This window comes from Canis aureus, chromosome X (genome assembly GCF_053574225.1).
Source record: "Canis aureus isolate CA01 chromosome X, VMU_Caureus_v.1.0, whole genome shotgun sequence".
Lineage (NCBI taxonomy): Eukaryota > Metazoa > Chordata > Mammalia > Carnivora > Canidae > Canis > Canis aureus.
Window position 1 is genome coordinate 84,948,176 of NC_135649.1, and position 245,659 is coordinate 85,193,834.

At 38.6% G+C, this 245,659-nt stretch overlaps 3 long non-coding RNA genes and 2 pseudogenes across 5 annotated transcripts; 2 read left to right on the top strand and 3 right to left on the bottom strand.

Annotated features, from left to right (window-relative positions):
- The first annotated feature begins 19,425 nt into the window (after positions 1-19,425).
- LOC144309184 (uncharacterized) lies at positions 19,426-108,980 on the top strand. 3 transcript variants are annotated; one of them, XR_013375268.1, is made up of 5 exons: positions 19,431-19,542; positions 30,786-30,903; positions 38,064-38,103; positions 41,549-41,629; positions 108,784-108,980. It is a non-coding gene; the product is annotated as an uncharacterized LOC144309184 (long non-coding RNA). The 3 variants fall into 3 exon arrangements; XR_013375267.1 differs by lacking the exon at positions 108,784-108,980 and having other exon boundaries at positions 41,549-41,812; XR_013375269.1 differs by lacking the exons at positions 30,786-30,903; positions 38,064-38,103; positions 108,784-108,980 and having other exon boundaries at positions 19,426-19,542; positions 41,549-41,812.
- Positions 76,836-79,894, bottom strand: LOC144308265 (nucleoplasmin-3 pseudogene; annotated as a pseudogene).
- Positions 108,981-152,192: 43,212 nt separating the features above from the next.
- On the top strand, positions 152,193-186,780 carry LOC144309186 (uncharacterized). Its single transcript, XR_013375272.1, has 3 exons — positions 152,193-152,299; positions 162,185-162,338; positions 182,190-186,780. It is a non-coding gene; the product is annotated as an uncharacterized LOC144309186 (long non-coding RNA).
- Positions 186,781-206,686: 19,906 nt separating this feature from the next.
- Positions 206,687-208,515, bottom strand: LOC144308472 (uncharacterized). The gene is made up of 3 exons (XR_013374943.1): positions 208,086-208,515; positions 207,802-207,955; positions 206,687-206,735 (listed from the first exon to the last, which is right to left on the bottom strand). It is a non-coding gene; the product is annotated as an uncharacterized LOC144308472 (long non-coding RNA).
- Positions 208,516-225,226: 16,711 nt separating this feature from the next.
- LOC144307633 (SWI/SNF-related matrix-associated actin-dependent regulator of chromatin subfamily E member 1 pseudogene) lies at positions 225,227-226,566 on the bottom strand (annotated as a pseudogene).
- Positions 226,567-245,659: the final 19,093 nt, after the last annotated feature.

The window sequence follows — 245,659 nt, forward strand, 5'->3', positions numbered from 1 at the left end:
CTATTTGCTACAACATGGATGGACCTAGAGAATATTATGCTAAGTGGAATAAATCAGAGAGAGACAAACACCATATGATTTAACTTACATGTGGAATCTAAAAAATACAACCAATGAACAAACAAAACAGAAACAGACTCATAGATACAGGAAATAAACTGTTAGTTACCAGAGGAGGAAGGGGTTAGGGGATGGGCAAAATAGGTAAAAGGCATTGAGGTACAAACTTCCACTTACAAAGTAAATAAGACATGGGGATACACAGCATAAGGAATATATCAACAATATTGTAATAACTTTGTATGATGACAGATGGTAACTAGACTTATCATGGAAGAAATTTTGTAATGCATAAAAATATGAAATCACCATGATGTATAGCTAGAACTAATAGGACATTGTATATCAATTATACCTCAAGAAAATATTTTTTCTTTCCTTTTTTTAAAGTAAGCTCTACACCCAACATGGGGCTTGAACTCATGATGGTGAGATCAAGAGTCCCATGCTCTGAAATACAAATAAAAACCACAATGAGATACCATGTCACACCAGTGAGAGTGGCGAAAATTAACAAGACAGGAAACAACAAATGTTGGAGAAGATGTGGAGAAAGGGGAACCCTCTTGCACTGTTGGTGGGAATGCAAACTGGTGCAGCCACTCTGGAAAACAGTGTGGAGATTCCTCAAAAAGTTAAAAATAGAGCTACCCTATGACCCAGTAATTTAACTACTGGGTATTTACCCCAAAGATACAGATGTAGGAAAACTCTGGGACACTTGCACCCCAATGTTCATAGCAGCAATGTCCACAATAGCCAAACTGAAGAAGGAGCCATGATGTCCTTCGACTGATGAATGGATAAAAAAGATGTGATCTCTATATATAATGGAATATTAGCCATCAGAAAGGACGAAATCTCACCATTTGCTTCGACGTGGATGGAACTGGAGGGTATCATGCTGAGTGAAGTAAGTCAATCGGAGAAGGACAATCATCATATGGTTTCACTCATATGGGGAACATAAGAAATAGTAAAAGGGATTATAAAGGAAAGGAGGGGAACTGAGTGGGAAAAATTTATGAGAGAGGGAGACAAACCATGAGAGACTCCTAACTCTGGGAAAGGAATAAAGGGTTGCAGAAGAGGAGGTGGGTGGGGGGTTGGGGTAACTGGGTGATGGGCAACGAGGAGGGCACTTGATGGGATGAGCACTGGGTGTTATATGTTGGCAAATCAAACTTCAATAAAAACAAATGAAAAAAAGAGTCCCATGCTCTATTGACTGAGCCAACCAGGTGAGCCTCAATAAAATAATTTTTAAAAAATAAAATCTTCCAACTGAGCTAAAAAGTCTGCCATAATATTGTCTCAGTGAGCAAAAGGACTTAAAGTATTCTCATTAGCCCTCTTGAATTTTAGAATTTTATGTGGCATAATGAGGCTCATCAGTGAAAATGAAAATATCAGACACAAGGGACTTATCATCATAGGCTTTCTAAGTAGTGATCACTGGAATAGAAAAGTAAGAAGGGAGGCTACAGGAGGTTCTCAGGAGTCAGTACTGAACTCTTTTTCAAAGAGTTGCTATTTTAAGGTCAGCTCTGATTTAAATATTTCTGGTACTGAATAAACAGGGGAACTTGGGTAAGCCTGAGTCAGCTTCACACCCTCAACTGACTTCATCAACCAAGACACATTCTAACTCGGCCATTTTATGAGGCTGTGAAAGTGAGATCTATTTGAGGAAGAAGTGATTTGGTTTGACCTTCAAGCAGTGGAAAAGAAAACACTTGTCGCTTCAGGAGCACTTCCTCAGAGGAAGCTCTGCCTCAGACAGTCGAAAGCCACTGGCATTTCCCAGGCTCCTGAAATGTCAGAAATATTGGCTCTAGTATATGTATTCATGAGGACTACATGTTTGAGCATTATTGGTGGGCAACTTTGTTAGTGCCAGTTAGTCTGAAGCTTTTACCGATTCTTTGTTTCCTTAGCTCCCATGGTCCAAGATGAGCAGTCAGTGTCATGTATTGTGAGAAGGCTTCTGGAAACTCCCTTCTCCAAAGCTACAAGATATAGGTGGAGGGAATGAAGAACCACGTTCTTCATTCTCATTCAGGTTCTCCAGTTCTTAGGAACCAGAATTCCTAAATTTCAATCCAGTCCCCTAGACGTGGTGTGGTCTTATTACTCTATTCCAGAGGCAGATATCCCATAGCATGATCACTCAGTTTTCAAGCTGAGACAAGATTTGGTGGTTTTTGTGTCTTTCAGGGAAGTAGACAACATCAAGAAACTTCTTGTTCTAGTGCTACCTGGTAGGCAGATTCTTAAATACACCATGAATTACAAAATGGTCAAGATTTGCAAAAACACATTGTAAAATGAGTTTTCTTCTTTATATTACTGGAAGTAATGTCAGCAGATATAAAATATGCAATAGTAAAGTCCCTTCAGGAAACTCTAGGCTTGCAAACACAATCCTGAAAAGAGATAGTGTTGTCACCCATTCCAGAATAATTGGAAGAGATTTGATACAGTAGAAGTTGATCTTCAAAGAGCTTAAAAATCTTTGGTAAGTGAAACTTGTTCTGGAATCCATGGCTTTCTGGATTCAGGGAAAAGAGTGCTTAAAAACATGATGGATGGGCAGCTGTAAGCTACACCTATAGATGTCCAGTGCACACCTTCCACAGTGAACTCTTTGGTTGAAATGCACAAAATGTCCAATGGAGTAAAAGCCCTGAGTCATTTATCTGAAGAATAAAAAATCCTTTACCCAAAATAAACTCTGGGTAATAACAAGTCACCTTAAGGATATGATGCGAAAGGTTAGGGACAAGGAGTTTAGACCCAAGAGATCATCACCCTTGTCCCAAACTGCTACTGATCCTGAATCTTCTACCACCAGTTACTTCTCGTCTCCCCTTCTGTTGGGGTTTATGGAGGAAAAACAGGTGCTACCACCAGGATGTGAATTAATTAACTAAACTTGTTTCCTACTTAGTATCAGGGCCACTGGTCTCCTCTATGGTTTGGCTTACTTATTATTTTGTTATTTTGGGGATCCCTGAGGAGAGATTGCCCTAGAAGTGAGAATTATTTTTATTTTTTAAAGATTTTATTTATTCATGAGAGACACAGAGGGAGAGACACAGGCAGAGAGAGAATCAGGCTCCCTGCAGAATCAATCCCAGGTCCCTGGGACTCAATCCCAGGACCCTGGGACCTCGATCTCAGGACCTGAGCCAAAGGCAGACACTCAACCACTGAGCCACCCAGGTGCCCTGAGAATACCTTTTAATACACTACCTTTTGTGGCCATTTTCTTAGGTATTTACTATGTGCCAGGTTTTGTGCTAAGCATTTAATCATCCTAAGAAGTGGTTGTGCCTACTTAACAGATAAAGAAACTAAGAGTCCCTGAGGTTAAGGAACTTAACCAAGGTCACTGACACTCAAACCTAGGTCTGTGTAACTCCACTGTCCTCTTCTGCCTACACTTCATTGTATCTTTAGTCATAATAATGTTTTTCTCCATACTTAAGGATAAAACTATGACTCCTCTTCAAATAACTTTTAAGTGGTTTTCCACTAGTGTTTAGGGATTCACACTCATTCATTATCACTGTTGAAGTCAGTTTCTGTTGGGGCCAACTTTTGCCCTTGTTCACCTGGACATGCCTTTTGCTCCAGCCAAACTATAATATTTCATGTTCTCACATACTGCCCCTCCACGTTCCAGTGTGCATTCTTTCCTAAGAGTGGAAAGATGGGGATGGTGGGTAGAAAGAGCTGCATGGTGTCCATCTTCTGCCCAGTGTTAGGACACATAGAAGCTGAAGGCGTTGTTTTAAGGATGCTGTGTCAAACATGAGGCATGTGATATAACTTCATGTCTATGTATGACCCTGGAGGGCAAAGGCCATTCTCCCCATTTCTCCATAGAATTAATAAATCTTCAATCCCAGGAGTCAGAAGGGCCATGATGGCATCATCATAGTCTCCACCATAGTGGCTTTGGGTGCCCTGGAAATGAAAACCTGAGCAGATACACCATACTCACAGAGGGGGTAGTGGCTCTGCAGAGTGAGAATGCCTGGGGTGCTTTCTCTTTCAAAACACTAGATAAAGAACAGAATGGAAGAAGAGAGGACAGTACAGTAGCACATGTAAAACATCCCTTAAGGTCCTAGAAGTGGCTACAATGACTTGGAAGGGAGACAGTTCTGGGGCTGAGGCCTAACATTTTTCAGAGTTATAAAAAAAATATAGGTGATCACCATTCTGTGATCTCAACCTGATTTGTACCATCCAGCTGGTGGGATTTGGACAAGGTTGAAGTATAGTTCATTCATTTGGGAAACATGTATCAAATACCTAATATGCGCCAGACATTGTACAAAGCTCTGAGGATCCAAAAAAATAAGACCCAGTCCCTGCCCTCTGAAGACTTGCATCGTGATAGCAAGTCTACTCCTTATCTCCACGAGAGGTTTTGTACTGGATATGTCTTAGATTTTTGCCCTAGGGTTGCCACCCTGGCCATACAGATTGTGTTCTGCACAGAGAATATGATGTGAATGGCAGCTCCCCGAGTTGTGTATTGCACAATCTCACGTGGCAGCCCTGTTTGCCCACATATTCTTCATCTAAAATACCTTGCAACTTTGCCTTCCAACTCCTTCCAGATGCAGCTCTGATCTGAATTCTCTCCATCCTTACATCCTCTCTTGACCACAACCCCCAAGGCGCAACCCCCAAGGCGTTCCTCAGTCCTTGGGCCTCCTTTGCATATTCTTTCGGCAGTGGAACCTGAAAATTAAAGAGGACCTCCCTGGTCCCTTTCTCGTTCAATATTTTCTTATACTATTATTTTAGCCCTGTGTTCTTATTTAGCTTTTGGCGAGCCTGCATCTTATCTCTTTGCTTGTTTTTCAGCTGTAAGGGTAGGAAATGTGTCATATCCATCTTTGTGTCTCCCTACAGGACTTGCACATAATTGAAATTCAATAGGAGAAAAGAAGAAAGTGCTATTTAAAATGAGAGACCTTTTAAAGAGTGAAAGATGCCAGCTGAAATGAAGTGTCTGTGACAAAAATCTTCAGTCAATACGTTTTTCAAATTCTTTCAGTTGTTGACTCTCAAATATTTATGCTAATGACAACCAGGAAAAGCACAGATTTTGGAAACATACCAAACCCAAGACTAATTCTAGCCAACTAATTCTTTTCACCAAACTTTCTGCAAGAACATCTAACCAGAAGAGGCTCAGGTACCACTGACTCCTTGCAATTCTCCCTTGAGGAGTCAAGCTTGGTTTTTCTCAGGTTCAGACAATTAGTGGGAGGTCCAAGGTATGGTGACCCAAGGTACAGGAGATGGAAAGGAAAAAAAAAAACAAAGGATCTGAAAATTAAAGAAAGCATACTTAATTGTTGATGTAGAGTTTGGATTTGGAAATTTATATAAGATCAGCTAAGTTTATTTCCAATTGATTAATTTGATTCTTTTAAAGAACAGCTGCTTTATCAACAGAAGAAAGGAAGGGAGAGAGGGGGAAGGAAAGGAGAAGGAGAAGGGGAGAGAGAGAGAGAGAGAGAGAGAAGAGGGAGAGCAAGAGTGAGAGAGCGGGAGAGAGCACGAAGCAGTAAGGAGAAAGGAAGAATCTCCAAACAGAGCACTGTTTGCCTTCTGGTATTTTATTGAAGTACAATATGCTTTAATTGACAGAAGAGTCTGGAATGCTCTGAAACTCTGACTAAGGGGCTGGCCTCCCTGGGTAATTTAAACTTCCTTTCCCATTCATAACCTCAACCACAAGGTTAAACTGGCACCCTGCTCTTTTTTCATTTCATGAGTAAAAAATGCACCAAAAACCATTGCCCTGGCCAGAATGAGTGATATTTCCTCCAGATCTACTTTCTGACAAATAGTACATCCTAAACCAGGTAGCTGACTAAGTCCTTAGTCACAGAAACAGAAGTTTTTCATCTGAAGTCGGCCTCTCACTCTCTGAGTCGGCCAGGCTGCCCCATCTGCTCTGTGACACTGGAACCCCATGAGTAAATTAGAAACCTAACTTCAGGGGAGTGGGATACTCAGAGAAAAACCCCAGCATCCTGTACACTCTGAATGTAGCATCACACCAGGACATTTAAGAAAGAAAATGCAAATAGTTTGACATAAACTAAGAACTAGTAGCCTCTGTGGTCTGATATGAGGGAGTCTGGGAAGACCCTAATGTCACCTTCTCCCACAGGGCTGTGGCCTTCTGAGGTAAGGCTCTAATCCTTCCTCAAAGGTCAAGTGATTAAGGCCCCTACGATGTTGTTAGTCACATCTTCGTGTGAATGTATGGCCTAAAAGAAGGCTTGGAGAGACAGGGAGGGTGAGAACAGGAAGACCAGTGGATACATGGAAGATCCTAAAGCAGAATCTTGGAGAGCTGGGTGCCTTTGGGAAAGTTGTTTTGATTCTCCAAGCACCAAATATATGCACGTGGCTGTTGATCCTACTCAGTGATTTTACCTCCCTCTGCCCTTCCCATCTCCCTTTCTTCCATTCTCTTTTCTTCTTCTTCTTTTTTAAAAAGATCTATTTATTTGGGATCCCTGGGTGGCGCAGCGGTTTGGCACCTGCCTTTGGCCCAGGGCGTGATCCCGGAGACCCGGGATCGAATCCCACATCGGGCTTCCGGTGCATGGAGCCTGCTTCTCCCTCTGCCTGTGTCTCTGCCTCCCTCTCTCTCTCTCTGTAACTATCATAAATAAATAAAAAAATTAAAAAAAATATTTATAAAAAAAGATCTATTTATTTATTTGAGAGAGAGAGGGAGAGAGAGAGAGAGAGATGGAGAGATAGAGAGACAGAGAGTAGGGGACAGGGAGGAGCAGAGGGAGGAGAGAGAGAATCCCAAGCAGGCTCCATGCCTGGCTCAGAGCTGACATGGGGTTTTGTCTCATGACCCTGAGATCCTGACCTGAGCCAAAATCAAGAGTCAAATGCTTAACTGACTGAGCCACCCAGGCACCCCTCCTTTCCTTCTTTTCTGCAAGCATTTGTTGAGCCCCTACTATGGCTTTGTTCTAGGCATTGGGACTATAACCGTGAACAAAATAGGCGAAGTCTCCATTCTGTGTAAGTTACATTCTAGTGGGGGAAACCTAGCAAGTAAATAAATGCATACATATACAGACAGTCCTGACTTTGCATTGTTCTAAGATACATGAATTTTAGTCACCACCGTTTGGTTAACAACAGTCCCCCAACAACACAGTTCAGATTTCAGTCACCACCATATATTAATTATGAGTAATTTCATAAAGTAAAAATTTCACTCTAGCTCTCTCATCCACCAATTGGTATGATCCACAAATGACAAGTGCATGTTATGGTCAGTGACCAATCACATCTTTTGTTTTCAGAGTCAAAGGTGACTGTTGTTCAGGTCCCACAAGGACAGTAAAACAAGTAGTTGTGCTGGCTTCTTATTTAACAGTGGTAGAAAGATACTACAGGCAAAGTAATTTAACTTTTTTTTAATTTAACTTTTAAAGCACTACTGCTGAGGTCCCTGGGTGGCTCAGTCAGTTAAGCATTCGACTTTGGATTTTGGCTGAGGTCATGATCTGGAAGTCCTGGGAGTGAGCCCCATGATAGGCTCTATGCTCAGTAGGGAGTCTGCTTGAAGATTCTTTCACTCTCTGCCCCTCCCCCTGCTCACTCTCACTCACTCTAAAACAAATAAAAGATTTTTTAAAGCACTAATACAGTTGGATAATGCTCTAGGTCACCCTGATTCTCTTGAATGAAAATGTGAGAATTTGCTTTTGTTTAAAAAAATATTTTATTTATTATTATTTATTCATGAGAGACAGAGAGAGAGAGAGAGAGAGAGAGAGAGAGAGAGAGAGGCAGAGACACAGGCAGAGGGAGAAGCAGGCTCCAGCAGGAAGCCTGATGTAGAACTCAATCCCGGGTCTCCAGGATCAGGCCCTGGGCCAAAGGCTGAACCACCGAGCCACCCGGGCTGCCCAGAATTTGCTTTTTATCACCAAACAAAACTTCATTAATCCATTCAGTGGATTGTGGAGTTATTTCAACTTTTAAACCATATTAGATGGTCTTTTAGACAGGTTATTGATGCTACAGCTGGGGGGAGAGAGCCAGATAGCCATTTGCAAAGGCCAATTTATGAGCATAAATGAATCAAGTGATTGTAACTTGTGATGAAAAACAGGAGACCAGTGTGGGTTAGTGGATATGTGGAAGATCCTGAAGCAAAATCTTGGAGGGCTGGGTGTCTTTGGGAAAGTTGTTTTGCTTCACCAAGCACCAAATATATGCACCTGGCAGTTGATCCAGCTCAATGATTTTACCTCCCTCTGCCCTACCCATCTCCCTTTCTTCCATTCTCTCTTTTCTTCTTCTTCTTTTTAAAAAAATATTTATTTATTTATTTATTTATTTATTTATTTATTTATTTGAGAGAGAGAGACAGAGAGAGACAGAGAGACAGAGAGAGACAGAGAGTAGGGGACAGGGAGGAGCAGAGGGGAGAGGGAGAGAGAGTGAATCTCAAGCAGGCTCCATGCCCGGCTCAGAGCCAGAGGAAGGCACACCAGCAAAAAAGTTCACATTAAAGGAACTTTTAGTGATTTTTTCATGATATTGAAAATGCAAAGGGTAAAATGTCAGAAGCTGGTCCAAACTTAGAAAGGAGTATGACTGTTCACCAAGGAATATTAATAAGGTTGCCTCTATGTCCTAAGTTTTACCATGGGAAGAAGGCAAGCACAGCTCAAACTACTTTTTATAAGTTTTTAAATTGTGGTAAAACCTAAATACCATGAGGTTTATCATTTTAATCATTTTAAGTGTACAGTTACATGGCATTAAGTATATTCACATTGTTGTGTACCATCACCACTCTCTATCGCAGGAACTTTTTCATCATCCCAAACTGAAACTATGTACCCATTAAACACTAACTCCCCATTTCTTCCTCCCCATCCTGCCCCTGGTAGCCTCTATTCTTCCTTTTCTCTCTATGAATTTGACTATTCTAGGTAATTCATGTAAATGGGATTATACAGTATTTGTCCTCTTGCATCTGACTTATTTCACATAGCATAATGTCTTTAAGATTCATGTGTGGTAAGTATGCATCAGAACTTCTGTTTTAAGGCTGAATAATATTCCATTGTGTGTATACACTGCATTTTGTTTATCCCATTTGGGTTGTTTCCGCCTTTTGGCTAGTAGGAATAATGGTGTTATGAATATTGGTATGCAAATACCTGTTCAAGTCTCTGCTTTTAATTCTCTTTGGTATATGCATAGAAGTGGAGGTGGAATTGTTGGATTATAGGATAATTCTATGTTTAATTTTTGGAGGAACTACTATACTGTCCTCCACAGCGACTGTACCATTTTACATCTCACCGGCAATGCATGAAAGTTCCAATTTCTCCACATCCTCTCCAACACTTGTTATTTTCTATTTGTTTTCTTTTTTTTCCTTTGACAACAGCCATCCCAATGGATTGAGGTGGTATCTCATTATAGTTTGATTTGTATTTCCACAATAGTTAGTGATGTTAGGCATCTTTTCACGTGACTTTTGACAATCTGTATATCTTCTTATGAGAAATATCCATTCGACTGATAGGTTTTCTACAAAGCAATATATCATTTTAAAAACAGATATTATTTATTTATTCATGAGAGACACAGAGAGAAGCAGAGACATAGGCAGAGGGAGGAGAAGCAGGCTCCATGCAGGAGCCTGATGCCGGACTCTATCCTGGAACTCCAGGATCACGACCTGAGCCAAAGGCAGACGCTCAATAGCTTGAGCTACCCAGGTGTCCCAACCATATATCATTTTTAAAATGTATTTTAAAAGAGTCACAGAGAGTGAGATCAGGGGGAGGGGTAGAGGTAGAGGGAGAGAATCTCAAGCAGACTCTGCACTGAACGCAGAGCCCAATGTGGGGCTTGATATCACAACCCGGAGATCACAACCTGAGTTGAAACCAAGAGTCAGATGCTCAACTGACTGAGCTAGCCAGGCACTCCAAGAATAAAACGTTTTAATTCTCAATATTCTTAATGTCTTAAATTACAGTGTAATGAATAAATGTTTATCTTACAAGTTTTTTTTAAAAAAAGTTCCTGTATGTTTATAACCAACAATAGGAGAGTTTTCAATGTTCTTTTTTAAAAAAATATTTTATTTATTTATTCCTGAGAGACACACAGAGTGAGGCAGAGACACAGGCAGAGAGAGAAGCAGGCTCCCTGCAGGGAGCCCAACATGGGACTTGATCCCGGGATTCCAGGATCATGCCCTGAGCCGAAGGCAGACGCTCAATCACTGAGCTACCCAGGTGTCTCAAGTTTTCCATGTTCGGACAAAAAAATTTTAATGGTCACTTACGGAGCAATCATAATTTTCACCATTTATTACCAAGAATGCTTTGCATGGTTTCAGCTTATGCAGCTACTTTTGTGGTCCCCCACTATTATGCAAAGTGAGGATTTCCTTTAGAGTGTTAAATTAGTGATAAGAAATATGAAAATGAAGCAGGATGAGGGGCTAGAGAGAGATGCACTGTGATGGGAGAGTGAGCTGTTTATGCTGGTCATCAGGAAATACCACTCTGGGAAAGTGAAATATGAGTAGAGGCCTAAATAGAGGGAGGAAACCCACCATATCCCCTGCCTATGTGAGGAGCTTTCCAGGCTTGGGGAATGACAGGGCTGAAGGCCCTCAGACGGGAGCCTGTTTGGACTGATTGAGAAATAGTGTCAGTGTGGCTAGAGCACAGTGATGGAGAGGGAGAGTGGTAGCAGATACAGATAAAAAGGTAGACAGGGGCCAGATCATGTAGGGCTTTGCTGGTCATGCTATGGACTTTGGGTTTTACTCTAAAGACCTGAGAAGCCATGGGAGGGGCTGAGCACAGGTCATGTTAGTGCACAGGGCGTCTGATTGGTTAGGGCTGAGTTCCTCTCAGGGGAGAAAAAGAGATTGAGGATATTAGAGATTTACTTCACCTGCTTCATAATTTGTCTAATGGCCAGTCTTGGCTTGAAAATGAGGAGCAATAAAAGACTTCTGGAGACTAGGATCTACTCATAGTTTTATTGAGCATCCCCTATGTACTGAGGAGGTCTCTCAACTCCTCCAGTCTCACTAAGAGCCTCCTTCAATTTTCCTAAGAGGTTTTCAGGACAAGACACATCTCACCCAGGACGTGGAAGGCAGAGGGATCCTAGTAAGCAGAACCATCAGTGGACATGAGTGTTCTCCAATTTCCAGAGAAGCAGTAGTCAGACTTCTCCACACACCAAGCTGGTTTCACAACCCCACAAGCCCATGGGTCAGGCAGGTAGTACAAATCAGTGAAGCTAGCCCAGGGAGACTGGTAAGATGGTGAGCGCATGCCCTGCTTGAGGCCACCCGAAGTGGGAAGCCAGAAGCAGTTCCCACTAACTACCATGAGGAAATGTGGTCCTTCGGGACCAGATCTACAAGAGGAGCTTGTAGAGGAGTACAAGAGGAGTTATAATCCAGATTATAACTGTTTTTTGAGTAGTGGCAAGTAATTTTAAACGCATAACACACCATGTAGGCTATATATAAGCATGCCTCTGGCCCTTATGCTGTTATTTCAGATCTTGAAGGGCCTTGTCATTTACCTTCCACCATTCCCTAAGAATATTCATGCAAAGAATCAAACTCTTCTCTTTCTCCCACCCACATGTCTTCCAGAAGGGAATTACACTTACACAAAAATCTCAGTGTCTTGGAAACTTTTAGTGACCTTTCAATTTCACGTTTAATCTGTCTTGACCAATTAAAAAAAAACTTAAAAAAAAAGTTTCCTGGATCTCACAGGATACTCTGGATTGGGCAGACGTTGTTATTTAGCACGTGGGTATCCATTGTTTTCTCAATACACCACAAACTCTTGAAATTAGGGTATCTCAAAAAATACATAAAAATTTGAAAAGATAGAGTAGCTTTATTAAGCAACTTGATACAAAAAGTATTACTTTGAAATATCATTATTGTCATTGGTTTACAAGGCAGGAATTCCTTAAAAAAAACTCATGTTTGCTGCATTCTGATTGTAGAGAACCCAGAAGAGCAAAGCAAATACAGAGAGCACTTTGATTAAGGGTCAATGTAGATTTTCTTAGGGTCAAACTTTCCAGATCTACTGAAATACTTGTAATACTTAGAAATTGTACACAGACAGGCTTTCTTGCACTCCTAGAAAAGCTCCATATTTATAGTAGTGTTTTAGTTTCACTTTCCTGCTTCTCATTTGTTTCAAAGAAAAGAGAAGTTTCAATGGGATTTTGTAATTTGAGGTTATGTTATGAGAGAAGGGAAAATTATGTCAATCTTCCAGGGTCGTCCTTTTAAAGGATTTTGTTTTTTTTTAACTTAGGAAGGCAATTTAGTCCATTATCTTACTTGAAAACAAAGTTTCCTATCTTAAAAATTCCCCATGTTTGTTGCTCTACTGAACTCAAAAAAACCTGAAGAAGCACTTACAAAATCTTAAACCACAGTGTCTGTTACACAGTGTTTGGTTAGAAGGAAATCTGCCACGTGTATTTCTCCCAGAATCTTCATTTGATACAGATAATAACTCTCAAATTATTTAATTATCTCTTCTAAGAATATGAACATCTCATCTACTTGGTTGGCTTCTGTGGTAACAGTAGCTTCGGAGCTTCAATAAATGTTGGCATAGCTCAAGCTAATGGGAAATGGAACACATGCCCAGCTTCAGAAGTTGGGCAACCCAGCCTCTCTTACAGAAATAGACCAAGAGGCCTATTGCTCACTTCTTCGGAGTAGTACCAAGAAAAGACCTTCCTATGTTTATTTTAGGGACATGTGAGATTTACAGGGACTCAGACAGGATCCAATTTAATTTAGCCAAGGGATGATCCCCACCATAGCCCATTTCTGAGATGTCTGCTCTAATGACTGGTGGAATGAAGTGATCTTTAAGATCGCTTTCAAGGCTCAGAGGCTACGTTATCTTTGGAGCTCTCACAGCTCTCATGGTATTTAGTCAATGAAAGAGTGCTGTGCGATCTGTCAGTACACATGGCACATAGCTCGGGAATCCAAAGAATATTTTGTGCTTTCACAGAATTCCATTCATCGGGTAAAGAGAAAAGTGGCCATCTTGTGCCACACCCCTCCCAAAAGAGATATGGTGCCAGTACAATTTCTTTAAAAGAAAACTCAAATACCTTTGCATACAGTTGGCTTTGGTTTTTGATTTTGTTATTTTTTTAAAAAGATTTTATTTATTTATTCATGAGAGACCACAGAGAGAGAGGCAGAGACATAGGCAGATGGAGAAGCAGGCTCCCTTCGGGGAGCCTGATGCGGGACTTGATCCCAGAACCCCAGGATCATGCCCTGAGCCGAAGGCAGAAATTCAACGGCTGAGCCACCCAGGTGTCCCGATTTTGTTATGTTTTTTCCTTTGCAGAACAGTGTCCTATGAAATAAGGGACAAATACCAACCTGATATTGTAGAAGAAATCAAAATAAGAGGAGTGAGTAGGAGAAAAAGATTCTCTTACAATGTCTGAATGAATTGATGCAGAACACTGCTCACAAATTTAAGGAACCAGGTCATGAGGCACAAACTGGAAATTCTCCTTAGAATTTTTGTTATGAGACCTAATGATGAAGAGTTAGCACTAGGATGTGTTGTCAAAGGTCAGGCAAACTATATGAATTTCCTATTGCCACAAATTACCACAAACTTAGTGGCCCCAAACAATACTAATTTATTGGGGCATCTGGGTGGTGCAGTCTGTTGAGTGACCTACTCTTGGTTTCAGCTCAGTTCATGATCTCGGGGTTTGAGATCAAGCCCCCCTAGGGCTCTGTGCTCAGTGTGGAGTCTGCTTAAGATTCTCTCTGCCCCCTCCTTGCTGTGCTCTCTCTGTCTCTCTCTTTCAAGTGAAATAAATAAATAAATAAATAAATAAATAAATAAATAACTAACTCTTTAAAAAATACTAATTTATTATCTTACAGTTCTGGAAGTCAAAAGTCCAAAATCAGTCTAAGTGGACTAAAGTGGAGGTGTCAGTAGGGATGGTTCTTTTTGGAGACTCTGAAGGCAAAATTCATTCCCTTGCCATTTCTGGTGATTCTAGAGGGTGCCTGAATTCCTAGGCTCATGGCCCCTTCCTCCATCTTCAGAGCCAGCAATGGTGGGTTGAGTCCTATTGATATCAAATCACTTGGGCACTAACACTCCTGCCTCTGTCTTATAAGGATGCTTGTGACTACATTGGACCCACCTGGAAAATCCAAAATAATCTCCCCATATCAAGATATTTAATTTAATAGCATCTGCAGAGCCTCTTTTGCCATGTAAGATAACATACTCATGGGTTCCCAGGATCAGGATATGGACATCTTGGGGGCCATTACACTGCCTACCAAACCAGCCACACTACAAATTTCAATGGGCTCTAGGGGATGACAGTTTAGCAAGTAAATATGATTTCTTTTAAGGTATCAAGTTTAGGGGTGCCTGCCTGGCTCAGTTGGTGGAGCATGCAACTCTTGATCTCTGGGTTGTGAGTTCGAGCCCCACATTGGGTATAGAGGTTGCTTAAAAAATAAAATCTTAAAAAAATAAAGTATTAAGTTTATGGCACCTTCTGAGGACTCCTGAGTTATCTCTGCCTACTCTTATGTTTCCCCATGTAGGGCCAATCTTGTTTTACATACAAGGAAACAGAAGCCCAAAGAGTGAAATGATTATTTCCAACAACCCTCCGGTGTGAGCAAGGCAGGGATAAATTTGAAACATGGGCTCTTGATGCTCTGCTAGCATATTTCTCACCTTTCTCCAGTGCCTCTCTCAGGAAATATGTCCTAAAAAAGATGTTGGAGTGAGTTCGGCACCATACTGTGTGGCATTGGGCAGGGTGGGAGTTGAGGGTATATAAAGGAAGGGAAATGACATTCTTTTCCATAGGAAGTGGACAAAGCAGCCACACAGCAACTGTATTCCCAGACTCTGTTCTCCACTCTTACTTAGACAGTTATTATTTATTTATTTTAAAAATATTTAATTTATTTATTAGAGAGAAAGAGAGAGAGAGAGAGCATAAGCAGTGGGTGAGGGGCAGAGGGAGAGGGAGAAGCAGACTCCCTGCTAAGCAGGGAGCCCACCTCGGGGCTCGACATGGGGCTCGAATCCTGGACCCTGAGATCATGAACTGAGCTGAAAGCAGCCCCTTGACCAAAAGCCACCCAGGAACCCCTCTTACTTAGACTTTTAAAGAGTGTCCCTTTCATAGTGCCTTCTCGACTTTAAGTTGGATGGTGATACTTGGCTGCTTCACTTTATCTGTGTATAACAAAGTATTGGAGGCCACCTATTTCCTTGGTATAGAAATAGACTAAAACATTTGAAAACTGGAACCAGTTTGGGAGGTCAGACTCTGGGAAGCTCATGGCCCAGCTCTAGCACAAAGCATTGGCTATGTGACCACTGGAAATAGCACCAACCTCATGAACTAGACGTGATAAGAAGCTAATCCACAGAAAATGGTTAGTATGGTGCAAGGGTGCAATAAATACTTACTGAATAATAATAATATATTATTATTATATAATAGTTGTATCTAGTTATAACTATCTATATTAACTATATACTAGCCATTATTATAGTTAATATATATAGTTATAACTATTTATAATAACTGTTATTATTTTAGGATGGCAGTTGGTCCTACATGAGCTGGCCCCTGCCACCTCCCCAGCCTCATCTACCATTGTCTCCCCTTGTCCACTGTGTTCTGATCACACCAGCTTTTCTTCTGACCTTTTAGCTGACTATGAGAGTCTTTGCATTTGTTGTTCTTTTAACTTGGAACTCTTTCCCTAAATAATTACAAAGCTACATGTATCTCATCATTCAGAACTTAGCTCAAATACTGCATCCTAGAAAATTCTTCTCTGACAACCCCAATGACAGTAGCCACTTCCACCCCCCCCCCCCCCACCGTCACACCCTGTACTACCATTTTCTTTTATTCCCTTCCTTCTTGGTCATCATTAAGCTCTGAAATTACCTTCCTTTTCCATTCCCACCTTTTTCCTTCTCCAGAGATTTTAAGCTCCTTTCATTCTGCAGTGTAATCATGTTCATTGATACATCTCCAGCACCTAGAATAGTGCTTGGGACATGACAGGGATTCAGTGTTAGTCAGCTAGCCTACCAACTGAGAACAGACTACAATCAGAATACAGATCTTAGTTTAATGAATTAATTTGAAATTTTTGTTTTCCATAAGCATTGATCTCTTAGGATCCATGCCCCTGCCCCTTGTTAATTACACCTGTCTTTCTCTGATGTTTTTGTCCCTTCTCAGCTCTTCCGCTTCTTTATCTCATTCCTTCAGGGCCATAAAGTAAGCTTCTCCCTTCTTCCAAGTACTTTAAAAAATTATAATAGACCACTCTCAAAGTCCAAGAAACTTGTAAAACAAAAACTGAAACATTACAAGTGAAACTTCAGAGGCCATTGGTGTTTGATAAGGAACTATTTTTGAATGAAAGCACAATTGCACAGTTGCTCATAGGCTCATGTAGGTCAGGGGCTTGCCCAAGTCTCTCTTATTCCCAGTGTTTGGCACAGTGATTTAAGCATACAAAAAGCACTCACTAATGTATGTGTGACATGAATGAGATTTTCTCCTATCCCTATTCATAAAATCATTTGAAAGAAATGCAAATCAATAATGATCAGGAAAGAATATAATAATATTGTCTTAGAAACATGAGAGACACCTAACTCTGGGAAATGAACAAGGGGTAGTGGAAGGGGAGGTGGGTGGGGGTGACGGGCATTGAGGGGGGCACTTGGCAGGATGAGCACTGGGTGTTATGCTATATGTTGGCAAATTGAACTCCAATAAAAAAAAAATTTAAAAAAAGAATCTTGTCTTAGGTCCTGGCAGACCTCTTCATCCCTCTCAGAATCTGGCCAGCGACCAGCTGATCTGCAAGTGGAGAGGGGGTCCAGAATGGGTGGGGTGGGTGAGTGCCCTATTCTTAAGCTCTATCTCCTAGGCTTTGGGGCTTGGCAGAGCTATTGGGGTCTCCGGGTCACAGTGAAGAACTGTCAGTAAGGACAGGCAGTACATTTTGGTGTCTCCTCTGAAAAGATGAAGAGAAATCCCATGGCTGGAGTAAAAAAAACTTGGGACCATAAAATTTCAAAATTGGAAGGGTCTTCAGAAGTCATCTAATCCATTCTCCCGTTTTCAATTAAAGTCCTAGCTTACAAAAACCCAGTAGTGGAGCTAGGAATATAACTCAGGACTGACACCCATTGTCTTATTGTGAGGAATGAAAAAAGAGGTGGAGTGTGTAGGGCAATTTTCTCTTTCTCCATCATGCATGAAAAACCTCAGATAACTAATATAAGGCTGTGTAAATAGATCTACATGCGATTCTTTATTTCATACACTATATATGTCTTTATTTCATATATTATATATACATTCTTTATTTCATACACTATATATATGCATATATATATACCTCTAAAGCATTCATAAAAATTTCAGCTTAACACAGCTAGAAAATAGAAAAATATGTTTACATTTCAGATCTCAAAATTCTTACCCTCAAAATAAATCCTTATTGACCATATGGTAAATGTTGTTTTTTAAAGTTTAAATTCAATTAGCCAACATATAGTACATCACTAGTTTCAGATGTAGAGTTCAATAATTCAGTTGTGTATGACACCCAGTGCTCATCACATCATGTGCCCTCCTGAATGCCCATCACTCAGTTATACCATTCCCCCACCGACCTCCTCTCCAGCAACCCTGAGTTTGTTTCCTATTTTTAAGAGTCTCTCGGGGGATCCCTGGGTGGCTCGGCGGTTTAGCGCCTGCCTTTGGCCCAGGGCGCGGTCCTGGAGTCCCGGCATCGAGTCCTGCGTCGGGCTCTGGCATGGAGCCTGTTCTCCCTCTGCCTCTCTCTCTCTCTCTCTCTCTCTCTCTCTCTCTATCATAAATAAATAAAAATACATCTTTAAAAAAAAAAGAGTCTCTCAAGGTTTGTCTCCCTCTTCGATGACTTACCATTCAGTTTATACCAAGTTAATATTCTGGGTGCCTTTTCATTTTAGTAAACAATATTCTTTAATGAGTGCTGGGTTATACATTGTAGTATGCAAATTGGTACAATTCATACTTGGGGCTGCTATGGGACAGCCTAGAGCACCTTTCAGAAAGACAAATATTATTGGCAATTATATCCTTTCTTCCTCTTCCTCCTTCCCTCTCCTCTCTTCTTTTCTGCCCCCAATTTTCTCTTGCTATAAGCATCACTCTAGAGACACAGGGAATGCAGTCTCCCTGGGCAATATATCAATGCTGCTCAGCACTAATTTTTAGCTACCTACTACAAAATCTAAGCTCTTTAAGACCCCCTTGAGTAATAGAACATTAGATTTGCAATGTTGAAATATGTTTCTTTCCTTAGAAAACCGAACATTTAAAAAAAGCTTTGGGACAAAAATGTTTAAAAAGTCAGTCCCTTCTTCTTAAATCATATCTTTATTTTCCAGGGGTGTGGAGGGTGGGGGTGGGATGGTATGGATTCTCTGGCTGGTATTAATTTTCAGAATTTTCAGTGTGTCATTCTGTGTGTGTGTGTGTGTGTGTGTGTGTATGTGTGTTTCTCCCATTGGAAAAACAAAAGATGGGTTTCCTTGCCCATCATGGAAAAAATGTAACATACAACTAAATCCCTTCCTGAGAGTACAGACAACCAAAAGCAGGCAGCTTAGATCAGGGTGGTGAGGAAGTTTTGTCATTTCCAGAAGGAAGCATGAGTCATAGTGTACGACATTTGGGGAGGCCTGAATCAGAGCTGTCGAGGAAGTCAGTTCTCAGTTTAACTTGGAACCACAATGTAATTTAATATAACATCTTCAATATCTTGTCTTTCTCCAAGATGGCTGTAGACATAGATGTTCTGATTATTTCTCTTCAGAAACGTAATTTAACAGCTGAAGAATAACACTAATCTACTTCTGTGGCAACAAGGTCTGAAAATTATAATAAATATATACTTTTTAGAAAGGAGAAAAGAGAGTAGGTAAGAGAGGGAGAGAGGACACTGCTCTAACAGCTATTACTAAATGAAGAATGGTCAAGTTTAAATGATATTGTTGGAAAAAATTATTATGAGTAACTAAGCATTTTAACAAACATCCTTTTCCTCTTTGAGGCCAAAATGTACTCGAGAAAAAAAAATCGTTCCACATATTCAAATTTCACATGCTATAAGATTCTGACCTATTTCACAAAGGCTTAATACTCAGAAAGGTTCCAGAATGCTGAGGAACACCCTATATAACCATTTAGAAGATGATCATGAGTTGGGTTTAGGATGAGAAGAGATGCTGCTCTTTGGGGCTAGGAGAAGAATGGTCCTGTGTTAAGGTGGGAGCAAGCAGGGGGAGAAATGCAGGGAAAGAAAAATGGGATGCCTCTCCAAGATTGATTTGGAGCCATTACTAAGAGGTTTGGGGGTAAGATAAACAGAAATGTTTTAAATTAGAGGTGAGAGCACAGAGAAATATTGTTATGTTATGGTTTCAGAGTCCTGATGATTCAGAGGCCCAATAATATTAACTATAACATGCTTTGATAATCAACATAGATTTGGAATGAATTCAGATAGATAATTTTGGGTTGTGCCCTGCTCCCAATCTCCACCATTATCTCCTTGAGGCCTGAGAGCTGAGAAGGGTGTAACTTTAGTATGATCATTTCCTGTGGTTGGTTTCACTCTCAGCTAACCACTTAGGGGGAGCCAGCTGCTGTTAGGCCTGGGAAAATTTGCTTGGGGGCAGTTATGGCTTTTAGCAACCCTAGGAACATGTGTATAGATAGGAAAAGAAGAAAGAGGAACATATGTTGCACAATCTAGTAATTTAGAAGATACACACACACACACAACACACACACACTCATACATACACAACATAAAGCACGAGGCCCTGAGATCCATTTGGGATATCAAAGGATGGCAAGAACTCAACTTGATAGTAGAAGAAACCCCATCCTCTTTATATTCTATATGTAGGTTATAAAGAGATATTATTAACATCAGGACTTAAAAGACCTTTATAAAATTTCCCTCTGAGTCAGGCTTAAACTGGGTTAGAGGACCTGCCCTCAGAGTTTGGGGGATGGTCTTTTGCTCCATCAACTTCCTAGAATTCAGCAGGTCATCTGATTTTTGCCTCTTTCAGGATAATTTGGTACTGTCACAGAAAGAATGGTGGGATAGGGGCACAATGGAAAATCACAGGATATATGGTCAGAAGGCCTAGTTTCAACTTGCTAGTTTGTCCTTGCAAGCTGGGAACCTCTAAGTGTGGGCTTCAAGGTCCCGATTCCTAGAAGTGAGGATCTGGACACCAGGGTTGCAATAAGGACCCGATAAGTCCTGAGCAGTGGTAAAGCCATAGACCTTGAGCATTGCCACATATTGGTGTGGTAGCTGTGCACAGTGAGGGAACCCGTCTCCTTCTAGACCATTCTTCTTTTCTTCTTCCTGGTCCATAAAATAAATATTTCTCAAGTCTGTCCCCTACCCTCCCACCCTCCCACTACTGCCATGGTTCAGAAATTTTTTCCCTTTGCACCTGAACTATTTTCAGGAGGCTTCTCCTTGACAACTCCCACCTCGATCCTTTGCTCTTGCTGTTTCCATTTCTTGGCATACTCTTCTCCCAGATACCCACATGGCTTGCTGCTCCCCCAAGTACATTTTGGCTAGCATCTCCTGATTTCCTCCACATTCTGGTCCCTAGTAGCCACAATTCTCCTTTCTGTTTCTATGAGTTTGCTGTTTTTCTCCCCACATATAAATGATACCACACAGTATTTGTCTATCTCTGTCTGGCTTATTTCACTTAACATAATATCCTCTAAGTCCATCCATATTGTCACAAATGGCAGGATTTCCTTTTTTCTCATCATGACTGAATAATATTCCTGTGTGTGTGTGTGTGTGTGTGTGTGTGTGTGTGTGTGTCTTCTTTATCCATTCATCCACCAATGGATACAATTTGACTTTTCCCTTTTTGATTTGGATGCCATTTATTTCTTTTTCTTGCCTATTTGCTCTGGCTAGGATATCCAGTACCATGTTGAATAGCAATGGTGAGAGTGGACATCCTTGTCTTGTTCCCAATCTTAGAGGAAAAGCTTTAAGCTTTTCATTATTGAGTATGATGTTAACTGTGCACAGTCTTGTCATATATGGCTTTTATTATATTGAGGTACATCATTCCTTCTATAACTAATTTGTCAAGAGCTTTATTATGGAAGGATGTTGAATTTGGTCAAATGTTTTTTCTGCATCTATTGAGATAATCATATGATTTTTATCCTTCATTCTATTAATGTGGCATATCACATTGAATGATTTACATATGTTGAAATGTTAAAACTTTTTTGCATCCCAGGGATAAATTTCACTTGATTATAGTGTATGATCCTTTTATTTTTTTATTTTTTTGTATGATCCTTTTAATGTGCTATTGAATTCACTTTGCTAATATTTTTGCTGAGGAGTTTTGCACCTATACTCATTAAGGATATTGGCCTGTAGCTTTCTTTTCTTGTAGTGTCCTTTTCTGGTTTGCCTATCAGGGTAATGCTGGCCTAAAAAAATGACTTTGGGAATGCTCCTTACTTTTCAATTTTTGGGGGGAAGACTTTGAGAAGAATTCATATTAATTCTTCCTTAAATGTTTGGTAAAATTTACCAGTAAAGCTACCTAGTGTGGGCTTTACTTTGTTAGGAGGTTTTGATTCCTGACTTAATCTCCTTACTCATTATTGTTCTGTTTTTCATAATTCAGTCTTAATAAGTTGTATGTTTCTAGGAATTTATCTATTTCTTCTAGATTATCCAATTAGCTGACATACATAGCATGACGTAGTCTTTCATGATCCTTTATTTATGTGGTATCAGTTAAATGTCACCATTTTCATTTTTTTCTAAAGAGTTTGTTTGTTTGAAAGAGAGAGAGAGAGAGAGGGAGAGAGAGAGCTCATGAGGAGAGGGTGGAAGAGCTGAGGGAGAAGGAGAGGGAAAGAATCTCAAGCAGACTCCATGATGAATGTGGAGCCCAATGTGGGGCTTGATCTCATGATCCTGAGATCATGATCTGAGCTGAAACCAAGAGTCAAATGCTTAGCTGACTGAGCCACCCAGATGCCCCACCTTTTTCATTTCTGATTTTATGTGTTTGAATCTTCTTTTTTTTTTAAGTCTGACTGTGAACCAGAGCTAGTAACTTTGCTGATATCTTCCATGACGATCTTTACCAGGCAAAATGGCCAGAATCAGGACCAGCAGCTGACCCTAAAGATTCTGAGAGTGTGTGCTCCTTCAGTGAGCTAAGGACTTATAAGCATGCTTTGCCTTCACTACCTTCCTCTTGTAGCCCTCTTAGGCATAGATAACTTGTACCCTGTTTCATAGAAAGACTTGCTTTGGCCTTTCTCTAGCCCAGCCTCTCCCTATGTGATGATGATTCCATGAATCCAAGGAGATGTGCCCATCCTGAGGCTGAGATCCTTCTTTTAGACAATGCTCTGGGTAGCTGGGACCCTGAGATTCCCTGTTCAGATCACCCCCAAGCTGGCTTCTAGAACTATAGTCCTCTTCCCTTGGTCTTTCTTCCCAAGGACAAGAGTGATTCTCCTGACAGTAGTGCTACGGATGAAGATAGGACATGAAATTTGGGATGTCTTCTGCCTACATAGGTGTGTGCATGGTCCCTCACAGTGTATGGTTGCCTTAGAGATGAGAAGAGAGGGACTGGCCCCAGGCCTAATACCTCACTGGTCCTTTTGTCCCCAATTCCACAAAAGTTAGAGATGGATCTACTTTTTTCCATCTAAAGCTAAAAGTTGGGTTCATTGGAATTTCAGTTCATTCATAATAATCTGATCTAAATCTCTGGTTTTGCTTCTTTCTGATCATAAATCAACAGGTGAAGTCATAGCGTTGTTCACTGTCCATGGCTGGGTCAAGATAGTATGAAGGGTGCATGAGCTCTTGACCAAGAGGGATATAGCCCTATCAAGAGATCTCAGGAAGGCCAAATGCAATTTTGAGCTACATTGACTGAAGTAAGCCATAGCCAAGCCACCTTGGTGGAAATTGCTTTTGTGAGCATAAGGATGCTCCCAAACACCTTTCTTCTAAGTTCTCAAGGGCAAAGGCCGTGTCTTAGTCTATATGGGATCCCTATCCTTTATTTTATTTATTTATTTATTTTTTTTTATTGGTGTTCAATTTACTAACATACAGAATAACCCCCAGTGCCCGTCACCCATTAACTCCCACCCCCCGCCCTTCTCCCCTTCTACCACCCCTAATTCGTTTCCCAGAGTTCGCAGTCTTTACGTTCTGTCTCCCTTTCTGATATTTCCCACACATTTCTTCTTCCTTCCCTTATATTCCCTTTCACTATTATTTATATTCCCCAAATGAATGAGACCATATAATGTTTGTCCTTCTCCGACTGACTTACTTCACTCAGCATAATACCCTCCAGTTCCATCCACGTTGAAGCAAATGGTGGGTATTTGTCATTTCTAATAGCTGAGTAATATTCCATTGTATACATAAACCACATCTTCTTTATCCATTCATCTTTCGTTGGACACCGAGGCTCCTTCCACAGTTTGGCTATTGTGGCCATTGCTGCTATAAACATCGGGGTGCAGGTGTCCCGGCGTTTCATTGCATTTGTATCTTTGGGGTAAATCCCCAACAGTGCAATTGCTGGGTCGTAGGGCAGATCTATTTTTAACTGTTTGAGGAACCTCCACACAGTTTTCCAGAGTGGCTGCACCAGTTCACATTCCCACCAACAGTGTAAGAGGGTTCCCTTTTCTCCGCATCCTCTCCAACATTTGTTGTTTCCTGCCTTGTTAATTTGCCCCATTCTCACAAGATGGCGGAAGAGTAGGGTCTCCAAATCACCTGTCTCCACCAAATTACCTAGAAAACCTTCAAATTATCCTGAAGGATCCCTATCCTTTAGCATCAGGTCTGGCTCTCAGTAAATACACAATAAATGCTCATTGAACCCTACTGACTCTGCCTAGAGACTACTAAGTAGGACATTATCATGCTCACCTTAGCAGAAAAGAGCAAGCTTCCCAGCTCTTCAGTAAAATAAAACAGAAACTGTGGCCCCATTAAAAGAACCAGAGATGTCATTCCTAGAGCAATTGTCAAACACAAGAGGAATTTGACAGACTATAGCGAGGGAAAAATCAGTATTTAGTCCAACATTACCAGATTTTTGTGATGGCTAAAACTACAACAATACGTTTCAGGAAGACTCTACAAAGTTTGTTCATTAAGCCATGGTTCTCAAATTTTAGGGCTCATCAGAATAACCTGGAGGGCTTTTTAAAAATGTATATTCCTGGACCTCTCTCCTAAAGTATCTAATTTGGTACCCTAGTGTGGGATCTGAAAATTTACATTTCTAACAAGTTCCCAGGTGATGCTGATGGTGCTGATTTGGACATCACACTTCGGGAACCATTGCTTTAAAGACCTTAACAAAAACCAATGTGAGCTATAGAACAGTTCGATAGATGACCCAAACCAGGATCATGAAAGTGAAAGAGAATCTAGGTTGAACAAATATGAGACTTAAACAAGGCTCAGGAGCCAACTTTAAAGAGGCTCCCACTGGCAAAAGACTGGACAATTTGAGCTTCAAGAGGGATAATAATTGGGGACGCCTGGGTGGCTCAGTGGTTTAGCGCCTGCCTTCGGCCCAGGGCCTAATCCTGGAGTCCCAGTATTGAGTCCCACATTAGGCTCCCTGCGTGGAGCCTGCTTCTGCCTCTGTCTGTGTCTCTGCCTCTCTCTCTCTGTGTGTCTCTCATGAATAAATAAATAAAATCTTTAAAAAAAAAAAAGAGGGATAATAATTGCAATCGCAATCGATTAAATACATTTAAATCTATTTGTTCTTAATATTTAAAAAAGTTAATTGGTCACCACCAGGGGATAATAAAGAGAAAATAAGCAGTCACTTACCCTGCTTTTCCTACATGGACTCTTCTCACAGAGTAACAATTATAAATGACAGGTAATGTCTCCTTATAAACTATTATGTAAAAGTAACAAAAGTAAGAAATAATGGAATTAGAAAATCACCATTTTACAGCCTCCAGTGCATTAGTGGATTCAGGCATTGAACGTTGACAAATGCTAATATCATAATAAGAGAGACCATCAGATGTTATGTAATCTTACCAGGGAAAGAGCAGCACACCACCTGTATATATTATCTTGCCAAAGAGATTAAATATGATTCTGATTAAGCCTCTGGATTCAAATGCCAATTTGCAGGAAGTCCTGAGGACAGAGGAATATGCTGATATACTACAACTGCACATGCAGCCAACAAAATCCAAACTGTGGGAAATGCTATAGGTCAAGTGCTCCCAGTTCCTTAATAGGTAAATAAGAAAAAGAAAAAGAGGGAGAAGGAAATTGTTAATTCATACTTCAATTTTTTTTAATGGGCAATATTAAACTAAAGTAAGTATAAATGTACCCTTGGGTGACAAAACTCTAAAGAAAGACAAATCAAAATAGTGATTGTTTTTTGGGGAGGAAGGAGTTGGGATTGAGGGTAGGGAATTGAGAAGCTTCTAGGATGGCTGGCAAAGTTTTCTTTCTTGACCTGAGTGATGATTACAAAGGTCTAACTCCATTGTGTGGTGGGATTTTTTTTTTGTATCCCTGTTTTATTTTACAATAAAAGGTTTTTTTTTTTAAAAGTCAATCACCCATTATTGTAGACAAAATAAGAGTGAACTATTCACATGTTCATGTGAAAATGCTTACTTTATAGAGATGAAGATACCTAAGTATATATTTTTGCAGGCCTAGATCTGCCTTGTCCTATGAGGTAGGTGGGAGAAAATAACCTTGCAAGTGGTGGAGAGGGTAAATCGTAACCATCAGGCCAAGCAGAGGCTTTCCTTCAGTTTAGTGGACTGTGGAATCTACTGACAACATTACAGTGAAATATCCAAACTTAGTCTTTTATACTTGTAAGAAAATAAGAAATAAATAAGACTTCAGAGGACCCAATATACAGAATTATAAAGGCAAAACAAACTCTCAGGCTTGTTTTCCCAATTTGAGAAGGATGATGTTGAATATTGGTTCTACTTGCCATATTGTTAGCTAGGGATATATAGTCTTTGTTAAGCCCCACTCAACACCTGCTTTGGGACCACTGATTTGCCTCCATGGCATTGAAGTTCTGGAAGTTTATCTGACTTTTTGTGCTGCCCAGCAAGTTCAAGACAAAGGGATCAGTCACTTGGTCTGATGGTAAATTTGTGATTTTCAAGGAAAGGGAGAGACCCTTCTACCTTGCTATACCCACAGTGCTTAGTACAGTCCAGATACATCACAGAAGCTAAGAGTCTGTCAGAAATAATTGTGCTTCACACTGGCCTCGTTTCTGCTTTTCATAGAAGTTGACTTTTTTGGAAATATCATCAAAACTAAGATTACAGAATTATACTGCATAATTCATGTCCTAAAATCATCTTGGTTTATAGCAAAAGGGTAAAAACTCAGTATTTAACAGTATAAATTAAAGAAAAACTTAAATCCCCAACATAAAATATCATGCACACTCCTAAGTCTTCTTTTCTGAAAGTGTAAGCATAAATGCCCTAATAATTATAGCTAATACTTATTAGAGGGCCAATATGTGGCCAGGTAATTCCTAGGATATTTTACATATATTAACCCATTTAACCCTCATCACAACCCTATGAGGAAGGGACTATTAATTATCACATTTTGTAGGTGAAGACACAGACACAGAGAGGATGCCTAAGCTGTCCGACATCACACATACTCCCTTGGCCTCTTCAGGCTCTTTACCCTTTGGCAGCCAGAGTGATTTTTCTAAAAATAGAACACAGATTATTGATGCCTTCCCACTACTTTTTTTATTAACTCATTTTATTTAAATTCAATTAGTTAACATATAGCGTATCATTAGTTTCAGATGTAGAGGTCAGTAATTCACTTGCATATAACATCCAGTGCTCGTTGCATCACGTGCCCTCCTTAATGCCCATCACCCATTTACTCCATCCCCCCACCACCTCCCATCCAGTAACCCTCAGTTTGTTTCTTACAGTTAAGTCTTTTATGGTTTGTCTCCCTCTCCGATTTCATTTTGTTTTATTTTTCCCCTCTCTTCCCCTATGATCCTCTGTTTTGTTTCTTAAATTTCACATATGAGTGAAACCCTATAATTGTTTTTCTCTGATTGACTTATTTTGCTCAGCATAATACCTTCTAGTTCTATCCATGTTGATGTGAATGACAATATTTCATCCTTTTTTGATGGCTGAGTAATATTCCATTGTGTGTGTGTGTATGTGTGTGTGTATATACTGCATCTTCTTTATCCATTCATCTGTTGATCAACATCTGGGCTCTTTCCATAGTTTGGCTATTGTGGACATTGCTGCTATAAACATTGGGGTGCAGGTGCCCCTTTGGATCACTACATTTGCATCCTTTAGGTATATACCTAGTAGTGCAATTGCTGGGTCGTAGGGTAGCTCTATTTTTAACTTCTTGTGGAACTTCCGTACTGTTTTCCAGAGTGGCTGCACGAGCTTGTATTCCCACCACAGTGTAAGAGGGTTCCCCTTTCTCTGCATCCTCACCGACATTTGTTTCTTCCCATTAATTTTAAGGGCAAAGTCTAAACCAAAGCCATAAAATAGCTGCAAACATATCACTGAAGGTAGACTTCTGCCTATCTCTCAGCTGCATTTTTCAGCCATCCCTGCCTCATCACTCTTTCCTTGAGCAACTTCATTCACTTCCTTCAATGTGTCAATCCCTCCTGCACCTCCATGTTTTCTCACTTGCTGATCCCTTTCCCTGAAATCCTTTTTCTCCATTTCTTCACCTATCTAATACCTACTTTTTGTGGATATTTTCACTGCCTCACTGCAAATACAAAGTAGGTTAGGACCCTGTAGTGTGAACTCCCCTTACATATACGATGGCTTTCAGTTTGTGTGGCTTTCTTGGTTCTTTATGTGTGTTTCCTGCTAGATTGTAAATTCTGTGAGGTCAGGGATCTGGATTAACTTATTTATTGCTGCCCCTCCAATAAAGACCCCCATGTTCTGGTAAGAAGCAGGCACTTAACAAATATCTGTTGGATTCTTCTTATTGTTATCAATGGGTTTTTGAGACCTAGGCCAGAAATGTTAAGTTTGTAACACGACCCTATTAACACGAGTTTAATGTCAAACATACACTGCATATTTGTTTCTGTCCAGATTCTACATTTAAGGTCAGGATAGACCAGCTTGGGAATCGTGGAAAGTGGTGGTAAGAGCTACGGTAGGGTTATAAATAAGAAAATACAGCATAAGACAGAATAAAATAATCACTATAATTTTCTTCTGTGTGTGTATGGAGGGAGTGGGAAATCATGTACATCAGAAGATTGACATAAAAACTAATTCAATTTCTTTGTTGGTTATCAGTATATTCAAGTTTTCTATTTCTTCCTGTTTCAGTTTTGGTAGTTTACGTTTCTAGGAATTTATGCATTTCTTCTAAATTGTCCAATTTGTTGTCATATAGTTTTTCATAATATTCTTTTATAATTGTTTGTAAAATAGTGATATAAAAACTGAGCACAAGGGGATCCCTGGGTGGCTCAGCGGTTTGGCGCCTGCCTTTGGCCCAGGGTGTGATCCTGGAGTCCCGAGATTGAGTCCCGCATCGGGCTTACCGCATGGAGCCTGCTTCTCCCTCTGCCTATGTCTCTACCTTTCTCTCTCTCTCTCTCTCTGTGTCTCTCATGAATAAATAAATAAAATCTTAAAAAAAACTGAGCACAAAAGAATGGGGAAGATTTTGATAAGAAGATGGTGGAAATAGCAATCTGAAAGAAGGAATAGCATAAATTAAGGCTTGTTCAGGGATGAACAATTTACTTAGCATCTCAGCACAAGACAATGATCAAAGATGCAGATGAAGTGTGGATTAATGTGGAGATGTATTTGTAGATGCCAACTCTAGATGACCTGTATCAAGTGGATTCTGGTGTTCTCAAAAAACAGTCCTGATTTCACCAGGAAAAAGCTTGTATCAGCATTTCTAGTAGCAATCGCTTTGGTGGAGCAGATTTCTTTAGTCTGAGGGATGCATGAACTTCAGACAACCTTAGCCCAATACCATGCAACCTTGGACTCGTGTCGTGGCTAAGAATGCTAACCCTAGGGCTAGTAGCCCAGCTCCACCATTATGGTAGTAACTTCCCCATGTCTCAGTTTTCTCATCCATAAAATAGGGATAATGACAGAACCTACTACATAGGATTGTCATGGGGTTAAATAAGTTACTGAAAATAAAACCCTTAAAAGAGTGTCTGGCACACAGGAAGTGTTCAATAGTGTAAGATATCTGTATTGCTCAGTCAGCAGAAAGACAGTCCAATTAATAACATCTTCTGTAATTCCCAGAGCCATTCTTTAAGGTATATGGTATATGACTATGAATATCTGTGTTACTCATGAAGTTTTCTCAGCCCAAGATATACAAAACCAAGGCTCACAGCAAGCAAAGAACAGTTATCACCCAATTGTCCCAGAGGATAATTTCACTTAAAGATTTAAGGCAAAAATAAACACTTGGATATTAATAGAAATATATATTGCATATGGAGTGAAATGCAAATTTTGCATAAATGTTTACCATAAAACACAAAACTTTCAAGAAATTTCTTGTTTGTAGCATACCAATTCTAGGACTTCCTTCCAGAGTCCTGGGGCTGTGAATTTGGTTTCCTCTCCCATTGAGAGAATTTGGTTCTGAGAAGGCAATTTTATTTCTAAGCCTTTTGGAACTGTCTCACTGTAGTCCTCATGTCAGATAAGACAAGATAATTAAATATGAACCTGTTGCTTGCTCAGGAAATACTTCTGTACATTAACAAAATTAAAATGGCATTAATGAAAATAGGAAGATGACTAGATTGCTGAAAAGTTCATAGTGGCCCCATCTATATAGTATTATTAGCTGTTAGGATAAATACTTTTAAACAGTCAGGCCCTTGCCTTTTTGGAATTAACAAGGTAAAATAGGAGGACATCTACACATAAGCATAATTATTGGAGTCAAGAAAGATGGGGGCGAGGAAAGACATATAACCACCGGGCAGAAATAGGAGTCATCTAGCTCAAAACAACATGTGTAGAATTGATCTATGTTCTTTCTCTGAATAATGCCATCTGCTTTGAGTGTCAAGGATGGAGGAGGTGAGTAAGACTGGAATAACTAAGTGATGGCAACAGGAAGCCTGGCCACCCCAGCATCTTATTTGTGTTCTATCCATTTTTTTCCCTCAATGGCCTTTCTTTTTCCTCCTGGACAATCAGTGTCCTCAAGCCTTCTCTCCCCTGCTCAGTTTACCAGAACTCTTTCTCAGTGGTGGAACTTAAAACCGCATCCACATTAAAGAATATATAGCTAATAAGCCTACCATGGCAGCTTTGCCAAAAAGCTTGTCTTTAAAAAAGTAATAATTTGTTTTTGTATTTTGATAATTTCAAATTTACAGAAAAGTTGCAACAATATATCCTTTACTTGGATTCACCAGTTGTTTACATTTTGCCGTCTTCGTCGTCGTCATCGTCGTCTTCTTCTTCTTTTCCCCGCCCCCATTTGAGCATAAGTTGGTGACATTAAGCTCCTTTTCCAAATACTTGAGTGTGCATTTCCTAAGAACACAGACATTTTCTCACATATCTACAACATAGCAATCAGAATCAGGGAATTTCACACTGATACCATGCTATTATCTAATCCACACTCCACATTCAACTCTCAAAATTGTCCCAATGTGCTTTATAGCTATTTTGTTTTTCCTAATCCAGAATTTGATTCAGGATCATGTATTGCATTTGGTTGCATGTAACCTTAATCTCTCTTAAACTGGAACAGTCTGTCAGCATTTCCTTGTCTTTTTTGGCTTTAATATTTTTGCAAAGTACAGACTAGTTATTTTGTAGAATGTCCTTCAATTTGGATCTGTCTGATGTTTCCACATGATCAGATCCCCTGATAGGACCACCACAGAAGTGCGGTTGTGCTTTCCCAGTGCATCATATCAGAAGGCACGTAACATCAGTTTGTCACAATATTGGTGCTGTTAAATTTGATCCCTTTGTTTAAAAGGGTGTCTGCTGGGTTTCTCCATTGTACAATTATTATTTTCCCATGATAATTAATAAGTGATGTGGAGAGACTCTTTGAAACTATGTAAATATGTTCTTCATCCAACTTCTACTCATGAGATTTAGCATCTGTTGATGATTTTCTAACTCTATTTTTTCTTCTACATTTATTAGTTGACATTCTACTCTAAGGAAAGCTTTCCCCTTTCTCTCATTTATTCATATCAGTATAGACTAATAGATTTTTATTATACTCATTGGGGTATAATCTATTATTGTAATTACTTATTCCAAATCTCAAATTATCCAAGATTTCACCAGTGGAAGTGCCTCCATGCTAGGTTCTGTGTTCTTTTGATAGGTCCCTAAATTCTTTGAGCACTTCCTTATTTTTTGGCACAAGATGTTTCGGAATCATATACTTTCTATGCCCCAGCCCTGGAATCACACATTTCCCAAAGGAACTCTGGTTTATTTTAATGGAGAATAGTGTTTAGAAAACAAGATATGGGGGATCCCTGGGTGGCTCAGCGGTTTGGCGCCTGCCTTTGGCCCAGGGCGCGATCCTGGAGTTCCGGGATCAAGTACCACGTCGGGCTCCCATGCATGGAGCCTGCTTCTCCCTCCTCCTGTGTCTCTGCCTCTCTCTCTCTATGTCTATCATAAGTAAATAAATAAATATTAAAAAAAAACCCAAGATATGTGGGACAACTGGATGGCTCAGGGGTTGAGTATTTGCGTTTGGCCCAGGGTGTGATCCCGGGATCTGGGATCGAGTCCCACATCAGGATCCTTGTGGGGAGCCTGCTTCTCCCTCGGCCTGTGTCTCTGCCTCCCTCTCTGTGTCTCTCAAGAATAAATAAATAAAATCTTAAAAAAAAGGAAATAAGATATGGCACTAGACATATTCATTGTTACTTATGTGTCAGTGTTTCTAGGTACTCTCAGGGATTAGAGCTAGGAAATATAAGCATGTACGTGGACACACACATTGAGAGGCACATATGTACACATATATACATGTACATAAAAGGTTGCATTTTTAGCTTAAGCCAAAAGAATTAAGCATTAACTCAAATTTTGTTCTCTAACAAAGTGAATGGAAGATGGCATTTTAAAGAGCAAGATATATGTCTCTTGGTGACTCTGCAATCTCACTATGGTGATGAAGTTCTATGCCTGTGAATTGACCTGGGAGTGAACTTTAAAGCTTTGTTCCCAGTCACTTGTTTTTGTTGTTGTTCTTGTTGTTCATGTGGTTTCTTTGTTTTTATTCCTAGTTTTTATTTAAATTCTAGTTAGTTAACATTATTGGTAAAATTGATTTCAGGTGGTGTCGCCTAGATGGCTCCAGTCAGTTGAGTGTCCCACTCTTGATTTTGACTGAGGTCATGATCTCAGGGTCATGGGATCGAGCCCTACCCGCATCGGGCTCTATGCTCAGTGTGGAGTCTTCCTGTCCTTCTCCCTCTGCTTCTTCCCGCACTTCTTCCCCTGCTCTCTCTCTCTCTCTCTCTCTCTCAAAAATAAATAAAATCAATGAAATCTTTAAAAAATTGATTTCAGGAGTAGAATTTAGTGACTCATCACTTACATACAATACCCAGTGCTCATTACAACAAATGCCTTCTTTGGTACCCATAACCCATTTAGTTCATCTCCTGCCCACCTCCCTCCATTAGGAGGGAGGTTTGTTTTCTATAATTAAGTTTGTTCTCTATAATTAAGAGTCTCTTATGGTTTGCTTCCTTTTCTCTCTTTCCCCCCACCCCTATGTTCATCTGTTTTGTTTCTTAAATTCCACATATGAGTGAAATTACATGGTATTTGTTTTTTTCTGACTGACTCATTTCATTTTTTTATAATAAATTTATTTTTTATTGGTGTTCAATTTGCCAACATACAGAATGACACCCAGTGCTCATCCCGTCAAGGATGCCCCCCTCAGTGCCCGTCACCCATTCACCCCCACCCCCCGCCCTCCTCCCCTTCCACCACCCTTAGTTCGTTTCCCAGAGTTAGGAGTCTTTATGTTCTGTCTCCCTTTCTGATATTTCCCACACATTTCTTCTCCCTTCCCTTATATTGCCTTTCACTATTATTTATATTCCCCAAATGAATGAGAACATATAATGTTTGTCCTTCTCCGACTGACTTACTTCACTCAGCATAATACCCTCCAGTTCCATCCACGTTGAAGCAAATGGTGGGTATTTGTCGTTTCTAATGGCTGAGTAATATTCCATTGTATACATAAACCACATCTTCTTTATCCATTCATCTTTCGTTGGACACCGAGGCTCCTTCCACAGTTTGGCTATTGTGGACATTGCTGCTATAAACATCGGGGTGCAAGTGTCCTGGCGTTTCATTGCATCTGTATCTTTGGGGTAAATCCCCAAGAGTGCAATTGCTGGGTCGTAGGGCAGGTCTATTTTTAACCCTTTGAGGAACCTCCACACAGTTTTCCAGAGTGGCTGCACCAGTTCACATTCCCACCAACAGTGTAAGAGGGTTCCCTTTTCTCCGCATCCTCTCCAACATTTGTTGTTTTCTGCCTTGTTAATTTTCCCCATTCTCACTGGTGTGAGGTGGTATCTCATTGTGGTTTTGATTTGTATTTCCCTGATGGCAAGTGATGCAGAGCATTTTCTCATGTGCTTGTTGGCCATGTCTATGTCTTCCTCTGTGAGATTTCTCTTCATGTCTTTTGCCCGTTTCATGATTGGATTGTTTGTTTCTTTGGTGTTGAGTTTAATAAGTTCTTTATAGATCTTGGAAACTAGCCCTTTATCTGATACGTCATTTGCAAATATCTTCTCCCATTCTGTAGGTTGTCTTTTAGTTTTGTTGACTGTATCCTTTGCTCTGCAGAAGCTTCTTATCTTGATGAAGTCCCAATAGTTCATTTTTGCTTTTGTTTCTTTTGCCTTCGTGGATGTATCTTGCAAGAAGTTACTGTGGCTGAGTTCAAAAAGGGTGTTGCCTGTGTTCTTCTCTAGGATTTTGATGGAATCTTGTCTCACATTTAGATCTTTCATCCATTTTGAGTTTATCTTTGTGTATGGTGAAAGAGAGTGGTCTAGTTTCATTCTTCTGCATGTGGATGTCCAATTTTCCCAGCACCATTTATTGAAGAGACTGTCTTTCTTCCAATGGATAGTCTTTCCTCCTTTATCGAATATTAGTTGACCATAAAGTACCTATTCTATTAAAGCTATTTGGAAAGATAAAAAGAAATGGAGTATTTCCAAATTCGTTCTATGAGGCCAGCATCACCTTAATTCCAAAACCAGACAAAGACCCCACCAAAAAGGAGAATTACAGACCGATATCCCTGATGAACATGGATGCAAAAATTCTCAACAAGATACTAGCCAATAGGATCCAACAGTACGTTAAGAAAACTATTCACCATGACCAAGTAGGGTTTATCCCCGGGACACAAGGCTGGTTCAACACTCGTAAAACAATCAATGTGATTCATCATATCAGCAAGAGAAAAACCAAGAACCATATGATCCTCTCATTAGATGCAGAGAAAGCATTTGACAAAATACAGCATCCATTCCTGATCAAAACTCTTCAGAGTGTAGGGATAGAGGGAACATTCCTCAACATCTTAAAAGCCATCTACAAAAAGCCCACAGCAAATATCATTCTCAATGGGGAAGCACTGGGAGCCTTCCCCTAAGATCAGGAACAAGATAGGGATGTCCACTCTCACCACTGCTATTCAACATAGTACTGGAAGCCCTAGCCTCAGCAATCAGACAACAAAAAGACATTAAAGGCATTCAAATTGGCAAAGAAGAAGTCAAACTCTCCCTCTTTGCCGATGACATGATACTCTACATAGAAAACCCAAAAGCCTCCACCCCAAGATTGCTAGAACTCATACAGCAATTTGGTAGCGTGGCAGGATACAAAATCAGCACCCAGAAATCAGTGGCATTTCTATACACTAAAAATGAGACTGAAGAAAGAGAAATTAAGGAGTCAATCCCATTTACAATTGCACCCAAAAGCATAAGATACCTAGGAATAAACCTAACCTAAGAGGTAAAGGATCTATACCCTAAAAACTATAGAACACTTTTGAAAGAAATTGAGGAAGACACAAAGAGATGGAAAAATATTCCATGCTCATGGATTGGCAGAATTAATATTATGAAAATGTCAATGTTACCCAGGGCAATATACACGTTTAATGCAATCCCTATCAAAATACCATGGACTTTCTTCAGAGAGTTAGAACAAATTATTTTAAGATTTGTGTGGAATCAGAAAAGACCCCGAATAGCCAGGGGAATTTTAAAAAAGAAAACCATATCTGGGGGCATCACAATGCCAGATTTCAGGTTGTACTACAAAGCTGTGGTCATCAAGACAGCGTGGTACTGGCACAAAAACAGACGCATAGATCAATGACTGACTCATTTCATTTAGAATAATACACTCTAGCTCCATCTACGTTGTTGCCAATGACAAGATTTCATTCTTTTTGAGGGCTGAATAATATTCCATTGTGCATATGTGTGCATGCACGTGTGTGCGTGTATGCACACACACGCACACCCCATATCTTCTTTATCCATTCATCAGGCGATGGACATTTGGGCTCTTCCCATAGTTTGGCTATTGTGGACATTGCTGCTATAAACATTGGGGTGCATGTGCTCCTTCAGATCACTATGTTTGTATCTTTTGGGTAAATACCTAGTAGTGCAATTGTTGAGTTGTAGGTTCTACTGTTTTTAACTTTTTGAGGAACCTCCATACTGTTTTCCAGAGTGGCTGCACCAGTTTGCAGATGACATGATACTCTATGTAGAAAACCCGAAAGACTTCACAAAAAAAATTTACTAGACCTGATACATGAATTCAGCAAAGTCACAGGTTATAAAATAAATGTACAGAAATCTATTGCCTTTCTATGTTCCTACTCTCTTATACTCAATCATCAAAACACTCTGCCAAAGGAGAGAGGGTGGTCAGAAGCTTTGAAAGAGAGAGGAGTTAATTAACCATGAAGCAGGATAGGTCTTTTGCACCTGGGAACAAGTTGTAGGTGAGCCTGAAAAATGAAGTTTCTCTTGGGAAGTAGAAAGAAGAGAAGGTTGGGAGCCTGTAAAACTCACAAAGTCTAAAGTTAGAAATATGATCTCATAAGACAAAGAAAATGGGGAGATACAGCATGGGAATGTTTTAGAAATAAGGCTGTACCTATATTAGAGCAAAACTGCTCATGTGTTTTGGAAGCCACCTGTTATTTCAGGTGAATGATCCATCCAGCGTCACTCTGTACAAGTGAGATCACATATCTCATGAGATGTGAAATCACATATCTTAGTATGTGTTTATTATTAGTTACTTTGACTATCTGAGGACAAGCCATGTCTTACTCAACCCTGTGCCACTACAGCACTTATTACCTTATAACTGTTCAAGAAATGTCTGCTAGAGGTTTCTTTCTTTGATTTTTTGGAATGTTTAAAATATCCTTAACTGGCATTCGTCACTCTTGAGGCAATAATTGTAATTTAATTTTATTATAAAGCTTTAGTTTGGTTAATGACAATATATTTAGCAAAAAGAATGATTGTTTATCACATCTTAGACAAATGAGCTGCCTTTGGAAAAAGAAATGCACTGAGTGAGATAAATATTAAGTTCTATGCTCAAAACACCTTCCCACTTACAAATAGTCCAGCTGCAGAGGGAAGCTGCCATGCTATGATAGTGACAGCTGCACAGTGAAAGCTGGTGTCCTCTGCCCAGTAGCTCATAACTGCATGATCTTAAATAGATTCCGCAACCTCTGTAACTCATTTTCCTTTTTTGTAAAATGGGAGTAATAATATCTGACTACTATAGCCTGAATGTGGTCTCCCTAAAACTCATATACTAAGATCCTAATGCCCTAATTGATGGTATAGGAGGTGGGATCTTTGGAAGATGTATAGGCCATGAAGGTGGGGCTCTCATGAATGAGACTAGTGCCTTGTAAAGATTTTATTTTTAAGTAATCTCTACACTCAAATGGGGCTCAAACTTACAAACCCTGAGATCAACAGTCACATGCTCTACTGATTGAGCCAGCCAGGTGCCCTGAGAGTAGTGCCTTATGGAAGAGACTCCAAAGAGATCCCTTGCCCCTTCCATGTAAAGACACAGCAAAAAGGAGTTTGCTATGAAATAGGAAGAAAGATCTCATCAGAATGTGACTGTGCTAGAGGCTTGAATTTGGACTTCCCAGTCTCTAGAACTGTGAGGAATAAATCTCTATTGTTTATTTTTTAAAAAGATTTTATTTATTTATTCCTGAGAGATACAGAGATACAGATACACACACACACACAGAGAGAGAGAGAGAGAGAGAGAGAGAGGCAGAGACACGGGCAGAGGGAGAAGCAGGCTCCATGCAGGGAGCCTGATGTGGGACTCAGTCCCGGGACTCCGGGATCATGCCCTGGGCTGAAGGCACTAAACCGCTGAGCCACCCAGGAATCCTCAATATTCATTGTTTATAAGCTACTCAGTCAGTACTGTTTTGTCATAGCAACTTGGCAGATTATAGTCACTGAATAATAGAATAGTTATGGAAATTAAATGGGCTAATATGTGCTGAAGGTACTGCATGTCTCTTTTAAGTCTCCCAGGTTCAGTTGGAAAGGATGCTGAAGGCTACAGAAGAAAAAGGTAAGGGATAGATTCTTAGGATGGATTTGGCCATTGCAAAGGAAACTTTCCTGACTATATAGATGTCCCTAAAAATGTTGTAGTCTGCATTTTTCATGTTAAGAGGGCATGAGTTTTCTAGTGCTGCCATTATAAAGTACCACCAACTAGGTTGCTCAGAATAAAACAAATTTATTGTCTCACAGTTTTGGAATCCAGAAGTCCAAAATCAAGTTATTGGCAGGGCGATGATCCCTCTAAATGCTCTAGAGAAGGATCTGTTCTAAGTTTTTCTCCTAGCTTTTGGTCATCTCAGGCATTCCTTGGCTTGTAGAATGGCTATCTGATCCCTTTGTCTCTTCACATTGTCTTTCTTCTGTGCATGTTTGTCCTGTTTATAAGGAAACTAGTCATATTGGATTAGGATCCACCCTTGACTTAACATCTGCAAAGACCCAATCTTCAAATAAGGTACAAGGGGCTAGAACTTCAACATAGCTTTATTGGAGGACACAATTCAACCCATAACAGAGTGGAAATGGTGAAGTCAGATCTGATCTAGGTGGCTGGATATCGGCAGACATTTGGAGGTCTGTTCTACATAAGACAAAGGGTGAATGAAAGGAGGCACACACAGCAATTGGAAGCTTTCTACCGAGATGATTCCTGCTGTCAGTCAAGTGTGCTGGATTAAAAATGGCCACAAATTCGTTGACAGTTTTTTTCATTGAAAGGTGAGGGCTGGGCAGTCCAGGTGGCTCAGTGGTTTAGCACCATCTTCAGCCCAGGATGTGGTCCTGGAGACCTGGGATCGAGTCCCATGTCAGGCTCCCTGCATGGAGCCTGTTTCTCCCTCTGCCTGTGTCTCTGCCTCTCTCTCTCTCTCTGTGTGTCTCTCATGAATAAATAAATAAAATTAAAATAAAGAAAGGTGAGGTCTATGGTCCCTCTGCTGAATCGTGGCTGAATTGTGATGGCTTCGACTAATAGAATATGGCAGAAGTGATTCTCTGTCACTTCCAGATCTAGTCTTTAAGAGGCATTTTTTTTATTCCTTCAAGGGTGCCATGCTGTGAGGAAGCCCAAGCTAGCCCCATGGAGACTCCATGTGAGAGGGAGACAGAGACAGGGAGGAGAGAGAGAGGGAGAGAGGGATAGAGAAGGAGAGAGAGAGAGAGAGAGAGAGAGACCCAGATAGTCTCTGGCCATTTTGTCCACCAGATGTATAATTTATCCAAATTGAGGGTCCAGACTTTGTAGAGCAATAATGAGCTTCCCCTCTGTGCCCTGTCTGGATACTTGACCCAGTATAAGATATCATAATAAATAGTTGTTTATTTTATTTTATTTTTTTTAAAAAGACACATTTATTCAGCGTCATGATCAGACTATTACATTTAGCAATCAACAGCATGGGTGCAAAAAAAAAACTGCATTAAAACCCTTTGTTGGAATGCTTTATTTACACTTTCCACAGAACAGAAACTAAAATAACGTGTTATACAATTGTCACAAATACAGTCCTTGAGTTTTTTGCCCATACACATGAGTATTGTCTCAAACATGTCTCCTTTGTAGCAGCTAGGCCCTGCCACAACTGTGCTTGGCTGAGTTCACAAATCTGTTGTAACCTGTAGCTTCCCTGTCACTTCTCTGCTCTCCTCTCCTGCTAAGCTTTGTTTCCTGGCAGTAATTAAAACCTTCTGCCACTGCCATAGCTGCTGCTGCTGGAACCGCCATAGCCACCTTGGTTTCGTGGTTTGGCAAAGTATTGGCCTCCACCACCATAGGGGCCAGAGCTTCTGCCTCCAAAATTTCCTCCTTTCATGGATCCAAAATTTGAGGATTGATTGTTGTAATTGCCAAAATCGTTATAGCTTCCGCCACTTCCAAAGTTGCTTCTGTCATTACCAAATCCGTTAGAGCCATCCCCACTGCCACCGTATCCACCACCACCTGGACTGCCACCGAAGCCACCTCGACCACTGAAGTTCCCTCCACGACCAAAGTTGTCATTCCCACCAAAACCACCTCCACGACCACCGCCAAAGTTTCCAGAACCACTTCGGCCTCTGGCTGGACGAAACACTAGCCATCTCTTGCTTCGATAGGGCTTTCCTTACTTCACAGTTGTGGCCATTCACAGTGTGGTATTTTTGAATGACAATCTTGTCTACAGAGTCGTGGTCATCAAAGGTCACAAAAGCAAAACCTCTCTTTTTGCCACTGCCTCGGTCAGTCATGATCTCAATCACTTCAATTATCCCATAGTGTTCAAAAATAATCTCTTAGATGATGTTCTTCAGTGTAGTCTTTAATGCCACCAACAAAAATCTTTTTTACAGTTAAGTGGCACCAGGTCTTTGAGAATCTTCTCAGCAGACAGCCCTCTTTGGTTCCATGACTCCTCCGTCCACCTTGTGCCGCCGAGCGTTCATGGCTGCGTCCACCTCCTCCACGGTGGCACCTGACGAACCCAAAGCCTCTGGAGCGCTTGGTGTTGGGGTCTCTCATTACCACACAGTCCGGAAGCGTCCCCCATTGCTCAAAATGGCTCCTCAGACTCTCATTGGTTGTTTCGAAGCTCAAACCTCTGATGAAGAGCTTCCGCAGCTGCTCGGGCTCTTCGGGAGACTCTGACTTAGACATGACAGCGGTGGCAGGGGAGACTTTAACGATGCTTACTCTAAATGGTTGTTTAAAGCCACTTAGTCTGGAGTAGTTTTTTAAGTTGCAGTAGATACCTGGATCTCAGAACTGGAGATAGTCAATGGATGTGAAGGTAGAGATAGACGGTCTGGATGTTGTTTTTTGAGCAAAGGATCCTTGCCTTGTGAGCAAGTGGGTGGGGTTTGCAGTTGGTTTCAGTACTAGCAGAGACTCAGAAAGCACACCAGCAGAAGCCAGACCACATAGGCCAAGCAACTACATTGTGGAGTCGGGGGGAAGTCTGCTGACTTTGGGAATGGAGGTGGAGGATGGAGTTGGGGGTGACATGGACATCCATAGGCTCTCCCTGGTCCTGCTGGGGAGTTTACTGGTAGCAATAACAGATTCCAGCTACTAATGGCAGGCTTGTTTCTCAATGGCTCATGGACTGGAAGGCAAGTCTTCACTGCCCAAACCTGGAAGGATGTGGGTAGATGGATGGAGGGATGCCTACTAGGGTGGGAAACAGAAGGGATGTGGTTTTCTGGGACAGGTGAGGACTGCAGACATTACTCTTGCACTTCAGGGAAAATAGAAGAAAGGAGTCACCGTCAGATCTAATGGTGCCCAGGACAGCATTAGACAGAGGAATGGTTCTGTCGCCTGTCATTCAAGCTGTCTTTAATCTGGCACCCATCTACTTTTCCTACATTGTTCTCCAGGGCTTGTCTTCATGCATGCCCTGTTCTTTGTCTCTGATACCCACTTCCTTACTTTGATGCTTTCACTCAAAATGGAATGTTTTTTTTTCCCCCAGCATCACATATCTGGACCCTGGATTCTACAAGAGGCCCTTGGAATGTCACATGAAGATTGTCTCTGATCCCTCAGTGTGGAGGTAAACCTATACTCTCTGAACTCCTAAGATGTGTTGTCCATACACTGCACAGCTATGAAAGTCTTACCTTGTCCTTCGTTATAGTCCAAGGACTTGCAAACAGACCCCATTTTACTTCTGAGACTGCCCAAATGCTATGACCCCACAGCAGTTCAATGTCAAATAAACCTTCAACATATTTTATTGAGTTGGTGGTTGGAAGTAAATCCTAATATTTACAAAGGCCCTGATATTTTAAAAATGGAAATATTTTAGAACTCAAACAACTCACCCATTGTCCATACAGCTAGGGAGAATAATTCTAGGATCCAAATCCAGGGAATGGGGCTCCTGAGCCAGAACTCTGAAACTCTACCTCGTGCTATACAGTGAAAGCTTAATGACTATATAGAAAATATCTTATTTTGATTGCAGATGATTAAATTAGTTGAGCAAATTAAAAGCAATCATGCCAATTATAAGCTATATCCAGTTAAACTTGACTTTCATTTAGTTGCAAACTATGCACAAGATGGGTGAAATGTCTCTGCCTTCAAAGATACTATACTTATATGTGCTTGTAGAGTCTCATGCTGAATTGTAATTCTAATTTCTGGCGTGAAAAAAACTTCATCTGATTCAACCTGTCTTACTGCCGCTGTTAACAACCTGTCAGTCTCCGAAAATAGGCTGTGCCAGTTTTTCCTCTTTGGAGACCCTCTCTACTAACAGGTTTGAGATGCTTAGATCTATCTTGAGTCTCTCTGCATCATTGTTATTACTGAGGGGTATATATGGCTGGAAGCAAACAAGAGACCAGGTAGAGGCTTTCATCTTTCCACAATATCCACCTAGGATAGGAGCTCCAAGTCCAGGAGGAAAAGGGGAAGGGGAAATAGAGGTAGACAGGAACAAGTGCAGGTGAGAAGGCCAAAAAATAGCAGCAAAGGGTGTAAAAAATGATTGAAGAAGGGAACTAAAAGAAAGAGAAGGATTAAAGATGGAAAAAAATGGAAATAGAAGAGGTGGATAAGAGATAAAGTGATTTGGAAACTAAATGAGATGCCCAAAAGTAAACCAACAGGCAACAACAACAACATTTAGAATCGACTGTGGTTTTACTTATAGCTGTGTTGCCCAAATGTAACTGTCAACTTATTCACTATCTTGACTTCATTAGATAATGTGCTTGCATTGTCCCAAAATATTTCCTTTCGAATGAAAAGATCCATATTTCCATGTCTCTGGATTTGGCTACTCTAGATACTTCCTATAGGTGGAATCATATAGTATTTGTATTTTTTGTGTTTAATTTATTCATTTAGGATGATATTGTTAAGGTTCATCCATATTTTAATATGTATCACAATTTTATTCTTTTCTAAGGCTGCGTGATATTTCTTTGTATGTATATACCACATTTTGTTTATCTATTCATCCGTTCATGTACATTCGAGTTGTTTCCACTCTTTGGTATTGTCAGTAATGCTGCTATGAACATTGGAATACAAGATGGCTTTTTGTTCTAGTGAAGTGATAACTTTTAAACTTAGGAAAGTTATGCAAAGTGGGCTTTTAGGAAGCTTTGGTTCTAGAACATTGAAACCTATTTCACTTGGGTAAATGAGCCATCTGTGGAATCCAGCCTGTTTTCAGAGCTTCCTTCACATTTGAGTTTGGAGAAAAAATCCTAGTTAGTAATCAAGTTTTTACTTCATCTCACTTTGCAAACATTTTGTTTCTATCTTTTGAGGTCCCTAAAAGGATGACAGACAGGTGAGTTGAGACAATATTCTTGAATCTCTAGCCCAACACCATCATAATATCATTCCTTTGTCGTATCCCATTATATCCCCAACTACAGGGTTTTTCTAGAGCAAGTTACTGCCTTTCTAGAGAGAAAAAGAAGATTTTAACATCTACTGTAATATGCATAAAAACTCTATACATCTACTACATCTTTTAGGGCCTGCATCAATTCATTAGCACAGATTTTGTAGAAAATAATGGATCAAAACTGGGCCCACCAAATTTGAATTGTGTTTCTGCCAGATTTGACCATTGTTGTGGCAAAATGTCCTTTATTGTGTGTGGTGTGGACATCTGGCTTTCATCTAATCAGAGCCATCAGGAGTGCCCAATGCTCAGGATTCTCAAACATGAGCTTGTATTAATATATTTATTGGAAAACTCTAAGCCGGTGCCTTCTTTTTAAAATTTAATTTACTATTCTGTGTGACAAAGTGAGACATATGCATAAAACACTTCTGCTGCACACTAACCTGTGATAGTTGTCTCCAGAAAAAGTATTTGTACAGTTGAGTTGTGAGCTGAACTAGCAGCTTTTTTCATGGAAGACCATTTTTATTTGAACAAATAACTGACAGACCAATCATGGTTATTTGGACTTGGTTATTTGGCAGATATTTTTTTGACAATGAACAAAGTGAGTCTGTTATTTCAAGGAAAACAACTGACAGTATTTGTTGCCAAAGATAAAATTCCAACTTTCAAGAGAAAATTAAAATTTTGGAAAGCGTATATCCATCACCATGTACTTGCCAGCTTCCCAATACTTACAGACGTTTTCTGGGAGATTAGTGTTGATATTAACAAATATGATTTTTAAAATTTTGTGTAATGAAGTATGTCAACATTTGGAATATTTGCAAAACTTGGTGAACCAATATTTTCTAAATGACCAATTCATAGTTTTATAAAATTATGCATGAGTAAAAAATGTATTCTAAGTGCAAGACATAACAACGAATTTTAATGTAATAGAGAATGAAAGGCTCACTGGATGGTCTCAGAGTCTGTGGTGCAACTAACCTTTAAGGAACTACAATTTCTTGAATTTTGGTGTAGTATCAAAGAATATCCATAATGATCTAAAACAGCCTTTTCCAACTACATGTCTGTGTAAGGTGGATTTTGTTCATATATATATATGTTCATATATATATATACTTCTATCAAAACAACATATTGCAATAGCTAGAATGCAGAAGCAAATATGAGGAGCCATCTGTCTTCTATTAAGCCAGATAATAAAAGAGATTTGAAAATGCAAAATAATGTCGCTCTTCTCATTAATTTTCTTGGTTTGGGGAAAAAAGTTATTTTTCATGAAAATATTTTACTTATGTTAGATTGTAATAAGTTTATTGTTGTTATTTCAAAAGTGATTTATAAATAAATATTTAAAACCATCTAATTTTTAACATGGTATGAGTCAATAGATTTAACTCACATAAGCCAAAGCTCATTGGGGTCCTCAATATTTTTTGACAATGTAAAGGGTTTCTGGGCTCCAAAAATGTAATGCCACCTGTTAGCAGAGGTGACACAGAGCAATTGTTCTCAAAGTAGGGTCAGGGAACTCTTTGTATCAGAACCATCTGGGTAGCTTGTAATAAAATGCAGATTCCTAGGGCTTGTCCCACACTTAATTGTTTTTTTTAAAGGGCCACCTGTATTTGTTTTCATATATTGACATTTTCACACAAAACAAAACTTGAGTTTTGTAATAAGGTTATAGGTTAAGGTAGTCCCTCACTGGTGTGGCCAGTTTTTCCAAGATCCTAGACAATCAAACTGAACACAATACCTGTTCTACTAGAGATCCAAACCTCAGGAATTATGGCCACCCTTGTGCAAATGCAGTGATGAGAATTCTTTAGACAATATTTTCTGCAGAAATAACTTCAATATGGAAGGGAGTTGACATATGGCAGTGAATGCATTTGACACATTTTCTCCAGATTGTTGTGGAGCGGAATATGTAGTCTCAAGGCTTTTCCTTCTTTCTGTTCCAATATTAAAGCCAACCACTGTGGTGGCCATTTGAGATTAGGCAGGGGAGGGGTGGGGGTGTGTGATGAGGGCTGAGTTGAGCACAGAAGAGTGGATCTTGGCAACCAAGACATACAGAAGCCAAGCTAAGGAATGTGTTTTTCTGAAAAGCCACATCTGGACCCCTGGTAACATCCTGACTAATCTTTGGCCTCAGACAAGAGGCCAACCACAAAAAACACACAGAGAGTATGGAGATTTGTCCACTTCTTTGATTTGTTAACTATAGTAACATGAATCCAAAGCACTTTGGCCATGTGCATGAATAAGTGTGTGCATGTGCACTCACATTGGTGTGTATAGAGGTGTTGGAAATTTCAATATTCAACTGGGAAACGTGTCTTCCTGTGATCTTTCTGGATAAAACCCAATCTCTTCCTTTATGATCTCTCAAAACAGGCAACTCTGCAGGCCTTTGTAGTTGGAATACTAAGCAATGGCATGGGCTAGGAACGAGGGTCTGAAAGTCTGTTTTTCGTACATGGTACAGGATTTCTTTCTTTTTTTTAAATGACATTTGTGTTATTACACTGGGACAGTTTTTACAAAGCCAAGCCGCTGATATGTGATTCTGTAACACTCATTCACTTGTCATTTTCCTTTGTCATATTGATGGAGGTTTATGTTTATCTCCCATTCCTTCCTCAACCCTACACTCCTGTCTCTACCGTACACATTTAAAGCTGGTTTCGTTCTGGTTAAAATTTCTTCTCTAAAATTTCTTCTGAGTTCTGCAGAGCATAAAACACAAGAGGTTTTGTTGTTTTTATTTTTTCCACCAAGTAAAAAAAATTGGCTGACAATGCACTTATGTGTTATAGAAGTAAGAAATGCAGGCATGGAACATTGATTTGAGCAAAGAAGTCAAAGAAACAGTATCCAGACAACTAAGTCCATAGTGGCCAAAGATATTGGAAAGATGAATTAGACTTGTGTAAGCTTAGAATACAAGTCAGTATAACAGGCTGCAGTTGTGGGTTATTATCATAGTGCCTGTTTCTCCCTTAATAGATTATCCCCTTATACTAGTGGGATTGCTGGCCAGAAAATGATATGCTCTGATTGCTTATGGCTCCCTCCTGCCTTCCCACCCTTTTACCCCTCTTCTGAGAGGTCCTGTGTGGCTACCTCCCTACTTCAGAACTGCTCCTGAGCTCCAGAACATCTTTCCTTCTTCCCTCCAGATTAAATTTTTATTTAAGGACAGTCTGCTCTCGGCCAGACATTTTGTATGTCTTACTCTACTTCATTCTCACCACAGTCCCATGAAGTAGCATTTATTAGCCCCCTTTCACAAACAAGTAAAAGTGAGGTTATGACAACTAGTGAGTACCAAAGCAAAGAATTCCGGGTGTTCGTTCCACTGGACTGCCCTATCCCTACCTGCCTGTACAGCTTCCCCTTTCCTTGTGCCCTAAATGGATACAGTGAACTGGCATCATCTAGTGAGTGAGCTAGTGACTGATGAGTTCTCCGTGTGCTCCCCACAAGGGTGACTTTGCATCTTGAAGGGAGGTCTTAGAACTGGGAAAGCCTCTGCTGGACTTCCAGTGGAGCGACATAAGGTAAGGGACATGTTTAGGTCAGAAGGAACCTCTCCAGGAACCTGAAATTGCACCATATAGATGAGAATCCTGGTCTGGTAATACTTGAGCCATGGCTGGCAAATATTTTGGTTAACCCACATGGTGTTTTTAAAAAGTAGGAGATTCAACAAAAAAAGCTAGATTTGTAGGGCACCTTGGTGGCTCTGTGGTTAAGCATCTGCCTTCATCTCAGGCTGTGATCCTGAGGTCCTGGGATCGAGTCCCACATCCGGCTCCCTGCAGGGAGCCTGCGTCTCCCTCTGCCTGTGTCGCTGCCTCTGTGTCTCATGAATAAATAAATAAAATCTTTTTTTTGAAAGCTAGATCTGTAGTTTCTTTTGAAAGATTGGAGGATCTACCATCACTGCACCCATTTCTTAGGTGAGAACAATCTCCTGGAGCTACTGTCTGGAAAGACCCAAGCTCTTCTCTTCCTCCCAAGCCCTGCAGGGCTTCTGGCCTATTTCACTTATTTCTGGCCTGTTGTAGGCATCTGAGTCCGAGGCCTCTGAAGTACGTGAAGGTCTTTTCTGCCCACAAGAGAGGCACCATCCCTGAAGGTCGAGGCTATAAAGAGACCTGAAGGCTGAAGTTCTGTTTCTTTTTTCTTCCATTTTCCTTCAAGAAAGGAGAACAATAAGGCCATCAGCCCTCATAGTCCACGTCTGGGAAACTTCCGACAAAAATAAGTTCCCCATGAAATAAAAAGTGCCCCAGACTTGTGGGCAGGGCTCTGCAGTCTGATGAGGCTGTGTTCTCATTAAGAGTCAGACCTTTGTCTCAATCATAATTAAGGTGCTGAGGCCAAGGAGAGCTGGCAGCCAACTACATTCACTGCTACAATTTAGCCGAAAGGGTTGAAAAGTATCCAGGCCCACAAAAAATGGCAACAGGCTCATAAAACTCACAGGACCTTACCCACTTTTATAGGCATTACCCCTCCTCTAGCTTGGTCCTCTCAGTATCCACTCGTAAGGAAACTGACTCCCTCTGCTGATCCTTAATGAATCATAATGAATTTCCAATTGGGGGGCGACATATGAAAAATCACCAAAATTAATGTTACATTGTAATAATAATAACTGCAGTCATAGCTAATACTCATTGAAACTTTATAACCAGGCATTGTGCTAAGCACTTCTAATACTTATCCCATTTAATCCTTACAACAATCTGGAATTAGTTATCATTCTCATTCCCTTTCTACAGATGAACAGACTGAGACCAAAGAGTTTAAGTACTTTGCCAAAGGTCACACAGCTCAAAAGTCTTGGAGTCAGAATTCAGGACCAGATATCAGGGATGGGTACCCTTCCCATGGGCAGGGGCATCTGGGTGTCTCAGTGGTTGAGCCTCTGCCTTTGGCTCAGGGTCTGATCCCAGGGGTCCTTGGATCGAGTCCCACATCAGGCTCCCCGCAGGGAGCCTGCTTCTCCCTCTGCCTAGGTCTCTGCCTTTCTCTGTGTCTCTCATGAAAAAAAAAAAAATAAAATCTTAAAAAATTAAACCCATAGGCAAAGAAACCCTCTATCTACACTCTATTAATTTTGAAAATCTTAATTAAAAATCCACAGTAACTACATAAGACATGAAATCAGGCTAATTTTGTCTGTTTCCTTTTGACAGCCAGTGCACGATGCTTCTCCCCTATTTTCCTTTGCGCATGGTCAGTAATAGAGCCACTAGAGTCCTAATCATATCTTGAAATTTCTTTGAGTACTTTTTGACTGAAGATCTCAAATGCTGTTCCCATTCTTTTGCTTATTACCACTTGTGCTCAATTTGTCTCAGTGCTCGATCTCAGTGATCAAAGACCTCAACCCACTGCAAGTACATTTTGTTTTGTATGCACCACATTAGGAAGCCTTTTCAATCAGAGTTTGATATGTGCTGAGAATTTAGTAGTGAGTGGGAAAACTTGAGCAGATCTCCTGAAGTTCAGACAGTACCAATGATTTCCCCCTTTAATTGCAAATGACTTAAAGTTTATATCCATGGAATATGGTTCTTGCATGTGCCTGGATAATTTTATGTCTTACAGAGACATAAATATGGTTATTATTCTAACAGCTATCATTCATCTGTTTTATTTGGGACTTCATGGAAGGGAGCACCTCCATTCCCTTGTTCTCAGAAGGTTGTTTTTTTCCCAAAAGAAAAATATGATGTGTGCTGAGTTTTGTTTAGGTGGTAGCAAAAAACAAAGATGCAAATGAAAGTTTTTAAAATTTTGAAGTTGAGTGGGTAGCTCTAAAATGTCATAGAAATCAACTCAATTAGATCTTTGGCTGGAAAACATCAAAATAGATTAACACTGCTTAGGCTGGCTTCGTATAGCCTGGAACAATGTGGCACAAAAAGTGTATTCAAAGGCATTGGTTGTAGGAAAATTGCTGCCCAAAGCAGGGCTTGGGCAGGGTGAGTTTGGGGGATGGAGGAAAAAGAACATTTTTGTATATGGGCCAGAAGTTAAAAGGGAGATAGTGATAAAACCAAGACAGTACTTTTCTGTATCAAAGCACAGACTTTACCTCTGAATTATCAAGCAGGTGCCTTGAGCAGGTGGCCTGTACATCCACTACCATTCTCTATTGAGATCTGCAAGGCATGAGGGGAGTATGAACAGTGCCAGAAGGGCCAAGTCCCAGAGTGAGTTAAGGCATGCGGAAAGCACAAAGAACACAAAAAGGACTCATTTAGTCATACACAAAAGAAGTGCAAGGAAGGGGGCTGCTCACGAAATGTGGGCAGGTTACAGGATAAAAGCAAAATGCCTCAACTTTTTTTGCCTTCACAATTGACAAGAGGGATCTTCAACCTCCCAAATATATAGCCCACAATATATGGAGAGACAAAAGCTCAAGAGAATTAGAGAGATATTAAGAGCACTTACCCAATAAAATGAATTTAAATTCTACCCTGGACACTGAAAGAGGACTTTTGAAGGGGGTGAGAGGCTCCTGAAGAATAATGGTACAGCAAGTCCAGTTTCCTGGGAAACAGACTCTGAGACAAAGCCTTACATTAGGGTATGCCTTCAGGACCAACGCTGATGAAGGAATAAGGGTATCAGAACAGGACAGAGGGAGAAATTAAATAGAAATTCAGTTACAACAAAGATCTGGGTTGATCCCATGGTAGGCTCTGATGTTGGGAGGGACTTGCAGACTTGTCTTACCTTGAGGGAAGAGAACATGGCTTTTATGAATCCACTTCCACCAGTTGAAGAATGTGAGCTTATCCCTCTCAACCCCCAGGAGTGGGAGGTTTCCTTAGGAGAGGTGACTGTCTTTAGCAGAGGACAATTCCCAGAGAAGGACTTAGCTGTAAGGTGTCAATAGCCTAACTTCCAGCAGTTGGAGAAATGAGTTCCTTGGTCTTAAAGGGAACTTATAGAATTATAAGACTTAAAGGGTCTCATAGTTCCAGTTGTGAACTATCATAGTATTGTAATTAACAAAAGGAAGAGAAATTTAGATTCCAGAAACTACATACCAGTAACCTTGACACTGCACCGCAACCAAATTTTAGCATGCTTATCAATTAGATGGTTTTAGAGCCTTTAGAAAAGGAAGTGGTGACTACCAGACCTAGTGGGATCATTGGGAACTGTGTTACATGAATTTATTAGTGTCCATCATGATGATAGCCCTCCAGACTCCACTTTGCCATTTTTAACATTTTAAGTCAAATATCTGGCTGAATACATATAAGACACATTTATCAAATTTGCAGATGACCTGGAGTTTGGAGGATAGCCAAATCTAGAAAACATATAAAATGTTTTTTAAACCCTGTCCAAAAAATCAACACAATGAAATTTAGTAAGAAAAAATGTAAAGTAACTCACTGAGATACAAAAGCACATGAAGCAACAGATTTGACTTAACAGTAGTTCGTAACAAAAGATGATGTAGATGGATTAGTTTGCTTTAATATAATTTAAATCAGCAGTGTGACATGATTGCCAAGAAGGCTAATTCAGTATTGGGATTCACCAAGAGAAATATTGTGTCCAAAACAATTGAAATAAATCCCAATTTATCAGAAGTTTTATTAGAGAGAGTGCTCTATGAGAAATTAAACGTGAGGTTTTTCTCATCTTTAGAGAGAGAACTTATAAGATCATCACAGTGTAGGCAGAGGCAAGAAACCTGCCTCGGAAGTGGTGGCCTTGGAATCTCTGAGTGAACTTTCTTATCATGGTAGAACTGAATACCTTAGAAGGGGTGTCAGACTTTAAGGGGGTCCCTATGATCCCGACCTTTCAGAATTCAAATGTTTCTATAACCCCCTCTCCTTGAATGTAGACAGGACCCATGGCTTGCCTCTAACTAATAGAACATGACAAGCTGATGGAATGCAATTTCCGTGATTATATTTGATTATGTAAAATTCCATCTTGCTAGTGGACTCACTCTCTTACTCCATTTCTGACTTTGGAGAAGCAAGTTACCATGGTGTTAGTATGCCTAGGGAGGAAGCCACGTGGCCAGAAACTGTGGGTGCCAAGGGTAGCCTTCATCTGACAGCCAGCAAGAACTGAGGCCTTCAGTTCTACAGCCAAAAGGGAATGAATTCTGACAACTTGAGTGAGCTTGAAAGCGGATCAACTCGCAGTTGAGCCCCTGGATAATAACTGAGCCCTGACCACTACCCCGATCCCAACTTGACAGAGGACTCAGCTAAGTCATGCTCAGACTCTTGACTGACCTACATAAACTGTGTTACTTTAAGCTGCTAAATTTGTGGCAATTTGTTACTCAGCAATCACTGAATAATACAGAAGGGAATGTATGGTAAGGGGAAGCCCCTACTACCTGTGAGAAAAAAGAAGTCACTTCTGGGGGATGGGTGGCCATACCCGATCCAATCACTGTGTCCACAGAAGGTGACACTCTGATCGATCCGGCCTGTATCATGTAACTACCCTGGACATGGAGTCTCAGGGGGCAAGTAGCAGACCCTGTTAATGCCTTTTCCCTCATCTCACCTCTAGTTCACTGGTAGCTGCAGAAGAACTTCCAGCATGCTGTTTTTCAACCTCAAATTCCTAAGCCTCTCTGCTTGTTGGCCTGAGGGCTTGTTGAGCCCTCCAGTAGGGCAAACTAGAAATGCTAGATATGTCATACCACCTGGGGTGATCTCCAACTGGTGATGGAGGGAAATCAACAGATAAATACTTCGGCTTCCCTCACCCTTCTTGGAACAACTGTGAGGCATGTTTGACATCATGCCTCCAAAGTCACAGTGGGATTGAGTAAAGTGCCCATTAAGCATACCCTTTACTGACTTTCCTCTCTTCCTATCTCATGTGTGCTTCTGGGATCCTCTCCCAAATTAACCACCTACACCCAAATCCTTGTTTCACAGCCTGTGGCTGGAGAAGCCCCAAGTAAGACAGGATCAAACCCACTTGTGTCACCTAAGTTGATGGGAGGTGGTGTTAAGTAGAAACAGAGGAAACGCATTCAGAATCAGCATGACTACCAGATTTCTTTTTTTTTTAAGATTTTATTTATTTATGAGAGAGAGAGAGAGAGAGAGAGAGAGAGAGAGAAATGGAGCCTGATGCAGGACTCGATCCCAGGACTGAAGGCAGGTGCTAAACCACTGAGCTACCCAGGGATCCCCATGACTAACAGATTTCAAGGCAGGATGGGTTTCAGGAATTTTGCCAACTTCATTGTTCTTATTTCACAGGGAATTTCAGCATCAGTCTCCTGTACCTCTAACCCTAGCCATTGCCCGTACTATAGAAGGCCACTGACAACTAGAGAGGCCAAGGTAGAGTGTGGGGTGGATTAAAGAAAGCCCATCCCTTCCTCTAAAAGAAAAAAAAAGTCAAAATACAAGTTTAGTAGAGAGTAGCTCAATGGCATCATTTCTTTACCCCTAAAAGTAAACTTTATAAACAGGCAGCTTTCTTTCTTTTTTTAAGTAATAAATTTATTTTTTATTGGTGTTCAATTTGCCAACATACAGAATAATACCGAGTGCTGATCCCGTCGACTGCCCACCTCAGTGCCCACCACCCAGTCACCCCCACCCCCACCCACCTCCCCTTCCCCCACCCCTAGTTCGTTTCCCAGAGTTAGGAGTCTTCCATGTTCTGTCTCCCTTTCTGATATTTCCCGCTTATTTTTCCTCCTTTCCTCTTTATTTCCTTTCACTATTATTTATATTCCCCAAATGAATGAGAACATATAATGTTTGTCCTTCTCCGATTGACTTACTTCACTCAGCATAATACCCTCCAGTTCCATCCACGTTGAAGCAAATGGTGGGTATTCGTTGTGTCTAATGGCTGAGGAATATTCCATTGTGTACATAGACCACAGCTTCTTTATCCATTCATCTGTCGATGGACACCGAGGCTCCTTCCACAGTTTGGCTATTGTGGACATTGCTGCTAGAAACATCGGGGTGCAGGTGTCCCGGCGTTTCATTGCATCTGCATCTTTGGGGTAAATCCCCAGCAGTGCAATTGCTGGGTCATAGGGCAGGTCTATTTTTTTAAATTTTTATTTACTTATGATAGTCACACACAGAGAGAGAGAGAGAGAGGCAGAGACACAGGCAGAGAGAGAAGCAGGCTCCATGCACCGGGAGCCCGACGCGGGACTCGACCCCGGGACTCCAGGATCGCGCCCTGGGCCAAAGGCAGGCGCCAAACCGCTGCGCCACCCAGGGATCCCGGCAGGTCTATTTTTAACTCTTTGAGGAACCTCCACACAGTTTTCCAGAGTGGCTGCACCAGTTCACATTCCCACCAACAGTGTAAGAGGGTTCCCTTTTCTCCGCATCCTCTCCAACATTTGTGGTTTCCTGCCTTGTTAATTTTCCCCATTCTCACTGGTGTGAGGTGGTATCTCATTGTGGTTTTGATTTGTATTTCCCTGATGGCAAGTGATGCGGAGCATTTTCTCATGTGCATGTTGGCCATGTCTATGTCTTCCTCTGTGAGATTTCTCTTCATGTCTTTTGCCCATTTCATGATTGGATTGTTTGTTTCTTTGCTGTTGAGTTTAATAAGTTCTTTATAGATCTTGGAAACTAGCCCTTTATCTGATACGTCATTTGCAAATATCTTCTCCCATTCTGTAGGTTGTCTTTGAGTTTTGTTGACTGTATCCTTTGCTGTGCAGAAGCTTCTTATCTTGATGAAGTCCCAATAGTTCATTTTTGCTTTTGTTTCTTTTGCCTTCGTGGATGTATCTTGCAAGAGGTTGCTGTGGCCAAGTTCAAAAAGGGTGTTGCCTGTGTTCTCCTCTAGGACTTTGATGGACTCTTGTCTCACATTTAGATCTTTCATCCATTTTGAGTTTATCTTTGTGTATGGTGCAAGAGAGTGGTCTAGTTTCATTCTTCTGCATGTGGCTGTCCAATTTTCCCAGCACCATTTATTGAAGAGACCGTCTTTCTTCCAATGGATAGTCTTTCCTCCTTTGTCGAATATTAGTTGACCATAAAGTTGAGGGTCCACTTCTGGATTCTCTATTCTGTTCCATTGATCTATGTGTCTGTTTTTGTGAACAGGCAGCTTTCTGTTGTTGAGGGAAAATTGAACAAAATTTGTGTGAAGGGAATGCTATTTTGCATACATACAGAATATCTTATTTTGGTGCTAATAATGAAATTTAGACAACATGTTCATATTTCTTTGCTTTTATAAAATAGTCTAGTGAGATTTATAATTCAATACTCAGAAGACTGTATTATTGATTACTAAGCATATTATGGCAGAGATAATATCCATCCTTGCCTTCTTCTTACCTATCAGAACGCTGTATTAATGGAAACACAATTGCTCAGGCTAAAATCTACCATCTCTTCCAGATAGGTGCAGCCAATAAGATGTAAATAGAACTGTTGTGTGGTACTCTATGGAAAGCCCCATAAAGGGTGCTGATTTAATTGGGAAGTGTGTCTTTTTTACCCTCTTCTTCTTTCCTAACTTTTAAAAAGATATTTTATTTATTGATTTGACAGAGAGAGAGAGAGAGAGCGCGAGCGCACAAGCAGGGGGAGCAGCAGGAAGAGGGAGAGGAAGAAGCAGACTCCTCACGGAGCAGGAAGCCCAGTGCAGGGAGGGGCTCGATCCCAGGACCCCGGGATCATGACCTGAGCTGAAGGCAGACACTTAACCGATTGAGCCACCCAGGCATCCCCTTTCCTAACTTTCTAATGCTTAGATTGTTGGAACTCTAGAACCATCTTAGATGGTGAGAGAATCTTAAAAAGAGGAGCCATGTGTTAGGATGGAGGAGCAGAGAGAGTAAGGGGACTTCAGTCTCTGACATTTGTAGACCTATTATATCAGTACTAAAGAGCTTATCATCACACTTTTTTACATAGTAAAGAAATTTTTATTGTGTTTAAGACATCATTATTTGGCTTCTATGATGCATTCAACCAAACTTGATCCTAACTGATACATAAACCAACATAAAATCAGAAGACAACAGTTGAGAGTCTTGCTTAAAATTATCAAGAGGGAAGATGGTTAACTAATATCAGTGATGTGTATGCTTGCACAATGCAAGAATAGTTCTGTAGTAAAAATAAGTAGGATATGCACAAATATATCCATAAACATAATCAAGTTTCATAACATCAGTATTTGGTATTATGGTATAATTCAACAGCAGAATATTCAGAAAGGGAAACTGTTATGGACTGAATGTTTGTGTCCTCTCCAAATTCATATATTGAAGCCCTAATCCCCAATGTGATGGTTAGGTGAGGACTTTGGGAAGTAATTAGGTTTAATTGAGGTCCTGAGTGAGGGTGGGGCCCTCATAATGGGATTCATGCCTTTATAAGAAGAGACCAGAGAGCTAATTCTTTCTATCTCTCCCAAGGAAGGACACAGCAACAAAGAGCTAACAGCAAGCCAGGGAAGGGCTTTCATAGGAATCAATCTGCCAGCACCTTGGTCTTGGACTTTCCATCCTCCAGAATTGTGAGAAAATAAATGTCTGGGTTTTTTTTTTTGGTGTTTTTTTGTTTTTGTTTTTAGATTTATTTATTTTATTTTAGAGAAGAGAGAGATAGAGAGCACATGAGTAGGGAGGAGTGGCAGAGGGAAAGGGAGAGGGAATGAAGCAGACTCCCTGCTGAGTGTGGAGCCCAGCGACCAAGAACTGGTTGTGTGTGGGAAGGCCCTCAATCCCACACCCTGAGATCATGATGTGATCCAAAATCAAGAGTCAGATGCTCAACCAACTGAGTCACCCAGGCAGCTCTGTTATTTAAGCCACCCATTCTGTGGTCAGGGATGGCAACTTGAGTTTTAAGACAAAAGCATATTCGTTTTCAATTTTTTCCCTTCCCCTTGAGCATCCTAGACTCATAGATATTATATAGTTTGAAGTAAACTTATTGAGAATCTGTTTTAATTCCCTCACTTTAGGAATGAGAAAACCAAATTTGTTCCCTACAGTTACTCAGTTACCAAATTCTGCAAATCTTTCTTGAAGTACAGCAGATTTATCTTCTCTTTTTTATGTCTACTCCTAACATATCAGACCAGCTTTCATCGCTTCACTTGTGAGTTTCAATTACTTCCTCACTGAATTTCTCTGTCTACAGTCTCCCCTTCCTGCAGTTAATTCTATACCTTTCTACTGTGAGAATAATCCTCACAAATCCCTACTTTTGCCCAGCAACTTCCCTTTTAGAGCACCTCCAATGGTCTTCAATGGTCTAATCAATCAACCATAGTCAGTCATACTTTTCCTTAGCTCTAAATTTTATTCTTTCACGTTCGACTGTGCCCAGAGAAAGCATTTACATCAATTTTTACTACTTCAATGGACTCATTCATCAGTCTCAATAATGGATCCATCAGATTTAGCTGCCCTGTTGTACACTCAGGCATTGTTTTGATTTGGTAGTGCCAAACTACTAGCTAGTTCTAAAAAAGGATCACAATTGTTGGGAAGCTTTGTTTAATAGAGGGTCAGGTACTTGAGCTGGCTCTGGATGACTGGAACTGGGTGGTGGAAGAGCACAGCTGCCAGACAGAACTTTGTTTAGCCATGAAGGGACAAACAAGCAGGGGCAGGTTGAGAGAAAAAAAGGACAAAGAACAGAAGCAATGTATGCAAGGACTGCCAATTCCAGAGGGAAGTGAGATTCACTTGCCTTTTTTTTTTTTTTCACTTGCCTTTGATCATACTTTGCCTACCGGGTAGTTGCTTCTTCTCTCTGACAGTTCAAATTCTGTGACATCCATCCACCAAGATGAGTCATATTCCACTCTGCTCTCTATGAAAATTGCTTTGGTTCCTTAGCTCTTCTATTTCCTGCCTCTCCACAGCATCTTTTGGCTGTTGGAGGCATTTGACTCGGGATTTTATTTTGTTTTTCATTTTATTATATAGCCTTGTTTGGCAGTATTATTGTTTGAGATATACAAGGTCCAGCTCTCCCAAATAATCTTTCCAAAGAATGAAGACTAGTGGTGTGTTGTTATATATATATATATATATATATATATATATATATATATATATATATATATGTTTTTTGTATCTCAACAAGGCTTGGCATATAGAAAGTACCAAAAAAGTTGACTGAGATTATCTGAATGTAGACAAGATTTATTTAACATATATATAAATATATACAGCTGAGAATATTCTCTTCAATATAACAAATATTCTCTTCAACATAATAACAATAAACTTGATGTGTAATATTTCACCAAAAATTGATTATTCTGTGGGCATTAAAAATACAAATACCCCAATTCTTTAAATAGGCAGAATTTATATTTGACATTTTTTTCACTGTTGATTGGTAAGGACTTAGGGACTTCTGATCACACAAGATTTCTCTTTCGTTATTTTATTTTATTTTATTTTATTTTATTTTATTTTATTTTATTTATTCATGAGAGACACACAGAAAGATAGAGAAGCAGAGGGAGAGCAAGAAGCAGAGGGAGAAGCAGGCCCCATGCAAAGAGCCCGATGTGGGGTTCGATCCCGGGACTCCAAAATCAGGCCCTGGGCCGAAGGCAGGTGCTAAACCGCTGAGCCACCCAGGGATCCCCAAGATTTCTCTTTCATGAAAATTTACCGTATATACATCAGCAGAACAATTTCAACCTGGATGATTAATCAGATCGTGAAAATAGCCTGGTTATGTAATCATGACTGTTCAGTGGTACTCATTAAAATCAGATTCTGCCTATAATATTACATTTTGTAACATCAACAATAGTACATTTTCTTTGCAGTATTTAATACAACATCTGTGAAAGTGTATTCCATGGACTGATGTTAGTGGGTCTTATATTAAAAAAAGAAGTTCCTTAGTCAAACAAGTTTGGGAAAGTTAAACAGATGCTTCAGTGCCTTTTATATATTAATGTGCATTTTGAGTCTCCAAAAAGAAATATATTACACAATGTTTCCCAAAATACTTCAAACCATGGTTTGTTGAACCAGAGCTTTTGAGGAACAAATATGGGGAAACACTAATTGATAGATTGCATAAAGTCTATGAGATAAAGTGGAAGGAGTTTTAAACTTGCCTGAGTCTGACAAGCCTAGATTACTATGCTGCGAGGAAGTGTAAGCTAGCCATGGGGAGAAGCTGCATGTGGAAATAAACCTAGACAAATCTAGCTGTGCCAACAGCCACCAGATATGTAAGTAATGAAGTCATCTTAGACATTCTAGCTCTTAGCAAATGCCATGTGGAAAAGAATCAAAGGACTCAACCATGACAACTTTCTCCAGCCATTCAATCTACTCTAGCTAAGACCTTAGTCATTGTGGAGCATAGATGAGACAGTCCCACTGTACCCGGTCTGATTTCCTGGCCCCAAAGTTTGTGAGATGAATACAGTTGCTGTTTTGTGACACGAACGAACGAAAGTGTAGGATAATTTGGTATGCTGCAATAGATCATTAGGTAGGTTTGGTGAGGTAAATAAAAGTATGAAGTTTAGCTAGATATTTGACATAAAATGGGTACTCATTAACATTAGTTTCTTTCCTTTTTTCCTCTCAAGAACTTCTGTCATGTGGCACACAGGCCCATGATTGATTCTGTTCTTATGTAGATACCATTGTTAAAAGAAATAAAGGTGATGACAGGAAAAAAGTCAAGATTCCAGATATCTAAAACACTGAAAATGTGTATATTTGTGGGGTGAATAACTGGGTGAAAGAAGGTCTGTTTTAAGATTGACCAACACTTATAATCCTTCTAAATAAGGATTATAAATTATACTTCACTTTCTGGTATTTTTAAGTATGTCTGCAAATTTTTTGACTCTTACCACATTGAGAGGTGGAATCTATATCTATATACCCACCCATTTTCAAGGGATGGGATTTTGTGACTGAGTTGACCAAGAGTATGATAGAGTTAATGTTATGTGACTTTCAAGGCTAGGTCATAAAATGTGATTCAGCTTCTACCTTGTGAGTTAGAATATTTGCCCTTAAAGCTTTCAGCAACCATTCAGCAGTCTGATAGTTACAAAGAAGATGGAACTAGCCCATGTAGAAAGACTACATGGAAAGGCCCAGAGATTCCATGAAGAATGAAAGATACCTGAACAATCACTAGCTTTAATGCCTTGCTTTTCCAAATTCAATCATTGTCTGACTGCAACCACATAAGAAATCCAAACCTAAACTTTCAAGCTAGCTCTTCCCCAATCCTTCTCTAAATTCCCAGCAGGCAGGAACCATAAGCAATAATAAAACAATTGTTTTTTTAAGCCACTAACTTTTTGGTTATATGGGGTAATAGCTAATTGAAACTATATTCATTCAAATACATTAGTGAAAAAACCCACAAATACATTAGTGAAGTGTTAGATAAATTATGATCACCAGGTGGTGCCCATTTTCTTTTTTGTGTATATGATTCTATTAAATTTGGTACTTTTTTTTAACCATTCAATTACCTATTTATGGGCAAATGATACATTTACTCATGAGCAAAAAGCCTCCACTTGTTAAGCTAACTGAAATTGCAGAAACAGTTCTCACCTATGAAATAAAAAGTTAAAGTGCCTAATTTCATTTTAAATTTTCAAACACTCCAACCATCATTACATCTTCTAGCGGGTGTATCTTTTCCTGGGTATTAAGACTTCTGGCCAAGCAGAATCCAGAGTTTGTGGAAACAAGAAAAAAAATTAAAGATGGTGCTACTCACACTTCTTTTCCTTGATTCTAATTCAGGAGAACATGAATAAAAGTACTAATTTTACTGTTCTCTGTGCCTTCTATTATCAGTCTACTCTGTATGGCTAGTGAGACATGAATATTTTAAAGTGGAAGAAATTTCAAGGAAGGGTGAACAAGCACTTAAGGGCTAATCTAACATAGGTCTCCTCTCATACTATTACATTGAAAACTGCATAGTTTCTCCATAACACTAATCACTGTTTGGTTAATTTGGCATGAGCCCCAAGTCCACAGCCTTTTATAAGCTTGGATTTTTAATTGCTCCTGAGCTTTACTTCCAAATGTTTCTCTCTGCTTTCCACATGATTGAAAGTGAAAAGATTGGTTTGGTTCTTCACCTGTTTTCACAGAAAATCATCTCACAACTGATTACCAAGAGTTCAGCAACTTTGCTGTAGATCTTTTTTTTTATAAAGATTTTATTTATTTATTCATGAGAGACACAGAGAGAGAGAGGCAGAGACATAGGCAGAGGGAGAAACAGGTTCCCTGCAGGGAAGCCAGATGTGGGACTCGATCCCAGGACCCTGGGATCACGACCTAAGCCGAAGGCAGATGCTCAACCACTGAGCCACTCAGGTGCCCCTTTGCTGTAGACCTTAAAGGTCATGAAGGGTTGTTAAATCATAGAGAAAAATGTCTTCTTTCACACCCCTGGCCCTCACTCTCTTTCTCTTTATGTCTCTTCATATTCTTTCCTTTTCATATACTGATTTCTTACAATTCTCAGCCAAGAATTCTTTTGGATTTTAATTTTGAAGAGTACATTTTAAAAACTATGAACTAAAATTTTGACATTTGGAGAGAAATATACAGCCTTAAATGCTTAAGCTAAAAAAGAAGAAAAGAAAAAAATTAAAAAGATAAGCATCCAACGTAATAGAGGGTTCACGAAACCAATAGTAAATTCTTTGAAAAGATGAATAGGTATACAAACTTGTGGCAAGATTGATCAAGAAAAAAAGCAAAAGTGCAAAAATACAAAGAATGACAAAGGATACAGATATTAAGAACTTTGTCCATACATTAAAAATTTTAGATAAATATTCAAATTGCTAGGAAAATATAAAATTGCCTTAAGAGGAAGTAAAATGCCTAAAATAGTAGTTTAAAAACTCTTTTCACAAAAGGGACACAAGTACAACACAGTTTTACAGGTTATTTCTATAAACATACAAAGAACAAATGCGTTTGTATAACCAATTCCAGAGGGAAATATTCCAACTCTTCATGAGACCAGCATAAGCTAGATATCAGAACCCAACTTTGACAGCATGAGAAAGGAGAATTATAGAGCTATCTCATTGATTAAAGTAGATGCAAAATCCTAACTAAAATATTATTAAATTTGGATGCCTGGGTGGCTCAGAGGTTGGGCACCTGGGTCGTGATCCTGGGATCCGGGATTGAGTTCCGCATCAGGCTCCCTGCATGGAGCCTGCTTCTCCCTCTGCCTGTGTCTCTGCCTCTCTCTCACAGTATGTGTCTCTCATGAATGAATAAATAAATCTTTGAAAAAATATTATTAAATAGAACACTGTGATGTATATAATACAGGTAATACATCATGACAATATTGGGTTTATCCCAGCAATGGAAATTTGGATTAAATAGGAAATCTAATAAATTTTTTACATTAACAGATTAAATTAAAAAATGTTATAATCATCTGAATATAGTCAAAGATTATTTAATGGAACAAAAATTCTGATTAAAAGATTATCAAACTAAGAATATTAAAGAGCTCAAGATGCCTGGGTGGCTCAGTTGGCTGGGCATCTGACCCTTGATCTCAGCTCAGGTCTTCATCTCAGAGTCAGGAGTTCAAGCCCTCTATTAGGCTCCATGCTTTAAAAAAAAAAAAGGAATATTAAGAAACTCTGTTAGTCGAGTAAAGGGCATCTAAAAGTTTTAGAGCAAAATTCATACTTAATGTAAGAATGATAAAAGCATATCCTTAAAGAGCAGGAACAAGACAATGGACTCCATTGTCAGAAGTTCTATATTTAGATTTACTATAACCAGCACAGTAAGGAAAGAAATTAAAGATATAAGGACTCAAAACCAAGAAATAGTATACTGTTATTTTTCAAAAATGAGATTCTTGTCTCTATAGAAAACCAAATTTATTAGAATTTGTAAAAAGTTTAGCAAGATGCCAGAAAAAGATTAGTATTCAAGAACAAATTGGCCTCTACAATAATTTGTTAATGGATAAGCAATATAAAAAGATGTGAATTGTGACATCAAAAACATAAAAGGGGGGAGAGTAAAAGAGCAGGGTGATCCAAGTTAAGTTGTTATCAGTTTCAAATAAACCGTTACCTCTATAAAATGTGTTATGTAAGCTGCACGGGAACCAAAAAGAAAAAAGCCTACAGTAGATATAAGATAAAGAGAAGGGAACTAAAGCATATCACTACAAACAATCAATTCTCAAAAGAAGACACGAAGAGAGGAAGAAAAGAAAAAGGGAACTAAAGAGCAGCCAGAGAACAATTAGTAAAATGGTATTAATAAATCCTTACCTATCAATGATTGCTTTAAATGAATGTAAATGGATTAACTTCTCCAAACAAAAGACAAAACCCAACTATATACTGCCTGCCAGAGATTCGCTTCAGCTTTAAGGACATATTTATTAATGTATCTGAAAGGAGAAACAGACAGTAATACAATAATAGTATAGGACTTCAATATACTGTTTTCAACAGTGGTTAGATCATCCAGAAAGAAAAGCAATACAAAAATGTAGGACTTGAACTATATTTTAAACCAAAATGGCCTAGTAGACATACAGAATGTTTCATCCAAAAGCATCAAATACACATTCTTCTCAAGCACACATGAAATATTCTCCAGACTAGATCATGTTATGCCACAAAACAAGTTTTAACAAATTTAAGAAGATTACAATCATACCAAGTGTTTTTTTCTGACCACAATAATATAAAACTAGAAATAAACAGCAAGAGGGAAAACTAGACAATTCACAAAGATGTAGAAATTAAACAACACACTTCTAAACAACCAATGGATCAGAGAAGAAATCAAAAGGGGAATAAAAAAATCATCTTGAAAGAAATGAACATGGAAACAGAACATACCAAAATTTATGGGATGTAGCAAAAGCAATTCTAAGAAGGGTGACAGTGATAAACACCTACATTAAGAAAAAAAGGAAGATCTCAAATCAATAACCTAACTTTATACCTCAAGAAACTAGAAAAAGAACAAACTAAGCCCAAAGTTAGCAGAAGGGAGGAAGTTACAAAGAAAAATCAAGGCAGAAATAAATGAAATAGAGGCCAGAAGGAAAATAAAAGTAACAAAATGAAGTGCTGTTTCTCCCTTTTTTTTTTGTGCTAACTGGTTTTTATTTATAACTAGGATGACCTTTCCCACATCTCGAAAGTTGAGTGATGTTCCACTCCATAAATAAAGAAGGTGTGCATATTTTATTACTCATGCCACACAAAATACAATAATGGTGTCTACCTGTATACAAATAGAGTGAGGAGCTACTACCACCGAACTCCTACCAGACTCAACAGCAGTTAAGAAAAATACTTCCATAAACAGTGGTTGGACTTTCAATGTAACAGAACACTTTGGTGGGAAAACATTCAGTGAGTGCCTCCAAGGAGCCAGGGCCAAGCCTTTGGGTGGTGGCCGGGGAGAGAGGGACAGTGCAGAAAGATAAGACACTGTCCTTGTCCCCGAGCTAGACTAAGAAATAAAGGGAGAGGACTCCAATATATAAAATCATAAATGAAAGAGGAAGCATTACAACTAAAATACATGTGTGTGTTTGTAATTAACCAAATCAAGTGTTTCCAGGCCATTAATTGGTTGTTATAAATTGGTATTAGATTAAGAATCATTTTTGAAATGGAGCAGAGGCAATGAAGCAAGAAGTCAGCACTTGTCAAGTGAGTTGGGATCTCCAGATGGGCTGAGGACCAAGAAAAGGACAATCCTCCCTGTGAAAAGGAATCTTCTCATTCCTTAATCAATCCCCTAGGATATCCCCAGGACATTCCCAGAAATGGCTACCCAAACCTAGGCCTAATCCCTGCATGTCTTGTCAACAAATCTTAGGTGAATCTATACCAAAACCTACAACTCTAAATCCCATTTGAGGACAACCCATTCTGTTGAACCTGCAATTGTACACCTTGGAATTCTTGCCACTGGCCACTCTCTTGATCAATAATACTACTTTTATCTCCAGCAGCAGGCCAAGCTTGCTTAAAGTTTCTACCTTGTAGATTTCCTTATTTAGGTACTTCTTTTAATTCTGACACTATTAAATTTTACCTAATTCTGGACACTCTTTCTTCTTGACATCATGTCCCCATGGTTTTTCTCTTCTATATAGGAGGTGTATTGTCCTCTATAGGCCCATTGATAAATTTTTCTCAAGACTCAGTTTGTTTGAAGCCTCTTCCTTCTCTCTCTATAACTCACCCTATGAGGCAAACTCATCCACATCCACAGATGATTATTAAAAATGGTATAACCCCATTTCAAATCTCTCCTCTGAGATTCAGACCGGCTCATACAATGTCCTACTTAACATCTTCCCTTTCAAGTTTCAGAGACACCTTAGTTTAACAGGTCCAAGTCTGACTTTATGCTTTCTCTCCAATATCTGGTCCTCTTTTGGTGTTCCTTTCTTTAGTCAGTAGCTTCACCAAACTGGACATGAGAGAAATCTAAGACTCATCTTTGGCATCTCCATCTCTCTTACTCTTTATAGCCAATCCATCAAGCAAGTTTCTGTTGATTTTCCCACCTATACCCACCAATCCCATCCATCTCTTCTGGCAGCAACCTGGTCCAAGTTACAATCATTTCCAGCTTAGATGACTGGAATAGTCTCCTGAAAGGCCTCTTTGAACCCAGTCCATCTGCCTCCAATACATTCACCACAATCCTTACAAAGTAATCACAAAATGAGAATCTGGGTAGATAGTGCCTCTCTAAATAACCTGCCTTGGCTACTCATTGTTCTGAGCCTAAAGATATAGACATAAAAATGACATGGCTTTCAAGGGGGGATTTTAGCTGTGTTCTCAAGCGCTCTCCTACCCACTCCTTGTAGTTTAGCCACACTAACCCTATTTCTGTGCCTTGAGTGTGTCATAATATCTTTGACACAGGCCCTTCCCACAGCCCAGTCCGAAACTGTCTGAAACATTGTTTTCTTCTTCTGCATACTTCAAAGCTCAGGTCAAACTTCATTTCCTGAGGGAAGCCAGGTAGAAATGCCTTTCTACCCACATCAGAGTACAGGCCAAAGGAGGGCTCCAGGGCAGAAAAGGAAAGCATTTGCAGAGCCTTGTTTTCTCATTCTTCCCTCCATCTGTTTTATATATTGGCAACTTGGTAGCTCTGTTTTCCAAAACTCACTGTATCCCCTCATATCCCCACAGGTTACAACTGCATACCTGGGAAACACAGGTCTATGGTTCTGTTACATGGCCAAATTCTGGTTGACTGCTGACTCAACTTTGAGATATAAAGGACAAAAAAAAATCCATCCTTTCCTTGTCCCCATTGATGTTGAGGTCAAGGATCTGTTATTCTTATAGGCACTAAGGAGGAGAAACCAAGAAGTTTCCTTTCTCAGCCCATGTGGACACAGACCTCCAACAGTTCAAGATTGGTTCTAAATTTAGAATTGTTAAAGTTGGAGTGTTTGCTTAGTCTGACAAATACACTATTCTCCTGAGTCTCATATTTAGAGTCTACATATTTTTTCCCACTCAAGAATTGCTACAGGCTATGACTGCTATTCAGCTTGGGAATTCTAATAGTAACTCTTAACAACTCTCAAGTCATTCTGACTTTGACCCTCTTTACCCGAAGACAGAACCAATCTTTTTACTTTAGTAAGACTTACCATTTCCCCCATGCCATTCTGTCTTACATGGCTCCTGGTTTCGCCCCAGAATTTAGTAGTGAAACTGCCATTTATGGGAACACATTTTGCTAATTGTGCCCCAATTTGGATGAGTCACAGGAGCCACATTGCTAAGTCATGACTACACATTTGGCTGTTGCTGAACTGCCCCAAACAGGAAAATATAAATTGTAACAATCTACTCCAGAAATGGGAGAATGGGCTAACTCCTTAGATTTGAATAGATGTTAGCTTTTAATCATTTAGGGTCTCCCTCCAGCATTTTTTCCAACTTTATGGAGACATAATTGACATATAACATTGTGTAACTTTAAGGTGTACAATGTAGTGATTTTATATATGTACACACTGCAAAATGATTGCCACGATAAGGTTAGTTAACACAGCCATCACCTCACATAGTTACAATTTTTTCGCGTGTGGTGAGAACTTTTTAATTCTGCTTCATTAGCAATTTTCAGATAGACAGTACAGTGTTGTTAACTACAGTTATCATGCTCCATTATATCCCCAGAGGTTAATCACCCCTACAACTAGAAGTTTGTAACAGTTGACTCCCTTCATCCATTTCCCCCACACCCCATTCCGTGCATCTGGCAACCACCAATCTGTTCTCTGGTTCCATGAGCTGGACTGTTTTTAGGTTTCACATATGTGAGATCATGCAGGTTTTGTCTTTTTCTGCCTGATATATTTCACTTAGCATTATGCCTTCCAGTTTCATCCATGTTGTTGCAAATGGCGAGATTTCATTATCTTTTATGACTGAATATAAATATATAAATATATTCTTTATCCATCCACTGGTGGACACTTAGGTTGTTTTCATGTCTTAGCTACTGTAAATGATGCTTCTATGAACATGAGGTTGCAGATAGCTTTTTGGTATAGTGATTTCATTTCCTTTGAATATACACCCAGAAGTGGATCATATGATAGTTCGATTTTTAATTTTTTGAGCATCTTCCATACTGTTTTCCATAGTGATTGTATCAATGCCCATTCCCACCAACACTGCACAAAGATTCCCTTTTCTCTACACCCTCACAAGTGCTTGTTATGCCTTTTTGATACTAGCCATTCTAATAGGTGTGAGGTGACAACTCTTTGTGGTTTTGATTTGTATTTCCTTAATGATTAGTGATGTTAAGCACATTTTCATGTACTTGCTGCCCATTTGAATATCTTCTTGGTTGTGACAGTTTCTATTGCTTTTTTCAGTTAAGTCATTATATTCCTCAGCTCTTGAATTTCTGTTTGATTTTTTTGTGGTTTCTATCTCTTTGTTGAACTTCTTATTTGGTTCATGGATTGTTCTCCTAATTTTGGTGTCTGTGTATTCTTTTTTTTTTTAAAGATTTTATTTATTTATCCATGAGAGACTCAGAAAGAGAGGCAGAGACACAGGCAGAGGGAGAAGCAGTCTCCATGCAGGGAGCCTGACGTGGGACTCGATCCCGGGACCCGGGGTCACACCCTGGGCCAAAGGCAGGCGCTAAACCGCTGAGCCACTCAGGCGTCCCGTGTCTGTGTATTCTTGTAGCTTCCTGAACTTCTTTAAAAGGGTTATTCTGAATACCGTGGCAGTTTATGATCTCTATTTCTCTAGGGTCAGTTATGAGAGCTTGTTCGTGTCTTTGATGATGTCACGTTTACCTCATTTTTCAAGATCCTTGATTCTTTGCATTGGTATCTATGCATCTATGCATCTGAATAAGCGGTCTCCTCCTCTAAACATTACAGATTCACTTGGGCAGGGACGGTTCTTCACCAGTTAGCTCAGCTTGGAGTTCTGGATGGATCAGCCAGTAACATTCTGGGGAAGGTGGAGCTTGCTTTTGAGGTCTCTATTTGGGCAAGGCCACTGCCTGTATTCTGAGGGCAGGGGAGTGCTGCTGAGTGGGTTCTGCAGTTAGATGGGCTCCACATTTTAGCAGGATCACTGGGCTTCCTGATCAGGTAGGGCTGCTGGCTGTGCTCCATGGTTAGGAAATGTCACTAGGGGGACCCTGCAGTCACCTCTTGTCAGGTGAGATCACCTGCTGTGTTTCAGGCGGGGTGGGTCCCCTGGTTGGACTCCTTGATTGGCCGTGGCTACAGACCTCACTCCTCAATGACTCCCTTTGGGGTGGAGTCTCAGGCTGTAATCCCCAACTATATGGTGCTGCTGGCTGGACTCTTTCCCCAGGGCCGCATGCAGGGCTTTGTAGTCAGGCAGGGACTTAGATTTTGCTCTGTGATTAGGCAGGGATGCGGGCTGTGCCATGAAGTCAGGCTGGGCTGTAGGCTGGGCTTTGTGATCATGTAGGCCACCCGTTGTGCTCTGTTGCTGATCGAGTTCAGTGGCTGGATTTTTTGGTCAGGAGGGGCCTCCGGTTGTATCTTGCAGTTGGATGGGGGCTAGAGACTTCACTCCATGGTTAGGTGGGGTCAACTTCCAGGCTTTTGTGTCAGGAGGGGCCGCAGAGAGTGGTTCACGATTGGACTGCATCACTGGCTAAGCTGTGGTTGGGTGGTACTGTAGGCTGGGTTGTACTGTCAGCTGGGTTCTGAGGCTGTCCAGAGTCACTATTAAGGCTTCCTGGTCATGCAGAGCCAGAGGTTATACTTCATTGTTGGACAGGATTGCTGAGCTTAATTTCCTGCCCAGGCATGGCTATAGAATGGGCTCTATAGCCGCCCAGATTCTCTGGTCAGGTGAGGCTACACTCAGCAGTTGGGCTGCCTGTGTGGGTCTGAGCCAGGCAGAACTGCCCACTGTGCTCCCTGGTCATCCAGGGCCACCAGCTCAGCTCTGTAGGTGGGCAGAGTTGCTGGCTGGAATCCCTGCTCAAGCACAACTGGGAGGAGAAATATCGTCTGCCAAGATCTGAGTACTGATTCCTGTAAGCCCTGATCCCCTTCTCCATTTCTGTCTAATGATCCTCAGTGGCCAAGCCCTGCAGATTTCCCTACCTGAGCCTCCTGGGAAGCACTCCATAAAGCTGGGGGAGTTGGATGTCTGCTTTGGGCTCTTTTTTTTTTTTTAAATTTATTTATTTATGATAGTCATCAGAGAGAGAGAGATAGAGAGAGAGAGAGGCAGAGACACAGGCAGAGGGAGAAGCAGGCTCCATGCACCGGGAGCCCGACGTGGGATTTGATCCTGGGTCTCCAGGATCGCGCCCTGGGCCAAAGGCAGGCGCTAAACCGCTGCGCCACCCAGGGATCCCCCTGCTTTGGGCTCTTTTACCCACTACAGAAACTGTAGGCCCAGGAGGCCCTCTTGGTGTGGCACTGTGCTGGTCTGGAGGAGAGGCAATGTGGTCAGAGTGTAGTTGCTTCCCTTACTCTTTTAATGCTATCCTTCTCAGTTTCTGTGGTCCAAAGGGATGCCTCAGCCTCGCCCCCCAGGTTCTGGGATTTTCACAAAGGTGTCCTGTCTATGGATAGTTGCCTGTTGGTTGCCTTGTGAGGGGGATGAAAGTTGGGATCGACCTATTTTGCTGCTCTGATAACATCACTCCCTTTTTCCTTCTGTTTTTTTTAAGATTTATTTATTTATTGACAGAGAGAGAGAGAGAGGAGAGAGAGAGAGAGAGAGAGAGAGAGAGAGAGAGAGAGAGAGAGAACGCACAGGTGGGAGGGGCAGAGGGAGAGGAAGAATCTTAAGCAGGCTCCATGATCAGTGCAGAGCTTGCTCAGGGCTCTATCTCACAACCCTGAGATCATGACCTGAGCCAAACGCAAGAGTCCAATGCTCAATTAACTGAGCCACCCAGGTGCCCCTCCCTTTTTCTTTCTTAATGAGAATATTCTGTTAACAAGAATTTAACCATCCCAAGAATTTTGGCAAGGTTTGAATGGAATGAAAGTCTTAGTGTCCACTCAATGTAGCCTCTCATAATCTATGGATCATTCTACATGTGGTGGTACATTAGTTGCTTGGTTCACTGCTTCTGTAGTGCCTAAAGCACAATTCCAAATTAAATATATTTCTATTGTACGAGTGAAGTTATATCTTTTTGTTATATACCCCTTCATTCTCTTTCTTTTGAAGCAATTGATAGATCTAATATATATGGGTATCTATAGTACAAATACATTGTGTGAAAGATAAAATGTAGTGGTTTCAAGAAGTAAAACTTTCTGGGGACAGTTGATGATTGAGACTCATTATGACCCTTGGACTTTATTAATGTCACGGTGCATGTGTCATTCTGTGATGGAAGGGCTAGACTGGGGTAAACTGCAAGCTTGTTTGTCTATAGATGCTGAAGTACTTAGGCCAGATTTTCTCACAAACCTACATAGGTATTCCTACAACATGGCCCTACAAAATACACTGTCATGTGCATGAAAGGGGATTGATTATCTGCTTCTTTTGATTGATGGCAGTTATTTCAGGGAGGGACCTATAGTCTAGGGCTTGAATCCATGGGCCATATTCAAACTCGACCTGAAAAGACATTAGTGAATTGGAGAAAAGAACCTCTCCTAATTAAAATGTTAAAATCCCAAGAGCTTGGCATAAGAGAAGAAGGAATTATGGATGGCTTATTCTCAAGACTGGCTTTTCTGCTTGCCAGGTAATCATACACAGGTAAGGATAATATAAATATGTTTTTCCTGAAAGGTAAGCTACAGTTACCAATGCCAAGATAGAAAACAAGACTGGGATTGTTGTGACAAATAAAGAAATATAGGTAATAACAGCACCACTAAAACTAGGGATCATGCCAAGCTTCAGGTTATAGGCATGACTTTACATAAGGCCGGAAAGGGTGTATTATTACTTTAGATTCAAGTTCTGAGCACAGTTTTTCAAAACTAGAAATAACATCCTTTGCAGAATTAAATTTCAACTCGGCAGTGAAGTCACTTTGTTTTCCTGCTGATTCACCCAGAACATGCCAAAGAAAGTACCAGTAAAAATGTTCATAAAGTTTTTGATAAAGCAGAAGACATAGTGATTGCTCTTTGAGGTTTTTCTGCATGATTTCTCTAACTTCTTGAATTTGAAAGATGAATCTGCACTCCTTCAGGCTCTGAAGGTCAGGATGGACCAGTTACGACTTTTCCAGGAAATGAGTAATAGTAGGACCAGGGGACTCATTTCTAGAAGCCAGGAGTAACGTTTCATCCAGAACCTGTAGGTGGGGTTTTCCCTCACAAAAGTCTTCAGGGAGTTCCAGAGGCGTGTGCAAACTTGAAATGGGAATAGCTAACCTAACACAAGCTTGCCCCGGAGATACTGCCAATTCTCTTAGCTCTTGCCTTGGTTTTCCCCACCCAGTATGGCTGGTCCTTTCCTTTTCTTCTCATTTTTCTCTTCTTTTCAGCTTGTTGTCCAATGTTCCTCCCTGCAAACTCCAAATCTTAATACCCATGCAAGAACCTGAGTATTCTTGAATAAGCATCATTTAGAATTCTCTCTTCCTGGAAGACAAGAAAGGAGACTACTGCCAACTGCTGTTTGTAAGACTCCCACCCAAGCTACAGCCATGGAGAGCTCTTAAGAATCATTGCTGGGCAAGGGATGCATTCAAAATTCTTTTGAAATTTGTGTTCTGTATATAGAGAAATCACTAGTTTTAGTGTTAAAATGCAGTTAAGTGGCTTCATTTCCTTCCTTCACCAAAAATGTATCATCTGCCTACTGTACATCAGCATTGTGTTGGGAAAACTTGTGATAGAAGACACAGTCACTGCACACAAAGATTTTTATGGCATCTTGAAGAAGGTAAGTAAGAAACCCAATAATGACAATATAGTCCTGAAAAGACTATGAGAGATCTATATTCAGTCAGTGCGCCGTGAGTAGCTAGGGAGGGTTACCAGGAGCTGGAGATCCAATTCCTGGAGTCCTAATGATGACTAGTAGTGAGGAGATGGTATGTGTGTGTGCATATGCCCACACATGCACCTCCGTATACTTTTCTTATAGCATCCTGAACTTCTTTAGAGCTCTCCTTCCAGTTGTTCAATGTTCCTCTTTCTCACTGTGTTGTGATACACAATAGTGACTACATCATTTCCAAGCAAGGTCTTGGGCTCAGGGGTCTCCATACAACTGTAGAGCAAACTGATAAATCACGCTCTCCCCAGAAAAGGGTGATGAGACAGCAGTGAGATTGCAAGGAGAGGAGTCACTGGGATTTTCAAACTTGAGGAATTGCTGGTGTTGCTTAGTTTTATAAAGGTTCAAGTTATCACCAAAAGCCTCTTTCTAAGGCTTATTACACAGCCATAGGATTCTATAGACAGAAGAATGAAGCAGGCCAAGCTTCCCTTAGCATATCCTTTCCTCTCTATGGTATCCTCAGTTTTCCTTCTCCTTTATCTGCTTTCTTCCCAATGTTCCGGAAAGAATCAGTAGGTTCAGTTCTTCTTTGTGTTATGTTTTATTGCTTACCCCTCACAGGGACATCTGCATTTCAGTAAATGTCAGTATCTTCATTCAAAAGTCTAAATCTGGGGACGCCTGGGTGGCTCAGTTCGTTGAGCGTCTGACTCTTGATTTCAGCTCAGGTCATGATCTCAGGGTTGTGAGATTGGGCCCTGTGTTGGGCTCTGTGCTGGCATGGAGTCTGCTTAAGTTCCTCTCTCTCCTTCTCCCTCTGCCCCTCTCCCCTGCTCAGACTCTGTCTCTGCCTCTGTCTCTCTCTCAACAAAAAGTCTAAATCTGTAATGGAATGTATTTGGAAATTCGGGGGTAGTTGGGAGGGAACCCTCTGATATCTTAAGGCTCACCCTAGTAGGCAAGCACTTCTGCCCAACTTACCCACTTCTTGAAGGAATGATCCTGATGCTTCATGACACTATGGTATGAAGCAGAAACCTACACCATGCATCTTCAACTCTAGGTTAGATTCCATTAAGGTGAATTCCAATGGCTACCCACCTTCTTTAGCTCTATTGGAATTTAGTTGCGTTTAGTGTTAGGCAAACTGGGTAAACTTAGCAATAGTTTAGTAATAGTTGATATAATGGGACAGATGACGTCAAAAGTCTCCAACTCAAAAGTGCTGTGAATTCTGTGACTTCTACCCCTATTAACCTCTACCTGTGACCTGGGGATAATATTAATAAAATAAAATAAAAAACTTAGGTTTGTCCTTTTTCAACTAATCTATGATGAAGTAATATATGATAATGTTTTAAAGTCTACTATATAATGAATATATAAAATGTGAACCGAATCTCCCTGCCACCCTGGTTTCTCTACCCAGAGTCAAACATCAGTAATATTCTCTTGTAGATCTGCTCAGATATTTTTTATGCCTACACAGAATCTTAATCTTTTTAAGATAAGAATTTTTCCATTTTGCAGTATTGCTAGAAACAGCCACAAAGAACAATATATTTAATATTTTAGTATATTTAATTTATTAGTCTTCGCAGTTTCTCCTGTTAAAATTCATTTTCTTAAAATACACATACATATAAGAAGCACAATACTCTTGTATCATTTACATAAAATGGAGAATTTTTGGAACATTTGCTTTTTATTGGGACTTGAGTTCTTTTCACGACGCACGTTAACCTGAGATATATTACACTAAATTAAAAGTGAACAAATTCATTACAAGCTTGTGTTTTTACTCTCAATTCAGAAAGGATCACACATATCAGTTGTATTCAGTGCTGATGTTTCATTAATGGATCCCTATGACTTTATAAAACATATAGTTTCGAAAATTCTATCAGTGTGCTTGGTGTGCCTTCTTGAAATTGTGAGTATTTGACATATTAGTAACTTCCTGGCCTGATGCTTTTTTGAAGGAACCACCCTAGCTCCATTCTATGTCTTATGAATGACATATTAGATAACATTAGGAAAACATTACAGTATAGTTAATCGCAATTATCATACGATCTGTGTGATTTTTGTTTTGTTGATTTCTAAAGAGAGGAATCCCAGGGAAGAAATTGTTTAGCTTCCTGAAATGCCTTTTAACAAGATTTTTTTGAACTTTGTGGAAAGCCTAGACTCCAAGCTCTTTATCATTGCTAAATGCTAAACTCTACCTCAGCCAGACCTCTTGCTGCCTAAATCAATCCCATTAACCAGATAGATACTAGGTTTCCACTTCAACCTGAAATGACTCAGCCAGAGACCAGAATGGGGCATTTTGAAATGAAAAACCCAACCCTTATGTCAAGTTTTTATATCAGCAACAGGGTATGTCCCTGAAGATAGTGTGAAATAGCTTGTTCTAATGAGCAGTGGTTTGTTGCTTTGCCTTTTAAAATGCATGTAGATGACAAGGGACAAAGTGGGTGCAATTGCGCCAATGCACATGGGTCTGTTGGCTAGGGAGATGGGGGTTTCCTGAACCTACACATCCTCTAGATGGCTCCAGATGGATAGAAAATTAAGAACTTCTCTTTTCAGCATCAAGAGGCAGATGATCAGCATTGCTGGAACGCGTGACACAGGAACAGTACTTGAACATTATGTGAAGAGAGCTGCCTTTGTTTTGTTCCTGGTAGGATGTAGAAGGAAAGTGCCATAAAAGATCAAGATTAGACCTGTGTAAACACTGAGCAGCTAGAGCAGAAAACCTTATATAAATGTTTCTCAGGATATACAATAGGAGAAAAGAGGTAAGGTAAGAGTGTGGACTAAGGGAAGCCTAAGGAAAGGTAGTGAAATTTTTGTGGGGTGGGGAATAGTACTTAAAATTTCAAGTGATTGAAAATTTAGCATATTAAAGTATATCGGCTCCAGGAAGATTGGGCCAAGTCAACAGGAAAAACTACAACAAAAGTAAAAGTGGAAAATTTTGTTTACAGCTTCTTTTTTTTTAAAGACAAAGGAGTTCCATCTATAGTGGCTTCCATAAGCATGCCATGTGAACGAAACAGTAGTGTGTTAAGAAGCAAAATGACAAAATGGAAAAGTTCATGGAAAGAAATCTAGGTACCAAGCACTAGATAATTAAACTGGGGTATGATGATTCTGAAGAAAATCTGGAATTGTGGTGGGGTAGACTGTTCCATTGATGGCTTCCAATGAAACACACCTCACAGAATTCATGCCCTTGTGTAGTCTTCTTCCAAACTGACTCAAGTTTGGCTCTCTGTCCAGCTTTGACCAATGGAATATCAGCAAGCAAGATGACATAGAGGCTTGATAAACTGTTTACATTGGAACTTGTCCTTTCGGAATACTCCTTCTTGGAAACATTGTTGTAAAGATACTTGGGCTATACAATGGAATGAACAGAGGACACGGAGAGAGAGACTGTAGATGGTGGGAGGCCACTTTACATGTTACCACCTCAGCCAAACTCCCAGCAGAATGCAGCTCCTTGATTGACCTCAGCTATGCTACATAAAGCAAAAGAATCTTCCAGTTGCTACCAGTCGACCCACAGAACTATGAGAATAATGAATTGCTGTTTTAGGACTCTAAGTTTTGGTAGTTTATTGTGCAGCACTAGATATCTGAAACAAGTAGGCATGTAAATGCCCTCATTTATCAAAGAGGAAGCTGAGACAGGAAATGGCCAAGGGATTTGCCCAAAGTCTTACAACTAGTTAGTGAAAGAATGGGGACTAGGACTCATTGGATCTCTTGATAATCAAACAAGTGCTTTTTCCTCCACATCACCCAAAATGCTACTATTAGTATCTAACATTTAGTGAAGAATTTCTGTATGACAGGCATTATGGAAAGCATTTCATATTCACTGAGGCAGGTACTACCATTATCTCAATTTTATAATCCAGGAAACCAAAGGTTAGAGAATAATTTGCCTGAAGTCACACAGCAGGTAAATTATAGAGCTGTGCTTCTGATCCTGGGCTCCGACTGCATGAACTTGTCTGAAGCACTGTATTATAAGACTGATGAATTATAGGTTAAGTATGAATAAAACAAACAGCCTATACAACAACTGATTTAATCCATATCTGTCTCATTTGAATTAAAAAAGAATTGATCCCCACTGACTACCATTGTTGAGAATTAAATCAGCTGGCCCTTGATCCAGTTCAGAAGGTATGCCTAGATATGGTCTGCCACTTTGGGGATTTGGAAACCAACATTAACACCTTGTCACTATTTAAATGTTTGGCAAAATTCTTTTGTTCTGTAGGTTCATATACAACTTAAACCCATGGATTTTTTTTTGCAATAAAAGTATCCATATGGTATTTTCGCAGTTACATTTGAATGATTGATATGTTATTTAGCAAGAACTGTTTGCTTCATAAGGAGCCTTAAAAATGCATATCTTTATGTTTGAAAGAAATGTTGTTGGCAACTGAAGTAAGTCATTTAAGTATACCTCTTCTACAAAGCCTTTCTTGGCAAATCCTGTCCTTAATGGCTCACGCCTTTATTTATTCTCTTTATTCAATATATATTAAAGCATTCTAATGTGAATATACTACACAAAAATTAACAAAATAGAGCTCTACTTTAAGAAGTTCAGAATAATAGCAGTACAAGTTGATATGTGCTATAACAAAGGTATAGGTTAAGCCCTCTTCATTATTCATTAAGCTAATTTTGGTTAAGTGCTGACATTATGTCAGATAGAGAGCTGGGTGCCAGGTGAACCAATCAACATAGCTCTATCTTCAAGATCAAGATTTTTTTTTTTTTTTGGAAATAGTCTTTGTAGATTTAATTGGTTAAGGTGAGATCACACTGGAGTGGGGTGCGTGCTAATCCAACAACTGGTATCCCTCAGTGCAGGCCGGGTCTCATGAACGAGGCCCTGGGGCCCGAGGTAGTACTGCACCACGATGACCAGAGCCAGGCAGCAGGCGGCCAGGGTGCCTAGGATGCTCGTGTATTTCTGGAACCCGATCTCCTGCGGGGCCGACATGGGCAGGATGACCAGCGCGTAGAGCAGGGTCAGGGTGAAGCACTGGTTGGCGTACCTCAACCGGCCTGTGGGCCAGGAGGGGAGGCAGTCATAATAGGGTAAGCACATTGAGAAAAGTGATGGGAACAAAATGAGGAGGCTGCTGTCATACAAGAATGGTCTGGGGATAGAGAGCTGGGGAGGAAGTATTTGCTAAGAGAAGAAGGTCAGGGAAGATCTTTGACATGGTAACATTTAATCAGCCAGACATATGAAGGAGGGGGAGGAGAGAAGATGCATCACAGAGGCAACTGAAAGTGCAAAGGTGCTGGGGCCGAGGTAGAGCTTGATACATACTGGGAATTAACAGCAGGCTCATGTGACTGGAGCATGGTGAGCTCAGGTACTGGGCAGTGGTAGAGGATAAGGAGAGCAGGGACCAGATCATGTAGGCCTTGAAAACCATGGTAAGAATTTTACTCTCAGTGGGAGGAACAACTGTTGAGAAGGGGATGGTGTAATGCTGAGATCAAGGCCTCTGGAGCCATGTTGTCTAGGTTCATTTCTCACCCCAACCACTTAGTGAATGTGTTCTTTTGGATAAGCACTTCAATCTTTCTGTGCCTCATCTTGCTCATCTATAAAATGAAAATAATAATAATACTTATTGTTGTGAAGTTGAAATGCATCAATAGACATAAAGGGCTTAGAAATGTACTTGACATTAAGCATTCAATCTGTGTTAGAAGTTGAGCAAGGAAGAGACACGATCCGATTCATATTTTTTAAAGATCATTCTTTCCACCAGTGTGAAGCTAAAAAAAGGAGGCTGGGAGAGAAAGAGGAGAGACCAAGCTTTGCTATTTATCTAAATTGGGGACTGTGGGCTTGTACTCTTAACTGCTATATTTTTGTGTTAGACCATATTGCCTCTCCAGCCATATGAGGTCACTTGACAGGCAGAAATGGACCTTGGTTTAAGTAGAACAAGCAAGGCTCATATCCACTAGGACAGTTGATGAAAACAGAAAGATCTCTGAGGTGGTAAAGCATCCAGGTAGACAGGAATGGTATCGAGAATCAGAGTGATCCAACATGAGACTGAGTTCCCCACACACAAACTGAGGGAATTTCGTAGAAACCAATTTAATTCACCAAGAATTTCTGAATGTCTACTGTATGTATGCCACAGTTGGACAGACAGTTGGCACAATGGGGTGTGGCATTCCCCTGATGTTCAGGAGAATCATCTTCCAGGTAGGTAACAGGAGTTTATCCCGAGGGCACTGACATCTCGGGTGAGAAGTCAAGACAGAAGCTCAACTCAAAACAACCGGCAATGATAATTTTACTCATGCTGAAGTGTGACTCTCCTAAGAGTTGGGAAATGATCTTATTCATGTTTAAAAAAATAGCTTTATTGAAATATAATTAATAAACCACAAAGTTCAATATTATAAAGTATAAAGTATTTTAAATTTTAAAGTATAAAATTCAGTGTTTTTTATGATTGTATGGAATCAAACAAAATGTGTGGCATTTTGAGTCTGGCTTCTTTCACCTAGCATAACGTTTTCAGGATTCACTCATGTTGTAGCATGTATCAGCACTTTATTACCTTCTATGGCTAAATAATATTACATTGTATGATTGTGCCACATTTTGTTGATCCATTCTTCAGTTTATGGATGTTCAGGTTTTTTCCATTTTGGACTTTGTGAATAATGCTGCTATGAACATTCATATACAAGTTTTTGTGAGGATATATGCTTTCTCTTCTCTTGAGGATATACCTCAGAGTAGAATTTCTGGGTCATATGGTAACTGCACATTTAATTATTTAAAGAACAACTGAACTATTTCCCAAAGGGCTTGCATCATTTTACATTCCTTTTACTAGTGTATAAAAATCTAATTTCTTCACATCCTCATCAACACTTATTCTTGTCCATCTTTTTCATTATAGCAATCCTAGTGAATGTGAGGTAGTATTTCACTGTGTTTTTTTTTTCCAAAAACCTTCACATCACTTTATTTCAACTTTTATCCGAAAATGTAAAAAGTATTAAAACTATGTAGTCCTGAGCTTCAGATGTTGACCTCCGATCTCATAGGCAAGTGGGGGAAAGAGGGTCAGGGTAGAAATTCAGAATCCCTCCCATTCCAAGGAGATTAGAACCTGCCCCCCTGCCTCTTGGCAGGCAGGATGGGGCACAACTCAGCTTCTTCCACCTCCCTTCTTCACTCTCTTCTTTTTTTTAAAAGATTTTATTTATTTATTCATGAGAGACACAGAGAGAGGCAGAGACACAGGCAGAGGGAGAAGCAGGCTCCATGCAGGGAGCCCGACGCGGGACTCAATCCCAGGACCCTGGGATCATGACCTGAGCCAAAGGCAGACGTTCAACCACTGAGCTACCCAGGTATCTCTTCACTCTCTTCTTCCTCAGAAACATCATTGCTTATAGAAACAATCTGGTGCTGCCCAGCAATTTACATGGGGCCAGAACCTGATTTCAGACAGAAGGTTACAGGTGGTTGGAGCTGGAGGTCATCCAAACTAAACATGAATTGGCAGGACAACTTGAGGTTGGCCACAGGGACAGCAATCTCTTGGTGGTAATGCTTCCTGGCCATGACTTCTACCACATTACATTCCTCTTCAGCCCTCTTGGTGAGGCAGAGCATGGCCAAAGCCAGCAAGTGCTCCACCTCATCCTCTTCCTCTACCTTCAAGGTGAAAGAGCGGGTATGGCTAGAGAGCTAACAGCCAAAGGAAAAACTGTCCATAGTGACCACATCCAGGACTCACAGACTAGCCCCCACCCTCCCCAGGCATGAGCTCAGCTCTCCTGATTCAGGAATGCTAAGGCAGCAGCAGCTTCGGTGGCCATGCTGCAAGCTCACTGTGGTTTTAATTTATATTTCCCTGATGACTAATGATATTAAGCATGTGTATGTATATCTTCTTTAGAGAAATGTCTATTCAATCCTTTGCCTCTGTTTTAATTCATTTAATTGTTTTTTTTTTTTATTTTTAAATTGTAAGTGTTCTTTATTTACTCTGGGCACAAGTCCCTATCAGATATATGATTTGCAAATATTTTTCCCCTTATGTGAGTTGTCTTCTCATTTCCTTAATAACAACGGTTGAAACACAGAGTTTTAAATTTTGATGAAGTCTAATTATTTTTTCTTTATTTTATGTTATTTTAAAGATTTATACTTATTTATTTATGATAGACAGAGAGAGAGAGAGAGAGAGGCAGAGACACAGGAGGAGGGAGAAGCAGGCTCCATGCCGGGAGCCCGACGCAGGACTCGATCCCGGGACTCCAGGATCGCGCCCTGGGCCAAAGGCAGGCGCTAAACTGCTGAGCCACCCAGGGATCCCCTAATTATTTTTTCTTTAATTGCTTATGCTTTTGGTGTGATATATAAGAAGACTTTGCCTTACTCAATGTCATGAGGTTTTACTCCTTTGTTTTCTTCCAACAGTTTTACAGTTTTTGCTCTTACATTTAGGCCTATGATCCCTTTTGAATTAATTTTTGTATTTGGTGTGACATAGGGGTCTGACTGCGATTTTTTTTTTTTGCATGTGGATGCCTAGTTGTCTCAGCACCATTTCTTGAGACACCATTCTGTCTCTCATTGAATTATCTTGGCACTCTTGTCAAAATTAATTAACCATAAAATCATACCCATCTGTGATTTCTACAATACAATTTAGAACCCTGAACTTTGAAATTTCCTAGTTTGAATTCAGACTTCCATCATATTTAACCTGGTTTGATCTTTTAAGTCTGCCACTAGTGTCCTGTCCTGATCCTTTATACCACGAAGCTCTGGGACTTCCCCACATTTACTCCTCTCCATTCCCAAAGTTCTGTGTCTCTCTCTGGTGTATATGTGGACAAAAGGAGCAGAGATGGATGAACTCTGGTGGGGTATTAAGGTTTAACTATGGTTTTCAAGTATAGCAAATGGGTAGAGGGCTAAGCAGGAAATATCTATAGAATTAAAATAAAAATATGTATACCATGAATGATAATAGTTAAAGACTCCACTAACCCATGTTTAATAATGGCTTGAAAAATTAGAAGATCAACAAGGAAGTAGAATATATGAACAACACTATAAACCAACTAGAAAAGACTTCTTTAGATCACTCCACAGAACAATAGAATGCACATTCTTTTGATGTGCATACAGAACACTCTCCGGTATAGACTATATGCAGAGCCATCTAACAAGACTCAGTAAATTTAAAAGGACTGAAGTCATAGCAAATATGTTCTCTGACCACAAAGGGATGAAATTAGAAACCAATAACAAAAATTAGTTGTGAAACTCAAAAATATGTGGAAATCAAGTAACACACTTCTAAATAACAAATGGATCAAAGAAGAAATCACAACAGAAATTGGAAAATACTTTGAGATGAATAGAAGTAGGATACAATATACCAAAACTTACAGGAGGTAGGGAAAGCACTGACTAAAAAGAAATGCATAGCTCTGAACACACACACACACACACATATATATATATATATATATATATATATATATATATATATACAGATCTCAGATGAGTAACCTATTTAGGGAACTAGAAAAAAAGGCAAACTAAACCCAAATAAAGCAGAAGGAATGAAATAATAAAGATTAGAGACAACATTAATGAAGTAGAGAATGCAAAACCAATAGAGGAAATCAACCAGACCCAAAGTTGGTTGTTAAAAAAAGATCAACAAAATGGACAGCTTTTAACCAGACTGACTAAGGGAAAAAGAGAGAAGACTCAAATTACTAAACCAGGTATGAAGGAGAGAATGCTACTTCCAACCTTCCATAAATAAAAAAGATTATGAACAAATATTATGAACAACTATATGCCAACAAATTAGATAGCATAGATGAAATGGAAGACACAAACTACCAACTCTGATTCAAGAAGAAATTGAAAATCTGAATAGAAGTGTCACAAGATGTTGAATTAGTAGTTTTAAAATTTCACACAAAGAAAAGCCCATTCCCAGATAATTTACCAAACATTTATTTCACCAAACATTGAAAGAAGAGTTAATCCTATTTCTTCACAAACTATCCCAGAAAGTAGAAGAGGATGAGAGCAATTTCCAACTTATTTTATTAGGTCAATATTAACCCAACACCAAAACCAAAGATATGACAATAAAACTAACAAGCCACTATCTCTTATGAATATAGACACAAAGTTCCTCAATAAAATACCAGCAAACTGGACCTATCAACATATAGAAAGGATTAGATACCATGATCAAGCCGGACTTATCCCAAGAACACAAGGTTGCTTTAACATCAATGTAATGTAATATACTGATAGAATAATAAACAAAAACCACATGATCACTTCAATAAATGCAGAAAAACCATTTGATAAAATACACCTCTTTGTGATAACAAGTCTCAACAAACTAGAAGTAGAAAGGAACTTCTTTCTCATAAAGGGCATCCACAAAAAATTCATAGCTAACATCATAATTAATACTCCCTAAGATCAGAAACAAAATAAGAATATCTACTCCACTTACTTCCTTTCAACATTGTCCTGGAGGATCTAGTCATGGCAATTAGATAAGAAAAAAAAAAAGAAATAAAAAGCATCTAGATTAGAAAGGAAGAAGTAAAACCATTTCCATTTTTACATGACTGACCTTATATATATATAATACATACACAAAAAACTATTAAAGAAGTTTAGTAAGGTTGCCAGGTACAAGATCAATATACATAAAATAATTGTATTTTTATATGTTAACAATGAACCAAAAGAATATCAAAAAGACGGTGCCTGGGTGGCTCAGTCAGTTAAGTGTCTGCCTTTGGCTCAGGTCATGATCCCAGGGTCCTGGGATTGAGCCTCGTGTGGGCTCCCTGCTCAGCAAGGAGTCTGCTTCTCCTTCTCCCTCTGCCATCCTCCCTGTTTGTGCTCTCTCTCTCTCTCTCTCTCTCCCTCTCAAATAAATAAATAAATAAAATCTTTAAAAAATAATATGAAAAAGAGTAAAATACTTAGGAATAAATTTTTTAAAACGTGCAAAATTTATACTCTGAAAGGTGCAAAACAATGTTGAAAGAATGGAAAGAAAATGTAAATAAATGGAAACTCATCCTTTGCTCATGAATCAAAAGGCTTAATATTATTATATGGAGATATGAGATATGGAGATTTTCATATATAACATATGAAAATCTTAGCTGTCTTCTTTGCAGAAATTTATAAGCTAATCCTAAAGTTCATATGGAAATTCAAGGTTCTCATAATAGTTGAAACAATATTAAAAAAGAACAAAGTTGAAGGACTCATTCTTTCTGATTTCAAAAGTTACCACAAAGATACAGTAATCAAACCAGTGTGATACTGGCATGAAGATAGACATATAGATCAATGGGATAGAATTGGAGTCCACAAGCAAAGCCTCCCATTTATAGTTAATTGATTTTCAAGAAAGGTGCCAAGTTAATTCCATAAGGAAAGAATAGTCTTCAGCAAATGGTGCTGAAACAACTGGATATCCACCTGAAAAATAAAAAAAAAGAATTAGACTACTACCTAATACCAGACACAAAAATTAATTTAAAATGTATCATTAATTTAAATATAAGAACTAAAATTATAAGACACTTAGAAGAGAATACAGGAGTAAGTCATCAGGACCTTGGGTTAGGCAAAGACTTCTTAGATATGAAACCTAAAGCATGAGAGCAACAACAGAAATGGATTAATTAGACTTCTTCAAAAGTAAACATTTTTGTGCTTCAAAGGACATGATCAAGAAAGTGAAAAGACACCTCAGTGAATTGGAGAAAATATTTGCAAATCATATATCTGATAAGGGACTTGCACCTAGAATATATAAAGAACTCTTACAATTCAATAATAAAAAGACAACCCACTTAAAATGTGCACAAGGATTGGAGTACATATTTCTTCAAGAAGATATTTCTGATACACATTTCTCATACATATTTCTGATACACATTTCTCCAGGAAGATATTTCATGCATAAGGATCTGAGTACACAATTCTCCAAGAATGGCCAATCAACATGAAAAATGCTTACCATCATTTGACTTCAGGGCCAGTCAAAAGCATAATGAGAAACCAATTCACATCCACCGGGTTGGCTATAGTTAAACAGATGGACAAGAAGTGTTGGTGAAGATGTGGAGAAATTGGACCTCTCCTGCACTGCTGGTGGGAATGTAAAATATTTCAACGGCTTTGGAAAATGTCTTTCAGTTTCTCAAAAGGTTAAACATAGAGTTACCACAGGCCCTGGCAATTCCACTCCATTTTTATGTATTTACTTTCTTTAATAAATATATAATGAATATCAGATCAATAAGTACTTTATATATATTGCCATTTTCCACAACAATCTTTTAAGTTGGATATTATCATTATCCTTATATCACATAGGAGAAAATTGAGATTCAAGCTTAAGTAACCTGTCTAAAGTCACACAACTGGTAAGTCATGAGGCTAGAATTTGAACCAAGGTGTCTAACTTCAGAGTCCATACTTTTAACCATAAACTTCATTGTATCCATATAAAAATAAATATTTGAAATATTTGTATAATATAAAAATCCCCATATATGACACAGTCTTCTTGAAAGACTTCTTGAAAGATTGTCCCTTGTACATTCATAAACTACTGTTAAAAAACTAGTTATTTAATTTTATCTTAAAGAAAAACAAAGCTAACATTAATATAGTGCTATGTGTCAGACACCGGAAATTTGTTTAAATTTTACATGAACACTTCGAGGTAGATTCTGTTATTGTCCCATTTTGTGGAGATCCAGGGGAGTTAAGCAATTTGCCCAAGATCACACAGCTAGTGTCAGAGATGGAATATAAACAGTGTCCATTTGAATCACTACGAAATATGTCTCTTGATAAAATATGTTGGGCTTAGAGGAGTCTCAATAATTTACCTCCTTCTCTCCCATCTGAGCTTGCAGGACTCAAACGATGAGATAAAAATATCAGGTTTGTTATTGCTAAAGCTGTTTAGAGAATGAAGCTTAGGTGGGTTATCGGCCTGTCACAGGCCTTTCTCATGGAAACTCAAAGCTCTCTTGGAGTACCTGGTTGGATCAGTAGGTTAAGCATTTGCCTTCAGCTCAGGTCATGATCCCGACCTTGGTATATAGAGCCCAGCATTGGGCTCCTTTCTTTGCGGGGAGGCTGCTTCTCCCTCTGCCTGCTGCTACCCCTGCTTGTGCTGCTCGCTCGCTCTCTGTCAAATAAATGAAGTCTTAAAAAAAAAAAAAAAAGGAAACTCAAAGCTCTCTGCAGGTAGATACTAGGGGAAGGAAGGAACAGAGTTGCATCTTTCCAATTTTTTCTCCCAATCTCACCCACCAGGTAAATCCGAGTATAAGCTAGACAGAGGCTAGGAGTGTGACCACAGGCAATCAAGAGAGATGGGAAATAAATATCCTGCAATCGGCCAAACTGTAGACAATTTGTTCCTATGCAAACTAAGATGTCCTTTAAAAAGAGTGAGGCATGGCATTTGGAAATCTTTCTTTAAAAAAGAAAAGATTTTATTTATTTTTTCATGAGACGCAGAGAGAGGCAGAGACATAAGCAGAGATATAGGCAGAGGGAGAAGCAGGTTCCCTGTGGGGAGCCTGATGCAGAACTCTATCCCAGGACCCCAGGATCACGATCTGAGCTGAAAGCAGATGCTCAACCACTGAGCCACCCAGGTGCCCCTGGAAATCTTTCTTTACTTAGAATTGAAGAAATACAGTGAAAAGAACCTTGGCTTAGGTATTAGGAGACCTGGTGGCTCAACACAGCTATCCTATGTGACCATGGGCATTACATTTCATTCTTCTGAGCCAGTAATTAATTATTCTACCAAAAATCTGCCAATAAAATCTACTTCATGACAATAGTTCAAAAACAATATAAAGCAAGTTTGCCTGGGTGGCTCAGTCAGTTGAGTGTCTGACTCTTAATTTCAGCTTAAGCCATGATCCTGCGATTGAGCCCTGCATCCCGCTCCCCACTGGGCAAGGAGTCTGCGTGAGGTTCTCTCTCTTCCTCTCCCTCTGCCCCTCCTCCCAACTTGCATACACACTCTCTCTCAAATAAATAAATAAATAAATAAATCTTAGAACAAAAACCCCAAAAGCCAAACCAAACCAAACCAAAACTTAAACAAAACAAAACCAAACTTAACAAAAAAATTAAGAAAATTCTTCTTTAAGTGATTTCCTTCCTCTGGATTTATTTCTCTAGGCTTACCAATCTGTGCCATTAATTTCTATCCTCATATATTTTAAATGGAATGCATGGGGTCTTGAGTGTTTTTTCTTCCCTACTCCACTTCCTTTTTTACACTCTGTTATTCTTTTTCCCATGTTTTCTACTTGAGGAAACTGTTCATGTTGTCTCTTAGGTTTACCTCATGTTTATATATTCCAACCTCCTTCAATCTATACATTCCCTAATGTATAGATTCCCTAATGTATAGCAACAAGGGGAGGAGGAGGGAGGAAAAAAGGAAGGAAGGAAGGAAGGAAAGAAAAAAAGGAAAAGGTTAAAACCACTTTGCTTTCCTTTTTTTAAAAAAGATTTTATTTATTCATGAGAGACACACACAGAGAGAGAGAGAGAGAGGCAGAGACACAGGCAGAGGGAGAAACAGGCTCCATGCAGGGAACCCAACGTGGGACTCAATCCTGGGTCTCCAGGATTACTAAACTGCTGAGCCACCCGGGCTGCCTTGCTTTCCTTTTTTAAAAATGCTTTTTCTTCATTTTTTGAAGTATAAAGTAAATTGCACTCATTGTTTTTATGTATTTATTTATTTGTCTAATTATTTATTCAAAGCCCCTCTCTTGTCATCTAAGCTATAAATTCCATGAGGGCAAAAATCACAATGGTTTGTTCAGTTTTGCATACCTATACCTTGCCTGGTACTGTGCATAGAAGTGAGTAGTTAAAAAAAAGTTCAATAATCATTTTAAAGAAACCCAAATGGTATGGATTTATCATAAAAAAGTGATGATCTTGGAGTGTCTGAGTGGTTCAGTTGGTTAAGTGACCAACTCTTGGTTTCAGCTTAGGTCATGATCTAATGAGTTCTGCCCTCGGTGGAGAGTCTGCTTGGAATTCTCTGCCTATGCCTCTCCCCCACTTGAATGCATACAAGCTTTCTCCCTCTCTCAAATAAATAAATAGATCTTAAAAAAAGAATTGGCATATCAAAAAAAGTGATGATTGTCATCAATTGTTAGAATATGATAATTTTTCTCACATTTTCTTCAGGTGAGCATGCAACCTCTTCCCTCTGATTTAATCAATTCAGTAAAATAACCAACCAATTCAGCTAAAAAATAAAAAAACATTGTTTAAATTCATTGATCGTTAAATTGACCAGAATACCACCTCAGTTCATCAACAGTGCCATGGAATACAGCACAGGGCTTAACGAAAATGCTTTACCCAAGCCCAGTGACACAATCAGGTCTAGTTACACATTGCCAGTGAATCTGTCTATTCAGAGGCATCCATAGACATTTGAAGCAGAAGGAGCTATTTGGGTCATCTTAACCTGACAAAGATGAAAAAGATGCATCTTGCATCTTTCAAGCTTTTTCAAGCCTTAGAGTATATTCCTCTGAGATGTTCAGCATTTATTATACTTGAGAACATTACAAAAGGTAATAGAAAAGCTAAACCCTGTCATTGCCTCCTTTTTCTCTCTATATGTGTGTAAACTTCCCAAGAAGCTCTTGCATCAATGAAGGTTTGATACACATTTAGGCAATTAACAACAGGTAAGGGAAACTTCCCCCTCTTAACCCTTATTTTTTGCTGGGAGCAAAAGGAGTAGTTCCTTCTGGAACTTCCCCTCTGGAAGTTCCCTAAGAATGGCAGTTGTTATGGGCTGGGATTTTCAGTCCTGGCAGTATTTCCACATTCGTTCTATTTATAGGGCTGTTATTTTTTTTGTTCTTGGTATTTAGGAGAGAAGTTAAGTCTCTAACAAAGAAAAATTTTCCCCCAAACTAAGCAAACCCTTTGCATCATTTCTTCCCTTGCTGATCCTTCTTTCTGAAGTGCAAACAATGCCTTACATAATACTGCAAACATTGGTCCAAGCTGAGAAACCCTTGGTTAATGTCACATTTCCGTACCTGTGAGGATATTTCATACCAAACCAATGCATCTTAAAGGCCTCTGTAAGCATCAATAAACCTCTTTTCTAGTATTTCACCAATAGGGAGGAAGGAGGTGATAATAACCATGCTGGAAAGAAGAGGCAGTGTGTGTGTGTGTGTGTGTGTGTGTGTGTGTGTACATGCTTGTATACTTGGATAGTAGGTACTCAATAGGAATCTGTTCTTTTTCTTCTTATTACTACTATCTTCATTATTATTATTTTATTAGTCACATGGAAACAATGTCTTCTTTCTAAAAGGATGCAGTAAAGCTGAAAGCCTTGGATCGTGCATGTCAAGGGTAATATTGACCCTTGGCTAGAGTGATTGATAGGTTAACTCCTTAATCCACCTCTTTTTTTCCCTATGTCAATAACTAAGTATCTAATATAACGAGGAAAATATGCAAGCAAATATGATAAGTATTCCTCATGACAGCTGAGGACATCTGGGTGCTCCATCAAAATTCGACCTCAAACTCTTAGAGTTTGACCTGAAAACAGAAAAATGCAAAGTTTAGATTAGATGAATAATTGTATACTTGTTTCTAAAAAGTCCCAGGCTTAACAAACAATTGTTGCAAACATAGTCTAATCACCGGATTCTGTTTTATTTGTTCCTCATACAAGAGAAAGATGCCTTAAGCACTAGTTTTTAAAAATGTTTTCTCATCAAAAAAGAAAGCCCAGAAATGGCTTATTTATTAGTTTTCAACCTACAGTGAAGTCACAACGAGGGAAGGAAAAAAAGCTAACTTTCTCCTCCATTAAAATGAGATAAAAAATAGTTAAATGAATACTAAATTTATTTTTTACTTTTTCTCTTCTATTTTTATAACTGACTCATGCTAGTTTATTCCTATTTTAATCCCTAATTAAATGAAATAAGATAATTTTTCAGTCATAATGTAAATAGGCAAAGCAAGAAAGTAGGTAATTCATCTTTCCATTATCAACTCTGTTACCAGATTAGAGTGGATTTAAGAATTTGTGTATTAGCATTTGAATAATAATAATAATAGGAAATGTAATCCCTTCTATAGTGTTAATTATAATGGAGACCAAACTGGATTTCACATATTCTAGTCCTCCACATTGCACACAGCAGCTGTGGTGGTTCTTTAAAAATTTATAGTAATAAAATTCCACCCTCAAGTTAGTTGATCTTGCCCTGCATTTCATGACTGCTCTTGGATATGTAAAGAAGTGTGCTATTAAATACAGAATCCAGCATTGATATAAAAATTATATTCTCAAATTTCCATTTATTTTGAGGGCCTTGATTGTGCTGGACTGGGCTACACCAGATTACAACAAAATGTTTTCATTTAACTGTCTTCCTTCACTTACTTTTTAAAGAGGCATTATCTGCAAATATGTTGAGATTAAACAACATATGTCTAAATCACACATGGGTCAAATAAATCTCAAGAGAAATTTTAAATATTTTGAACTAAATAAAAATGAAAACACAACTTATCAAAATTTATGGGGTGTGGCAAAAGCAGTACTTATTTTTAATAAATGCCTTTAATATATACATATATATTAAAAAAAATCCCAATCAGTAATCTATGTTTTCCACTTTAGGAAACTAGAAAAAAGGAGAGCAAATTAAATCCAAAGTAAGCAGAAGAAAAGAAATAATAGAAATCAGAGCAGAAATTAATGAAAATGAAAACAAGAAATCAACAGAAAAAAATCAGTGAAATCCAAAATTTCTTCTTGAAAAGGTAAATAAAAATAGTAAGCCTCTAACAAGGATAACTAAAAAAAAGGACACAATTACTAACATCAGAAATTAAAATGCAGACATCACTAGAGTCTATGGACATAATAAAGATGATAAAGAAATGTCAGAACTACTCTATGCCCTCAAATGTGATAACCTAGAAGACATGGACCAATTCTTTGAAAGATACAATTTGCTAAAACTCAGACAAGAAGAAATAAATGGTCTGAATAGGCCTATTAAAGAAATTGTATCAGTAATTAATAACCGTCCAAATCAGAAAGCACTAAGCTTAGATGGATTCACTGGTGAATTTTACCAAACATTTAAGGAAGAAATTATATCAATTCTCCATAATCTCTTTCAGAATATATAAGCAAAAGGATATTTCCTAACTCATTCTATGAGGCCAACATTGCCTATACCAAAACCAGAAAAAGATATTACAAGAAAAGAAAACTACAGACCAATACCTCTCATGAACATAGATGCAAAAATCCTCAATAAAATATTAGCCAATCAAATCCAACAATGTATAAAAACAATTATACACCAGGACCAAGTGGGATTTTTGCCAGGTTTGCAAAGTTGGTTAAAAAATTTTAAATTAATTAATATAATCCATCACATGAATAGGCTAAAAAAGAAAAATTAAGTGATCATATAAATTGTTGCAGAAAAATATTTGACAAAATTCAACATCCATTCATGATAAAAAAAAAAAAACTCATAGTAAACTATGACTAGAGGGTAAATTCCTCAACTTGATAAAGAATATCTACAAAAAGCCTACAGTTAGCATCATACTTAATGGTGAGAAACAAGTGGCATTCCCACTAGGATCAATTACAAAGCAAGGATGTACCCTCTTACTAGTCCTTTCCAATATTATACTGGAATTTCCACTTAATGTAATAAGACGAAAGGGAAATAAATGATATACAGATTGGGAAGAGAAATAAAACTATCTGTTCACAGATGTCATAATTATCTATGTAGAAAATCTTAATCAACAAAAAACTCTTAGAACTAATAAATGATAATAGCAAGGTTGCAAGATAAAAAGTTAATATACAAAAGCTAGTCACTTTCCTTTTTTTTAAATTTTTATTTATTTATGATAGTCACACAGAGAGAGAGAGAGAGGCAGAGACATAGGCAGAGGGAGAAGCAGGCTCCATGCACTGGGAGCCCGACGTGGGATTTGATCCTGGGTCTCCAGGATCACGTCCTGGGCCAAAGGCAGGCATTAAACCGCTGCACCACCCAGGGATCCCTGCTAGTCACTTTCTTGTAGGCCAACAATGAACAAGTGAAATTTGAAATTAAAAACACAATAGCACTTATATATTAGCACCCCTCAAAATGAAATATTTAGGTATAAATCTAACAAAATATGTATAAGATCTATATGATGAAAACTACAAAACTTTGATAAATGAAATCAAAGAACTAAATGAATGAAGAGATAATCCATATTGATGGATAGGAAAACTCAATATTATCAAAATGTCAGTTCTTCCCAACTTGATCTATACAGTCAACACAATCCCAATAAAACTCCCAGCAAATTATTTTGTGACTATCAACAAACTGATTTTTAAAGTTTATATAGAGAATCAAAAGACCTAAAGCACTTAACACAATGTTGAAGAACAAAGCTGGAGGACTGACACTACTCAACTTCAAAACTTACTATAAAACTACAATCAATAAGACAGTGTGGCATTGGTGAGAGAATATACAAACAGATCTATGGAACAGAGATCAGAACAGAGAGCCCAGGAATAGGTACATATAAATATAGTCAACTGATGTTTGACAAAGGAGCCAAGGCAATACAATGGAGCAAAGATAGTCTTCAGCAAATGGTACTAGCACTGCACCTCTACATGTAAAACAATGAATCTAGACATAGCCCTTAAATAATTCACAGCAATTAACTCAAAATGCATGTAAAATGCCAAACTATAAAATCCTAGAAGATAACATTAGAGAAGACCTAGATGACTTTGGGTATGTTGATGATTTTTTAGATATAACACTAAAGACATGATCCATGAAAGAAATAGTTGATAAGATAAACTTTATTAAAAAAATTAAGCTAAGGGACCTGGGTGGCTCAGTTGGTTAAGCATCTGACTCTTGGTTTCAGCTCAGGTTGTGATCTCAGGGTAGTGAGATAGAGCTCCACATTGGGTTCTGTGCTCAGTGAGGAGTCTGCTTAAGATTCTCTCTCTCTCTCTCCTGTCCCTCTACCCTGATCACTCTCTCCCAAATAAATAAATCTTTAAAAAAATAAGCTAAACATTAAAATTAAAAATTTCTGAGTGATATCACTAAGAAGGTGACATAGGTTGTTCTTGACTTTTGTTCCTGTCATGAAAAAAGCAACTAACAACTTTTTAAAAATAAGACACCAATGAGGGAATTATAGTGCATGGGAATGAGGCTGAAGCCCCTGCCTTTATCACAGAAACCAAGACAGATTGCATTAGAAGGTAAAAGAAGTGGCTACACATTGACCACATTGCCCTTCCCTCAGACCAGCGCAGCACCATGCAGAGAGGTTCCCCTAAGCCTCCAATTTCTATAGGAAAAGAGAAGCCAGTGGGACAACCAGCTCTGCCCCCAGCATTGTGGGTTACTTAGCAGTAGCCCCTACTCTAATCTTTTTTTAAAAAGATTTTATGTATTTATTCATGAGAGACACACACACACACACAGAGGCGAGACACAGGCAGAGGAAGAAGCAGGCTCCATGCCAGGAACCCAACGTGGGACTCAATCCCAGGTCTCCAGGGTCATGCCCTGGGCCGAAGGTGGTGCTAAACCGTTGAGCCACCTGGGCTGCCCCCCTACTCTGATCTTGCACCATAGGGATTACAAGAAAATGTATAGGGCTCAACCACTGAACATCTAACTGTGACAGAGAAGGGGGAAGGGGCTCACAGCAAACAGCACATGGATCTTGGTAGACCAGGTTCATATGTGCAGTGCCCAAAGTAGTAATCCCAACCAGTGGCATTGCTTTTCTGCAGGACCAAGTCAGAGACATGCTCTGACCAGGAACTTGGTAGGTTGCAGATCTGCCTGATTTGGATCTTGAAATGAAGAGTTTTTGCCAACTCTAGAGCTTGATTCGCCCAAATACAAGAAAGAAGCTGAATCACAGTCTCACCCTCTGTGGAGAGTGTCTTCTGGTCCTTCTGACCAGAAAGCCTGGTGACAATTCCTGGAAGCTGTGCAACCCAGAGTCACTCAAGCCAAGAAGTGGGCAAGAAGAGCTGATAATTTGTAGAGGAAAGCCAGGGACCTTGTTCAATCAGGAAACTTGAAGTATGGATCAGCTTGAGCTGTGACAACAAAATGAAAACTTTACCAGCCTTAGAATGACTTCTCCCACTGCACCTGGGCAGGGAATCTAATTTATAGCCTTGCTCATCACTGACCTGCCTGACCAAAGAACCTAACCAGATCATACGGGAAGCTGCACAGTATGTTAAACAGGCCTATCAACAGTGATACTTAAACAGAGAGCACAGCCAATGGCTTCCTCTATCTGTAGAGCAAAACTGGTGGCCTCACGTAACCAGAGAATATAGTGCACACTCTGGCTTGATTTGGGTCTTTGAACAATGAGCTGTGTAGGCCCTGCATCATGTTCTACTGCCCTGCCACTGCAAGGAAGCTAATTCATAGACTCATCTATTATTGAATTGAATACAGATGCCTGGGTGGCTCAGTGGTTGAGCATCTGTCTTTGGCTCAGAGTGTGATCCCAGGGTCCTGGGATGGAGTCCCACATCAGGCTCCCCGCAGGGAGCCTGCTTCTCCCTCTGCCTATGTCTCTGCCTGTCTCCGTGTGTTTTTCATAAATAAATAAAAAATAAAATATTTAGAATATAGTACCCAGTTCCAGTCATCTAGTAAGTTTTACTGGGAAATCCAGGCAACTTTGGAGCTAATCCTACATCCTCACTTAATTACAGAACCAAGCAAGAGTCCTATATAACTGTTCTCAGCTAGTGCCACACCTCTATTTCTGTCTTCAGAGCTCAAACACTTGTTTTGTTCCCAAATAGGCCACAATAGCAATCTCAACCTGCCAAAGGACATTACCAGAAGACACACCCAGAAATCCAAACTGAGTTAACTGATGAATTGTCTCTGCCAAAGGAAACCTGTAAAGTCTGGAAGAGGAGCCTGATTACTTAAGTGCACAAATATCAATGTAAGGAATCAAGGATCATGAAAAATCAGGTAAATATGACACCACCAAAGGAAACAATAAAGCTCTAATAACTGTTCCTAAAGAAATGGAGATCTATGAACTCTCAGAGAATTCAGAATAATTCTCTTAAGGAAGTTTAGTGAACTACAAGAAAAAACAAGCATAACTAAGCAAAATTAGGAAAGCAATACATGAATAAAATGAAGAGTCCAACAAGGAAATAAATAGCAAACCATCAAAAAAAGTTTAAAAGTATAATAAACTGAACTGAAAAACTCAATAGAAAGTTTCAAGTGTAGATTTTATCATGCAGAAGAGTCAGTGACCTGGAAGATAAGGCATTGGAACTTACCTAGTCAGAGGAGCAAAAAGAAAAAAAGAATGAAAAAGAATGAAAATAGCCTATGAGAATTATGGATCAATATGAAAAGAAACAATATTTGCATTATGGGAATTTCAGAAGGAGAAGAGAAAAAGGAAGGGACAGAAAGTATATTTAAAGCAATAATGACTGAAAACATCTCAATTTTCAGGAGAAAAATGGATATCCAGATCCAGGAGGCTCAAAGAACCCTAAATAGGTTGAACCTGAATAGGGCTGAACCAGGACACATAAAAATTAAATTATCAAAAGTCAAATACAAAGAAAGAATTTTAAGGGATCCCTGGGTGGCGCAACGGTTTAGCGCCTGCCTTTGGCCCAGGGCGCGATCCTGGAGACCTGGGATGGAATCCCACATCGGGCTCCCGGTGCATGGAGCCTGCTTCTCCCTCTCCCTCTGCCTGTGTCTCTGCCTCTCTCTCTCTCTCTGTGACTATCATTTAAAAAAAAAAAATAAAATAAAATAAAAGAATTTTAAGAGCAGCAAGAAAAAGAGAAGTTACATACAAGGGAAACCTCATGAGACTATTGGTGGATTTATCAACAGAAATTCTTCAGGCCATTTCTCAACAGAAAGCCTTCAAGTGAGGACAGAATGCAATGACATATTCAAAATAGTCAAGGAAAATATCTGTCAACAAAGAATTCAATACCTGGTAAAGATGTCCTTCAGAAACAAAGAAAGGATAAAGACTTTCCCAAACAAAAGCTAAGAGAGTTCATTACCACCAGACCTTCTTTACAAGGAAAAATAAAGGGAATTCTCTGAGTGGAAGTAAAAGCATGCTAATTAACATCATAAGAACATTAAAAGATAGGGCTAATCTTACTGGTAATGGTAGATATATAGTCATAGTCAGATTTTGCAATATGATCTTAGTGGTACATAGTTCACTTGCAACTCTAGTTTGAAGGTTACAAAAATGAATGTAGAATGTAGTAAAAATAACCATTTCCATAATAATCTATCACCAGTTATTCAGTATAGGACTAGAAGTCCTAGTTAGCACAATTAGGCAAGAGAAAGAAATAAAAGGTATTAGAATTAGAAAAGAAGAAGTAAAATTGTCTTTTTACAGATGATGTGATTTGACATATAGAAAATCCTATTAGAAAACTATTAGATCTCATCAATGAATTCAATAAATTTGCAGGATACAAAATCAACATACAAAAATCAGTAGCATTTCTATACATTACCAACATTTATCTGAAAAAGAAATAAAGAAATCAGCCTCATTTATAGTAGCATCAAAAACAATAAAATAGATCATCTGGGTGGCTCAGTCGATTAAGTGTCTGCCTTCGGCTCAGGTCACGATCCTGGAGTCATGCAATCAAGCCTCGCATCAGGCTCCCTGCTCAGGCAGACAGTCTGCTTCTCCTTCTGCTTCTCACCCTACTCATGCTCTCTCACTTTCTCTCAAATAAATAAGTAAAATCTTTTTAAAAAAATTGTTTAAAAACAAGAATAATATACTTACAAATATCTCTACTCTGAAAAATACAAGACACTGATGAAAGAAATTGAAGACACAAATAAATGGGAAAATATCCTGTATTCATGAATTGTAAGAATTAGTATTGTTAAAACGTCAATACTACCAATAGCCATCTATAGATTCAATGCAATCTCTATCAAGATTCCAATGGCATTTTTTACAGAAGAAAAAAAATCCTAAAATTTATATGGAATCACAAAAGATCCTGAATATTCAAAGAAATACTGAGAAAGAACCAAACAGTAGACACCACACTTTCTGATTTCAAGTTATACTGTAAAGCTATAACCAAAATAGTATGGTACTGGCACGAAAACAAACAAATGGACACACGGAACCGAATCGAGAGCCCAGAAATAAGCCCAAGAATATACAGTCAACTAATATCTGACAAGAGAACCAAGAATAGTCAATGGAGAAAAGATATTCTTTTCAACAAAAGGTACTCAGATAATTGGATATCACATGTAAAAGAATGAAACTGGACCCATATCTGACACCACTCACAAAAATAACACAAAATTGATTAAGTACTTAAATGTAAGACCCCAAACCATGAGACTTTTAGAAGAAAACATAAGAAGAGTTCTTTGACATGGGTTTTAGTAATGATATTTTGGATATGACACCTAAAGCACAAGCAACATAAGTAAAAATAAATAAGTGGTTATCTCATCTCATCAAGTGAGTTTAAATAAAATAAAATTAAAATTAAAAATAAAACATAAAAACATAAAATAAAGAAATAATAAAAACAAAAAATATTAAAAATAAAAATTAAAAAAATAAATCAGTGGGAGTACATCAAACTAAAAACTTCTACACAGCAAAAGAAACCATCAGCAAAATGAAAATACAACCTACAAAATGGGAAAAGTATTTGCAAACCATATATCAGATAAGGGGTTAATATCTAAAATATTTAAGATTTCCAAGTCATTGTGGTTTTGACTTGCATTTCCCTGATGATTAGTGATTGAGTATCCTTTCATGTGTTTGTTAGCCATCTGTGTGTCTTCTTTGGAAAAATGTCTATTCAAGTCCATTTTTAATTGGATTATTTGTTTTTCTGATGTTGAGTTGCATAAGTTCTTTATATATTTTGGATATTAACCCCGTATCAGATACATCATTTGCAAACATTGTTTTCCATTCAGTAGGTTGTCTTTTTCGTTTTGTTGATGATTTCCTTTGCTGCACAAAAGCTTTTTATTTTGATGTAGTTCCAATTACTTACTTTGGCTTTTGTTTCCCTTGCTTTAAGAGACATATCTAGAAAGAGGTTGCCATAGCTGATGTCGAAGATATTATTGCCTGTGCTCTCCTCTAGGAGATTTATGGTTTCAGGTCTCACATTTAGATCTCTAACTCATTTTGAGTTTATTTTTGTGTATGGTGTAAGAAAGTGGTTCAGAGGATGCCTGGGTGGCTCAGTGATTGAGCTCTGCCATTGGCTCAGGGCATGATCTTGGAGTTGGAGGATCGAGTCCCACATCAGGCTCCTTGCGAGGAACCTGCTTCTCCCTCTGTATGTGTCTTTGCATCTCTCTCTGTGTCTCTCATGGATAAATAAATAAAATCTTTTTTTTAAAAAAGAAAGTGGTTCAGTATCATTCTTTTTATTGTAGCTCTCCAGTTTTCCTAACACCATTTATTGAAAGGACTCACCATTTACAGATTCATTGACCATATATGCATGGGTTTATCCCTGGCTCTCTATTCTGTTCCATTGATTTGTGTGTCTATTTTATACAATCAAATATTACTCAGCCATTTAAAAAAAAGATAAGATATTGCCATTTGCAACAACCTGGATGGACCCAGAAGCTAAGTGAAATATGTACAGATAGAAAAAGACAAATACAATACAGTTTCACTTATATGTAGAATGTAAGAAACAACAAATGAACAAACAAACAAGCTGAATTAGAGCTATAGATACAGAAAACAAACTGGTGATTGCAACAGGGGAGGGAGAGGAGAGATAGGAAAATGAGTGAAGGGGGAGTGAGAGACACAGGCTTCTAGTTATGGAATAAATAAGTCATGGGAACAAAAGGTGCAGCATAGGGAATATTACAATGGTATTGTAATAGTGTTGTATGCTGACATATGGTAGCTACACTTGTGGTGAACATAGCATAAATGTATAGAGTTGTTGAAACATTATGTTGTGTACTTGAAACTAGTGTAACATTGTATGTCAACTCAAATTTAAAAAATGTAAAAAAACTAAAAAAAAAATAAATAAAACAAAAATAAAAAATTTAAAAAATAGAACTCAACCTGATAGCAAATAAGATAACAACAACAACAGCAACAACAGCAACAAAAACCCACTTTAAAAATACGGGCAAGGGGATCCCTGGGTGGCGTAGCGGTTTGGCGCCTGTCTTTGGCCCAGGGTGCGATCCTGGAGACCCGGGATCGAATCCCACGTCGGGCTCCCGGTGCATGGAGCCTGCTTCTCCCTCTGCCTGTGTCTCTGCCTCTCTCTCCCTCTCCGTGTTACTATCATAAATAAATAAAAATTAAAAAAAAAATACGGGCAGGTTCCTCAAACAGTTAAAAATAGACCTGCCCTACGACCCAGCAATTGCACTGTTGGGGATTTACCCCAAAGATACAAATGCAATGAAACGCCGGGACACCTGCACCCCGATGTTTATAGCAGCAATGGCCACGATAGCCAAACTGTGGAAGGAGCCTCGGTGTCCAACGAAAGATGAATGGATAAAGAAGATGTGGTTTATGTATACAATGGAATATTACTCAGCTATTAGAAATGACAAATACCCACCATTTGCTTCAACGTGGATGGAACTGGAGGGTATTATGCTGAGTGAAGTAAGTCAGTCGGAGAAGGACAAACATTATATGTTCTCATTCATTTGGGGAATATAAATAATAGTGAAAGGGAATATAAGGGAAGGGAGAAGAAATGTGTGGGAAATATCAGAAAGGGAGACAGAACGTAAAGACTGCTAACTCTGGGAAATGAACTAGGGGTGGTAGAAGGGGAGGAGGGCGGGGGGTGGGAGTGAATGGGTGACGGGCACTGGGGGTTATTCTGTATGTTAGTAAATTGAACACCAATAAAAAATAAATTAAAAAAAATAAAAATAAAAATACGGGCAAATTACCCTGAATGGACATTTTTCCAAAGAAGATATGTAAAAGACCAACAGGTATATGAAAAGATGCTCAACATCACTAGTCATTAGGGAAATGTAAATTAAAACCACAATGAGAAATCGTCTCATGCCAGTTAGAATGGTCATCATCTATCTTATCATCAGATAAGAGATAACAAATGCTGGTATGGATGTGGGGGAAAGGGAACCCTTTTGAACTGTTGGTGGGAATGCAAATTGGTGCAGCCACTGTGGAAAAAAGTACAATCAAAAAATTAAAAATAGAACTACCATATGATTCAGCAATTCTACTTCTGGAAATATATCCAAAGGAAATAAAAACACTAACTCAATAAAGGTATCTGTACCCTCTTATTCATTGCAGCATTATTTATAGTAGCCAAGACATAGAAACAATCTAAGCATCCATGAATGCATAAAGGGATAAAGAAATTGTGGTATATATATATTGTGGAATATTATTCAGCCATTACAATGAGAAACATCCTACCATGTGCAACAACATGGATAGACTTTGAAGGCATTATGCTAAGTGACAGAGAAAGACAAACACTGCATGATATCACTTATGTGTGGAAAAAACAAAAACCCAAACTCATAGAAAAAAAGACCAGAATTATAGTTACCAGAGGTAGAAGGTGGGGGAAAGTGGAGAAGCTAGTCAAAAGGTACAAACCTCCAGTTACAAGATAAATAAGTACTAGGGATGTAGCATACAACATAATGACTTAGCTAACCCTACTGTGTAATATATAGGACAGTTGTTATGAGAGTAAATCTTAAGAGTTCTCAACACAAGGAGAAAATATTTTCCTTTTTTTTCTTTTCATTGTATCTATATTAGAAGATGGATGTTAGCTGAAGCTATTATGGTAATCATTTCACAATATATGCAAATCAAACCATCGTGCTGTGTGTCTTAAATTTACACGATAACGTATGCCAATTCTTCTCAATAAAACTGTAAAGGAAGATACTTGTAATAAAATATTTATAACAAGCTACTTGCAAACTTCAGAACAGTATTATATCAGTGAATGGAAGAGATACACATTCTGTAATGCATGTAGAGAAGTGTCTAAAAACGCTTGTAAAAGAGATGTCTTCTGATGTAAAAGACGCTTGTAAAAGAGATGTTCTGCCTTCAGAACAGTGTTATTTCAAAGAATGGAACTCATACCCATTCTTTAATATATATAGTGAAGTGCAAAAACTATTTTATTGAAGATTTTAAAATGAACATACTTTTAAACTGTGTTCAGCATAGTGTTATTTCAGTGAATAGAAGTGATCCTCACTCAGTAATGCGTGTAGTGAAGTGTTAAAGAACACTTGGAATAAAGATGTTTTTAACAAGCTAAAACCAACATAAATAAATAAATATTAAATAAAAAAAATAAAATAAATTCTGCTCAGCAAAAGTCAATGCCAAGAAAATGAAAAGAGAAGCCATAGAGTAGGAGAAAATATTTTTAAAAAGACACTTCTGATAAAGGACTGTTATCCAAAATATACAATGGTCTCTTAAAATTCAATAAAAAACAATTAAAAATGGGTAAAAGATTTTTATAGACACTACCAAAAGAATATGCAGATGGCAAACAAGCATATGATTTGGGTTTTTTATTTGTTTCTTTTTAGATTTATTTATTTATTCATGAGGGACATAGAGAAAGGCAGAGATATAGGCAGAGGGAGAAGCAGCCCCCCCCGGGGAGTCCAATGCAGGACTTGATTCCAGGACCCTGAGATCACATCCTGAGCCAAAGGCAGACGCTCAACTGCTGAGCCACCCAGGCGTCCTGCAAACAAGCATACGAAAATATATTCCGCATCATATATCATCAGGGAAATGTAAATTAAAGCAACAGCAGAGATACTACTACATACCTTTAAGAATATAAAAATGAGGAACATTAATAATACTAAATGCTGGTGAGGATGTGGAGCAACAGGAACACTTATTCATTGTTCACGAGAATGCAAAGTGGTATAACCACTTTGGAAGACAGTTTGGTAGTTTCTTACAAAACCAAATATTCTCTTAACTATACAATCCAGCAACTGCACTCCTTGGTACTTACCCAAAGGAGTCAAAAACCTATGTTTTCATGAAAACCTGCACATAGATGTTTATAGCAGCTTTATTCATAATTGCCAAAATTTGGCAGCAACCAAGATGTCCTTCAGTAGGTGAATGGATAAATAATCTGTGGTCCATCCAGACAATGGAATATGATGCAGTGCTAAGAAGAAATGAGCTATCAAGCCATGAAAAGATATGGAGGAAACTTAAATGCCTGTTAATAAGTGAAAGAAGCCAGTCTGAAAAGGCTACCTACTGTCTGATTCTAACTATACACCGTTCTGGAAAAGGCAAAACTATGGAGACAGTATAAAGATCAGTGGTTGCCAGACTTTAGGGGTGAGACAGAGATAAATAAACTCTGTGTGATACTATAACAATGGATAGATGTCATTATGTATTTGTCCAAACCCATACAATGTATAATACCAAGAGTGAATCATAAGGTAAACTATAGACTTTGAGTGATTGTGATGTGTCAATGTAGGTTCATTAGTTGTAACAAATATATCACCCTGGTGGAGGATGTTGATAATGGGGGAGGCTAAAAAAAAAATAATAATAATAATGGGGGAGGCTATGTATGTGTAGGGGCAAGGCAGAGGGTACATGGAAAATGTCCAACTTCACCTCAATTTTTCTGTGGACCTAAACCTGTTTTAAAAGTTTGATTTAAAGAAGGTTTAGGGACGCCTGGGTGGCTTGGCGGTTGGGCGCCTGCCTTTGGCCCAGGACGTGATCCTGGGGTCTGGGATCGAGTCCCACATCGGGCTCTCTGCATGAAGCCTGCTTCTCCCTCTGCCTATGTTTCTGCCTCTCTCTCTCTGTGTCCCTCATGAATAAATAAATAAAATATTAAAAAATAAAATAAAAAAGATTTAAACATTTTTTGTGTGTGTATGTAAGTCATTATGCTTATTCACCTAGTGATGATGCTGCATCAGGCCGCACCCACCTCCTGACTCTCCCAGACCTAACCACCAACTCTCCCCAACCCCAATTATATCCTTTTGCACCATTTCTCTCTTGTTGTGTGTGCATGTGTGCGTGTGGTGTGCACAGCTTGTGTAATGGGAGTAGAGGACTGTTGGCTATTAGGAGCACCTTTCCTTTTCCCCTGTTACTTAAACACCTGGCATAGCCACAGACATGGACCAGATCCCCTGTAAATCCTGCAGTGCCCTTGCAGTCAGGCCAAGGTTGGAAGCAACAGAAAGTTGAATTCAGTTTGAGAAGAACTAAGGGATTGTTAACCACTCAGGTGTTCCCCAAACTGTTGCCCTCACCAATCTGTACCCAGATCACCTGGCACTCTGGTTTAAATGACAAAAGTACCAGATCTGGAACCCAGGAATCTATTTTAACTAGATCCTCAGGAGACTTTAATGCACATGAACACTTGAAAATTGATATTTCAAAGATTGGTAAGTTGCTCATATTCATTTATCATTTTGCCCAAAGGAGTATATCCATAGTATTTCAAACTTAATATGTGGTGATGTTATTCCTTGAGGTCTAACCATATGCTTTAGAAAAGGTAATGAGAAAAAAAAAAGAAAAGGTAATGAGCTAATATATTTAGTCTTTTACACAAACTCAATGCAAAATTGTGTAAGTTAATAGTCTTTTAAACAAACAATATAAAATGCATTACATCTTGCTATGGACTGAATTGCATACCCCAAATTCCTGTGTTGAAGCCCTCCACCCTCAGTGTGATGGTATTGGAGGTAGAGACTTTGGAAAGTAATTAGGTTTCTTAATCATGAGATCATAAGGGTGGGCCCCCATGATGGGATTAGTGCCCTTATAAGAAGAAACAGAGAGTTCGTTTGCCCTCTCTCCACCATGTGAAGATAAGCCAGCAGACCAAGCAAGAAGGCAGTTGTCTAGAAGCCAGGTGAAGGGCTCTCACTAGCACCTAAGCATACTGTCACCTAGATCTTGAACTCTCAACCTCCAGAACTGTGAGAAAACATGTTTTTGTTGTTTAAGCCACACCATCAATTGTATTGTGTTATGGCAGCCTGAGTACACTAAAACTCATCATCGACAACAGATTGGACTCAACTTGACTTCTGAGTTTCTCAATGCATTTTCCACCTCCTGAACCCTTTACTTAGGGAGATTGCAGTACACTACACACCCTAGGTCACTTCCTGGTTGTCTGGGACTATTTGCCATACTCTGAAGTTCTAACAAACCCAGATTTATTTTATTTCATCCATTCATCCTGTTATTCATTCATTTTAGACAATTTATTGAGGGCTTGCTATGGGCTGGGCCCCAAGTTAAGCAGTGGTAAACAGAGGTGAGCCAAATTTATGTGCTTCCTGCCTTTATGGAGCTCTCAGCCCCATCAGGAGGCAGTAAATTAATAAACAGATATGTAATCATAAATCATGAAATAGGAAGAAGGAAACCAGGAAGGCCTCACTGTGGCACTGATAATTTAGCTCATTTCTGAAGGATGAGGATGAATCATCTATGCAAACAACCAGAGGAAGGCATAACAGCTAGATGGACAAGTGCATGAAGTCTTCTAAAGGGAAAATGACCTAGAAATGAAAAAGTTTGGTGGAACACAGTCATGTATCACCTAGATCTTCCTTCACTGAACGGCTTACTGTCCCAACTGCTGGGAATGCTAAGGGCAGAAGACTTTCAGTGTCGGACCTTCAGGTGCAATGGCACTAAGGTCACACCCTTTCCAGGGATCAGTTCAGTGGGAAGTATAAGGCTTGGCCATGTTACTGCAAATGGGGGACAAATCTGAAAGGCCATTCCTAGCCCCAGGGCTTTATGTAAGATCAGTTAAGTGAGTCACTGTGCCAGCACTGCAGCTCAATTTCCCCATTTGCCTACTACCCTTTCTCCCATTCCCTCCATAAGGGTTAGTCCCCAGGGCTCTGCCTAATAAACATCCCTTGCAGTGAACTCCATCTCACAGTGTGCTTCCTGGGCAATTCAAGCTACAGTACCCACTGTGGCTAGGCCAAAGTGATTTAAGGTAAATCGAGAGCAAAAATGAAGAGCCAGATAATGCCAGATTTGGTTCATGATATTTGATTTTATTTGTAGTGTACTGGAGACCTCTGAAAATCTTTAAATTAGGCATACCAAAATGCCTCACTCCAATCATTAAGAGACATCAGAAAAACCTAAACCAGGGGACATTAGACAAAATCACTGATTAATACTCTTCAAATGTGACGAGGTCATTAAAAGATAAGGAAAGAGTGAGGAACTTTTATAGATGGGAGGAGATTAAGCAGGACCAACAACTAAATGCTATGTGAGATCCTACATAGGATCCTGAAACAGAAGAGGACAGTGGGAAAATTGCTAAAATTAGAATAAGGCATGTAGTTCAGTTAATAATATTGTACCAACGTGAATTTCCTGGTTTTAATAAGTGTACCATGGTTATGTAAGATGCTAACATCAGGGGAACCTGAGTGAGGGATATAAGGGAACTCTCTTGTACTATTTTTTAAAAAAGATTTCATTTATTTATTCATGAGAGACACAAATAGAGAGAGGCAGAGACACAGGCAGAGGGAGAAGCAGGCTCCCTCCAGGGAGCCTGATATGGGACTTGATCCCAAGACCTCAGGCTCACGACCTGAGCCAAAGGCAGATGCTCAACCACTGAGCCACTCAAGCTTCCGTCTCTTGTACTATTTACACAACTTTTCTATAAGCCTAAATAAATTAAACTAAAAAAAATAAAACAAATGTTATTCAGGCTGCTGTGTCGAGAATGGGTTGTAGGGAAAAGCAAAAGTGAGAAAAGATAGAACAGTTAATAGAATATCATAATAGTAGTAGTGGTGATGAATCATGGTGGTAGCTTTGACTACAGCAGCTGGTGGAGGGGAATTTAAGGGGAGAAAAAGAAGTCAACCACATCAACCACACTTCTTTTACTTTTAGTCTGAATCAGGTATAAAGTAAGAGAGAAATATAGTTTAATGCCAAATCAAGCTTGGGATTTTGATTCAAACTAGACTGAACAATCCAATTTCTGAATCTAGACTCCCCCATAAAGTATCTTGAGGTCTGTCCAGTCGTGGTTAAGAGTCTTGGACTGCTGGAGTTTTCAGGCTTAGAAAGTAGGGACAAGGCTGTCAAGGCAATTACACAAAAGTTTTAAATGGAATGTTTTATACATATAAAGAATATATTTAATGTACATAAATAGCTAAATGATAATTACAAAGTCAATTTCTGGTTACACACTACCTCGCTTAAGAGAACCTTGGTTCTCAAAACTTACTGTCTATCAGAGTCAATTGGAGAGCTAATTAATAGAGGAGAAAGAGGTTCAAATTCATGAAAGTAGAATAAGACTCAGACTTCCAGCGAGTTTTTTTTCCTGATTTTGACACAGATCAAAGTTTAAGCTGGAAATTACTGATATTTTTGAAGGCTTCTGTATACCTCTCCCTAGTCACACCCCACTCACTCAAGAACGATCCTCATTATTCATTACAGTTTTTCATTTGCACCCATTCAGGTAACCCTAAGAAAATATCTTGCTTAGTTTTGTCTGTTTTCAAGCTTTATATAATTATTAACACAGTGTATGTTTTCTTTTGTGAGTTGCTTTTTATTTGTCATATTACATTCTTGAAGTTCATCCATCTTTATGCACGATACCATTCATTTATGGCCATTAATGCATAGCATTCCATTCTATAAATATATCACAATTACTTATCCTCTGTACTGGTGTTGAGTATTTAAGTTGTGTTAAGTAACTACATATTGAGAATTTCACCGGTTGCTTGGGAAGTGTTAGGACGTAATAATGAAGGATAGATAGCATCTCTATCCTCCATTACCCCCTTGCTGTCCTCTCCTCATGTACAATTTTGGCCCTCAACTGCCAAGAAGGAATGACTAAAAGCCCCTTTCATCAAAGTGCTAATAGAAGTTGAGTGGAGAACCTGAACTATCATACCCACCCAAAAGTAATGAGGTGACACTCTCACTCACTGGAATGATACCAAAAATACATGTCAATTCTCATTTGAGCACTTCCCACTGATACTTAATTATGTATTTATCTTTTTTACCTGTCTCCACACTAGAATGTAAGCTCTATGAAGGTTAAGAACTTTATATTGTTTATTGCTCAATTCTTAGATCTTACAACTTGCCTGGCAAAAGTAATCCTGCATCCATATTTATTGAACGAATGAATATGATAATATTTAATTTTTATTGAGTTCTATAAGCCACTCATTATGCATAGAATATTATTTAAGAGGTCTTTAAATGCAAATGTAAGTTTTTCAAGTTATGGTACAATACAAACAGGAAACAGCTTTCCTCTATTTTACTCCTTATTCTACTCCCACGGAGGCTCCTCTAAAGAAGGAATGGAGAAAAGAGAGCTTGGAGTTGGTACTGTTTATGTTTCTCTTGACTGCTGAATACCCTTTTATCTTGGTAGGCATCCAAACCCTAAGTCTTCTATGAAGTGCATTGGCAGAAGCTGCCTCACTATACTTTCCTTCAGATGTGGGCAATAAGCTTTCCGGCAGACCTCTCTTAATAATACCCCTTCATCTCCTGCTTCTAGGGGACTTCCCATAATCTCTATTCTTGTGGGGTCTTTTTTGTCCCAACAGGTAGCCTTTTTGGGTGGAGTCCTTTCAAGGATCCCCTTCATGGCAAAGACTTGACCTTGCTCACCAAGAGGTGGCAGAATGGTTTCACCCAATACTGACCCTTCTCTCCATGCCATGCCATCGTAAGCTACTCTACCAACACCAATACTCCTGTGTGCCCTAAACTTCAGAGGACATATATGGACTGTGTCAGTTATCTATTGTTCCATACAAACTTAGCACGCTAAAACACTCCAAAACTTAGCAGATTAAAACAACAACCACTTTGTTTGCTCAAAATTCTATGGGTCAGTAATTTGGGATGGGCTCAGATGGATGGTTTTTCTGCTGGTCTTCCTTGTGGTGACACATATAGCTATGATCATCTGGTGGCTTGGTCAGGGCTGGCTGGTCTAAGGTAACCTCACTCACATGTCTTGCAGTTTGTGTTGGGTGTTGGCTGGGCTACATTTCTCTGAGTGATCTTTCAGTCTCCAGCAGGCTATCCCAGGTTTCCTAATATGATGAAGCATTCCAAGAGGGAAAGCCCCAAAGCACAAGCATGTTCTAAGCCTCTGCTTCTGTTATACTTGCTGATTTCCCATGGCTGAAAGCAAGTCAGATGATCGAACTCCAAGTTAATGTGGGAGGTGTCTACAAAACACATTTGGGGGCTGTTATTGTAGTAATGTGGGGTTTACCTAAAATTGGTGATGTTCTGAAGCTGACATTTGTACACATTTCTTCACAACTTTACATCAGTAACCTCAAGCTTGATGGGAATATTTACACCACAGAAATCAGCAAATGCTACAAATCAGGGCTTCCTCCACCTTCACTCCCTTTTCAGAGAGCAGGTTGTTAAACACTTATTAGTGTGTCACTGACTAAAACACTCAAGAAACAGCTTTAGGCATATCTGTAAGAATCTTGGGCTCTTCTTTTAGGAAGCAATCCCTCATCAAGTGCTTTAAGATTCCAAATTTGACTGGGTGGGAGAAAATCCCCATCCTTCCCTAGAGGAGGAGGAAAATGCCACATCCTTTTTTTCTGTGAATTTCCTTCAAAGATCACATTAGTGACTATCTAGCCTCCTCATATATATTCTGAAGATTGGTGATAGGGTGAGTAATTGGAGGATGAGTTAGTCTACATCTTAGCAAATCTCAGGGGACTGTGCCTAGTGGAGGACTTGTGCTCAGCTTTGGACAAAATCGTTCCATATCCTTTTATGTATCCTATTACACAAACTTCCTAAGCTGGGTACATATATATGATTTATCTCTAAATAAATAATCCATACTGAAGGATATGCAGTCTTTCCATCCTAGAGATCCTAAATCTTATCCTTGAGACAAGCTAGAGCATCAGAGAGTCATAAATCTACATGTTGGCACTATGCCACTGACCTACACAGATGCATACGTTATTTAAAAAAATAAAACTAAGAGTTAACCATTCTATTTCCTCTTGGAACACATTGAAGAATGTTGCTCACTGCTTCACCTGGGGCCTCTTGCCTGGTTACCCACAGGAAATGAAGCCCCTGGTGCTCAGTGCCACTTGCTTCTGCTGAGCACTGGGAAGGTTTTATCTCACAAACACTGTTAAGATTTGTCAAGTTTCTCATTTTGCTCTGAACAGTAAAAAGCACAGAAATGCTTTCCCTTCTCTAGCAATTGTTCAGGGCATGATGGTTTGCATTTCCTACATCAACTGATCCTTCCAGACTGCTTTCTTCCTTTCCTACTCCCCTCACCTTAACCTTAATTTCTTCACTTATTTTTTTATCTTGTTTTATCACTCTGACTTAATAAATGGTAACATTTTTTTTGCAGCAAAGAAGATGTAAATAAATAAATCATAAGAAGACTATTCTCCTCAGAGTGTGGTCCATGGATAGTCAGCATTAGCATCACCTGGGAGTGTGTTAGAAATGCAGACTCTCAGGCCTAACTCCAGTTCTACTGAATTAAAATATACATTTAACAAAATGCCCTGGTGATTAATATACACATTAAAGTTTGAAAAGCAGTGTGCTAGTGGGCTCCCTCTATTTGGTACTTTGTAATCCTCAATAATAAACTATAGTATCCTCACATCTATAGGTGCATATCTCATACCCATAAGTTTCTGTTTGCTTTTTCATTCTCAGGGCTTTCTATCTTCACAGTGTAAAGGCCCCTGCTAAGTCCTTAGGACCACATTTCTGGGGTGCCTTGGTGGCTCAGTTGGTTAAGCACCTTGGGTTGGGCTCAGGTCATGATCTCATGGGTTATGGGATTGAGCCCCAGTAGGGCTCCATGCCTAGTGGGGAGTTTGCTTAAAGATTCTCTCCCTCTGCTCCTTCCTTCGCTCTCTCTCAAATAAATGAATAAATCTTTTTTTTAAAGACCACATTCCTAGGAGTTCTGAACAGAATTCTGGGAATGTTGTACAATCAGTTGGGTACGTAGCACAGGTTGCTTTGCTACCAAGAATGTGATGCTTTGGCCATAAAACTTTTTGCTAACAACTTTCAAATAGACTATCCCTCAAGCCACACAGATTTAAAATGGTAAATAATAATAGAGGACAAAAGAAATTACAAAGTGCAGCCCCAGAACAAAAGATTAATTTTAAAATAGGAAGCAATGAGGTAGAAAGGTGCAGGAAAACTATTTCAGATAAGAAAGACTATAAGATAGAAAGTTCTCACAGTAGGAACTTGATGTGAATTGCCACCAAATTTATTCCTGAATCCTCACTCCATGAATTACAATTTCTAAGTGATGTGTCTGAGTGATGTGATGCTGTTTTTGACGGTAAGCGGTGGGAATATCAATCCTATAACTTTTGTAAGATCCAGGTTTGGGAGGGATAGGAAAGAATAGTAAATTTCTTAATACCAATCTCCATTATTTTCATAGTATGTAAAGCAATTCCACTTTTAAAAAATGCAGGCCCACTGTTAATTTCAATGTCCTCTTTCTTTGAGCCTCTGTTCCTGTCTTATGGGGGTACATTACTTTTTCTCATCTTTGGAACTACATCAAATACCTATAGAACTGAAGAATGAATAAAAACCTCCTCCCCTCTTGTAAATTTTAGGCAGAGATCTCTGGTAGACTCTTCTTCTGTGAAGCACACTTCTGGCCAAACCCCTGGAAGAATACCCCTGAGACTCAGAATTTTGTCCCTGTGAGCAGTATCTTCTTGCAACTGTGTTGAAGGGATCACACATTCATGAAGCCAACAAATAATTCTAAAATATAAAATTAAAAACTGGGCTCAGCTCCCAGGTTTAAATTCACCTCGTCTTTCTTGTCTTCCATAAATATTTGTTAAGTGTGTACTATGGGCCAGGCACTACACTAAGTGCCAGAGATGGAGGGACAAATAAAATAGTGCCTGGCCAAATACTCGTATTCTCAACTGCTATTTTAGGAGATTTTTATAATGAAGAACAAAAGACCAAGTTATGTTTTCTGGGAGTGAATGAGTTTTTTAAGAAAGTCCTTCATTTCAAATAGGATCTAATTTTTCTCCAGGGCTTTGAGGAGGATTCCAAAGCTAAAGGAAAGAGTCTTTGTCACCATGCTGACATACTCAGTTAGCAGGTCATCCATGCCTGCCTAACCCGATGGAAACCTAACAGTGAGAACACCAATCTCTTCAAAAAGGATGTGGAATAGTGTCTAGAGTAAGAGAACAGTCTTGAAGACACACAGTAAGAGAATATTACAGGCAAATAGTATTGATTTTAGCAATCCCTTACATATTGAAAACCCTTATCCTAAGGTTCTTATTTAAGAAGCCTGACATACAGGCCCATTACATTGACCTAAACCACAGTTAGCAGAGACAAAGGTGTCATAGAGTCCAGTATTATGAGTTCATATGAAACTGGAAGGTGAATTGTGATGTCATTATGTGTCTTATCGTTCCAGAAGAAACTGTAGAAATGTAGGGAGCTGGAGGCTAGCCTGATGACAGTTCAGTAAAGATTTTCACCTGAGGCCACAAGGGGCTCCATGGAAGAATGGACTAGAGAGCCAGAGCCATGCAGTTACAGAGATTCAAAATGTCAGGAGGGATGTATAGGGCTGGCACAATTATAAGAGGCCAGAGACAAATCATGGGGATTGGAGTACAGCACTAGGAATCTAAAGCAGCAGTGTGGGGGCTGAGGATAAGGATCTAGGATGATGATTAGAAATAGCTGCTGGAGGTTATGGCTGGCTTTGACGATGTTCAGGAATCTGAAATTATAGGGTCAGAAACATAATTGGGCTGGATGCTTCTTGGGCAATGTGACCCTGCTATGGATGAATTGTGTTCCCCACAAATGCATGTTGCAGCTCCAAGCCCCAGTGTGACTGTATTTCAAGTAAAGGGAGTAATTAATGTTATGTAAGGTCATAAGGGTGGGTCCCAGATCTAGTGGGATTAGTGTTCTTGTAAGAAGAGACACTGAAGAGCTCACTCTTTTCTCTTTGCCGTATGAAAACACAGCAAGATAGCAGCCATCTGCAAGTCAGAAAGAGCACCCTTACTATGAACTGGGTCAAATGCCATCTTGATCTTGGACTTCTGGCCCCATGAGAAATACACAATTGTTGTTTAAGCCACCCAAGTTATGGGGGTTTTTTGTCATGGCACCCTGAGCTAATATAAGACCCCATTACAAATACAATCAAAATGCCTATTTATAACCAACAAAAATATAAAGAGCATAGTAGTAGAGGAAGATCAGAGATGGAATAGAATGGAACATCCAGAAATAGATTTGATCATAGATAATGTAAAAGAGGCATCCCAAATACTGCAGTTCAGATAAGTGGTTAGCAATTTAGAAAAATAATAACTTAGAAGTGCATTTCACAGAATTCACCCAAATACATTATAAACATATTGGCAAGTTAGGTAGAAGTATAGATTTGAATATTTTTCAGGTTTCGGGAGAAGAGTTAACCTTGAAACCTTTAAAGCATAGAAGGAAGTATAAAAGGAAAGATAGATTTGATCATATAAACATGAAGACCATCATTTTGGAAAAACAAAATTAAACATTAAGTCACATACTGAGAAGAACATTTTAGGTAATGACTTTCAGGGACATTGGTTTTAAAACAAAAAAGTAGAAATTGGCCAAAATACAAAACATGCAGATTTGGAAAGAAAATTGGGAAAAAGAAAATTCATACAAAAATTCACTACTTTAGGGGCACCTGATTGGCTCAGAGGATTAAGCATCTGTCTCTTGATTTTGGCTCAGGTCACGAACTCAGGGTTGTTATACTGAGCCCCATGTCAGGCTCTGTGCTGGGTAAGACTGCTTGAGATTCTCTGTCTCCCTCTTTCTCATCTCTAAAAACAAACAAACAGATTCTTTTTTTTTTTATTTTAAATTTTTTTTTATTTTTATTTATGGTAGTCACACACACAGAGAGAGAGAGAGAGAGAAGGGCAGAGACATAGGCAGAGGGAGAAGCAGGCTCCATGCACCGGGAGCCCAATGTGGGACTCGATCCCGTGTCTCCAGGATCACGCCCTGGGCCGAAAGGCAGGCGCCAAACCGCTGCGCCACCCAGGGATCCCCCAAACAAATTCTTTTGGAAATTCACTACCTTCGAAAATACAAATAAGATGACATGTTCAAACTTGGTTACAATGAAAGATATGCAAATATAATTCAAGTAGAATATTTACACAAAAACCTGCACACGACATTTACGGCAGCTTCATTCATAACTGCCAAAACATGAAAGCAACCAAAATGTTGTTCGGTAGGTGAATGCATAAAATACGCCATGGTGTTCCAGACAATGGACTATTATTCAGAGCTAAAAAGAAATCAGCAGTTGAGCCATGAAAAGACACGGAGGAATCTTAAATACATGTCATTAATGAAAGAAGCCAGTCTGAAAAGTGTGCATAGAATATGATTCAAACTCTATGACATTCTGGAAAAGGCAAAGCTATGGAGACAGTAAAAGATCAGTGGCTTCCAGGGATTGGAGAGGGGAATGGATGAATAGACAGAGTTCAGAGGATTTTTAGGATAATGAAACTACTTTTTATGATTCTCTAATAGTGGATATATGTCATTATACATGTGTCCAAATCCATAGAATGTACAATATCAAGAGTGACCCCCTAATGTGAACTATGGACTCTGGGCAATAACGACATGTCCATGTAGATTCATCAACTGTAACAAATGTACCACTCTGCTGTGGGATGTTGATAGTAGGGGGAAGCTTTGCATGGTGTGGGCATTGGATATATAGAAAATTGTCCTCTTCACTTTGCAGTTAACCTACAACTGCTCTAAAAAAATTAAAGCCTTAAATTTTTTTTAAATCAAATAAGAGATGCCATAGAATACTAAATGATACCATGTTTTATCTACTAGCTGGGCCAAAAGCATTATGATTCAAATAATCAAGTACTGAAGGAGGGCTGAGGAAAATGTGGTAGCTCTGGAATGTATTTGAAGCTGGAGGGTTGTCATTTGATTACAGTACTTTTAGAAAGCAATTTGATGGGTCAATTGCCATAAAAGTGCTCATATTCTATTAGGAAGTTATCCTAAGGAAATGGTTGAAAAAGAAAGTCAGTGCTATATAGGTGAAGAAATTTTTGACACAATTTGCCTAATGTTGGAAAATAGGGAGCAATCTAGCAGTTTAAAGGTAGAGACACACTTAAGGAAATTATGGTATAGTGTTTTTATTGAATATTATTTAGCACTAAGAATTATAATAGTGAAAAATAGATATTTGCATGACACGGTATGTAGAAGATGAGTAAAAGGTCCCCACTTGCACATACACTTTTATTGCAACTGTGTAAAAACATAACACTATCAACAGAGACTGGAAATGAATATACAGAATTGAAAAGCATTATTGTTGTAGCGTGGTGAGGTTTTAGATGTTTTTTCTTCCTCATTTTGCCAAATTTTCTGCAATGTTTTTATATTGTCTTTAAGTGAAAAGGAGAAAATAAGACACAATCTGCCTCACTGATACAATATTGTAAGTGTTCTATTCTATAAAAAGAAGAAACCACCGGGAAATGAAGAAAGGAAAAATAGTTGCAGTAAGAAATTCTTATTGACAAAAACAACCTAAGGGGACATAAACATTTAGATACATAAACATGTACTACACATGAAAACATAGTTCAATGTATAGGTCCAGAATTTGTATCCACAGAACAAAATGGTGCTAATGCTATCCCTTTCTAATAAAAAAGAATCTTTTAGTGTTTTCTGTCTTTTACTTCTGAGTTTGGAATGAGCTAAATTCTGGATTAAATGAAGTAGTGCAATGCTTAGCACATAGTAGGCAGCCAACAAATGTCAGTTTCCTTCCTTCCTATGAGTATAAGATACTCTGAAACAAAAGTAGTTTTATAGCTCTAAAGAAACAACAGTTCAGGAATCAAAGCCAACTTAACCTCACATTCACTATTAGGGTAAACTCTTTTAGTTTTACTATTTCAAAAAGAAAAAAAAAAACCCACCCATACTCTAATAACAGAAATGGTTTTCTTGCATTTTAGTCCTTAGAGAATGAAATATACTACAATTTTTAAGAGACTATCAGGTATTTTAGTAATGATCCTGAAAGACTGAGTATCCAATCCAATGTTATACCTTCTCTCCACTGGGTACATCATTTAAGAGAGAACAAGCATAATTTAGTGTTACTATTTTATTTCTCTTAGTGGAAATAGTGGGGACTGGACATTGCTGCTAGAATATCTGGAATTTTTAATAGACGTTACAGGAAACCTAGGGCTTTCTGGGCAGCATTTATGAATTTTAAGGGGACAGAAATAATCCATTTTTCTGAGAAACACTCACTTAGGTAGAATGGACTCTTCTTAATGATGTGTTAATGAGGTGGCTGCAAAGGCCTGATTCTGAAGGCCCAAGTGAGAGGGGCTGTGGCCTCCTGGTGCTCCCCCCACTTAGCCTTTTATTCAGGAAAGCATTTCTGCCTGTTGCCATCCTTATACTTTCTCTCTTCCTTCTCCATTTGGGGCCTGACCTCTGTGCACGTACATACACACACAGCCTGACATATACACCAGATTCTTCCCTGTTCCAGGGACCAATTAAGCCAAGCTGGGCTGTGGCCTCTTACCTGGTCTTAGCATCAGTTATTCCGCATCTAAAACTCCATCCATTTGTTTTTGGCAATTAAAGTCCTTGTGATCTCTAATGACAAAAACTAGAGACATTTTGCTTTTGTGAGCCAGTTATTATTATTGTTTATTATTATTTATTATTTTTGCTTTTGTGAGCCAGTTATTAGAGGATTAATTTGGTTACTGGGAACTGGTCCTACTCCCTGTTTTCTAATCAGCCTGCATCCTGCACCAGGGTTAATATTTGAGCATGGAGAACAGCCCTTCCGTCTGCTCTGCTCTCAAATGTTGCACATGCTGAGAAGGTAGCATTTTTGGAGTAACTTTTCATTTACTAACTTTTTACTTAGAAATAATTTCAAATTCCGAGAATAGTGTAAGGATCTCTCCTATATTCTTTACTCAGATTCACCAATTGTTTACATTTTGCTCCATTTGTTTTACTTCCTTTTCCTATGTGCATATGCATATATTATATTTTTTTCTGAACTGAGTACTCTCAAATGAAATGACAACATCAAGCCGCTTTACCAAATACTTCAGTGCACATTTCCCAAGATCAAGGACATTCTTTTAAACAACTACAGTACCACAGTCAAAGTCCTCCTTCTCCTCCTGCCTCTTCTCTCCACCCCACCTTCTCTTTGGGTGTCATTATGGGCTTATAATTTTTTATTTATTTCCTGTTACAATAAAATACAGCAATTTTCATATTTGTGCTCAAATTGCTTGATCCCACAATATACTTAAACCGAACCAATAGTACTGACAATAAACCTACTGGGTAAATTTTAAGATTATTTTACAGCTCTTTTCATCTTCAGAATATATGCTACTAAATATACAGAGTGTTGGAGTCAGAGAACCACGTTTCAAAGTTGCTTAAAATAATTTATAATTCTTTTTTTCTCAGTGTGAATATATTATCATTTTGATATACAGCAAGATTCATCTGTCTCTGCTTATGGTCAATATTAGGATTTTCTTTTTTTGCTTCTTTTGATGTAATTTTACTTTTGAATACGTAAAATATTAATATATTTATTTATTTATTTTTTAATTTTTTATTGGTGTTCAATTTACTAACATACAGAATAACCCCCAGTGCCCGTCACCCATTCACTCCCACCCCCCGCCCTCCTCCCCTTCTACCACCCTTAGTTCGTTTCCCAGAGTTAGCAGTCTTTACGTTCTGTCTCCCTTTCTGATAAGTAAAATATTAATATATTTAAAAAATGTGAGTCCTTGGAGAAGTCTCAGTTCCACCTTGATACCTTTCTCTCCATTCATATCTCCATAGTACCTATTCTTACGTTCTGATTGTCCTTCCTATGTTTCTTTTTTCTTTTGCAAATATTAAGCATGTGTATATGTAACTATATGCATGTAGTTATATGTTGTTTTACAATATACAATATTGTAATATTATTTACATTGTATATATTGTGAGTATATATATATATATACAATGTAAATAATGGGTACGTGTGTAGACACACACATTGTTGTATATATGTGCATGGGAGATGGTTATTCTCCCCTTTTTAAAGATTTATTTATTTATTTGAGAGAGAGAGAGAGAGATAAACCCAACCAGACTCCTTGCTGAGCATGGAGCCTGATGTAGGGCTCTATCGCACAACCCTGAGACTAGACCTGAGCTGAAACCACGAATCCAGCACTTAACCAGTTGTGCCACCCAGGTGTCCCTTTCCCTTCTTTCATACACAAAATGTAGAGGATCATAGACTGTTCTATACCTTGATTTTTTTTTACTTACTACATCTTGGAAAGTACTCAATTTCAATTCAGAGAGTTTGTCCTCATTCTTTCTTTATGGCTGTATAGTACTCCATCACGTGGCTAGTTTATTCAACCAGTCTATGTTAACAGAGATGCATTCTTTTCAGACTATTGTTGTTTTAAATAATATATGATTAATAAACTTATGTGTATATTGTTTTAGTCTTGTGGAGGCATATCTTCAGCACTGCTGAGTAAAAGAATATGGGCATATTTAATTCCACTAGATATGGCCAAAATACCACCTAAGTGTGCCATTTTGTACTTCCTGCCATCAAGTGATGAGTGCATATGTTTCTGCACAGTCTTGCAACAGAATGTTTTGTCAATCATTTCATTTTTTGCCAATTTAATAAGCATAAAGTATCTTTGAGTAGTAGTAATTTCTATTTGAGTTATTTTAGGCATATTTTCATATGTTTAAGAGCCAGTTTACTTTTCTCTCTGCAATTACTCTTTCTCATTCTTCAGTTGGGCTTTGGTATTTTTCCTCTGAATTTTTAAAGCCGTTTATATATTCGTTTATTTTCCTATTTTTATTTTATTGTGGTAATAACATTTCACATGAGGTCCCACCTCCTAACAAAATTTTAAGTGTAGAAAATATTGGTGACTATAGGTATGATGTTGTACAGCAGATCATTAGTACTTATTCATCTTGCTTAACTGAAATTTTATACTCATTACTAACTCCTTATTTTCCCCTTTCCCCAGCCTATGGCAACTACCATTTTATTCTTTGACTTTATAAATTTGACTATCTTAGATAGGTAAGTGGAATCAGGCAGGCTTTCTGTGACTGGCTTACTTCACTTAGCATAGTATCTTCAAGATTCATCCATATTGTCACATATCGTGGAATTTCCTTCTTTTTAAAGGCCGAATAATATTCTATTATATATATATATATATATATATATATATATATATATATATATATATACTGTATTTTTTATCCATTTATCTGTTGTTTGATGTTTAGGTTGTTTCCACATCTTGGTTATTGTAAGCAATGTTTTAATGAAGAGAGGAATGCTAATATCTCTTTGAGGTCCTGATGTCATTTCTTTTGGATAAACCTCCAAAAACGGGATTGCTGGATCAAATGGTAGCTCTATTTTTAATGTTTTAAGGAAACTTCATACTATTTTCCAAAAAGGCCGTGCTATTTTGCATTTCCAGCAACAGCATGCAAGGATTTTAATTTCTCTACATACTCGACAACATTGTTGCCTTTGGGAATTTTCTTTTAATAATAACCATCCCGATAGCTGTGACATAATACCGTATTGTGGTTTTGATTTACATTCCCCTAATAATTAGTGATTTGAGCATTTTTTTCATATTCCTGTTGGCCCTTTGTATGTCTTCTTCAGAAGAATATCTATTCAAGTCCCATTTCTAAATTGGGTTATTAGTTTTTTTACAATCAAGTTGAAGGAGTTCCTTAACATTTTAGTTATTATCTCCTTATCAGATGCTTGGTTTTCAAATATTTTCTTCCATTTTGTAAGTTCCCTGTTATCACTCTGTTGATTATTTTCTTTGCTGTAAAGGTTTTTAGTTTGATGGGGTTTTTGTTTGTTTGGTGTTTTTTTTTTTTATTTTTTTTGCCTGTGATTTTGGTGTTGTATTCGTGAAATCATTGCCAAGACCAATGTTATGAGACTTTTCACCCATGTTTTCTTCTAGGAGTTATACAGTTTTGGGGTCTTTGAATCTATAATCTAGTTGAGCCTATTTTTGTGCATAGTGTAAGATAAAGGCTTAATTTCATTATTTTGCATGTGGATATCTCACTTTCCCAGCACCATTTGTTGAAGAGACTATTTTTTCCTTCATTGTGTATTCCTGGCTCTCTTGTCAAAGATGTATTGACTGTGTATGTGCATTCCTTATTTCTAGGCTCCTTATTCTGTTGCATTAGTTGACATATCTGTCTTTATGCCAGTCTCATACATACTGTTTTGATTATTATAGCTTCATAACATATTTTGAAATCAGGAAGCGTGATGCCTCCATCTTTGTTCTTTCTTCTCAAGATTGATTCAGCTATTCCTGGCCTTGTTATTCCATATAAATTCAAGAAATGTTTTCTATTTCTGCAAAAAACAATGCCAGTAGAATTTTGATAGGGGTTACATTAAATATGTAGATCACTTTGAGTGATATGGAAATTTTAACAATATTATTTCATTCCATGAACATGGAATGTTATTTCATTTGTTTTTGTATTGTTTAATTGCTCTCATTAATGTTGGTAGTTTTTAGTATATAAGTGTTTGATCTCCTTAGCTAAGTTTATTTCTAAGTACTTTATGCTTTTTTTTGTGTTATCATAAATGGATTGTTTTCTAATTTCTTTTCCAGAGAAGTCACTGTTGGTGTGTAGAAATGCAACTGATTTTTGAATGTTGATTTTGTATCCTGAAACTTCCCTAGAATTTATTTGCTAGATATAACAGTTTTTTTTAATGGAGTATTTAGGGTTTTCTATAAATAAGATCATGCCATCTGCCAACAGGGGCAATTTTGTTTCTTCCTTTCTGATTCGGATGCCTTTTACTTCTTTTTCTTGCCTAATTGCTCTGGCTGGGACTTCCAGTACTTGTTGAATAGAAATGAAGAGAATGTGCATCCCTGCTGTCCTCTAAATTTTTAACAGCTCTTTATGTAGGAAGGAGATTAGCCCTTCACCAATGATAAAAGATGCAAATATTTATTTCATTTTGTCATTTTCTTTACTTATGTTTTTAAAGAAAATTTTAATTTTTATGTAGCAGAATTTATCAATCTTTTCTTTACATTGCTTCTTGATTTTAAGTAATAAGTCAAAAAACTTTCTCCACTTCTGTATTATGAAGGAATTCACCCATACTTCATTTTAGTACTTAATTTGTTCATGTGTTTTTGTTTAAAAAATACATTTTCAATTTTATCCTCAAAATTTCTATCTAAATGAATATTCCTTTAATAGTTATCTGATTTCTTGTTTGAGTTCCCCAGGAGCAGACCCTAAGTTGAGGATTCATATACATGTGATTTGTGTAAAAAGTGCTCCCAGAAGAAACTAGGAAGGAAGTGGGGGAGGCAGGACGGAGAAAGGGAAGAAGCCAAGACAGAGTGCAATTTCAGGCCAGGTTCCAAGGATGGTAGGTCCAACCTGATCCCTCAAGGGAACTCTGTAGTAAGTTCTGCCTCCAAGGTGTCTTAACCTGAGGCAAGGAAACTGAGCTTTTATATTGCCACATCCATCCATTGCCTGGCTTAAAGCTCTCCCAGGCAAACAGAGCAGTCATCAGAAGAGTCTCAGATGTAGCCTTTGGAAGCAAAGGCTTCCAAAACCTACCAAAACCATAAGAGGGTGTGTAGAAACAGAGAAATCTGAAAGTATATGAGCGAGTACTAGCAATGCTGGCAAAACCTTGAAAGTAGAAGGTTGTGGGAAGGGCATGGCTGGTGGTGAGAGGGAAGAAGAGAAAAAAAATCAAAGAAAGAATCACTTCTTGTTTCAGCAATTCTGTTATCGTTACATTTTCAGAGCCTTCTCCAAGAGCCTGTCTGCATATTCCTCCACTCACTGACCATCTGGAAATCTGACAGCAGATTGCTGATCCTAACTGGCAGCCCCAGTCAGAGGACCCTATGAATACACATCTACATTTTCAGTTAAATGGACCCATGAAGTCTCCTATACAATCATTGGAGGCCCTCCAGCAACCTTTTTCTCCTCTTAGATCCTGTCATTCCAATCCTTTTTAGTGGTTAAAAGACCAAGCTGGGAAGTCAAATATTGGAAAACCAACTCAGCATCTTATTAGATACATAACTTTAAACAAGTTCCTACGTGCTTTCAATGTCAGTTTATTCATATGAAAAAGAGAGATAACACCTACATTGCAGAGTTAATGTAATAATTACATGAAATAAACATATAAAACCCTTATTATGGTATCTGACACAAGTTATTATTATCATTCGTTACTCTCATTCTACCTGAATATTTCTCACATTGTTAACTTCCCTCCAATCCTTTCCTCAAAGACCCTCATTCCACTGTAAATAACCTCCCTTATATCCTCAACTACTTCATAGAGCGCTATCTCCTGGCTCTTCAGAGCACATCTCTCCTGAAACTCCCAAGCTTCTTCTTTGGAAAAGTCTGATTCTTCTACTCCCACTTATTGCATGCTGTCACTTGATCATATCTCCTAGCATTCCAATACAACTGGAAGATTATGACTTCCATCCTGGGGCAAGAAAGCCTCCTTCATTAAGATTTATCCCTCTCCTCTCCCTCTCCTCTTTTTATCCCTCTCCTCTTTGTTTTATCTTTGAAACTCTCACCCGTTCCTCTGTATTCATTAAAAGCCTGGATATTCCCTGTTTTCTTCTCTTCCTCATGTCCTGTCTTCATGCTGGGCAGCTTCTCTATCCATGAGAAGCCATTCAGCATACTGGCTTCCTGGGTGTTTTTAAAACATCTTCAACACCAACAGTCTTCACCTGTCATGACCCCAGTGACCCACTTTGATTGTCATATCCTAGACCTGATATCACTGGAGCAGCTCTGTCTCCAAACTCATATTCTACTGTACTGTTATGAATCTTATCATCTTATCCCTCAGCCTTTTCTTCCCCTTCAGCTCTTTAACATCACACACACACAGACATCAAAGCTATTTTATTTCTAGTCCATCAACCCTATTTGGCTTTACTTTCTTATCTATCTAAACCTGACTCCACTGCACTCAGCAATTGTATCCTTGAACTCAGCACCAAGCCTATCAACTTTCTGGCACATCTCTCCTATAATTTTCAAATCTAGATCAACCTTGCCATCTTCCCTTGCTGCTCCCACATCTGGGCTGCTGAATGCTATTGCAGAAAAATCACATCCTTGAATGAATTAAGGCAACCAGTCCCTCCTTGACTCTCAGCATCCTTTATTAGTTTGTTACCTTATTTCTGACCACGTTGTCCTCCTATTTCTCTGACTAGTTGCTCCATTGACCTCAAGTACTCCATCACTTCAGTGCAGATGACCTTACCTCCAATTTCACCCAGAATATGAAGGCTATCATGTATTGAACTTCTGTAATTTCCCCCCTTACTTATGAGTCATTTTTATCTGCACCGACTTTCAGGTTTCATCATTCATACTAAAGAAGGAGAAAGTAGGCTGCAGAGGCTGTCCTTTTTCCTAATAAAGGCAATTCCCTCCACATCCTCCTCATCTCTAACAGATTCAAGGCATTATTCTGCTCATTACTCCCTCTTTCTCCTCCATTTTCAACTTATCTCCTTTCTGAGGTATTTCTCTGTGGCTTCCAAATCTTCTAATATCATTATACCCTCCTTATGTGCTAATCTTATCTTTCCCTTCTTTTCATAGCCAAGATGCTCCAAAATAATATGCTATACTTCTGCTGCCCCTACTTTCTCACTGCCTGTATATGCTCCAACCTGCCCTAGCCAGGTTTTAGCCTTCACATTTTGTACAGAGTGATCTTTCCAAGGTCACCAGTGCCAAATCCATTGATTGTTTTTAAAAATTATGTCATGAACCCTGCAACATGAAACACTACTTGTATTAAATCTCTCTCTTCCCTTGGCTTTTACTGTACCACTCTTGTTCACTTAGCTTCAGTATTATCCTTCCTTTATTAAATTATTTTCTCAGGCTCTCCTTTCCTTACACTTTCTTAATATTGGTGAAGCCAAGGATTTTCCTCTCATTTCTCTCTACATGCTCTTCCTAAAAGATCTCATCACAGCTGGGACTTCAACTACTATCTTCATGTATACTCATATCTCAAATATGCATCTCCATTCAAGCCTCTTTTCTAAGCTCTAGAACATATATCTAATTCCTTATAGATGATCACCCTAAACTCATCATGCTCAAAATAAAACTCATGCTTTATCTTACAATCTGCTTTTTTATAGATTCAATGCAATCCCTAACAAAATTCCAGTGTCTTTTCTTTGTAGAAATGGAAAAGTTAATATTCAAATATATATGATGTTCCAGGAGACTCAAAATAGCCAAAACAAGAAAATGAACAAAGTTGGAAGACTCATATTTCCCAATTTCAAAAATTACTATAAAGTTATAATAATCAAAACAATGTGATACATATAAACCAATGGAATAGAATTGAGAATACAGAAATAAACCCATACATCTATGGCCAATTGGTTTTCTACAAGGGTTTCAAGACCATTCAATGGAAAAATAATGGTCATTTCAACAGATGGTTCTGGGACAACTGGCTATCTACATGTAAAAGAACGAAATTGGACTCCTACCTCTCACCATATACAAAAGTAAACTCAAAATAAACCAAAAACCTAAATGTGACAATTAAAACCATAAAACTCCTATAAGAAAGTACAGGAGGAAATCTTTATGACTTTGGATTTGCACAGTGGATTCCTAGATATGACATCGAAAGCATGAGTGACAACAGAAAAAAAAAAAACAGATAAATTGGACTTCTTCAAAATTAAAACCTTTTGTTCATCAAAGCATACTATCAAGAGGGTGAAAAGACAACCCATAGAATAGGAGAAAGTATTTACAAATTATATATATATATATGGTTAGGGTCTAGTATTTAGAATATGTAAGGAATTTAAACTCAAGACTATAGGACAGACATCCCAATTAAAAAATAGGCAAAGGACTTAGACATTTCTCTAAAGAAGATATACAACTTGCTAATAAGCACATGAAAAAGATGCTAAATACCACAGCCATTAGAGAAATACAAATCAAAACCACAATAAGACATCAGCTCACACCATTAGGATGACTATAATAAAAAAAGGAAAACAACAAATGTTAGTGATGATATAGAGAAATTAGAACACTAACATGTTGCTGATAGGAATGTAAAATGATAGTCACTGTGGAAAACATTTCAGTAGTTCTTTCAAATGTTAAGCAGAGTTATTAAATGACTCAGCAATTCTTCTCCTAGGTGTATACCCAAAAGAACTGAAAACAGGTACATGAAAATACATGTGCACACAAAGTCATAGTATCACTATTCACAATAGCCCAAAGATGGAAACAAAGGTCCATTAAAGAAGGAATTGATAACCAAATTGTGGTATATACATGCAATGGAACATTAGCCATTAAAAGGAATGAAGTACATGCTACAGTGTGGACAAATCTCAAAAATATTATGTTAAGGGAGAAAAGCCAGACATACAAGTTCACATACTGCATGATTTCATTTATATGAAATATCCAAAACAGGTAAATCCATAGTGACAAAACACAGATTGGTGGTTTCCAGGGGCTGGGGGAAGAGGAAATGGAGATAAACTACTTAATGGGCATAGGATTTCAGTTTGGAGTGATGGAAATGTTTTGGTTCAGATAAAGGTAGTGGTTGCATAGTGTTGTAAATGTATTAAATACTACTGAATTGTTCACTTTAAAATGGTTAATTTTGTGTTGTGTGCATTTCACCTCAGTACATTTTTTAAAATGTGCCTTTCCTCCTATACTTCTCCCCTTAAGCTTAATTCACCCATTCATCCAAGTCAGAAATCTGGAAGTAATTCTGAATATTACATTTTCCTCACTGCAAATGGATTCTCATCATCATTCTATTAATGATGCAACCCATTTGGCTCTATATTCATTGAATTTCTTGAATTTTTTTCCTATACTCCCATCTACTAGTAGTACCTTAGTTTAGGCCATATACTAGTGTAATTGTGTCCCAACTGGATTCATTTTCTTCAAACTTCCACCCTTTAAACCCCACTCCCCATCACACATCAGCAAGAATGATGTAGAATAGATATTATCAAATCTTCCAGTGCATCATAATTATGTAGAGAGTCTAAAACATAGATTGCTGGGCCCTATGCTTAGAGTTTCTGCTTTGGTAGGTCTGATTCAGTGTAGCCCTAGAATGTGTGTTTCTAGTAAGTGTTTATGTGATGCTTATATTTCTGGCCCAAAGGACTACACTTTGAGAACCACTATTATATGATTTTACTGACTGATTACTTTCCAGTTTAAAATCCTCTTGTCCTTATCCTAAGACATTCCAGTGTCTGGCCCCTGTGCATCTCTCCAACTTCAATTTTATCTATGGCTCATCTGTACCATACTTATGTTAATAGACAACTTTAAAAAAAAAAATAAACAACTTTAGTACTTTCTCTTCCATGAACCTATATCATTTAGGGCTCTTTGTATGCAACTGCAACTGACTTAGGTTTTTTTTAGGAAAAAAAGGACATTTATTAGAAGTGCATAATAGATATAATAGGAAGGTTGGAGTACCAGATTCAGAAATAGACATCAGAATATATCAGAGAGCTAGGGAGCAGGAATTAGAATATGACCATCTGACCCAGGAGGTAGTTTTGGGATGAGTGAACTATATCTGTTTTTTCATCCTTGAATTTCTCAAGAGGCAAAATCCATGGAGAAAAACCTGTGTTCCACCTTGGGTTATATACAAGTCTCTTGGTCAAGGAGGGCACAGTCACTTAGACTCTTAGTCACACTGACATAGTACACAGTAGAGAAAGGTAATTCTCCAGAAAGAAATCAGGCTGTTAATAGATTAGGGTGAATGAAAACTCAGGAAACACAAAACCAAAATATCCCCTACTATTTCCTTCTTTGTGCCTTATGGTACATTGTGTAAACCTCCATATTACTTAGGACTTCTAGTATTTTTTGTGTATATGTCTTTCCATCCTACTAGACAATGAGTTCCTTGGCAACAGGGACCACTTTTCTCTTTTATTTCTAGAATTAGCATAGCATGTGGCATTACACAGGTGACCAACAAATGTTTGTTGAAGGCATGAAAAAATGAACAAAGAAATGAAATAGAATGGATCCAGGACACAGCTGAATTAAAAGATGAGAGAGGAAACCAACCACCAAAATGAGAGGAAGAGAGAAGAGTATAGCAACTTGGGTGGCTCATCAGAAGCTGGAAACACACAGACAAAGGAGAAAAGTCTCCCCAAGCAAGAGGAAATTTGCTGTTTCCTCCCAGGACCCAAGATGTTCAGCAAGAAAAAGAAGAATAGAATTTTTTAACAGCTTAATTGAAGCATAACTGACTTACAATGAACTGCACATATTTAAAGTATACAATCAATTTCATGTTTTAACAGATATACAAGCCTGTGAAACAATCACCACAATGAAGATAATTGGCTGTTCATCACTCTGGAAGGTTGCTTTATGCTCCTTTATAACCCCTCCATCACATCCCTTCCAGTACATCCCATCGAGAGTATTTTCTGTCACTATTGATTACATTGTCTAGTAATTTATATACAACCAGTCATAGAGTATTATTCTTTTTTGTCTCACTTCTTTTACTCAGTGTAATTATTTTGAGATTCATTTATGCTTTGTCCATATTAACAGTTCACTCTGTTTTATTGTTGAGTAGTATTCCAATGTACTGATATATTATAATTCATATACCTATTCACTTGCTGATGATCGTTTGAATTATTTCCAGTTGGGAGCCATTACAAAGTTGTTGGGAGCACTCATGTACAAGTCTTTGTATAGACATATGCATTCTTTTCTCTTAAGTAAACAACCAAGCATGGAATGGCCAGATCATCTTGTGGGTATATATTTACTTAAAAAACACCTCTAGAATTTTGTTTCTGCCACGACAACATCAAAGGCTTTGTTGATATGTTTCCCAGTTAAGCTGGTGAAAATTATTTTGAAAATAAACATTTAAAGTCTCTGAAAATTGTTCTCAGGACATACAACAAATGAAGAAATATTGTTCAAGAAAAACTACAAAAACTCAGCAAGAACTGCAAGAATCTGTGGTATTTGAACCAAAACCTATGCTCTTTCCCGCACCCCCCTCAGCTCAGTGAGGTGAAAACTATGCTCTAGACTTGCACAGACATGGATATCTCTCTCTCTAACTCTTAGTTAGAGGAATGTTTTCCCAACAGGGACAGGATGTCAACATTTCTTATTCTGCCTCAAGTTACCTTGTTGCTGAGGTAAAGGATGAAAAAATATATCATGAAAACAACATCTAAGAAGGTGAAGTAGCAATACTAATATCAGACAAAAAAAGACTTTAAAACAACAACAAAAACCTTACAGGTAAAAAGGGACATTTTATAGTGATAAAAGGATCAATCTAGCTGGAGGATATAAGAATTATAAATATATATGCACATAACAACAGAATCCCAAAACACCTGAAGCAAAAATTGACAGAATTAAAGGGAGACTTCAATAAGCTACTTTCAACAATGGATGGAAAAACTAGGCAGAAAATAAACAAGGAAATAGATAGTTTGAGCAATACCATAATTACTACAGCTTCATAATATAACTTGAAGTCTGGAATTTTGATACCTCCAGCTTTGCTTTTCCCTTTCAAAATTGCTTTGGAAGTTCAGGATCTTTTGTGGTACCCTACAAATTTTAGGATTTTTTTGTTCTAGTTCTGTGAAAAAATGAACTGTTGGCATTTTGATAGGGATTGCATTAAATCTGTAGATTGCGTTGGGTAGTATTGACATTTTAACAAAATTGGCACACATACACACACACACACACACACAGAGGAATATTATTTAGCCACAAAAGAATGAAATCTTGCCATTTGCAATAACATAGATGAAACCAGAGAGTATAATGCTAAGTGAAACAAGTTAGAGAAAGACAAATATCATATGATTTTACTCATATGTGGAATTTAAGAAACAAAACAAATGAGCAAAGGGGAAAAAAAGAGAGAGGCAAACCAAGACACAGACTTTTAACTCTAGAGAACAAACTAATAGTTACCAGAGAGGAGATGGGTGGGGTTTGGGTGAAATAGGTGATGGGGATTAAATAAGCTCACTTGTGATGAGCTCTGAGTGTTGTATGGAATTGTTGAATTACTATATTGTACACCTGAAACTAATATAACACTGTATGTTAATTATACTAGAATGTAAAATTTTAAAAAAGAACAATATAAATTGACTATACCTAACAGACATTTGTAGAAAACTCCATATCAAAACAGAATATACATTCTCCTCATGTGTACATGAAATATTTCCCAGGATAGACTATTAAAAAACCCTAATTCCATTTAAAAGGATAGGAATAATACAAAGTATGTTCTCAAAACACAAAATAAAATTAAAAACCAATAATAGAAAGGGAAACTTGCAAAAATGTGGAAATTAAGCAACACACACATAAATCACACATAAAGTTAGAAAATAATTTAACATAAGTGAAAATTAATAACTTTCGACCTTAAGAACTGGAAAGAAAAGAACAAACTAAATCTAAAGTGAGCAGAAGGAAGGAAATAATTATTAGAGCAGAAATTAGTGAAATAGACCCATGTGGAATTTAAGAAACAATACAGATGAACATATAGGAGGGGGAAGAGAAAATAGAGAGAAAGAAAGGGAAACCAAACAAGAGACTCTTAAAGATAGAAAACAAATGGAGGGTTGGTGGAGGGAGGAGGTTGGGGGGATGGCCTAGATAAATGATGGGGATTAAGGAGGGCACTTGTTCTGATGAGCACTGGTTGTTGTATGTAAGTGATGAATTGCTGAATTCTACTCTCAAAACCAGTATTGCACTATATGCTAATTAACTAGAATTTAAACAAAAATTTGAAGAAAAAAAGAAATTAGTGAAACAGAAAATGCAAAAAATAAAGAAAATCCATGAAACCAAAGGCTGGTTTTTTGGAAAGAACACATTTTAATAAAGTTAATAAAATTAACAGATTTTAGAAGATTGACCACAAAAAAAGAAAGAAGACTCAAGTTAATAGAATTGAAAATGAAAAATGGGACATTCCTACTGACTTTACAGGCATAAAAATGATAAAAAGGATTGTAAATACAAAGGACAATCATATGAAAATAAATTAGACAACACAACTTAAATGAACTGGATAAAGACCCCCCCCCCCCGCAAATCATAAACTACCAAATGTAACTCAAGAAAAAACAGACTATCTGAGTAGAGTTACAACAATTAAAAGATTGAATTAGTCATCAAAAAACTACCTACAAAGAAAAGGCCAAGCCCAGATGGCTTTAGTGGCAAATTCTACTAAACAGTTAAAGCAAATTAATAACAACTCTTTATAAGTCTTCCAAAAAATAAAAAGAAGAAGGAGGAGGAGCAGAAGAAGAACACTTCCCAACTCATTCTATGGGGCCAGTATTACCTTGGTACCAAAACTGGAAGAAAATATCCCAAGGAAACTGCAGACAAATATGTCTTATGAATATAGATGCAAAAATCCACAACAAAATAGCAGCAAACCAACCCCAGCTACATATAGGAAGGATTATGCAATATAACCAAATGGGATACCAAAGTGCAGAGTTGATTTAAAATACAAAAAATCAATAGAATAGATTGAATAGAATAGCCATACCAATAGAATAACAAAGAACAAATTATCATTTCAATAGAACCAGAAAAAGCATTTGATGAAATTCTACACCCATTAGAAATAGAAGGGAACTACTCTGATAAAGTGCTCCTATGAAAAAAAAGAAAAACCGATGAGATCAATGAGATACCACTTCACATCCACTCAAATGACTGTTATCAAAAAGCCAAAAAAGCTCTTATTAATAGGTACATCAAAACAGTTGCCCTTTCAAAATACAGTGAGGAAAGAAACTGCCAACCTTTTTTTTTTAATGGATGTACCATTTTATACTCCTACCCACAGTGTCTGAGAGTTTTGTAGTCACTTGACAACCTCAACAACACTTGGTATGGTCAGTTCTTTTCATTACTGTTAATTTTAGTGGTATCTTATTGGTTTAAAGTTTCATTTTCCTAATGAATACAGATATTTGAGAGTTCTTTATATATTCTGTACTCAAGTACTTTTTCAGATTTGTAGTATTTTTCTCCCAGTCCTTGGATTGTCTTTTCATTTTCTTAGTGTTGTCTATAGAAGTGTAGCAAAAATTTTTAATTTGATGGAGTCCAGATTTATCAAAAATTTTAATGAATAGTGCTTTTGATGTTGTATCTAAGACATCTTTGTCTAACTCAAGGTCATGAAAATCTCATTTTTTAGGGGTTCCATAGTTTTATGTTTAGGTCTATGATCCACTTTGAGGATGATTTGAAAGTTATCTAGGTAAGTTGGTGGGGACAGGTGACTTGGGGACCCTACTCTTCCGCCATCATGCCCCGCCTCTCCTATGATCCACTTTGAAATGATTTTTGTATATACTGGAAGTTATGGATAAAAGTTCCCTTTTTAAAAATATGAATATTCACTACTTGTTGAGAAGGCTATCCTTTGTCTATTGTGTGGATTTTATATCTTTATAAAAGTCAGTTGTAAATGTCAGTTGTGGGCGTCTTTCTAGACTTGGTATTTTGTTCTATTGATCTATTTGTATACTTTTTATATCGATATCACACTGTATTGGTTACTGTAGCTTTATAATACAGATTGAATTAAAGTAGTGTATATTTTTAAACTTTGCTTTTCCTTTTCAAAATTGTTTTTAGCTATTCTAGATCCTTTATATAGACATATGAATTTTTAAAGCATTTATTTAAATTCCAGTTTGTTAACATACAGTATTAGTCTCAGATGTACAATACACTGATTTCATACTTCCATATCACACCTGGTACTCATCACAGCAAGTGCCCTCCTTAGTCTCCATCACCTATTTCACCCATTTCCCCACCCCATCCCTCTGGTAGCCATCTATTCTCTATAGTTAAGGGTCTGTTTCTTGGTTTCTCTCTCTCTCTTTTTCCACTTTGCTCATTTTTTTTGTTTCTTAAATTCCATATATGAGTGAAAGCATGTGGTATATGTCTTTCTCTGACTTACTTCACTTAGCATAATCCTATCTAGTGTCATCCATGTTGTTGCAAACAGCAAGATGTCATTCTCTTTTATGGCTGAATGATATTCCATTATATATACACACGTACCACTGTTCTTTATCCATTCATCAGTTGAAGGACACTTGGGCTGTTTCCCTAATTTGGCTCTAGTAGATAATGCTGCCATAAACATCAAGGTGCATTTATTCTTTCAAATCAGTATTTTTGTATTCTTTGGGTAAATAACTAGCAGTGCAATTGTGAGACCATAGTGGGTAATTCTATATCTAGCTTTCTGAGGAACCTCCATACTGTTTTCCACAGTGGCTGTACCAGTTTGCATTCCCACCAACAGTGCAAGAGGGTTCCCCTTTCTCCACACCCTCACCAACATCTGTTTTTTCTTGTGTTGTTGAATTTACCCATTTTGACAGGTGTGGGGTGATATCTCATTGCAGTTTGATCTCTATTTCCCTCATGATGAGTGATGCTGAGTATCTCTTCATGTGTCTGTTAGCCAACTGGATGTCTTCTTTGGAAAAATGTCATTCATGTCTTCTGTCCAGTTTTACTTGAATTATTCATTTTTGGGGTGTTGAGTTTTATGAGTCCTTTATATATATTTATCAGATATGTCATTTGCAAATATCTTCTTCCATTTCATAGTTGCATTTTAGTTTTGCTGATTGTTTCCTTTGCTGTGCAGAAGGTTTTTATTTTCATGAAGTTCCAATAGTTTACTTTTGCTTTTGTTTCCCTTGTGCCAAGAGACATATCTAGAAAAATGTTGCTATGGCTGATGTCAAAGAGGTTACTGCCCATGTATCCTCCAGGATTTTTATGGTTTCAGATGTCGCATATAGGTCTTTCATCTATTTTGAATTTATTTTTGTGTGTGGTGTAAGCAAGTGGTCCAATTTCATTCTTTTGCATGTTGCCCTCCAGTTTTCCCAACATCGTTTGTTAAAGAGACTGTCTTTTTCCCGTTGGATATTCTTTCCTGCTTTGTTGAAGATTAATTGGCCATATAGTTGTGGGTTCATTTTTGGGCTATTGATCTATGTGTCTATTTTTGCACCAGTACCATAATGTTTTGATCACTACAGCTTTGTAATATAATCTGGAGTCTGGAATTGTCATACCTCTAGCTTTTCTTCTCTTTTTCAGTGTTGCTTTGGCTATTCAGGGTCTTTTGTGAGTCCAAAGAAATTTTATGATCGTTTGTTCTAGCACTGTGCAGAATGTTGGTAGTTTGATAGGGATCACATTAAATATGTAGATTTCTTTGGCTAGTATAGACATTTTAACAGTATTTGTTCTTCTAATCCATGAGCGTGGAATGTATTTCCATTTTTTTGTGTCATCTTCAATTTCTTTCATCAGTATATTATAGTTTTCAGAGTATAGGTCTTTCACCTCTCTGGTTAGGTTTATTCCTAGGTATCTTCTTGGTTTTTTTTTTTGTGCAATTGTAAATGGGATTGATTACTTTATTTCTCTTTCTGCTGCTTCATTATTGGTGTATAGAAATAAAATGGATTTCTGTATGTTGATTATGTATCCTATGACTTTACTGAATTCACGTATCCGTTCTAGCAGTTCTTTGGTGGAGTTTTTCATGTTTTCTATATATAGCATCACATCATCTGCAAATCATGAAAGTTTTACTTCTTCCTTGCTAATTTGGATGCTTTTTATTTCTTTTTGTTGTCTGATTGCTGTGGCTAGGACTTCCAGTACAATGATACATAACAGTAGTGAGAGTGGACATCCCTGTCATGTTCTTGACCATAGAGGAAAAGCTCTAGGATTCACCATTGAGGATGATATTAGCTGTGAGTTTTTCATACATGGCCTTTATTATACTGAGGTATGTTCTCTCTAAATCCAGTTTGTTGAGGTGGGTTTTTTTTTTTTAATCATGAATTATGTTGTACTTTGTTAAATGTTTTTTCGGCATCTGCTGAAATGATCATATGGTTCTATCCTTTCTTTTGTTAATGTGGTGTATCACATGGATTGATTTGTGAATATTGAGCCACCCTTGCAACCCAAGGATAAGTCTCTGATCATGGTGAATAATATTTTTAATGTATTGTTGGATTCAGGTTGTTAGGATTTTATTGAGAATTTTTGCATCCATGTTCATCAGAGATATTGGCCTGTAGGTCTCTTTTTCAGTTGGGTGTTTATCTGGCTTTGATATCAGGGTAATGCTGGCCTCATAGAATGAATTTGGAATTTTCCTTCCTTTTTTGTAATTTGAGGAGAATAGATATTCATTCTTCTTTAAGTGTTTGGTAGAATTTCTCTGTGAAAGCATTGGATCCTAAACTTTTGTTTGTTGGAGTTCTTTGATTACTGATTCAATTTTTTTTGCTACTCATCAGTCTGTTAAAGTTTTCCATTTCTTCTTGTTTCAGTTTTGGTAATTTATATGATTCTAGGAATGTATCTATTTCTTCTAGGTTGTCTAATTTGTTGATATGGTTTTTCATAGTATTCTCTTTTTTATTTTTTTTAATTATTTTATTATTTTTTTAATTAATTAATTAATTAATTAATTAATTAATTTATGATAAGCACACAGTGAGAGAGAGGCAGAGACACAGGCAGAGGGAGAAGCAGGCTCCATGCACCGGGAGCCTGACATGGGACTCGATCCTGGGTCCCCTGGATCGCACCCTGGGCCAAAGGCAGGTGCCAAACCGCTGCGCCACCCAGGGATCCCCGTATTCTCTTTTTTAAAAAGGATTTTATTTATTTGTTTGAAAGAGAGAGCACAAACAGGTGATGGGTGGGGCAGAAGGAGAAGCAGTCTTCCTGCTGAGCAGGAAGCTCCAATGCATGTCTCTATCCCTGGACCCTGGGATCATGACCTTAGCCGAAGACAGACACTTAACAGACTGAGCCACCCAGGTGCCCCTGTGGTTTTATTTATTTGGGTCCTTTCTCTTTTCTTTTTGATAAATCTGGCTAAAGGCTTAACAATTTTATTAAGTTTTTCAAAGAACCAGCTCCTAGTTTCAATGATATGTTCTATTATTTTTTTTTTTTTACTTTCTATATAATTTATTTCTTCTCTAACCTTTATTATTTCCTTTCTTCTGGCAGCTTTAGGCTTTGTTTATTGTTCTTTTTCTAGCTCCCTTAGGTGTAAGGTTAGGTTGTTTGAGATTTTTCTTGCTTCTTGAGGTTGACCTGTATGACTATACACATCCTTCTTAGGACCACTTCTGCTACATCCCAAAGGTTATGGACCATTGAATTTTCATTTGTTTCCATGTATTTTTTATTTCTTCTTTGATTTCTGGTTCACTTTAGTAGCATGTTGTTTAACCTCTGTGTGTTTGTGGTCTTTCAGATTTTTTCTTGTGGTTGATTTCTAGTTTCATAGTGTTGTGGTCAGAAAAGGTGTATGGCATAACTTTAATATTTTTGTATTTGTTGAGGCCTGTTTTATGACCTAGTGTGGTGATCTATTCTCAAGAATGCCCCAGGTGCACTTGAAAAGAATGTATATTCTGCCGTTTTAGGATGGAATGTTCTGAATGTTTGTTAAGTCCATCTGGTCCAGTGTGTCAAAGCCATTTTTTCCTTGTTGATTTTCTGTTTAGATTATCTGTCCATTGATGTAAGTGGGGTGTTAAAGTCCCCTACTATTACTGTATTATTAACAATTAGTTCATGTTTGTTATTAATTGTTCTATATATTTGGGTGCTCACGTATTGAGTGCATAAATATTTATAATTGTTAGATCCTGTTGGATTGTCTCCTTTATGATGACATAGTGCCCTCTTTTGTTTCTTGTTGCAGTTTTAGGTTTTTATGTTGTTTGTTTGTTTGTTTTTAAAGATTTTATTTTTTAAGTAACCCCTACATCCACTGTGGGGCTTGAACTCAGAACTCCAAGATCAAGAGTTACATGCTTCACTGACTGAGCCAGGGTGGCACCCCCAGTTTTAGTTTTAATGACTAGTTTGTCCAATACAAGTACTGCTACTCTGGATTTCTTTCGACATCCATTGCCATTTTATTACTTGTTTTATTGATGTTTTTGAAGATTTTCTCTGATTCTTTCTTGTCTTTGTGGCTTTTGGTCTCTCCTTTGCACTCAAAGAGTCCCCTTTAATATTTCTTGCAGAGCTGGTTTAAATGTCACAAACTCCCTTAGATTTTGTTTGTCTGGAAACACTATCTCTCTTTCTATTCTGAATGATAACTTTGATGTATAGAGCATTCTTGGCTACAGATTTTTCTCATTCAGCACTTTGAATATATCATGCTACTCCTTTCTGGCTTGCCAAGTTTCTGTTGAGAAATCTCCAGCAAGCCTTATGGTTCTTCCCTTGTAAGTTAAGGACCTCTTTGTTTTGCTATTGAGATTTTTTCTTTATTGTCATATATTGCAAATTTAATTATAATATGTCTTGGTATTGGCCTACTTTTGTTAACTTTGATAGGATTTCTCTGTGTCTCCTGGATCTGGATGTCTGTTTTCTTTCCCAGATTAGGGAAGGTTTTGGCGATTATTTCTTCAAATAAACCTCCTCCCCCCTTTTCTCTCTTTTCTTCTAGGACTCCTGTAAAATGAATGTTATTACATTTGATGGAGTCACTGAGTTCCCTAAGTCTATTATCATGTTGCATAATCACTGTTTCTATCTTTTTTTCAGCTTCATTATTTTCCATTACTTTGTTTTCTAGGTCACTAATTCATTCCCCTGCTTCTTCCAGCCTGCTGTTTATTGTATCAAACCTGTTTCCAACCTTATTTATTGCATCCTTCATCTCAGATTGATTCTTTTTTAACTCTTTTATCTCTGTGGTAAGGGTCTCACTGATCTGCTGTTCTTTTCTCAAGTCCAGTGTGTATCTTTGTGACTGTTACTTTCAATTCTCCATCAGGCATGTTACTTATATCTGTTTTCCTTGGATCTCTGGCCATGCCTTATCTTGTTCTTTCATTTGGAGTGAATTCCTCTGTCTTCACATTTTGTGTAAGTCTCTGCCTTCTTCTCTGTGTTAGAAAAGTCAGCTATGTCTCCTGCTTTTGAAAGTAATATCCTTATGAAGAAGAGGTAATGCAGTGCCCACAGCCTGGTGCTTCAGGGAGTGTCTCTGGTGTGTGCTGTTTGCTCTCTGCTGTTGTGTTTTGGCTGCTCTATCCTTCAGGTCAGTCATCTTCAGAGGCCCTCCTCATTTGCTATGGGCAGTGTTTGGTCCCTGGCCTGAACGTGGTGAGTTTTAACTAGATGTGCTCTCTCTGGTCTGCTTGTGAATGGAGACCTGATACTACCTCCACCAGAAGTGAAGCTGTGCAGAACTCTCTGGTTGGGAGACATGGTATGGACAGGAGTTTGTGCTGGTCTTCTGGGAGAGGGGCCTGCAGTACTAGGACTAAGGCCAACTGACTAACGGCAGTCCCACCAGAGCACAGTGGTTGAGGCTCAGTGTAAGCAAGTTTGGCAACTAGTGTTGGCCCTGTGCTGCTTCCAATAGGTGGCTCTGTGTTTATGTTGAGGAGTGGGGAAGGGAAATGGCACCAGTGAGCTCTTTTGTACTGAGAGAGGGGTCTCCATGAATGCTGTCTCTCAGGGATGCTCTCCAAGAAAAGCAAATAATCTCTCCACTATGGGCCCCAGGCACTCTTCAATTGATGTTTCCATGCTGTTGGGCCCAGGTTGTTTGTCTGCCTTTTCTCCAAGAGAAATACAGTGCCCTGAGCTCCACCCCAGCCATGCCCACTGACTTTTAAAACTCCAGGCTTTAAGTCCCAGTGGTTCCAAGAATTCATGAAATTCAGCCCCTCTCATTCTCCAGATGAATGTCTTTGGGGGAAACATTCTCCTTGTGCATTTCCTTGTGTGCTCCTCTCTCTCCTACTTTTCTCTGAGACTGCAGCTTCTTCCTCTCCACAGCATTTATGATCCATTACTCCCCTAAGCCTCATCTCCACACTTGCTACCTTCTTTGATATGGCTTCTTCTCTACCTTTAGTTATGCAGTTTGTTCTGTCATCTTTACATCTATTTCTGGGGTATTTAGGATGGTTTGATAGTTATCTAGTTGTGTTCATGGCATGAGATGAGTTTAGTAGGGTCCTCTTTCTCTGCTTCCAACTTCTTAATCCCACATGAATTTTATTTTATTTTATTATTTTTAAAAAAGATTTTATTTATTTATTCATGAGAGACACACAGAGAGAGGCAGAGACAGAAACAGAGGGAGAAGCAGGCTCCATGAAGGGAGCCCAAAGTGGGACTCAATCCCAGGACTGCGGGATCATGCCCTGAGCTAAAGACAGATGCTGAACTGCTGAGCCACCCAGGCCCTCCCCCTCATATGAATTTTAGAATGAGCTTGGCAATTTCTACAAAATTGCCTTCTGAGATTTTGAATGTGATTGCATTGAATCTATATGTAAATTAGAGGAGAACTCTCATTGTAATAATATTGAGTCTTCTGATCCATGAATACAGTATGTCCTTTGATTTGTTAAGGCTTGTCTAATTTCTCTTGATAATGTTTTTATATCTCAGTGTACAAGTCTTGTGTCTATTTTGTCATTTTTATCCCTAAGTATTTTCTATATCCTATTGCAAATGCTATTGTTCCTAAGTTTCAACTTCTTTTTTTAAATATTTTATTTATTTACTTATTTTAGAAAGAGAGTGCATGTGTGAGTGGGGGGAGGGGCAGTGGCAGAGGGAGAGAGAGAGAGAGAGAGAGACTTCAAGCAGACTCTGTGCTGAGAGTCTGACATGGGGCCCAGTCCCATGACACTGAGATCATGACTTGAGCTGAAATCAAGATTGGAAACTTAACCAACTGAGCTACTCAGAGGCCCCTTAAGTTTCAATTTCTGATTTTTGTTGCTATATGTAGAATGAAATTGATTTTTGTATTTTAATATTAAATCCTTCCACCTTGATAAAATTACTTATTCATCCTTACAGCTTTTTTACTTCATAGAATCTTATTTTATTCACAGATGATCATATTGTTTGCAAATATAGTTTAATATGGATGCTCTGTTTTAAAGTGAATACATGTTTATTTTTTTACTTCATATTTATTTATTTATTTATAATAATAAATTTATTTTTTATTGGTGTTCAATTTGCCAACATACAGAATAACACCCAGTGCTCATCCCGTCAAGTGCTCCCCTCAGTGCCCGCCAACCAGTCACCCCCACCCCCTGCCCTCCTCCCTTTCGACCACCCTTAGTTCGTTTCCCAGAGTTAGTAGTCTTCCATGTTCTGTCTCCCTTTCTGATATTTCCTACCCATTTCTTCTCTCTTCCCCTCTATTCCCTTTCACTATTATTTATATTCCCCAAATGAATGAGACCATATAATGTTTGTCCTTCTCCGATTGACTTATTTCACTCAGCATAATACCCTCCAGTTCTATCCACGTTGAAGCAAATGGTGGGTATTTGTCGTTTCTAATGGCTGAGTAATATTCCATTGTATACATAAACCACATCTTCTTTGTCCATCGAAAGATGGTTGAGTGAATACATGTTTAGAGTTGTTGTCTTCTCTTGATGAATTGACACACTTATCATTATGAGCTTACTGTATTTATTATGCCTGGTAATATTATTTTCTCTGAAATCTACTTTGGTATTAATATATTCACTTTAGCTTCATCCTGATTAGTGTTACCATGGTATATCCTTTTACATTAAAATTTTTTAAAGCTATTTGTAGGCAGAACATAGTTGGATCTTAATTTTATAAAATTTGAATCTGACCATTTGTGATTTTTTAAATTGTAGTATTTAGATCATTAATGTATTTCATTTGATTATTGATATGTTGTATTTAGTCAAACATCTTGCTACTTGCTTTATCCTATCTGTTCTTTCTTTATTTTGCTTTTTTGCCTTCTTTTGGGTTGAGTATTTTTATGATTGTGTTTTATCTCCTTTGTTGAGTTTATGACTATAATGTTTTGTTGTTTTAGTGGCTACTGTAGGTTTTAAATGTACATCCTTGTGTTATACTAATATATCTTCAAGTGATATTATAATAATTCATATGTAGTATAACAATCTTTCTGTTACATTCGTTACATGTTTCTTTATCAATTCCAGTCTTTGTGCTTTTTTTGGCATCTATTTTATTTTTACATATGTTATAAACTCTACAACACATTATCATTATTTTTGCTTTAAACAAAGTTTTGGTAAACCACAGCGATGAGCCAAGTCCAGCCTACCATCTGTTTTTGGAAATAAAGTTTTATTGGAAAATAGTTACATTTACTCATTTTCGTATTGTTTATGGCTGCTTTCATGCAACAACAGCAAAATTGAATAGTTATGACAGAGATCATATAACCTACAAAGTGTAAAATACTTTGGACCTAGCTCTGTACAGAAAAAGTTTTCCATTTCCTGCTTTAGACAATCAATAATGTCTTAAAGGGATTTAAGTATGAGGACTTATTTTTAATATTCATTCATGTAGTTATTATTTTAGCTGATCATTACTTTGCGTAGATATAGATTTATATCTCATATCTTTTTCCTTCTTCTTGAAGGAATTTAACACTTTTTAGAGGACAAGTCTTTTAGTGATGAATCCTTTGGCTTTTGTGTCAAAAATGCCTTTATTTTGCATTTAGTTTGAAATATATTTTCACAGGGAAAGAATTCTGCGTGGACAGTTGTTTTCTTTCAATACTTCGAATATGTTGAGCAACCTGCTGTCATCTTTGTCTTTGTTCCTCTAGACCTAATGTTTCTTTTTTCTCTGGGTACTTTGTAGACTTTTTCTTTATCAATTTTTAAAAGCAATTTAATTACAATGTGTCTTGATGTAGTTTTCTCATTATTTGTGGTCAAGATTTGTTGAACTTTTAAAATATGTTCAATTACAGTTTGCATCAAATTCTTTTGCTATGATTTCTTCAGGTATTTTTTTCTCCTCCTTTCCCCCAAATCCTGTTCTTTGAGGACTCCAATTTCATATACATTAGGCTTCTACAAGTTGTTGCACAACTCATTAATGTTCTATTACTTTTTCCCATCTTCTCGGATGGTTTTTTTGCTGTGTGTTCCACTTCAAAAATATTTTCTTCCTCAATGTCTAATCTGCCATTAATTCTATATAGTGCACATTTCACCTCAGAAATTGTAGTCTTTTCAATCTCTAGAAGTCCAATTTATTTCTTTGTTTTATCTTCCATTTCAACATGTTCAATCTGTCATCTAGCTGCTTGAACATATGTTAACAAGTTCAATGTCTTTGTCTACTAATCTATATAATTTCTGGACTTCTCTTGATTGATTGGCTTTTTTTCTCACTGTAAGTGGTATTTTCCCATTTCTTTGCATACCTGATAATATTTGATTGGAGTAAGGATTCTGGCAGGTGCCCACAACCATGATGGCTGGAAAGAGGGTAGTGTATCTATTAGCTATGCCACAATAATGTGTAACAGATACCCCATACTTGGTGCTTGAAATAGACAGCCTTTATTTTCATGTATCTCTGGATCAGTTAAGTTGACTTTGCTGTTGAAGGCCGGGCTCCATTTAGTGGTTCTCCTTCATATTCTCATGGTTAGGGCAACTCTACTTTTAACTGCAGATCTGAAGGTCAACTGAGGTGGCTCTACTCCACATGTGTTCAATCTGGGACCCAGGCTAAAGAGGCAGCAGCTACTAGGGAAATCACTTCTCATGGTAATGACAGTGGTACAATATTCAGTACTTTATACTCTTAATCTTTCCTTCTTTCTTTCTTCCACCTCCACATCCATAAATAGAAGGAGATTTTTGTTAGGGGCTCCCGCAAAAGTGAGACAATTCCTCCCATCCAATGATATTTCTGGCCTTTGCCTGGTGTTCTTTCACAGTGGAAAATGGAACATTTGGGAAGCTAACACTTTCTTCTGTTTGGTCTCTTGCTTATAATTTATAATATTATTATAAGTGATTAAATGCTTGACTGTTATTTCATGTAGGCTTATTATCTTAACTGGCTACCTGGAGGCTTAGATTTTTCTAGCTCGACTCTGCTCTTGACAGAAACATGCAAAGCCTCTTAAGGTCTGGCCTCAGAATTGACCCAGCATCACCTCTGCCCACATTGGCCAAAGCAAGACATGAGTGAATCTAGAATTAAAGGCCATGGAGGGGCACCTGGGTGGCTCAGTGGTTGAGCGTCTGCCTTCGGCTCTGGATGAGATCCCAGAGTCCTGGAATCGAGTCCCACGTCGGGCTCCCTGTGGGGACCCTGCTTCTCCCTCTGCCTATGTCTCTGCCTCTCTCTGTGTCTCTCATGAATAAATAAATAAATCTTTTTTTTAAAAAGGCCATGGAAAGGGTGAGGATAGGAAAGGCGAAGAATTGATGCCAATGATTCAGTCTACCATAGGTGGGATGGGGGCAAATTCTCTGCCCACAGGGGTTAGATAACCTCTTGGCTCAGCCCAACATCCTCAATTCAGATGGCTATTGATGCTTCTGGGCCATATGTACAGATGAGTTGTTGTTCTGGAGAGCTGCCCATGAGTGGCAGAGCCCTGATCACTGAACCTATATTAGGTCCCTTACCTAAACATTTGACAAGTATTTTTTGAGCAGCAACTTTGTGCCAGAAACTCACTGGCAATGACACAAAAACCATGAAAAACATATTTCCTACCTTGATAGAACTTAAACCAAACTTAAATGTAAGAAAATAGACCTATAATAATTTTGTGGGCTATAAAGGTAACAATGTGCTGAATCAAAGACTGAATGAAAAGCTTCATTAGGTAAGATGGTTGAGAACGGCATAATCTACATGAGTTGTTTTAAGCACAGCCAGAACTCCTCCACAGAGGCTGATGAGGGAACACAGTGCATGCATATAGTTGCTTTTTGCAAATTCTAGGATGGACATCAAGAACAGATTATCCATCATGGGAAAAAGCAGACCTTTGAGCAGGATGCAGGGCTTCACTTTGTTTTAAGGGAAAACCTCACCACTTCTTATTTTTAGTAGCTACATTAGAACTGCTTATGCTGAGGTGCCTGGGTGGCTCAGTCAGTTAAGCACCCACCTTAAGTGGAACCTCAGGTCATGATCTCAGGGTCCTGGAATCCAGCCCTGCATCAGGCTGCCTGCTCAGTGGGGAGTTTGGTTCTCCCTCTGCACCTCCCCTCCCCTCTGTTCATGTTTTCTCTTTCAAATAAATAAATAAAATCTTTTTTTAAAGAATCACTTATCCTAATATATGCAGGAAGTCTCTCTTCTCTAGGAGAAGTCTCTAGGGGGAAGCAAACAATGAATTATGTTTCTAGAGAAGAATGTTCCTTGTCTTTGAGTAAGGGGGATCCAACTTTTTAAAAAATAATGGAAATTTGGGCTTCATATTTACTGGGCATTCAAAGCACCTCTCAATAGCTGTCAAGGGCAACCATAACGAGAAGAAGAGAGTAGGAGACATGGGGGACATGGGGAGAGATAAAAGTTGTGTGGGTGGGAAGTAAACAAGTCTGGGAGGAGGCTGAGAAGAAGATCCTGGGCAAGGAAAGAAGTTAGAGAGTGGAGCCATTGCCTGGAAGATGCAGAGAAAGAGCTGGCTGAAAGGATGACATCTCAGGGTCCATTTTGGATCTGAGACTTTGCTATCTAACTGCCTAGATTTGGGTAAAGAAAATACGTACAACAACTTTTGGACTTTCCAGATTTGTAGCTGACACAATGGTGCCATGTAAATATTATACCTGGCACAGGTCAGGTGAAGAAATCACAAATTCAGAGTCATTTACTAATCTATAAATATCCTTTGAGAATCTAGATCAATGACCTCAATCCTGCTGAAAATATCTGGATTCACTTTCTGCTATATGTCAAGTAACAGAGCACTTTACTGTAGTAAATCACGTGGATATTTGGTTGTCTGCCTCACAAAATTCTAGGATTTAAAAAAAAATCACTTCTTTTGCAAAAATTCACTGGGCCTTCATTTCCTCATTTGTATAATGAATGGGGCAGAACAGGTATATGTGGAGGGTTGTACTATCTGTATGTGGAGAGTTATATTATCTGTACTTTGAGGGGGATGGGCAGAAGGACTATCAAACCCAATATTCTTATATTCTAGCAAGTTTGCTCCAGATCAGATGGAAGCAAGTTGTGTAGCTTTCATTTCCGTCATGATTAGTTTGAATAAAACTAAATATTTTTATGAATGATATTATGGTGCTTTCTTCCCCTTTAAGCACAAGGTATAATTTTTAAAACCCAAGTCAATGATAAAGTGTTCTCTGTTCTTTTTCTATCTATGCCCAGCTCCATTAGTACAGGCTGTCCCAGTCTCAGCTCAGCTGAATGATTACCTCTTATTTTCTGTTCTCCATACCCTTTGTCTGTGATCAAATGAGGGATCCTTCCATTCTACAGCCTGATCCTTGCTGCTGTTTTTCATATTACATGCTCATTATTTCAACAGTATTTTCAATGCTCTCTCATTACCCCTCTTATGTGTCCACCCACATCTCCACCTACAGTGTCTATAATGTGCTTTCTATCTACTGTAGCTTAATAAAAGGGAAATTATGCTAATTTTATTCAAACTTTAGAAAAGTAAAACCTGTACCATTATTATTCTGCCCCTTTTTCCCTTTTATTTATTCATTTCAAAAGAAAAAGTGTCTAATCATCTGAGAAAATTGTACTTGCACAATGTTAACCACTTTCCTATTTAATTAAGTAGATTTTTCCAATTGAGTTCGGATGGATTAAGAAAGCCAGTCTTCTGAGTAGCCAGGTTCTGATGCAATTAAGGGCTAGGTCCAAGGCAACTTCAGTGTCAGCTAATAATTTTGGTGCCTGGGAGGTAGCCTGGAAGGTCTGCTGAATGTGCTGTATGGGGGGTGAGGGGCACAATTTCTAGAGACAAAAGTCCAAGGCTTTATACATAATCAAGATCTTAGAGTCAAGCAGGCTGCTTCGACATTAAATACACCCTTCCATAAGCAAGGGATCTTTGCTTGCAAATGCTTATAGGTAGAAAAGTTTATCTTAATGTCTAGAAGAAGAATTTCTTTGTAAGCCCAGACCAACTATGTTGAAAAGATCTTTGGATAAGGATACAGAGAAGGATTAAATTTCCTAGGCCCAGAGTCCTCTAAGGAGAAGCTAACTAAGCACTGTTTGGGCAAAGTTTGGGGAAGGAGATATAGTCAGTGGCTGAAATCTCAAAAAAGAGACTTAGAGCAGAGATAGTTCTGTCTGGGAGTATTCACATGAAATACTTACTGTATGCTGTACAACCTGGTTCTTCCCTGTGGCTCCACAAAATCTTCCATAAAGCCTAGGATATATTTGGTATGATTGGTTTTCTTGCAGAGATTGGGTAAGGGGTCAAGATTGCATCAAGTTCAGCTTGGGGGGAAAAACCATAGTCAAGACTCCTACGTGAAAGTTGCATCTGGCATCTGGATTTTACAATGATTTATTCTTCCTTCCCAAGAAATGTGTTTTTATCATTGTCAAGGAACGTTAAGGGTCTTGAGGTGTGGATAATGTTATGTTGGGGGGCTGCATAATTGAGTCAGATTGACATAGATTGTGTCTACATGTTGCCAGGACAAACAAGTGATTGTGTTCCACTCTCAGAAAAAGCTAATCACATCAGCTACATAACTTATCATATAATTGAAAATACACATATATTTAACTGAAATTTTTACATTTTAACAAAATACATAAAATTTTAATGTTCCACTCCATTGATCACTTTTGTTTTTCTAAACGCATTTAGACCTAAGACTATCTAATCCAAACCTTTCATTTTCTAGATGAAAAAAATAAAGGTTGAGGGATTTGCCCAAAAGCAAGCAGTTTATCTTTTGGTGAAGCAGGGTTAGACTTTGAGGTCCTTTGACTCAGATATCCTCTTAATTTGTGTAAATATATGCAGTCAGCATTGGGTAGAAAACAAATTTACAAATGGGATTTAAATGAACTGAATTTTACAAGCCAGGCGAAGAAAGAGAGAGAAAAAGAAATGGAGGGGGAGTGGTAGGAGAAAGAAAGAAAGATTTTAAAGATTTTGCATGTTTCTACCCCCATTCCAGACAGAGAGTAAGCTATGGAATGAACGTAAAATGCAAGATTAGAAATTGTTTTCTCTTTGCCTGTCTCAGATGCTGCTTATATCTCATGATGGAAGCATCTTAGACCACTGAGTGTCATCATATCTTTAAAGATATATATTTTTATAAATAACAGGATCACTAAAATCACAGCAGCACTTCATTTGACTTTAAAATGTAAAAACAATGACAAACTCTAATTGTTGGAGGAAAAGCTGTCTGCTTTATTGAATTTGGTGAGTCAGTCCCATTGCAGCTTCTTTCTAGAAAGTGAATGAAGGAATGAATTACTTTTTTTTTTAGAGATACAAACTATCAAAACTCAGAAGAGTTTAGAAAATAATATACATCCAAACACCTGCCACTCAGAACTCAGATTTAACAGTTATTTTGTCATTTTGGCTACAGAGTATGTTTTTAAGATAAGGTTAAGGTGACTATTAGAATTCCATCACTAAACCTTTCTTCCTATCTTCCCCCTGCCTCCCACACTCCGGAGGTAATTACTATCCTTGAATTGGTAGCCTGATGTTTCAGGCTTTCACTACCTACCTACATATCCATAAACTAGAGTTGACATATATATTTGAAACATATGGTTATGGATTGATTTATGTTCCCTCAAAATTCATATGTTGAAGTCCTATTCCTTAGTCCCTTGGAATGTGACCTTATTTGGAAATAATGTTGTTGAAGATGTAATTGGTTAAGATGAGGTCATATTGAAGTAAGATAAGTCCCTAATCCAGTAGTATTGGCATCCTTCCAAAAAGTAGAAATTTGGAAACAGACACGTGCTTTCCAGCTTTATTGAAATACAATTAACACATAATATTGTGTAAGTTTAAGATGTGCAATGTGGATATTTCATATTCCTAATATAATGCAAAATGTTTATCACAATAAAGATAGTTAATACATCCTTTCCCTCACATAATTACAATTTTGTTGTTGTTATGACGAGAACATTTGAGTTTCATTCTCTTAGCAACTTTCTTTCTTTCTTTCTTTCTTTCTTTCTTTCTTTCTTTCTTTCTTTCTTTTTTTTTGTTTCAGGAGTAGAATTTAATGATTCATCACTTACATACAATACCCAGTGCTCATCCCAACAAGGGCCCTCCTTAATGCTCATTACCCACTTAGCCCATCCCCTCCAGCAATGCACAGTTTATTCTCTATAGTTAAGAGTTTTTTATGATTTGCCTCCTTCTCCGTTTTATCTTATTTTATTTTTCCTTCCTTTCCCTTGTGTTCATCTGTTTTGTTTCTTAAATTCCACATATGAGTGAAATCATATATTTGTCTTTGATTTATTTCACTTAGCATAATACACTCTAGTTCCATCCACATTGTTGCAAAGGCAAGATTTCATTCTTTTTAACCACCAAGTAGTATTCCATTGTATATATACACCACATCTTTTTTACCCATCCATCAGCCGATGGACATATGAGCTCTTTCCATAATTTGGCTATTGTTGATAATGCTGCCATTGAGGTGGCATGTGCCCCTTCAAATCAGCATTTTTGTATCCTTTGGATAAATATGTAGCAGTGTAATTGCTGAGTCAGGGTAGTACTTTTTAACTTTTTGAGGAACCTTCATACTGTTTTCCAGAGTGGCTGCACCAGTTTGCATTCCCACCAACAGTGCAAAAGGGTTCCCCTTTCTCTGCATCCTCACCAACACCTGTTGTTTTCTAAGTTGTTAATTTTAGCCGTTCTGACAGGTGTGAGGTGGTATCTCATTGTGGTTTTAATCTGCATTTCCCTGATGATGAGTGATGTTGAGCATCTTTTCATGTGTCTGTTGGCCTCCTGGTTATCTTTGGAAAAGTATCTATCCATGTCCTCTGGCCATTTCTTAACTGTATTGTTTGGTTTTTTTTGGGTGTTGAGGTTGATTAGTTCTTTATAGATTTTGGATACTAGCCCTTTATCCAATATGTCATTTTCAAATATCTCCCATTCTGAAGGTTACCTTTCAGTTTTGTTGTTTCCTTCACTGTGGAAAGTTTTTATCTTGCTGACATCCCAATAGTTTGTTTTTGCTTTTGTTTCCCTTGCCTCTAGAGATGTGTCTAGTAAGAAGTTACTGCCTGTTTTCTCCTCTAGGATTTTGATGGTTTCTTGTCTTACATTTAGGCTTTTCATCCATTTTGAATTTATTTTTGTGTATGGTGTAAAAAAGTGGTCCAGTTTTATTCTATCCAGTCACTGTCCAGTTTTCCCAACACCATTTGTTGAAGAGACTATCTTTTTTCCATTGGATACTCTTTCCTACTTTATCAAAGATTAGTTGACCATACAGTTGTGGGTCCATTTCTGGGTTCTCTATTTGAGTGGATATCCCTGTCATGATCCTGACATTAGGGAAGAAGATCTCACTTTTTCCCCATGGGGATGATATTGGTTGTGGGTCTTTTATTTATGGTTTTTATATTGTTGAGGTATGTTCTTTCTTTTTTTTAATAATAATAAATTTAATTTTTATTGGTGTTCAATTTACCAACATACAGAATAACACCCAGTGCTCATCCTGTCAAGTGCCCCCCTCAGTGCCCGTCACCCATTCACCCCCACCCCCCGCCCTCCTCCCCTTCCACCATCCCTAGCTCGTTACCCAGAGTTAGGAGTCTTTATGTTCCATCTCCCTTTCTGATATTTCCTACCCATTTCTTCTCCCTTCCCTTCTATTCCCTTTCACTATTATTTATATTCCCCAAATGAACGAGAACATATAATGTTTGTCCTTCCCCGAATGACTCATTTCACTCAGCATAATACCCTCCAGTTCCATCCACGTTGAAGCAAATGGTGGGTATTTGTCGTTTCTAATGGCAGAGGAACATTCCATTGTATACATAAACCACATCTTCTTTATCCATTCATCTTTCGATGGACACCGAGGCTCCTTCCACAGTTTGGCTATTGTGGACATTGCTGCTATAAACATCGGGGTGCAGGTGACCCCGCGTTTCATTGCATCTGACTCTTTGGGGTAAATCCCCAACAGTGCAATTGCTGGGTCGTAGGGCAGATCTATTTTTAACTCTTTGAGGAACCTCCACACAGTTTTCCAGAGTGGCTGCACCAGTTCACATTCCCACCAACAGTGTAAGAGGCTTCCCTTTTCTCCGCATCCTCTCCAACATTTGTGGTTTCCTGCCTTGTTAATTTTCCCCATTCTCACTGGTGTGAGGTGGTATCTCATTGTGGTTTTGCTTTGTATTTCCCTGATGGCAAGTGATGCGGAGCATTTTCTCATATGCATGTTGGCCATGTCTATGTCTTCCTCTGTGAGATTTCTCTTCATGTCTTTTGCTCATTTCATGATTGGATTGTTTGTTTCTTTGGTGTTGAGTTTAAGAAGTTCTTTATAGATCTTGGAAACTAGCCCTTTATCTGATACGTCATTTGCAAATATCTTCTCCCATTCTGTAGGTTGTCTTTTACTTTTGTTGACTGTATCCTTTGCTGTGCAGAAGCTTCTTATCCTGATGAAGTCCCAATAGTTCATTTTTGCTTTTGTTTCTTTTGCCTTCGTGGATGTATCTTGCAAGAAGTTACTGTGGCTGAGTTCCAAAAGGGTGTTGCCTGTGTTCTCCTCTAGGATTTTGATGGAATCTTGTCTCACATTTAGATCTTTCATCCATTTTGAGTTTATCTTTTTGTATGGTGCAAGAGAGAGTGGTCTAGTTTCATTCTTCTGCATGTGGATGTCCAATTTTCCCAGCACCATTTATTGAAGAGACTGTCTTTCTTCCAATGGATAGTCTTTCCTCCTTTGTCGAATATTAGTTGACCATAAAGTGCAGGGTCCACTTCTGGGTTCTCTATTCTGTTCCATTGATCTATGTGTCTGTTTTTGTGCCAGTACCACACTGTCTTGATGACCACAGCTTTGTAGTACAACCTGAAATCTGGCATTGTGATGCCCCCAGATATGGTTTTCGTTTTTAAAATTCCCCTGGCTATTCGGGGTCTTTTCTGATTCCACACAAATCTTAAAATAATTTGTTCCCACTCTCTGAAGAAAGTCCATGGTATTTTGATAGGGATTGCATTGAATGTGTAAATTGCCCTGGGTAACATTGACATTTTCACAATATTCATTCTTCCAATCCAGGAGCATGGAATATTTTTCCATCTCTTTGTGTCTTCCTCAATTTCTTTCAGAAGTGTTCTATAGTTTTTCGGGTATAGATCCTTTACCTCTTTGGTGAGGTTTATTCTTAGATATCTGATGCTTTGTGGTGCAATTGTAAATGGGATTGACTCCTTAATTTCTCTTTCTTCGGTCTCATTTTTAGTGCATAGAAATGCCACTGATTTCTGGGCATTGATTTTGTATCCTGCCACGCTACCAAATTGCTGTATGAGTTCTAGCAATCTTGGGGTGGAGTCTTTTGGGTTTTCTATGTACACTATCATGTCATCTGTGAAGAGGGAGAGTTTGACTTCTTCTTTGCCAATTTGAAGCCTTTTATGTCTTTTTGTTGCCTGATTGCTGAGGCTAGTACTTCTAGTACGATGTTGAATAGCAGTGGTGAGAGTGGACATCCCTGTCGTGTTCCTGATCTTAGGGGAAAGGCTCCCAGTGCTTCCCCATTGAGAATGATATTTGCTGTGGGCTTTTTGTAGATGGCTTTTAAGATGTTGAGGAATGTTCCCTCTATTCCTACACTCTGAAGAGTTTTGATCAGGAATGGATGCTGTATTTGGTCAAATGCTTTCTCTGCATCTATTGAAAGGATCATATGGTTCTTGTTTTTTAAATGGAATTATCTGTTATTGTTTGTTTTTGCTCTTGACTTTTGTGACTTCCTTATATTTTTTGGATATTAAGTCCTTTCATGTATATAGTTTCCAAATTTTTTCTCCTATTCTATAGGTTGTCTTTTCACTATTGTTTATTTCTTTTTTTGTACAGAAGATTTTTAGTTTGGTATCTTCTACTTGTTTGTTTTTGCTTTTGTTTCTTGTACTTTTGATGTCACACTCAAAAACCAATGTCAAGGGGCCTTTTCCATGTTTTCTGAAGGAGTTTTACAGTTTTAGGTCTTATGTTTAAGTCTTCAATCCATTTAAGGTGGATTTTGTGTTTGGTGTAAAATAAAGATCCAATCTCATTCTTCTATATATGAATATCCAATTTTCCCAACACCATTTATTGAATAGACTGTTCCTTCTTCACTATGTATTTAGTACCCTTGTGCAGTGCCTTGAAAAGCTGGGAGAGATGATCATTCATACCTTCTTTTCCCTGTGAAGAAAACTTGCTATCTGGGAATTCCCTCTTGGCATTGAGCAGTGCTGGGGGCCTGTGGTATGGGATGCTGCAAGCAAAATAAAACTGTCCTCCTTCCCTTTTTGTGTGGTTATTCTCAAGTTTTTTGTTCTACTCTGTTGCTGAAGTTTCTTAAGTAGTCTCCAGAGCACTCGCAGAACTGTTTTGTTCATAGACAGCTAATTGTTGATCTTTGTGGGGAGATGAGGACTGGAGTCTCCTACTCCATCATTACCTAATTTTTTTGCTGTTTACTTTACTAGTTTTTCTTCTCCTTTGGGTTATTCTGATATTTTTTCAAGTTATTAATTTGGATGTAATTATTTTCTTTTAAAAATATACTTTGTTATTTTAAAATTATTAAAACTTTTAATTTTTTAACTACTGTGAAATATAATGCACATACAGAAAAATACATAAAAGTGCATACAATTTGAAAAATAACTGTAAATCGCCATCTATGTCAAGAAAGACTATTACGGGCAGCCCAGGTGGCTCAGAGGTTTAGCGCTGGCTTCAGTCCAGGGCCTGATCCTGGAGACCTGGGAGTTAGTTCCACATCAGGCTCCCTGCATGGAGCCTGCTTATCCCTCTGCCTGTGTCTCTGCCTCTCTCTCTCTGTGTTTTCTCATAAATAAATAAATAAAATATTTAAAAAAAAGAAATAGACTATTGCAGTGTTTTAGAAACACCCTAACTTGTGCTTCTCAATCAAAACTTCCTCTTATTTCCAAACATTAGCCATTTCCTTGCTTTGTCATAATTTGATTTCTTTATACTTTTACCACCTATGTATGCATCTATAAACAATATAGTTTGTGTTTGCCTGTTTTGGATGTCATAAAAAAGGAATTATGATGTGTGAATTCTTCTGTGTCATGTTTCTTTCTCTCAGCTTTATGTTTGTAAGATGAAGCATGTAATTTCATAGAGCTGTAGTTTGTTGATTTTTTTAATTGCTTAACAGGATTCCATTATATGGATATACTACAAAAATCTTTTAGATTAATGAAGCACATTTTTTCAAGTTGTGATACTCCAAAAATTGCAATGAATACTCTTGAACATACAGCCTGGTGTACAAGTGCCTGAGATTCAGGTATAGATTTTCAACTTTATTAGACAGTATGAAACACTTTTGTGAAGTAATACAAATTTATATTCCCATCAGCGGTGTATGAAATTTCCTGTTTTACCACAACCTTGCCAGTGCTTGTTATTGTCAGACTTGATAGTTTTTGCAACAATAGAGTTTCTATACTGGTATTCCATTATGTTTTTCCCTGATTACTAATGATGTTGTGCTCCTTTCCCTATGCTCTCTGGCCCTTTGTATTTGCTTTTTTGTGTGAAAAAAAAATTTTCTTGGTGGTTTGATTTTTATTTGTTTGCAGAAGTGTTTTTTAAGATTTATTTATTTGAGAGAGAGAGAGCATGAGTGGGAGGGAAAGGGAGAGAGAATCTCAAGCAGACTCTGTTAAGCATGGAGTCTGCCTCGGGGCTGATCCCAGGACCCTAAGATCATGACTTGAGACAAAACCAAGAGTCATATGCTTAACCAACTGTGCCACCAGGCACCCCTGCAGGGTTTATTTGTATGTTGTGGCTATGAAACCTCCTAATTATATCTTTTTCTTGCCTTACTATATTAGCTAGGACTTTCAATACACCGTCAAATAAATGCCAATGGTGAGAATGGAAACCCTTATCTTATTCCTGATCTTAGGGATATATTATTTGGTCTTTAACTATTTAGGATGAATAGTGACTTGAAGTGACTTGTAGGTGTTTTCTAGGTGCTTTTTGTAAAAATCAACTTGAGGATGTTCCTCCCTATTCTTAGTTTGCTAAGTGCTATGGTCTGAATGTTTGTGTCTCTCAAAATTCATATACTGAAATCCTAATCCCCAAAGATGATGATATTAAGATGTAGACCTTTGAGAGGTGCTTAAGTCAATGAGGTAGAACCCTCATGAATGGTAATAGAACCTTATAAAAGAAACTCCACAGAGATTCCTTGACCCTTTCACCATGTGAGGACATAATGAGGAGGTACCAGCTATAAGCCAGGATAAAGGCTCTCCTCCACCCATGCTGGTGACTTGATCTTGGGCTTCCCCTTCCAGAAATGTGAGAAATAAATTCCTGTTAAGCCACCCAGTCTGTGGCATTTTGTTGTAGCAGCCATAACATATTAAGACATTAAGTTTTTTTAAAAAATCATAAATGGATTAAAAAATCATGAATGGATAATAAATGTCCAATATTCTTTCTGTATCAATTGATACAATTATGTGATTTTTTTTCTTTAGCCTGTTGGTATAGTGGATTACATTGATTGCCATATTTGGAATAAACCCTACTTGAGAGCTGAAATAGGCAAAATAATGGACCTTAAAGATGTTCACATCCTGGTCCCTAGGAACTCTAACTCTGGTTACTTACATGGCAAAAGGGATTTTGTAGATGTGATTAAAGCTAAGGACCTTGAGATGAGAAGATTATCTTTGATAATTAATGTGGGCCCAATTTAATCTCCTGAATCCTTAAAAGCAGAGAACTTTTCCCAGCTGTGGTCAAAAGAAGAGTGATTACCAAGAACAGTTAGAGAGATGCAGTATTGCTGACTCTGAAGATGGGGGAAGGGACCATCATCCAAAGAATATGGGTAGCCTCTGGAAGCTGAAAAAGACAATGAAACAGATTCTACCCTAATGCTTCCAGAAAGTAACATCAACATCAACATCAACACCTTGATTTTAGTCCAGTGAGACTCATGTTGGAATTTTAACCTAAAGAACTATAAAATAATACTGTTTTAAGCCATTAAGTTTGTGGTTATTTGTTGCAGCAGCAATAGAAAACTAATAGAGTTATTATGTACAGTCTTTTTAGACATGCTCGTTTCAATTTGAAAGTATTTCCTGGAGGATTTTTGTGTCTCAGTTCATAAGAGATACTGGTCTGTAACGTTTTTAAAGATTTATTTATTTATTTTAGAGAGAGAAAGTGAGACAGTGGTGCATTGGGGTAGGGGCAGAGGGAGAGGGAGAGAAGCAGACTTCTCAGTGAGCCTGGAGCTGGATGTGGGGCTTGATCTAATGACACTGAGGTCATGACCTGAGCCAAAATCAAGAGTTGGATGCTCAACTCACTGAGCCACCCAGGAGCCCCTGTAGTTTACTTTTTGTAATGTATTTGTCTGGTTTTAGTACCAGGGTAATACTGGCCACCCCATGAAATGCATGATGAAATATTCTCTTCTATTTTCTGGAAAAGATTATGTATAATTGCTGTTAATTCTTTTCTTTAAAGTTTTTATTCAAATTCCAGTTAGTTAAAAATACAGTGTAATATTTCTTTCAGGTGTACAATATAGCGATTCACACTTACTTAATCCCCATCACCTGTTTCGCCCATTCCCCACCCCCCCTTCCCTCTGATGTTAATTCTTTAAATGTTTGGTAGAATTCTTCAGTGAAAACATTTAAGCCAAGATACTTCCTTTTGGGGGGAGTTCTAAAAATACAAATTTAATTTATTTAATTATTACAGGACTGTTCAAATGATCTATTTTATGTTGGTTGAGTTTAAATAATTTGTGGCTTTTGAGAAATTGGTCCATTTCATACAAGTTGTTGAATTTATGTGCATAAAGTTGTTTGTAATACAGGCATACTTTGTTTTATTATGCTTCATATTACTGTGCTTCACAGATATTGCATTTTTACAAATTGAAGTCTTGTGGCAGTCCTGTGTGGAGCAAGTCTATTGGCAGCATTTGCTTACTTTGTCTTTCTGTGTCACATTTTGATAATTGTTATAATATTTCAAACTTTTTCATTATGATTATATTTGTTATGGTGATCTGTGATCTGTGATCAATGATCTATGACATTACTGTAGTAATTGTTTTGGGATGCCATGAACCACACACATATAAAATGGCAAATTTAATAAATAAATATGTGTGTTCTGACTACTCCACTGAACAGCCATTCTCTCTCTCTCTCCCTCTCTCTTTCTCTCTCTCTCTCCCTTCAGACATCCCTATTCTTTGAAACACAATAATATTGAAATCAGGCCAGTTAATAACCCTACAATGGCCTCTAAGTGTTCAAGTGAAAGGAAGAGTTGCATGTCCCACTTCAAATGAAAAGCTAGAAATGATTCAGTTAAATGAGGAAGACATGTTGAAACCTGAGGTAGGCCAACTGCTGGTCTCTTGTGCCAAATAGCCAAGTTGTGAATGCAAAAGAAATGTTCTTGAAGGAAATTAAAAGTGCTCTTTCCATTGAACACACAAATGATAAGAAAGTGAAACAGTCTTCTTGCTGATACGGAGAAAGTTTTAGTGATCTGGATAGAAGATCAAATTAGCCAGTCTGTCAAACCCAAACCTAATTCAGAGCAAGGTCCTAACTCTCTTCACCTCCTAAAATAGGTGAGGAAGCTGCAGAAGAAAAGTTTGAAGCTAGCAAAGGTTACTTCATGAGATTTAAGGAAAGAAGCCATCCCCATAAACATAAAACTGCAAGAAGAAGCCACAAGTGCTGATGTAGAAGCTGCAGGAAGGTGTACAGAAGATCTAGCTAAGATAATTAATGAAAGTGACTACACTAAATAACAAGTTTTCAATGTAAATGAAACAGCCTTGCATTGGAAGAATATGTCATCTAGGACTTTCATAGGTACAGAAGAGGAGTCAGTGCCGGCTTCAAAACTTCAAAGGATAGGCTGACTCTCTTGTTAGGGTCTAGTGCAGTAGATAACTTTAAGTTGAAGCTCATTTACCATTCCAAAAATCTTAGGGCCCTTAAGAATTATGCTAAATCTACTCTGCCGATGCTCTATAAATGGAACAACAAAGCCTGGATGACAGCACATCTGTTTACAGCGAGGTTTACTGAATATTTTAAGCTCACTTTTGGGACCTGCTCAGAAAAAAAGATCCCTTTAAAAATATTACTGTTCATTGACAATGCACCTGGTTACCCAAGAGCTCAGATGAAGATAGATAACAAGATTAATGTTGCTTTCATGAATGCGAACACAAAATCCATTCAGCAGCCCATGGATCAGGAGTAATTTAAATTTCAAATCTTATTATTTAAGAAATACATTGCATAAGGTTATAGCTGCTATGGATAGTGATTCTTCTGGGCAAAGTAAATTGAAAAGCTTCTGGAAAGGACTCACCATTCTAGATGTCATTAAAGAACATTTGTTGGATGAAAGATCTAAATGTGAGACAAGATTCCATCAAAATCCTAGAGGAGAACACAGGCAACACCCTTTTTGAACTCAGCCACAGTAACTTCTTGCAAGATACATCCACAAAGGCAAAAGAAACAAAAGCAAAAATGAACTATTGGGACTTCATCAAGATAAGAAGCTTTTGCACAGCAAAGGATACAGTCAACAAAACTAAAAGACAACCTACAGAATGGGAGAAGATATTTGCAAATGACATATCAGATAAAGGGCTAGTTTCCAAGATCTATAAAGAACTTATTAAACTCAACAGCAAAGAAACAAACAATCCAATCATGAAATGAGCAAAAGACATGAAGAGAAATCTCACAGAGGAAAACATAGACATGGCCAACATGCACATGAGAAAATGCTCCGCATCACTTGCCATCAGGGAAATACAAATCAAAACCACAACGAGATACCACCTCACACCAGTGAGAATGGGGAAAATTAACAAGGCAGGAAACCACAAATGTTGGAGAGGATACGGAGAAAAGGGAACCCTCTTACACTGTTGGTGGGAATGTGAACTGGTGCAGCCACTCTGGAAAACTGTGTGGAGGTTCCTCAAAGAGTTAAAAATAGATCTGCCCTACGACCCAGCAATTGCACTGTTGGGGATTTACCCCAAAGAGTCAGATGCAATGAAACGCGGGGTCACCTGCACCCCGATGTTTATAGCAGCAATGTCCACAATGGCCAAACTGTGGAAGGAGCCTCGGTGTCCATCGAAAGATGAATGGATAAAGAAGATGTGGTTTATGTATACAATGGAATGTTCCTCAGCCATTAGAAACGACAAATACCCACCATTTGCTTCGACGTGGATGGAACTGGAGGGTATTATGCTGAGTGAAGTAAGTCAATCAGAGAAGGACAAACATTGTATGTTCTCATTCATTTGGGGAATATAAATAATAGTGAAAGGGAATAGAAGGGAAGGGAGAAGAAATGTGTGGGAAATATCAGAAAGGGAGACAGAACATAAAGACTCCTAACTCTGGGAAACGAACTAGGGATGATGGAAGGGGAGGAGGGCGGGCGGTGGGGGTGAATGGGTGACGGGCACTGAGGGGGGCACTTGATGGGATGAACACTGGGTGTTATTCTGTATGTTGGTAAATTGAACACCAATTAAAAATAAATTTATTATTAAAAAAAGAACATTTTTGATTTATGGGAAGTGGTGAAAATATCAACATGAACAGGAGTTTGAAAGAAGTTGATTCCAATCCTCGTGGATGAGCTGGAGGTGCTCAAGACTTCAGCCAAGGAAGACACTGCAGCTGTGGTGGAAACAGCAAGAGAACTAGAATTAGAAATGAAGCCTGAAGATGGGACTGAATTGCTGCCATGTCATGATAAAACTTTTAACAGATGAGGAGTTGCTTCTTATGGATGAGCAAAGAAAGTGGTTTCTTAAGATGGAAACTACTTCTAGTGAAGATGCTATGAAGAATGTTAAAATGACAACAAAGGACTTAGAAAATCATGTAAACTTAGTTGATAAAGCAGCATCAGGGTTTGAGAGGATCAACTCCAATTTTGAAAGAAGTTCTACTTTGGGTAAAATACTACCAAACACCATTGCACACTACCGAGAAATTGTCTGTGAGAGGAAGAGTCAATTGATGTGGCAAACTTTATTATTGTCTTATTTTAAGAAACTGCCACGGCCACCTCAACCTTCAGCAACCATCACCCTGATGAGTCAGCAACCATCCACACTGAGGCAAGACCCTCCACCAAGCACAAAGATTATGACTCATTGAAAGCTCAGATGATGGTTGGCATTTTTTAAGCACTAAAGTATTTCTAAATTAAGATATGTACTTTTTTTTAAGATGTAATGCTATTATAACCCACTTAGTAGACCACGGTATAGTGTCAACATAGGCTATAGGCACTAGGAAACCAAAAATTTATTTGACTTGCTTTATTTTTGTATTTACTTTAATGTGGGGGTTTGGAACCCGCAGTATCTGAGGTGTGCCTGTATTACCTTATTATCCTTATTAATGGCTGCAGGTGATACCCAGTTTTATTCATGTTTTTGGTGATTGGGTGTTCTCTCTTTATATTTGTAACTCTTATTAGAGATTTGCCAACTTTATTGATCTTTCAAATAAACAGCCTTTTGTTTCATTGATTCTTTTCTCTTTTGTTTTGTTCTCAATTTCATGGGGTTCTGCTATCTGTTATTATTTATTATCTCCTTCCTCCCTTCTTGTTTTGGTTTATTTTTTTCTTCTTTTTTCTAGTTTCTTGAAGTAGAAACTTTCATTATCGATTTGAGACCTCACCTCCTTTCTAATGTAAGCACTTAGTGCTATAAATTTCTCAACACTGCTTTAGTTGCCTCATACATATCTTGATATGTTGTATTTTCATTTAATTCTACACACTTTTATTTTTAATTTATCATTTTTAAAAGATTTTATTTATTTATTCATGAGAGACACAGAGAGAGAGAGAGAGAGAGAGAGAGAGGCAGAGACATAGACAGAGGGAGAAGTAGGCTCCCTGCAGGGACCCCAAAGTGGGACTCCATCCCAGGACCCTGGGACCATGACCTGAGCCAAACGCCGACGCTCAACCACTGAGCCACCCAGGTGCCCCATTTCTACACATTTTTAAATTTCCTTTGAGATTTCCTCTTTAACCCATGGATTATTAGAAAGTGTTTTGTTTAATTTCCAAGTATTTAGAGATTTTCTTTCTGTTATTGGTGTGATTCCATTATGGTCAAAGAACATATTGTACAATTTCAATTTTAAAAATTCAAGGTTTGTTTGGTAACTCACAATATGGTTTATATTAAGTATTTTATAGGCACTTGAAAAGAAATGTGTGTTCTACTGTTGAGGGATGAAGTATTCTATAAATGTGAATTAGATCCTGTTGGTTGATGGTAGCGTTGAGTTCTATATTGTTGCTTGGTTTCATCCAGCTGTTTTATTAGTTGTTAAGAAAGGGCTTTTAATGTTTCTAGCTATAATTGTGCTTTTTTTGTACTTATTCATTCAGTTCTACCAATAGTTATCTCATATATTGTAGAAAATATTCTTTGTTTATTTCTGGTATTGATTATTCTTTTCTTCTTTAATTTCTGTACAGTGTCATCAGAGGTCTGTAACTTTTGCTTTTCAAAGGACCATCTTTTGGTTTTGTTGATTTCTACATTTTTTCTATTTCATTATTTTTCTTATTTTTCTGTTTTTTTTAAATTTATTTTTATTTATTTTACTGAGATAAATCTTCAGACTTCAAAAAAATTTAAAAAATTAAAAAATCTTCAGACTTATTTTTTTAATATATGAATTCACAGATCTAAAATTTACTCTACTGTTTCACTTTGGTTTTTGTTTGTTTGTTTTTGTGTTGTTGGGGGGGTTGCGTAACAGCTTTATGGAGATATAATTCACATACCATACCATTCACACATTTTAAATGTACAAGTCAATGTTTTTTAATATAGTCACAGAGATACGCAACCATCACTACCATCAACTTTATTTATTTATTTTTTTACTACCATCAACTTTAGAACGTTTTTATGATCTCATAAAGAAACTCTGTACTCTTTAGCTCTCACCTCTACCTCCGTAGCTTCCAGCCCTAGGCAATCACTAATCTACTTTCTGTTTCATTAAATTTGTCTGTTTAGAAAGTTTCATATAAATGAAGTATATGTGGTCTTTTGTGACTGCCTTCTTTTATTTAGCATGTTTTTAAGGTTCATCCACAGTGTAGCATGTATCAGTACGTTTTTATGGCCTAATAATATTCCATTATATGGGTATACTACATTGTGTTTGTCTATTAGTCATCTATGTGGGTTGTTTCTACTTTTTGACTCTTATGAACAATGCTACTATGAACATTCATATATGTTTTCATGTGGAAATGTATTTTTATTTCTTGTGAGTATATACCTAAGAATGGAATTGCTGCGTAAAATAGTAATTAACTTTTTGAGGAACTTCCAGACTGTTTTCCGAAGTAGCTGTACCATTTTACACTACCACCAGCAGTGTATGCAAGGCCCAATTTTCCCACATCCTCACTAACATTTGTTATTTTTCATATGAAAATGTTATACCTATCCTAATGAGTGTGAAATTGTATCTCATTGTGGTTTTGATTTGGATTATCCTGAAGATTAGTGATATTGACCATGTGTTTGTTAGCCATTTCTATATCTTCTTTGGAAGAACATCTATTCAGATCTTTTGCCCATTTTTAAATTCAATTATTTTGCTTTTTATTGTTTAATTGTAAATCTTCCTTATATGTTGTAGATACAAGTCCCTTATGAGATATATTATTTACAAATATTTCATGGTTTGTCTTTTCTCTTCCTTGATGGTGTCCTTTGAAGCAAAAAAGAAACTCTTTTTAATTTTTATGAAGTCCAGTCTACCTATTTTTTCCCCTGGTTTCTTGTGCTTTTGATGTCAGATCTAAGAAGGCTTTGCTAAATTCAAGGTCAGGAAGATTTACCCCTACATTTTTTTCTAAGAGGTTCATGGTTTTAGGTCCCAAATTTACAGCATGATCCATTTTGAATTAATATTTAAATAAGGTATAAAAAAAGAGATCCAAATTCATTCTTTTGCATGTGGTTACTCATTTGTCCCCCACCATCTATTGAAAAGACTATTCTTTCCTGAATAGTCTTGGCACACGAATCAAAATAAACTGATTATAGATATATTGGTTCATTTCTGGACTTTATTTTTTTTTAAATATTTTATTTGTTTATTCATGAGAGACACAGAGAGAGAGAAAGGCAGAGACACAGGCAGAGGGAGGAGCAGGCTCCAAGCAGGGAGCCTGACGTGGGACTTGATCCAGGGACTCCAGGATCACACCTGGGCCGAAGGCAGCGCTAAACCACTGAGCCACCTAGGGATTCCCTCATTTCTGGACTTTAAATTCTATTCCATTGTTCTTTATGTCCATCCTTATGTCAGTACCACTGTCTTGATTACTACAGCTTTCTGATAACTTTTGAAATTGGCAAATGTGAGTCTTTCAACTTTGTTCTTTGTCAAGAGTGTTTTGGCTATTTTTGGTCTCTTGAGTTTCCTTATCAATTTTCAGATCAGCTTTTCAATTTGTACAAAGAAGTCTATTGAGATTCAACAGAAATTGAATTTAATTTATAGATAAATTTGGAGAGTATTGCCATCTTGACAATATTAAGTATTTTAATCCATGAAAATAGGACATCTTTCTGTTTATTCAGAACTTTAAAAAACTTCTTTCAACCATATTTTGTAGTTTTCAGGCATAACTTTTACACTTAACTTATTGCTAAAGTTATTCTTTTTGATGCTACTACAAATGAAGTTGTATTCTTAATTTTATGTTTGGATTTTCCACCACAAATATATAGAAACACTATTAATTTTGTATAGTGATCTTGTATCCTGCAATATGTTGAACTTGTTATTAGCTTTAATAATTTTTTTAGTGAATTGCTTAGTATTTTCTATTTATAAAAGCATGTTATCTGTGATTAAAGAGAGTTTTACTTCTTCCTTTCCAATCTGGATGTCTATTGTTATTTTACTGATTAAATGTCCTGACTAGAATCCTCAGTACAATGTTGTTTGTAGACGCACTTTATCAGATTAAGGAAGTCTCCTTCTATTCCTGGGTCACTGAGTGTTTTTATCGTGAAAGAGTACTATAATTTATCAACTGCTTTTTCCTCAGTCTATTCAGATAATCATATGATTTTGGCTTTTATTCTATCGATATGGTTTATTATGTTAATTGATTTCAAATAGTAAGCCAACTATGTATTCCTGGGATAAGTCTCACTTGATCATGGTGTATACTTCTTTCATATATTGATAGTCTGTTAATATTTTGGTGAGGGGGACGCCTGGGTGGCTCAGCGGTTGGGTGGCTGCCTTTGCTCAGGTCGTGATCCCGGGATCCGGGATGGAGTCCTGTGTCGGACTCCTGTGAAGAGCCTGCTTCTCGCTCTGCCTAAGTCTCTGCTTCTCTGTGTGTGTGTGTCTTTCATCAGTAAATAAATCTTTAAAAAAATATTTTGTTGAGGATTTTTTACATTCATATTAATAATAAATATTGGTCTGTAGTTCTCTCTCTCCTTTTTAAAGATTTTATTTATTTATACATGACAGACACAGAGAGGCAGAGACACAAGCAGAGAGAGAAGCAGGCTCAATGCAGGGAGCCCGATGTGGGACTCGATCCCGGGACGCAGGATCACTCCCTGGGCCGAAGGCAGGCACTTAACCACTGAGCCACCCAAGCGTCTCTCTCTCTCTCTCTTTTTAGAAATATTATCTCAGTCTAGTTTTTGTATCAGGGTAAATAGTGGCCTAATAGAATGAGTTAGGAAGAGTTTATAAAGAATTGATATTAATTGATTTAAGCTACTGCTCATTAGGGTTTTTTGTCACTCATAGCTAAACTGAATCCCGATGTGTGTTTATTTACCTTCTGAAGTATCTGTAACTTCATTCTAAAATGCCCAATGTTAGAAACAAGACCCAGGAAACTTTTTTAGGTCTTCACCTTCCTTCAATAGAACTCTCAGTGGCAGGACTTTGGAGCACCCTCATTCATTCTATTCATTGGATAAAGGGTTAGTTAGCAGAAGAAACTGTCTATAACCAAAAATTTGAAATAATGTCTCCAAAGAGGTATGAATAATGCCAGATTATCTTGCTATTCTCCCTTTCCCCTGAGTCTTCACTTTCTTTTTTTCTTGACTAGATCCTGATTTAACTCAGGCCAGTCCTGGGATGTATCCAGAATGCTGATAATTTAAGACCAAGGTTTTATCAGGCCCAGTTGAAGCATAAAGTGATGGACTCAGGGTTCAAGGTTCAACATCTGGCTCTGTCACTTTCAAGCTGGATAATCCTGAGTGAGTTCTTTAAACTGTCTAAGCCTGTTTTCTCATCTGTTAAAAGAAAATAGTTGGCAATATTACATCATAGAGTTGTTGTGAGAATTAAGTAAGTAAATATAAGCTTGCACCTGTCACATAGTGGGTGCTCAATAAATTATAGTCAATAATAATTTCAATTAATTGAAATAATAGCACTTGGATCTGCCCCAATTTTGACTAATTTTAGCTTGATAAAGGTAGCAGGATTCATCAGAGGGCAGTCTTCTTTCTTCCAACTGTTGTCTCTTTGACAGTAATGACCATAAAGACAATAATTTCTATCTCCAGGGATACTGAGTCATGTTATCTACCTGGCTTTGCAGCACTTAGTACTTAAAGCAAAGCAGACTTATTTTAGGTGAATATTAATTGCCATATCACTCAACTTCCAAAACTGAGCTTCCAAAAGGAAAGGGTAACTTATAAAGAAAGTGGGAGGTAAAGAACTGCTTGAACATCAAATACTTTTTACAACACCATATTTTTATTAATTAAGTGCAAATGGATCAAAAAATACCACATGGATTGATTTCCTGTTAATACATAGAGGTTTAATAATTAAAGGACAGTCTTTGTAAAATCCGTTTGTTGTGCTGCCAAAACCTAAACATTTGCAAAGTGGTATGCAGTATATGGATTTTCTAAAACACATGATTCTCATCCAATATTAATCTAGCCCTTTAGAAAGTGCTATATTTTTGTGACTGTTCCCTCAAATGTGTAAAGGAAAAATTACCAAAACACAAAAGGAAATAAGTTTATTTGATAAGGTGCTTTGAAATTCCAATTCAAAAAGTAAATTTCCTAATAATATCTCACACTAGGACTATTAAGCACTTTCCAAGTGGCAGCTGTCACGCTAAACAATTTAAATGTGTATTTCAATTAATCCTTACAACATCCTTGAGAAACAAGTACTATGATTATCTCTACTTTCAAGATGTGGAAATTGAGGCTTAGAGAGATTAGGCAAAATTGTAAAAGTGAGGTCTTGAACTGAGGTCAGCAAAGCCTCAGCTCTTAATCACTATAGCCTTTACTAAATGTGATTGTTTCAATTTGATGGTGAAATTAGTTTGTACCAGGTTTCATGTAGAAAGGCCAAATGATACTAATTCTGTGTATGTTATCTGTCTATGAAAATTCCCTTGGCTACAGGCTGGTGTTATCGATTAAGCCATGCAGTTGGGGAAGTCTGCCTTGGTGTCTCCCACATGTCCCTAGCTTCTCTACCCTCTTCCCCTATCCCCTGCATTATTTAGGTCAAGTCAATAAATGAGAATTTGCCAAATTTACAAATTATTTGAAAACCTGATTGATTTAACCATTTACATTTATAGCGATTCAAATTGGCTGGGGTGATTGTAGCAGCTTTTGGAGATTTATGTGCAGTTTAGGTTACTGGCACACAGATTTGAGTCTAGTTTTAGTTTTTCTGTAGCTATTTTGCCATTGCCTTTCATCATAAATAAAATTTAACGTATTATAGGTTTTTCAATACTGTGGGTATATATGACCTTTCAAATTGAGAATTATTTGTATATTTCAAATTACAAGTGTTGCACATGTCTCAAATATCAAGGATTTCAGAACCAAGGTAGAGGGATTTGCTTATCTGACATATTTTAAATTCATCTCCTAGTATTTTGTGTTTAATTCATAGATTTTTTTAACTGACTTCATAAAATGAATAGTTTGCTTGAGAAACAGGGTTTCTTAGTTCATGTCAAGAACTGAGAAGTGTCTGGGATTTCACTCTCGTAATCTAACAATTTAGTCTGATACAGTTTCATGGATGCCAGTAGAAGACACAAGACTTCTAGGTCAGAAGTGAAGGACAATTTATTACTCAAAGAAATAGCAGCAGTTAAGATATCAGCATTTTTATGCAGGTTTCCTGAGCCCATTTCCTACAAGGTAATGGGTAGAGGGCCAAGTGATACCCACACACACAGTGGGTTGCATTACAGAAGAATACTGAGCTTAGGGAACCCAAATCTTTTTAAATGGAAAGTAAACATTCCTGCCCTTTGCTTAGGAGGGAGATACCATTCACTAAACAAATATCCTTGAAAGGATAGTCCAGAACAAAGGACAGTCTCATCTTGCTTACTAAATGCTTATCTAGCTTACATGATGTGCAGAAACATGAGAGATCCATGGAAAATTATCTCCTAATAGGCAGTTGAAAAGTGCTCATTTTCTGACATGTGAATAACACAAGAAAATGAGGTTCGATGAATCAAACTGGCAATCTACTGCAAAATGGCTGTGGTAAAATGGCTACAGCAAACTAAAAGTAAAACTTAAGCTAAACTACATTAACTAAAATAAAACTTAAAAAAATCTTCAGTGTCTGGTGAACTGTCTTATTCAACATAAATTTCTACAAATTTTATACTAGTAAACAGAGACAATTTTTTGGTGAATCAATAATACTGCAATTGGCAATTTTGTCATGTTGGCCACTGTGCAAGTTGCATTGATTTTTGGCAAATAAATCTAAGTTTGAATTGGCCTGTTTCCTAGGTCCACCTTCAAGCCTATTCCCTATCAGATCCAACCACAACTAGCTATAAGCTAAGGTGCTAACAAAAAAGAATATAGGTTATTCCTTTTCTAAGAATGTCTGCATTGTAATAGAAAACTTGACAAATTGGTAAGTTTGACAAAATCACTCTGGCAATTCCCAGAGTAACTAATCTATATTGTCAAATTGTCTAACTTTTGATATATGCAGAAGTAGATATTTGGACACATCATAACACACAGGTTACAGTTCAACCTGACTGGAGTCTCTAATTTATTGACTTTTCCATCTCAATCCAGAGGCCCCATTCTGTTACTTTTTTACCCCTTGTCCAGTTTAGTTCCCTCCATTCATTATTGTATACATTCTCTTATCTCCTTTGCTTCTCTGTCATTACTCCAAATAGTCAGCACTGAAAATCCCAAACATTTGCTGGCTTTGTGCCATGTCCATGCAGCTGAATTTTGCAAGAGAATTACACCATCAGACAAATTGGTTTGTCTATAAATTGATGAATACCAACCCCAAATGGGCACTTAATAACATCTGGCAGGCTTACCAAAAATCATACATTTCTTTCCTAAAATGGCTTTTCCACTGCCTATACGGATATTTCACACTATCCACTCTTCAAATTTCCTATGCCTCCTTCTTCTCCCTAAAAGGACTGTATTATGATTTTTGTGAACCCTAGACACTTTTGCTTTCATGGATCCCTTCCTTTATTAAAAAAGAAAAACCAAAAAATTATATTTTACCACTGAGCTAGTATAAAGACAAATATAATCCCAGCTGATTCGTTAGAATATATTCATTTTTACTATTATCATTTTTTTCTTCTGATTTCAAGACAAATTACAATTAAAACATTTTAGTGGGCCCTTAAAAGTATTGTGGGTCCTAGGCAGGCACTGGGACTACCATGTCTAATGGCTACATCAGCTTTGCTCCCCAGTATTTCTTCATTTGATGATGTTGCTATTTACTTTATTTTACTTTACTTTACTTAGAAAATAGGTCACAGATTCCTCATCTTGCCATGCAAATCTTGGAAGTGAAACCTCGGCAGGATATGTGGAATTTAAGTTGTCCCTATACAGCAGGGCTACTTAACCTTGACACTAGTGAGAATTTGGAGTGGATGATTCTTTGTGGTGAGACTGTCCTGTGCATTGTAGGATATAAAACAGCATCCCTGGTCTCTATACTCTACATACCAGTAGAATCTCCCCAGTTATGGCAACCAAATGTCTTCAGATATTGCCAAATATACCCTAAGAGGCAAAATAGCCCCTTGTTGAGAACCACTGCAATACATGTATAGGTTGAAACCATGGCAGTTGATGAATTATCCTTGGGAAAGTGTTTAGAATAATAAAGAAAATAATAGTGAATTCCAACATGGAAGGGACTAGAAAAAGAAAAGAAACCACTAGAAAATACTGCCCTGCTTGTAATTCAAGGTGGACCTAGAGGATTTAGTTAGAAAGATTCAAATGTCTACAACCTCTTAGTGTCCTAGCCATGCAAAGGATTCATATGACCACCTACCAGGGCTATCTCAAAAATGTCAAATTCTACACCAACAGGATGATTTGATTCATCCCCATCTTAAGATGAAGAGTTGATGTGGATAGGCTCAGAATTTGCATAAGTCTCTGAGGTTTTGAGATAGTCCTCATCATTATAAACAAGGATACTATAAAGATACTACAAAGCCATAGGACTTCTTGATTTTTTAAATTGAAGGTCAGATTCTGTAACCTCTGTGGGTCATATGGAGTTATGTCAGATGCAACCTTCCTTGACAAATTCTGTTTCCTCATAGGTTTACTCCCCAGTTACTACCCCCCTCACACAAACACAATTTTATTTCAGCATCTACTCTTAGAGAATTCAACTAACACAGGAATATAGTTTAATTCTTCTTCCCACAATATAGAAAATACATAAAATTAATATTATCCTCAATTCCCACACCAGTTTGGGTCTATAATCTTGTTTCTATACATAAACACATACTAAAGATAATGTCTACAGAATACAGAATTTTTAAGACCTGCAGCACAAGTATGCTTTCAAAAGGAGGAACTGTAGCCTTTAATTTCCATTTACTATTTACCAGGTTATTTTTTTCCCCACATAAAGAACGTTTAACCTTATTTTGGTTTAATTCTCCTCTTGAGATGACTAAACCCACTGCTGATATTCAAAGAAGACTGTGCTTGTAGTGGCTGGACCAGACTCTGTGGTCTTTCTAGGGTCACAATTCCCTTTCACTTGAGTAGGGATAATTTATCAGTGGTACCACAAACAGGATCGTCTGTGCTTGTGGTTTTCAGGTATGCCCCTATACACTGTGGACAGGGTGGATTCACAAAGCCCATCTATGGCTGGAACTGAAAACTGGTCAGGGCCACAACAGTGCAGTGTACTCTGCTATGTTTTGCATAGCCAAGAGAATCTTTCAACATGTTTCCTGTAAATCCTTGAAATACTTCAGAATCTTGTGGTTATTAATCTTATAGTTATAAATACCAAAAACCATGTTAATCAAAGGGTGCTCTGTCTGGTAAACTGTCTTGATTTTCATTGACAATTGTCAAAATACTGTTTCAGTTGTGTAGTAGATAGAATTCTAAGATGGCCTCCATGTTCACCTCATATAATACCCTCCCCTTGAGTGAAGGCAGAACTTGCTTCTAACTAGCAAAATATGGCAAATATTATGAGATCTCTCTTCCATAATTACATTGCAATTTATATATAAGCTTCTGAACAGACTTGCTTTCCATTCTCCTGATGACCTTGAAAAAGAAAGCTGCCATGAGTCCTATAGCCACAAGGAAATGAATCCTTCCAACAACCTAAGGGAACTTGGAAGCATAACCTTCCCTAGTCAGGCCTCTGATGAGAATATAGTCTGGCTGACACCTTGACTGTAGCCTTGTCAGACCCTGAGCAGAAGACCCAGATAAATGGTGACCAGACTCCTGACTTATGGAAGCTATAAGATAATAAATGCATACCGTTTTAAGCTTCTAAATTTGTGGTAATTTGTTCCACAGCAATAGAAAACTAGTAAAAACTTCATTTCAAATGTTTCTTGCTTTTTTCTTTCTTACCTCTGTCAGTGTTTATTGGATACAAATATTGTTTTTTGTTTCAGAGTAAGCCTTTAACATTTTAATGGAAAAGCATACTATTTTAATACATTTTTCTTTAAGCTAGCAATGAAGACTGCAAAATATTCAAACCCTTAACTGCTATGAAATTGGGTTTTAGTCAAGTCCAGAAGCTGATTAATCAGAATAAAGTTGGCCTTATTCATATTTCACATTGACATTCAGTTTGGCTTCCATCTCCTAAATGTTTCATTTGCATTCAGTGATGATAAACAAAATGAAAAGAATCCACCCTCTTAAAAAAAATCTAAGCAGTATAAAACAGACTCTGGCAAATGGCTGATTGTAATCCCAGCCATCAAACATTTGGGTAGTATATTTTCACTGAATTGACTATTAAATGATGTTTCCTAAAGGAAGAAAGGACAATTGAAATCTTTCAAACATTTGAAATGACTGTACTAGTGATTATTATGTAAGTAACTGAGTTTGGTATTTCAGTACTACAGAGAAGAATAAGCAATTGCGAGAGAAATGTTTTTGTGCTGGTTTCATTGTTTGTGTCCCTCAAGGGATGGCTAGCATAAGTTATTTTATATACAGAATCATTTTCTAGAGTAACCTTTTGGTATGTTTATTTTATTATTCTAGGTAATGTGTAATGAACACATTTCAGTATTTCTTTACATAATGTAAAGCCCTTTCTTTCTGTTGTTTGGAAGGAAAATTATCCAAATTTCATTTGAAAGAGCAAGGACGATCTTTCAGTAAGTAGCAGAAAGGGACATGATGGATCGTGCAGGTCAAACTAAAGAGGTTTGATATGAATTATAAATGTCCTGCAATATCTTTATAAGTCTAGATGAGTGAATGTCTTATCTCCTTAGTCTGCCTTTTTTTCTTTCCTTTTTTTAATAGTAGATGGCTCACTATATTCACTTATAAAAAGTATCTCAACAAGCCTATAATTGTAAAATTCTTGGGGAGTGAGTTAGTGTGCATCAGTTAACATCATCTTTTTATAGTACTTGAGATGTATCCTCCTTATCAAGGAAAGCATATCTGCTTTAGAAAACTTTTTCAAAGAGAAAATTGCAGAGCAAGGAAACTATTGCACCAAAGAATGGCTTAGAATGCAAACTATTTTAGAAACACTCTAAGGTGGTAGGATGGGGAAAACCAAGAAAAAAAGGAAATGCTGCTACATGGTGAAGACCTTTAAATTGATAGAGAGGTTTGAAGATTCTAGAGATAATCCAGAAGAGAGAAGAGAGTAAAGCAGAAGAAAGTGGTATATATGATTTTTTAAGCTAAAAAAGTTGTGTTTTTGTTTTAAACTGGAGAAGAAATTAACAAATTATTCATAGCACGTAGGCAAAAAATATCAGCTATATCTTCCTTTACCAACCATTTTAGATTTAAGGATACTTTAATAAACACATGTCCCAACTTGTGACTGTCCAGAACTTTTGAACACTTAAATTTGGGGAATGGCCCTCTTATAGGTCCTGTTTTTCCAACATAGAAGCACGAAATTCACTCTCCCAGCCTTTCCTGAAGCTAGGCTGTAAACACCTCTCTCGGACAGCTAATGAAGTGCACCATATGAGATTTCAGTTTAAAGGAGACAAACATAAGGGGTAGAAATGGTGGAAGCAATTCTCTGAAAAAGATAATGGCAGAGGCATGGCTCTCAGAGACAATGACAGCAGCAGTTCAGCATCCATTGCCCCCGATCAAAGGGGCAATCTGTAGTGTTTGTGCCCAGTGGCAACAACAGTTGGAGGCCTTCCTGAAGACATCTTGAAGTGCCATTTGACTATTGTTCCTACCCATTTATCTTCAAGCCTTGTTCCTCTCAGAGGGCTATTGAAACACCTCATATCTGTTAGATGTAAGTTTGTTGCATAACCATCTATGGCGAATTCTCATGTTTACAATCAAGAAATCTGACTGATATGGACCTTTTCCAAACAGAACAGCTATGAAATGCTAGGTACAAGTGACTGCATCCAGAGAACATTTTTAAAATTTTTGTTGCAATTTTACTGCATCCAGAATCAGAAGAAATAGTGCCCTGGGGAAGTTCTTTGCAACTTAGTAATTCACTTAAAAATTGGGAAATTAAAACACCTGCAAATGAGTATACTAGGATGAGATAAATGGAATGGTAAGTTTTGTTAGATGTAGAAAAATCTATTTTAAAAAATAATCATATATAATCTAGTGGAAAAAGAAATGCCAGAGGTATAAATGAAACTAGAGTTATAGAATGTTGATAATTGCTGAACTTGGTTGATGGGTATTTCATTTACTTTATGTGTTTGAAATTTTTCTTGGGGTGCCTGGGTGGCTCAGTTGGTTAAGCATCCAACTTTCGATTTCAGCTCAGGTCATGATCTCAGGATCATGAGATCAAGCCCCAAATCAGGCTCCATTTTGGGCATGGAGCCTGCTTAAGATTCTCTCATTCCCTCCCTCCTAAAAAAAACCAACAACCCAACAACAACAACAACAACAACAAACAACCAGTACACACACAAATTTTTCTTAATAAAAAGTTTAAAATAAAAAGTCCTAAATTAATAAGTTAACATTTGTTGGGGAAAATATATGTTTCTATATTTATCTTTAAAATAAAGAAGAGAGGCAAAACTACACACTGTTTAGAGATTTGGATACCAGTGTTTGTTTCAATAGAACTGAGAAATTTTTGTAAAAATAAGAGATAAGGATAGAGTTACAGTTGCTGTATCTACTTTTTAGGCCATTCTGATTTAGGTTTTTCAGGAATAGCACATTCAGTCAGTCCACAAATATTTTTTCTCAGTTCGATTGAGAAATAATTGACATACATCACTGTGTAAGTTTAAGGTATACAGCATTATGGTTTGATTTATATATATTGTAAAATGATCACCACAGTAGATTCAACTAACATACATATTCTTATATAGATACAATAAAAAGAAAAGAAAGAAAAAAATGGTCCTTGTGATAAGAACCCTTAGGATTTATTCCTGTAACAACTGTCTTATATATCACACAGCAATGTTAGTTATAGTCATCATGTTGTACGTTACATCCCTTGTACTTATTTATCTTATAACTGGAAGTTTGTACCTTTTGACACCCTTCCTCCAATTTCCTCACTCCCCACCCTTACTTCTGCTAACCACAATCACAAGTCTGATCTCTTTTTCTATGAGTTTTCTTTTTAGATTTCACATATAAGTGAGCTCATATAGTCTTTGTCTTTTTCTGTCTGACTTATCTCACTTAGCAGAATGCTTTCAAGTTCCATCCATGTTGTTGCAAATAGTAGGTTTTCCTCATGTTTTTTTGGCTGAATAATATTCTACTGTATGTCACAAATATTTTTATTAGTGCCTGCCACATGTTGGCATTGTTCTAGATACTTGGGATACATAAAGAAATAAAACAAAAAAGCCTTGCCCTTAACTCAACTTTTTCTATATTTTATTACATAAAATCTCAAAGTTTGTTACACACATCTTCAGTCCATAAGCCTAATTTATAAATTTTAAAATTATCGCCTGTTTTTATGGTTTAGAACTGTAAGATTTCATAGTTGAAAAGCAGCGTAGATTTCATAAAATACTACTCCTTTTATTATAGCTGATAGAATATTTTGGCTTTGTAGAGTCTTTTATAAGTTACAGCATACCTTCCTGAGACCCAGAGAGGATAAATGAATTGCCAAATTTATACTGCCTATTAGTAGCTGAACAAAGACCTCAACAATTTGCATATTGGTATTCTTTCTGCTATGCCAAACTTTGCTTGTTTAAATGCAGTGGTTGTGGTTAACTGAAAGGACTTTAATCTAAAGATCCTATTATTTATACATCGTGAACCTGTCTCTTTCTCTTGAGTCCACTGTTCGTCCCCTTTTTTGTTCCTCTCTCATTGGCTCTAAACCAATCCTACAATAACTAACATATACCTCTCTCTTTGTCACCGACATCCTCATATGCTGCCATTCCCGCCAACCATTGTTTAGATAGGCTCTCCTAATTCAGAGCCTTTAATCTTCTCTGATAACATCCTCTCTTCATTATTCTGAATAATTTGCCAGGACATTGTAGTCCATCTTTCATTTATCTGTACATTTCAGATGTCTAGATACCCAATAACGAATAAAGAATAGGGCCCTCAAGGCTAACAATTCTATTCTTGCATTAAATGACTTCCAAGTTCTCTCCTACTTCTTAGCTCCACAGAATATGTCACCATCTCATGCAACCCTAAAGGGCATTCTGTTTCTCTTTTCACTGTATTATACATACTCATGAGTATATGTTCATCACATCACTAGTGTCTTAAATCCCTTAGAAAATATTGGAGGCTCAGGCTATATCACAAGTGCCTCCAACTGTTGATTTTTAACAATCTACCTATTCAGTTACTGCTAGCCACCTGATATCTCTCTCCCCCCACCTCCTCCTCTCCTTCTCCCCCCCCCAATATGAAGTATTCAGGTTATCTATTGCTGTGCAAAAAAACACACAAAAACTTGAAAGCTTGAAACAATTTCTTGTTATCTCTCATGGTCCTGTGGGTTGACTGAGCTTAGCTAGGTGGTTTTGAATTATCTCAGAGCATTGAAGTCAGATGGTGCCCGGAGTCATCAGAAAGCCCAACTGGGCTGGATGTCCAAGATGGCTTCTTTAGTCACATGTCTAGCTTATCAGCTGGGATGCCTGAAACAGCTAGGGGCTTGCCAGGCATTTCTCTTTCCAGATAGCCTTTTCATGTGGACACCTGAGCTACTGCAAAGCTTTGTGGCATTGAGGTAGGCTGACTTCTTACATGGCAGCTGGCATTCTTCATAGTGAGTGCTCCAAGAGACCCAAGGGGACCTGTGAGACTTCCTGTGACTTCAAAAGGAAGGGACTACACAAAGTTGTGAATACCAGGAGGTGCATTTCATCGCAGTGGGGGCATCTCTGGTGAATAGCCACCACAGAAAGGGAAGTGGAATCTAGAGCTAAAAGTCAAGTTAGCAGTCGGTCCACCTGGCTGGCAGAACTATATTTTTAAACAAATATAATTGCCTAAAATACAGCCCTGATTTTTTGGTTAAGCATAGTAGATCCAGAGTTCCTTTTAATTAAACAAAAGAGAAAAAAGAAAAACTTTGAACTTAGATGACTTGCACCTCTTTAAACTCTATTTAATCTTCCATTTATTGGAGCATGTGATAATAACTCAGACTTTGTTCTGTCAGTGGCTGGAGGCAGACGTGCCACCATTCTAGAGCTGACAAGCCAAAACAGGTGAGCCCATCCTTCATGATTCACTTTAGTAGAAGTGATTACTGCTGAGCTCTGGGCTTGCAAACTACCTGTTCCCTTTCACACACACAGGCTCACCCACAGCCTGAAGCATACTCTGTATCCTTTCAGAAATGGTGTATTGAACACGTGCAAAGAGACATCCAAACGCTTTGCTTTCCAATGAGAGACATTTTGTGAAGTCTTTGCCAGCATGCTGGCTGGCAGAGTCATCTGGCTGGCACACTCCTGCATCGAGTCATGGCACTGCCACCTCTACTCTGGAGAGTTTCGAAATTTCAATTTGCACACCCTGTGAGATGTGAGTCATTCAGCTCGCAAAGGAGGAGGAGGAGGAGGCGGCCATCTGCTAGTCATGAGCAGATGACAAATACCCTGCACTGCGAATTTCCATCCTCATTTCACAATATTTAAGTAAACACATTTTGTAACCATTTTTTTTCAGAGTTCCTTAGTGCTTAAAATGGAATTTTTTTTTGGTAAACAATATATAAAAGCCACCTTCTCTCCTCTAAACAGTTATATTACTAAAGTGACACTGAAGGCAACCACAGCAAAGTGCTGTCTGTTGAATGACCAGAGCAAAAAGAATACACATGTGAATTGAATGGTTAAGCCCCACGCTATTTCAGGCCCACTGGGCTAAGTTTCCAGGTCTATGAGCAGCCATTCCATCATGCACAGCTCCACGCTGACCTCTACTGTCTGCCTGCAAGAATTCTCAAAATATCTCCCACGAAAGACAAAGAGTTTCCAAACAGCACCTATTTAACATTTCTCTATGGTTTGTCATGGGACGGAAGGAAATTGAAGAAAGAAAAGATAGATGCCTTAAATTATGAGAGAGAGCTGACCTCTATAAAATAACTGGGAACTAATGCAAGATCTAATTTTGTGTTAGTTTCAAGCTGTGCAGCACACCTCAAAGTGGAATTTATTCATTTCTTCCCCAACTTTATCTAAAGAAGCTGACAATATCAACAACAACAGAAATAGTAAAACAGAAATAGAAAATTGAGATTAGGGAGAAAAGTGCATGCAAATGTGCTAACTGTAAAAGTCAGTGTTTGAAGGTGTTTCAAATTTGGCCCTGGGCATCCTAAAAGCCAGAAGAAGAAATAAAGAAGTAGGCTGGATTGCCTAGACCTTGCTATTATGAAGAAGAGAGATTATCATTCCTCAAGGGGAATCGTTATTCTTGGGGTTAAATTCTAAATGAAATTTCCATGGTTCTTTTGTGGTATTTCCCAGGTGCTAGAAGGGCTAACACGCTCCTTAGAATTTGTGCTGTTGCTGAAGGAACAGACTTAGTAGGGCTGCTTCAACTTTTATGAGAAAAAAATAGGGTGTGCCATTGAGAAGATGAAAGACATCCTGCTGACAAGCAGGGAAAGTGAGAAACGGACCTGCTGGCAGCCAGACCATGATGTTCTCAACTAACATAAACAATGCTGAGACAAGGCCACTCCATGATCATATTTGGAACAAGATTAAGATAAAGCCACTCAGCAATCACAAAAATGACTAAACATCCTCCTTCTCTGACTAACATGAGTGACTGCTGTTCCTTTACCAATGACAACTGCTGCCTTGTTTGTTCTATATGAAAACTATCAAGGTACCAAAACACTGAATCCCCTCTGTTTCTTGAAAGCATCCAATCCAGAATGGACCCTGCTGCTCTAGTCCTTCCTGAGAATTACTCAAAGTAAACTCACTCCCAATAAGGAACCTTGGCCCACTCCCCCTTTCCAAGACGTGCCAGGATTCATCTTACAAGCTATCTCTTGCTGCAATTAGCCCGCCAGTGAGGAGTGTGTTCCTGGAGGTCTTTGGTTGGTGGGACTTAAGAGCATTGGGCACTACACAGTGAAGGTGATTCTAGGAAGGCCTGAGCTTAGTATTTTTGTTAGGATTTTCACTCTCTTTCCTGTTCAAGGATAGAGTACACAGTATGTAACAGAGGAGAAGAATGGCCCTCCCCATAGACAACCTCCTCTAAATGTTCCTTTGCTTGTCTGGGCTTTCAGTATGAGGTCGCTTGCAGATAGTTGAAGATCATACTCTTTCTGAAAGTCTGGGAGAATGAGCTGGTATTCTGTTCCTGGTTGAGAGCAAATCAGTGTAATCCCTTTGGGTAATCTCTAACGAATCTCTGGCCTACATGAATATTTTCCCACTGTAGCAGACACTGTCATTTTTCTGCTCAGGGCACTCTTATTCTTTCAAGTTTTTCTATGAATTCCTCTCCCACGAAAGACAAAGAGTTTCCAAACAGCCCCTATTTAACATTTCTGTATGCTATGTTATGGGACGGAAGGAAATTGAAGAAAGAAAAGATAAATGCTTTACCCTTAAATTATGAGAGAGAGCTGACATCTATAAAATAACTGGGAATTAATGCAAGATCTAATTTTGTGTTAGTTTCAAGCTGTGCAGCACACTTCAAAGTGGAATTTATTCATTTCTTCCCCAACTTTATCTGCAGAAGCTGACAAAATCAACAGTAACAGAAATAGTAAAACAGTGTCCTTTGGCTTCTAACAGCCCATACCAAACCTGGACACAGAGAAGTAGAAATGCCTGGGAGTTTATGTTAGCCACCACCCTTTACCCCGAGGCCCTTGGCCAATGGCTAGAACAGGAAAGCTCAACTTTCTTCAAGTTATGTCAATTCTCAGGTATAATTTACTCTCCAGAGTTCCCTGAAGGATCAACTTGAGGCTGGGACTCTGGCTTGCTTAGCTTCTTTCCCATCTCCATGTTGTGTCCCACTGTCTCCCGTAGGGACACTTCCTTAATAAATCATTTGCACAGAATCCTTATCTCAATCTTTGCTTCTGTAGAACCCAACCCAAGACATTCATCTAACCCTCACTCTACCCCTGCAAAGTAGAAATTATATTATAATTTTTCAGATGAAGAAAGAAAGGCTCAGAGAGGTCATAAGACCAGTTCAAAGGGGATGCCTGGATGGCTCAGAGGTTAAGCTCTGCTTTCATGATCAGGGCGTGATCCTGGAGTTCAGAGATTGAGTCCCACATGGAGTCCCACATCAGGCTCCCTGAGGGGAGCCTGCTTCTCCCTCTGCCTGTGTCTCTGCATCTCTTTCATTTATCATGAATAAATAAATAAAATATTTTTTAAAAAAGACCAGCTCAAGGTCACACAGCTGGTTAGCAGTGGGCTAGACCTAAATTCTTCATCTTTGTAACCTACAAGGTTAAGGTGCCCCTTTTTACCTTCTTTGAGGCCCTGTATTGGGCCTTACCTCCCATCTCTGGGCATACAGAGGGAAGGTTCTAATGTATGGGGCAGAAAGCAAAGACTCGAATGTCCTCTGTCAAGAATCTGATGTTTAATAGAATGTTAATGCTGCCATCTGGGGCATAGTTTTTTTGGTACAAAGTATGTGGACATTCCTCCTTTGACCTCTAGACAGATCATCACATGGTGCTTATGGTAGATAACCATCCCTCCCCCATATTACCATCTCTTCTAGCCTTCAAGAGATAAACATCAAAGTCACAGCCCTAGGAGAATGCATGACTTCTGTCCCCTTCGTCATAGAGAATGGTCACTACTGAGTCCTTGGTGGCCTTTCCTACCTGTCACCTCAAAAGAACAGGATTCACCCTTAAGAACACTCCCCCAGGGACCCCTGGGTGGCTCAGTGGTTGAGCATCTGCCTTTGGCTCAGCAGGGTGTGATCCCACGGTCCCAGGATCGAGTCCCACATCGGGCTCCCTGCATGGAGCCTGCTTCTCCCTCTGCCTCTTGTCTCTGCCTCTCTCTCTCTGTCTTTCATGAATAAATTTTTTAAAAAAAGAACACTCCTCGACATAGTGATTTTCATTGTGAGGCTACCTTTGCAAATCAGGGTTTACTTGTGGAAGGAATACTACTACTTCAAAACCTCTTACTGCTGAAGTTGCTTTTGGTCTTGGACTTCCTCTCACCTCTTACAGACACTACTGAAGGGAAGGGAGAGGGATGGCAGCATGTGCCTCCCACATTCCATTGCCAGCATCACCCAGGAGGGTTAGTTGTTGGCAGAAGTTGGAGGTGGGAAAGTTCACAGAATCTCAGAGCTAGAGGGAGTTTTAATTTGGACTGATGCAGGAGTAGGCATCCTCTCAATGGTAGACCAGCCATGTGGCTGTGTTGCTATGACCAAATATGTTCACTGGCAAAGAAGCTTGCCAGTGGGCTTCACAGGGAGATTTTCCTCTCCCTGTGCCAAGAAGTCCCCCTCGCTGAGCACTGGGTGAAGTCTGAGTAAACAGGAAAGTTACAGAACACAGAACACAATGAATGTGTGTGTGTGCGCACATGTGTGCTCACACACACCAGGATAGAACGGGTTGGAAAACATAAATAAAAGTATGATGCATTTCCACTTCCCAGAGCCTTACTCTTAACCACCACACTACTTTACTACCTCTCCAGGATTTTCATCAAAAGAGCTTGTGTCTCTCTTTACAGAAAGATTCAGGGTTGGTCCTATTATGGGGGCAGAAGACTAAGCATAGTGTAATTTGAGAGGCACCAAGGTCTGCACCAGTGCCAGAAACTTCATCCTTAGCTTCAATCTTTCAGGTTAAAGTTCTACTTCCAGAAAGCTCTGATTAACATGAGGAGGGCAACATACAAACCCATAGTCATTGACACCTCAGAGCCTTATGAGAATTCCTTTACCAGGTTAGCAAACACAAAGCCAGATCCAGAGAAATAATAATATTTATGGTTGGGGATTAGAAGAAGGTTTGTATTTTGGGGAGGGTCCTGGTCAGAAAGTGGGGGAGGGCAGCATGAGAAGTCAAGGATTAGATGAAGGGCAGAGAGCAACGCCATCAGACTTGCTACATGGCAGGGTCCTTATGGCACCTCCTCTCTAGGCAGCACCTGTCTAGCCATGAAAAATTTAAGAGAATGTCCTGTGGCTAAAACTATGTAACCTGACCTGGAATCATATGGGAAGGAGACCAAACTGCCCTCCTAGAAGCAACAGAAACACCTCTGCTCCCAGATCCCCAAGTCTCCAGGAGTCCTTGGTTGGATCTTACAGCCAAACCACTGGTGGAGCTTTCTGTGCAGCACAAGGCCAAGGCCATCAAGGCACTCTTCAACCAGCCTTTTCCAAATTCATTAGCCCTCATGCCTCTGCTGTTTATCTCCAAAAGTAAAAGACCAACCCAAAGTATTTTTAGCCCAAATTTATTGCACAAAAAATTAGATGTGGAGTCTATGGTTTAGGCTCAGCCTTGACAAAGATTCATTGATAAAGCAGTCTCTAGTCCTACTTGATACCTTTATCACTCTCTGAAAATATAAAATAGAAGATGATTCAGCCCTCATCCCTGGAAAGCAAGACTTGGTGAGTCCCCAAAGCATTAAACCATTAAATCTGCATGGGAGAGGAAAGAGGGGAGAGCAGTCTACAGAAGCCTACTTCTGCATCACCCTATGAAGCAAGTACAGAAAATGACTGAAGGGACTGAAGAATTTGGGTTAGATGATACAGAATTAAGGAGCCCAAAAGAAAGGATGTGTGTGTGAGCACACGTGCACACATGTGCACTATGCTATTAGAGAACTGCAATCAATATTAGTCAGGAAATCTACCATGACTGTGTGTAGACTTGATCTACTCATTTCTTCTCTCTGGCCTAAGTTTCCATATTCTTAACAGGGAGATAATACCTGTCCTATCAACTTCAAAGTTAAATGGCATAATTCCCCTCAAGGCTTGAAACATACTGGTAAATAAATATGAGGCAACATTACCAGGAAGTCTCCGGGAATAAGTGACTAATTGGCTAAAGGAAAAGAAACTCCAAAGAATTGAAAGCAATTTAATTCAATTGCAACAGGTACTAATGTGAACAACAAATATTTACTGGGTACTTACTTTGTACTGGGCATTTCATTGAGAGCTATATAAACATTACCTTATTTAATATTCACTAATCAATGAGGTAAAGACTGTTACCGTCTCCAGTTTATAAATTCAGAAACTGAGGCATAGAGAGATTAAGTAACATGTCCAATTATTGCCACAGCTACTGAGTAATAGAACCAGGGTTTAAACTGGCGCTTCTAGTCAGGAACTGTTTCTTCACAGTTCCTTAAGCCATCTGCAGGTATCTCTAGGAGTAAGAACACTAGTTAATAACAACAACAAAAACAATTATTATTCTTACATGATATTATATAGTGCTAGGTTCTTCATTCATTATCTCATTAACATGCTAACAAAAATGTAAGCGTAGCAAGCTACACAATTCTGGGGGAGGGTTGTATCTGGCTCTGCCACTTACTAAGAATGTGGCCTTGGGCAACTTAATTAACCTCTGCCTTGGTTTCCTCATCTGCAAAATGAAGATAAAAATGGTACCTACTTCCTATGATTATAGTGAATGAAATGAGTTTGCATTTGCCAAGCCCTTAGGATAGTGCCTGGAATGTAGTCAATGTTACGTGTGTTTGTGGGGTAACTAAACTAAACTAATATATAAATAAATAATTCTCAATTCATAATTGGTCAGCTTACATACATGTGTTGCTTGTAGAAAGAATGCAGAATTCTCTAAGAAGGAAGAGTGCATGCAGAGCTGATTATAGACAGCTCTGCATATCTTGTGTTGGCTAGAAGTTCAGCCTCATTGTCTCCTCACTTTCCTTTCCTGTGGACCCAGCAATGGCCTCTGCTCATTGGTCCCCTCCAGGGCCATGTACCAGAGAAGGCTGTTCTCCTCTCCCCTGTTCTCCAGACTATACAAAATCAACCACTGGGGATCCCTGGGTGGCGCAGCGGTTTGGCGCCTGCCTTTGGCCCAGGGCGCGATCCTGGAGACCCGGGATCGAGTCCCGCGTCGGGCTCCCGGTGCATGGAGCCTGCTTTTCCCGCCTGTGTCTCTGCCTCTCTCTCTCTCTCTCTCTCTCTCTCTCTCTCTGTGTGTGTGACTATCATAAATAAATAAAAATTTAAAAAAAAAAGAAAAAAAAATCAACCACTGTTGGCTCAATCTTCATCACAGTTGCTATCTATTTCCTGCCAATGTCCACCTCAGTTCTGAATAGGGAGCTGGAACAAATCCCATGTATAGGTCCCATCAGAGAAGAGCCTATGGCAGGCTGAAGAGGCAGCAGAGAGGGTGTGTTGGAAATGACTGAGGCAGCGTCTTTAATCAGAGCCCAGGTAAGAGAAAAGGAAAATAAATCACAAAGGTTGCCACCACATACAGAGACAACTGAGGGACAGTCAGGGAAACGAGAAACCAAGCGAGACAGAAGGTACCACCAAAGGGATAATGGACCAGAGGAAAGCCACTCCCAAATGTTTCTCAAATCCCTTTCTGCATGTACATATACATCAGTCTTTCATATAGAGGTCCCTGTTAAGTTGCCAAATCCCCCAAATAGAAAGAACACCCAGATTCCCTGGAGAATCACTAGCTGAAGACCACATCCACACTCAGGACTTGCTAAGACCATTGCTGCAAAATGCACCCTCTCAAAAGCCTCTTCTAGTACAAGGTTCCCCAACATACCCACTGTAATGGAAGGGAAAGTAAAGGCTCTGACAAAATATTATTTAAAAGTTTACACACACACACACACACACTCACACACACACACACACCACACACACCCTATCACCACCAAAAGTCAACTAAAAGCCAGATGGGAGCCTATAAAAAGATGCTTCCCCAACTGCTCAGCCTCCCTGCTGCTCTCCTCAAGAGGAGTTCTGGTGAATTTATGATGAGCCTCCTCATCGAGCTTTATACTCGAGTGCTCAGAGGGAGCCTGCTTGCTGCCCAGGGATTGCCCTCCACCTTGGAACTGCTTTCCCTGAACTGTTCCTGCTCCAGAATTTTCTATCACACTCAGTCTTGGTGAGGTGCCCTGGTGTATCATACAGAGCCCATTCTCTCTTAGCCAGGCCCTTCCTGTGCACAAAGACGAAGGCTAATTACTAAATGAAACAACTCAGGGAAAATCTAACATGGCCTGTTGGGTTTGCCTTCTAGAGGCCCTGATTTGAAAGCTGAGACCTCTGGAAATGCCATCAACTTTATCTCAAGGGATATGTCAAGGGATAAATGGGACAGATTGTGCAATCCCTAGCATGTAGCTGCTGCCCAAGCTTCAGACCCTGTTCATTCTCTGAGGACAGGGACTAGGTCTAGCTTTGGTATCTTTTGTGATTTGTTTTCTTTTGGTTTCTCCTAAGGCTAGGATCCCAGAGGGTATCTTCTTTCCTGATACTCTAGGGCCTAGTGAATAGCATAAATTGGATTGTTTGGTGTTTGTCTTTCATATAAGGATAGAAGCTGCATTCCATAGATCCAGAGAATGAACTGCATATTCTTTTCATTCCAACTATTGAACGGATTCTAATAGAAGCAGTTCTTCCATCCTTCTCAGCTTTGAATCTTGTCTTGAACACTAAATACCTCCATAAACTTCACATCCATAAACTTCAGTTTCCTCAGCTATTAAAATGGGAATTTAAAATATCCACATTATTGGATAAGTGAAGATTTAATCAGTACTTGCTATGCAGAAGGTATTCAATAGATAATTGTCATATTCTCAACCTTTAATGTCATGCCTGGACCCTTGTTGGCATTCCATAATGCTTGATACAGAAGGAACCTAGAGGTGGCTATAAAGGTTTGTTGGACCCTTACCAGAGTCATGTCAGATGGGCAGTATGACAACCTGTTTCTAATGGAGAATGTGTCTACATTGCCCTCAAGGATGTGGCTACTTTTCTGTTCCCCAATGTGGCCATTGTCCAGAGCCAGAGACAGGAACTAGAGTATTCCTCTGCTCTAATTTCCAGGAAAGGTGAGCAACATCAGGAGTAATTAGCAGAAGCCCAGGAAGAAGTCTTTGGGATCCACCTGCGGAAGATTCATCTTGAAAAAGAAAGACCTGTTTCCATAATAGCCTCTGCTTTACAAACGCCTTTTCAAATGACTTCCATTTGACTGAGGAAAACCTTTCAGCTTTCAGTTTTTTTCTTCAGGCTTCTGACCTCTCACCTACTTTGAATGATTCACTCAGGCTATTCATTGCCCTGGAATGTTGGCTTTGGCAAAGGACTGCAAGTCTCTTAAAATAAACATGACTGGGCTTTCATCTCACACTGATCACTGCTGGCTGCATATTTCACACACTGTATGGCAGGATATGTTAAATTAAAATCATAATCTCCCAAGTGCAATCCAGGGCCTGGTTAAGCCACGCGAGACTTACTCATGCATTTACTTCCAATGAAGTGTCTGAGTAAGATCTTCAGCCATTAAGTCTCCCAGGTAATAGTCTCATTCCCTCCCAATTATCCTAATCCACAGTAAATTAAACCCATCCAGAAGAATGCCATTTGGAAAGGAAGAAGTCAAGGCCAACACCCCGTGGCATATGTAGGTCCTAGAGAGGTGAGTTTGAACTATTTTGTCAGTTTTTTCAAATTTTAACTTAAATCTTGCTAAGGCAATATACCCAACGCGTATGGATTAACAATATGTTCGGCATTATGTTAAATATTCTGAGTAGTTAAAAGAAATATATGACACCAAGCCTTCAGGAGCTTAAAGTCTTGTGGATGATCACTAAGATTAACATGCAAAAAAAAAAAAGAGTAACAAAGGCAGGTGCAAGGCAGTAGTAACGTGGAGGAAGCCTTTCTCCAAGTGGAGTCTGGGGCCTGACTTGCCCCAGCTGTGTGATTGCAGAATAAATCTTTGATTGATGGAATATTTTGGTTTCCATGCCTGTACAATGGAGGGTACACTAAACCTCACAGTGGTTGTCATGATTCACTAAGATAAAGAAGATAAAACTGTAATGTATAATGTCACCTATTATGGGCTATGATAAAACAAGTTGAAACAACTTAAGAAATAAGTCCAGGGGCGCCTGGGTGGCTCAGTCAGTTAAGCATCAGACTCTTGATTAGAGCTCAGGTCATGATCTCAGGGTCGTGAGATAGAGCCCTGTGATAGCTCCATGCTGGGCATGGACTCTGCTTGGAATTCTCTCTCCTCTGCCCATCTGCCTCTGCACTAAAAAGAAAGAAAGAAATCCAATAAAGGTTATTCGTTATCTGGGATTGTCTTTATTTTAATTAGTTTATTTATTATCTAGGGTTGCCTTTATTATTTACTTATTTATATTTTTGGGGAGAGAGAGCTTGCATGAGTGGGTGGAGGGAGGAGCAGAGGGAGATCGAGAATCTTATGCAGGCTCCATACCCAGCACACAGCCCGATGCAGGGCTCGATCTCATAACAGTGAGATCTGAGCTGAAATCAAGACTTGATCACTTAACTGATGAGCCACCAAGGCACCCTATCTGCGATTGCCTTTAAATAGTAGTGAACAGCTAAGTTCCCAGGCTGTAAACTTCTTGAGGACCATTTTTTTTTTAATTTTAAATGTAGCTCATACCTTGCTTAGTGTCTGGTACATAGTAAGTACTTAATATATTTTTGTTCAATTAAGGAATGCATTCTGAAGTACAGTTAGATTAAATTTGTTTTCAATACAGTAACAAGAGAAGCCCTACCTTTCAGGCCTCCCAAGTTTCTTTCTCTTTTATATTATTTAGAGAATTTAAAAGAGGTAAAACTCTGATGCCTTTAAGAGAGCCTTTGCCCTGTCAGCTCTCTTGAGTTATTGCTAATAGCATATCCCTGGGTACCATTAAAATGGGCTTTTCTGGCCCTGGCCAGAACAAAGTCACAGAAAAGAGTTTTCCTTAGCCCCAAAAACCCCCAATGGGAAGAGATTATGAAAGGCCCTTTGTGCTTCAGTTTAGCATAGTGGCTAAAACAAGACTGAAAATACATCTGGTTTCAAGTGGCTTAAGATATTCATCCCACAGTATATAGACTAGATGAGTAGTAGTCTCAGCCTACAAAGATTCCCATTGCTCTTAGCTCATGGGCACATGCCCAGGCAAGCTATAGAGAGAGGGACATTTGCCCATCATGCATGAGATTTACTATCTTGCTTAAGAAAACAACAACATCAAAATATTTATAGGGTTAAAACTGCTATTTTTTCTTCTCTTAAATGGAATGTACTTCTATTTCCTCTGGGCCATTATAAAGGGAAACAGATACATGCTGTTTAGGAAATGACAGACTTTAGAGAAACAGGAAAACATAAAATACCTTAGAATGGGATGATTTTCCCATAAAGAAGCATTACCTTCACCAAGCGAAACACAAAGCAGCAAGACCTTTCCCCAGAGACTGGCAAGCAAAAATGTAGGTCCCTCTGGGGTGACATCATGTTATAATCATCTTGCAGATGAGAGAGCTCACAGCTCAAGCAGACATTTGCAAGGCACACTCTGGTAGGAACACAGATTCAGAGAAGCATGTTTATCTCCCCCACTTTCCTACTTATGTGCATCTTACACCTGTCTCTGAACATATGGGGTTGATATTACTCTTGTTTATTGGGTTTGGGGACTTATGTGTTGTTTGTCTCATTTCTGTAATGAGACTGTAAGATCAGATGTTTTGTTCTTCTTCCTTTAAATTTCCACAGTACTCTCCTACACCTAGTACTGTTCACAAAAGTACTGTAAGAATGACCTAGGGGAACCGTCATATCAGTCAGGATCCCAACAGGAAACAAAATCCAACTCATAAGATTCAAATGAAGAGACTTTAATGAAGGGACCACCTACTGCCCTATGAGAACAAATAAGGATATTGAGGCACCCAGAGATTAACACAGCAGGAAGCCTTTACCATCTGTAGGCCTGAAGAGAATATGGGAAAGAAATAGAACCCTATGGGGCTGGCACATGGAGAAGGGAGGGGCCATCCAGTGGGAGCTGTGGTCATGGAAGATTTCAGCTCCTGTCAGAGAAGGGAGAGAGCATGAGTCATACCTCCATGTGTTCTCATTCTGTCCTCCTATCTCAACCTGTGCCTTCCATCGACCAAACCCAACCAGAGCTTGAGGTAAGAGCATGTAGGGATGTAGTCCATGGGGGAGCCGCCTCCCAGATCAAAGAGCATGGTAGAAAAGGGTAAAAAATGGAATGGGTGCTGGAAGGGAGGGGTGGTAACGGAGACTTCAGTGCTTTCTCTGCTCAGCCACACTCACCACAGTGTTCTGAGTATAGTAGGGCTCAAAACCTATTCTAGAGCAGCCATTAACGATAAGCAAGAGAAAGAGTTCACAGAATACTGGTGTCTGGGTAGCTCTTTGTTGTTGTTTTTAATCTTCTGTGCCAGTCTTTGTTTTTCTAACTCTTCCTTGACCAGAACTGTTTTTTGATATTTGTCCCGATCCTTGCACCACCCCCGCCCCACTGAGAATGGGCCCAGACTGTGGACAGATTGGTCAAACTTCTGGACTTCACCTTTGTCTCTAACAATGTGAAGTATGGACCAGATGCCCCCGGGTTTTTTTTTCCAGCTATAAAATAAAGCAAAAAATAAAGATCTATCAGTCCCTGCTTGCTAAGGTTGTTAGAGGAAGGAGAAGGGGGAAAATAGGGAGGGAGAGATGAAAATAAATGATGTTGAAAGGGAAGGAAGAATAAACAGGGACAGCTGAAGTAATTGTTTGGAAATTGTGTATTTTTATGGAGCTTTTATATCTCTGATAACAGTCAGTGAAACTCTTCAGGGTGTGTATGTGGGAGTGGGGAGGGGGAGGGAATACTCATTAAGCAAATTGAAGCCATTACATTTCAACTCTATTTTTCCAAGCAATCCAGAATTTCTTTTAAAGCAGTTAAACCTTCAAAATTACATGAGATCAGTTATGGTTTAGTGAAGATTTTGTATTCATTGCTGATCATATCAGCTATTGGCCAAAGAAGTAAGGCAGCCTTTATGTTTCTGAGAACATGGATATCTATTTATTTCACAAGCAATAAAGTGAAAGGGAGCCAGTCCAGCAATTCCTCTCTAACGGTCAAATATAGAATAATTGGGGAAGGGTGAGATTTAAGCATAATTATCTTAAATTCCTTTAAATCACTTCACTATTTGCAAAACAGCTTGAAGACATATCTAAGCTCGTTTGTATGATGCTGCTAGAATATTACTGTTCTCTCCTATGAATCCCTGAATTCCTTCAACATCCCACTGCCAGGGGAACTCTGGGCATTTATAAGGAGTAATCTTGTATAATTGCCATACTCATCCTCCTTCACTCCTGCTATATTACATTAGGAGACACTTGCTAAGAGCCTCAGAGTATCCAATACTTTCCCAGTAACATTCCTCTCACTGTATGATGATCTTTTGCTCAACCCACTGACATCTCCATCACAGGGCAGGGCTATGTCTGTCTTGCTCACCATTGTGCATAATGTCTAGCACATAACATGATAAGTGCTCAAAATATTCTATGAATAAATGGAATAAATGAATATTTTTGCCTTCTCTCCCAGGGCTTAAGTCTCTTGAGGTCAAGAATCCAGCAACTCTAACCAAGTTTCCTTTATTCATCTCAGGTCACTAGCTCAAACCTGTTAATGAAGAACCAAGTATTTTTGTACAGATAACAGAGAGGTGCTCACATATCCACGACTATTTCACGACTATTTATGGAACACCTACTATGGACCAGGTTTGTGCTAGGTGCTAGAATAGAATAGTAAGCAAAACTAGACAAGATCACTGCCCTCATGGAGCATGCATAGAGTTTTATGAGACAGATATTAACAAGATAAACAAATAAAAAATCAGATATGTGAAGTAAACTATTAAACTGGCAAAATTTAGATAGTGAAATAATTCTGAGTGGTACGTGGATGTAAAGATCTAGGAATCCTTATGCTCTAATGGTGAAACTGCAGCCTGGTACATTTTGAAGAGACATAGAAGTATATGATCAAAGTAACTGTCCTTATGCCACGTGGTCCAGCAATTCCCAAATAAATTGTTGATATGGGGCCAAAGGATATGGATACACAGACAGATACATATTTATTTCAATATTCCTTGTGGTAGTGAAGAGTTAGATGCAAACTAGTCTCTAACTAGAAGGAAGAATAGGAAAAGTGTAATAGATATATTCCATGGAGATGCCCAATAGTTGAAAACAAAGAACTAGATCAGGGGTCAACAAGTTATATGGCTCATGTACCAAGCATAGCCCACCTCCTGTTTATTTTGGATTTTTTTGTAAATAAAATTTTATTGGAACATGACCATGTCCATTTTGTTTATGCCTTGTCTATGGCTATTTTCATACTACAGCAGCAGAGTTGGGCTACAACAGAGAATAAATGGCTTGCAAAGTTGAAAATATTTAATATCTAACCCTTTACAAAAAAAGTTTGCTGATCTCTGGACTGGATACACATGCAGAGATATGAACAGATCTTAAAAATATATTGCTGGGTTTATAAACTGAAAAAAGGGATGCTATATATCACTTGTTTTCACACTTGGTTGCATATTGGGATCATCTGGGGTAATTTTTTAAAAGTAGGCTCCATACCCAGTGTGGAGCCCAATACAGGGCTTGAACTCATGAACCTAATATCAAGAGTCAAACCCTTAATTGACTGAGCCCCCCAGGCACCCCTCTGTGATAATTTAAAATTTGTGATGCCTGGATCTTAACCCCAGCAGAATCTGATTTTTCTATATGGGCTACAAATTAGGTGTCAGATTAAAATAACACTGGTTATTGCAAAGTACAGCCAAGTTCAAGAGCCCCTCAGGGGTGTGTGTGTGTGTGTGTGTGTGTGTGACACAATATTTTTTGATTATACACAAAACATGAACACAAAACAAATACACATTTTGGGAGAACACCTAATGAACTAAAAGACATATATTAAACACATTAGAATAATTTCCTATGGAGGGAGAGGAAGAATGAAATATATATATATATATATATATATATATATACATATATACACATACATACACATGTACATTCATGCATACACACATACTAAAGATGGACTCTGCATGAACCAATGATGTTAACATGCAATGGACTGAGAAATATGATAAATCAATCCTCCTCAACAGAAGTCCAAAAATAAATGCTAACAATTGTATTTATTAAATAGTGTGTATATTTAACTGTTTGCTGAATATTTCCTCAAGGCAAATTTGATTTAATTAACCCAAAATTGACCTCATTGCCTTTCCCCTCAAATCTGCACCTCAGGAAGCACTTCTGAAATGATGGAGTAAAGACCTTCAGAAATCTAGTCCTCCATAAAAGCAATGACAATATTGGAAAAAATGTCAAAATCAATTACTTCAGAACTCTGAAAATTAATCCAAAGCTTATAACAATTCAAAGACAATTTACTTCAGATAAATGGGTGAATCTCAGAAAGAACAGTGAGCTTCGTGGCATTTTAATTCGACTTACGCACATCATTTCCCCAGCTTTTCAGTAGTCTTTGAAAACTAGTAGCCTCAAAATCATAGTAGCTGTGAAAACCATCAGCCTAGCAGCAACTGGAAGGGGCAGCACAGATGTGGAGCTACCCTAAAAGATCCATCCCCAGGGAGTTATCACTATTTGACCTGGCTGGAAGCTCCCTAAAAAACTTCCATCCATTGGGTTTGTTTTTATTTGACCTGACTCCACTCAGCAAGGAACACCATATTTCCAAAAAGTTTGTCAAAAACAATCAAGGGTACGACCCAGCAATTGCACTGTTGGGGATTTACCCCAAAGATACAAATGCAATGAAACGCCGGGACACCTGCACCCCGATGTTTATAGCAGCAATGGCCACGATAGCCAAACTGTGGAAGGAGCCTCGGTGTCCATCCAAAGATGAATGGATAAAGAAGATGTGGTTTATGTATACAATGGAATATTACTCAGCTATTAGAAATGACAAATACCCACCATTTGCTTCAACGTGGATGGAACTGGAGGGTATTATGCTGAGTGAAGTAAGCCAGTCGGAGAAGGACAAACATTATATGTTCTCATTCATTTGGGGAATATAAATAATAGTGAAAGGGAATATAAGGGAAGGGGGAAGAAATGTGTGGGAAATATCAGAAAGGGAGACAGAACGTAAAGACTGCTAACTCTGGGAAACGAACTAGGGGTGGTGGAAGGGGAGGAGGGCGGGGGGTGGGAGTGAATGGGTGACGGGCACTGGGGGTTATTCTGTATGTTAGTAAATTGAACACCAATAAAAAATAAATTAAAAAAAAAAACAATCAAGGGGCAATTATTTAATAGCACAGTTGCCTGAGGCAGTGATACCAATTGAGGCTATCATCAAGGGTATAGCCAATAACTTATAAGGAAAATCTAGGAAATTAGATGTCTACAGGGGGCCTTGAAAATCTCTGACATATTTCCAGGAATCTAGAAAGCCCATGCATACACATGGTTGCATACATGTTCAGGAAAGACTTGAGAAGACCCTAATGTCTTACCTCTTTCTGACCTTGAAGCTCTATAAAAGCAGGAAGTAAAGGGTCAGACAGAGTTTTAAATTGCTAGAACATTGAAGTTGTGCCTCAAAACCCACACACAGCACTTTGGCCAAGAGTGGAAGACTTATGGGTTCAGATATTTAAGGAAATCTCTGTCCAAACATTAGCTGACTACTAAGCTAACTGAGCAAAGATTTCAGTCATAGTACACAACAAAGAATACAGACTTTATATAATTGGTTCAGGAGAGTCATTAAACAAACAAACAACAAAAACAATACACTCTGGGGAAGGAAGGATTTGATTTCCAGAGTTTCCACATTATATTTATTTAAAATATCCAATTTTAGGGAAAAAAACATAACACATAAAGAAACAGGAAATCATAGCTCATGCACAGAGGAAAAAAGCAGTCAGTCAATAGAAACTGTTATTGAGGGACTTCATATATTGACCTACTACACAAAGACTTTAAATCAGCTATTATATATATATTCGAGGCTAAAGGAAGCCATACCTAAAGAGCAAAAGGTAAGTATGAGAATAATGTCTTGCCATAGACATGGCCAACAAGCACATGAGAAAATGCTCCACATCACTTGCCATCAGGGAAATACAAATCAAAACCACAATGAGATACCACCTCACACCACTGAGAATGGTGAAAATTAACAAGGCAGGAAACAACAAATGTTGGAGAGGATGTGGAGAAAGGGGAACCCTCTTGCTCTGTTGGTGGGAATGTGAACTGGTGCAGCCACTCTGGAAAACTGTGTGGAGGTTCCTCAAAGAGTTAAAAATAGATGTGCCCTATGACCCAGCAATTGCACTGCTGGGAATTTACCCCAAAGACACAGATGTAGTGAAATGCTGGGACACCTGCACCCCAATGTTTATAGGAGCATTGTCCACAATAGTCAAACTGTGGAAGGAGCCTCGGTGTCCATTGACAGATGAATGGATAAAGAAGATGTGGTATATGTATACGATGGAATATTACTCAGCCATTAGAAACGACAAATACCCACCATTTGCTTTGATGTGGATGGAACTGGAGGGTATTATGCTGAGTGAAATAAGTCAATTGGAGAAGGACAAACATTATATGGTCTCATTCATTTCGGGAATATAAAAATTAATGAAAGGGAATGAAGGGAAAGGAGAGAAAATGAGTGAAAATATCAGTGAGGGTGACAAAACATGAGAGACACCTAACTCTGGGAAACGAACAAAGGGTAGTGGAAAGGGAGGTGGGTGGGGGTTGGGGTGACTGGGTGATGGGCACTGAAGGGGGCACTTGATGGGATGAGCACTGGATGTTATGCTATATGTTGGCAAATTGAACTCCAATAAAAAAAATAAAATAAATAAAATAAAAAAGAAAGAAGCTTGAATGCTGAGGCTCCCAGCCAAAAGTGGAGGTGAAAAAAAAGAGAATAATGTCTTGCTAAATAGAGAATATGGGGAACCCTGGGTGGCTCAGCGGTTTAGTGCCTGCCTTTGGCCCAGGGCGCGATCCTGGAGACCTGGGATCGAATCCCACGTCGGGCTCCCGGTGCATGGAGCCTGCTTCTCCCTCTGCCTATGTCTCTGCCTCTCTCTCTCTGTGTGACTATCATAAATAAATAAAAATTAAAAAAAAATAAATAGAGAATATGAATAAAAGGGGCAGAGATTACAACAAAAGAACCAAACAGAAATTTCGGAGTTCAAAACTATTACTGAAAATGAATTATTTACTAGAGTGTCTCAACAGCAGATTTGTGTAAGCAGCAGAAAAAAAATGAGTGAACTTGAAGATAGGTCTTTGAGATTATCCAGTCTGAGGAACAGAAAGAAAAAGAATGAAGAAAAATGAACAGCATCTCAGGGACCTGTGAAACATCATCAAATACAGCAAAGTACACATAATGGGAGTCCCAGAAAAAGAGAGAGAAAAGCATAAAGAATATTTGAAGAAACAATGGTCAAAAACTTTCTAATTTGATGAAAAAAACCCACATTAATCTACACATCTATAAAGCTCAACCAACTTCAAGTAAGATAAACTCAAAGGGATCCATACCTAGAAACATTGTAATCAAACAGTTAAAGGACAAAGGAAAAATAATATCTTGAAAGCAGCAAAAAAGATACAAAAGATGTAATTTGTATTATAGGAGGGAGACTCCATGAGATTAATAGCAATTTTTTCATCAGAAACCCTAGAAGCCAGAAGGCAGTAGGATAACATATTCAAAGTACTCAAAGAAAAAGACTGTCAACTAAGAATTCTAATTCCAGCAAAAATTTCTTTAACAATGAAGGCATTTGCAATTAAGAAAATGTTGCCACCAGACTTGCCTTACTAGATATAATACAAAGAGTTCTTCAGGCTGAAATAAAAGGACATTAGACAGCAGCTTAAGTTGACAAGATGAAATAAAGAGAACTGGAAAGGGTGACTGCACAGATAAATATAAAAGATTAATAATACACTTGCAACTATTTTTTTTCTTATATGGGACTTAAAAGACAATTGCATAAAGCAATAATTATGGAAATGTGTTGATGGGATCATAATATATAAAGATATAATTTGTATGACAATAATAATACAAAGAAGGGGGAAGAAATAGAGGAATATTGGAACAATTTTTTTGTATATTATTGAAATTAAGTTGGCATTATTCCAAACAAGATTTTTAAAGCGTTCATTATAATCTCCAGGGCAAGCACTAAGGAAATAACTAAAAAATATATAAGTAAATAAAACAAGGTAATTGAGATGATACACAAGAAAATATTGATTTAACATAAGAAAGCAGTAATAGAGGAATACAGGAACATAAAATGCGCATGACATATTAAAAAACAAATAAAAACAAGGCAAAGATGTCTCCTCTAAGCACTCCTTTTCAACATCATACTGGAAGTTCTGTCTAATGCAATATGACAAGAAAAGGAAATTAAAGGTATACAGAGTGGGAAGGAAGAATTAATACTGTCTTTGTTTACAGATGACATGATTTGCTTATGTAGAAAATCCCAAAGAATCACATGCACAAAAAAAAAATTCCTGGAACTAATAAGAGATTATAGAAGGTAGCAAGATGCAAATGTAATATATAGAAGTCAACTGACTTTTCTATTTGCCAGCAATGAGTAATTAGAATTTGAAATTAAGGGGATCCCTGGGTGGTGCAGCGGTTTGGCGCCTGCCTTTGGCCCAGGGTGCAATCCTGGAGACCCGGGATCGAATCCCACATCGGCCTCCCGGTGCATGGAGCCTGCTTCTCCCTCTGCCTGTGTCTCTGCCTCTCTCTCTCTCTCTCTCTCTCTCTCTGTGATTATCATAAATAAATAAAAAAAAAGAATTTGAAATTAAAAACACACAATTTACATTAGCACCAAAAAAAAAAAAGAGAGAGAAAGAAATAATTAGGTATAAATCTAACAAAATATGTGCAAGATCTATATGGGAAAGACTACAAAACCCTGACAAACAAAATCAAAGAAGTACTATATAAATGTAGAGGTATTCCATATTCATGGATAGGAAGACTCAATATTGTCAAGATATCAGTTCTTTCCAATTAATATGTAGCTTTAATGAAACCTCAAAATCCTAATAAGTTATTTTGTGGGTATATGCAAACTGATTCTAAAGTTTATGTGGAAAGGAAAAAGACCCAAAATAGCCAACACAATATTAAAGAACAAAATTGAAGGACTGATACTACCTAACTTCAAGATTTACATAGTAAAAATAGTATAAATCAGTTGAAGAGATAGAGAGCCCAGAAATAGACTCACATAAATATAGTCAATTTATCTTTGACAAAGGAGCAAAGATAGTCTTTTTTTTAGACAGGCCATACAAGTATTGACAAGGATGTGGAGAAACTGGAACCCTCAGTCATTGTTTGTGGAACTGTAAAATGGTGCAGGAGCTTTGGAAACAGTTGTACAGTTCTTCAAAATATTAAACATAGAATTACCATATGACTCAGCAATTCCACTCCCAGGTTTATACCCTAAGGAAATGAAAATATATTTCCACACAAAACTTTGTATACTAACATTTATAGCAGCATTATCCATTGTAATCAAAAGGTGAAAATAACTCAAATGTCCATAAACTGATGGGTAAATAAAATAGACTATATCCAGTTCATGGAATGTTACTCAGCCACAGAAAGGAATGGGATATTGATAACATGGTATATAACATGGATGAACATCAAAAATGTTAGGCTAAGTGAAGAAAGCCAGTCACAAAAGATCACATATTGTATGATTCCATTTATATGATGTGTCCAGAATAGGCAAATTCATAGAGATGGAAAGTAGATTAGTAGATGCTGGGAGTGGGAGATGGCACAATGGTGAGTGATGCAGAGTCTCTTTTTCGGATGGTGAAAAGATTCTCAAATTTAGATAGTGGTAATGGTTGAGCATGTCTATAAATACTATACATAACTGAATTGCATACTCTAAGGGGTGAATTTTATGGGATGCAAATTATATCTCAATAAAGCTGCCATTAAAAAATTCTCCACCCAGATTCCCTATTCTAGTGATTGCCAGAATGTTTCATACATTTATGCAAGCCAGATACCTTCCTTGACAAATCCTGTCCCTACTCTCATTTTCAGTCTATAACCTATTCCCACCAATTTCTTCTATTACCTATTTCTCCAGGCTGTTCAGGCCTCCATTTTTCTTTCATCACCATCCAAGCTCAAATCTCCATTATCTCTTGCCTGAAATATTTACTAGCGAATTAATTGGCCATCTTGTATCCATTCTTATCTGCTCCCTAATCTACTCTTCACCAAACAGCCAGAGTAATCCTTCCAAAATGAAAACAAATTTTAATTTAATAGACTTTTTTTCTTAATGCAAAATTTGCACAAAAGTGTACAGATTCAAAGTGTCTAGCTTTGCAAATAATCACAAAGTGAACATATCCATGGAAACCACCCAGATCAGAAAATAAAACATTACCAGCATCCCCGAAGCTCCTCCACCTTATATCCCCTTTCATTCATCATCCCTTTTCCTCAACTCATCCTAACATTTTTTTTAAGATTTTATTTATTTATTCATGACAGACACACAGAGAGAGAGAGAGAGGCAGAGACACAGGCAGAGGGAGAAGCAGTCTTCATGCAGGGAGCCTGACGTGGGACTCAACCCCGGGTCTCCAGGATCACGCTCTGGGCTGAAGGCAGGCGCTAAACCGCTGAGCCACCGGGGCTGCCCGCTCATCCTAACTTCTACCACTTTATATTGATTTTACCTATTTTTGAATTTTACCTATTTTTTATACATATATGTAAGAAATCATACAAAAATACTCTTTATGCATCTGAATTCTTTCACTCAACATAATCTTTGAAAGATTCATCCAGTTATTGTGTGTAGCAGTAGTACATCCATTTTCATTGCTTCATAATATTCCATTTTGGAATCTAATGTAATTAATTTATCCATTTTGCAATTGATAGACTGCTTATGTAACAGTCCATTTCTACATTATTAAAAATAAAGCTGCTATTAAAATGTATGCATCTCTTTTAAGTATATACATTGATTTGGAATTTCTGGGCCATATATGTATATTGAGCTTTAGTAGATACTTCCAAATAGCTTTCCAAAGTGGTTTTACAATCCCACCATCAATGTATAAGAGTTCCAATTGCTCCACATTCTTACCAACACTTGTAATTGTCAGTTTTTTAAAATTTGGTCATTCTGATGGGTATGTAATGGTATCTTATGATGGTATTAATTAGCATTTCCCCAAATACAAATGAGTTTAATACCATGTAATAAGCTAATGACCATTTCATTATCTGCTTTTATGAAATTCCTATTCAAATATTTTTCCCATTTTTCCATTGGTGTATCTGTCCTTTCCTTATAATATTCTGTATCTATGTTTCTGTGGCTTGCCCATTCTCTCTTATTGGCGTCTTTTGATGAAAATAAAGTATTTAAATAGTCTAATTTATTTATCAATGTGGTCTAATTTATCTGTTTTCTTTTTTATGGTTGGTGCTTTTTGTGTCTGATTTCAAAATCTTTTCCAAGGTAATGAAGCTCTTCTATGCTATCTTCTAGAAGCTTTATTGTTCTATCTTTCACACTGTGGTCTACAACTTACCTGAAATTAATTTTTGGTCATGGCATTAAGTAGGGGTTAAGATGTGGCTTTTTTCCATAGGTTTTTCCAATTGACCCCACATGGTATATTGAATATCCCTTTTTAAAAATCAAAATGAAAATTGAATGTTGCTGGAATGGAGAGGAGGATAAAATATTGGTGTGGGATTTAAAATTATTTCTGATGGTAAGATTTTACCTTGAAACTGAGGGGTTATTGCTTAAGTCCAGCAAGAAAGCCCTTGTTACCTAAGACTGGTAATGAACCCTCTCATCTGGAGGAAGAATGGAGAAGCAACTGTAAAAAGGTAACCATTACCAAGCTGAATCCCATAAACGACTTGAATAGTTATGAATAAAGTACTGGTGATGATTACATGCCCAAATCTCCCCGAGCTGAAGAAAATTACATTTACTCTTAGACAACTGAGTATTTGCTGAGTAGATGACTCTCTGAGGAGAAGGGTACTGATAAACATTTGGGGAGAAAGTGGTGTAGTTTCCTTGAGTTATAGGGATATATGTCAACTGGAATATTTTTTCTCATTTCAAGATTGCAAAGCCAAATAGAATTAACTTTTGTTTTACCTATGGCTTTGAATTTCTGCACTGACAATCAGAGTTTTGGCCAGGGGTTCCTTAATATATGATCTGAAAATTACATGAATCACATGGGACAGTTGTTCCTGATGTCTTATCCCTGTTCCTCTTGGGAGGCTGGAGGACCATCACGTAATTGACCTTCTACTCACTCCCCCTACACTACTGCCATACAGTGTTGTCCCCCCTCAGACTAATTCCTTCTCCTGTATTTGCTTAAAGCTGTATTGGACAACTTCAGATACTGTCCAAACTTTTGAGCAAGTTTACCCCACCTGACATCAGCTTTCCTGCTGGCTTCCCTCAGCCCAATTCCTTACTACTCCCTTTTTTGATATTTATGCTTGGTACAGTTCCCAGTACTCACCATGCTGATTCATGCCTCTGTACCTTTAGTCATAATATTCTCCTTGCCTGGACCACTCTTCCTATTTTCATCTCCCCACTGGATGTGAAATCCAGAAACATTTAAAAATCTATTAGTCACCAGAAAGCTTTTCTATGACTCAGGTGAACTGAATACCCCACACCTACTTCTATAACCACACACACTACATGATATTGGAAGAGTCTGCTTATATGTGCCCATTTTTTCCCATGTTGCTTCCACATCTTGTTTATCTTTGATTCTCATCCATATTGAGTGCATTTGAACTGCAGTAGTTCAACTAACTTGCTCAGACATCCTCGCAAGTGGGGCTAAGAACCAAGTGGATTGAAGTATTATACATAAGGCTGAGTCTGCCAGCCCTGGTGGAGAAATCCATGTCAACCCAAACAACTACTCACGCCAGAGTCATAGAGGAGACTTACAGCTCAAAAGTTTGGGACTTGCGCACAGGCTCTCAGCTTATGAAATCAAAGCACCCTTTGTCAAGCACTTATTTCTAAAATTGAATAAGTAAGTTCAAAAAGGCAACTGAATGTCCTCCATCTCATGTTTTCTTAAGCCAGGAGCAGACGTATGACACATCCTTCAAATAACTGTGGTATTCTGAGGAAGTGTTTTAAAAAACACAGCCTGCCAACAAGAGCACTCAGGGCTCTTGTTTGTTTCTGAACATTAAAAGTAGTTAAAACTGGAGTGGTCAGTGAGTGTAGGCTCATACCATACCAGTACATTGGCCCTTTTAAAACAGAGATATGCATCTCACAGACTGCATTAGAAAAATGTTTTATGCTAGAAGCCATTAAAACTTTCAAAAATCCAACATAATTTTAGAAACATCATTCCAAATATTTTAGTTTGTGTTTAAGGTTTTTATAAAATTGCTGTGGATAATAAAGAAAAACAGAAAAATGGCAGCTTGGCTCAATTATTAGTCTTACTACAGTTGTAACCTGCAATAGTTAAATAATTACCTAACATAGAAGTGAGGATCCAGAAAGGGGCAAAGGATTTTTCTTTATCTACACCCCCATCATATATATTCTATGCCCCTTTCTGCCCTCCTCTGTGTCCCAGGGGGTCATGTGGACTGTATTACCCAAGCCTCCTTGCCAGCTGATTTCTGCTTAGGCTATTTCTATGGAAGCATTCATGGGGGATTGAAAAGTACCAGGAAAGAGAGGTTGGGGTATTTCTTCTCCTGATTTCTCCATTCATGAGTGCCACATTTCTGGCATGGTCGTGTCCCTATGAGACTACAGCTTCTGCTGGGAATCTTCCCTTTCTGCCTTATTCCATAGCTCTGGGAACATATTTTTTATTGCCATTGCCCCTAGTGGTTTTCCAAGAACACTAGTCTCTGAATGCCTTAACATCCTTTGTTGGTTTTCTTAACCAAGTCCATACCTCTGTAATTAGTCCCTTCATTAGTGTCTGTTATGTGATCCAGTTTGTTGAATACAGTTACCTTTCAAGAACCTAGATGACATAGGCTAAATTTAGTGTATGAGTAGAGTCCAATATATATCACAGTTGAGGTAAGGCCCCCATTCCCTATGGAAAGCATTTTGACCTAAAGGAAAACAGCAAAACCATTGTTTGTGATCCATTAACAGAATTTTATAATTCATCAAGGGGTTACCAGTGAAGCACAAGGATAGGAAATACCATTTTGAAGGCATTTTAAGACCTCACTCCACTATAAGAGATCCATGAATACAAAGGGGTGAAATAGTGTGGAAGTTTTAAGTCAAGGGATACATTCACAAGTAGAAAAGCCCCATATTAACAAGCAGAAGAAAAATAAATGACATCCAATGTTTACATAAAACATGTAGACCTGATGCTATCACTTGGTTAGGCTACAATAACTACTCATCCCCTCCCACTCCTATTATTGATTGAACAAAGTTCAAATTATGGCTTTTTTGAGGAGCCACAAACATGCTACAAGACTGAACATTGTAATTCATCCTTTTCCATTAGTTTCTAAGGTGAGTAGATGTAAACAAGAGTCAAGAGGTAGATGCAGGGGAGCTGAAAAAAGATTGGAAACTAAAAATGAAGAACATTTATATTCTTGGTAGAGTCCTAGTAAATATAAAGCTAGGTAGAAATGTATTAGAAAGAATGGTCAGAATTTAGAATAGGTCCAGACTGGACAGAGGTTCTGAGTAATGGGTACCATAATCCAAGCAAGAAATCCAGAAGGTAACATTAAGAAGGCACTTGATACCAAACCTTTTCTTAATTCCACCAGGTTTTATATGCTTCCCTTATAATGATAAAAGCAAACCCCATTGAAGCTGGCCCAAAGACCCTGGCTGTGGTAGGATTAAAAAATGTTAAGAGAAAGGCAGTTTCTGTTAAGAGTAAAAGAGATCATTTGTAATCCAAAAAATGTATTGTAGATAGACCCATTTAATAGACAATTGTGCTTTTAGATTTTTTTAAATTTATTTTTCAACACAATGCTACAGTGGATCAAGGTTTAGAGGTTCTAGAATAGACACAAACTCAATGTGTTTCTCTTAAAAGATACATGAAAAATTCTTTGGAATTACAGGAAAAAATTGTTTAGAAAACTCACTTCTCTACACTTCTGCTTCCAGTTAACATTCAGTAAAAGGGCTAGATTAATTTCTCACTTCAAATAACCATGGAGTGGACAAAACATATGAATCAGTAATTCTTAAGACAATGGTTATCAGGCAATGTGAGACAGTAAGGCTTGAAAGAAGGGAAACAAATTAGATGAGTCTTATGATGGCCCCTACTTAGTGCCTTAAGAGATTTCAGGCCACAGGGTCAGGGAACCTAAGTAGAGCCTAGCAAACTACTTGAATTCAGGAGACAGAGCTGAGAGTTTAGGGAGACCAAAGCAGCTATAGCTAACCAAACTAAGTACCAGAAAAAAGAGTGCTGCACACAGAGAAAAATCTGGAGATTTGCCTACAAGGACCCATTCAAGTATTCAGCTAGGTATCGATCAGTGAAGGCACTTAAAGAAACTGCCCACAGCTGGCAAACAATCATCTAAAAGGATTACAGGGAATAATACCTAATGTTCATGCTGAGCTAGGAATTTTGCCTGTTACTACCAGCCAGACTGGAAAATCTCATGATTTACAAGGCATTGGGTACAGTACACAAAAGCGTCTTGCGTCAGTGATGGGGAATAATTAGCCTAAAACTGAATACAACTTTGCTCCTGTCTAAAATGTCTTCAAAGCAAGAATTAAAAAAATCAAACTATTTTCAATTAATTTTACTGAATCTTAGAAAAAAGTATCAGATATATTTATAGAAATAAAAAATATCTGAGACGCCTGGGTGGCTCAGTGGTTGAGCATCTGACTTTGGCTCCCTGCATGGAGCCTGCTTCTCCCTCTGTCTCTGCATCTCTCTCTCTCTGTCTCTCATGAATAAATAAATAAAATCTTTAAAAAATTGCTAGTCTAAAAAACATTGTTGGGGTGTACCCTTTAAATGGGTGAATTGAATAATGTGTTAATTATATCTCAATGAAGTTGTGAAAGTATTACAAAGCTGGAAAATAAGACCTATGATGAAGAGAGAAATCAATCAATTAAAACCAATCCAGAACTGGCACAGATGTTAGAATTAGGAGACAAGGACATTTCAAAAGTTATAACAATATTTCATATGTTTAAAAAAGTTAAATGGAAACATGGAGGATACAAGCTTCTACATATGACAACTACAATGCCTGAAATGAAAAATAGACTGAATAAGAATAATATCAAATTAGATCTCACTTGACATAGCAATAGAAAGTAATCCAAAGTGAAACAGTCAAAGAAGGGGGGAAAATGAGCTCAGAATCAATGATATGAGGAACAACATAAAGTAACTTAATATATGTGCAATTAGAATCTTATAAGGAGAGAGGAGTGTGGGAAAATGTTTGAAGAACTAATAGCCAACAATTTTAGAAATTTGATAAAAATTATGAACTCAGATCCAAGAATCTCAATGAATTCCAACACCACCAGTGTGAAGAAAACAATACCAAGGCACATTATAAAAGACTTTCTCAAAAGTAGTAATAAAGAGAAATTTTGAAAAGCTACAAGAGAAAAGACACATTACATACAAAGGAACAAAGGTAAAGATGACAGCAGATCAACAGATTTCTTGTAAACAATGCAAACAAGGACAATGGGGCAATATTTTTAAAGTACTGAAAGAAAAAATGAAGCTATTAGCCTACAATTCTATAACTATTAAAAATATCTTTGAAAAACTTTTTGGGGACACCTGGGTGGCTTAGAGGTTGAGTGCCTGCCTTCCGCCCAGGGCGTGATCCTGGAGTCCCTGGATTGAGTCCCACATTGGGCTCTCTGCATGGAGGCTGCTTCTCCCCCTTCCTGTGTCTCTGCTTCTCTCTGTCTCTCTCTGAGTATCTCATGAATAAATAAATAAAATCTTTAAAAGAAAAAAAAACTTTTTGGAATAAAGACATTTTACGGGATCCCTGGGTGGCGCAGCAGTTTGGCGCCTGCCTTTGGCCCAGGGCGCGATCCTGGAGACCTGGGATCGAATCCCACGTCGGGCTCCCGGTGCATGGAGCCTGCTTCTCTCTCTGCCTGTGTCTCTGCCTCTCTCTCTCTGTGTGTGACTATCATAAATAAATAAAGAAAAAAAATATTTTAAAAAAAAGACATTTTACAAATGCTGAAGGAATTCATTACCAGGAGACTTACTCTACAAGAAATGTTAAAGTCCGTAAAGCAAAAATAAAATAATAATACACAGTGGAATAAAGAACACAGGAAATGATAACATGGAAAATACATGATACTATTTAAATTTCCTTAAAAGACAATTGATTATTTAAACAAAAATAATAAAAGAGTGTAGAGCTTATAATATATGTATAAGGGAAATGCATGGAGACAATATCACAAAGACCAGGAGGGAAGAAATGAAAATACATTATTGTAAGGTTTTTATAATATGTATGAAGTGTATAATATCATTTGAAAGTAGACTATAAAAGTTAAAGTTAAATAAATCCTAAACTATTAAAATAGGTAATAATTTGACAGTGGAAATAAAATGGAATAATTTAAAAAATTAATCAAAAAGAAGGTAAAGAAAAAGGAAGAAGAAAAAAGCTCAGATGGGATATTAGAAAACAAATAACAAGATGGTAGATTCAAATCTAACCATATTAATAATTAAATGACATGTAAAGGTATGAATTCCTCAATAGAAAGGCAGAGGTTATCAGGCTGAATTAAAAAAACAATATCTAACTATAGTCTTCCCATAAAGATGCGAGTAAGTTAAAGGTAAAGGAGAGAAAAAGATATACTATGCTAACAGTAACCAAAAGAAAGCTAGAGTGGCTATATTAATACTAAACAAAGTAGACTTCCAAACAGAGTATATGACCAGGGATAAAGAAAGCCATTTCATCATGATTAAGAAATCAATTCATCAAGAGAACTTTACCATCTTAAAAAATTTATGCACCTAATAACAAGCTTCAAAATACATGAAGTAAGACTAATGAAATGGCAAAAAAGGAAAAGGTAAATTCACAACCATAGTTAGAGATTTAAATTTCCCCTCTCCAAATCACTGATAGAATAAGTAGCTAGAAAAATCATCAAGGATATAGATTTAAACAACATTTTCAGCCATCTTGACCTAATTGACATTTACAGAGCACTCCACCCAACAATAGCAAAATACACATTCTTTTCAAGTGCACACAGAATATTTACCAAGATAGACCATATTCTGGGCCATAAAACAAGCTTCAATAAATTTTAAAGGATCTAAGTCATAAAAAGTATGTCCTCTGACCACAGTGGAATTTCCTTTAGAATCAATAATGAAAAGATCTCTGGAAAATCCCTAAAATTTTGGAAACTGAATAACACACATCTGGATAACCCATGGGTCAAAGAAGAAATGAAAAGAGAAAGTAGAAAGTATTTTGTACTGAATAAAAATAAAAGCACAGCATATCAAAATTTGTGAGATGTCAATTCAGCAGTAATTAGGGGAGAAGTTTATAGCACTAAATACCAGCATTAGAAAAGAAGAAAGGTCTGAAATCAATGACCTCTCTTCCACCTTAAACCACTAGAAAAAAGAGAAAATTAAACCAAAATTAAACTGGAGAAAGTAAATAATAGATACCAGAGAGGAAATCAATGAAACAGAAAAAAAAAAAAAAACAGAAAATGATAGGAAAAAAGTCAATGAAACCAAAAGTTAATTATTTGAATAGATCAATAAAATTGACTAAACTCTAGTCATACTGATCAGGAAAAAAAGAGAGAAGACACAATTACCAATATTACAATTACTAGAATGAAATAGCAGACATCAATAGAAAATTCTATAAATATTAAAAGGATAATAAGGGAACTTATAAACAATTTTATTCCATGATATTCAACAATCTAGATACAACTCAAGAATTGCTTGAAAGTTCATTAAAGAAGAAATAGATAATGTGGATTTCCTTGTATCTCTTAAAGGAATTGAATTTGTAGTTAAAAACCTTCTCACACAAGAAAGTTTGGGCCCAGTTAGCTTCACTGGTGGATTTTACCAAATATTTAATGAGGAAATAATTCTAATCTCGCATAAACACTTTCCTAAAATTGAAAACAGTGAACTATGTCTTAGTTCATCCTGTGAGGCCACAATTGTCCTGATAACAAAACCAGACATTACAAAAAAAAAGAGAAAACCACAAAACAATATTCTTCATGCACACAGGTGCAAAAATAAATTCAAAACAAATTTTAAAAAATAAAATCCCACAAAATGTACTATATATAATGACCAAATGAGACTTGTCAAAGTGAAGCAAAGTTGGCCTAACATTTAAAAAAGCAATGAACTCTGTTCATCATATAACCAAACTAAAAAGAAAAAAATATGTGATCACCTGAATTGTCCTAGAAAAAGGTTTGACAAAATCTAACACACATTCTTAAATTTAAAATAGTAAAAAAAACAAACAAACAGCAATTTAGGAATAGAAGGAAAATTCTTCAACCTGACAAAGGGCATCTACAAAAACCCTATGGCCCAAATCATATTAAATAGTAAAAAATGGAATGTTTTTTATGATTAGGAATAAGACAGGGATGTCCATTTATACTACATCTATTCCACTTGTAATAGAAGTTCTAGACACAGCAATAAGGCAAGGTAAAGAAATAAAATCATCCAGATTGGAAAGGAAGAGGTAAAACTATTTTTATCTGAAACATGATCATATATGTAGAAAATCTGATGGGATCTACAAAATAAATCTATTAGAACTAATAGGTGAATTTAGCAAAGTTGTAGAATAAAAGGTCAGCATACAAAAATGAAAGCATTTTTGATATGCAGTACTAGGAATAATCAAAAATTGAAACAAAAAACAATACCACTTTACAATAGCCTCAAAAATATTAAATACTTAGGGAAAAATATAACAAAAGATGTGAAAGGCCTACATATAAAAGACTACAAAGTATCTCTAAGAGAAATTGAAGAAGACCTAAATAAATGGAACAATCTACTGTGTTTATGGATTGGGAAACTAAATATTGTTAAGAAATCAATTCTCCCCTAGTTAGGCTATAGATTTAATACAATCTCATTGCAAATTTCTGGAGACTTTGTGTAAAAATTGACAATTTGATTTAAAAATTCATATGTATATGCAAAGAATTTCAAATAGCCAAAAAAAGTTTAAAAGAGAACAAAAAGCATGGAAGATTTACACTATTTTACTTCAAGACTTATTATAAAGCTAGAGTTATCAGTACAGAATGGCATTTGTGTAAAGACATGCAAATAGAAACAGAATAGAGAGATTAAAAATAGATCAACACATATATGGTCAATTTTTTTCTAAGTGCTAAAGCAATTCAGTGGAGAAATGATCATCTTTTCAACAAATAATGTTGGAATAATTGGATATCTGTATTGGATATTCATATCCAAAAAAACCCCTTCAACCTATATCTCATATCATATACAAAAATTAATTCAAAATAAGTCATAGGCCTAAAGGTAAAACTTTTATTAAAAATATAAACTTTTTAGAAAACAAATTTAGGAAACAGCCTTCATGACCTTGAATTGGGCAAAGATATCTTAGATGTGACACTAAATGAATGATCAATAAAAAATCAAATATTGATATACGGAACATTATCAAGGTTAAAATTTCTACTCTTATTAAGATACTGTTGAAGAGGATGAAAAGACAAGATGCATACTGAGAAAAAAATCATATATGTGATGTCACATGTATTCTATATATGTATATATACACACACAAGAATTTGAATACAGAATGTGCAAAGAACTATCAATGCTCCTTATATATTTTGGATACTAACCTTTTATCAAATATGTCATTTACAAATATCTTCTCCCATTCTGTAGGTTGCCTTTTAGTTTTGGTGATTGTTTCCTTCGCTGTGCAGAAGCTTTTTACTTTGATGCAATCCCAATAGTTTATTTTTGCTTTTGTTTCCCTTGCCTCAGGAGACATAACAAGAAAGGCATTGTTATGGCTGATGTCAGAGAAATTACTGCCTGTGCTCTCTTCTAGGATTTTCATGGTTTCAGGTCTTACATTTAGGTCCTTGATCCATTTTGAGTTTATTTTTGTGCATGGTGTAAGAAAGTGGCCCAGTTTCATTCTTTTGCATTGTAGCTGTCCAGTTTTCCCGACACCATTTGTTGAAGTAGTCATTGTGGAAGACCGTATGGAAGTTCCTCAAAAAATTAAAAATAGATCTACCATATGAGCCAGTAATCACACTACTGGGTATTTAGCCAAAGAATATGAAAACACTAATTTAAATTCAAAAAGATATATGCACCCCTAAGTTTATTGCAGCATTATTTACAATAGCCAAATTATAGAAGCGGCCCAGGTGTCCATCAACAGATGAATGGATAAAGAAGATACAGTATATAGAGACAATGGAATATTATTTCACCACAAAAAAAGAATGAAATCTTGCCATTTGCAACAACATGGGTGGATCTAGAGAGTATTATGCTAAGCAAAATAAACCAGAAAGAAATATGCGAAATGATTTCACTAATATGTGGAATTTAAGAAACAAACCAAATAAACAAAGGGGAAAAAAAGAGACAAATCAAAAAATGGACTCAACTATAGCAAACAAACAAATGGCTACCAGAGGAAAGGTGGGTGGGGGAATGGGTGAAATAGGTGAAGGGAGTTAAGTACATTTATCTTCATGAGCACTGGGAAATATATGGAACTGTTGAATCATGATACTGTACACTTTAATATAACACTGTTAACTACACTGGAATTCATTTTTTTAAAAAAATTATTTATTTATTCATGAGAGACATAGAGAGAGAGGCAGAGACATAGACAGAGGGAGAAGCAGGCTCCTTACAAGCAGCCAGATGCGGGACTCATTCCCAAGACCCTGCCGGGATCACGACCTGAGCCAAAGGCAGACAACCACTGAGCCACCCAGATGCCCCTGGAGTTCAAATTTAAAAAATAAAATAAAATAAATTTCAAAAGAAACTTTAAAAAAGAACTCTCAACACTCAGTAATTTTTTAAAAAGACCCAATAAAAAATTAGGCAAAATATTTGAACACACACTTCAGGAAGATATACAGATAGCAAATAAGCATGTAAAAAGATGCTCAACATTATTAACGATTAGGGAAATACAAATTAAAACCACAATGAGATACCGCTATACATCTATTGAAATGAATAACATTAAAAAGACTCACCACATCATGTGTTCAGTGAGGATGTGGAGCAACTGGAATTCTTATACACTGTAGTGGAAACACAAAACCACTTTGGAAGAGTGTGGCAGTATCTTGAAAAGTTCAACATACACCTACCATGTGATGCAGCTGTTAACCTTTAGGTATTTACCAAAGCAGAATGAAAGCATATATCCCCACAAAGACTAGTACATAAATGTTTACAGCAGCTTTATTTATAAAAGTCAAGAACTAGAAACAGCTCTAATGTCTCTCAACAGGTAAATGGATAAGTAAACAGTTGTATAGCCATACAATGGAATATTACTCAGAAATAAAGAAAAATGAAATATTGATACACCCTACAACGTGAATGAATTTCAAAATAATCCTGCCAAATGAAAAAAGCCAGATAAAGAATGAGTACACACTCATTTATGATTCTACTTATATAAAATTCTAGAAAATGAAAAACTAATCTATATTAACAAAATACAGATTAGTGGTAGCATGAGGATAGGTTTTTGTGAGCCGAGAGTTTGACAGGAAGGAGAGATTACAAAGTGATGTGGAAAAATTGTTGGGGGTGATAGATATGTTTGTTATCTTGATGTGGCTAGATGTTGATGGTGTCATGGGTATATACATACGTCAGAACCTATCAAATTATACATTTTAAATATGTGCACTCTATTGGCATACCAATAATACCTCAATAAAGCTGTTAAAAAAAAAAAGGAGGAACAAAACTCACTGCTCTAGGGACACCTACATTGCTCTGTGGTTGAGCATCTGCCTTTGGCTCAGATCATGATCCCGGGGTCCTGGGAGAGAGCTCCCGCAGGGAGCCTGCTTCTCCCTCTGCCTGTGTCTCTCATGAATAAATAAATAAAATCTTTTTAAAAAATACCTCACTGCTCTATAGCATCTCTCTTCTAATACAACGGATGTCGTGTGTGCCAATATATATTTCTCCAATGGTAACTTTACAGCATGAGGTTGTAAGCTCCTTGAGGGTAGGGATAGTGTTTCATCAAGATGTAGGGATCTCATATATGGCCTTATGAGAAACAGGTTACAGTGAAGTGCTTTTACCACCCCTAGTCCTGAGAGGGTGAGCAGAAGATGTGCTTACCAGAGCCTGGACTCAGAGAGCACTACGTGGAGAAGGCTGTGACCTGTACGGGGATATGGTCAACCTCAGCAAGCCTACAGTAGGAGAGCTAGCTTCAGTTAGCTGAAGTCATCATTCCAATATGCTGCTGATGCTTCCCGGTGGACAAACCCAGCTGGAAATAGAGCACAAGAAAGACCATATGGTCTATACAGGTCAGTTTCTTGAGACAGCAGGGCACAGAAGAGTGGAGATAAAAATGGAGATACACAGGGTAGCTAGAACCATGTTGAACTTGTGCTCACTTTGCAAATTCTTCTTGTCTGATTGATGAAATGTCGATTTAAGAAAACTTGACAAAACCTGATATTCTTCCTTAGAAGAATGACTGTGCCTTGGCATTTGAAAGCACTTCTGTTTTCAGACTGTCTTCAAATTCAGTTGGCAGTTCTTTTCTCACTCTTGCCTCCTCTGCCCTTCGAGTTCCATTAAAATTATGACAAATAAGAATCTTCCAAAATTATTCCTTGATTTTTTCCCTAAACTCTTCTTCAGAGCACAGATGTTTAGGTGAAAGTAACCTTTGGTTAGAGCTCTAATTTTTTAAAGTGTCTTTCTAAAGATGTTTCCATATGCAAAAAAAAAAAAATATTTGGGAAGCTCTGAATTAAGCAAAACTAAGTCAATTTATGCTGAAATTTCTTAGTGCTCTTAAGATGAGACTGTACTTGATGACTCTCCTAGAATAGGTAAAAGATTAACAAAGCTTATCTGACCAGAATTTTTTTTAATTTTGAAAAAATTATGCTCCATGGAACTCACTGTGAGAAACACAAGAAACACATGAACAAAGAGGTCAATGGTGATCCAAGGACCAATCCATTCCTAGATAAACAAAAGAGGATAGCAATTGCCAGGGTTCTGGTAAGGTGAACTCTGGATGAGGATGTAGGGCAGGGTCTTGAGTGGGTAAAGGCAGGTCCCTGGATAGGTGCTGCATCAGCTGTCAGTAAAATAAATTCACAACTCCAACATGAAACTTCATGTTCCAGGCTTAATCAAGAGTGAAGCTAGTTTTGGGTTTTTTTTGGCTAATCCTTGGAAAAGGAAGCAGGAGATACACCTTTGACAATAGTGGTCAGAAGACAGCAAAAGCAAGGAGATAATTATTTTATTTCCTATGAAAGGTAGGTCCCAAATTACCAAAATCTAGAATATTTCCTTGGCAGTCTCTCCATCTGTTCTACCAGACATCCATAACTACGTGAAATAATTGTTAGACAATGCTTAGTTTTCTATTAATTGATAAGAATTAACTGAAGTGTTTTTAAGCAGTCTATTCTGTAGCAACTATGGAGACAAAGAAAACACCCCCCACCCCTGACAACACACACACAATCTCTACAGGTAGGATGCTCTAGGTATATTTTGAAAGATAAGACTTGATTGAATGAGACTGCATGTGAAAGAAGACAATATTAAATCAAAAATTTTGATTGAGGTATAATTGACAAATAACATTATATTAGTTCCAGGTGTACAACACAATGATTTGATATTTTTTATATAATGCAAAATAATCAGTACAATAAGCCTAGTTAACATCTATCATCATATATGGTTATACATTTTTTTCTTGTGATGAGAATTTTGCAGATTTACTCTCTCAGCAACTTTCATATATGCAATACAATATTATTAACATAATCATCATGCTGTATATTACATCTCCATGACTTCCTTATTTTATAACTGGAAGTTTGTACCTTCGACCCCCCCTTAATATATTAAATCAGATATGTTAATGTTCTACACCAATACAATAAATTATGAGTTACACATTATAGGCAATTGGTATGAAAGATATTTTGGAAAGGAGAAAGCAACATGAACTATTGTCATCAAGGAAAGCTTCCTGCAGGAGATGTGTGGAAAGGAGACTAACCACCTGACCACTCCCAGCACACACACAGCTCTCTTCGAGTTGGCTGGCAATGAGGAAGATGGGCTTGATGGCTCCCCCTCCCTCCATCTGATGGAGCTGCTTGGGGTCTCAGTAAACCACTAAGTCTCCCAGTGGTATCAGTGAGGACATGCAACCCCCTGAAAAGCTGATGCCCAAGCTCATACTCTCTACGATCTCCCAACCTCTGAATGGCTGCTCTCATACTTGACCTATAGAGAGGTGACATGGGAGGGACCCATGAGTACCTTTCTTGAACTATAAGCTCAATGTGTCTCAGCATGCCAGGTGTAAGCATTCCTCTCTGTGTGACGCTGAGAGAGTTTGAGGCCTGTTGATATTGACCTGTGAGATCAGCTTGCACCAAGTTGATTCCTGCCTGTTTTCCTGAGACCTTCACTCAAGAAATTCCCTTTTTCATCTTTATTCCTCACTTAAAATAATATTTTTTATTTATTTACATAGTACCGATCATATTTTTTGAAAAAGGGCAGCAATAATGGAAGCTTAAGGAGAAAGAACTACTGTACTGCCTACCACCTAAGTTAACATGACCTAGTGGTGTTAAAGTGTGGATTGGATGCTGCTGCTGGATTACAATCATGTCCTGTGAGTCTGATTTCTAAGTGGCACAGACTTTTAGTGGCACACTGCCCCCTAGCTCAATCCTTTCCCAGTTCTGGCTCCTTTAAGCTAAACTTTTCTCCTCAGAGTCATGAAATCATGGAATATTAGACTGGAAGGAACGTTAAAAAATACCCAGCCTAAGACCCTCATTTGGAAGACAGGAAACTCAGTTTTAGAGAAATGAAGTGACCTAAATAAGGCAAAATGGGTTCCCCTGACTCCCAGTCCAGTTCTTTCTCCATTGGGCCACACAGTGACTTGAACTCAGAGTAACAGATGTAAGCAGAGAAGAATTCAATGCATGATAATGAAATGGTAACTTGAAAATCACCTATGAAATCTAAAAAACAAACAAAAAAAAAACAAGCAAACAGAAATAGACTCATAATCCAGAGAGCAAACTGATGGTTGCCAAAGGGAAGGTAGGTGAGGAGGGGGTGAGCAAAATAGTGAAGAGGATTAAGAGGTACAAATTTCCAGTTACAAAATTAATAAGTCACAGGGATGAAAAGTACAACATAGGGAATAATACTGTAATAACCTTCATATGGTGACAGATGGTCACCACACTTATTGTGGTGAGCACGGAGTTATGTATATAGTTGTCAAATCACTATGTCATACACCTGAAACTAATATAATATTGTGTATCAACTGGGATGCCTAGGTGGCTCAGTGGTTGAGTGTCTACTTTTGTTTTTTTTAAATAAATTTATTTTTAATTGGTGTTCAATTTACCAACATACAGAATAACACCCAGTGCTCATCCCGTCAAGTGCCCCTCTCAGTGCCCGTCACCCATTCACCCCCATCCCCCGCCCACCTCCTTCCCCTTCCACCACTCCTAGTTCATTTCCCAGAGTTAGGAGTCTTTACGTTCTGTCTCCCTTTCTGATATTTCCCACACATTTTTTCTCCCTTCCCTTATATTCCCTTTCACTATTATTTATATTCCCCAAATGAATGAGAACATACAATGTTTGTCCTTCTCCGATTGACTTACTTCACTCAGCATAATACCCTCCAGTTCCATCCACGTTGAAGCAAATGGTGGGTATTTGTCGTTTCTAATGGCTGAGGAATATTCCATTGTATACATAAACCACATCTTCTTTATCCATTCATCTTTCGATGGACACTGAGGCTCCTTCCACAGTTTGGCTATTGTGGACATTGCTGCTAGAAACATCGGGGTGCAGGTGTCCCGGCATTTCATTGCATCTGTATCTTTGGGGTAAATCCCCAGCAGTGCAATTGCTGGGTCGTAGGGCAGGTCTATTTTTAACTCTTTGAGGAACCTCCACACAGTTTTCCAGAGTGGCTGCACCAGTTCACATTCCCACCAACAGTGCAAGAGGGTTCCCCTTTCTCCACATCCTCTCCAACATTTGTGGTTTCCTGCCTTGTTAATTTTCCCCATTCTCACTGGTGTGAGGTGGTATCTCATCGTGGTTTTGATTTGTATTTCCCTGATGGCAAGTGATGCAGAGCATTTTCTCATGTGCATGTTGGCCATGTCTATGTCTTCCTCTGTGAGATTTCTCTTCATGTCTTTTGCCCATTTCATGATTGGATTGTTTGTTTCTTTGCTGTTGAGTTTAAGAAGTTCTTTATAGATCTTGGAAACTAGCCCTTTATCTGATAGGTCATTTGCAAATATCTTCTCCCATCCTGTAGGTTGTCTTTTAGTTTTGTTGACTGTATCCTTTGCTGTGCAAAAGCTTCTTATCTTGATGAAGTCCCAATAGTTCATTTTTTGCTTTTGTTTCTTTTGCCTTCGTGGATGGATCTTGCAAGAAGTTACTGTGGCTGAGTTCATAAAGGGTGTTGCCTGTGTTCTCCTCTAGGATTTTGATGGAATCTTGTCTCACATTTAGATCTTTCATCCATTTTGAGTTTATCTTTGTGTATGGTGAAAGAGAGTGGTCTAGTTTCATTCTTCTGCATGTGGATGTCCAATTTTCCCAGCACCATTTATTGAAGGGACTGTCTTTCTTCCAATGGATAGTCTTTCCTCCTTTATCGAATATTAGTTGACCATAAAGTTCAGGGTCCACTTCTGGGTTCTCTATTCTGTTCCATTGATCTATGTGTCTGTTTTTGTGCCTGTACCACATTGTATTGATGGAGTGTCTACCTTTGGGTCAGGATGTGATCCCAGAGTCCCAGGATGGAGTCCCACATCAGCCTTTCTGCATGGAGCCCGCTTCTCCTCCCTCTTCCTATGCCTCTGCCTCTCTCTGTATGTCTCTCATGAATAAATAAATAAAATCTTAAAAAAACCCATTGTGTGTCAACTATACTTCAATAAAAAAAGAAAAGTTATCCTACCCAGGATATAAAAAAGAAAAAAAGAAAAGAAAATCACCTAGTTGTATGTAGAGGTACATGGTTTTGTCAACTCTTTTATATTCCTGCGAGTTTCTAAGAACATCCTAATGTAGGGATCTCTGGGTGGCGCAGTGGTTTAGTGCCTGCCTTTGGCCCAGGGCACGATCCTGGAGACCCGGGATCGAATCCCACGTCGGGCTCCCGGTGCATGGAGCCTGCTTCTCCCTCTGCCTGTGTCTCTGCCTCTCTCTCTGTATGTGACTATCATAAATAAATAAAAATTTTATAAAAAAAAAAAAAAGAACATCCTAATGTAGATATCTTCGAAACAGGAATGGTGCCACAGGAATGGTAACCTCAAGAAAAGTAAAATCAATCAATCAATCAATCTCTTTTCTTTTCTTGATTTAAAGAATACCTGGGTTTTCAGGATAGCAATTCCTATCTCCCAGAGAATGCATTGTTCCATAATCCTAGAAGGACTTCATATCAACCTCACCTTTAAGGGAAAGATATGGACAGATCACCGAAAGAAACACTGCCTTCTCCATGACATCAGGACACACTTGAACAATCTGTGTGTGTAATGGAGGGGACAGCAATAGGTTTGGGCCCTGCTCTATAGTACTGACAGGGAACAAAAATTCAGTGTTCTAAATCCTGGGTCACATATAGAAAGGAAAGAAGTTAAGATGAATAGTAAATGGCCTTCTTCCTTGATTGTATATCCTATATCCTACTTCTCTGGATTCAGTCTCTGTTCTCTTTGTTTCTGTCTCTGTCTCTCTGTATTCACACGTGCATGTACTGTACTCCTCTGTCCCCGACAAAGGCTTGGCCTGTCTACAACCAATCACACCAATCTGAAGAGGCCCCTAGTTTTCAAACACAGTATGGTTGACAGCAGTATTTCTTTCAGGATCTTCTAAGCCCTCGCAGCTTTAACAGTGATCAGAGCCATACAACCACACCCAGTGGTTGCAGAAGTCTGAAAAGACATGTGAATGGAGTTACTTTCTACCTCATCCATGTCTCCTAGCACCTATGCCTTTGGCTAACAAGGGCTTAAAAAGGAAGTACAGACTTCACAATGTCATGGCGCATTCATTCTGTCATGTGATTCTCCCAAGCACTATATAAGATTGGGCAGGGAATAGCCCCAAGTCAAAATAGAGAGAGTAAGACCTAGAGAAGATTAAGTGACCAACCTAAGGTCATCTAGCTGGTTAGCAGCTAGTTAGCTAAGCTGAATACAAGACCCCATAGTTCCTCCAAGTGCCTAATTGCAGGATCTTAAAAATAAGGTATTGACCAAGGTCAAGACCTCAGAATCTGCGGATTTGCTCCAAAGCTAGATGTGACTTATGTGGCTGTTGGGATGGAAGTGAAGGAAGACCCCATAGTCATTTTACCCATGCTATCCCTGCCACTTCTATAACTACAGAAGAATATTCTGGGAGACTTATTCTAAAGCTACTCTACAAACTGGCTCTTGGCACTTCTAGAAAGAATTGTTCACCAAAGAAAACTTCTGCTATTATCATTTATAATTGAGGAAGAAATAGAGATTCTGATCACCCGATCATGTGGCCTGTTCACAGCTTGTGTGGGGGCCTTTGGGAAAAGCATACCTGCTGAGCCTTGACAGAGCAATAAACAGAAGGCCCAAACTGTGCTCCACAATCTCTCTGAGGGATATGACCTGTAATCTTCATTAAAGAAGCAAACATTGTGGGGTTTTTTTTCCCTGCCTTTCAATAGGTAATTTGCTCTTAGTCACGGAGATTGTGGATAAAAATGTCCTGTGCTTTTGAAATTCACAATTTGCTGGACAATAGTCTCGCGGTGCTATGAACACCAGAGTGAGAACAAGCAGTCCTTGGACCTCTCTCCCCTGCACTCTTCTCTTTTTAGCTCCTCTCCCCAACACCTCCCTGTTTCTTCCACCTGCCTCCCTTCCAGCCTCCCCGCCCCCGAGGCTGCTTTTGCATGAACTCTCATTGCCTTCACAAAGTAACCCTCTGTCATTTACAACGATCAGTGTCAAAAGTGAAATCTCAGCCACCTTGATCCGCTGAACTCCTACTTCAAAGATGTAGCCATTAAAAAAAAAAAAAGTTCTCCTGTCTGCTGATGTTCTGTCAAGAGAATAAGATGTAAAATCATGTTCTTTTTCATGAAAATGTTACTAGTCTGTGGGTGTCAACAGAGGAAGTCTGCTGCATCCCACAGTGACTGGAAAGAAAACCATCCTCCTCATCAGCAAAGAACAAGCTGCCGGGAAACTCCTCACCCACCAGAACGGCACAGTCACCTCCCCTGTTTGTTTGGTAGGCTTCTTAGATTAGGAACATTTGTTCTGGAGCCATGGATAAAAGGGAACCAGTTGGGTTTACTACCCTCTTTCACAATAGAGTAAACTTGACTCAAAGAAATTACAAAGTCTAAAGTGGTCTCAACCCTTCTAACACAAAAGCCAGCCTTCCTTAGAATTCAGCTACTTGGTACCTATAAATAGGCCCCCTCCCCACTCCTTCCTCTTAGAGAATAAACAGCATATGCTGTCAGACATTGGCTGTTCCCACCCCAACAAGGAAAGCCAAATGTCCCAATGCTTTAGCTCCTTCAGGTTGGCTCAATAGTGACTGGAGGTACCTAACAAAGAGGGTGTCTCAAAGAAAGTATTTAATTTTACTCTTGAAGAAACCAAGTATTTTCTTTAAAAAAAAAAAGATTTTATTTATTTATTCATGAGAAACACAGGGAGAGAGGCAGAGACACAGGCAGAGGGAAAAGCAGGCTTCCTGCAGGGGGCCTGATGCAGGACTTGATCCCAGGACCCCAGGATCATGACCTGAGCCAAAGGCAGATATTCAACCACTGAGCCACCCAGGCGTCCCAAAACCAAGTATTTCCAAACCAAAATTCAAACTCCATGATTGAGGGATGTGATTTATTCTCTTACTAAATTAGGTAGTGGTGTACAAGACAAAAATCCATGAGACACATTACACCTCCCCCTGGGCACCTGGGTAATGTCACCAGGTAAGGGCTGTGTTTGTACAAGGCACCATTTCTCAAAAGGTCTTTTTTCCACCTGCTCAGGAACACCAGGAGCAACTATTAAAGTATGTCAAACGTGGACCTTCCAGATTGTTACATCTGCATTTAAACAAGTGTTCCAGGTAATTCTCATGCCCACTCAAGTCTGAGAACCACTAGTCTAGATGAGGGAGAGATAAGCACAGATCCAGGGATTCCATCTATGTCTGACTAAGCTATTTTTAGGCATGAATCACAGAGGAAAGAAGAATTTTAAAAGCATAGCCAACTCTGTATGCTTTCTACATATATTTTTTAAATTTAAAACATCACATATTAAATCAACATTGCTAAAAATAAAAATTCAACTGGATAAATTTTAAAGATCTTATTGGCCTTATTCAATGATTTATGAATTGGGCCCCATCCAATCTAGCAGACAAAAAGGAGCTCCAAGGAGCTATACTCAATGATTTTTACAAGCAGAGGGGAATGGGAACAAGGAAGTTATACTAGACAAAAAAGCATGTTTTTTGTTACAAGGTCACTTTCCTTTAGGGGTGGCAGGGGATCTATCAGGCAGATTACCTAACTAGTTCTGGTCAGGTGATTCTTGATTGGCTGGCTTGATCAAGTCCTTTCCAGGAGACCCAAAACTGTAATTAAATTAAGTCTCAGTTTGGTGACATGAGGTTGAGCATAAATGACCCCATTCTGGGCCTGTTGTCTTGGTTTTTAAAAATGAATGGCTACTTACAAGCAAAAGATATGTAAGACAAAGACAAATGCTCAGGTGTTACTTAGACATATTTGCTATCAAACAGAATCACTTTAAATTTCTGCCTACATACTCATACAATCTTATCTCACCCATAGGCAATCTTTGGGCTTGTTCCCAGATCTGATTTCTGTGATTAGGCTTTGACCTTATCCCAGCTGCCTGCTTTTGGGACTCAGATCCACTCCTCTTCTCTCATCAGTTTTTATCCTTATAGTGCAGCAGTTCTCAAAGGGTAATCTATGGGACTTTAGGGGTCCCTGGAACCCTTTCAGAAGATCCATGAGGTCAAAACCATTTTTATAACAAACCTAAAATGTTATTTGCCTTTTCCCCTCTTATTCCCTCTTGATTGTACAATGGCATTTTCTGGAGGCTACATGATGAGTGATGATGCCACCACTCTGATGACTAATGGAATGAATTTAAGTGTATTCTTATGTTTCCGATTTTTGTTTTAATCTCTAATATGGTAAACATCAACAGATATAACACACACTTACAAAGGCTCTTTGGAGTTCCGCTTTTATCAGTGCAAATGATTTGAGAATACAACCAAATAATTTGAGAACTACTGCTATAGAAAATGGAGTCACATTTCTATCAAGATATGCCACACTTAGTACATTCAGAATTCTTGGTCTTTCCACTCAACTGCCATCTTCCTGATGATCAATCAGTAAGTAATCAGTTTCTGAGTGCCTACCATGTGCCAGGCACTTTACATGCAAAAGTTTACAGAAAGAGGGAAGGAAGAAAGAATGGAATGACAGGAAGAAAGACAAAGAAACAAAGGTCAAAGAATCAATTCCTCCATGAAGTTTATAGCCTTGTATTCTATCTATGGGTAGTGTCACAATCATCTGTAAATAATTTAAACTTAAATATGGGTTGTGGTCAGTTACTTGTATTTCCAAAAGCTCCCCAGGTGATTCTAATGCATAACTTTAGTTGAGAATAACATCTAAAATAATTGCCTCCAAGAATGGCCTCTTTCTCATATGACTACTTACTGGAGTTTACAGTGCCTGTAAATAGCCAGCAGGAGGCCATAGGAAGAAGCTTGACCAAGTGAGTACAGGAAGCATTGTGGGATTCAGTCAGTAAATGGGAGAACAAGGCAGGAAAGAAACATTGAGTATTCAAAAGGACGGGCTTGAGTTCCCAAGAACGAGGGGAATCAAATAAGACTTCAGTGCAGGAACCAGAGCTGAGCTCTGGAACTTGAACAAAAAGAGATGTCAGTTAGGCAGGAGGCCAGGTATTAAAGCCAGGCACCCAAAGAAGTCAGAGCTCACATACTGAGCCTTTTAAATTTACTCTAGATGAAAATTTGGTTCTAGCAGATGGGAAATGGAGTCGGGAGTGGGATAGCAGGCATGAAGGCTTTCAGGGACCCTACAGATGAGTGTGGAAGGCATAAAAAGAGGAAGCAGGCAAATCACCAAGCTTTTAGAAGTAAGTGTTGATCATTCAAGAACACTTGAAATAAGAGAAGAAGCATGTTGTGAGAAACCATGGTAGTATGTCTTTAGTTCAGGGTGAATGAGTAAGAAACCTGATTACCTGGGAATCACATCTTGGTTTACTTTTGTTGCCTTGATTCTAAATATTACAAAGCGCTTTCTGATCTAATCTGGGTTTCATATACAAAATCAGTTTCTCATAAAACTTATTTATTTTCTTAAGCTAATCCCTTGGTCCTAGCTTTATTTTTTCATTTGACTTTTCCACCTAAGTTTATTTATTTTTTTTAATTTTTTTTAATTTAATTTATTTATGATAGTCACAGAGAGAGAGAGAGAGAGAGAGAGAGAGAGAGAGAGGCAGAGACACAGGCAGAGGGAGGAGCAGGCTCCATGCACCGGGAGCCCGACGTGGGATTCGACCCCGGGTCTCCAGGATCGCGCCCTGGGCCAAAGGCAGGCGCCAAACCGCTGCGCCACCCAGGGATCCCTTCCACCTAAGTTTAATTTGTATATATTTAATTTGTATTATATATTAATAATTTATATATATTTAGTTTGTGTTATTATCAAGTACCACTCCATTAATATCTTATTATATTTACATTTATTCTCAGTTGAAATTCATATACCAGTTGAAATTCATATACCATTTTATATTCATATAAAATTTCATTCAGGGGGCACCTGGGTGGCTCAGTTGCCTAAGGGATAGACTCTTGATTTTGGCTCAGGTCATGATCTCAGGGTCGTGGGATTGAGCCTTGCATTGGGCTCCATGCCGGGCTTGGAGTCTGTTTAAGATTCTCTCTTTCTCTCTCTCTCTGCCCCTCCCACCAGGTCATGCACACTGTCTCTCTCTCTCTCTCTCTCTCTCTAAAATGAAAAAAAAAGTTTCATTCAGAATACCGCATAATGTTTTCTTTTCAAAATAGTATACATTTAAATAATTAGTTGGTAGAAAGGTTTTCAGTATTATATGACTTTGGACAGAATGTGGAGTAGCACACTTTTAGGGATATTTCATGTTTACTTCACAGAGCCCCTGGCCCTACCAGAACCATTTTCTGATGAACTGGATGACTGATTTAATCAAACCAAGATGATACTGTCTGAGTAACTCTGTGGATGCAGTGTTTACATTCTAAGTATATCCTTAACAGGGATTATTTCCTCAGGAAATAATCACTTAATTTTTAAATTCTGTGCCCAAATGCATCATGAATAATATTGCTGATCCTGCATAAATAGCAGCCAACTATGTGGGTTGGAAACACATGACTTTATTAGTACAGTAATAGATATCTAACTTATAAAATTACATTGAATGAATGAAACTTTTCATCTTAACTCAATGCCTCATATACAGCTATTTATTAAACTCAGATTTTTTACTAGATAAAGCTAGATGGATCCTCCAATACATCAGATCATGCCAATGAGTCCACTTTGGGAAATACATGTTTAAAACCCAAAGTTTTCCCTCTAATCACTGAATATACTCTTCTACCCTTTCTTTCTTTTGGCCACCTTTTACATTTTATTTCAAATCCTTCCTCTTCTTTTTCTAATTTCTCTCCTAATGTTAATAATCTAGAAATCTTTTATTCTCCACCACCCAAAGTAGATTTCTCTGTTGAAGCCACAGGCAAACACTTTAAACACTCTCATTCCTCCATTCATTCAATCAATCATTAAATATTTATAGCACACTTTGAATGTACCAGGCTTTAGTTACTATCTGTGGCTTCTCTTTAAGACCTCCTCTTCCCTTTTCCTACCATTTTCCCATGCTCCCCTCCTACCCCACCCGCACAAATATATACTCATATATGCATGGTGAGGATTCTATAATTAGAATTGAATACATCTCATTGAGATCAGCTACCTTTTTCTATTATATAGCATATGTAAGTATTCCTTTGGCTCCTGCATGTCACCATTCCTTTGCGACCCTTTATCCCATGGCTAAAGGATTTCAATCTTTTTCTCTATTTGAGCAGAGTACTGGGTCCTTAATACTTTGACCAAATACTTTGAGGCCAGTCCTTCAATTAAGCAATTTTAAAAAATTTAATAAATATTTCTTGAACACTTCTTATGGGCCAAGCCCTGTGGAAGCTACTGGGAAAACAAAACAAGTCAGATGTGAGTTCTATTTTCAAGAAGTGCACAAACTAGTGAGTCAGACACATAAAACATTGACTGTAATATATCAAACTGAACATTAAGTTAGAGGAACGCATATGAGCAAGCTATTATTCATCCCTGTGATAGGAGTAGAAGATAAAGGTAAAGAGTCAAAGATACAACAGAGAAAAAGTGATGTTTGAATTGATGCTTAAAAGATGAGCAGGGATTTTCCAGGAGTAAAAAGAGTGAGAAAGAAGAGGAAACAGACTGTAAAACTGCCTTTGAAATGGCTTGTTGTATTCAGAAGCTAGGAGAATAGAGGAGGTACATTACTTGATGAGGTCAACAGTGACATTTCCACACATCAGAACATTAGCTGCTTTTCTCTTCCCCACTTTTCTTTGTTTTGCTCACTACTCCATTTCAGTGAATCACCTCTAAGCAAACTGTGACACACAAAGACTGCTCTCTATAATGGACTTTAAGGATTTTAGCTGCCCCTTTCCAATGTAGAACTCTTACTGACAGAGAATCTACACTATGCGACCTTTTGAACGTATCCTATTTCATAAGTTTATGAAAGTAACACATCAAATTTGAAGAATATGGTAGATGGGGTTAGCAAATGTATCAGGATGACAGATTTCGGGTCCAAGACAAATTCAGGCTAGAACTGTGACACAGATTCAATGAGAAGAAAGATAATAAAGAATATCTAAAGTTCCTAAACATGACCTCAAAAGGCCAACTTACAAGATGAGAATAGAGGATGAATAGTGTGGAATGTAGAATGATGTAGATGTTTCCATTATCTCTAAGTTCAGTATACAGCAATAAGGAGACTCTTCCTGAAATACCTAACAAATGTGGATATATCAGAATTCTGTACCATTCTGGACTGGAATGCTCCTGGAGCCTGGTGCCCCCTTCTGGATAGCACTCTAAAGATGCTGACGAGGGATGCCTAGGTGGCTCAGTGGTTAAAAAAGAAACAAAAGAAAAGGAGAAACAAACCTTATTGTTGTAGGGGCACCTGGGTGGCTCAGTGGTCGAGCATCTGCCTTTAGCTTAGGTCGTGATCCTGGGGTCCTGGGATGGAGTCCTGCATCAGGCTCCCCACAGGGAGTCTGTTTCTCCCTCTGCTTCTCTCTGTGTGTCTCTCATGAATAAATAAACAAAATCTTTACCCAAAAAAAGATGCTGATGAAATGGAGTGGGCCCAAAAGAGAAGTCATGGGGTGATAGAGGGTGGAGAAATCACATCACAAGAGGTCCAGAGTAACTAGAATTAAGAGGGAACAGTAATCATCTTCAACTATGTAAAGTATGTGTGTGTGTCTGTCTGCATCTGAGTCTGCATATTTCAGATTTCTATATGATAAAACCAAGAGTAAATGGCGGACATTTCAGGAGATTGTTTTGGAAAAGTATATGATATAAACTATTATATTTCCATATATGCTAAGATCTCTTTTTGTCTTCTTTAGGCTGTCTACAAATTTATTTGTTTAGCCCTGTATCATTACCACACTTTTTCATTATTTAAATATCTTTATCATTCTACTTTATCTCCTCTTTTAGCTTTGTACTTATACCTATTAACATCAGTATTTTGGTGATTATCTTAGAAATTACAAATTTTTAACTTACTACATCTATCTTAAATCAATACTTTTACCAATTTCTTAATACAAGAACTTTACAACAGTTTGACTCTGATTACCCCCTCCTTCATTAGTTTTTCTGTTGTTGCTACATATTTTACTTCTGCATATTTTGTCAAATCCACAAAACATTGTTATTATTGTTGCTTAAAAAGACAACAGTATGTTATATTTATCCACTTATTTACCTCTTTTGAGTGTTATTCATTCATTCTTTTTTTAAAAAAAGATTTTATTTATTCATGAGAGACACAGAGAGAGAGGCAGAGACATAGGCAGAGGGAGAAGGAAGCTCCCTGCGGGGAGCCGGATGCGGGACCCGATCCCAGGGCCCTGGGATCATGCCCTGGGCCAAAGGCAGACTAGACGCTCAACCACTGAGCCACCCAGGCATCCCTTATTCATCTTTTCTTGTACTTCTGTGCTTCTATCCGGGATCATTTTCCTTTGTACTGAATATCCCTTAATGTTTCCTGTAGTGTGAGTCTATTGATGATAAAATCTCTCAGATTTGTTTGTCTGAAAACATTGTTACTTTGCCTTCATTTTTGGAAGGATGTTATCTCCCTGAATAAAGTTGTAGTTTGACAGTTTGGTGTTTTCCTTTCAATACTTCAAAAATGCAATTCCATTATCTTCTGGCTTCCATAGTTTCTCCTTTTTTCTTTTTTTTAAAAATTGAAGTATAGTTGACATACAATATTATATTAGTTTCAGGTACATAAGAGAGAGATTGGACATTTATATGCATTACGAAATGATCATCATGGTAAGTGTAGTTACCATCTGTCACCATACAAAGTTATTACAATATTGTTGACTATATTCCCTATGCTATGCTTTTCATTCTCATGACTTATTTATTTTATAACTGGAAATTTGTATCTCTTAATCCCCTTCAGTATTTTGCCCATCCCTCTGCCTTCTTTCCCTCTGGCAAACAAAAGTTTGTTCCCTGTGTTTATGAGTCTGTTTCTGTTTTTTTTGTTTGTTCATTTGTTTTGTTTTTTAGATTCCACATATAAGTGAAATCATGCCATAATTGTCTTTCTGTGTCTGACCTATTTCACTTAGCATAACACCTTCTAGGTCCATCCATGTTTCAATTAAGAAGTCCTGTATAATTCATACTGTTGTTCTGAAAGTAATAAATCTTTCACTCCTTTGGACAGCTTTTACAATTTTCTAAAATTTACACTTTTGGTTTTCAATGGTTTGACTATTATGTGCCTGGATATGGCTTTATTATTATTTATCCTGCTTCTTGGACATATGGGTTTGTATCTGTCTGCAGATTTGGAAACTTCTCATTCTTTATGTCTTCAAATACTGTTTCTGTTACGTTATCTCTCTCCTCTCATTTCAGCAGTTCATTTACATATGTGTTAGATTTTTATTTTATCATGTCCCAATCACTCTTATGCTTATTTTTGGTTGTTTTAAAAATTGTTTTTCATTCTCTTTCTCTTTGTTCTTCAGTTGGAATATTTTCTGTGGGCCTGTCTTTGAGTCCATCAATCCTGTTTTCTGTTGTGTCCAGCCTATTGCTAAAGTCATGTGATGATATCTTATTTTTAGATACTGTATTTTGCAATGCTATGATGTCCACCTGTCCTTTTATCAATATTTTATAGTTTTCAGAATACAGGTCTTTCACCTCCTTATTAAGTTTAATCCTGGGTATTTTATTATTTTTGGTGTGACTGTAAATGGAATTGTTTTCTTAATTTCTCTTTGTGCTGCTTTATTATTAGTGTATAGAAATACAATGGATTTCTGTATATTGGTTTTGTATCCTGTGATCTTACCAAATCCATTTATCAGTCCCAGTAACTTTCTGGTGGAGTCTTTAGGGTTTTCTACATATAATATCATGTCATCTGAAAAGAGTGACAATTCTACTTCTTCCTTACCAATTTGAGTGCCTTTTATTTCTTTTTATTATCTGATTATTGTGGCTGGGACTCCAATACTATGGAATAAAAATGGTGAGACTGGACATCCTTGTCTTTTTCCTGATCTTAGGAGGAAAGCTCTCACTTTTCACCATTGAGTAAAATGTTAACTGCGGGTTTTTCATAGATGGCCTTTATTATATTCAGGTATGTTCCTTCTTTTTTTTAACACATTTATTTTTTATTGGTGTTCAATTTACCAACATACAGAATAACACCCAGTGCTCATCTCGTCAAGTGCCCCTCTCAGTGCCCGTCACCCATTCACCCCCACCCCCCGCCCTCCTCCCCTTCCACCACCCCTAGTTCGTTTCCCAGAGTTAGGAGTCTTTATGTTCTGTCTCCCTTTCTGATATTTCCCACACATTTCTTCTCCCTTCCCTTATATTCCCTTTCACTATTATTTATATTCCCCAAATGAATGAGAACATATAATGTTTGTCCTTCTCTGATTGACTTACTTCACTGAGCATAATACCCTCCAGTTCCATCCATGTCATAGCAAATGGTGGGTATTTGTCGTTTCTAATGGCTGAGTAATATTCCATTGTATACATAAACCACATCTTTATCCATTCATCTTTCGATGGACACCGAGGCTCCTTCCACAGTTTGGCTATTGTGGACATTGCTGCTATAAACATCGGGGTGCAGGTGTCCCGGCGTTTCATTGCATCTGTATCTTTGGGGTAAATTCCCAGCAGTGCAATTGCTGGGTCATAGGGCACATCTATTTTTAACTCTTTGAGGAACCTCCACACACTTTTCCAGAGTGGCTGTACCAGTTCACATTCCCACCAACAGGGCAAGAGGGTTCCCCTTTCTCCGCATCCTCTCCAACATTTGTGGTTTCCTGCCTTGTTAATTTTCCCCATTCTCACTGGTGTGAGGTGGTACCTCATTGTGGTTTTGATTTGTATTTCCCTGATGGCAAGTGATGCAGAGCATTTTCCCATGTGCTTGTTGGCCATGTCTATGTCTTCCTCTGTGAGATTTCTCTTCATGTCTTTTGCCCATTTCATGATTGGATTGTTTGTTACTTTGGTGTTGAGTTTAATAAGTTCTTTATAGATCTTGGAAACTAGCCCTTTATCTGATAGGTCATTTGCAAATATCTTCTCCCATTCTGTAGGTTGTCTTTTAGTTTTGTTGACTGTATCCTTTGCTGTGCAAAAGCTTCTTATCTTGATGAAGTCCCAATAGTTCATTTTTGCTTTTGTTTCTTTTGCCTTCGTGGATGTATCTTGCAAGAAGTTACTGTGGCCGAGTTCAAAAAGGGAGTTGCCTGTGTTCTCCTCTAGGATTTTGATGGAATCTTGTATCACATTTAGATCTTTCATCCATTTTGAGTTTATCTTTGAGTATGGTGAAAGAGAGTGGTCTAGTTTCATTCTTCTGCGTGTGGATGTCCAATTTTCCCAGCACCATTTATTTTTTTTAAACTCAAAAAACATTTTTTTTCATTTAAAAAAGTATTTAGAACACATAAAACAAGGCAACATTTATTCTTTCTTCTCATCTTCTGGTGTGGGGTCTGTCAGTGGCTCCTCCACTGTTGCACTGTTGCTCTCTGAGCCAGTGTTACTATCACTGGTCCCTTCCTCTGCCATACTGTCCACCCCCTCCTGCCCGCTCTCCTTGTCCTCAGGAGTAGATGTGCCTTCTTTACCGTTCTGTTGGCTTTCCGTTGCTTCTTCAAGGTGTGTCTCCTCTGTCTCCATAGGGATGCTTTCGTTGTCCTTCTTCTCCTGGGTCTTACTAGCAGCTGGCTCTTCCTCGGGAACCATGCTGCTCTGACTACGTTCAGCTTGCTCTGCTGCTTCTTGCTCCCTCTCCTCTTGCCTTTTGCGAGCCTGTTCTTCTGCCTGTGCAATTTCAGCGGCAATCTTTTCCATATCCACTTCTACTCTCAAACCGCACAACCTTTTAAGTTCATTGTTAAATGAATCTGTGCTTTCTAGGAACTTCCTCTTCTTTTCCTGGTGTCGCTCCTCTATCTGAAGAAGTTCAGCTTCTAGTTTTCGCTGATGAACCATTAAGGACTGGACCTGTCGTTTGAGGACCTGCATTCTAGCTGTTGTGACAACTGACCGAACGTCTGGCACCACACTCTCACTAAGGATTTCACTGATGAGGCGGTGGTTTCTCTGGAAACGGGCAGTGGCTGTATGCTTCATTGAAAAGCCATCATCATAATCATCTGGATCTTCAGCAGGCTGAATGCTCATGTAAGGTTCTCCTTTCTCCATGCGAGACTGTCTCTGTCGACTTTCTTCCTCTAAAGCAGCTTCTGCACGACTTTTCGCATTTATGTAAGCAAGGTATGCGGGGGAATTATGCTAGGCCTTCATAGATTCACTGTACTCTATCTTTCCTGCTTCGTATTCGTTTAAATATTCTTGTTTTTCTTCATCAGTGAGATCTCGCCACATGCCACCAATAATCTTGCCAATCTCCCACAACTTTAGGTCAGGGTTGGAAGCTTTTACTTGGTCCCAGACCTTTCTGCTGTACCTCATGTAGGGCATCAGCGGCTTATCTGGTGGCTTTGGGGGTTTTGGAATCCTAATACCAGAGGATGCTGTGACCCGGCTGTTGGTGCCCGGGTTCCCTCCCAGACTGTAGTTGTTGTAGGCGAGATGACTGTATGGATTGTATCCCACAAACCCTGGTGTGCTGGGCATTTGTGTTGCAGGAGCTGGGGTGGGAGGTGGGGCATAAGATGGTCTTTTTGACATTTTGGAAGATTAAGTTCTCAGTTCCTTAAGAATGAATCTGAGACACCGCGGGCAGAAAAAGCGCCCGCAGCTCCAGCCTCGTTTCTCTTTTCCCCAGCACCATTTGTTGAAGAGACTGTCTTTCTTCCAATGGATATTCTTTCCTCCTTTATCGAATATTAGTTGACCATAAAGTTCAGGGTCCACTTCTGGGTTCTCTATTCTGTTCCATTGATCTATGTGTCTGTTTTTGTGCCAGCACCACACTGTCTTGATGACCACAGCTTTGTAGTACAACCTGAAATCTGGCATTGTGATGCCCCCAGATATGGTTTACTTTTTTAAAATTCCCCTGGCTATTCGGGGTCTTTTTTGATTCCACACAAATCTTAAAATAATTTGTTCTAACTCTCTGAAGAAAATCCATGGTATTTTGACAGGGATTGCATTAAACGTGTAAATTGCCCTGGGTAACGTTGACATTTTCACAATATTAATTCTGCCAATCCAGGAGCATGGAATATTTTTCCATCTCTTTGTGTCTTCCTCAATTTCTTTCAGAAGTGTTCTATGGTTTTTAGGGTATAGATCCTTTACCTCTTTGGTGAGGTTTATTCCTAGGTATCTTATGCTTTGGGGTGCAACTGTAAATGGGATTGACTCCTTAATTTCTCTTTCTTCAGTCTCATTGTTAGTGTATAGAAATGCCACTGATTTCTGGGCATTGATTTTGTATCCTGCCACACTGCCAAATTGCTGTATGAGTTCTAGCAATCTTGGGGTGGAGTCTTTTGGGTTTTCTATGTAGAGTATCATGTCATCGGTGAAGAGGGAGAGTTTGACTTCTTCTTTGCCAATTTGAATGCCTTTAATGTCTTTTTGTTGTCTGGTTGCTGAGGCTAGGACTTCCAGTACTATGTTGAATAGCAGTGGTGAGAGTGGACATCCCTGTCTTGTTCCTGATCTTAGGGGAAAGGCTCCCAGTGCTTCCCCATTGAGAATGATATTTGCTGTGGGCTTTTTGTAGATGGCTTTTAAGATGTTGAGGAAAGTTCCCTCTATCCCTACACTCTGAAGAGTTTTGATCAGGAATGGATGCTGTATTTTGTCAAATGCTTTCTCTGCATCTAATGAGAGGATCATATGGTTCTTGGCTTTTCTCTTGCTGATATGATGAATCACATTGATTGTTTTACGAGTGTTGAACCAGCCTTGCGTCCCGGGGATAAATCCTACTTGGTCATGGTGAATAATTTTCTTAATGTACTGTTGGATCCTATTGGCTAGTATCTTGTTGAGAATTTTTGCATCCATGTTCATCAGGGATGTTGGTCTGTAATTCTTCTTTTTGGTGGGGTCTTTGTCTGGTTTTGGAATTAAGGTGATGCTGGCCTCATAGAACGAATTTGGAAGTACTCCATCCCTTTCTATCTTTCCAAACAGCTTTAGGAGAATAGGTATGGTTTCTTCTTTAAACGTTTGATAGAATTCCCCTGGGAAGCCATCTGGCCCTGGACTCTTGTGTCTTGGGAGGTTTTTGATGACTGCTTCAATTTCCTCCCTTTCCTGGTTATTGGCCTGTTCAGGTTTTCTATTTCATCCTGTTCCAGTTTTGGTAGTTTGTGGCTTTCCAGGAATGCGTCCATTTCTTCTAGATTGCCTAATTTATTGGCGTATAGCTGTTCATAATATGTTTTTAAAATCGTTTGTATTTCCTTGGTGTTGGTAGTGATCTCTCCTTTCTCATTCATGATTTTATTAATTTGAGTCTTCTCTCTCTTCTTTTTAATAAGGCTGGCTAATGGTTTATCTATTTTATTAATTCTTTCAAAGAACCAACTCCTGGTTTTGTTGATCTGTTCCACAGTTCTTCTGGTCTCGATTTCGTTGAGTTCTGCTCGAATCTTTATTAACTCTCTTCTTCTGCTGGGTGTAGGATCTATTTGCTGTTTCTTCTCTAGCTCCTTTATGTGTAAGGTTAGCTTTTGTATTTGAGTTCTTTCCAGTTTTTGAATGGATGCTTGTATTGCAATGAATTTCCCCTTTAGGACTGCTTTTGCTGCATCCCAAAGATTTTGAATGGTTGTGTCTTCATTCTCATTAGTTTCCATGAATCTTTTTAATTCTTCCTTAATTTCCTGGTTGACCCTTTCATCTTTTAGCAGGATGGTCCTTAACCTCCACTTGTTTGAGGTCCTTCCAAACTTCTTGTTGTGATTTAGTTCTAATTTCAAGGCATTATGGTCTGAGAATATGCAGGGGATGATCCCAATCTTTTGGTATCGGTTCAGACCCGATTTGTGACCCAGTATGTGGTCTATTCTGGAGAAAGTTCCACGTGCACTTGAGAAGAATGTGTATTCAGTTGAGTTTGGGTGTAAAGTTCTGTAGATATCTGTGAAATCCATCTGGTCCAGTGTATCATTTAAGCTCTTGTTTCTTTGGAGATGTTGTGCTTAGAAGAGCTATCGAGTATAGAAAGAGCTAGATTGAAGTCACCAAGTATAAGTGTATTATTATCTAAGTATTTCTCCACTTTGGCTATTAATTGGTTTAAATATTTGGCAGCTCCCACATTCGGGGCATATATATTGAGGATTGTTAAGTCCTCTTGTCGGATAGATCCTTTAAGTATGATATAGTGTCCCTCTTCATCTCTCACTACAGTCTTCAGGGTAAATTTTAGTTTATCTGATATGAGGATGGCTACCCCTGCTTTCTTTTGAGGACCATTCGAATGGTAAATGGTTCTCCAACCTTTTATTTTCAGGCTGTAGGTGTCCTTCTGTCTAAAATGAGTCTCTTGTAGACAGCAAATAGATGGGTCCTGCTTTTTTATCCAATCGGAAACCCTGCGCCTTCAGAGTTACTATTGAGAGATATGAGTTTGGTGTCACCATGATATCTATTCAGTCCTTGTTTCTGTGGATTGTTCCACTGAACTCTTCTTAAAGGGGAATTTTAAGAGTCCCCCTTAAAATTTCTTGCAGAGCTGGTTTGGAGGTCACATATTCTTTCAGTTGCTGCCTGTCTTGGAAGCTCTTTATCTCTCCTTCCATTTTGAATGAGAGCCTTGCTGGATAAAGTATTCTTGGTTGCATGTTCTTCTCATTTAGGACCCTGAATATATCCTGCCAGCCCTTTCTGGCCTGCCAGGTCTCTGTGGGGAGGTCTGCTGTTACCCTAATACTCCTCCCCATAAAAGTCAGGGATTTCTTGTCTCTTGCTGCTTTAAGGATCTTCTCCTTATCTTTGGAATTTGCAAGCTTAACTATTAAATGTCGAGGTGTTGAATGGTTTTTATTGATGTTAGGGGGGGATCTCTCTATTTCCTGGATCTGAATGCCTGTTTCCCTTCCCAGATTAGGAAAGTTTTCAGCTAGGATTTGTTCAAATACATATTCTGGCCCTCTGGCCCTTTCAGTGCCCTCGGGAACCCCAATTAAACATAGGTTTTTCTTCCTCAGGCTGTCGTTTATTTCCCTTAATCTCTCTTCATGGTATTTTGTTTGTCTCTTTTTTCCTCAGTTTCCCTCTTTGCCATCAACTTGTCTTCTATGTCACTCACTCGTTCTTCCACCTCATTAACCCTCGTCGTTAGGACTTCTAGTTTGGATTGCATCTCATTCAATTGATTTTTAATTTCTGCCTGATTAGCTCTAAATTTTGCAGTCATGAAGTCTCTTGAGTCTTTTATGCTTTTTTTCTAGAGCTGTATAATAGTGCTTCTGAATTGGCTTTCTGACATTGAATTGTAATCCAGATTTTGTAACTCTGTGGGAGAGAGGACTGTTTCTGATTCTTTCTTTTGAGGTGAGGTTTTCCTTCTAGTCATTTTGCTCAGTGCAGAGTGGCCAAAAACAAGTTGTATTGGGAAAAGGAGAAAAAGAGAGGAGAGAAAGAAGGAAAGAAAGGAGAAAAAGAAAAAAGAAAAAAGGAAGAAAAAAAAGAAAAAAGAGAAGAAAACGAGAAAGAAAAAGAAAGAAAGGGAAAAAAGGGGGTGGGGGAAGCAAACAAATCAAAAAGCAAAAAAAAAAAACAAAAACAAAAAACCACGGGGGAGTATCTTCTGATTCAGTATACTTTAAGTCCCTTGACTTCCCCTGGAACTTGTCCGTCTAGCTGGTCTTCTGGGGCAGGGGCCTGTTGTGCTGATTTTCAGGTGTTAGCACTTGGGGGAGCTGCTGTGCCCCTGCCTGGTGCAGGGCTCAGTGGGGGTTGTTTACCCCGTGAGGCCGCAGGAGGAACAACCCCAGTGGCGGGGCCAGCTCTGGAGCCCTGGATTCAGCTCCCGCAGTAACTCCGGAGCTCTCCGTCCGCAGGGCCTGGGGGCTCCGGGGCGGGGCGCTGATCTGCTCAGCTGGGGCAGGAGCGTCCTTGCTGTCCTGGGCCCTCCCGGCCTCTGCCTGTCCCGGGGGAGGCCGGATCCTGGGCTGTGTCCCGGCGCCCAGTGCTCCGGGGCCTGCGCAGTTGGATTCATGCTCCCGTCCGCGCAGCCCCCTCCGCGGAGCCCCCGCCCGAGCCCCCCCCCAAGCTGCTCCGGGTCCCGCCGTGCGCGCTGCAGCCCTTAGGGAGCTCGGCGCACTCTCCCGGGGCGCAGGTGTCTGTTAGTGTCCCCAGGAGCCCGAGGGCACCCCCGCCCTCCTGGGTCCTGCTCCAACTCCCTGCGAGCCCCTTTCCGCCCGGGAAGGTTGGTGCAGTTCCTGCTCCTCCGGGACGGGGCTCTCCTGTCCTGGGGACACTCGCCCCGGCCTCAGCCCGGCTCCTCGCGGGGCCCCTCCCCCTTGGAGGCCTTTTGTTTCTTTATTTCTTTTTCCCCGTCTTCCTACCTTGATAGAAGCGCGAACTCTTCTCACTGTAGCATTCCAGCTGTTCTCTCTTTAAATCTCAGGCCGAATTCGTAGATTTTCAGGATGATTTGACGGTTATCTAGGTAATTTGGTGGGGACAGGTGATTTGGGGACCCTACTCTTCCGCCATCCTGCCCTTCCCCCAGTTATGTTCCTTCTAAACCTTCCTTGTTGAAGGTTTTTCTCATGAATGGATATTGTATTTTGTTAAATGTTTTCCTGCATCTATTGAAATGCTCATAAGGTTTTTATCCTTTCTCTTGTTGATGTAATGTATCACATTGATTGATTTACAAACATTAGACCACCCTTGTATCCCAGGAATAAATCTCGCTTGATCGTGGTGAAAGATTTTTTTTTAATGTATATTGGATTCAGATTGTCCATATTTGTGGAGGGCTTTTTGCATCTACGTTCATCAGAGATATAGCCCTGTAGTTCTCTCTCCCTCTCTCTCTCTCTCTTTCTGTGTCTTTTTGGTAGTGTCTTTAGCTGGTTTTGGTAATGAGATAATGCTGCCCTCATAGAATGGATTTGGAAGTTTTCCTCTCCTCTTTTTTGGAATAGTTTGAGAAGAATGGATATTAAGTCTTCTTTAAATGTTTGATAGAATTCACCTATGAAGCCCATCTGGCCCTGGACTTTTGTTGGTTGGGAGTTTCTTGGTTCTGATTCAATTTCATTGCTGGTAATTGGTCTGTTCAAATTTTCTATTTCTTCCTGATTGGGTTTTGGGAGGTTAAATGTTCCTAAGAATTTATCCATTTCTTCTAGTTTGCCAAGTTTGTTTGCATATAATTTTGCATAATATCCTCTTATAATCCTTTGTATTTCTGTAGTGTTGGTTTTTATTTCTCGTCTTTAGTTTCTGATTCTGTTTGAGTCCTCTTTATCTCTCTGATGAGTCTGGCTAAAGGTTTATCAATTTTGTTGATCTTTTCAAAGAACTAGCTCCTGGTTTCATTGATCTGCTCAGTTTTTCAGTTTCTATTTCATTTATTTCTGCTAAAATCTTTATTATTTCCTTCTTTCTACTGGATCCTGGTTTTGTTTGTTCTTTTTCTAGCTACTTTAGGTATAAAGTTAGGATGTTTATTTGAGCTTTTTCTTGCTTCTTGAAATAGGCCTGTATTGCATTAAACTTCCTTCTTAGAACAGATTTGCTGTATCCCAAAGATTTTGGATTGTTGTGTTTTTGTTTTCATTTGCCTCCGTGTTTTTTTTTAAATTTCCTCTTTGATTTTTTTGATTGACTCATTCATTGTTTAGTAGCATGCTATTTAACCTCCATATATTTGTTTTCTTCCCAGATTTTTCTGGTGGTTAATTTCTAGTTTCACAGTGTTATGGTTGGAAAAGATGCATGGTATGACTTCAATCTTTTTTTAATTTATTAAGGCCTGGTTTTTGTGACCTAATATGTGATCTATTCTGGAGGATGTTCCATGTGCACTTGAAAATAATGTGTAGTCTGCTCTGTTAGAATGGAATGGTCTGAATATGTCTGTTAGATCCATTTGGCCAAATGTGTCATTCAAAGACACTGTTTCCTTGTTGATTTTCTGTTTGGATATCTGTCCATCGATGTAAGTGGGTGTTAAAATCCCCTACTATTTTTATATTACTATTGATTACTTTCTTTTTTAAAAAATTATTTATTTATTTGAGAGAGAGAGAGGGAATGTGTGTGTGTGTGTGTGTGTGTGTGTGTGTGTGTATGTCAGTGAGGGAGAGGGAGGAGAGAGGGAAAGGGACAAGCAGACTCCATGCTGAGCACAGAGCACAATGTGGGGCTCAATCCCAAAACTCTGGGACCATGAGCTGAGCCGAAACCAAGAGTCAGACACTTAACCAACTAAGCCACCCAGGCACCCCTTGATTACTTTATGTTCATTAGATGCTGCTTTATGTATTTGGGTGCTCCCATGTTGGATGAGTATATATTTACAATTGGTATATCTTCTTGTTTGATTTTTCCCTCTATAATTATATAGTGTACTTCTTTGTCTCTTATTCTAGTCTTTGTTTTAAAGTCTATTTTATCCAATGTAAGTATTATTACCCTGGCTTTCTTTTCACTTCCATTTGCATGATAAATGCTTTTCCATCCCTTTACTTTCAGTTGATAGATGTCTTTAAGTTTGAAGTGAGTTTCTTGTAGGCAGTGTATAGATGGGTCTTTTTTTTAATCCATTCTATCACACTATGTCTTTTGATTGGAGCATTTGGTCCATTTACATTCAAAATAATTATTGATAAGTATGTACATATTGCCATTTTTTTTACACATTTTATGGTTGTTTTTGTAGTTCTCTGTATTTTGTCCTGTCTTGCTGTCTTCTCTCATGGTTTGCTGACTTTCTTTAGTGATATACTTGAATTCCTTCTCTTTATTTTTTGCATATCTATTACCAAATTTTGATTTATGGTTACCATTAGATTTATACATGCATCTATATTGCAAGCATAGTAGCATATGCATATAGCAATCTATATTAAGTTGATGGTTGCTTAAGGTTGAACCTATTCTAAAAGCACTAAATATTATCTCCCCCCCCCATTTTAGGTATATGGTGTCATGCTTCACATCCTTTTAATTTGTGAATATGTTGGCTGATTTTGTATAATTAATTTACTGCCTTTGTGCTTCCTACTTTTCATACCTGTATTTATGGTCCTTTCTTTCTACTCAAAAAGTCCCCTTTAACATGTCTTGTAGGACTGGTTTAGTGGTCATGAATTCCTTTAACTTTTGTTTGGTAAGCACTTTATCTCTATTTTGCTGGATAGAGTGTTCTTGGTTGCAGGTTTTTTTCTTTCAGCACTTGGAATATATCATGCCATTCCCTTCTGACCTGCAAAGTTACTGCTAAGAAATCCACTGATAGCCTTATGGGGTTTCCCTTGCATGTACCTGTTTTCTTTTCTCTTGCTGCTTTTACAATTCTTTCTTTATGATTACTTTTTGCCATTTTAATTACTGTGTCTTGGTGTACGCCTCCTTGGGTTGATTTTGTTGGAGGATCTCTGTGCCTCCTGGATCTGGATTTCTGTTTCCTTCCCCAAATTAAGGGGAAAGCTTATTTCTTCAGATATTATTTCTTCAGATAAATTTTCTGCCCCCTTTGCTCTCTCTTCTCCTCGGATCCCTGGAATGTGAATGTTATTACACTTGATGGTGTTGCTGAGTTTCCTAAGTCTATTTTCATTTTGTATTATTATTTTTTCACTCTGCTGTTCAGCTTGATTGCTTTCCATTTCTCTGTCCTCCAGGTCACTTATCTGTTCTTCTGCTTCCTCTAATCAACTCTTCATTCCACCTCTCATATATTTTTTTAAAGATTTTATTTACTTATTCATGAGAGACAGAGAGGCAGAGACACAGGCAGAGCGAGAAGCAGGCTCCATGCAAGGAGCCCGACGTGGGACTCAATCCCACGGGTCTCCAGGGTCACACCCTGGGCCAGAGACAGTTCTAAACTGCTGAGCCACCTGGGGCCGCCCCTCACCTCTTATATTTTTAAATCAGTCATTGAGTTCTTCATCTCTAGTTGGTTCTTTTTATGTGTATTATCTCTTAGTTGCGTGTCTCACTGAGATCCTCCACTCTTCTTAAGTCCATGAATATCTTTATGACCATTACTTTAAATCTCTATCAGGCATGTTACTTATTTCCATTTCATTTAGTTCTCTTGTTGTGATTTTGTTTTGTTCAATCATTTGAAACATACTCCTCTGTCTCATTTTGTTTATCTCTCTGTGTCTATTTCTGTGTGTTAAGAAAGTCAGCTATGTCTCCTGCTCTTGAAAGTAGTTGCCTTTTGAAGAAGAGGTCCTGTAGTGTCCCTGCAGGGCAATGTACTCTGTTTGCCAGAATCTGGTGCTTGAGGGGTGTCTCCTGTGTGTTTTGCATACACCCTACTGTTGTGGTAAGCCACTTTTTCCTTCAGTCCAGTCACTAGCCATGGCTCTCTTTGCCTGTTACCGGTAGGGTTTGTGCCTGTAGTATTAGTGAGCCAGTCTGGGGCCTCCCTCGACTTGAGATGTGTCCACCGGGTGTTTGCCAGAGATGCAGCATCACTGAACTGCAGGGCACTTTCCCTGTGTTGTCCCCAGAGAAGCTTTCATTGGTGGGTGGGGCCTGCAGTCAGACTGGTGTATGTGTCCATCTACTCCTCTCCCCAGGGAAAGAGTCCCTTGGAGTGGTACCTGCCCCTGCCTTGGAGTGGTACCTGCCCCTGCTTGTTGACCCCTGTCAGGGATGCTTCCACAGTCCATGCTTGTGGCACCCCTTTGGATGGGCTCTGGCCAAGAGCATATTGGAAGGGGCAAGTCCACAGGAGAATGTGGAGGTGGGGTGCACTGGTCTGCTGTGGAAAGGGACCAACAACCACCTGGGAAAACTTCTGTTGAGAGCAGCCAGGTTGGAGGGGGAAGATCCATAGAAGCTCAGCAGGGAGGAGTGCACCATTAGCAAGCTACATGGAGAGTGTCTGTGCTATGCTGGTTCCCATAGTTATTTATTTACGGCGGGGGAGGGGTTGGGAAGAAGAGGGAAATAGCACCCACCAGCTTTTTGTTCTTGGAGAAGTCTTCCAAAGGTCCATGCCCCTCCAGCACATGCCCTGAGATTAGTCAATAAATCTTCCGGTATACTCCAGGCATTTTTCAAATTGCTACTTCTATGCTGTATCTCAGCAGGCCTGTTTATTGTGCTGTCTTTTTAAGGGTGGGACTCAGTTTCTTCTCACCCTCTGACTCTTCCAGAGCCATGCTGCTGATTTTTAAAGTTCTAGGTGTGAAGCCCCACTGATTGTAAGAACTTACAAAGTTAGGTCTTTCTGGTTTTCAAAGCAAATGTTATGGGATTTTTTCTTTCCAGTGTGAGTCCCCTGTGCCTAGGGTACGTGGGGTGAGGGTCTGCTCCTCTCTCCTCTCCTCTCCATGCCCACCACATCCCTCCCTCCTTTTTTTTAAGATTTAATTTATTTATTCATGAGAGAGACGGAGACGTAGGCAGAGGGAGAAGCAGGCTCCATGCAGGGAGCCTGATGTGGGACTCAATCCTGGGACTCCAGGATCAAGCCCTGGGCCAGAGGCAGGCGCTAAATTGCTGAGCCACCCAGGCGACTCCACATCCCTCCTTCCTGCACACAGTTCGACTGGTTGGTTTTGCTTCCAGAAGCATCTCTACCCTTCTTACTCTCTTTGATATGTCCTCTTCTCTAACATTTAGCTATAGAGAGTTTGTTCTGCCTGTCTTTGGGTTGGTTTCTGGGTTATTTACACCGATGTATATCTGTCTTATCTAGTTGTAGCTGTGGGATGAGATGAGTCTAGGATCCTCCTACTCCGCCATCTTCTTATAGGTATATTTTTAATCCTTTGTCCTTTAATCTTTATACTAGTGGTAAGTAATTAACACACCACCATATTATAGTATTAGCATATTCTGAATTTGTCTATACTTACTGTACCAGTATGTTGTATATTTTCATATGTTTTCATGTTACTAATTAGTATTCACTCATTTCAGCTTGAAGAATTCCTTTCAGTGTTTCTTGTGATGTGGGTCCAGTGGTAATATAGACCCCAGGTTTTGTTTGTCTGGGAAAGTCTTTGTTTCTCCCTTTCCAAAGGACAGCTTTGGTGGAAAGAATATTTTTTGGTTAGCATTCTCTTCCAGCACTTTGAATGTATCAGCTTTCTCTCTCCTGGCCTGTAAGATTTCTGCTGAGAAATCTACCAATGGCCTTATGGGGGATCCCTAGTAAGTTATAAGCTTTTTTCTCTTGATACATTTAACATTTTTCCTTTGTCTTTATGTTTTGACAGTTTTATTTTAATGTCTCTTGAAGAGAATCTCTTTAAGTTGAGTTTGTTTGGTGACACATGAGGTTCATGAACTTGAATATCCAAATAAGCTTTCTGTCCCTTTCTCCCTCTCTTCTTCTGGAATTCCAATAATCCATAAATTGATGCTTTTGATAGTATTCCACAGACTATGAAATCACTCTTTTTCATTTTTTTCCTTCTTTCTGCTCTGGATAATTTCAAAGTTCCTGTTCTTTAATTCACAGATTCTTTCTTTGGCTTCATTAATTATGTTATTGATGCTCTCTATTGCATTTTTGTTTTCATTTCATTTATTATATTATTCAGCTCCATAATTCTTATTTGGCTCTTTTTCATGATCCCACACAGCTGGGGGAGCCCCAGGCTCTTACTCACAGGCTCTCACTTTCTCCCATGGGAAAAATTATGAGCCAAGAAGGTCTTGCCTGGCACTGAGCTGCACCATGTTGGGGGAAGTGTGATGCAGGTAAAGTTGAATTATTTCTCTTACCCTCTCCACTGCATCCAAACTCATATTTCTTTTTGTTTCAACAGTGTGCTCCAGCTTCTCTGCCAGAAACCTGGCCTTCTACAAAAGTTCTTTGTCCACAGGTGATTGTCTAAGACAGTGTTCTCCTGAGGTTCCCAGACCATGACCAAGAGGTGCCGGAGCCATTTCATGAGCCACTTTAAGATCCAAAGCTGAGACTGAGGTCGGCATGTCTATTTCCTAATGCATGAATGAGCAGCACTACTCCCAGGTCCCCTGGCATATGGTGCCAGATCCCACAGCTCCCACGATGGCACCTTTGTCCATGGATAGATGCCAAATTGTTATCGGGGAGGGCATACAATGATGGATGTCTTCTTCAGCTGTGTGGTAGATGTCACTTCTGCCTTGGATATTTAAATGAATATAGATAGGACCCACTATTAGCAAATCTTCTGAAATCGAAGAAAAAGAGCTGAGTTTTTACATTTCCCAGATTTTCTGCAGGAGGATAAACTAATCTGAAAAACGATGAGTCAATAACCAAAAAAAAAAAAAAAAAATCAACCTCAAGCAGAAATTCTTATGGATACTTTTTGTTTTCCCTTCCCAGTCTTTAAAGATAATCTTACCCTTAAATAACAATTAATTGCTGCTCATTGTTCTTTACTTGACTGGATTCAAAACCTCAGTTAATTTGCTTGAAATAAGTGAAATGAAAGCCTATAATTCATGAGAATGACAGAACCAGAGAAACTTAAGAAAATGTCTGTGATGTAATAGAAAAGCCAGTTGCTACTGGTGGCATCAAATTTGGGCTCTCACTCTCCCAACCCCCCCAATCGTCGAGTATGTAGCTATGAGGCTCAGCTGCCTCATCTGGAAGAGTGAGAAAATAGGCAATATAGTGTGATTAAGCACTTGGACTCTGTAAACAAAATGCTTGGGTTTTATTCCTGGCTTTACCTCCTGCCACTGTGACTTTGAGCAAATTATTTAACCATTCCAGGCCTCAGCTTCCTGAGGTAATTTTATTTACTTCATAGGCTTATTATAAGGGTTAAATTTGGTAGTATATATTAAGTTGTTGGCCAGTGATGAATACTCAATAAATGTTGGTTCTTATAGATGTTATATTATTATTACTATTACTACTAACTACTACTACTACTACTACTACACAATTACATATAATTCAACATGTTTTGAGCATCTATACAGTAAACATTAGCTTTGTGTTTGGGGTAGGGGGCAGGGGTCGCAAAAAATTGTAGTGATTCTCCTTTTCTGACTAAACCTATGAGTATCACAATTTTTTCTGAGCCTAAAAGAACAATTATTGAGGGGAACTCAACCTGGCTACCATGTGTTTGGGAGGAGATTGGCAATAAGCCTTCTCTCTAGCTCCCACACTTTTCATAGTGGTGACCTTTCAAGAGGTATATCTCATCCACTTGCCTGATTTTCCACCTGGCCAGAATTGTGCTTTCACTGCAGGAAGGGAATATATAACTTGGGCATTGCAGAGTTCTCACTGGTGAGGAAAGAACCTCAGGATTTTGAAAGACATTTTATAAATTAGCAAATATAGACATACTGTGCCTTCCCACCAGGGACTACAGATTTGTAAGTTTCAAGGAGGCTGGTGGAACTGCTATAAGTGCCTTATTTTCGTTTTTTTTTTTTTTTAATGTGATATGTCTGGCATGAAAAACCCCCAAATCCATTGAAAACCTTAGAGAATGTATTAGGCAAAGATTTGGAATCAAATCTTTGGTATGACTTAAAATTATCCCATAACCTATATTCATAATTGGCCTCAAGTAACCTCAGATACAGCACAGGGACATTTCCCCATAACTTGTGTCTCAGCAGGGGCTCAGGATCCTTGTATATAGAGCTTGGGGTTGATCCTGCAGCAAGATGACAGTTACTAGGAATAAACCTTCTCAAGCTAGCTTAAAGAAAAAGGATGAACATGTTGTAGGGAGGCAAGGGCATCTTCAAATCTTTGGGCGGAAGGTACACAGCCATGCTTTAGACAGGATTGAACCCAGGAGCTGGAAATGCTTCAGGGGCTGCTTTCTTTACATATGGCTAATTCTTTCTTCATCTCTGGACATATTTTTCTCTGCTGCACTTACCTAGAAGCCAAATTTGTTTGCCCCAATCATGACTTTATATCATTTCCTCCCTTTGAGCCTACAACAAAGACTCCATTCAATCTCTGTGTTCTAAATATAACTTTAGAGAAACCTGATTTGCCCAGCTTAGATCATGTACCAACCTCTGGTTGACCAGAGGGAAGACTCTTATGGCCTGTTACCCACTCAGCAGGAGATGGGAGAGCGCAGAGAAGAGGCGTGGGCCACCAGAAAAATGGATTGCCATGCCATGATTGTGCCTTCTCCTTCTTCCTAGCTCCAGGTCATCAGCCTCCAAGGGACAAGTGGATTAAATCAAGTCAGAATGAAACATGATGAATATGATCAAAAGCCTAAACTTCAGAAATAACACTAAACAGAAGGATGAAACTGGGCAGGAAGGGACGCTTGGAAAGAAGAGAGAAAAGATGTTACCCACAGGTTATCTGGGTCTGGCAGGTGATGTGAAAAAAGAGGAATAAAAAGCACGATTGACCAGTTTTAACCACAAAATTGTCACCACTGCCCCCTGCCTTGTTAAAGGAAAAGATGGTTCACCAGCAGTACTTGGAGCTTCTGGTCAATTTAAGTACAAGTTAAAACTTCCTCCTTATCACTGCCTCACCCAACAATTGTTCCCCAGAGTCTCTAAGTATCTCTAACTTTTGATTTCCATTTGAAGCACAGAGCTCCTCAAAGGGTGGCTGCTGGAGCCATCATTCCAATAGGTGACCCTGAGAATCGCTTCACCCAGGAGTACATTTGTTGGGACCCATTTGTTGGCAGAAATCAATCCCTCTTCCTTTCCCCTAAAACTCTATGCAGTCACTCTTGCCTTCCCAGCCATGATCTTAAGGATTTTTATTACCTCTGGGCAGAAGGAGCCCGGAGCTGCAGACCTGCAGTGCCTTCTCTCCTGGCTTCATGGGAGTTTTCAGCCTGAATTGGCCCGAGAGTTACATAGTGGGCTGGACCTGTGCCTGGCCAGAACTGTGAAGGAGGATAGTGTTTGTCTTCCAGGACTTTGTCCCCCTAGGTCATCCTCCAGCTCATTTAATCTTCACTCAAGGAAGAAGTTCTGCTGGATACATCACATCTAAATCTGCACTGAGGCTTTCATGTAGGCACAAACAAGGTCAAGGAGAGAATTAGCTAAGTGGTCCTCAAAGTACAGTCTCGGACCAGCAGCAGCAGCATCACCTGGGCACTAGTTAGAGATGCAAAGTCTTTAGTCCAATCTTAAACCTACTGAATCAGAAACTCTAGGGGTGGGGGACCAGTCATTTCTGTTTTATTAAGACCTCTAGCTGACTTCTTATGGACACCAAAGTGTGAGAAACTCTGCTCCAGAGTGGAATAATGGCTATCCTAAACAATAGATGAAGTCAGATTTTAACATCTCCCCACCCAAGTACCACTTATTATAGGTTTACTTGTACCTTCCAGCTACCAAGGCTATCCACACAATTTCCAGGCCCAGTACAAAGTGAAAATGTAGGACTCTTGTTCAAAAAGCAGGAAAATAGGGACGCCTTGGTGGCTCAGTGGTTGAGCATCCGTCTTTGGTTCAGGTTATGATCTCGGGTCCTTGGATCGAGTCCCTCATCAGGCTCCCCAGAGGGAGCCTCCTTCTCCCTCTGTCTGTGTCTCTGCCTCTCTCTCTCTGTGTCTCTCATGAATAAATAAATACATTTATTTTATTTAATTATTTAATTATTAAATTAATGATTAAATAATTATTTAATTATTAAATAAATTTAATAATTTAATTTAATTATTTAATAAATATTTATTTATTTATTTATTCATGAGAGATAGAGAGAGAGAGGCAGAGACACAGGCAGAGGGAGAAGCAGGCTCCTGCGGGGAGCCCGACATGGGACTCGATCCTGGGACTCCAGGATCACGTCCTGGGCCAAAGGCAGACGCTCAACTGCTGAGCCACCCAGGCGTCCCAATAAAATCATTTTTTAAAAAAGCAGGAAAATAGTGTCAGTAAAGGTACACATAGGTTTTTTTTCTTTCTTTCTTTCCCATCTCTTGAATTGTCATGGTATTTTTTATTTGTAATTTAAAATCATTCTAATTAATGAAAAATTAAACCTTTAAATTGTTAGCATAAGTTGTCTTTCTATTGTGCAAATAAATAAACATAATACTAAATAAATGCAATATTAGAGCATTTATCCTATATGTAGAATCACCAAAATTTCACAATTTGTATTTCGTGGCTCATCCCTGAAAGGTGTCTCAAGCTGGCCTGAAGAGATGGACACAAGCCAGGTTCAGGAAGGTCGGAAGGAAGTGAAGAACTTCCCCATGCACGGAATTAGCTGAGAGAGCTCTTCTGTGATATTGACCAGACAAGTGCAGACCCACCCAGGCACCCAAGCACCCAAGCCTCTGTCCTTGGCGAGGCACACTCACAGGCTTGACCTTCAATAGGTTCCCTGCCCATCAGCTGCTAGACCACGCCCCCTGTCCCGCCTCCATCCTCCCACGGGGAGGCAGGGCCTGGGGAAGTTCAGCCACCATTTTCCTTTCCTAGGGCCTGCCATCCTAACCTATGGCAGACAGATGATGCTGAAGGATCTTTAAAACTCTGCCAGGATGCATCAGTCCCTGGAACAGGACAGAAAAGAGGCGTGCGTGTCCCCCTTGAGGCACAGCTGTCTCCAAACATCCCATAGTACTACCAGCCTGGGGTAGGAACAGGGCCACTCTTCCTGCCCAGGGATGCTGCGGGGGGCACATACCCAACCCCGTCCTCCCCATACTCATACACAGGCCCTTGCCAGGGACAGAGGATAGAGGATATCAGCTGTCAGGGCTGAGATGGGGAGAGGGGACCCAGTGGGGCCTGGGGTGTCAGGAAACAGGCAGCTGAGAATCCATCCCAGGGAGGTGGAGAAGGTAAGACCTCAACCTGAGCTAAGGCACCAAGGTCCTTGCACATGCCGCATTGTCCCTGCAGATCTCATTTACAAAACACAAATTCAAAAATGAAAGTATTAAGAATTTGAAGACATTGACCACATAGCATTAATTCCTAAGCCTGGGGCCCTTCGGAACAAGGGCCCTGTGCCACTATACTGGCCCCATGCCCCTGAAGCCAGCTCTGCCGGCTACCCCTGAAATGAGTAGGGTGAAGACTGACCAGCTCAATGGCATACCTATCCAGCCTCCACACTGCTTTAGGAATGGAATGGGTCTCCTCGACTGGTCTCACAAGAACCTTCAGAATCAGAACCTTCAGAATCAGAAGCTGGACTATTTCTCCAATTTCAACTTGACCCAATATTCCTGCCTCAACTATGGTTTATAGCCAAACGGAACTACTACCAGCTGCTCTTATGCAAGCGCCTTTTGCCTCTGCCTCTGCCTGAAATGCTCTCCACTTTTCACTACCATCTTCTGCACCCCTCCCTGCGTCATCCCCCCTCACTAACTGTCTTTCAGGTGGATACTCTAAATGCATCAGGCATCCTACGTGGCCGCATATCATACCGTGTCTGTCTCATTTGTCGGAATTAAAAGGGCCTGTTTCCCTGTCTGTCCCCACAGTAGTTAGAAACTCCAGGAAGGGGGATCCCTGGGTGGCTCAGGGGTTTAGTGCCTGCCTTCGGCCCAGGGCGTGGTCCTGGAGACCCGGGATTGAGTCCCACATCAGGCTCCCTGCATGGAGCCTGCTTCTCTTCTCCCTCTGCCTGTGTCTCTGCCTCTCTCTGTGTCTCTTATGAATATATAAATAAAATCTTAAAAGAAAAAAAGAAACCCCAGGAAGGCGAGGATGGCATCTTGTGCACTACTCTCTCTTTGGTGTTTGGCAGAGTATTAGCAAGAGTGGGAATTAGAGATGCTGATGAAATGGGTGACCAGTCCAAGCTCGAAGACTCACAGTATGCTGTCACTGAGAGAAACCGCCTGTCCAAGCATCTTATGACTTAAATGCTGTAATCTTGTATTCTCTGAGTCAGACACGACACCACTTCCTTTTTTGAGACTGTTTTTCTATCTGTCAGATAATTTTAAGTGGCTGAAGTTTACAGAGCCGTATTCGGATGAGATGAATGTTTTGCTTTCACCACTTCAGTTAAATTCCTCCCATTGAATTTATATCTTAAAGTGACAAAAGACAATCCTCCTTCTCATCCTTCACTTTTTTTTTTGGCTTAGAACCCCTTTAAATATAAAAATAAATAAGATGAACATCAGCTATATCTGCTCCTGCTGAGTGCTCAGACATCAAATCCTTTCATTTTCTGAGAACCCTGAAGAGACAACATGGAATTCACCTGAATCATTTGTCATTGGCTCCTAAGAGATAGATTTAAAATTTTTTTTTAAATGAGGCAATTGTGCAGCACATGGAGGGAAGGAGATTCAGATGTCTTTGCTTCAGGTCTGGGAGTAGGGAGGGCTCTGCTTTGTGTTCCGAGGTCAGAACCAGAGCCCCAGCAAGAGCCAAAACATGCAGCAGCCCTCTGAGCTTTCAGCCATCCAGCATTCACATTGTTGCCTTTGAGGCTAACAATGGAAGGCTAGAGTTAGATCTTTCAAACTGTGCCTTGTATAAATTTGCTTGGTGTCTGAAGAAGGCTATTTTGAAAGTATATTTAGGCTTCTGATGTTCTTGTGAAATAACAGCGTTGAAAAACATTTAGCTTGTTTGGTGAGCGTAACTTCTGAAATAATCCCCTTCTTCTCTTCTAAGTAACACTGATTTTTACCTGGTAGCAATGTGTCTGTATTAAAGTAGATGCTGTCTATAAGGAAATGTAAACCATGATCATATAGTTCCCTGGAGGCAGAAAACTTATCATAATTGTTTGCCTTGACCCAAATGAACATAACCACAAGGACAGAGAAACATCTCTTAACTTCAATAGCTTGCTTGCTACTTTGTTTCTCTAACATGTTTATTATTTATGTTTTTCAGTATCTCTTTCTACCTACGACGTTGATTACTAATCACAAACCATATGCATGTTTCTTCTATAGCTTTAGAACAAAGTGTTTAAGAGCACACACACACACACACACACACACACACACACACACACACAGCTTCTGAAGCCAGACTGTCTGGATTCAGATCTAGACTCCAACTGGCTCACTGGCTATGGATCCTTGGGCCTCTCTGAGCCTCAGTTTCCCCATCTGTAAAAAGGGGATAATAATAGTGCCTGCCTCACAGTTTCTGTGAGGTGCTGTGCCATGCGTTAATACATTTGTAAGGTATGTAGAGAAGTACCTCACATATATTTGGCACTCTAGAGGTATTAGATATAGAAGTCATTATCTCTTTTTTTAATTTTTAGAAAGATTTACTTATTTATTAGAGAGAGAGAGAGCACGAGCAGGGGGAGGGGCAGAGAGAGAGAAGCAGGCTCCCCACTAAGCTAGGAGCCCCAAGCAGCGCTGATCCCAGGACTCTGAAGTCATGACCTGAGCCCAAATCAAGAGCCTGACGCCAAACTGACTGAGCCACCCACGGGCCCCAAAGTCATTATCTCTTCATGTGTTGGTGGAATGTTAACATCTGGTCAAGATTCTACAATTTAAAACATATACACATGCGAGGGAGGCATATATATTCAAATTCCTCTTCCATGGGGATCTAGCTCTGCACATGTGGTGAGCATCTGTTTGCTTCTGTCACTAAAGAAGAAAAATCTCTATGCTCTGATGGGACACGTTCTAGTAGAAATAATAATTCTTTTCCAATTTAAGTAAAATTAACATTTCAGAAAGATCATCCTTTTCCTCACTGGTGCATCATTGCCACCCCACCCTCAGGATGAAATCACTTCTGCTTGAGGGGGCCTTGGACTCACTAAAGGAGGGTCCTAGATTCACATTAGTATTTTATAGAAGTGTCTCC